Here is a 288,358-nt window from a genome sequence, read left to right as displayed (position 1 = left end):
CAGGAGACCATGCCACCTTACAATCTCCCCCCCCCCCCCTCCCCCTTGTGACAATTTTTTTCTGGGGTTTGTCAATGCCATGGAAAACATCGACAAAGTCAGGCAAAAATTTTTCTTTGAGATTTTCCAACGAACTTTTCAACCATACTTAACAATTTTGTAATTATTTCTTTATAGCTATTGTTTCTAGTTTTTAATTATACAATTTGTGTTTTTTTGTTAGACAAACAAAGACTCGAAAAATGTTGATTTTCTTTGTCGTTGCCATTACGTCTCTCTGTTTTTCTTTTTCATTTCCAAAAGCTGCTTTTACAATATTAATTTTTCTAAACTCTTTAGTGTACAGTGTATTATGTCTTAGTGCAGTTATTTCTTCTCTGTAGTTAAGCTTTGCGTGAATATTCACAAAAGCTCTGTTGTGTCACTTTGTTTCATTTATTTCTTTCTTTTATATGTCACAGTTTTTCTTTTTAAAGAATGAAGAAGCTTTTCTCTTAATTCTATCCTCGGTACTAGTGCTATGATTGCAACAAAAATGTATTTATGAACATTCTTTACAGAAGGAAAATACTACATAATTCTTTTTCTAATTCTACATATAAAGAAAATAAGAGATTGTATGGCTAACCTAATTTAGCTTATTTCTCAAAAATTTTCAGGATAAGAAGGTAAGTATTATTTGCATATATCTAATTTTTATAATTTACGCTGGTTGTATTTACTTTGTCCGTTTCTTTGTTTGATGATCCTCATGGACGTGCTGGAAGGCGTCATTTATATGGGTGTCACAAATCACGTGAGAAGCACTCTAACATGCGATGCCGGGTCTCATTTGTTGATTTTGTCATCATGAAGTGTTATTTTTAACTGATGATGATGACTGGGGCTTATTGAGTATACGGTGATGTCTTGGTACTCCTTTGCTGTCACACCTGGGGTGATATGGCAGTTCGATGATTGTAGTAAGTATATTTACTGTGACGTCTTGGTACTCCACACCTGGTTTGGTATGGCAATTTGGTGATGTGGTAGGGAGAATGATGTTCATTTTGCTGAATCCATTCCTAGATAATGTTTGTTGGTACCGCTTAATATTCCGTTTGACGTTCATTTGTATTTGTTTGACTATTCAAGGTTTAGTTCTGGAGAGGTGGTTGTAGGAGTTACCATGCTTCAAAGTTCATGGAAAGACGTTTGTAACAATTTTCTTTGTAGGATAGGAGAGAAAAGTATCTTGCTGTCTTCTGCCCTTCTTCGTCTTGCATCTTCTGTTCTTCTCTTCTTTCTTGCATTCTTCTGTTCTTCTTGAGCTAGGAATATGTGAATTTTAATGTAGGAGAGATTTAGGATTTGTAGGATCTGACTGCCTTTTCAAATATAAGGTGATGAGTTTATTTTTTGTACCTTCTTTGTAGTCTCGTCATATCATGATTCTCCCCACACTTGTCCATGAAGTAGCAGTATCGTGGCATATGACATGTCGATGCTGCGCATTGTTCTTCTGAAGTCCAACCTGGTTGCAACCTGCATTTCCAGTGTGGCGTTGGTCTTCATGTTGTTGTCATTGCCCTAGGTGCTTTCTCAACATGTCTGTACCCTCGACGTCGCTGTCTCGAAGCATCAGGTGTTGAGGGAGCTGGCAATTGATGTTGGTTGTGATGTCCCTCTGACGCATAGAAATATTTACAATTTTTATTTTACATATATTTGTTATTGTTACTTACAAAAAACTCTGATTTTTATGTAATTTTCTGATAGTGACAAAAATTATTAGATTGATATATTTCTTTAATCTAATTAAGTCCTATCACTTCTTCATCGTTTTATGGGTTGTGTGTCATTTCTTGCTTGTTTGCGTGATGCAGGATACTCAATACTACAAGAAATTGTTAGTGTGTTTTGTGTCCCCTTTTTCATTTAATTATGTTGTTCTGTTGGTCTATTAATTTAACTTTTATTTTGTGGTTAGTATATGATAGGGTGGACGTTAGTTTGCCTAAACTCTTCCGCGTTTTTCCGGAAAACTTTACGTTTTGCAGTATTCGGTGGCCTAACTTCTACTTCTGGTTTTTCTTTGCTGTGTTGTTCTTGTCTCTGTGGACCACAAAAAATGGTTCAAATGGCTCTGAGCACTATGGGACTTAACTTCTGAGGTCATCAGTTCCCTGGAACTTAGAACTACTTAAAACTAACTAACCTAAGGACATCACACACATCCATGCCCGAGACAGGATTCGAACCTGCGAACGTAGCGGTCTCGCGGTTCCAGACTATAGCGCTTAGAACAGCTCGGCCACTCCGGCCAGCTGTGGACCACAATTTCCTCTGTAGTTATTCGCGCCTTTGTCTCGCCAGTTGCTGTTTCTGACATCGTGACCACTTTCAAAGTACCATTGACTGTTGGCATTTTCATTCCTAAACCCGTACCCCCCACTGTATAAGTGTCCATTACCGTTCCTATTTCAGTACCAATTATTCTGGTTCTCGTTTCTACGCCAGTTGCCTCCACTATACCACTGTCCTGGTCTGTTAAATTGCCTGAAATTATTGGTATTAGCGTTACTATTATTATTATTATTGGAATATTCGTTCCTAGTCGTCTCCTTTTGCTGTTTCCTCTCCTTTTTTTTTCTTTCACCTCATCTTCTTTAAACATCAATTCAAGTTCCCTTAAGACCTCTTTGAATTCTTCGGGATTTTAATTTTTTCCTACTGTCGCCTGTTGATATTTCACCGGTTACTTCATTCTACATAGACGTATAAGCTCTCCGTTACTGTATGGTTGGTCTAGGCATTGATTCTTTTTGTCCATTGTGTTAAATAATTTTACCAAGCTTTTCTCCCCTGAGTTTTCAGATGGTGTCTTCTGAAGTAACTGGTATTTAATTATATATTATATATACGATATATATGCGATATATATAATATATTTATCTACTACATTCCAGTACAATGAAAGAAAATCCTGAATTTGAGCAGTATTTTCGTCCGTCACCCTGTCGTTCCCTCTTAAATACTACCAATATGTAAAGTCTCAGTTACATAATAAAATACAGAGAATTTTTACTTTCATAGTGTTACACACCTCAAGCAGAAATACGGTTGTGAGACGCCTTCTAAAATCCCAAAAACCCCATTCCTTCGAGAAGGTTTGGCATTGCTGCCGAATAGATCGTGTTTTGGACTGCTCAGAGAGACTGTTTGGATGGTGCTGCAACAAGCAGCGAGGGAATCACATAATGTGGATTTAAACGAGTATGTACTGAACAAAAGTCAAAGTATGATAACACGTCTCAGCTATTTTGGTAATTGTTCAAAGGATTCAGGTGCCAGTTTTAAGGCCTGGCGAGTGACTGAAACCATACATACTGTGGAAAGATTTTGAATGTATCTCATTATCTGTTTTAATCAATCAAGAGCTACAAAAAGGACTCCGAAAATGCAGTGTGAGTGTAGACTAATCAAATGTGCCTCCAATGAAGTTGGAAGATTTAACTATAGGGTGAAGCAAATAAAAGTAGCCCAGACCGAATGCACACGATTGGACATGATTGTATGCATATATATGGCAGCACTAACAGAGGAGGAAAACAACTACAGTTATTTTCAATAGGATGGAGCAACTGGCCATACAGCCAACCGAAACATAGAGCACATTTCCACAGTCTTCACGCCAGACAGTGTTGTTAGCAGAGATCAGTCCGGTCGCAGCCCTAGCTGGCCACCCAGGTCACGTGATCTGTCAAGTGAGCGATTACTTTGGGTGGGGAGCCGTCAAGACTAAAGTGTATCGCAACAACGCCCATAGTCTTCTAGAACTACAACAGAAGATTCCCGATAAAGCTGCAGCTATTCCAATAGTCCGGCTTCGATCCGTCTTCAGCAACTTGATGACCTCCGCCCAAAAATGCCAAGAGATGAATGGTGGTCACTTTCAACATCTGGTATAGTCAGGTTTGTACTGTATTCCCTTTCCTCTCGTGTCTGTCTTTATATGTGGCAATCCTGTTCTCTGTACACTTTTGTTTGCCTAACCCTGTAGTTCCATATGCAACAGCATAGGGAATTAGGAGGACTTAATTCTTTGAAGAGGGAAGAGTGTAGCGCTGCAAGCCTAGGCAAGCGGGCTCAATGCCGTTAAAGAGCACTTGCACCAATACTGTGGCACGGCATCATGGCATGACAATTGCTGTGTGCCGTCGTCCTCCTGCCTGTCAATATCGAGCGAGTTGCCAAAACCAGGGACACTCCGGCAAGCAGCGTGCTTTGGTGCGTATAAACAGTGCCCATCTGGCCAGGTAGGTGATGGAATTGCTGAGTCAGCACCTGTCAGAGTGTCAGCTTCTGCCGTGAAGTCACTACTGCCTCACTGTCTCCCTGCCAGGAGGTCCAACCGCAGCATTAATTGGCCGAGACTCGAACTGAGGTCCTTCTAGCCACAGAGTTACTTGACGTCTCCCAGCTTCGGACGCTGGACAACAGTTTGCACCCCAGATGTCTATGACGTCTGTTACTCGCCACGGCTGGGCCGGTGCCAGGCACCTCACTGATGTCAAAACGGCCAAGATCGACGCTCCAGAACCTGATGCAGCTCAATAGTGAAATATTTACCACGAGAAGAGAGACAATTTCTGATATCGGCTACAATTGGGCACTGAAAAGAATTTAGTGACGACGAGTGAAAATTTAACCTGACGTGGACTCGAACCTGGCTCTCCACTTTACGTGAGTGGTCACCTTAACAGCTATGGCTATCCAACAGTGCTTTTTGTCCGACTCAAACTACCAACTTCTCGCACAACACATTTGTCCACTATACCCTTCGCTCGCCGTATCTCTCTGGATTCCGGCAAATGGAAATGAGCGTTTGGCGTCTTTAGCCAGAAGGCCCCTTGCTGGGCAGGTCCGGCTGCCTTGGTGCAGGTCTTATTACAGTCGACGCCACATTGGGCGACCTGCGCGCCAGATGGGTATGATATGATGATGAAGACAGCACAACACCCAGTCCCTGAGCGGAGAAAATTCCCGGCCCAGCCCGGATTCGAACCCGGGACCGTAGGACGGCAGTCCATCACGCTGACCACTCAGCTATCGGGGGGGACTCGGGATTCCGGCAAGAGTTCAAGAGAGAGAGTGCATCTGCACTGAAATGATCTTCATAGCCGTCAAGCCACAGGTACTGAAACAGGGATGATCATAAATTAAACCGAAAAACGGCAGGAACGGTTTCATAATAGGAAATGGAGGAAAACAGATACTGTGAATGTGTGTCCAGAAATGGATGGTGTGCGGGCAACGACAACAAATCGTCCCGGGACACAGTACAGAGCTGGTAACGCATCCAAAAAAAATGGCTCTGGGCACTATGGGACTTAACATCTATGGTCATCAGTCCCCTAGAACTTAGAACTACTTAAACCTAACTAACCTAAGGACATCACACAACACCCAGTCATCACGAGGCAGAGAAAATCCCTGACCCCGCCGGGAATCGAACCCGGGAACCCTAACGCATCCATGTCACAACAGATGTTCAAAGTGGTCTCCATGGGATTGCAGGTGATAGGGATAGTAGCGTTTGTCATGCAGGATACACATTATCGTACTTTGACTTACACTGTGTTGGCGGCCTAGTTGTCTGAATCTTTTACTAGGGTTCGTCTTAATATTCTGTAGAACTCGGTCCACCACATCTGGTACAGTCCACGGCCTTCCTGCACGTTCGTCAATGTGAAAGGACCTATTATCACACAAACGCCCAAAAAGGGCTTTGTAAGGTGTCAGGCAAATCCAACACCTTCCATGAAATCCCTGACATGATAAGCAAATCCAGTAGTATGTCACATAGCTCCGAATAAATCGTGACATTACATTAACCAAAGTAATACGAATAACGAGTGAGCAAATGGAATACCACAGACTAACACAAGAATGCCTAAATGCATGTCATACCTTCCCACCGTGAGACAGACGCAGTTCCGAGGGCAGAAACGAGAACAGAAGCCGAGAGCAGAACCGTGTTAAGCTAGAAGGCCCTACGATAAGGGACGGACACCCACGTTTCCAGCTAACCGACAGGACCACCCCCCAGCCCATGTTAAAAGCTAGAGCCCTCCAGAAGAACAGTATAGATCTTACGATAACACTAAAAGGGCCACAGCAGCCGCAAGTTTTAGCGTGAGACTTTTTCGCGTCTCTCTTACGTTGCAAACTTTAAAAACATTGCCCCACCACGAAAAGTATAACGTTTCTCATTGGATAGACAGAATTTTTGTAGGCGGAGCTTAAGGTTAACATTGAGACCATGATTGGTCAGATAGTTTTTTTAAACCAACTTCGGTAAATTGTAGTAACGAGAAGTTAGAAAGGAGTTGCTTCCGAGACGGCGAAGGTGGAGCTGCGCCGCCCGCTGCCCCCCGGAAGCTGCATAACCAACGACAAGGTAATGAACGCACGCGATGCCGCATGACAGCGCTTAAAGCTTCACTCAGAACTGCAGAAGTCTCATCTGTTACACCCCCGTTTTGCGTAATACTAGTGTCGATCATCAATTAAAGCTCATGGTATTCACATTTGCTACGTAAGTTAACATCTGAAACGCGATGATTTTTCTGTTATATAATTATTGAGAAGCCACATCAGCCACTGTAATTTACAAGTTAGGTAAGTAATTAATGATAATTGAGGGACACTGTAGACCATTTTGATAGTTTCTCTCTTTTGTGAAACTTAATTTAAACCTAGATTATAGATGTGATATGGCATAGGTTATCCTTCGATCCATTGTACAAGTTGGAAACCCATTCAGGGCATATTCGTTCACATTTTTGTTGAACGCATTTGGTTTTTATCATCCTGTATTCAAACATTTCCTTTTATCAATAGTGCAATTTATAAACAATGTTTTGTGAGTAGAATAAAATTTCCAATGGTAAACTTAACTGCTTTTTCGACGTTATTTTACTAGCTAACTAAAAATAGGAAAGCCTTCAACCCCTTCCACTAAATTTAGTTAGTATTAAGATTCTTTTACAGGGAGTGCAGTGGAGCTGACGCTGAAATCATTAAGTATTTGGTTATATCATCGCTAGTCTCACTGAACTCTTCTGAACTCTACACGTCATGTGTGGTCTGACGTCTCCTTACCAGCAACAGGTCCCATGTTCAAACTAGTCAATTCCCTAAAAAACACGCTGAGAGCGTCGTTGCGCGAAAGTGGTAGGGAGACACGGTATAGAACAAACAGACACCACCCAGAATGTTAGAGCTTGAAATGATGTGTGATGTGGTTGCTGTCTGTGAGGGTACTTGTTTTGGTACCGCCGTGCTGCCTCTCGACTGTTTCCATCTGCTTGGCCGTACATAAGCATCATCTTGGCTTGTTCCCGACATGAATACCAGAGCATTCTGCTGCTTACAGTACACTGCGTCAATCATACAGGCTGCAACACTCGTGGAACACACGGCACGTGGTCAGAGGAACTGACAATCGCCAGCGCCATCTACCATGGCGACGATGTATTTCCAGACACATGACCATATTACCTTTTTCCCTCCATTTCCAGTTAGGAATCCGTCCCTGCAGTTTGTCGGCTTCATTAATGTTCACCCTGCATATTTATGGTGTCTGTTCCTTCGGACATGTCCAAAAGGACATCACACATATATAAATGTTTACCACACAAGGTTGCTCTGTGTTGGGGTCGCTGAACGCATCAGCTGCCGGCCACTAGTCGGCAACGCTTCACTGCTGAGGCTCCTGAAATCGACGTCTGGTCACGCCCGTGAAACACTGACCCCATGGATCGACGCCAGGCTGAGATGTATGAGGAGAGTGCGCACATGTACCTGCATTAAACTTGTTGGAAGAGTAAAGCGTTGTGAATTGCTGGTTCCACCTCCCTGCTCTGAGGAACACATGTAACACTCACCAGCCCATCGGACCCACAATGCCCAGTTTGTAGAGCAGAACGTGATCCTAGCAGCAAGACGAACCGCTCCCCAGCCCCTCTGTAGCGGTGATTACTGTTCATGCTGATACGTAGGAAGTGATTGATAACCGACGGTCAGTCAGTAATCGTCTATACCACGTCGACTATGGGTTGTTTTCTTGACTTGCTGACAGAAGGAGCTCCATAAATTCTGGCAGCTACGACACATTGTGAACTTTGAATCATAGAGACAGACACTTGATACCAACGCTTGTATAAGGCTCACAACTACTTATCTTTCAGATGTAACTGTTTAATTCAAAATAACGAGAACAAAAATAGCAGAATGACTACTTTATTCCGAAAATCGTTTAACGTCATCTGAACTTACAACTCTTAACGTTTTGGAATGAACATGATTGCGACACAACTACCTACCACGAACGTGTGAACTCTTGTGTTCAACGTGACTACTCTCGCCTGTATTTCTCATGAGACAATGATTTGGTGTGTGGAATGATAGTTTGAAAATGCAGATTTCAAATCTCCACGTTCTCGTTTTTGCGCAAATGCTAGGCACAAAATTACTTAGGTACATTACAATCGATGAGATTGCGTTGAAAGGTGGCTACACTGAGTCACAGCACCAGAGATTGCGCCAAAGATTATTATTCCGCTACCTACATTGGGCGCAGTAGTAGTTCAGAGGATGTCGAGGGCAGTCGTAGTTCTGTTGGGCGAGAGAGTAGACGATCTGAGTGTTGACTGAAATGTTGTACTGTTCAGTTGGTGTAATGTATCGATGGAAGAAGATGCATTTTTCTGAATATATTTTGTAACACCCCACCCGTCACTTATCTGGTTTTGGCGTTTGTTCGCCCCAGCTAATTGACCAACAGATCAACAGAGAGTGCAAAACTGCCGCAATATCGGATAACGCAAAAAAAGGTAATAAGGCCCTGTGGCTCCTGATTGAACTGCAGTGGCAGTGTTGACATTAATTGATTTAGAATTAAACCCCGTTTAATTAAAAAGGGGTGCACATTGATGTTATATTCAGCTATTGAACACCAGATGCAAATGTTGAACATAAAATTAATTAAGAAAGTGACTTGGGATTTCAACTACTTGAATGAAAACAGAAGCAGTCGATTAGCACAAATTTATTTTAACTCCCAACCTTCAATCATCACTTTACAAGACTCTCCTATCAGGCAGTGGCAATACATTGCATTTGCGTGGAGTAAAGCGCGATAACTCAAAAGTAATTCCTATTGGCTGACCCAGGCATAACGCGAAGTGCAAGAAGAATTCTACAATACACGACCCATGGAACCCTCGTGGAAACTTTGCTGATGTGATCCAACAAATTAATCAGTGGCCGGAGCGGGCGCAATATCACTGAATACAGCATGGTGGAGCGTCGTCGTTGGCGGACGTCGGCCGACCTCGTGGTGCTGCAAGGCTGCGCTCATCTATTCACTCCTAGCTATCTTGCTCAGTACATAGCTGAACCAAAACTTCCTATCTCCAAGCTCAATCATTCCATTTGCTAAGTCCTAAACTGCAGAGATGCTCACTCTTTCTCAGGCAAGCTGAGTGAAGAACGCCACGTCCGCACGCTAGGGAAGCTGGGAACGGAAGACCACTACGGGGACTTCTCCTAGTCCGCTCTTCGCCTTGGTTTCCCCTCCAGCAAAATCACTTACTCCAATTGCAGCGCAAGTCGCGTTAATTATGCGTTGCTTCCCAGCGCCGACCAATGCCTTTTCTGGGAAGTGAACAAATTCCCACAAAATTTCCCTTCCTCTCAATGTCTGCTATTTAGCTCCTCCCAGCCACCCATCAAGGTTAGTGTCTGCACAAAACACCAATTTTTTCCGGAATTCTGACTCCCAGGAGAGTACTTCAAATTCCTTGGTCATATGTTCCCATTGGAGGCTGGCGTATTTCATTCTGTCGCTCTTCACCTGATTTACTTCAGACTCTGCAGACGGTTAATTCAGCATGAAGTTGCTATAGTCACGAACACCCATATTTTGGCCCCTGTTGACCGCTCCACCATAGCTTTGCGCGGTATACTCGAATGTTTCACTGAAAACGGGACGACGGACATTTATCAACAGCATGGGGTCAACCACCCACTCACTGTCACTCATCTTAAGGCAGTTGGAGGCTGTGCCCCGTTACCCAGCCGGCCACGGTCAACTCGAATACTTCTCTGGGATAAACTAGTCTCCAGTAAATCGACATGTTTCCACAAAGTTTTCATATCATGTGAATTACTATAAACTATCACCCGACATTAATTATTCCAATACGTCCATACCATACCCTCTACAAGATGCATTACGCCTTGTCAGTAATTTTTGTTCAGCCCTACTGTTCGCTCAACATGAGTTAGGTGATCTTTAATGACTTCATTTAAGGGGCATAGTTCTTGCCATCTTACAATTTGAGAAAGGAGATGACTTTTGATTTATGATTTATGGAATATTTTCGTCAATATATAATGAAGTAGAAAGGTATTACAGTGTTCTTTAATAACAATCCCTCTTGCTCACAGGTACAGCCAACAAAGCATCTCGCTCGTGTTCATTTATTAGACTTGTAATTCTGGTTTCTATGTGCAATTATAGTATTTCTGGTTTTTCAATTAGTTCATTGTGAATGGTGTTTAAAATACTTTGTCGTATTGAGAAATAACCGAGCCAGATACGTGTATGTTGAGTCACACTACCACACACAGAACAGTTACACTTGCGATTGGTTGTTTCGTAGCTTTTATAGTTGTAGGGGACTTAATTAATCAATTGTGTTAATGGAAATTCCTTGTCATTCTTTATTTTTATTTTATGCACTCAGATTGCGTGCTAATACTAGTCAGGGCCAACCGGTTACGAGACTTCGTAACTGGTCACACAGCTAGTAAAATCATTGCATTTATTCATTAATATTAGTCTTTTCTTTTTAATTATGCCCCATTGCAGCGTTTCACGAAGAAGAGGATGTTAAAAGTAAATATATGTATTTACCCTGTTGCGGATCTGTAGCGAGAGGATAGTTCTAGAACACCAAGGTGCGAGTAGGCTTCAGTACTCATGGTATGTTAGCAAGCACGAAGCGACGCAGCATCCAAACATAACAAACCCTTCACACATTGCGGGGATTACAAAACTAACTGTGGAAAATGTAAAAGCTCTTAAATAGGGTAAACAGGTAGAAGTCTTGGCACTACAGTTAAAGAACACAGTAACACCAGTGACAAGTGTGGATCTTCGTTTGGAAACCATCTTCAGATGACTCAACACAGTTTGAATGACATTCTCCATAGAAGCAGGAAAACAGGACAGCTTGATTATTTAGAAGAAATCGAAATTTATAGGGATGTTAGGGGACCAGACACAACATATCTTGAATGAACAGACTGACCTCAAACAAGGAGCTTCTTAGATTGAAACTTCCTGGCAGATTAAAACTGTGTGCCCGACCGAGACTCGAACTCGGGACCTTTGCCTTTCGCGGGCAAGTGCTCTACCAATTGCTCTACCTACTGGCAGAAGTAAAGCTGTGAGTACCGGCCGTGAGTCGTGCTTCGGTAGCTCAGATGGTAGAGCACTTGCCCGCGAAAGGCAAAGGTCCCGAGTTCGAGTCTCGGTCGGGCACACAGTTTTAATCTACCAGGAAGTTTCATATCAGCGCACACTCCGCTGCAGAGTGAAAATCTCATTCCAGCTTCTTAGATTGTTTCAGGAACATCTTATAAGATGGCGTTTACAGATATAGTTCGAATTTGTGCACTGTTGGCTTGCCAAGTATCCTAGGCCATATTACACGTGATACTAATTAGTAGTTGTTTTGCCTTCGCGGGTATGTTAACATTTATGCATCACTCGTGCGATTGCATGCGCCTACTTTACGTCTGTGGACCGCTACCTTTAATTTAGATCTAAGATTTTTTACCCTTTTTTACAATCGTATTTTATAGGTTTTGTTTACCCCGACTACTTAAGTTTTAGCATATGTCCTGTCTGTTGTAATTACGCATCTAGCTATCGCTTTAAATGAGAATGCTCACATGAACACTTCACATGCGTGGTATGACACTCATTCGTATGTGTGTGCTTTACATATGTACCTTTAATTTTCATGTAGAATTATTGGCCCTGTTACATTTGTGTTTTAAGATGTTGTTACCTGTTAATAGCCACTTCAGTTTTACCATCTGAACTGCCAGTTACGATTAGATATACATGCACTCATGTATGTAGGTATTACCTACTTGTCATTAACATTCTCGATTTTATTTGTTTAATCCTTTTATATTCAACATATAAACTGTCAGATCAAAAGTAGCTGGAAACTTATTAATAGACATTAAGATAGGGGGTGTCCGCTCTTTGCCTTTATGATGGCTTGAATTCTCCTGCTAACTTTTTCAATGAGGTGTTTCAATGTCTTTGGACGAATGGCAGCCCATTCTTCCTCAAGAGCCGAAATCGGAGAAGGTATTGGGCACTGGGGTCTGGAACGAGGTCGATGTTCTGACTCATACCAAAGGGGTGCCATTGGGTTCAGATCGGGAATCTAGGCAGGGCACTGCATTCCAGGAAAGCTACCGTCCACAAATCCTTGTCTCACAAATGCTGCTTTGTGGAAGGTTACGTTGTTATACCGATGTAGTTATCGTCTCCTAACTTTTCGCCTACAGTACGCAGTATGCGACGCTGTAAAATGTGCGCATATCGTTCCGCATTAAGCGTTTTCTCAAACGCAATAAGGGGACCACACGCTGACCACGATAACCACGTGCATGCCTTATCACCACCTCCTCCTTGCTTCGCTGTCGGCACTGTACATGACCGCAGGCGAAGTTCTCCAGGGACTCGCTAAATTCAAACCCTTGGGTCGGACTGACACAGGACGCAGCGTGATTCCTCATTCCAAATCACTCTTTTCCAGTCATTCATTGTCGGGTGGCGTCGCCCTTTGCACCACCTCAAGCACCGCTTAGCATTCACTACAAAACTGGATGGCTTATGAGGGGCTAATCAACCATTGTATCCCATTCTTTTTAATTCTCTACGCTCAGTCACTGTACTAGCTGGATTGCTGGTGCCGCTGTGGAACTCAAGATCGATTCCTTCCGCGGAGGTCGTGCGATTTTTTACAACCAACCTCGGCAATGCTCGACGTTCCGTGTCCGTCAGTACATGAGGACCTCTTCATTTTGGTTCAGGTGTGGTCGGCCCTTCGCGTTTCCAATTCACAACTACATCACTAACAGTGGACACCGTTAGCCTACAACATGTGAGAGACTCATTCTGATCCACCCTCCTACCACAGTTGCGCAAGGATGTTCTGTGAGCTTTTTGGGGAATTAGTGTTGAACCTACGGCCTGAAAGGGAGGAAGACACCATCTCACACATGCAGAGTTCAGAAGAGTGCAGCAGTACGGGCAGTAAAGTAATCAGACAATGATCTCTATGACGGTTCCACTAGACTCCCTGTAAAAGAAACGTTAACGCTAACAGAACATTGGGTGTTCTAGGCGTCACTACGTGTTAGCAAAGAGTAATTTAAAAGGTTTTTTTTCATTATAAAGGTTTATTTTTACTCTCAGCATGACTTCATGACATGTTGTTGTGGTCTTCAGTCCAGAGACTGGTTTGATGCAGCTCTCCATGCTACTCTATCCTGTACAAGCTTCTTCATCTCCCAGTACCTACTGCAACATACATTGTTCTGAATCTGCTTAGTGTATTCACCTCTTGGTCTCCCTCTACGATTTTTACCCTCCACACTGCCCTCCAATACTAAATTGGTGATCACTTGATGCCTCAGAACATGTCCTACCAATCGACTCCTTCTTCTAGTCAAGTTGTGCCTCAAATTTCTCTTCTCCCCAATTCCATTCAATACCTCCTCATTAGTTATGTGATCTACCCGTATCTTTAGCATTCTTCTGTAGCACCACATTTCGAAAACTTCAAAAAAGTGCTCAAATGTGTGTGAAATCTTATGGGACTTAACTGCTAAGGTCATCAGTCCCCAAGCTTACACACTACTTAACCTAAATTATCCTAAGAACAACACACACCCACATGCCCGAGGGAGGACTGGAATCTCCGCCGAGATTAGCCGCACAGTCCATGACTGCAGCGCCTTAAACCATTCGGCTAATCCCGCGCGGCTCTAAAACTTCTATTCTCTTCTTGTCCAAACTATTTATCGTCAATGTTTCACTTCATACTTGGCTACACTCCATACGAATACTTTCACAAAAGACTTCCTCACACTTAAATCTATTCTCGATGTTAAAAAATTTCTCTTCTTCAGAAATGCTTCTTGCCATTGCCAGTCTACATTTTATATCCTCTCTACTTCGACCATCATCATTTATTTTGCTCCCCAAAAAACAAAACTCATTTACTACTTTAAGTGTCTCATTTCCTAATCTACTTCCCTCATCATCACCTGATGACTACATTCCATTATCCTAGTTTAGCTTTTGTTGATGTTCATCTTATATCCTCCTTTCAAGACACTGTCCATTCCGTTCAACTGCTCTTCCAGATCCTTTGCTGTCTCTGACAGAAGTACAATGTCATAGGGGAATCTCAAAGTTTTTATTTCTTCTCCATGGATTTTAGTTCCTACTCCGAATTTTTCTTTTGTTTTCTTTACTGCTTGCTCAATATACAGACATGACATAGCAATCATAATTATAATACGTACAGGATGGTGAAACATTTATATACTGGGTATTCCCAAACTGTTAATATCAATTCCTAACTCCAGAATTCTTTAGTAGTTCGTTAACCATATCTGCGGGTCAGTAGAATACAAACTAATTAAATAGAATTGGGGCTAGAAACATCAGTTAAAATAACCAAATAATGGATGGGGTGGGTAAAGAGCAATTAAAAAGCAGTACACAAATAAAACAATTCAGTAATTTCAGAGTACAAAATACTCTACAGCGGTTGATTAATTCCTTTCTTTAAATCGGATATCTCTCGTTTCTGGTTCAACTAACCCGGACTATCGTGAATACGTTTAACTACAGGGCGTGGCAGAACATACGGGTAAAATAGGAAAGACAAGACGACCACAATTCTGAGTGGAAATTAAATCTCACTTTCCGGCATGGTGCGCGTATTTAGCTTTGGTCAGCTGCTGCTGTAGCTGCCGTCAGCGTGCTATGAACCCGAGAATCTGTTCCAAATCTTTTTCGACTGTTGAATGTCAGTCTGATACTGTTCCTGTGGTGTCACCGCCAGACACCACACTTGCTAGGTGGTAGCCTTTAAATTGGCCGCGGTCCGTTAGTATACTTCGGACCGGCGTGTCGCCATTATCAGTGATTGCAGACCGAGCGCCGCCACACGACAGGTCTAGAGAGACTTCCTAGCACTCGCCCAGTTGTACAACCTACTTTGCTAGCGATGGTTCACTGACAAATTACGCTCTCATTTGCCGAGACGATAGTTAGCATAGCCGTCAGCTACGTCATTTGCTACGACCTAGCAAGGCGCCGTTATCAATTGCTATTTATCTTGTGATGCATGTACCGTCAGACCGATGTTCACCAATTATGGATTAAAGTTAAGTATTCCAACAGATACGTACTATTTTTGCTAGTCTCATATCCCTGACCTGTTCCAGACCTCACGCCATCCTGCGTGAGCTTAAACGCGTGCCTTTCGGCTACCCGTCATTGTGGATTGGCTGTCTTGCCAGTCCACAACAGTTCCTACTTCTTTGGTGAAGTTGAGACTCCTAGTTGCTCCCTAGCTAAGTTAATTGCCATGGCACATCCTATTTGGCTGGAACAGCGTGTATGTTGTTGCCCTCAAATTGGTCGCAAGCGTTAACTGTCCGTGCTTTGTGCAATTGTCCATACTAGGAGACTTTGCAGTTTAACTCCTTAAGAGTTATGACGAGCCTGGGAATAAGTGTTCACATAATTACACTCGCAATCGTCTCTGTATGGCGCAAGTAGCCTTGCTCAAACACTCCACGATTTGCTGCAAGAGAAGAGCGAATTTTTCTGTCTGCATTTTGTATGTATCAAAGCTAGGGGCCATCCTTTTTCTTCCTGGCCAATCAGAGTGTTCCTGCTTGTTACAACTCCACCCACTAGAGTATTTGTAGCCTATCAAACGCGTCGCTTCTTTTGTTGGGCAGAATTTAGCTTCTGCTACGTAATACTGAGACAAACAGCTTTTTTCCACACGGGTTTTAATGCAGGTGGCCACAGTGAGTCACCAGTGTTTTGTGTTGGGTCTCTCAGAACGTTTATCTGCCATCTCCAGTCATGTTCCTACAGAAAGGCTTCCTGAAGGGTCATCGTTAAAAGCTAGAGCTATTGGGTGTCTAACAGGGACAAGAGCGGTTGCTGTCGGCGGCCTGCACACTGGATACAACGTCTCATTGTGTCCGCTGGATCTCCCGCTGTGAAGGTTCTGGATGGGTGTTGCCGTCGTAAAATTCTCCTTTCCTCAGAACCATATCTCGTACCTCAGGTTTGCGAAATCACTTGTGTTCAATTTCTAGTGTGAGTGTTAGTGATTTATATTCGTGAGATGTTGACTTGTTTATTCTATCTGAATATCAAGAGATTTCATACACTTTCATGTAACTATGTTGTGTGACATATCGATTTAACTGGAATTGTTTCAGGAATTCAGTGGAAGGTGTGTTATTTGTCTGACACCTTACAAGCCTTAGAAGGGTTGAAATCTCCATTATGGATTTGTTACATGGGTGGGATCCAATGCCTAGACCACATTCGAAATTCACTCCGCTCTCCTGACCAACCCACCGTGCTGTCACTGTTGCTGCTGCTCTACAACCCACACATCCTTCCATACTGGCAGGTCGCCTCTCGTAACATCAAGCAGTCAATGCAGCATTCCATAGGGGTGTCCAGATACTTTTGATTAGATAGTGTACATCGGTCCTATACATACACACGTCCATATGACATCTACCCCACCTACTAACATCTTTGTACTCTGGAGCATACACTCTTTGTATGTTTACGTTTTTGTCATTTTACCAGTTCTGAAATCCATCCACCACGTTGGCTACAAGAGCGTTATACTTGTGTGTATATGGTGGATGTTGTTTTTACTTTCATGGAAGTTGTTTGATGTTGTTATATTAAATACATGGTGTGCATTCACCTTGTGTATGGAACAGCAAATAGATTGTACCACAACATGTATTTAATTTCAAATTGCTGGCAAACTGCTGGTAACTATGTTCCAGCATGTCACAACTCACTGTTGCAGGATGGATTTCAACATCCTACGTAAGTACACGTATGTTTTCAATTTCAAAGATCTGTTATTTCATTTTTAACCATAGCGTTTTTTTTTTTATTTTTCTTTGAGAACGCTTGATAATGACTAGATTCGAAAGTTCAGTCGCAAAAAATGATAATTTTGACAGCCAAAAACTGACTGACTTCATTCAATCATTACTGGGTATGTAATGTGATTTAACATGTGAACCTTAATTATGAACAATAATAATCAGTTGATGTGAGGCTAGCACTAGGAAAACTAGGCTATGGCTAAGTATGCTACACAGTTCTCTCAGTTTACTCTTTGGAAGTTAGTAATGACGTTAGAATTTACGGCATCGACCATCTATTTAAATTAAGTAATTTGAGGAGATCCACTTCAGTTGTACTAATGATTTATTGAAATTACGTCCAGTTTCAGTAAATTAAAATCCCATCTTCAGGTGTGTAAAACTATCGTACAAAGGAGAGAAGAGAATAAATCAATAAATCATAGGTGGAAAAGTTACATTACCACTACTTTTTATCGCGGTTTTTACTGTCTTATCCTCTGTTCACTCATTTGGCGTATGTAGCAGTTCCTTGTTGCTTAAAATGACACATATTTTTACAGGTTTGTGAGATTCAGGCTTATTTTTGCCTCATTCTTTTAGTTGTTTCTCTCTTAATCATTTTTCTTATTATTGTATAATGTAAGGCAGTCAGCCTTATCATCTTGTGTTGTTATTTCGATGCTGACATTGCTACATTCACATTTTAGATTTGTGATGGTTTTTATGTATTCAGTTTCACATCACTTGAACCCATAATGTATCGTGCATATACTGAAAGGTTTACGTATGTGTGTGAGCAAAGACGCAAAAAAAAAAAAAAAAAATTACGTAAGTGAGAGTTAACGGACTAATTCAAAGATATGCATTTAAGTTTCCGGGACCATGGTTGGAAAGATATCATGATGATGTTAATGAGTATTTGTTTTGCCACTTGCTTCAATCTTCATCTACCAAGATGCGCTGTTAATAGTGAAATATCCGCTCTCCTTGTACTGTGAAAGTCTGTTCAAAAATATGCCCAATGATTCAATGAAATTAATCTTTCATGCACTACATGAACCCCAATTTATTGTGAGCGCAAAATTTTGGATAACGCTAAATGGCCTTTAAGCTGTCTCCTGCTATGATGATTAACAATACATTAAATTGTGAAAAAGTGTCCCCTCTCATCTAGAAATCTCTTGTTTGTTTGATCCAGTGATTTAAGTCATGATGAAGTGTATTTTAACTAACCAAAACGTCTAATCACGTGAACCAATTTTCTCAACACTATAGACTTGAATATTATCCAGGAAAGCATCATACATCCAGTTCACTGCTAGAGGACTTTTATATGAGTTAGTTATATCTCAACAAAGTATTCCAGAATATGAGTAACTTGATCCCTTTATGTTGATTAACACTAATGTTAGTAGAATTTGGGTGGAGAACGGATTGCTGAATTTAGCTAGAATATGTACACTGTTTTAAGTGGACTGAAAACAATACACATGTCCATTCAGAGACAATGAAAAATAAGAAAAGGGTTTACTCGTTCGCGCTTCACTGATCTTCACTATAGTGCTAGAAGTTGCAATTTGCATGGAAACGCTGTGAGGCGAAGCCGCCATAGGGAAGCACTTTAATAACTTTTCTTATATCTTGTCCACTCTTTTATTATTTCCAAAAACACCTTACGCGTTTCGACATTCTGTCGTTTTCAAAGGCAGTGTTATGTTAGTTAGATAAAATTCTTCATTAGATAAGTTACAATGGATCTTGTCAGCACTTCAACCACGAGGAGAGTGCACTTGTCTTGTGACTGAGAATATTGACGAGATACGATGGATCTAATGAACAATTTTATATGATTGACGTAACACTGCCTGTGGAAATGACCGAAGTCGAAATGCGTGAGATGCTTTTGGAAACAATAAAAGTGTGGTCAAGACATAGACAAAAAGTTAATAAAATTAGAGTACTACAATGGACATTACGGTAACGAGAAACCGAATATCACTGACCACAGTAAATATAACTAATGGCTGACCAAAGATCTAACAGAGGGGGAAATGGTAATCAGTTGCATATAGTCGTGTAACTGGACGTCTGTATTGTTTCCAGTCCACTTAATAGCGGTGTAAATAGCAATAAGTGCAGTGTTTTTTGCGTCGTAGTACGTCAATCACATCGCGATTTCGAGCAACGTGGCGTTCACACTTGCATCCCGGGATATGCAATAGCGGCACGTTTCTTTATTTTAATCGTGACTTCGCTTTGCTGTTTTGCGGGATGCAATTGACGTATTACGATACAGCCAACGTCATTCATTTTGCGATTTTTCATTATTGATTGTGTATGAAATAATATGGGACTCCACCATTGCCGGTCCCAAGTCCGGGGCCTCATTTCACAAGTGATAAGGAAGGAGGAGGGGGAGCAGTAATACCTTGTTAAAAAACCTGGGTCCATGTGGCTCCGGATGGTAGCACCCTGTAAGGGCCCCTGCCTAGGGTTACTAGGTGAAACCTGGTCAACGGTCTCGAAGGCGGAAGAGGAAGTTCAGATTTCCAACGGCGGAGAGAGCGGAAGAACTACCGCCAGGACTCACAATCTTGGTTGTATTTTTTGTGGAATTTGGGCCACACCCAAAATAACTGTCATCAATCATGGAAGTGTGTGATGTAAACTATTTTACCCCAGGTGGACGATCCACCGTACGCCAGTACATCAGCAGACATTCGGATTCTGGGGAGTTTGCAACATTGCACAAAGACAAGTCGGAGTGTCCTGGAATATCATCCAAATTTCAACATAGGCAACTTTCAATGCAAACTCATTGTTGAAAATCGGAAAACTAAAACATCTAGCAGATACGCTAAAGAACCACAACGTACACATTACAGCCATTCAAGAAACACGATACATGGATACAGATATCTTCGATTCCGAAGGTTTTAGGATATACAAATGGAAAGTAGGACCGAGAGTAAAGAAAAATGTACCACATCTTGGAACACTTTTATAATCAATAAACAAATCTTGAACTCAGTAGTTGACTTTGATTCCCAATCAGGAAGAATCTCAAGTCTTACATTCTCAAGCACAAACAAAATCTACACAATTATCAATGCACATGCCCCTATAAATGAGGTTAACAGGAAAAACAAAGAAAAAATGGAGGCCTTTTGGAATCGTCTACATGACATTATTCAGAAAATTCCAGGTAAAAACATCATCATTCTTCTTGGAGATTTTAGTGCACAGATTGGCAAAGAAAAAAGATACAAGAAAATTGTTGGAGACTATCCTGCACACAAGAGAACAAACACAAATGGTACGAGGCTAATAGAAGTTTGCCAGGCACACAATTTAATTCTTAAATCCACAGCTTTCAAGAAACTACCACGAAGATAAAAGACATGGATATCCCCAAATTCTAGCCTTGGGGAATTTCAATTTGATCATGTGGCAATCAAGAAGATTTCTCGCAAAGAAATCATGAATGTTAGGGTACTCAGGGGTGCAAACTAGAATTCAGACCACAACCTTTCTAAAATTAAGTTCAAATTCATCCCAAACAGGAAACACAGCAGGAAACAAATTAAGGGTCGGAAGTACAGCACAGAAAAGATATTAAAATCAGATGAATTCACAAAACCAACAGAAACCATTCAGACACAAAGCTGGGAGGATATCAAGGAAAACCTCATTACTACAGCCGAACGGGTAGCACCTAACATAAAAAGTAAATAACACGGCTGGTGGTCACTGGAATGTGATGCCCTCACTGAAACAAGAAAACAGGCATGGCAAAACTGGCAATCCTAGAAAACAGAAGAAAGCAGATTGAATTTCATTACAGTTAGAAAACTGGTAGATAAAAATATAAAAAGGATTAAGAAGACACATGAAAACAGAACTCTCCTCCAAATTGATGAAGAATTTGCTAAAAACAACACAAGAAGCTTTTACAGAACTTTCAAACAAAGGTTATCAAGATACAAAACACCCACCCTCCAATTTCGAGATGTAAATGGGACCATCGCTCACAATAACACGGAAAATTGCAAAATACTAGCAGGCTACTTTGAGAAACTCTTGACTTGTGAACCCATCCTTGAAAAATTTGAATCCATCCCAAATAACCGTGAGAAGCCGGATTCAGAACCACCAACGGTTGAAGAACTACAGAAGGTAATTTCAGAACTTAAAAACAACAAGGCGTCCGGAGAAAACCAAATAGTGGCCGAACTACGGAAAAACGCTGACAAAAATGCAATTACATCAGTTAAGTGTGTTTTCGATAAAATCTGGAAAGAAGAAGAGATCCCCACAGAATGGAGAACAGCTCTCATCCACTCTATCCACAAGAAAGGTTTGAAGACAGACCCCAACAATCACAGAGGAATATCACTGCTGGATATAACACACAAGATTCTTTCTAAAGTCCTTTTGAACAGGTCAGAGCCACAATTTGACCCGAAAATTGGGGAATACCAGGGAGGTTTTAGAAAGGTTAGATCATGTTCGGGACAAATACTAAACTTCAAAATCATTATGCCATACCAAAAATCAAGGGCAAAGACATACGCAATCTCCTTCATTGATTTCAAAAAAGCATATGATTCGATTGATAAAGAATCTCTATTACCAGTCCCGGAAGAAATGGGTTTGGATAAGAAAACAACTAATATTATAAAAGCGACCGACCTCTACAAATACATTTTCGAAAGTTAAATTTATGGGAGAATTATCGGAACCCTTTGAAATAAAAACGGGAGTGCGACAGAGGGATGGGCTCTCACCGTTGCTGTTCAGTTGTGCGCTTGAGAAAGTATGCAGACAATGGACAGAAATACTAAGAGTGGTATAAGACTGGGTTGCAAAAAGAAGAACCTTTAAGTAAAGTGCATTGCTTTTGCAGATGATATGGCCCTGTTTGCTGAAACAATGGAAGAAGCACGGGAGCAAATCCTTGAATAAAAGAAACAAGCAGCTAAAATAGGTCTTCACATCTCCTTTGAAAAAACTAAGATACTGACAAATATCAAGCAGTCATGTAAATACCTCAAAGTTCAAGAACAGAAGATTGAAATAGTAAAAGAATTCAAATATCTCGGAGAATGGAGTAGCTGGAATTCTGGGGAAAGCAAAGCAATGGAATCCAGAAAAAATAAACTTGAATTGACCTTCCAACTAAAAAAAATACATATAACAAAAAAATCCCTTTCATGTGGGTCCAAAATTACACATTACAAGACAGTGATTAAGCCAGAAGCACTGTATGCAGCAGAAACACTAAACACGAATTTCAAAGGCCAAATGGAGAAACTTGAGCTAAAGGAAAGAAAAATTTTAAAAAGAATCATATGTCCAAAATTTCATGACAGTAAGATTACATACATCGAAAATGAAACTTTCTACAAGAAAATTGAAAAACTTTCAGAAACTATGCGAAAAATGAGAATAAATTTTTATGGTCATCTTCTCAGAATGAATTCCAACAGATTAACTAAACAAATCTTTGACTTTTTCTGTAACCGCAAAACGAAACCCAACTGGTTTAAAGAAACTGAGAAAGACCTAGTAGAATTAAAGAGATCAGAAAACTCACTTATTGAGCGAACAGCTAATTACTAAAGAGGAAAACATAAGGTTCCAAGATAAATCTACACAAAGTCCAAACCCTTCGTCTCGGAAGAAGAGAGGAAAAGAAGATCAGAAAGAATGAAGAAATACTGGGTCCTAAGAAAAGAACAACGCACAAAGAAATGATTGATGCATCGTACCCCAAAGATGGTGAAGCGATGAAATAATATGGGGTGACCATAAAAAGCTATAAGTTTGCATTGAAAATAAAATTTGCTTACGTTCTAGAATGTCTCATATTATTTACTTTCATGAGCCCCTGCCTTACATTAATACCGGTGAAAATCGACTTTCAGTGTCTATTGTAATTCGAGAGATGTTTGCACTGACACGTTTAAGTGGACTGCCCTGTGTGACTGACACGTTTTAAGTGGACCGCCCTGTATGTTCGACCTCGCGTGTGCGCAGTGTGGGACGACCCCAGTGGCTTTCACACAGACTATCAGCCACACATGCAATGTGCAAGTTGCAGTGTTCCACAGGAGTCTAACCACCAGTGTCACAGTAACAGTAATCGCCCTCCAAGGGGCCGATGACCTCGCTGTTTGGTCCCCTACCCAAATCAACCAACCAGTCACCCACCAAAGACACACACGATCTCGAGTACCGCAAGGAAGCACTTGCCTGAAACTTGGGGCTTCCAGTAGTCCCTACCGCGCCTCCACGGCGCGCAGATCTCCAGACGCCGACTGCCTCCTTCTTTGCAATACTTTCGCGCGACTTCGGCTCACCTATTAGACATTTTATTCCAACCAATGAGGATATCTCCCTCCGACACAACAACTTCACCCCCCCCCCCCCGCCCAAAAGTGCGTGTCTCTTTCCAAATACAATGTCACCAAAATATCGTCTCCCACTACCAAAATTAACGCCGCCCGCTCTGAAGACATTGATGTCACAGCCTCTACGACAGTGACTCTGGAGTTCGTTCATGTTTTAGCCTGTCATCCAGGCCCTGTCTTATAGGGGTCAACACACTGGGCGCGAGGCTACATGGCCGTCACCAGCAACCGCCACGCACTTTTCCCTACCGAGTCTCACTAGCCGGCTTTCTGCACTACTGGCCATTAAAATTGCTACACCACGAAGATGACGTGATACAGACGCGAAATGTAACCGACAGGAAGAAAATGTTGTGATATCCAAATCATAACCTTTTCAGAGAATTCACACAAGGTTGGCGCCTGTGGCGACACCTACAACATGCTGACATTAGGAAAGTTTCCAACCGATTTTTATGCGTAAACAGCAGTTGACCGGCGTAGCCTGGTGAAAGGATGTTGTGATGCCTCGTGTAGGGAGGAGAAATGCGTACCATCACGTTTCCGACTTTGATAAAGGTCGGATTGTAGCCTATCGCGATTACGGTTTATCGTATCGCGACATTGCTGCTCGCGTTGGTCGAGATCCAATGACTGTTAGCTGGATATGGAACCGGGGGGTTCAGGAGGGTAATAAGGAACGCCGTGCTGGGTCCCAACGGCCTCGTATCGCTAGCAGTCGAGATGACATGCATCTTATCCGCATGGCTGCAACCTATCGTTAGCCACGTCTCGATCCCTGAGTCAACAGATGGGGACGTTTGCAAGACAACAACCATCTGCACGAACAGTTCGACGACGTTTGCAGCAGCATGGACTAACATCTCGGAGACCGTGGCTGCAGTTACCCTTGACGCTGCATCACAGACAGGAGCGCCTGCGATAGTGTACTCAACGACGAACATGGGTGCACGGATGGCAACACGTCGTTTTTTCGAATGAGTCCAGGTTCTGTTTACAGCATCATGATGGTCGCATCCGTGTTTGGCGACATCGCGGTGAACGCACACTGGAAGCGTGTATTCGTCATCGCTATATTGGCGTATCACCCGGCGTGACGGTATGGGGTGCCATTGGTTACACGTCTCCGTCACCTCTTGTTCGCATTGACGGCACTTTGGACAGTAGACGTTACATTTGAGATGTGTTACGACCCGTGGCTCTACCTTTCATTCGATCCCTGCGAAACCCTACATTTCAGCAGAATAATGCACGACCGCATGTTGCAGGTCATGTACGGGCATTTCTGGATACAGAAAATGTTCGACTGCTGCCATGGCCAGCACATTCTCCAGATCTCTCACCAACTGAAAACGTCTGGTCAACTGTGGCCGAGCAACTGGCTCGTCACAATACGCCAGTCACTACTCTTGATAAACTGTGGTATCGTGTTGAAGCTGCATGGGCAGCTGTATCTGTACACGCCTTCCAAGCTCTGTATGACTCAATGCCCAGGCGTATCAAGGCCTTTATTACGGCCAGAGGTGGTTGTTCTGGGTACTGATTTCTCAGGATCCGTGCACCCAAATTGCGTGAAAATGTAATCACATGTCTGTTCTATTATAATATATTTGTCCAATGAATACCCGTTTATCATCTGCATTTCTTCTTGGTGTAGCAATTTTAATGGCCACTAGTATAGAAGCCACCCTGTAGCCTGGAGCCTTCAAGACGCGAAAGTCGCGCTGTACGCAACGCGTCTTACCACTAGCAGTTGGCACAAAATACAGGCAGGAGAAGTTATTATCCAGTTGCTGATGCAGTATATTCACTACTGCAATTACAGTCCGACCATTAATGAATGAATACAACGCTACTTGGAAGAAAATTATAAAATAAATACGGAAGTCGGCTGGCAAAAAATCTGACGTCCTTCAATATTAGGAGGATTTACTTAGCATAGTCTATGATACCTTTACGAGGATTTACTTAGCATAGTCTATGATACCACTAATATTTATCACTGTTTTTACTGTTTCCTATCCGCCTTTTATTCATTCTAATGTCCGCTGCCTTACTGCAAGAAAGGTCAATATTATTACATGTTTGAGAGTTATCTGGCGCAACAGCCTACAACAGCTCGTTTATACTCTGCTATCCGTCTAAATGATGTATGGTAAGTGCTCGGGCCTGTGAGTCCACATTTTCTGTGTCTTCGCTAATGACACCATTTAATTTCCAGGAAAGCCGCGCCTCCAGACCTCTGACCTGGCCCTCCACCCAGTCGTGGTCGGCGTCCATGTAATGCGGCTGCCCGGCGGCGGACAGTGTGAGTACACTGTTCGTTTCTATTTACTTTCCTGCCCGCCCGGACGTTAAATTTTCGGGTCAGTTTGATTCTTAGCTCTTCTCCACTTTTTTCTGATTCCGCATGAGACGCAGTGGTTTGGAGCCCTTAGACTCACTGGCCCGACCGAATGTCATGCATTAGCAAACGCAGTGAGTGAGCCGTCTTGTTTCGTTAGTCTGCTCTTCTGGTTTTTCAAGATATGATGTATTATGTGAGCATGTCTCCCCTCGTCTCCTTTGTGTGTTACAGTTTTTCTACACCTGAAGGTGGGATTTCAACATCCCGAAACAGGTCGTGGTCTGAATAAATCATTATTACAACTGAAGCAAATTCCCTTAAGTTAATTAATCATCCCTCTCAGTTGGGGATGTCCTACATTTTGTAAACTCTCGTCGCCAGTTTTGCGTAGGTCTCGTCGCTACTGCTGTGGAGGCCAAGTTGCCACTGTTATTGACGTAGACCGAGTTTGTGGGTTCGTGAAACGGCTTCTGGTGCAGTACACCGCTAAGACAATTTCTCCCTGCCGCTATTACACAGCTAAGCCGCAGTGTCAGGCAACAGGATAGGAGAACGAAGGTTCTACAACACGCCAAGAAATCAGTAACAAAGTTCAAAAATGGTTCAAAAGGCTCTGAGTACTATGGGACTTAACATCTGAGGTCATCAGTCCCCTAGAACGTACATCTACTTAAACCTAGCTAACCTAAGGACATCACACACATCCATGCTAGAGGCAGGATTCTAACCTGCAACCGTAGCGGTCGCGCGGTTCCAGACTGAAGCGCCTAGAAACCCTCGGCCACACCGGCCGGCAGCAACAAAGTCACACGAATGAATTAAAAGGCTCACTTATCTTTGTGACTAGTTCAATTATGAAGTCTGCAATACTGCTTGTAATATAACACAAAAAAGGCCCTCAATGGATAAGTGCAAATAATCGTTGGTAAACCTCACAGTACATAGCAAGTGCAATTTATAACAACTGTCTGTTCACTTCTGAGAGTTCACTAAATGACACTCATTGTCTAAGTCAGCCTGGACGATGGTCTATAACCAAGTGGGCGAGAGCTGCTCTTCTATCTTCTGAGTGGACTTCTGTCCGTTGTCGTCCGGTCATTGGCGAAGTCGATGTCTTCATCCTCAGCGCCGCCCGTGTCGCTGATGGAACTGGCGCAAGTGGCGAATCTGTATGGTACTGGCACCAGCTCGCATCTTTGCGCCTGTGGTGCTTTTGCCCTGGCTGTGTCTTGTTCGGACGACACAGTACTACATAGCAAATCTTTTGCATCTACTTAGAGTTTGTAAGAGGTATGCGCGGTATGCGCTGCCTGCAATAGGCAAGGCATAGGAGAGTCTCTGACCAGAGAGCAGTATGTAGTTAGTTGTTGCTTGTCGCTAGTCGGCAGTAGTCTTCTCTAGTCTGTGTGAGTCGGTAGTCGGCGCGTGTCTGCGCTTGTCTGCAGTCTGCTCTGGTCGGGACTCTGGACGATGAGTATTATTGTAGAAGGTAAAGAAGCAGCCTTGCGCATATCTAGTAATGTATGTTAACTGTCATCCAATTTCTTTCAAAAAAATGCCCCAATAATAATTTTTATAATATAAAGTAATTTTTTTTAAAAAAAGCATTCATTTCAATTTAAAGATTTTATCCAATGCATAATTATTCCTTTCACGAATCACAAAACATAGGCCAGCTTTGCACGAAGCTGTGCAGGAAAAATTGTTAGGTAAGAGCAGATATATTCGCAGTTTTTATTGAGATAAGAATTTTTGCTTTTTTTATTCAGAGTACAGGGCCGTGGCGCAGCGCTGCTGTCGTCATAAAATTTACCAGGTTACTGAATTTTTTATTATTTTGTGGTTTAGGAATTGAATTGTGTGAGTACATTAAATGTGAATGCATTTATGCATGGAGGTTATAAATGGGAACCCAATTTTGTTCAGAGGTTACAATACTTAAAATTAATTTAATTATGATTTTTGTGGAGAGGTTACACTTGGTTCATTTTCATTTTTATATTTTTGTGGAGAGGTTACACTTGGCGACCCTGCCAGGATCGTATTTCTTTGTGAATCTCTGAGAAGTAGTCATGTATCTGCTCTTATTTATTTAAACGTAGTTTGCATCTGGCGCAACGCATTTACTAATTTGTCACTCTTTCTTTCACAGATAATTGGCAATTTGTTGCTCTTTGTTGTAATTGTGTTTGTTGCATTTTTGCATTGTCCTTGTTTCATTTTGTGATTAATTTTGATTTGTGAGAAATGCCGCGAGAAACTGTTAACAGTACATTGTGATGTGCAATGAGTGAAATAGCTGACTAATAATTTGACCGATTATACTTGTGACACTCAGTGTATTAATGATGGTCCTCCATTTACAGACAATCAGTGTGTACCGACCACTAGTAATGATTTTAATGCTAATGATGAGCAGTCAAATTCAATTGTTTCCTCTGTTAATTTAACGACAATTGATGACGTGGCACGTTCCGTTACAATGAACGCTTTGCAGCTTGATACACCTGGTTTGCAAAATTTACGTAATGAACAGATAAATGTTTCTAACGAAAATGAACAGTGTAATCAGAAAACGTCATATTTATTTGATTCCGAGGTAGTGACTAACAGTGCACATCCGATTGGCAAACCTTTTCGAGAATCACAGAATGACCAAATGGTTACACAAAACGTGACAATTGCAGGTACGCCATCAAATAGCACAGAGAATAGAGCCGATAATTTTGGCTGGGATCAAGTTATGGCATTATTACGACAAATGAATGAAAAAATAGACAGCAATTCCAATAAGTAGAATGATAAGCAAGACAACAATCACAAACAACTTAGTGAAAATTTCAAACAACTTAATAAAAAACATGACAACCTTAATGAAAATTTCAAACAACTTAGTGAACAGAACAAACAACTTAATGAAAAATTAGACAACAATTCCAGACAGCTTAGTGATGGTTCAAATGGCTCTGAGCACTATGGGACTCAACTGCTGTGGTCATCAGTCCCCTAGAACTTAGAACTACTTAAACCTAACTAACCTAAGAACATCACACACGTCCATGCCCGAGGCAGGATTCGAACCTGCGACCGTAGCAGTCGCACGGTTCCGGACTGCGCGCCTAGAACCGCGAGACTACCGTGGCCGGCAGACAGCTTAGTGAACAGATTACAGCCGTTGCCGCGCAGTGTCATGATACTAAAGAACAATTACGTGAGGAAATTAAGGCTTGTGCTAGGAAAAGTAGTGAAGAAGTTAGATCTGTTGCTCCAGAATTAAGGAATACGCAAGCAGCTACAACAGAATCACTTAGAGACGAAATTAGTGCAGTTGGTAGTCAATGCTGTGAAAACGCAACACAGTTATGCGACGAGTTTAAATTAATGTCAGCAGAACTTTCACGCACACTGGATGCAAAAGTAGACGCGAAATTTGACCAACAGAACAGTCAAATTGACGAACGTTTTAATCACCAGCTACAAAACAGTGAAACGCGTTACCGTAAATTTATACAGGAACAGAATAAAGTAAAGCGACAAGTCATGGAAACAATTACCGCACAGAGACAGGAAGATAAGCGTAAATTGTTTACGAAAGCAAAAACATACGTAGACAACAATATTGCTACAGTATCAGACGAAATTAATACTATCAAACAGTTGAACACCGAATTGCGTGATGAAATTTCCGATCTTAAATCAAAAACTGATGTACACACAGTAGACTTTCAGACAGTGACCAACAGACTTGAACAATTAGAACTAATACAGGATTCCGATGTCATCAAAGCAGATGTTAAAAAATTGAACGAAACCACACGTAAAATACAAAAACAAATTAATGCTTGCGACACTAAAAACGATGATCAGGTAACTGACTGAAAAATATGATGAATTGGCCAGTCGTATTGATGTTATTGAAAGTAATAATCACAGCAAATCAGACGATACTTCACCGATTTCATTTAATCAAACACCTGAATTCCAAAATTTACAGCAGACAATCAGTGAGATAGGTTCGTCCAAAAATACATTATGTAGAAAATTGTGAACTTTACAGCAAGAGGTAACAGAGATGAAAAATGTTTCAGCCTTTAACACATCACAGCAGACGCCACTTTGCGAACATTTGTCAGACTCACACAGCCAGTATAATTTAGGTAATTTACAGAGAGTACGTGAGTTAGATTCCGAACAATTACAGACAAATAGATTCTCATACAATCCTGAACCTGTTCAGACATACAGAGACGATAATTTTGATTACAAGCATTTTCTATCCGTGAGAAAATTTAAAGTATTTAAAAACGACAGAACACAGATTCACCCCTTGGATTGGATACAACAATTTAGCTTTGCTTTTCCACCGACTTGGCCTGTAACGCACAAACTTGAATTTATTTTCAGTTTTTTGGAAGGCGAACCGGCAACTCGTATGAGACCGATCGCGAGACAATGCTATTCGGCAGAAGAATTTCAGAATGCTTTTCTGTCAGCGTACTGGTCGAAGACGACACAACGCGGAATCAAGGATCAATTAATTAGTTTACCAAATTATGAGAACTCAAATTTTTCCACTGTCACGCAATTTTTTGAACACATGGTCCAACAAAACCAGTACTTAAGTGAACCATACAGTGAATCTGCACTTATTCAATTATGCATTTCTAAATTACCACGGTCATTAAGAGTGTCACTTTTAACGGGTCAGCAGAAAGAAAATATTTCGACATTCTGAGATGTGTTACAGCTTTTGGAAGTGCAGCAATCGGATTATTCCTTTATAAACAAAAATTTTTCATATAATAACCAAGGTCAACAAACATACAGCCATTACGATCAGCCACGCAATTTCAATAGCAAAGGTAATAGACGCTTCAGGAACGACAACCACCAGAATTTTAATAACAGAAAAAATTTTAATCGTCAGTATCGGCAAAATTAACAGCAACAGGTACCACATTTTGGTAACGATAGAGGTTTTTCACAACAACAGCAACAAAACCAACCGGATAGCATATCTAACCAACAATGTAATGCACAAGGTCAACCAAGCTTTAATGTTTCGCCGCCTACGTGTATAGCATCAGCTCCAACAAATAGTAACGCACAGCAACAAGGAAATAACTATGTACAGAAAACACACTATTTCAGCTCATATCGTAATGCACCGTATAGAAATGACTATCATGACAGATGTAAAAGTAATGAGCACAATTTTCAGCGTACGTTTAATAACAGTCGGTCTTATCAGCAGCAGAATCATCCACAACAACAGATTATCATGAATGAACCAGACAGTAGATATCATCCCGAACGTAATATGTCAGGAAGAAATAACAGAACAGTACAAATACTGGAAATGCCACAGCATCCTCCCGAAAATAACAGCACGTCAGAAAGAATTTGACTAGATACAGTACAGGTTGCACCTTCCAGTAACGCAAGCAATACTTTTGACACGCATAATCTTGTTCACGAAAATGTTATTACTTTTGACGACATCCGAGACACTCTTTTGCAAGAAAGACCAGTTATTCAAAAAACCGTTTCACACCCTGTCATCGAAGTAAAGATTGGATCATCGAAATTTTCAGCAGTAATCGATTCTGGATCTCCTATGTCAGTCATAAATGAGGAAACTTTCAACGAATGTAACAAAGAGAATACCTATCCTCCGTTATCATTAGGCAAAACCAAAGTAAAAGGAGCAGTATCTGGTAAAGGAGTAGATGTAAAATTACAGACAAATTTATCATCTTGTATTGCAGGTCATACATTTCACTCAAATTTTTTGATTGTTCCCTTATTGACGACAGACGTTATTTTAGGTACGAATTTTCTGGTACAACACGACGCAATTATTGACTTTGAAAACTCCTATTTAATGTTAAAGGATGAAAATGTACAACTGGCTTTAGAATTTCAGCACTCTTTATCTGCAGAAGAACAAACAATTAATCGTACAGAGGTCTTTTCCGCATTACGTAACATCGACTGTCATTCCACATTGTTCACAGATACGTACGTACACAACTATAATACTTCAGACGAAGCCGACTATGACGTTATACAGATGATTTCTGATAAAAGTTAAACAGAGCAGTGCAAATACAGACGACGAACGCACGCAACTACGTAAAATTCTTTTACAGCAAGCTCCAGTTTTTGACAACGTTCCTGGCACTATGTCCGGTTTTATGTATGAATTTCAAGTTAAACAGCACGACACATTTAAAGCCAAACATTATCCCATTCCGTATATTCACAGAGAACAAGTTAAGAAAGAATTGAAAGCTATGCTTGACCAAGGAATTATTGAACCGGCAGTTAGTCCGTACATAAACCCGGTCCATATTGTTGAGAAAAAGGATGGTTCACTTCGCCTCGTACTTGATTCGCGGCACATCAATGACATTATTATTAATGAAACGGATCGTCCACAGACACTAGAAGAACTTCTACAGAAATTTCATGGTACTGCTATTTATTCCACATTAGATTTGAAATCGGGAGTTTGGCAAATTCAACTCCATCCGGACTGCGGAAAGTACACGGCTTTTCTCTGTTTTGGTGACTGTTATCAATTTTGTAAATTACCGTTCGGTTTAACTATTTCTTCAGCAGCATTTATTCGCGGTTTGAATACAATACTTCCGACAGAACTTAAAGACAGAATCACAACGTATGTAGACGACATTCTTATCGCAGAAGCTAAGTGGTCCTGAACACAATCTGATTCTTGAACAACTGTTACGAACTTCTCGTGCACAAGGATTCACAGTTAATCTCAGTAAATCGCACTTTGGCAAAACTTCTATAAAATTTCTTGGACATGTAATTTCAGCAGAAGGCATTGCGCCTGACCCGGAAAAACTTCAAGCTTTACGTGACATTACTGTTCCTACGACGAAGAAACAACTACGCAGCTTTTTGGGTTTAATTAACTTTTTTCGTAAATTTATTCATTACTCTGCTTTAGACACCCCCTAGATTATGTCAATTGACAGGTAAAAACACTATTTGGTCCTGGGATAAGCAAGCACATTCTGAATTTATGAACCTGAAACATGCTTTGTTGAATGCACCACTTTTATCGCACCCGGATCTTATTAGAAATTTTTCCATTGCCACCGACAGTTCTAACACCACTTTAGGCGTACACATTTTTCAGGAAATTGAAGAAGATGGCACTACAGTAATTAAAAACATAGCCTTTGCGAGTCGCATTCTGTCACCTGCTGAACGCAATTACTCTGTTACAGAACTTGAAACATTATGTGTTGTATGGGCATTTACGAGATTTCGGCATTTTCTTTATGGAAGACATACGACCATTTACACAGACCATAGAGCTATACAGTTTTTACTTTCCGCTAAATTTACACACGACAGATTAAGCAGATGGAAACTTTATTTGCAGGAATTTAATTTTACAATTGTTCACATTCCCGGTACACAAAATATTGTAGCAGACGCACTATCCCGTTCTCTCAGCAACAATCAGCAGGACATCGCAACCAACTTCTGCAAAGCAAATTTCAGCGTCATGTACATTCAACAAGTTGCATTTGAAAAATTCATTTCGTCGTCATTACGAGACATAGCGCAAGAGCAGAGTAAAGACAACGTGTGGAAAGAAATTAAACACCTTTGGCAAGATAGGAATAATGTTACCATTAGAGACCATTACACTGTACGCAATAACATTCTGTTTCGCCGCTCTCATCCTGACAGCAACAATTGGTTATTATGCATTCCTGACGAACTTGTTAACAAATTAATCTGGTATACTCATTTAAGTTACGCACATTACGGAGCCAAAAAATGTTTTCTTATACTGAGACAGAACTGTTATTTTACCAACATGGAGAAACGTATTCGACGAGTTTTAGCGTCATGTAAAATCTGCCAGAAAGCTAAGTCAGATACGACTTCACATATTCCTCCATTACATCCCATTGCACCTGTTAAATTGAGACACATGGCCGCTGTAGACATTTTTGGTCCGATTCCCAGAACTAATAGAGGTTTTTGCTACATCTTTGTCGCTGTTGAACTCACTTCAAAATTTGTTACCTTCACTCCGTTACGCAAAGCTACTGTTAAAACTCTTTCGAAAGCATTTGCAAAACATTTTCTATTTCATGTAGGGCATGTATTGAAAGTAATTTCCGACAATGGACCACAGTTTCGATCTGCTATATGGACACGTATGTTACGAGCTAGAAACATTTCTCCGATCTATATATCCAGGTACCATGCTTCTTCGAACCCTTGTGAACGATTAATGAAAGAAATTGATAAACTGTGTAGAATGTACTGCCATAAAAAACATATTGATTGGGACACACACATACTCTCATTCCAGGATGTAATTAATTCCATACCAAATGAATCTACTATGCTATCTCCATCTGTTATACTGAAAAATGTTGAACCACCTAACAAAATTAAAGAATTAGTAACCTTTCCTACATCTCGTCGACTACGACACCATGAAATCATTGACATTGCGCTGAACAACATCAAACGTGCCGCAGAGTGCCGGAGAAGACAGCAAAAACAGGTTTGTACACGCCGTGACTTTCACATTGGACAGAAGATATTAGTACGCACACATTATTTATCTAATAGAGGAAAAAGTAGATGTAGTAAATTTGAGCTTTTATACTCAGGTCCATATCGAATTCGCAGCATTCCTCACCCCAATGTAGTACACGTCGAAACTCTGAGAACCAGAAAAACCAAAGGGAATCACCATATCTCCAACATCAAACCCTTTATTGAATGAACATACTTCATGATTTATCACACTGTAATGCCATTTCCTGATTTTTTTATGACCACTTATGCAATTATATTCACATGAACACTTACTGATGATTATCGTATTTTTTCTTGGCAAATGCCCGGCAAGGTAAGGTTAGCAGGTCGCTTTTCTTGTCGTTACACATCAGACCGTGCACATTTTTCCAGATGAACTAACACATTTTATGACCACTTATGCAATTATATTTATGTGATTACTTACTGATGATTATCGTATTTTTTCTTGGCAAGTGCCCGGCAAGGTAAGGTTAACAGGTCGCTTTTCTTGTCGTTACACATCAGACCGTGCACATTTTTCCAGATGAACTTACACATTTTATGACCACTTATGCAATTATATTTATGTGATTACTTACTGATGATTATCGTATTTTTTCTTGGCAAGTGCCCGGCAAGGTTTTCGTGTTTTGTTTGTATGCACTATGAAATATTTAAGATGTAACAAACACCAGTTGACTTTGACATTATGCCTTATGATAGCTCAACATCGTGACTATTTTACATTTTTTTTGCTGCTACATTGTGATACTCTGTGTACATTTTTGCACCTGCACACTGTCTATGTTGTTGACATATTACGTTATCTGTCATGCTATGCTGTATGCTTAGTTATATCACTAGAAACCAGCTTTTATTTAATGGGTATATGATTTAAATGCAAGACATTAATCATTGTTCATCATTTTCAGAAAGAAATAACGTGTAAAAGAAATAAATTATGGGAATTTCACCTTCGCAATGAACGAAAGAAGATGCATACGTCGTCACGAAGAGTAAATGGATCAGAATTAACAAGCATTAACAAGAATATACTATACACATCGTATGATAGCAGTGTTAACTAATTTTTTCTTTCAGAATACGAGGCGATTGATGCAGACTGTCAGACAGAACTACACATCTTAGTTTTAGTGATGAAATATGCTAGAAATAAGGAACTCTATGCTATGAATAGTTGTATAATGAATAATTAAGTGACTTTTTTGCAGATGATAATGAATGGTGATGAATAATGATGCAGAATATGCTAATGTGGATAATGAAGTTTTTCTTTGCAGGTGATGATAGTAATGATAATGAAGTTTTTCTTTGCAGATGAGGATAATGTTGAAGTTTATGTATTTATGCTATGTAGTTATTTAAGTATTTGTTGCAGTTCGTCTTGACTGTATGTCTTATGTCGCATGGTATGATGACTGAAGGTTTTGGAAAGGACAGCTAGAGAACATATATATTTTATACACATTTCATTACCTGTTAATTCGAAGTTCACTACTTTTCAGCATAATATGCGTTTCTTCTTTCAGCTTAATGATCCCTTTTATATTTTTTGCAGGAGAAATTATTCATGAAATTAATGTGCTATAGGCAGTTGGTCATTAAACCTGTGTCATTCATGAATGTGATCACATATACTCTATTTGTTTCATAACCTTGCTACAGCTGACTCATGACGAATGACGTTACCCATCTTCATTTGCAGCAATAAGTCAAAAGCAAATATTGTTATGCCCCAGCAATTAATTATCGATCCCAACGCAATGCATTGCTAGCACAAAAAAATATATATATATATTACTAGTCCCAAATAATGCTACTAATTTAAGAGAGTTAGGAGTAATACTGAATGATGTTTTCTAATCACACACTTTGAGTAATAATTACAGAGTGTTACATTTTTTCAATATGTCTTATGTCACTTGAATGATGAGTTCTGAGTAATAGTGAATGATATTTTGTAATAATGCATGCATGCTCTACACTCATTAGCTCCTCTTTTAACTGATGACTTCTGATGATTTGTAACTGGCCACTGAGTGCCAATAATTATTTTTAAATATGTCATACGTCACTTGAATGATGCAAAATGTTTTGTAATATTCAATACTTGCTAGCCAATGAATGCCACTATTTCTTATATTTTAAATTTGTGTTATGTCACTTTCATGCTATATATATGAATACCAGTAGCTTGATGCTACACTCATTAACTCTTGTTTTGACTAATGACTTCTGATGATTTGTAACTGACCAATGAGTGCCAATAATTAATTTTAAATATGTAATATGTCACTTGAATCATGAAAAATGTTTTGTAATATTCAATACTTGCTGACCAATGAATGCTACTGTTTCTTATATTTTAAATTTGTATTATGTCACGTTTATGCTATATATATGAATACCAGTAGCTTGATGCTACAATCATTAGCTCCTGTTTTGAATGATGACTTCTGATGATTTGTAACTGATCAATGAGTGCCAATAATTATTTTTAAATGTGTCATATGTCACTTGAATGATGAAAAATGTTTTGTAATATTCAATACTTGCTAACCAATGAATGCCACTGTTTCTTATTTTTTAAATTTACATTATGTCACTTTCATGCTATATAATTGAATACCAGTAGCTTGATGCTACACTTATTAGCTCCTGTTTTGATTGATGGCTTCTGATGGTTTGTAACTGGTCAATGAGTGCCTATGTTCTCTGTAAAAATGACTTATGAACATTATTCTGTAATACTTCATACATGGTACAGAAATGTTCAATAACTGGGTGATGAGTGCCACGAATTAGTCAAATCAGTTGATAGACTGTGTAATTATCAATGATGACTGGCATAAGACTTAATGTCCTTTACCTTCTGACCTAATTACCAGAAATTAGTGCAATATCCGTTTGTCCTGTCTATCCTGGTTTTTGCACTAATTCTACGTTGGTGTACCTTACAAGAACGTGGTGTTGACACGACATGCTGTCCACCACCTTGAGGGATGGAGATGTTATTATGGTCCTACTGTTTGGTGTACCTAGTGTACTACCAAAATGATAAAATGGAATATTACTACGACATTTCAGTGTCTTGGCTACACTGATTAATACTTCAGGGAAAAGAACTTCAGATTGTCTCACTTGGTGTTGTGCTTCTGTAGAAAGATATGGACTTTCAGTGTAGCTGCGTGCAACCTAATGTGCTACAACCATGATGCAATCTTTCCCTTTCCTATCCTAGTTCTTGTAAAACAGTAAAAAAAAAACTACAGTGCGTGTGCACTTTTGTCATTTGTTAGTATGATTTGTATTCATTGCGTATACATTTTGTGATTTCCTGATATTTTCTGTACTACAGTGCGTGTGCACTTTATGTCATTTGTTAATATGATTTGTACTCATTGCCCATACATTTTGTGATTTCCTGATATGTTCTGTACTACAGTGCGTGTGCACTTTATGTCATTTGTTAATATGATTTGTATTCATTGCATATACATTGTGTGATTTGCTGATTTGTTCTGAGCTACAGTGCGTGTGCACTTATGTCATTTGTTAATATGATTTGTACTCATTGCCTATAAATTTTGTGATTTGATGATATGTTCTGTACTACAGTGCGTGTGCACTTTTGTCATTTGTTAATATGATTTGTACTCATTGCATATACATTTTGTGATTTCCTGATATGTTCTGTACTACAGTGCGTGTGCACTTTTGCCATTTTGTTAATATGTTTTGTACTCATTGCGTATACATTTTGTCATTGCTTGATATGTTCTGTACTCAGTGCATGTGCACTATATTTTATTTCATCTTCTGCACTTATATGTATATATTCTGTGATTGTAAACTTAGTTAATTAGGAAAAATGCGTTGCTCATGGGAAGTCCAATTGACTCACCATTGCTGCCAAATTTTTGCCCCCCCAGTGGAGGGTTATGCAAGAGGTATGCGCGGTACGCGCTGCCTGCAATAGGCAAGGCATAGGAGAGTCTCTGACCAGAGAGCGGTATGTAGTTAGTTGTTGCTTGTCGCTAGTCGGCAGTAGTCTTCTCTAGTCTGTGTGAGTCGGTAGTCGGCGCGTGTCTGCGCTTGTCTGCAGTCTGCTCTGGTCGGGACTTTGGACGATAAGTATTATTGTAGAAGGTAAAGAAGCAGCCTTGCGCATATCTAGTAATGTATGTTAACTGTCATCCAATTTCTTTCAAAAAAATGCCCCAATAATAATTTTTATAATATAAAGTAATTTTTTTTAAAAAAAAGCATTCATTTCAATTTAAAGATTTTATCCAATGCATAATTGTTCCTTTCACGAATCACAAAGCATAGGCCAGCATTGCACGAAGCTGTGCCGGAAAAATTGTTAGGTAAGAGCAGATATATTCGCAGTTTTTATTGAGGTAAGAATTTTTGCTTTTTTTATTCAGAGTACAGGGCTGTCGTCGTAAAATTTACCAGGTTACTGAATTTTTTATTATTTCGTGGTTTAGGAATTGAATCTTGTGAGTACATTAAATGTGAATGCATTTATGCACAGAGATTATAAATGGGAACCCAATTTTGTTCAGAGGTTACAATATTTAAAATTAATTTAATTATTATTTTTGTGGAGAGGTTACACTTGGTTCATTTTCATTTTTATATTTTTGTGGGGAGGTTGCAAGTTATAAATTAAAACAATGTGTAAATAGATAAGAAAACGGCACTGTGTTACAATAGCATAAAGCACTCCGTCTTCAGGCCACAAGTGGCCCAAAGGGACCGTCCGACCGCCGTGTCAACCTCAGTTGAGGATGCGGATAGGAGGGGCGTGTGGTCGGCACACCGCTCTCCCGGTCATTGTAATGGTTTTCTTTGACCGAAGCCGCTACTATTCGGTCGAGTAGCTCCTCAATTGGCATCACGAGGCTGAGTGCACCCCGAAAAATGGCAACAGCACTTGGCGGCCTGGATGGTGACCCATCCGAGTGCCGGCCACGCTCGACAGCGCTTAACTTCGGTGATCTCACGGGAAGCGGTGTACCCACTGTGGCAAGGCCGTTGTCCACAATAGCATAGGAAGGCATCAAATATTATTAACATCACGCAACCAAACAAAGCAACACGTTCTCATCACGCGAATATATTATGTCCTTGCTTCTTGTGTTATTTGCAACATGGACCATACTTATTTACCTCCAAATATACAGGTATTGACGTATAAATGACCATTTAATCAGTATACAACAGGTAATGTAGACGACCCATCAACTGATGCGTGATCCATAAGTAATTAATTACTCCACAATCGATTTCGCGCGCAATCTTTAGCGAAAGATTCATACATACAACATTATCCAACATGTGTATTTTCTTGTATGATATCAGAGCAGCAGTACGAAACATTACTTTCTAAATTCCATAGCGTGTATTGTGAACGCCAATAAAAGAATATAGATACGTATTTAGCAGTTTCTGCTCCCAGATAATATATCAAACTTACTGCATTCATCAAGTGCACGATAGGCATCACTTTCACAAATTGACATGCCCTGTTAAGGACCAGAAGACATCGTGATTCAAAGGAAATTATGGATTACCCTTACGTTATCTGCCCGAGATAAATCTTACAGAGATAATTTACAGGAGACCGAAGAAGAGGAGTGGCCATGAGGCATGGTGCAACGGTGAAGGCAGTCCACTCGTACGTGGAGGAGCGGGTTTCTGGTACGCGTCCGACCAGGCACGTTGAAGCTGGAAATGGTTCCCCTAAATCGGTACCGGCTGGAACCGCATGGCTCGTTTCAAAAGGGCACAAATATCTTTCTTCCCCGTACTTGCCCAATTCGAGTCATCGGTAATGACGTTGTGGCCGACGGGCGCTCTACACTAACAGTCTCTCTCTCTGTATCTATAATCTGCAACTCATTTTCAAGTGCTAGGCAGAGGGTACTTCCCATTTTACCAAGGATTAAAGGTTTTTGCAGTTCCGCTCGCATAAGGGGGCGGAAAGAGACAAGGGCCTCGTCAGGAGTGTCCAGAGAAGTGTGACACAACCGCTGCTATTCTCTGTGATCAAAAATGACCTCACGGGTAGGGTGAACAGCAATTCACGGCTGTTTTCTGATGACACTGCGGTGTAAGGAAACAGCGTCGTCATTCAATCATGGTAGGAGGACGCATGATAGCTTAGACAGAATTTTTAGACGGTGTGACGAAAGGTGTCTTGCTCTGACTGTACAAAAATGTAAATTAATGCGGCTGAAAATCCTGTAACGATCGAATACGGCATTAGTAGTGTGAGGCTTCACACAGTAACGTCGATTAAATATCAGGGAGCAACGTGGCAAAGCGATATGGGATGGAACGAGCACGTCAGGTTGGTGGTAGCGAAGGCGAATGTTTGACTCCTGTTTGTTGAGAGAATTTTTGGGAAAGTGTAGTTCATCTGTAAAGGAGACGGCGTACAGAACACTAGTGCGACTGTTATTGAGTACTGCTCGAATATCTGCGGGTCCCACCGGGTCGGATTAAAGGAAGACATCGAAGCAATTCAGGGGCGGGCTGCTAGATTTGTTGCTGGTAGGTTCGACCGGCACGTAAATTTTACGGAGATGATTTTAACGTTGGAAGTTCCTGGAGGAAAGACGACTCTCTTTCCATGAGACACTATTACGGAAATTAAGAGAACCGACGTTTAAGGCCGGCTTCAGATCGATTCTACTACAGCCAACGTTCGTCTCGCGTAAGGACCATGAAGATAAGATGTGAGAAATTAGGGCTTATACGGGAACTTATAGATAGTCGTTTTTCCCTTGCATTATTTGCGAATGGTACTGGGAAGGAAATGACAAATGACTATTAATTGTACAAGCTTCCCTCCGCCATGCATCGAATAGTGCTTTGCGGAGTATGTATATAGCTTCAGATGTAGAAGACTGACTGCTTAAACGCCTCTGTCGGTGCTGCAATTACTCAACGGTCTCCTCCTCTGTGACCCAGCAACAGCAGTACGTCGTGGACGGTCGTAAATTCCCAGAGTCCTTTCTTAATACTGCAAGTAGAAAGTAGGATTTCTCATGGTAATTGAAAGGGAGCTGTGACCGTTCATTCTGCTTTTCTTTGTACACCTTCGGTGTGCTCTCTCCTATTTGATACGGTGCCCCATGAACTTGATCAGTATTCTAGACTCGCACCCTTGGACCCAGAGTGTTTTATAAACAGCGTTTGACCTCTTACCAATAAATAATCATGTGCTAATAACAAGCCTGAAAACGGATAAACGGATTAGTGAACACGGGATTGTCGTAGCGAGACTGCGTGTTGTAATCCCCAAATCCTCTACAAATAACCGAAAAATATACCTATCCAAAAACGCAGATAAAAATTAACTTGACGCCTGCCTGAGAGACAATCTCCACTCCTTTCAAATTAACAATGTAAGTGTAGACCAGATGTGGCTTGAATTCAATGAAATAGTATCGGCAGCAATTGAGAGATTTATTGCAAATAAATTAACAAGCGACGGAGATGATCCTCTGAACGAAAAAAACATGCCAAATTTAAACGGATGCAAAATATCCAATATTGGCAATCTTTTACAGAAGCTCGAAATCTGACGCGGATTTCAATGCGAGATGCTTATAATACTTTCCACAACGAAACTTTGTCTTAATATCTGGCAGAAAATCCAAAGTGATTCTGGTCGTATGTGAAGCATGGTAGCGGCAAGAAGCAATCAATGCCTTCTCTGCGCGATAGCAAAATGGTTCAAATGGCTCTGAGCACTATGGGACTTAACTTCTGAGGTCATCAGTCCCCTAGAACTTAGAACTACTTAAACCTAACTAACCTAAAGACATCACACACATCCATGCCCGAGACAGGATTCGTACCTGCGACCGTAGCGGTCGCGCGCTTCTAGACTGTAGCGCCTAGAACCGCTCGGTCACCCCGGCCGGCTGCGCGATAGCAATGTAAATTCTTTCGATGTCAGTGCTGCCAAAGCAGAGTTACTAAACCCAGCCTTCCGTAAATTCCTGCACCAAAGAAGACAAAGTAAATATTCCAGAATTCGAATCGAAAACAGCTGCCAACATAAGTAATGTAGAAGTAGATACCCTCGGAGTAGTGAAGCAACTTAAACCACTTCACGAAAGCAAGTCTTCCGGTACAGACTGCATACCAGTTAGGTTCCTTTCAGATACAGTAGCTCCATACGTAACAATCAAATAAAACTGTTCCCTCGACGAAAGATCCGAACCCAAAGATCGGGAAAGTTGCGTAGATCAAATCAACGTTCAAAAAAGTTAATGGGAGTAATCCTCTAAATTACAGGCCAATATCATTAACGCCGATATGCTGCAGCATTCTCGAACATATATTGTATTAGAACGTTTTGAATTACCTCGAAAAGAACGGTCTACTGGCACCCACTTAATACGGATGTACAAAACATCGTTCTCGTGGAACACAACCAGATCTTTACTCACGCGAAGCGTTGAGTGCTATTTACATGGGATTTCAAGTTGATTCCGTATTTCTAGATTTGCAGAAGTCTTTTGACACTGTACCACGCAAGCAGCTTGTAGTGAAATTACATGCATCGTCTCAGTTATGCAACTGAATGCGTGATTTCCTGTCAGAGTGGTCACAGTTCTTAGTAATTGACGGAAAGTCATCGAGTAAGACAGAAGTGATTTCCGGCGTTCCTCAATGTAGTGTCATAGGCCCTTTTCTGTTCCTTATCTATATAAACAATTTAGGAGCAACCTGAGCTGCGGTCTTAGCTTCTTTGCAGAGGATGCTGTCGTTTATCGGCTAGTAAAGTCATCAGAAGATCAAAACAAATTGCAAAACGATTTATGAGTAGAAAATATATCTGTATAGTGCAAAAATTGGCAATTGACCCTACATAATGAAAAGCGTGAGGTCATCCTCATGAGTGTTAAAGGAATCCGTTAAACTTCGGTTATGCGATAAATCAATCAGATCTACAGGCTCTAAATTCAACTAAATACGTAGAGATCGCAATTACGAACAACTTAAATTGGAAGAAATACATAGAAAATGTTGTGGGGAAGGAAAACCTAAGACTATGTTTTATTGGCAGGACACTTAGAAGATATAACAGATCTACTAACGAGACTGCCTACACTACGCCTGTCCGTCCTCTTTTAGAATAATCCTTACCAAATATACCAAATAGGATTGACGGAGAACATCGAGAAAGTTCAAAGAAGACCAGCGCGTTTTGTATTATTGCGAAATAGGGTAGAGAGCGTCACTGAAATAATACAGGATTTCGTTGCGACGGTATCTTCATACGACATTTTAATCATCAACTTTCTCCTCTGCAAGCGAAAATATTTTGTTGACGTCGGCCTACATACGCAGAAACGATCATCATAATAAAATAAGGAAAATCAGAGCTAGCACGGAAAGATACAGATGTTCGTTTCTTCCGTGTTCTGTACGAGATTGGAACAACAGAGAATTATTGTGATGATGGTTCGATGAACCCTCTGCCAGGCACTTAAATGTGATTTGCAGAGAATCCATGTAGATGTAGATATCAACGTAGATGTCTCCTTTGTAGTCTGAATGCATTTACCAGATATCCTGCCAATACATCCAAGTCCGTTATCAGCGCCGCCCGAGGTGGCCGAGCTGTTCTAGGCGCTACAATCTGGAACCGTGCGACCGCTACTGTCGCAGGTTCGAATCCTGCCTCGGGCATGGATGTTTGTGACGTCCTTAGATTGGTTAGGTTTAAGTAGTTTCTACGTTCTAGGGGACTGATGACCTCAGAAGTTAAGTCCCATACTCAGAATGAGATTTTCACTCTGCAGCGGAGTGTGCGCTGATATGAAACTTCCTGGCAGATTAAAACCGTGTGCCCGACCGAGACTCGAACTCGGGACCTTTGCCTTTCGCGGGCAAGTGCTCTACCATCTGAGCTACCGAAGCACGACTCACGCCCGGTACTCACACCTTTACTTCTGCCAGTACCTCGTCTCCTACCTTCCAAACTTTACAGAAGCTCTCCTGCGAACCTTGCAGAACTAGCACTCCTGAAAGAAAGGATATTGCGGAGACATGGCTTAGCCACAGCCTGGGGGATGTTTCCAGAATGAGATTTTCACTCTGCAGCGGAGTGTGCGCTAATATGAAACTTCCTGGCAGATTAACACTTTCGCTGCGGCTGACGCTTATAAGCGTCGCAAAAAGCCATGAGCCAGTGCAGCTGACGCTTATAAGCGTCCGCGCTCACTATCGGATTACTCAGTCTAGTTGCAGTGTCTAAGCTAGCATCATAGCGTGTAAACTTTTGTTTTCTGTGATCAGTTATCGAATGTATATTGTTCGTAATGGCGGCTAATGAACGTTTGAATGACGCCTGTGTGACCCGTATAGGTGTCAGACAGCAAACAGACTTTAAAACAAGACCACAATACAGTCGAAGCTTATTTGAAGTAATGCATCTAAGGCGTCATCATTAAGTCGGTGTATAACATGACCCTACAGATCTTACAAGGTCTTTACGTCAGCCTGTAACTCAGGTGTGCTTAGGAGCGTCGGTTACGAGCGGTAGCTGCACTTTCGGAGTGTTACCGGCCCGCACTCGCAGGTTGCCGGGCCGCACTGGAGAGTTGCGCGCCTGCACCGATGCCGCAGCGAAAGTGTTAAAACTGTGTGCCCGACCGAGACTCGAACTCGGGACCTTTGCCTTTCGCGGGCAAGTGCTCTACCAACTGAGCTACCGAAGCACGACTCACGCTCGGTACTCACAGCTTTAAGTCCCATACTGCTCAGAGCCGTTCTGAACCGTTATCAGCCTTACACAAGCCTAAGGCGGTGTTATAACTCCATGTTACACTCCCACAAATTGTGCCATCCGCCTATTTGTATAAGTGGATTGATTCTGTGTCTCACTGATGTACACTCCTGGAAATGGAAAAAAGAACACATTGACACCGGTGTGTCAGACCCACCATACTTGCTCCGGACACTGCGAGAGGGCTGTACAAGCAATGATCACACGCACGGCACAGCAGACACACCAGGAACCGCGGTGTTGGCCGTCGAATGGCGCTAGCTGCGCAGCATTTGTGCACCGCCGCCGTCAGTGTCAGCCAGTTTGCCGTGGCATACGGAGCTCCATCGCAGTCTTTAACACTGGTAGCATGCCGCGACAGCGTGGACGTGAACCGTATGTGCAGTTGACGGACTTTGAGCGAGGGCGTATAGTGGGCATGGGGAGGCCGGGTGGACGTACCGCCGAATTGCTCAACACGTGGGGCGTGAGGTCTCCACAGTACATCGATGTTGTCGCCAGTGGTCGGCGGAAGGCGGACGTGCCCGTCGACCTGGGACCGGACCGCAGCGACGCACGGATGCACGCCAAGACCGTAGGATCCTACGCAGTGCCGTAGGGGACCGCACCGCCACTTCCCAGCAAATTAGGGACACTGTTGCTCCTGGGGTATCGGCGAGGACCATTCGCAACCGTCTCCATGAAGCTGGGCTACGGTCCCGCACACCGTTAGGCCGTCTTCCGCTCACGCCCCAACATCGTGCAGCCCGCCTCCAGTGGTGTCGCGACAGGCGTGAATGGAGGGACGAATGGAGACGTGTCGTCTTCAGCGATGAGAGTCGCTTCTGCCTTGGTGCCAATGGTGGTCGTATGCGTGTTTGGCGCCGTGCAGGTGAGCGCCACAATCAGGACTGCATACGACCGAGGCACACAGGGCCAACACCCGGCATCATGGTGTGGGGAGCGATCTCCTACACTGGCCGTACACCACTGGTGATCGTCGAGGGGACACTGAATAGTGCACGGTACATCCAAACCGTCATCGAACCCATCGTTCTACCATTCCTAGACCGGCAAGGGAACTTGCTGTTCCAAAAGGACAATGCACGTCCGCATGTATCCCGTGCCACCCAACGTGCTCTAGAAGGTGTAAGTCAACTACCCTGGCCAGCAAGATCTCCGGATCTGTCCCCCATTGAGCATGTTTGGGACTGGATGAAGCGTCGTCTCACGCGGTCTGCACGTCCAGCACGAACGCTGGTCCAACTGAGGCGCCAGGTGGAAATGGCATGGCAAGCCGTTCCACAGGGCTACATCCAGCATCTCTACGATCGTCTCCATGGGAGAATAGCAGCCTGCATTGCTGCGAAAGGTGGATATACACTGTACTAGTGCCGACATTGTGCATGCTCTGTTGCCTGTGTCTATGTGCCTGTGGTTCTGTCAGTGTGATCATGTGATGTATCTGACCCCAGGAATGTGTCAATAAAGTTTTCCCTTCCTGGGACAATGAATTGACGGTGTTCTTATTTCAATTTCCAGGAGTGTAGTTACAGGACTCTAAGTTTCTGCGATTCGTGAAGAGAATGATTTTAGATTTTAATACATTTAAAGCAAGTTACCAATGTTCAAATCTTATCAGCACTTGACTGATATCTCTCGAGCGGTACTTCATTAAAGATAACTGTGTCATCTACAGAATCTCTGAGGTTATTATTAATATTCTCTGCAAGGTCATTAATACACACTGATAAGCCATAGCATGACGACTGCCCCCGCGAAATTGGATGCTTCCTGGTGGCATTGCGGCACGTGATGCGGTAGCTAAAGTATGTAGGCGGAGCTGACACGGAAGGAAGATCACAGCAGCGAATATATGAGCTGCAAATGGGGAGATCCATTGAGACAAAAGGCAGATTATTATTACACAGGGCCTGTGAATGAGTATCTGGGAAAAGGTGAGGCTGGTCGTGTGTTCACGTGCTGCTGTCGTGAGCATCTACAGAAAGAGGTAGAAGGACAGTGAAACTACCACCAGGCGCTAAATGGTTGGACGTCCGCGGCTCTTCACAGTACGTGGGGTTCGGAGGCTTGTCTGCTCTGTGATCTGATGGTGATCTGTGGCATCTCTGGTGAAAGACCACAATCCTGGTGCACGTACAAGTGTTCCGGACCACAATGTTCACCGTACCTCCGCAGCAGACCACCCCTCCGTGTTCACATGATGACCCAACGACATCGTCATTTACGACTGCGGTGGTCACGGGACCATCGGGATTCGACCGTCGATCAATGGAAACGTGTCGGCTCATCGGGTGAATCGCATTTTTGCTATACTAGATCGATGGTCGATGGTCGTCTCCACAAACACCGTCATCTAAGTGAACTGGAGTTCTAAACGTGCAGCTCGCCACGGACGCAGGCTGGCGGCAGCAGTAGTATGCTATGGGAGACATTCTCCTGTGTTTGCATGGGAACTGTGGTACTAATAGAAGACACGCTGGCAGCTGCGAACCACCTCCAGTTGACGTCTTCCCCACATACTTGGCGTATTTTCCCACGGCAATGTCATCTTTCAGCACTATAATTGTCCGTGTCTCGGCGCCAGAGACTTACTACAGTGGATTGAGGAGCATTATAGTGAACTCACGTTGATGCCTCGGCCAGCAAATTCGGCTGATGTAAATGCTATGGAACCCACATGGGTCGCTATCGGGCGCCAGCACAGTGTACGCAAATCAGCGGTCCATTACACTACTGGCCATTAAAATTGCTACATCACGAAGATGACGTGCTACACACTCGAAATTTAACCGACAAGAAGAAGATGCTGTGATATGCAAATGATTATCTTTTCAGAGCATTCACACGAGGTTGGCGCCGGTGGCGACACCTACAACGTGCTTACATGAGGAAAGTCTCCAACCAATTTCTCATACACAAACAGCAGTTGACCGGCGTTTCCTGGTGAAACGTTGTTGTGATGCCTCGTGTAAGAAGGAGAAATGCGTACCATCACGTTTCCGACTTTGATAAAGGTCGGATTGTAGCCTATCGCGATTGCGGTTTATCGAATAGCGACGTTGCTGTTTGCGTTGGTCGACATCCAATGACTGTTAGCAAAATATGAAATCGGTGGGTTCAGGAGGGTAATACGGAACGCCATGCTGGATCCCAACGGCCTTGTATCACTAGCAGTCGAGATAACAGGCATCTTCTCCGCATGGCTGTAACGGATCGTGCAGCCATGTCTCGATCCCTGAGCCAACAGACGGGGACTTTTGCAAGACAACAACCATCTGCACGAACAGTTCAACGACGTTTGCAGCAGCAGGGACTATCAGCTCGGAGATAATGGCTGCGGTTATTCTTGACGCTGCATCACAGACAGGAGCGCCTGCGATGGTGTACTCAACGACGAACCTGGGTACACGAATGGCAAAGCGTCATTTTTTCGGATGAGTCCAGGTTCTGTTTACAGCATCATGATGGTCGCATCCATGTTTGGCGACATCGTGGTGAATGCACATTGGAAGCGTGTCTTCATCATCGCCATACTGGCGTATCACCCGGCGTGATGGTATGGGGTGCCATTGGTTACACGTCTCGGTCACCTTTTGTTCGCATTGACGGGTCTTTGAACAGTGGACGTTACATTTGAGATGTGTTACGACCTGTGGCTCTATCCTTCACTCTATCCCTGCGAAACCATACATTTCACCAGAATAATGCACGACCGCATGTTGCAGGTCCTGTACGGGCCTTTCTGGATACAGAAAATGTCCGACTGCTGGTCTCCCTTTACAGTTCTTACCCCACACACTTACTTACATTAACAAAAATAAGCGAATTTCTTCATGTCTCAGGATGTGTCCTCTCGACTGATATCTCCTTTTAGTCAAGATGTGTCGTTAGCTTGTTGTTTCTCCAATCCCACTCAGTCCCCATTTGTTATTCGATCTACTCTTCGGTAGCACCTCATTTAAAAACTTTCTGTTCTCCTCCTGTCTGGGCTGCGTGTCGTCCAAGTTTCACTTCTGCTTGATGACAAAAATACAACGGTTTGAGCGCTCTAGGATAAGAAATTATCTGGAGCTTATTTTATAGTTCAAAACTTTTTTCTTCTTTACACCACTGTTGTTATCAGTGTCATTTATTTTCTCAATGTCATTATTTAGAAAAATGTTAGCTGCTATTTTCAGCATACAATGTAGAATCCTTTCGTCTGCGTGGTCACTTTGAGCGCAAAATATGTCGTGTAGAAAGAAGTCTTCTCTTTTAACAACGAAGTAACTGCTAACTTTATTATTAAAGTTTCCTGTTACGAACATCTGATTAAAGTTTTTCCGTACCTTTCATTTATCAAGCTTTTAACCCACAAATAAGTAATAATAACTGCGTTAATGACTTGATTATTAGGACACTGTGATCCTCTCCTGCCAATCATTCTCACAATTTCATAGTTTTCATCATTTTCCGTCAACGATAATGTTTTATCTAACGTTCGAGATGTTTTACAGTTTCCACATTTCAGCATTTAATCAAATGCTCTAGCACAGTATTCGGATAACTTTGTAAAGCAGGCAACCATTTCTGTATGGATAGAAGTTATTCTTAACTGCATATTCGAAGTTTTATGGTGTTAGTACTGCTTCATAGTCACTCCCAAATGAATTTATATCTTTTGCTTCTTTACAGAAAGCACTAGATAAAATTTTCAACAACAATAGAGCTAACCTCTTATCTTGGATTCAGTCTGAAATATTTATCGCAGAGATACCAAATACTGAAGAACTGCCAATGTTCTATATTTTCAAAAACGTGTTTCTAGGACATTTGTCTGAATCTTTCCTGCCAAAACCTATTGAAATTTCAGCTCGTGTGCAGTACTACATGTGAGACATAGCCAAATGTAGCTGTACGATTAACAAAATGATTCTAAACGTATAAGGGGGATTTCATCACATTCGTTGGAGAGTAGCTGCAGGAATTTATCACTGAAATGACTATGAAATTTATAATTTTCTACAATTTTGATAATGAAGTCAGCACTAGTTTAAAAATGTCATTATGGACAGTCATGTCTTAGAAAATATTAAGCACAACTTTCATATTTTGTTAGTCATCGTCGATTGGAAAGAGGGTGTTTACATTTGGTCTGCACACTCCACTTCATGCATTGTTTTGACTGCAGTTGACTTGCTCACACCCAGCGGGGTGGAGTAGCTTCAAACTCAGGGTACAGAAATGAATGCGGACCGTCTTAATGTTTAATCCGGTCGTTTCTGACATACGTTTGTGTGTGAACAGAGTCCAACACATAAATCAGAGGCTCATTATTATCCAAAGTGTGCGTGTAAGCAATAGAGAGCTGAGATGGAGATCCAAAGCATGAGATAGCTCGTCTGTTGTGTGCGACGTATGCGGTATTGAATCCTATTAAATGCAATCAAAAAGTTCTTTTCTTATTGTGTGCGAAGGTTTCACCATTCATATTTCTCACAGGAGGTATATGGGACACATCTCTGTATGAAAACAATAAACTCGGCATCATAAATTCCTCAGCCCCTTTGACCACATTCTTCCAGTTGTATGCAACGCCTAAAATGTTACCACTTGTGAAATCTAAGTTAAGTTTCAAGTGATTCCCAGTAGGGAAACAACATGATCTCATTCACTGAGAAACCTAAATCTTTGCCTTGTGTACAGCAGGAAATTTTAATCTTTTTGCTTTTTTGCAGGTCTGTTTTGGGAGGTTGAACAGATTTTATGATAAATATTATGCTGAGGAACCACAAGACACTGTGAGCTTATTCTGAACTTGTAGGTATGTGATAATACTGAAAACAAATTACTCCAGAATACAATACAGTCTGAAGAATATGTGTGGTAATTCTTGTGTACATCCAACTGCTCACGTTAAAAAGTACTTTCACTCTTTTCAGTGTCATCAAAAACCTGTGGCATGTTTTTTAAATAATTTTTAATGAATAGCAGGTTAGCTGTTAAAACAATATCGCGGTTCATCCTATTGAAATTTTCCAAAATATCAGTAGTACTTAATACGGCATTCATATTATTTGCAAATAAAGAGACACTTCTTGAATGCAGTCTTGTTCTTTGACTTTTGTTTGAATACAACGACATTCTGAGTTCACTGTTTACCACAACTGAACACAACAATGTAAGAACAACTCCAGTTTCCACAAGCACAAAAACTTATGGCATATTGTGATTTTATCATAACGTAGAGGCTGTTCACCTTGATTTCTTTTAAACATAGAATAAAGAGTCTGAAGTCCGCAAAGTACCTTTCTTGTTCACACCGAGTGTCAGTTTGTAAACTTGCAGCAATACCCCTGTTTGCTAGACGCTCCCACCTCTCGTCACTAACCTACCTTGAAGAAAACGTGTAAGACAGGTATTGCGGTAAGTAGGTACAATCAATGGAACAGCTCCCAGTTTTAGGCGAATTTTCTACAGTAACCGTTCGCAAGCTTTGTAATATAATCTGAATTTCAGCCATTAATAAAAATTCTCAGTGTCAAAGCTGCCAAGTAATGCAAAAAGAATGCCAGCATAAACACAAACTGCTGATGTATTCCAGTGCGAAGGCTGGAAAAGAGGTCACGGATTATTTTGCAGAAAAATACCTTAATGCAGCTAGTGGTCTAAAACAACTCAATCCAACAAAACTTTTACAACCAAGTTATTCATATATCACCTGAATTGGACACTGCAACGGACTATATACTTCTTTGTCCGAAGAGGCGACTCCGTTCCACTCACATTCAATATATTGTTGTGATCTTCAGTCTGAAGAGGGGTCTGATACAGCTCTCCAAGCTACTCTATGTTTTGCAAGTCTCACCGTTACCGAATAATTGCTGCAACCTCCATCCATTGAAACCTGCTTGCTATATTCATCCCTTACGCTCCGTCTATAAAAAAAAAAAAAAAAAAAAAAAAAAAAAAAAAAAAAAGGTTCAAATGTCTCTGAGCACTATGGGACTTAACATCTGTGGTCATCAGTCCCCTAGAATTTAGAACTACTTAAACCTAACTAACCTAAGGACATCACACACACCCATGCCCGAGGCAGGATTCGAACCTGCCACCGTAACTGTCACGCGGTTCCAAACTGAACCGCCTAGAACCGCACGGCCACACCGGCCGGCCCCGTCTATGATTTTTAGCGTCTACTCTGTCCTCAAATCTATGTTTCCTTGATGCCTCAGGATGTAGCCTAACGAACGATATTTTCTTTTAGTCAAGTTGCACCATAAATTTCCTTTTCCCCAGTCTCGTTCAGTATTCCTCACTAATCACTCGATCTACTCGTCGAATCTTCTGTAGCACCACATTTCAAAAGCAACTATTCTCTTCTTGCCTGAACTATTTACCGTCCATGTTTCAGTTCCATGCAAGGGGACACTCCAGACCAATTCCTTTAGAAAATACTTACTAACACTTGGGCCTAAACTGATATTAGATGTCAACATATTCTTCTTTTACAGAAATGCATTTCTTGCTATTGACAGTCTCATTTAATATTCTATCTACTTCGACCATCATCAGTTAGTTTGCTGTCCAACTAGCAAAACACATCCATTACTTTTTACTGTCTCTTTTCCCACTTTTATTTCCTCAGCATCGTCTAATTAATTTGACTAAATTGTACTACCCTGGCATTACTTTTGTTGGTATTCCTTTTACAACCTATTTTCAAGAAACTATCCATTCCGTTCAATTGCTTTTCCAAGTCCTTTGCTGTCTCTGACAGAATTACAATGCCATCTGCAAACCTCAATTTTTTATTTCTGCCCCCTGAACTTTAATTCCTAATTTCTCCTTACTTACCAATACCGTTTGCACAATGTACAGATTGAATAACGCTGGAAACGCCGTACAATATTGTCACATTTCCTTCTCGAATAATATTTTCCTTTCATGTCCTTCGAGCGTTATAACCGCAGTCTGGTTTCTCAACAAGTCGTGAATAATCTTCCTCTCCCTATATTTTAGTGTTGCTACAACAAGAATTTCAAAGAGGGTATTCTAGTCAACACTGTCATAACCCTGCTCTGAACCTACAAATGCTATAAATGTGGCCTTCACTTTCTTAAACTTTTGCACTAAGATAACTCGTCGAGACTGTAACGCCTCGTGTGTTCCTACATTTCTGCAGAACCCAAAACAATCTTCCTCGAGTTCGAATTCTACCAGCTTTTCCTTCTTCTGTAAATAATTCGTATGAATATTTTGCAACCATCGATTATTTAACTGATTGTTTCGGTAATATTTACATGTTACCACCTGCCTTCTTTATAATTCGAATTGTCATATTCGTCTTGATGTTTTAAAGTGTTTCACTGGTCTCATATGTCTTGGACACCAGATGGAATACTTACGTCACAGCTGGCTCTCCCTAGAATCTCAATAATCTGAGGAACTGTGTACTCCACAGGCCTTGTTTCCACTTACGTCAGATTCTTCTTGTAATATCATATCCCCCTTCTCGTCTTCACGTACTTCGTCTTTCTTTTGAGTGCTATTGCTTTGAAGTTCATATCCTTCGTACAGCCGTTTATGTAATTCTTTCACCTTTTAGCATTCCCTTACTTGCTCAGATAGGCCATCCAGCTGATTATATTCTCTCCAAAGGTCTCTTTTGTTGTGCACGACTTCTTACATAATGGTAAGGATAGGTGGGCTACATAGTGGTGCGGCAACTGTCGTCATCGGAAAGCTGGTTAGGAGCTTCACACCTTTGTAAAAATAAAGTTTCAAACAAAATGTTAGTTTGGTTTCCAGAAGGGTTTTTCAACGGAAAATTCTGTATATACTTTCACTGATGAAATATTAAATGCTCTGAGTAGCCGGAAGTCACCCGTTGGGATTTTTTGTGACCTATCAAAGGTTTTTGACTGTATAAATCATGGAATACTTCCAGATAAGCTCAAGCACTGTGGTGTGAATGGGACAGTGCTCAAATGGTTTAAATCATACCTAACTGTAAGAGTGCAGAAAGTTGAAATAAGCAGTTCACATAATACGCAAAAATCTGATGATTTATCAAACTGGGGGACAATCAAGAATGGGGCGCCGCAAGGTTCGGTCTTGGGTCCCCTGCTGTTCTTAATATATATTGATGACTTGCCATTCTATATTCACGAAGATGCAAAGCTGGTACTTTTTGTCGATGATACAAGTATAGCTATGACACCCAACAGACAAGAATTAACTGGTGAAATTGTAAACAATGTTTTTCAGAATATCATTAAGTGGTTCTCTGCAAATTGGCTCTCATTAAACTTTGACAAAAGACAGTATACACAGTTCCACACAGTAAATGGAATGACACCATTAATAATTATGAGTTCGATCAGAAATCGGTAGTTAAGGTAGAATATTCAAAATTTCTAGATGTATGCATTGATGAGGGGTTAAACTGGAAAAACACACTGAGAATCTGCTGAAACGTTTGAGTTCAGCTACTTATGCTATTAGGGTCATTGAAAATTTTGGCGACATACAGCTCAGTAAATTAGCTTACCACGCCTATTTTCATCCTCTGCTTTCGTATGGCATCATATTCTGGGGTAACTCATCATTGAGTAAAAGACTGTTCATGGCGCAAAAGCGTGTAATCAGAATTATTGCTGGAGCTCATCCAAGATCATCCTGCAGACACTTATTTAAAGAGCTAGAGATCTTTACTGTAGTCTCAGAATATATATATTCACTTAGAAATTTGTTATTAACAATCCGAACGAATTCAAAAGTAATAACAGTGTACATGGCTACAACACTAGGAGAAAGGATGATCTTCACTACTCAAGGTTAAATCTTACTTTGGTTCAGAAGGGGGTAAATTATGCTGCCACAAAAGTCTTTGGTCACTTACCTAATAGCATCAAAAGTCTGACAGATAGCCGTATAGCATTTAAAAGGAAATGAAAAGAATTTCTTAATGGCAACTCCTTCTATTCATTAGATAAATTTTTGGATATAGTAAGTGTGTAATTTCCCCAACCCCTACAAAAAAATATTAAAAATATTGAGCGTCATGTAATATTTTGTGTAATGTAATATCTTTTATATTTATATATCTTTTATATTTATATTTTATTAACCTGACACGTTCCAGATCATTATGAAGTGTCGTATTCATGATCTATGGAACAAGTACTAATCCAGTCTAATCTAATCTGAAATGATCAGCAAACATGTTAAGACATCAAACAGAAGACTTACTTGGCATGTATTTCTCCAAACGTAGAAAGATTCACGACAAAAAGTGCAATTGTCTACCAGGAAGAATCTCGCTGTCCTGGGCACAAACGAAGGTGTCGTAGTGTAGTGGTTCCAAGTGCATGTGGGCTGCGGTCTGCCGTCGGCTGTCGTATATCATGACGACCGAGGGTGCTCGTAGTACGGAGATGCTGCAGGTGTGACTTAGCATGTGCGCTCCACTGGATCTGCCCAATCCCGTGCGACTGATGTGACTTTCGAACGGAAACATGCTATTCCCTTGCCAATGTAACGAAGCCCATCGGGTCGTATCGATACGTGATACATCTTTAATTTTTCTAGATGCTTTACCTATTTCTGTCAGCGTCATGTGTGCTGCATATGTCGTCTAACCACTGCTACTTTGTTATACACTTTCAGTCAGTGTCAGGTTTTAGACTCCTGTATGCTCTTCTGCCTGCTCCGTTTGCTGCATTTTTATACTTTCTCTTTCCATCAATTCACTTCAATTGCTCCAGTATTATGCAAGGACTTTTACTGGGCATTTAGCATTTTACCTGGTGCCTTCACAATTTCATCTCTCAACTCTAGCCATTCATCTTCTTCTGCATTCCTTTCCCACGATGCACTCAATCGTTGCCTTATGCTCCCTTTGAAACTTTCAACAACCTCTGGTTCATTCAACTTATCCTGCCCTATCTCCTTAATTTCCCAACTTTTTGTAATTTATTCAGTTTCAAACTACAGTTTCTAATCAATAAATTATGACCGGAATCTACATTAGCTCCTAGAAGTGTCTCACAGTTTAGAAACTGGGTCTGAAATCTCTGTATTAGCATTATCCAATTGGTCTGAAACCTTGCAGTAGCTCCAGGACTGTTCCTCATACACAACCATCTTGCACGATTCTTATATCAAGAGTTAACGATTATTAGTACGAAGTGACAAAAGTAGTGAGATACCTCCTAATTTCATCTCGGATCTTATTTTTCCCGGCGTAATGCAGTAACTCGAGGTGGCGTAGACACAACAAGCCGCTGGGAGTCCCCTGCAGAAATACAGTCATGCTACCTCTAGAGCCTTCCATAACCGCGAAAGTGTCGCTGGTGCAGGATTTTGTGCACGAACTGACCTCTCGATTACTTCCCGTAAATGTTTGAAGGGATTCATGTTGGGCGATCTGGATGGCCAAATCACTGGTTCGAATTGTCCAAAATGTTCTAAAAACCATTTGCGAGCAATTGTGGCCCAGTGACATGGCGTATTGCCATCCATAAACATGAAGTTCATGATTAGCTGCAGATGGCCTCCATTTCCAGTTAATGATCGGTTTAATTGGACCAAAGGACCCAGCCCACATCATTATGGAGGCATCACCAGCTTGCACAGTGTCTTGTTGACACTTTGGGTTCATGGCTTCGAGGGCTCTACACCACAATCGAATACTACCATCAGCTCTTACGAAATGAAATCGGAACTCATCTGAACAAGCCATGGGTTTCGAGTCTTCTAGGTTCAAATGGTTCAAATGGCTCTAAGCACTATGGGACTTAACATCTGAGGTCATCAACCCCTAGACTTAGAACTACTTAAACCTAACTAACTTAAGGACATCACACACATCCATGCTCGAGGCAGGATTCGAACCTGCGACCGTAGCAGTAGCACGGTTCCGGACTGAAGTGCCTATAACCGCTTGGTCACAACGGCCGGCTACAGTCTTCTAGCATCCAATCGATATGGTCACAAGCCCAGGAGAGGCGATGCAGACTTTGTCCTAACGGATACGTTCGTCGTACGTCCCACATTGATTTCTGTGGCTATTTCACGTAGTGTTGCTTGTCTATTAGCACTGACAACTCTACGCAAACGCTGCTGCTCACGGTCGTTAAGTGAACGCTGTCGGCCACTGCGTTGACCATGCCGCTGCGTTGGTAATGCCTGAAATCTGGTATTCTCGGCTCAGTATTGACACCGTGGTTCACGAAATATAGAATTCCCTAACTATTTCCGAAATGCAATATCCCATGCGTCTAGCTCAACTACCATTCCGCATTCAGTGTCTGTTAAGTTCCGTCGTGCATTATCACGTTGGAAATCATTTCATGTGAATCACCTGAGTACGAATGATAGATCCGCCAATGCACTGCCTTACCTTGCGCACACCACAATACCGCCATGTGCATATGTGCATATCACCATTCCATGACTTTTGTCATCTCATCTTACATTATGCACTGTCCAAAATTATATCAGATGACTACCTCTTGCAAGACTTTCCTCATGTCTATGTTCACCTTTTTTTTCATTCCGTTCCTACCACCGAATTCCACTCCCCCCATCACAGTTACACTTTCGTCTTCCTTAGCTGAGCGATTCTTATACTTCAGCAAACATTATTTCAATCGTTTCAGTTTCCGCGACACTAGTTGACAATAATTTTGTACCACTATGTTGGTGTCAGATCCGTATCTGTCTTGATTACTGCAACACGTTGAATGTTTTCTTATTCATTGTAAGACCTACTCCTTCATAACACGTATTTGATTTTTTATTTATAATCCTCTACTAACCTGCCCAGAAGTCGTTTTCTTTCTGCCACTGCATTTCACTAAATCCCACTGCATCTAGCTGTAATTCTTTAACCTGTCTATCCGATTAAGAGCTCTGGTATTCCAAGTGGTGACCTATGGAATGCCAGCTTTGTTTCTCAATAGACCCTTCGGCAAACGCCACGTTGTCGATCTTCTGATAGACACGCAAACATTACTTTATAGGAACACTATGACGATAGCGACTAGTGTCTTTCAGTCTGCCTCTCACTGTTCTTGTCTGCCAGGAAATTAGGGAAACTGCTACTGGTCATGACAGATGAGACACAGAAGATCGACCAGCTTCCCGCCGCTATACGTAGCTTAGCCATGTTACTGGATATCCGGAGTTTCTTCCAGTCTTAGGATGGTCTGAGTTGATCGCACGTGAAGACATTAAGCTGATCGACATGATATATTGAATCGCTCACTGACCATTCTTGCAGCAAAACGGAAGACGACAGTAAGAAGGCTGAGGTACTGAATTCGTTCTACAGTAGCTGTTTCACTTGGGAAGAACATTATGCGGTTCACCATTTGAACCGTCTCACGAACGAAGAAACGGCAAGTATTGAGATCAGTTGTAGCGGCATAGAAAATCAACTAAACTCGCTCATAAGTGGAAAGGCATCTGGACTGAATGAGATGCGTCTGTGGTTTTACAGAGCTTATGCGAAAGAACTCTCTCGCTTTCCAGCAGAAGTCTACCTTAGGTCCCCGGAGCAACGTGGAAAACCGAGCGAGTGGAAAAAAAACAACAACAACAATAGGCCATTCCAGTGTAAGTAGGCTGTTTAGGTTTTTATATTGGTAACGCCACTTAGCACTCTGTATGAAAATCACTGGCTGTGCTGTGTGCAGTCTGTGGCTAGTTTGCATTGTTGTCTGCCATTGCAGTGTTGGGCAGCTGGATGTTAACAGCGCGTAGCGTTGCGCAGTTGGAGGTGAGCCGCCAGCAGTGGTGGATGTGGGGAGAGAGATGGCGGAGTTTTGAAATTTGTAAGACTGGATGTCATGAACTGCTATATACATTATGACTTTTGAACACTATTGAGGTAAATACATTGTTTGTTCTCTATCAAAATCTTTCATTTGCTAACTATGCCTATTAGTAGTTAGTGCCTTCAGTAGTTTAAATCTTTTATTTAACTGGCGGTAGTGGCGCTCGCTGTATTGCAGTAGTTCGAATAACGAAGATTTTTGGTGAGGTAAGTGATTTGTGAAAGGTATAGGTTAATGTTAGTCAGGGCCAATCTTTTGTAGGGATTTTTGAAAGTCAGATAGCGTTGCGCTGAAAATATTGTGTGTCAGTTTAAGCACAGTTGTATATAATTTTTCAAAGGGGACGTTTCATATGTCGAGCCTTAGCCGAGGATACCTCACTGGAACCTTCTGATTTTTTTCTTGTAGTTTGTGTAATTAGTGTAGCTATTGTTTATTGCTAGCGCGTAATTGTAGAGAGAATCTCCTTTGTAGTGGCAGTATTTCATTGTTGTTGTGGCATGCATGTAGATTTGCACCAAGTATTTCGCAGCTGCGCTTGCAATTAACTAGATATTATTTTCAGTGCCATGTTAATGTGTTTTTTATTTTGGCCTTCCAATTGTGTTTTTCTGTGTTATTGTGACAATAATGGCGTGTGAAAAACGTAATACTTGGCTCCAAAGTAAACTGAGAAATGACAGTGAAGACAAAAGCAGTGTGTTAGCGCCTCCGAGTAATGAATTAACTAATGTTCAAAGTAGTAATTTGGTAATTGTGCATAGGGAAATGGAACGGGCTGCAAATAATGCTGTAGGCAGTGAAACAATTAGTGAACAGGGAAGCATTATCAATCGATCGGTCAGCAAGAGCCCGCCTCAGGAATCCGAAATGACAGGACACAATCTTGCAAATACTGTAGATTCAGGTTTTGGGTCCTCACCGTTTTCTCAAATAAGTCAAGACACATTTTCTGCTTGTCAAAATGTGAATGTTGCCGGTGCAACTTCACTGCAGAAAAGCACTGAGGAACATGTTTCAGACACCAGTGCATTGTTATTACAGTTAATGCAACAAATGGGACAAAGGCTACAAAAGTTAGACACAACGCTTGTACAAAATCAGAAACAAATGGGACAAAATCTTCAAAAGTTAGACACAATGGAACAACACCAGAGACAAACACAGCAACAGTTAGACGCAATGGAACAAAATCTTCACACCACGCTTGAACAAACACGTGAAGATTTAACTACTGAGTTACATAAAATCGAATCGAAATGTCAAAAAGGCTGTAATGACGTAAAAACACAAATTTGTGAGCATTTCCAACCTATTTTTTCGCGTCATGAAAATGCATTACAGAATCACGAAGCAGCCATAAAAGAACTGCAAACTATTGTTCATGAAAATCATGAGACCTTGCAAGCTAAAATTGACTCAGTTGCATCTACCGCTTCGGTTACGCAACTTGCAAAAACTCAGGAAAACTTAAAGGACACAGCAGATACTCTGAAAATTGGTTCAGAAAGACACATGGAGGAAATTAGTTCATTATCAGAGAAAGTACTTGAACTTTCGGATCAGCTAAATAATTTATCTACGAAGGTAGATGATAATCTGAATGACACAAAACTGGTAGTCTTTAATGACACAGAAGAGTGCGAACAAAGTAGGAAATTGAAACAAAATCAGAATCTAATTAATATGCAAAGAGAAATCCGGGAAGTACAAGATCAGCTGACACAGGTAATACAAGAATTACGTATTTCAGAGGACACTCGCGCCCCAATACGGGAAGAGGGACATAGAAATACGGAACAGCCACAAAATAATAACACAGCGCATTTCGGAAATTATGAAAGAAATTGGCAAGGTGCACCGAATTTTGAAATGGAACCGCCGAAACGACGTAACAATGACCGATATGCGACTCGCCGACATGATGATTTTGACTATAAGCTGTTCATTACTACACGTACGAGGGCAGTTCAATAAGTAATGCAACACTTTTTTTTTCTCGGCCAATTTTCGTTGAAAAAACCTGAAATTTCTTGTGGAATATTTTCAAACATTCCCGCTTCATCTCGTATAATTTCATTGACTTCCGACAGGTGACAGCGTTGTACAGAGCTGTTAAAATGGCGTCTGTAACGGATGTGCGTTGCAAACAACGGGCAGTGATCGAGTTTCTTTTGGCGGAAAACCAGGGCATCTCAGATATTCATAGGCGCTTGCAGAATGTCTACGGTGATCTGGCAGTGGACAAAAGCACGGTGAGTCGTTGGGCAAAGCGTGTGTCATCATCGCCGCAAGGTCAAGCAAGACTGTCTGATCTCCCGCGTGCGGGCCGGCCGTGCACAGCTGTGACTCCTGCAATGGCGGAGCGTGCGAACCAAACACCATAAAGAGCAAAGGAGAACCATCTGTGCGGAATTGCTTGCTCGTCATGTGGCTGAGGGTGACAATTTCTTGTCAAAGATTGTTACAGGCGATGAAACATGGGTTCATCACTTCGAACCTGAAACAAAACGGCAATCAATGGAGTGGCGCCACACCCACTCTCCTACCAAGAAAAAGTTTAAAGACATACCCTCAGCCGGTAAAGTCATGGTTACAGTCTTCTGGGACACTGAAGGGGTTATTCTGTTCGATGTCCTTCCCCATGGTCAAACGATCAACTCTGAAGTGTATTGTGCTACTCTTCAGAAATTGAAGAAACGACTTCAGCGTGTTCGTAGGCACAAAAATCTGAACGAACTTCTCCTTCTTCATGACAACGCAAGACCTCACACAAGTCTTCGCACCCGAGAGGAGCTCACAAAACTTCAGTGGACTGTTCTTCCTCACGCACCCTACAGCCCCGATCTCGCACCGTCGGATTTCCATATGTTTGGCCCAATGAAGGACGCAATCCGTGGGACGCACTACGCGGATGATGAAGAAGTTATTGATGCAGTACGACGTTGGCTCCGACATCGACCAGTGGAATGGTACCGTGCAGGCATAGAGGCCCTCATTTCAAGGTGGCGTGAGGCCGTAGCATTGAATGGAGATTACGTTGAAAAATAGTGTTGTGTAGCTAAAAGATTGGGGAATAACCTGGTGTATTTCAATGCTGAATAAAACAACCCCTGTTTCAGAAAAAAAAATGTGTTGCATTACTTATTGAACTGCCCTCGTAAATTTAAAACATTTAAGAATTCTGGCAACGACATTCATCCACAAGCGTGGTGCCATCAATTCTCTCATTGTTTTCCTCCCAACTGGTCATTAGAGCACAGATTAGAATTTGTGTTTGGCTATTTAGAGAATGAACCAGTTGTAAGAATGCGATCGGTCATTCACGATTGTCACAGTGAAGGAGAATTTTACCATGCCTTCCTCTCAAGCTACACAAGACCGAGTAAAACATAGCATCATAATGATGAAGCATTTCGAACAATCTGAATTTTCCAGTCTTGTGAAATATTTTGAAGACATGTTGCACAAGAACCAATATCTTTCAAACTCATACAGCCCTTCAGAACTCATCCACATTTGCTTAATGAAATTGCCTGAACATTTAAGAAATATTATTTTGGCAGGACGTTGCAAAGACGACATTGAAGCTTTTCAGGGACTCTTACAAGAATTAGAAATTGACACAGACAGTCGCGGGATGCGAAAACAGGAAAACAATCACTACAGGTCACATCCATCACAATTCCGTGACGACAGAAACAATAACTGGACACAACAAGTCTATTCTTACAACGCAAATCGTGACCAAAGCAGACACCACCCGTATGACAACCACTGGCAGAGTAATAATAGTTACAGAGAAAGATCGCATTTCCGTAGTAATGAATATGACAGAAATTACCATAGAATCAGACAATATGGGAACAAAAACAATTATTATCAAGGGAGGCAGAATAACTTCAGACGCAACAGTTCAGCGCGCAGTTATGATTCCGGGAGAAATTCTCCACCACATGACCGACAAACAAGAAACTATGTAAACTACTGACAAAACGACAGACCTGAATTCCATCAGAACTGGCGGGATTCAAACAGAGCAGGGCACTCTCGACAAGGTGAATTTGTAGAAGTTAGGTCTCCTAATCCCAATAACGACGCACGCCAACGAAGAGACAGACAATGACTCGCACCGCAGGCAGCCATGTGCGCCGGCTGGCTCAGGGAAAAATTACATAGACGCTAACCTTGAGAAAAATTTTAGCATTCTTTACCGATGTACCATATACCACATGATAATTCCACTGAAGCTGAAACTCTGCGTACTAGGAAGAGTAAAGGTTTACACCACATTTCACGTGTAAAACCGTTTATTGAAAGATAATCTGCTTTTTAACTTTGTCTTTGCCATACAACTTTTCACTTCACATTTCTAGTAATCATTGTCAGACTTAGAAACTGTTACCATGCAACAATGTTTGAAGTTAAATTCCCAATCAAGAACCAAGATAACTTATTTAAACAGAAATTACAAATGCATTGTTATAGTGAACAGACATCACAGTGTTATTGTGTGTGTACATTCTTGCTTGTTAGTTGCACGATTAAGTAACGACTATAAGGCTTACATACTTAGAACATATACTGGTACTGCTAATGAGATTTTAATGCAACATTTAGGTTTACTTGAAAATACATTCTGGATTTAAAGAGATGAGGTACTGGCAGAAGTAAAGCTGTGAGTACCGGGTGTGAGTCGTGCTTCGGCAGCTCAGTTGGTAGAGCACTTGCCCACGAAAGGCAAAGGTCCCGAGTTTGAGTCTCGGGCACATAGTATTAATCTGCCAGGAAGTTTCATATCAGCGCACACTCCACTGCAGAGTGAAAATCTCATTCTGGATTTAAAGTACTTTCTGTGAGATACCAGATGACACAGTGATTAGTTTATTTGACAGCTACACGATTTTATCACAACACTACTAATGAGTGACAATTTACAATGTTGCTTTTGCGGTGTTTCTGTTTTATACCTGCACAGTTTTTCTGTATTATTCTGGAAAGTAAAACGTGTTTAATAATAACTTTGTGGTATAGCTACAATAAGACAGCCTTTTTTTTTTTTGTAGCACAACAATACGTTACAGTGTAGTACTTTCTTGATCACGGTACTGTACGTAATAACTATGATATCTATACGCAAAGCATTTCACTTTTGTTTATCATGAGGTAAGTACATTGGCTTCTGCAGAACTTAGCTTTCGGAGGAAAATAACTACGACACTTCCACAGAGATTATCTTACAGCAAGACGCACATTTAGCGCTACAGGACACGTATTTGAGTGATTAATTTTGTACTTAAATCATTTATTTTTAAAGATATTTGAAGTACAATGATACAAAGGTTTTCCGTGATACATTTCATTCCATTGCTGTAATCTGTAACACCTGAGGGTATAATTACATTAATCCTCAGGGGGGTGCACGCTTACTTTGTGTACCATGTGTCTGGCAAACACAAGGAGCCCTAGCTAATATGGTATTTGCTTATACAACTTCACACATTGGTACCATATTTCTCTAACACATAAATTACACAGCTATCTGATCATTTAACTGAGAGAGACAAATATGTCTTTTTTACTATGTCAGTGACAGATGTTTACACAATTACACAGCTGGATAACTTCACACGTATGAAATTGTATTTTGTCTGTACTGTGCGAACCCTTCATATTTTTCAGAACCATTGTGATACTATGAGAGCTTTGAATGATATATTTGGTATTGTATCACGATTTTTAAAGTACGTTGGAGGTAGATGACACTTTTGACATGAGCAGAGAATTTTTTTTTTAGGTTTTGAAATTATTGGAGGAAGCTACGAACATTTTGTGAGGTGACTGAGGTGTTATGATATTATTACGATGACTATGTGTATTATGCTGTTGCGGTATGTTTATGATCAATAAGCTGATGCTATATGAGTTATTTGAGTATGCTACGTATCTGTTATGATGAAATATTGAAGAAGTGTCGACGAATAAGGTAAGGAATAATGAGTAGTGGTTAGGGACTCTGGTTTGTGAAAAAGGTTGTTGGAAACCAAGAATTGTACTTTAAGAGTTATGAAATGTATGTAAATGCGTGAATGTATTACAATGCCGCCGAAAACTTTTTGGACTCTGTTATATCAATAGGATTTTGTTTCTACAGATTTGTAACACAAATTCTTGACCTGTGAAATATTTTTATATGAGACTGTCACTGTAGAGGAAACTGCTGTCGTAAATATTTCCGTAAGAAAGTTAAGTGACCACCTGCATGTAATGCGTCGTGGGCAGCTGCGCGGCAGTCGCCTGGAAAAAAGCCATTAGTGTGTGCCTTTCAGAGGCACAGGTGGAAAAAAAAGGAGGCCATTATCCTCGCTATTGACATTCCTTTGTAGAAAGCATCGCAAATACGACACGCTCAAACTTGAAAACATATGATTATACTGTGGAGCTCTTAATTTATGATATTTACTAAAATGCCTAATGAAACGATGAGAAACATTTCACGGCTATTGTCTTGCTAGTTGAGAGAAATGCCATATGGCTTGCTTTATGTATTTATTTACTCATTTTGTTTAATATCTAGTTTCTAGCTGCACTGCAGCATTGGTTAAAATAAAATTTAATAGATGTACTAATATAAATATTTTATGCCTACAGATCCAGTAAATAATTTTATGATCTATTCAAAAAAACGAAGGAGCATAAAAAGACATTTACCTTCACAGGAATTGCATATGGAATTTTCTTTTCAACTACTTGGTAATTTTTTTGGTAGAATAACTTCCTGTGGTGCACCACTTTAATTACATAGATATTAAGATGTGAATATACATTTCCCTTGTCTGCATTGTTGTCTTTAGTGTAATATTTTTTCTGCTTGAGCTATGTCATGTTCAGATATAAGTTATTGAATTTGCTGCTGCTGTTTGCCAGGCACAGTGCTACTAAATTTCACTTTGTATTACTCTGTTAAGCTAGTTTTACTACTGATTTATTTTTCTTGCACATTGGCTCATATTAGTTGTAATGTTGCATTGCTTGGTATTTTGATTTACTGTAGCTTGCTTTGCAATTTTCCATTTTTTTTGTCATTGCTGTTTGTGTTGATTGTTTTGTGCTGCTGCATTGCCTCGTCCCTTAGTTTAGCATCTGAGCTCAGCAGATTTAAGTTAGCTTAAGAGGGGGTAGCCTATAAGAGAATCAGTTGCGATGAATTTGAAGAAATGCACTGAACGGCTATACAAGAAAAGTACAGAAAGCAGGTATAGATAGGACTTTTTGGAAATAATCAAGAACGAAGGGAGATCTCTGAGAAGTAAAGAAAGTTTTGTTTGCAAAATACTGCAGTAAAACAAACCCTGCCCTTTCCTTGTGTTATCCCACTATGTGTTTGTGTACCCTTGTCTATTTATGTTCTTCCTGTCTTTATATGTTTATCTGATAAGACTTATGTTGTAGAATTTTTCTAATACTCAGCTACATGAACTATGATGAGGAATACTGTTATTCTCAAATATAATTTGCATTAATAATATGTTATTTACTTTGTGAAAATGTTAGATATTATTAATTCTGTTCTGTTTTAATGCTCATGTGTGAAGTTAATGTTTCAATAATTATTCTGATCTTTTATGTATTTACTTATGTCATATTTCCTGTAACACTGATGTATATGTTTATTTCTATTCTTTTGTAAAGCCCCTATCACTACAAATGTTACCTGTATTATTATGTTTTTAATGATGTATTTTGTACCATTGTTATTGTATTCATATGTTATAAAATTGTAATTGATACCAGTTCATCATATTATTAACTTGTATGTTACATTTCACTGCACACGTTTCTGATGGTCATAGTATATGGACAATATGTGAGAAGTAGGGACTGTTAGTGTTTGCACGTGTGTTAATAATTCAGCAAGGAACTGGATAACAGCATTGCTGGTTCTAAGGACAGTTCCAAAAAACTTTGTGAGTGCACAAGTGGTGGTTATGGACTTGCTATATTATCCGCAAGATTCTTCAATGGTGATTGTGCACCTGCACAGTCACAACAGATGGCTGCTGGCCATCTCTACAAGGACTACAGTGGGTCTGCACATTTGATGGCCCACCGGTACCATTATTTCTACAAGGACTGCAGTGGGTCTGCACCTCTGGTGTCCCACCAATACCATTATCTCTACCAGGACTACAGTGGGTCTGCTCTGTGATTACCTACCTACCAATATTCTTCAAAACTTCGACTGACTCTGCTGTGGGTTTGCTCTGTTGTGGCCCGTTACCTGTCTGCATGTCAAGAGTCAGCACTGTCTTTCCGTTGGAAGGACAACACTACTTCTTCAAGACTGCATGGAAATCCACTACTTCCGTGTGAATTTTCTTTTACTAATGAGACTTTGTGAAAAAACTGTAATTACTATTGTGATAAATGATCAGGACTGTCTTTATGGACTGTGAGAAAATCTTTGCTTTTGACCAACAGTGTACCAATAAGTGTGTGCATTGGATATTTTTGTTATTGTAATTATGAAAAATTTTATCAAATTATTGGCCACTGCCCAAAACAATTTGTAAAACTTTTTTGTGGTTAGCACGGCGGCTATGTAAGTAGGCTGTCTAGGTTTTTATATTGGTAACGCCACATAGCGCTCTGTATGAAAATCACTGGCTGTGCTGTGTGCAGTCTGTGGCTAGTTTGCATTGTTGTCTGCCATTGTAGTGTTGGGCAGCTGGATGTTAACAGCGCGTAGCGTTGCGCAGTTGGAGGTGAACTGCCAGCAGTGGTGGATGTGGGGAGAGATGGCGGAGTTTTGAAATTTGTAAGACTGGATGTCATGAACTGCTATATATATTATGACTATTAAGGTAAATACATTGTTTGTTCTCTATCAAAATCTTTCATTTGCTAACTATGCCTATCAGTAGTTAGTGCCTTCCGTAGTTTTAATCTTTTATTTAGCTGGCAGTATTGGCGCTCGCTGTATTGCAGTAGTTCGAATAACGAAGATTTTTGGTGAGGTAAGTGATTTGTGAAAGGTATAGGTTAATGTTAGTCTGGGCCATTCTTTTGTAGGGATTTTTGAAAGTCAGATTGCGTTGCGCTGAAAATATTGTGTGTCAGTTTAAACACAGTCATGTATAATTTTTCAAAGGGGACGTTTCACCAGTTTTCAAGACAGTCTGTAGGAGAGATGCACCCAACTATTTGCCAATAATCGGTCTGTTTTGGAATTATGGACCATGTTTCATACTCACTCATTACTTCGTTTCTGGAGAACGGAAAGCTCCACTAAAAAATTAACAAGGATTCAAAAACACAGATCCTGCGAAACACAGCTCGCTCCGTTCGTCCAGGAAATCCAGAATCCATAAACGAAGTCGCCCTGGTTCACGCTGTGTTCCTTGAGTTCCGAGAAGTATTCGATATGTTGCCATATTTCATGAACCCATAGAGTATCGGACCCTGTTTGTGACTGGACTGAGGAATTCCTGCAGACGGAAGTCAACACTTTGTTCGTAATGGGACGATATCGACAGATGAAAAGCAATTTGAGGAGTAGTCGAAGGCAGTGTTATAGATCTCTTGCTGTTCACAATAGACAAGGAGAAAATGAAATGATAATTAAATCAAGATCTTAAGCTGTCGACAGGCGTTGATAGACATCGACGGGGACAGTTGAAAATGTGTGCCTCGACTGGGACTCGAACCCGGGATCACCTGCTTACACGGTAGACGCTTTATCCATCTATTTCTTTTGTTCGGTGCGGACGTCGCAAGACACCCGTTTCAGTTGGTCGTTGATCCATTAACTCAGTTTTTTTATTACAGAGGGCAGCTAAACCTCTGACCGAACACACTGAGTTACCATGCCGGCTAACCACCAAGAGCACAGCGGATACAGAGACTGCAGGGACTTATCCCTTGCACGCTCCCCGTGAGACCCACATTCCCAACTTAAAGCTCACACACTACATTCGTAGTGCCCCTGCCCATTACACTTATTACTTGCAGCAGAAAATCTTACCGAGTCCCGTAAGAGTTCAGGCAATTCGTGTGCATCGGCACAGAAGAATAAGGTCAATGGCCGGTTAGCCTTAACTATATGAAGATGGTATCTGTTCTTTCGGACATGACATAGGCAGGGAGATGCCGTGATGACGTTGCACTGATTCAGGGATGATGGAGAAGGGTAAATGTATCAGTTTGAGGTAGTGGACGTTGGTCTGGGAACGACCGAGTCAAAAGTTATAAGCGAAAATCGTTCTAATACCTCTGACAGTGGAATACTTACATTAGTACTGTTGTTAAGATTCTAGCTGGTATGGACCAAAGCAAGAACTAAAATGAATTCCTTATGAGCTATTAGCGCTTGATCGTCTTCGATACTGTGAAACACATTTCCTCTACTGCAAGCACTTCGATTTCCATACCTTTGGAGGAGATACTCTGGACTAAAACAAGAAAAAAATATGTAGTAAATATGAACTCTAGGATGTACACTTCAAGGGGTAGGGGCACTACCCTTTCTTCAGTAGAAGAGATGTATTTTACGGTAGCGAAGATAACCAAGTCCTCATAGCTCTTGAGATATGCACCTTAGAGGACATGTTTACTAGACACTTTTTTCTTGTTTTGGTACATACTGCCACCTCTGAAATTTGTCTGCTCTGCAACCATAACAATAACAGTAGCGGTACAAATATTCCGCTGTCGAATGTATCAGAACGATTTTCAGTTATAGCTTTCGACTCGACCAGGCCAGGATTCGTTACATCAAATAGATACAGCTAACCTTTCCCATCACCTGTGAAAGCTTGTAACACCATCACGGAATCATCCTGTATATAGGTGTTTCTGTGGATAACCTCCATAGCTTAAGGCTGTATGAAAATACACTTCGGTGACAAAAGTCATGCCGGCCGCTGTGGCCGAGCGGTTCTAGGCGCTTAAGTCTGGAACCGCGCGACCGCTACGGTCGCAGATTTGAAACCTGCCTTGGGCATGGATGTTTGTGAAGTCCTTAGGTTAGTTAGGTTTAAGTAGTTCTAAGTCTAGGGGACTGAGGACCTCAGAAGTTAAGTCCGATAGTGCTCAGAGCCATTTGAACCCTGCAACAATACAGATGTTCGGAAATTCCCGTAACAGACTTGTAGGATTTGTGGAAGAGAGTGTGTAGACAATATTTTGAGCTGGAACCCATGCCCGGAAATGTACCGTCTCCGTGTTACAACCTTCAGAAAACGTAATGGTAACTGACTACTTTTACAAATAATTGATAAGGTGTGAGACAGTCTGTCACTTGTTTTACATATCCACACATTAATATCAAAAGAAATTGCCCGTGTTCTATTTGGCGGGTTCTCTTCAACATGATGCAATACGGCCTCTTCCTATTCGGATGTGAGGCGTCTCCTTGGAACACCAGTCACACCTGCTGACAGAGAGTTGTACCTTTTCTCGAAGCCGTTGCAGAATTGTGGGGAAAAGCGTATGCGATGGGGTCGGACGTTGTGGAGAACGATCTTGATAAAGGCGACGAGCAGCTCTTCCATTACCGGAGCTTCACCATACAGGAGCATCATGTCGTTGTACTCAGTCATATTGCTGTAACACTTACAGGCACACGAATGAGGATCGATCCAAGTCTGGGAGGGTAAGCCAGCCGAAGTGGCCGACCGGTTCTACGCGCTACAGTCTGGAGCTGCGCGACCGCTACGGTCACAGGTTCGAATCCTGCCTCAGGCATGGATATGTGTGATGTCCATAAGTTAGTTAGGTTTAAGTAGTTCTAAGTTCTAGGGGATTGATGACCTCAGAAGTTAAGTCCCAGAGTGCTCAAAGCCATTTGAACCATTTTTGAACCGGAAGGGTAAAAGTTAAATGACATGAGCCGATCCGACGTAAGCAGCCTCCATCCCCCTACTCCCCCCCCCCCCCCCCCTCATGACGACACTGTTGCATATGTATTACCTACGTAGCCAACATCTTTTCAAACGGCTGTATCACTGAAACCCTGTACGTACGTCACCTGACATGGGTTTCAATTAAAAATGCTAGTCGTATTTTTTAAGTAAGTACCTTTTTGCCTCACCGCGGCCGCAGCGCTGCGGTCGGCGTTCTGCGCATGCGCACTGGGTACCTACATCTGTTGTCTACGCACTGACGCCATTACAGTCTGTTTCTTCCTTGTTTACGTTGTGTACTGAGTGTTTAAGATGCCTCCGATAATCGTGAGTCCCGCCGACTGTGAACTACGGGCTGTTATAAGATTTGTTAGTCCTAAAGGCCTAAAAGCGATCGGTAGTCATCGTGAGATCTGTGCAGTTTACGGAGTAAACATTATGAGTGATGGAATGGTAAGAAAGTGGGTGAGAGCATTTAAAAATGACCGCACAAATGTGCATGACGAACAACAGAGTGGGCGTCCTTTGATCGTTAATGAAAGTTTGGTTCAGGAAGTGGGCAATAAGGTGAGAGAAAACAGATGCTTTACGATTTCCTTCTTGTGGTATGACTTTCCTGGTGTTTCTCGTAGTGTTTTGTATGGCATTGTGGCCGAGCACTTGAATTACCGAAAATTGTGCACACGTTGGGCACCGAAAATGTTGACTGACGTGCACAAAACCAAACGTTTAGACAGTGAATTGACTTTCATTGAGCGGTAACACAACGTCGGTAATGATTTCTTAAGGCAAATTGTTACAGGCGATGAAACATGGGTGGCCTACGTCACACCAGAATCAAAGCAACAGTCCATGGAACGGCGGCATTCAGATTCACCCAGAAAAGTGAAGTTTAAGCAAACAATTTCTGCCCGGAAAAACATGTGCACAGTTTTTTGGGACAGAAAAGGAGTATTGCTTGTGGCATTTCTGCCTCGTAATGAGACAATCAATGCAGCAGCTTACTGTAAGACATTGCACAATCTGCGCCATTCAGTTCAGTACAAAAGACGTGGCAAGTTGAGCAAGGGCATCGTTTTGCTGCAAGACAACGCCCGCCCGCATGTGGCGAATCAGACCAAAGATCCCATCACATATTTTCGATGGGAAACTCTACATCATCCTCTGTACAGCCCCGATCTTGCGCCCAGTGACTACCATCTGTTCCTGCATTTGAAGAAACACCTGGGCGGTGAGCGTCTTCAAGACGGTGACGATGTCAAAACAGTAGTGATGAAGTGGTTAACAAGTCAGGCAGCAGATTTCTATGAGGAAGGTATTCAAAAACTGGTACAACGTTATGACAAGTGCCTCAATTTTGACGGAAATTATGTAGAAAAGTAGATTTAGGTACAGGCATTCATGTAAAAATAAAATTATTGTGATATCTTAGCACGTCTTTTTATTAAATTTCAAAACGGTACTTACTTAAAAAACACGCCTCGTATTATGTTAACACTCCCCTTTGCAAGTCCTGGTTGTTTGTAACACGAATTTACTAACACGTGTACTGATCCATGCTGCCTCTATAGCCGTCTATAATTGCAGAAGTGTTGAGGGTGCAGGAATTTGTGCACAAACTAACCTCTCGATTATGTCCGATAAATGCTTCATGGGTCGCCAAATCATTAGCTCGAACTGTCCAGAATGTTTTCCAAACCAATCGCGAACAACTGTGACCGGGTAACATGGCACATTGCCATCCATAAAAATTCTATCGCTGTTTTGGAGAGTGAAGTCCATGAACGGCTACAGCGATATCCAAGTAACCGAACGTAACTATCTCCACTCAACGATCTGTCCAGTTGGACCAGAGGACCCAGCCCACTCCGTTTCAACACAGCCCACACGGTTAGGGAGCCACAGCCAGCCTGCGCAGTGCCTTGTTGCCAACTATGTGGGGTCTGCGCCACACGCCGACCCTAAATCAGCTCTCACCTGACCAGGTGACGGTTTCCCACAGGCCCCGGGTCCAACCAACACGTTCACGAACTCAGGAGAGGCGCTGCAGGCGATATTGTGCAGTTTGCAAAAGAACTGGCGTCGTTCGTCTGCTGCCATAGCCCATTAATAGCAAATTTCACCACACTGTCCTAATGGATACTTTCGTGGTGCATCCCACATTGATTTCTGCGGTTATTTCACATCGTGTTGCTTGTCTGTTAGCACCGACAGCTCTACCCAAACGCCGCTGCTCTCAGTCGTTAAACTCAGGCTGTAGGCCACTGCGTTGAAACTGACGGTCTCGGAATGTTGAAGTCCCTAACGATTTCCGAAATGAAATATCCCATACGTCTAACTGGAACTACCATTCCGTGTTCAGAGTCTGTTGATTCGCATCGTGCAGCCATGGTCACGACAGAAACGTTTTCGCAAGAATCATCTGATTACAAATGACAGCTCCACCAATGCAGTGTCCTTTCATTCCTTGGTACGCGGTACTACCGTCATCTGTGTGTGTGCGTACCACTACACAATGATTTTTGTCACTTCAGTGTAATGCTGTTGGCTGCAATGCCAGAAGATGAAGAAAGACCTGCAGAGGTTCGGTGAGTGACCTTACGGCTTGCAGATGTCCATCAAAGTAAACAGTATGTGTAATCTATTGTGCATATTTTGTAACATCCCCTTAGAAAAATTATGAATGACGTTATTTGTTTTTCAAACAGCTGAGCAAAAACTGAACGTACTCAGACATTTCTCTCTTTACTTATTCTGATCATCACTAAACTGACCCACAATATTTTTAGCGCAACGCAATCTGACTTTCAATAATCCCCACAAAAGAATGGCGCTGACTATACCTTTCATGAATTACGTACCTCACAAAAATCTTCGTTACTTGAAATACTGCAATCCAGTGAGCGCCAATACTGCCAGCTAAATAAAAGATTCTAACTACTGACGGCACTAACTACTGATAGACGTAGTTAGCAAATGAAAGATTTTGATAGAGAACAATGTATTTACGTTAATAGCGTTTAAAAGTCATTATATATATATATATATATATATATATATATATATATATATATAAAGGAAATTTGTTTAATTGGATGTCACAAAATTATAGACTTTTGAACGCTATTAACGATATATATATATATATATATATATATATATATATATATATATATATATATATATAGCGTTCAAAAGTCATTATATATATACATTAATAGCGTTCAAAAGTCTATAATTTTGTGACATCCAATTAAACAAATTTCCTTTTTCTGACGGACACACGTCCGCTCTAAACTCTGGCATCTCTCTCGACATCCACCACTGCTGGCTGCTCACCTCCAACTGCACAACACTACACAGGCGAATATTCCAACAATGAGTCCAACCCTATGGACGAAAAAAATAGTTCAAATGGCTCTGAGCACTATGGGACTTAACATCTGAGGTCATCAGTCCCCTAGAACTTAAAACTACTTAAACCTAACTAAGGACATCACACACATCCATGCCCGAGGCAGGATTCGAACCTGCGATCGTAGCGGTCGCGCTGTTCCAGACTGAAGCGCCGAGCACCGCTCGACCACACCGGCCGGCCCCATGGACGAAAGTAGGGCTCGCAAAACACTTGGCTGTTGCTTATGAGTCTAGGTCCTTATCAAGTTGGATAAATAGAAGAGCTGGAGGAGATCCTACGATGAGCGAAGAGTTTCGTCACGGTAAGTTTTAGGAAGCGCAAGAGCCTTCGGGAGATACACAACAAACTCAAGTAGTAGACGCCGAAAGAGAGGCGTTGTGTATCACGGAGAGGTCTTCTGTTGAAATTCCGCGAGCTTATGTTCCAAGAAGAGTTGGGCAACACGTTATTTCTTTCCATGTATGTCTCGCAAAATGACCAAGATGAGGAAAACAGGAATGTTCGAATTCATACGGAGATTTGTAGCTAGTAGATGTTTATATTCAGCATTCGAAAATGGAACAAGTAAGGTGAAAAACGACAGGTGTACGAGAAATTCCTTACACTACACACCGTAAGATGCCTTGCTAAATGCCAACGTAAATATAACTCGCATCGTCAACCAGTGCGAGTACTCGTTTTCTGCTCTGGCGGTCGTCCGTGAAGGTATTACGAACGCAGCTTTTGCGATGTATAATGCGCCGTAACGCGTGAAGTTTCCCTGCCCGGCTGTTGAACTCCGCCCCCTCCGCTCAGAGCACACTGCATGCCAGTCGACCTTCGCTCTGCTGTGGCATGAGGCGGCAGCTGGCAGCTGGTATCGGCTGGTATCTCCGGACAGCTGATAAGACTAGTGGAAGCGCTACGCCGGTGGAAGTCGCACGCTGTCCACGTCCTCTGCAGCTCTCCTCTGTCGTGACGTGACGCGCCGCTCGTGTAAGTTGTAACACAGCCAGCTGTAGTTATTTCCTTACTCAGATTAACAGATCATCAACATCGAGAAATGAAATAATATAGGGACACAGTTTTACAGATGAAACCTGGGCCTTACTTCCAACTCAACGCGCGACGGTAACAGCGTGTAATACGAGCCTAATCCTGAACATCATTTTTCACTGTCAGTATTAGATTTCTCGAATGTAGTATATGAACTTCTCAACAGCCTTATTTCTTTTCGCAAAACTTTTTCACGAGACATTTCTAACTGAGCAAAGACTTCTGTTTAATAAGACTTTTTTTTTGTACATTTTCACAATGTAAATTTTGATTCGTGAATGCTTATTTGTCTTATTTTAGCATTTTCCATGCTCTTCTTCACGTCGGTACACAGTAAAGTGCTTTTACTTATTTTATTTCAAATGGCTTCAGACAATAGTCCTTTGAACAAAATTTAATTATAGTTATTGAAATTAAATGTTACATGATTACGATGAAATTTATAAAATTAATATTCTCCACTTTTCATGGATATATATATACTAACATCGAACTTCGTGTCATTCAGTCAAGTTTTAGCGTAAACAAACTGAAGACCCAATCGGGTAACAGCTGGAAACTATAGTGTTTTTTTAAAGACCTGACGAACTTATAAAGACGTTTCCAGTTTTGATAGTTCAAAGAACATAAAACTCATCGGAATGGGACGCAATCAACACTTTTAGTTCCTTTTATACATTTCCACCCTTTTTACGATTCGGTACCTCCATCTCTAAAAAATGAAAGCCTTTTACGATCACTATCTGTCCGTTTCTCTGCCTGTCCGCCCGTCTGCTAACACCCCTTTTTCTCTGGAACGGGCAGAGGTATCAAGTTGAAATTTATATCCGGTGCTAAGGTTTATGCTCCCTTGGTTGTGTACATAATTTAAGCCTATAAGTCAATGCAATTAAAAGACACTACCATATATGCCACATAATTTGATATCCGTAAACTCACTCACCAAAACCTGTAGATGAATTATTTAAATACATTAAAATTGGAAATTGTGAATATGGACAACCATCAACTGTAGAAAGGAATGACGGCAGTGAAAATTTGTGCCAGACCAGGTGTCGGATCCGTTTTTCTCGCCATTTTTTCTTTTTCTGCGATCGCCTTACCATCTTTTTTCCTTAAAGGAACCTTTCTGGCTCCCAAAGGGGTGGGTGCTGACAAAGTGGGCAGGGGTCGTAACCTGAGGTCTGGCCACCATTTTCCATTCCCTCCCACAGGACACAAGGAAAGTTTAGGGAACATGGAGTAGCGTTACATAGAAAATCAGTTATTTATTTAGCATTTGCTTTGTTTTTTATTATTGTTTTTTTGTAAGGATTCCGATGACCAAAAAATAACCTGATCCAAGAGTGGAAACGCCGGGGATCAACTCCTCATTGCAGTAACACCAAAACTCTGGGGTGGGTTAAGAAAAACACTACGAAGGAAATTCGAGAAAAATTGACTGTATTTGGGTGTTGCCGGCAATTGCACAATGGCGTTATTTAAAGAAGTGCCAAAAGTCAAGGATATATTTCTCGCTGTCAGATAACAAGTAGTAAACTGCGTGTCCACAACTCCACTTCACAAAGTTCTCCACGCTTGCGGGAAGTATCCCGAGTCCCGAAAGAGAAGCAGTAGAGGAGTCATGTGATGAGGAGTCGTCCGGGTAATTAAGACTGGCATCTGTAGCACCAAGAACGGCACACCAGGCGATGCTCCTCTGTGTCCAGGACATCACTGGCGACACACAGTGGGGTGTCTGCGAGGTGAATCCCGTAAACGTCTGATCGGTATACTTGCTTCCCATTGACCGTAAGTTACCTTGCAAACGATACGCCAGTCGACGTGGGGATGCTGCCCCTTAACCACATTCGATGACTATTGCGACTGAAGAAAGCCGTTGATCGCCTGCCTGGATATCAAGTGCGTTGGCAGTATGGCAGTAGCGCTGTATGGACGTAGCCCAGTTCGAGGAAAAATCGGCGGAAGTAAAAGAACGGTGGCGGGACGTCCGAAAGCTGGGTAGGTGCTGAGAGACAGTGTGGTGCTAGGGCTGATAAGGGACGTAGAACAACGGCCTCACAGCGCCATGTGACGGCTGATGAAAAGGGCTATAGCTCTGCCAGGGACGTGATACAGGCCTAAACCTCCCTGTACCGCGGGAGGGCGAGGGTCTCGTCCTCATGTTGAACAGCAAGCCGTGGCAAACATACGAACCCAATGCCGCCAGCATGCGGCGGTCCATGGACGGAAGAATAGGAAGTGTCTGCGTCAAGTGGAGGACAACCATTTGGATATCCGTGCACGACTCACGGCCAGATCCAAACTGCCATATATCGTCAACCATGCGTCTACATCCTGTACTCGTACATCCATTCGTTTTTTTGGTAGCGGTACGTCCTGCTCTTATACCGTTAATGGTGACAATCTCCTTTTGATCACGACCAGAATGATATGCTTTTCAACTTTTTATTGTCTTATACTTTTTTTTCACGAGGTGGATGATGTCACGATTAGGTGTATATGTGTAACAGGTACTTCTTGTGACTTTGGAATCGACAGGCTACCGACTTTTAAAAAAGTAATTGGAGGAAAACAGTCGTCGATTGAAAAATCAACAACGAAAATTTTGTTCGCCAGCTCCAACTATTATTTAAGAGATAAGTACAAATATAACATGTCTCATTCAATCGGATACTGTCTTGTTTCGTTGATAAACAGTACACAAAAGCTTTTGACCACAACACTGCCTGTGCATATGTAATTGTTATTGTTGTCGTTGCTGTCTTCAGTCCAAGGACTGCATTGATGCAGCTGTCCACACTAGCCTATCCAGTGCGAGACTCTTCGTGTCTTCATCTTTCAACACGTTGGTTCAGTTACAGCAAGAATCGACCAAACCCTTTCTAAGAATGATATCAGGCCCATATATCGACCATAAGGAACAATGAGGAACCTTTGACTCCATACACCTGGGTTCTATCGCATTCCATGTGAAAGTAGAAAATTTTACTCCATTCAGACCTAGCGCTGTGACTCCCTACGTCCTGCTGAACATGTACGCAATGTGAGACTCACACAGGGAAATAAACCCGCTTTGCCAGAGCACAGCTTAACGGAAAAGCACACCTACACCTACGTCTGTATCTATACTCAGCGAAGCATTGTGAAGCTCATGGCAGAGAGCTCTACCCCTTGTACCCGTTATTAGGGCTTCTTCCCGTTCCATTTACGTATGGAGCGCAGGAAAAATGTTTAATGCCTCTGAACATGCTGCAATTAATCGGATCTTGTCCTCACGATCCGTACAGGAGCAATATGCAGGGGTTATGCTATATTTCTACATTCGTTATGTGAATGCTGTGCAATATCAATTTATTTTTGATCCACTATTTTAAAATCACATATGTAGACACTGAAAATGTGTGCCAAAAGAAGAAGCTTATTGCGCTCCTAGTGTTACAGCTGGATCATAGTCCCAGTCTCCCTTGTCGGCAGAGGGCAGTCTGTGAGTCTCTTTAGATCAAGCACTCCTCCCTGCATTGTTGAGCCCGCTGCCATTGTGTGAGTAGGGGCGGTGTCGGTCCACGTGCTGGAGGTGAACGCCTGGTGGGCCCCGGGAAATAACGAACACGGCATTTTTGCTTTTCGCCGCTAACTTCAAAGACCCAGACACGGCTAAACCCCTCGGCTACCATGGGAGCGTCAGTTCCGTTTCGCTCCAAATATTTGGTTTATCCAATGAGACTGCGTAGTCCCACCAAGCGCATTGTGCACACAGTCCGACCAATCAATGTGACACCGCTTCAGTCCAGCGCCAACCTCGTGATGGTCAATTGTGGGTCTTCTACACAAAAAGTGGGAAGTTTGCTGTCCTCTCCCAAATTATTCGTAACTTTTGTTTCATTTCTCATCCGTCACATTTGCAATAGCTTGGAGATATCCCCTCCACATTCAATTTTTGAAAGTTTGGAAGTTGGGCAGATGGAAATAAAATCTTTTTTTTGGGAGGGGGGCGGGGATGTGTTCTGGGTTGGAGCGACGGAGGAGATATGACCTGAACACACTTTGCTGAGTTTGAGGAAATGCAATTCACTATAGCACGGTCTGCAATCTGAGCAGTTCGCTTCCCTTACGTTTCTGGCATGCAATTATTGTTACTAATCTAATTTCAGTTTGTATTATGTTTTCATATTCTCATATCTGTGAGCTGCACAGATAAGGATACCTTGGTGTTTCATTCTCCATACAGTCTTCCTTTCACGTTTGTATGTCCCATACGTCCCACAGTGTAAGCGTCAAGTTTTATTGATTGAATTTATTATTCAATTAATCTTATTCCTTTGACACCTTTTTAACTTTTGTGGAACTTACGAGTAAATAAAATTCAGTTAAAGGCAACCTTGATTTCCATTTCACGATCCTAAAATTGACATACAACCTTGCTGGTCACACGACCCATTAAAAAATAAATTTAACCAGATGTACTACCAAGTTGTCGGTTTCCTTGTCGGTGCTGTCCTTATGTATGATGCCGAAGCACAAGGATAATTTATCTGTTATTATGAACGGGATTTGTGCACGCTCAGATTGTGTAGCACGATACTGCTACACAGCACTTATAAGAAATACAAACTTTCCACTACTTAAAGGTATTTGATACTTTGTAAGTATGCATTTCCAGGATAGTTTGCATATATCCTCAAATGTCAGCCCGTTCAGTTTCTTCAGTATCTCCCTGACATTCTCCCATAAGTAAAACAAACCTATGACACTCATGCTTCTCTTCTCTGTATATGTTCAATATGTTCAATACCCACTGCAGATGACGTCTGGTGCACGTCTCACAAAGTTGAGTAATATTATAAAATGAGTCTCACGAGTGTTTTGTATGCAGTCACCTTTGTATGCTTAGTGCTTTTCCTCAGTATTCTGTCAATGAACTGAAGTCTGCCACGTGCTTTGTCTACGTTGAGCCTATGTGATCCATCCATTTCATGTCCTTACGAACTGTTACAGCTGGGTGCTTGTACGAGTTGACTGATTCCAGTTCCAACTCGTTGATGATGTGGTCACAGAATAGTACGATTTTTGGTTTTTTGAAGTTTGCAATTTTACATTTGTGAGCGTTTAATGCAAAATTTCAATATATGTAGCACTTTGAAATCTTATGAAGACCCGAGTGCATATTTGTGCAGCTTTTTTCAAACACTGCTTTATTACAGGTAACTGCATCATCCGCGAAAAGTCTGAGATTATTGTTAACATTGTCTGCAAGGTCATTAATACAAAACATGAACAGCAAGGGTCTCGTGGGGCATCCGAAGTTACTTCTACTCCCGTCGATGACTCTCCATCAAAGATAACATGTGGCGTCCTATCTATAGTAAAATCCTTCATCCAGTCACAAAATAATTTCGCTCGATACCCCACACGATTGAACTTCCGATAATAAGTGCACGTGTGGTATTGAGTCAAGCGCTTTTCAGAAATGAAAAAATACTGCATCTTCATTACTGCCTTGACCTATAACATTTAGGATTTCACGCGAGTTTGGTTTCACAAGATAGATGTTTTCGGTATCAGTGCTAGCTGGCAGGTAGGATATCATTGTGTTCCAGATATCTCATTACTTTTGAACTCATCATATGTTTTAAGAGTCTGTAACAAATTGATGTCAAGATTACTGGGCAGTAGTTTTGTGGAGAAACGTTGCTGCCTTTCTAGTGTATGGGTGTGACCTGTGCTTTCGTCCAGCTTTTGAAGAACGAGGTTTTCTTACAGTTCATCTGGTCCAGCTCCACTGGCGTCAATTCCATCCTCAGCTTTCCACAACTAGATAGCGTAATTTCACGTGGTGTCTCTGAAATGACTGGCTAAGTCATTGCAAGCTTGCCCATTGCCTCGCGATACCAGATAATTAGTAAAGTTCATATGGCTGCAGCATTGCGCCAATACATAGTTTGGGGAGTATAATCACCTCTTGTAACTTTTGTGTCTCTGGGGATGGCCTCGAGATCGTGAGTGACTACTGGCCACTAGCTTCTAGTAAGTACCTTTACATTTGATCAAACAGATAACACTGAGGTGACTAAAGTCATCGAACAGCGATATGCACACATACAGATGACCTATTATTCTCCAGACATCTACTCAATCAAGAACAGCGCACTTACTAACACCAGGTAGCAGCTCACTTTGTTCTTTATTTATTTCACACAAAATCTCATGCATTCACGTGGATCATTCGATGCACCATCAACCTGCTAGGCTACGTCATTTTCTCGTGTGGTTACTCGATTCTCGAGTAAGTTGGCAAGGACTGTTTGACTGTTACTACTGCCTTTGACTTTCTCACATATTTCTTCCTGCGACAGGTTATCCAGTGCCAAATTTGACCTCTTTCCATACTTCCTGCGCAGTACCCTGGCTTTTTCCAATAATAACATCTAACTAATCCTTCAGATCCGTATTTTGTTCGTCACTTTCTTATTCAGATTCGCATTCTGTTCGTCAAGTTTCCTACTGACTCGCACTCAGATAATCTTTTCTTATTTTGAGCTTGGAGCTGCTGCATCATTAGTGTCTGGAAATCGTTCATGTTGAATGCTACTGTCGATATGTGGCTCGCCTTCATCGCCATTGTTCAGGCACCTGGCGCCATGAGGACAACATTGTCCTCCACTTATCCCGTCAGCTAGGCGCCGTGTAACGGCTGCTGTGAGGCGGGAGGGGGCGGGGGGGGGGGGGGGGGGGGCAAACCGTACTCATTCTTTGTGTAACGCCTCCATCTTTGTTCGTTTCACCCAAAAGTTCAGCCACTGGCTCATCTGTACTGCCGACCTGACTACTGGTCCTTCTAAAGTATCTCCTACGAAAACATCCCCTTGCAAATCACTAATCTTTACTGAAAGTTTTTCGCTAGAGTGCGTAATCATATTCATCACCTACTTAATTGTCCGCCCCCGATATTTGAGTGGTCAGCTTGAGAGACTGTCAATCCTACGGGCCCGGGTTCGATTCCCGGCTGGGTCGGAGATTTTCCACGCTCAGGGACTGGGTGTTGTGTTGTCCTAATCAGCATCATTTCATCCCCATCGACGCACAAGTCGCCGAAATGGCGTCAAATCGAAAGACTTGCACCTGGCGAACTGTCTACCCGATGGGAGGCCCTAGTCACACGACATTTACATTTTAGCTACTTAACTCTGTATCTTGAGGACCAGCGGAACCCAGCCCCACCAGAAATTTTGTGACATGAATTTATTCGGTGTGTTTTTTCGGAATTATATCAAACAGTTTGAGTATGATATGAGTTCGAAGTAGTACGAGCGTCACGCGCCGTAGGTTATGAGGCACGGTTTCCACATCTGAGTTGCAGAGACGCGATGTTACTCTGCTCTGTGCTGCCTGCAGTCGGGAGGTGGCCCCTAGTCCCACCACACCCGCAACTCGTACTGCAGTCGCAGTGACCTGGCCAAGGTGCTCTCCGCTTCACCCCAAGACACATGGCTTGGGACCAGCTCGGGTGGACCCGCTGAAGGAACGACCTCGCGCATACACCCGCCCCCCTTTCCCCGCAAGCCGGAGAATCCTCTTGTCCTTCCTCCCCCCCCCCCCCCCACTTTGCTCCCTGTCCACTCCTCTACACAATACTTGGGGCCAGCCGGCTAGGGGCAGTAGGCAGAGTGGAGGCGATCCTGCGTCCCTGGCAAAACTGTCAAAGCTCCACCATTCCACCCCTCCCCCCTTAGCATCTCATAAAAATTTCCTTTCTGCTATTATTTTCCACAGCTATTGTAATTTTAAGGCAGGTTTAATAAAAGTGAAGCGTTATTGAAAAATATTATTTAAATGAGCTATATACACGAAAAATATTGCACACAACAAATTAAATGTATCATTGTAGTAACTGCCGTCTGTGTCACGTCTGCTGTGCAGCGAGCAACGTTAATATAAGTATTAACTGTATTTTTCTTACTTGTCACTTCTTCTTCCGTGTGTTTTTGCTTTTAGGAAGCTTTAATTGTCGAGTGCTAGTAATAGTGTTCCATAGATTTCGTGTTTGTTTTGAATACAGTCAGAGTCCCTTTAGTCAGCCACAGTGCCAGTAGTGCTAGTGTTCGTTTTGAATACAGTCCAGAGACAGGTAGTAACCACAGTTTAGTCAACTATCAGCCGCCTTTAGTGAATTAGCAGTCTGGTTAAAAGTTGATTAACTCTCTACAGTAAATTGATTTCTTAGGATGGATAGGATGTGTGACTGCTGTGTACGCACGCAGGAGGAGCTGGCCACTGTTCGCGATCAGCTGGACGTGTTGATCGCCGCGGTCAGCCGTCTTCAGGCTGCGGCCTCGGAGTGTAGCGGCAGTGGGGAGTTTGGTGCGTCGCAAGGGGAGTGGCGGGTTCAGCGGCGTTCGCGGCGCACGAGGCGGAGGGTCAATGTGGAGGCTGGCCGTGTGGCATCGCCCGCTCTGACTGAGTGGACACGTGGCTGCTCCTTCAGCAAGGTCCGAGCAGGCACACGGGGGGGAGGGGTTTATTAGTGATTGGGAGCTCCAACGTTAGGCGGGTGATGGAGCCCCTTAGGGAAATAGCGGAAAGGTCGGGGAAGAAGGCCAGTGTTCACTCTGTCTGCTTGCTGGGGGGTCTCATCCAAGATGTGGAGGAGGCCCTGCAGGCGGCGATACACAGCACTGGGTGCACCCGACTGCAAATTGTTGCTCATGTCGACACCAATGACTCCTGCCGTCTGGGTTCAGAGGTCATTCTCAGTTCGTACAGGCGGTTGGCGGAGTTGGTAAAGGCGGAAAGCCTCGCTCGCGGGGTAGAATCTGAGCTAACTATTTGTAGTATCGTTCCCAGAACCGATCGCGGTCCTCTGGTTTGGAGCCGAGTGGAAGGCTTAAACCAGAGGCTCAGACGATTCTGCGGAGATCTGGGGTGCAAATTTCTCGACCTCCGCTATCGGGTGGAGAAATGTAGGGTCCCCCTGAACAGGTCAGGCGTGCACTACACGCAGGAAGAGGCTACAAGGGTAGCCGAGTACGTGTGGAGTGCACATGTGGGTTTTTTAGGATAGATAATTCCCTCCTTAGGCCCGACAAGACGCCTCCTGAGACGCGGCAAGGTAGGAGTAGGCAAAATGCAACAGGGAATAACATTATTAATCTGCTAATAGTGACCTGCAGGACCGTCTATAGAAAGGTCCCAGAACTGCTCTCATTAATTAACGGTCACTATGCCCACATAGTACTAGGGACAGATAGTTGGCTGAAACCAGATGTAAACAGTAATGAAATTCTAGACTCAGATTGGAATGTATACCGCAGAGACAGGCTGGACAGTGAAGGGGGAGGCGTGATTATAGCGATACGAAGTGCAATAGTATCGAAGGAAATTGACGGAGATCCGAAATGTGAAATCATTTGGGTGAAGGTCATGGTTAAAGCAGGCTCAGACATGGTAATTGGATGTCTCTATAGGCCCCCGGGCTCAGCAGCTGTTGTGGCTGAGCACCTGAAGGATAATTTGGAAAATATTTCGAGTAGATTTCCCCACCATGTTATAGTTCTGGGTGGAGATTTTAAGTTTCCAGATATAGACTGGGAGACTCAAACGTTCATAACGGGTGGCAGGGACAAAGACTTCAGTGAAATTTTTTTAAGTGCTTTGTCTGAAAACTACCTTGAGCAGTTAAACAGAGAACCTACTCGTGGCGATAACATATTAGACCTTCTGGTGACAAACAGACCCGAACTATTTGAGACAGTTAACGCAGAACAGGGAATCAGCGATCATAAAGTGGTTACTGCATCGATGATTTCAGCCGTAAATAGAAATATTAAAAAAAGGTAGGAAGATTTTTCTGTTTAGCAAAAGTGACAAAAAGCAGATTTCAGAGTACCTGATGGCTCAACACAAAAGTTTTGTCTCAAGTACAGATAGCGTTGAGGATCAGTGGACAAAGTTCAGAACCATCGTACAATATGCGTTAGATGAGTATGTGCCAAGAAAGATCGTAAGAGATGGAAAAGAGCCACCGTGGTACAACAACCGAGTTAGAAAACTGCTGCGCGAGCAAAGGGAACTTCACAGCAAACAAACATAGCCAAAGCCTTGCAGACAAACAAAAATTACGCGAAGCGAAATGTAGTGTGAGGAGGGCTATGCAAGAGGCGTTCAGTGAATTCGAAAGTAAAGTTCTATGTACTGACTTCGCAGAAAATCCTAAGAAATTTTGGTCTTATGTCAAAGCGGTAGGTGGATCAAAACAAAATGTCCAGACACTCTGTGACCAAAATGGTACTGAAACAGAGGATGACAGACTAAAGGCCGAAATACTAAATGTCTTTTTGCAAAGTTGTTTCATAGAGGAAGACTGCACTGTAGTTCCTTCTCTAGATTGTCGCACAGAAGACAAAATGGTAGATATCGAAAAAGACGACAGAGGGATAGGGAAACAATTAAAATCGCTAAAAAGAGGAAAAGCCGCTGGACCTGATAGGATACCAGATCGATTTTACACAGAGTACGCAAAGGAACTTGCCCCCCTTCTTGCAGCGGTGTACCGTAAGTCTCTATAAGAGCGTAGTGTTCCAAAGGATTGGAAAAGGGCACAGGTCATCCCCGTTTTCAAGAAGGGACGTCGAAGAGATGAGCAGAACTATAGATCTGCATCTCTAACGTCTATCAGTTGTAGAATTTTGGAACACGTATTATGTTCCAGTATAATGGCTTTTCTGGAGACTAGAAATCTACTCTGTAGGAATCAGCAAGGGTTTCGAAAAAGACGATCGTGTGAAACCCAGCTCGCGCTATTCGTCCACGAGACTCCGACGGCCATAGACACGGGTTCCCAGGTAGATGCCGTGTTTCTTGACTTCCGCAAGGCGTTTAATACAGTTCCCCACAGACGTTTAATGAACAAAGTAAGAGCATATGGACTATCAGACCATTTGTGTGATTGGATTGAAGAGTTCCTAGGCAACAGAACGCAGCATGTCATTCTCAATGGAGAGAAGTAAGAGTGATTTCAGGTGTGCTGCAGGGGAGTGTCGTAGGACCGCTGTTATTCACAATATACATAAATGACCTTGTGGATGACATCGGAAGTTCACTGAGGCTTTTTGCGGATGATGCTGTCGTATGTCGAGACGTTGTAACAATGGAAAATTATACTGAAATGCAGGAGGATCTGCAGCGAATTGACGCATGGTGCAGGGAATGGCAATTGACTCTCAATTTAGACAAGTGTAATGTACTGCGAATACATAGAAAGAAAGATCCCTTACCATTTAGCTACAATATAGCAGGTCAGCAACTGGAAGCAGTTAATTCCATAAATTATCTGGGAGTACGCATTAGGAGTGGTTTAAAATGGAATGATCATATAAAGTTGATCGTCGGTAAAGCAGATGCCAGACAGATTCATTGGAAGAATCCTAAGGAAATGCAATCCGAAAACAAAGGAAGTAGGTTACAGTACGCTTGTTTGCCCACTGCTTGAATACTGCTCAGCAGTGTGGGATCCGTATCAGATAGGGTTGATAGAAGAGATAGAGAAGATCCAACGGAGAGCAGCGCGCTTCGTAACAGGATCATTTAGTAATCGCGAAAGCGTTAGGGAGATGATAGATAAATTTCAGTGGAAGACTCTGCAGGAGAGACGCTCAGCAGCTCGGTACGGGCTTTTGTTGAAGTTTCGAGAACATACCTTCACCGAGGAGCCAAGCAGTATATTGCTCCCTCCTGTGTATATCTCGCTAAGAGACCATGAGTATAAAACCAGAGAGATTAGAGCCCACACAGAGGCATACCGACAATCCTTCTTTCCACGAACAATACGAGACTGGAATAGAAGGGAGAACCGATAGAGGTACTCAAGGTACCCTCCGCCACACACCGTCAGGTGGCTTGCGAGTATGGATGTAGATGTAGATGTAGAAATTGCAAATTGGACAAACTTTCTAAGAGAATTTAAAGTAAAGCAAAATCTAGGTCTTACTGTTTGTGGTACCTACTGTACATTGATTTTATCAATTTTCTATTAAAGAAGAGGTTTTGTCTGCTCCTATTAAATTATTAACAGTGTATGAATCATTGATAGGAAATATGGCTTTGCGCTGAGAACACATTTCTGTCCAAGAACTGTGTTCTTATTATAACTTTACTTTTCGTTACCTTGCTTTGAGCCCAGCAGACTCACTGATAATGTCACTGAAGTAAAATGTAGCAGCTGTGTCATATTCCATGGCCAAGATTGCTAAATTTGACGGTCTTCTTCACCTGCACTCGACCACAAGTAGTTTCTCATTATCTTTAATTTGCTGAAATTGCGTTGAAATTGTCATAAATATCCTCAAAGTAATTTCGGTGTTTGGATAAGTGTCTCGTAAACCAAACACCGAAAACAAAAGTTTCAACATATGCAAATGGGAATGTGTTAGTGCTCTTCATCAGGTCTTTCTATTGGTTATCAGTGTTAGCATTCAACCGCGATTCTTATACATATATATTAACAACGCGTTTCAAGAGACAATGCTCTCATCATCAGGTTGTAAAGTCTATGTCATGAAATTAAACGGACTAAAAAGACAAAATACCATCACAAATAGTTGGGAAGTCCATAGAGTAAAACAGAGTTAAAAATATATTGGACTGTGGGTCCTCGTCTTACATTGAAGTTGTTGACAAGCGATGGCCGTCCCACAGCTACCAAGTATGCTGTCGCACTGTGCCGGCTCGGGAGCTGTTGTGGACTGACGTGCCTAGGTGTTGTGGCATGGTTACAGCCGTGTGCTTGACGGTAACGCTATGCTATTGGGCGCCTTATTTCCTTATTGCATTGGTCTGCCATCGTTAGCCTCTCGCAACTCCGTCAGTGACATGCTACAATTTTAAAGTCGCATACCTACCCTAAAATAATTCTAAAAACCCGCTAAAAAATCTCATTTCTTTAAAATTATCTTGTGCATTTAGAATATTGCTTTGTTTCTTTTCACGGATAGCTATCTCGAATTCCTCTAGTAAATCAAGTTTCCTCCCTTTCTTTTCTACATGCAATATTTCTACGTTATCTTCTATGCTATTAAGGGGATGGCCTGTTTCATATATATGGTTCGCAACAGCTGATTTGTCATAATTTCCTAACCTGAACGCATCTTTATGTTCTTTATACCGGATCGCGAATGATCTTCCTGTCTGCCCTATATATTTTGCATCACAAGTTCTGCACTGAATCTTATAAACTCCCGATCTTTCAAACTTATTTCTCTTCTCGCCAATATCGTGCTTAAGGCTATACCTCACTAGGTTATTAGTCTGAAAAACTATTTTAACGTCGTATGGCTTAAAAATATTTGCTATCTTTTGTGTGAGTGTTCCGTAGTATGGCATCGTGATGATTTTCACATTCTCTCCATCAGGTTTTTTCTTTTTGCCCTTATTACTTTTCCGTAACAGTTTTTTAACCATATCTATTCTGTAACCGTTATTCATCGCTATTCTCTTAACGGTATTAATTTCAGTCTCCATATCTTTTTCGCTCATAGGTATATTGACTGCCCTACGCACGAGACTACGGAAAGCAGCTTCTTTATAAGCCTGCGGATGGCATAAATCATTCGGGATCACGGCATCAGTCGTAGTTTGTTTTCTATAAACGGAGAACGCATGTTTCTTGCCCTGCTTTTTTATATTCAGGTCCAGGAACTGTAAACAATTGTCAGTTTCATACTCCACCGTAAATTCTATTTTATTATGTGCGTCGTTATATTAAATCTTTCTACTGAAATTTGAATGCAGCTGTTTCATTAACTAGCAGTGCTGTATCGATACTTCTGTTATATTTGGCGCCAAAATCTGCAGCATATTTTTCAAAATAAGATACAGAGCTTTCACTGAATGCTTTCCTGGCAGGAAATTAAACTGAGATGAAATGATGTGTTATATTTCAGATACGTTTCCGGTTCACTGTTTAGTCTATCAAATATTTTGAAGCAGTCTAGCTTAAACAGTTTCAGTTCAGTCTTCAGTTGGCTGAAATCTGTAAAAATAGGTAGCCTACCTTTAAACAGGTGCAACATCCGGTGGCCAGACTTCGAGATCCTACAGTACCGTACCGAAGTACCAACAAAAACTCTGTTGCTGAAGTGAGCTAGGTGTGTAGGGACACACAACAGAAGTGACGCATGTTCGATCCTGCATTCCAACCCCGTCCCTCCACTCTTACCGCCACTATCAACGAGAAATGTTGCAAACAGCAAACGGGCAGATCTCTCGGTAGTGTTCCGTATTCTGGACCTGTGTGGTTGAAACTCGAGTATTCTTACATTGATTTTAAAAAAAAACTGAGGAAAATTTTTTGCTGAAAACGCCCTAGAAAAAAAACCCACTTCGGTATATACTTTATTATTAGCTTCAGTATTTCTTGGATTAAGCCTATATTTACAACTGCATATTCACTATTTTTCTAGTGTCTTTAAGCAGTATGATATAAATGAAGGTGATGTAACAAAGAATTCGCAGCAATTCCGTTATAAAGTGTATTGACTTTTTCTGGGCCCCATTAACGAAAATTATCAACAGCCTCCACTGCCCTATCATAGTAGCATTACGAGACACTCATCATCAAAGGCACTTCTAAACTAAATTATAAAGTGAGAATAACGAGACAAACAATGAAACGAAACATATTGCGTCTCCCCTCAAAAGAAATATACTCCAAGGACACAAAAAAATTATTTACCCTCCAAAACACACCATCATCAATAACAAAGAATACAACAGCGCCATTCTGCAGTGTAGTTAACTGTGTAAAAACAAGCAGAATTACATGCTCGCCGAAAAGAAGATTTGATTTATTTGGACCACTCATAAAACTAACTGCTTCATCAGAAAAACTACAGTAACTCGCATCATGGGAGGGGGAGGGCTAATTGCAAGAGAACTACTACTACTACAAAAAAAAAAAAAAAAAAAAAAAACACCTTAATCTTGACTGGAGTATTTGCAAGCTTCTTGATCTGTTTACAGTGTGACAGGAGGAATGAAATGCTGGCTTACTGTTGTGTTGGCAAAAGAGCCACCACCGTGTTACTAGTAGAGGCCTAAATGCACGCGTTTTAGCTAACGCAGGCTGGCGTGAGGAGGGAAGGACTATACTGACGTGAGGTCTGGAACATGACAAGGAATTAGAATTCAGAAAGCAGACGTAATTAGTTTGATATTTAACTTTAATCCATTAATGATGAACGTCGCTCTTGACGATACATGATTCACAATATTATCAGTTCAGAATACATTCTAGTAACTGAATATGGCGCCTTGCTAGGTCGTAGCAAATGACGTAGTTGAAGGCTATGCTAAACTGTCGTCTCTGCAAATGAGAGCGTAAGTAGACAGTGAACCATCGCTAGCAAAGTCGGCTGTACAACCGGGGCGAGTGCTAGGGAGTCTCTCTAGACTAGACCTGCCGTGTGGCGGCGCTCGGACTGCAGTCACTGATAGTGGCGACACGCGGGTCCGACGTATACTAACGGACCGCGGCCGATTTAATGGCTACCACCTAGCAAGTATGGTGTCTGGCGGTGACACCACAGTTACTCTATTACTTCCGTATAACTTTGACCTCATTCTACATGAACTGATTAATCCAGGAGGACTGCCTATAATTATGCATCGGTAATAATGCAATTTGCCATATCCCATTAACTTTGATGCTTGTTCTGCAGTGCTGAAAGGCAGGAAGCAAGTGAACTGATGTAATTTTCGTTTCACCCTTGGCCAATGTGTGGGCGATTTCGATCGACTGGAACACTTTACAACCTTTATCTAGCCCCTAATATTAAACTGTGCAACAGTTAGGTCCCTGTACTATTGATCGACTGCATGGTGCCGGAGTTCACATTACACAAACCTCCACTATGCGTAAAATTCTTATTGGAGGTGGTTCTGAGTAGGGACTGACATGATCTCTTCATCTTTGAAGTAACAAACTAGAGGATGTGGGAGTGCCTGGTGACAGGCATTCTGATTAAACTGGCGGTGTATTAAAATGACCAATAAGCCACACGAAACACATTACGTAACATAAAGCTAATATTAAAGTCGTACAGTCCCTTACTTGCAGGTAGCCAGTCTTAAATAGAATTACAGCAGAACAGCCAGCGTGAAAAATTTCAGAGACGAGGGCATAAAAGCTGGGAATTCACGCAAATGTTGGGACAGAAACACGCAACGTAGTAATAAGAGGAAAAGTCCTTTCTCCGCCCCTACTGAACCACACTGGAGCAAGGGCCTGTGCTACAGAGTGACTTAAACTGATGTCGAAGCCTTCCCATCAAAATGAATAAATTCCATAATTATCATGGTATTTGAAAATCATCGCACAAATTGGATTCATTCTGCGTTGACTCATTTATCCCACTCATTAGGAAGCCCTCAGCGCCCGATATCTTTATTTGGTGCCGACATGGTGCTCGACCCGTGTAACAGTCTCTATGCCAGTAACAGAGGAACAATTTCAAATCTCACGATCGAAATCACGTAAACTACTTCAAGACAACGAATCACTCGCTGATGCTGATCGCTTTGGCTGTGCAGTTGAAAACTTCACCTTGCTTCTGCAAGAGGCCCACCAATTGCGCTCATCAGTCCACTTCTTCCGAGAAATCAGTCTGTGTTGCCATCATCCTTGCCGTGAACTGAGGAACGCGCTGCTTTTAAACAAAAGACAGGTGAGTAAAGAAACATCACTGCTGATGGCACGTGGTCGACATTGGTACAAACAAAGGGTGATAAAAAATTCGCTTGACTCCTTCTTGGGAGATAATCTCCACTCCTTCCAGATTAACACTGTCAGTGTAGACCAGATGTGGCTTCAATCAAGAAAATAGTATCGACAGAAACTGATAGATTTATACCAAACAAATTAACAAATAACGGAGCTAATATCCCGTGGTGCATACAACGGGTCAGAACACTTTTGCAGAAACAACGAAGAGGTCACAGTTCATAGTAATTGACGGAAAGCCTTCGAGTAAGAGAGAAGCAATTTCTGGCATTCCCCAAGGTAGCGTTATACACTCTCTGTCGTTCCCTATCTAGAGTAAAGTCAACAGAAGATAAAAACCAATTGCAAAACGATGCATAAAAGATACATGTATGCTGTGAAAACTGGCAGTTGATCCTAAATAATGAGAAATGTGACGTCATCCACGTGGGTGCTAAAAGGAATCCGTTAAACTTCTGTTAGACGATAAATTAATTAAATCTAAAGGCCGTAAATTCAACAAATTATCTAGGAAATACAATTACGAACAACTTAAATTGGAAAGGACGAAAAGAAAATGTTGTGGGGAAGCCAAACCAAAGGCTGCCTTTTATAGACAGAACACTTGGAAGATGCAACAGGTCTACAGAAGAGACTGCCTACATTACGCTTGTCCGTCCTCTTTTGGAAATCTGCCGCGCGATCTGGAATCCTTACTAGACAGGATTAATGGAGTACATCGAGAAAGTTCAAAGAAAGGCAGTAGGTTATGTCTTATCGATAATCAGGACAGAGAGTGTTACGGACTCGTTACAGGGTTTGGGGTGGACATCATTAAAACAAAGACGTTTTTCGTTGCGGCGAGAACTTCTTACGAAATTTCAATCACCAACCTTCTCTCCGGAAAGCAAAATCATTTTGTTGGCGCCGACCTAAATAGGGTACATAGGGAGAAACGATCACCATAATGAAATAAAGGAAATCAGAGATCGCAGAGATAGATTTAAGTGTTCGTTTTCTCCGACGCTGTTCGAGATGGAATGACAGAATTATTGTGAAGGTGGATCGACAAACCCTCTGCCAAGCACTTAGTTGTAATTTGCAGAATAGTCATGTGGCTGGTGTTGCTGTAGACGAACTCAAATGCAGAAATCACCCGCGTGCGTTACTCGAAATAACTCCACGATTCGAAATGAAAAACGCTCCGGAACACTTAGTGAAACTAAGGAAGCAGTTTCCTAACAGAAAGACAAACTATGTGCCTCCACCAACCGAAACATAAAATGTACGAAACTAGGTTCCAAAGAACATCCATTTATGCCACATCGGCATCTAGACCAAGAGTGAGTTTCCAAAGATGTCAGCTGTAGCTGTTGCCCAGAGGAGAGACTGTTTTTTAAAAGAATGGGGAAGAGGGGGTGGATAGCCAATGGATCGGGGAGATGGAAGAGTGAGAAACACTCTAATTCCCAGAGAATTAACTTTGTCAACAATTCGAATAGGACAACAAATAATAGTCACCGTGAAGGATGTGAAGGGAACGGGGGTGGTTCTCACTTCCAGTCTTTCAAAGAGACATAAATGGGAACGCTTTCACGCGAAAATAACCCTTTTGCTCTGCCTCGTTGGAGAACTTGAGGAGGGTAGCACCTGCGACATGACAGCCACTTGTCATTGTGCGATATTTAGTTATTTTCCTGCTTTTTTCTTGGCTATTTTTGAGGAGAGTAGAAGGCTTTCTAACTCAGGAAGAAGACACTGAAAGGAACACTCAAACAAAGAAAAATATATTGAGGTGCTGAATTGTTGGTGAAACTGATTGAGAGTCCAGTTGGTTGCGTTAGCTGTTTTGTTGCAGTCGCTCAGAGACCGGTACTGTCAGTTTCGTTACATGCTGTTACGTCCTCAGGTGTACTCGTATTTCTGTGTAAAAAATATTTATACCAAACATTATAGAGCCGTACTACCGACTTACTTACATCAGAATTCTTAATGCTAAAAAATTAAAACCAAGGAACGAAAATTAGTAACAGAAGACATGAGCCGCTATCATAAAATTACTTACAAGGTCTAATGTTCCATATTATCTAAATGCGTGTTGTGTGAGTTAGTTCTCCTAACTGCACCAAGGTGAGGAAGGTCCAACAAGGGCTGTAAGTAAACCCAAACGAAAAAATAAGTAAAACAGTAATGTCGAAGTCACATGTGGTAACCTGAAACCGTGTAGACTGTTGAACAGCTGAGTTTTGAGATGACAGCGGAGAATACACCTGTGTCTACGACCCCCTTTTTCGCCATACATGTGTATATCGTCAGAGTTGGTAGGTACGGTCCTAAAATGGAAGCCTATGTGAAGTGAAATTTCTCACCGTACTAAATAACAAGAAGGAAAGAAGACCCAAGGACAGCACTTACCAGAAAGTGATGCCATGCATGTGTATGCGGAACGAAAATTCATTCAAAATGGCCGTCAAAATCGGCTTCCTGCGTTGTAGGACGACTTAGCCTCCGTGACGAACATGCGGAGACCAGGCAACAGCAGAACACTGATGCGGCTAGGCGTGCTCCTGCAATGACTGTGAGGTTCCAAGAGAGCAGTGCGCTGTTCTGCCTTGGAACTCGCTTACAGAATAGGTAGAAAACGTCAACATTTGTGTCGCCGTAGATAATGGTATAAATATAAAAGAGGATGCTGTTGACCCAAAACACATGACCACCTGCTTAGTAACTTGTTTTTCCATGTTTGGAACGAAATACATAGCTAAATCTGCGTATCGTGGATCAGACAGTTAGTTGCCAGGTTTGTGGAGCTATGTGGCATTAGATCTCTACGCACAGGCCATGTGATTCGCGCAAGTAACGGGCCGCTGATTTGCGTACGCGGTGATGGCACCCGATAGCGACCCAGATAGGTTCCATAGGATTTACATCAGGCGAATTTGGTCGTCGAAACATGAGTTCACTGTAAAGCTCCTCAAAACACTGTAGCACGGTTCTGGTTCTTAGACACTGACAATTTATACTGCTGAAAGATGACATCGCCGTCGGGGAAGACGCCAACTTTGAAAGAATGCAAATGGTTCGCGGCTGTCTTCGATTACTACAAGTCCCGTGCTATGGGAGAATGTCTCCCATAACATAATACTGTTCCCACCACCCTATACCCGTGGCGCGCTGTATGTTTCAAGACGCCGTTCTGCTCGATGACGGTGTTTATGGAGACGACCATCGACCTAGTGTGGCAAATATTTAATTCACCCGAAGAGCCGACACGTTTGCATTAACTGACAGTCGAATCCCGTTGGTCCCATGCCCAGTGCAATCGTAACTGACGATCCCATTGGGTCAGCACGTGGACACGTGGGAGTGATCTGCTGCGGTGCTCCGTTTTCAACAACGTACGATCAACGATGTGCTCCAAAACTCTTTTGTGTCCACCAGCAGTGAGCTCTTTCGGCAGAGATGCCACTGATAACCATGTATCCTACTTTACAGAGCAGACAAGCCTCCAACTATTCAGCGCCTAGTGGTAGTTCCACTGTCCTTCTACCTGTTTCCGTAGATCCTCACCACAGTAGAACGTGAACATTCATCTAGCTTCGGCGTTTTCGAGATACTCGTTCGCGGGCTCTGCGTAATAATAACATACGTTTCGTCAAAGTCACTTACCTCAATGGATTTCCCCATCTACAGCCCATATCTTGCCTAGGGTGATCCCCCGTCCGTGTCCGCTCCACTTACATACTTTTGCTACCTCGTCACGTGCCCACAGTGCCACAAGGTGGCATCCAACTTCGTGTTGGGCAGTGGTCTTCATATTCTGGCTTGTCAGTGTGCATAAGATACGATCAATGGGAGCAAGGTTCTGACGTAAACTACTAGTCCTAAGAGAAAGATAGAAGAGTGGAGAATAGGGGGAGAAAAAGGGGAGAGGAGGAAGAGGTGATGGTTTGTGAGAGAACTGGAAAGGAAAAAAGGTAAGAAGAGAGAGGAAGGGGAATAACGAGGACAGGGGAGGGTGGTACTGGAAAGAGGGGATGAGTGGATGAGCAGGCAGAATGTAACGGGTTATAAGAAATCTTCAGCCTAATTTTACAGCGACCCCATCATTAAAGTTAGTCGAAAGACCCTAAGTAACCAAAATTCAATAATGTTTCAGGACTGTTTGATTGTTCAGTTCTTGCGTAGGTGTCTGCTTACTCGATCTTATAATACATACCTCTCCTAAAATATTCAACACTGTTCCTTTTCTTTCCATGAGTGAAATCTCCATATTGTGTTCTACTTCATAATTGATTAGCCACTATCCTGTGGGTGCGTTGCCTTGGCAGATCTGGTATTGTTCAAATTAAGATTATCTTTGAACCGTGTCTCAAAACCCCTTCCTGTTTGCCCTAAACACTTACTCTGACGGTCGTTACAATTCATTGCATATACCCCGTACCCTTATAGGTATTGGCATTAGTTCGTTCCCTGTGTCTACATCTAATTTCCTAACTCCAACGCTTTTTAATGTGAAAAATGGCGGCATTACGTTTTTTTTTTTTTTTTTTTTTTTTTTTTTTTTTTTTTTTTTTTTTTTTTTTTTTCAAATGGCTGCCTGTTTGCTCTGAAATTTTGCGTTGACACGGTAAACGGTGATACCTAACCGTGTTGGCTTGTACAGGTGTTAAAGTCATGAAAAAAAATACAGGATGGACGGAGGAAGAATACGGTCTCCCTTCTGATACCAGTATTTCTCGATAAATGTTCTGGACAAAGCTGACATTGTATCCATTTGCTATAGAAAATCTGTTCTATGATGTTATATTACCGATCTAAGACTGCTCGGTATAAGGGGACATTGTAAAGGTGAAGTAAAAAGGATCTAAAACTGGCTGTTTTATAGCTTGGGGTGTGACTAAAAGACTGATGAATGACGTAGTCAGTGGACGAAGGTTTACGGTAAATGCGAAAAGAAAAAAATACCGTTTGTCAAATTAATAAAAAAACCAAGGTAGAAGAGTGTATCATCAGACCTATGATCCACGGTAAACTGGATGTTAGTGTGATGTGAATTAAGGTACGCAACAAAAGTGTCGCAAATTGTTTTAGGACCCTTATATAGTAATAAAACATCGTCATCATAACAAAACCATCCGACAATATTCTTACCATACCACGATTGCTGTTGTACATAATCACACTCTAATTTGGGCATATAGATATTGGCCAAACAATATGAAAGAATCGATGCCATTGCCAGACCTCGTTTCTCCAAAGCAGAAATAATTATGTTGGTGTACTAGCGCCAGAAGCTGTAATACTTCATTTACAACGAGGGTGCAAATCCTGAGAGACTATGTGTACTATTTGGTCTGTTGGGATGTTGTTGTACATATTCTTGATAGCTAAAGAAGCTAGCTTGGACTTTGGTGGTACCGCCAGTTCAGTTAGGAAAGAAACTAAATGGACACTATTGCATAGTGTAAACCACGAGGGATGGACATATTGTTTCGTTAGGTATCGTACAATAATATTTTTCAAACCACATTCCACGCCATTTCTGGCATTAACTATCAGACGCGTAGGAAAATCCTTTTTGTGTACCTTTTATTACCACCTTTAAACGTGAAACTTCTGGTTTCATGGGTATTAAGGACCTCCTTCGGAAGGAATCTGGATAAGCGGTTGCGGTTTTCAAGTATTTTATTATCTGTGTCACGTATTTAGCAGTAGGGCCGTACCTACACCGCATCACATTGTTTTCAGTGAAAAAGTCATGTGCTTAACATGTACTGGTCTTCTTTAGTAACGACTCCAGCCTTATCCGACCTAACAATGATGGACTGATGGTCGTCAAGTTTTTTGTTGATATTACGAAGTACTGTTCTATCATTACTTTGCATTAGTCCCTTATGTGCCCTGCTGTGTTAACGGACATGACCTTTGATGAATTTGTTGATATTAGTGGCACCTTCATCCCGTTCTGGTGTAATGAGTAATATTACGTCCAAGGCGGAAACATTGTGAACTATGTAATACTCTAGTTGGTCCCAAGATAGAGACTGGTTTTCTACTGTCAAACGTAGCATCCTTTAAATTACAAATATTTGGAGCAAACTGGAAAGAATTACTTACTGTAAACATTTCCTTAAGTTTTTAAAACATTCATCGATATGTTCTAAGGCCAAATCAAAGGATTCTGTACTCATTACACCTCCTAACCTTAAGTGGGCAACGTAAGGGGCTTTATTGATCATGTCCTTGTTGACACACGAGGGCTATTCGGACAGTAAGGTCCGATGGCGCGTGAAATGGAAACCACAGAGAAAATCCGATGAAGCTTTGCACAGATATGTTGGCCGGTGTCTCTAGTACGCTCGTCGATCGTGTCACGTCAATTCTGAGAGCGCAGTGAGCATGTAAAGGAGCCTAGAAAATAGTGTCTCCCGCCAAGTATAAGAGCCTGGTAACTGTCATTCGTTCCATTCTTCGTGGCATTCTGCAGGGGTAATGAAGGTGATCCTGCTGCGTTTTCGATGGGAAGCTTTGATCAGCCACAATGCAGACCGTAACTGGCTTGCCGTGAGTTTCATCTCTGCTCATATGAACCGCTGGTTATGAACACAACGTTCTGACACAGACAAAGAGCTGTAGACCAGACCAGCGTAGAGACGAGGTTATTGGGAAGTCGATACAACGTTACGACGAATGTCTTATGTTGGAGAGGCGACTATGTAGAGGAGAAGCTGGAAGGTGCAGCTAACTACCGCAAATAAACCCTTTTTATTTTCACATGGTTTTCATTTCGCGACCGATCGGATGTCAGTTCCCGAGTAGACCTCGTATAAATTACACACTTCATTATGTAAACAAAAGATCATGATGTGACTGCTCGACGTACTAGATAACGGGGCTCGAATATTAACTGTGTTTCTTATATACTTAAGGAACACGCAATGCGTAAGGCAAGTCTTATTAAATCAGATGTGCATAGCAACTTTAAGCACAGTTTTCTTATAACTGAAAACTGATAAAATGCTCTCTTTGCCATACCAGGCAAGTTATAGCAAACAATCCTATAAATAGTCTATCACAGCTGAAGTAATATACATACTGAAAGGGACACTCAAGCAAATTAAAATAGATTGAGGTGTTGAATTGCTGGTAAAACTGACTGAGAGTCCAAATTGCCGCATTAGCTGTGTTATTGTAGTTGCTCAGAGACTAGAACAACTTGTTTGATACCATGCAGGAAGGAGGCTGCAGATTGTCGCGTTAGAAACGAATTGGCCCAGCTGTTTGTCTTGGGGTCCGGCTAGATCACGGAGGATCAGTGAGAAAGGATCTAGGGAAGGGGCGTGGGTCCCAAACACACTACAGTTTGTGGAAGTCAGGTGCAGTAAGCCCCTGCTCCGTGCTTTCTTGGCAAATGCGGTTTTTTTTTTTCATTTGAAGGCAGTCCGCTAGTGTATCACTGAGTGTGACCAATTCACCTCTCTGCAGATCTAAGAACGACTCGCCGCAGTTCTGATCGGCCACCGTGAGGAAATTCGTAGCATTACACTCCACGTTTTGTTATCCAATCAAATACGTCTTACCTGCCAACGGGCCTGGGTGTGAAGGTATCGACCAAAGAGTGGAACAAGGCTGGCGGCCGATGTCAAGGTCCTGCATGAGATAATGTGTTCTGCAAGCCAAGACTGGGAAATTTCTCCAAGGTTCCCCTGTATTCGCGAAACCAAAACGAAATTCTCGTTGGTCACTTTAGCAATGTCTGGCAGGTCCTCCTTATAGGAGAAATTTTGGATACTCTTTGTCCCGCCATAGAGGGAGAGCGGTCCAGGCGCCAAGTGGGGTACACGCTTGATGCGCCGACTTGGGCGGTCTTTAAACGGTGGTGATCAACGCGGTCTGGCGTACGTTTCCTGCATTAGAGCCATCCACTTCCTGAGTAGCTCACAATTTGCGGGATTTGCTACGCAACTTGTGTTTCCTGATTAACTGTGCACAGTGGTGACAGAAAGTCATCCTATAGCGATGACGAAATCTACATATGGCGGTAGTATCGCGTACAGAAGGTATAAAAGACAGTGCATTGGCGGAGTTGTCAGTTTCACTCGGATGATTCAAGTGAAAAGGTTTCCGTGATTGTGACCGCATGACGGAAATTAAGGGACTTCGAAAGCGGAATGGTAGTTGGAGCTAGCCGCTTAGGACATTCCATTTCGGAAATCGTTAGGGAATACTGTTCAATATGCTGAGATCCACAGTGTCGAGAGTATGCCGAGAATACCGCGTTGCAGGCATTATTTCTCAGCACAGACAACGCAGTGACCGACGGCCTTCGCTTAACGACAGAGAGCAGCGGCATATGCGTAGGGTTGTCAGTGCTAACAGACAAGCAGCACTGCGTGAAATAACCGCACAAGTCAGTGTGGGATGTACGACGAACGCATCCGTGAGGACAGTGCGGCGAACCTTGGCGTTAATGGGCTGTGGCAGCGGACGACTGACGCGAGTGCAGTTGCTAGCAGCACGACATCGCCTGCAGCACCTCTCCTGTGCTAGTGACCGTATCCACTCGACCCTGGACGACTGGGAAATCGTAGCCTTGTCAGATGAGATCCTATTTCAGTTGCTAAGAGGTGATGGTAGGTTTCGACTGTGGCGCAGACGCCATGAAACCATGGACCCAACTTGTCAACAAGGCACTGTGCAAGTTGGTGGTGGGTCCATCAACATGTCGGCTGTGTTTGCTCGGGGCCGTTTGAGTCCGTTCATGAACTTCATGTTCCCAAACAATGATGGTATTTGTGGTGAGCGTACTGTAAGACCTTCAGTACACACACCATCAGATTATTTGACTTGTCGCTCTAACGAAGAAGGCGAGTGTTGGCAATATGTGTCGTGGTCTTATCGTGGCGTGTTTATTTTCTGCCGTTAGGTCAGACGGTAGAAATGCCACTTGCACGCTTAGAGTAGCAGATTGACGATGACCAACTTTAAACAGAACTTGATTAATTTTCACACATACTTATTAAAAGGCCCGCATCTCGTGGTCGTGCAGTAGCGTTCTCGCTTCCCACGCCCGGGTTCCCGGGTTCGATCCCGGCGGGGTCAGGGATTTTCTCTGCCTCGTGATGGCTGGGTATTGTGTGCTGTCCTTAGGTTAGTTAGGTTTAAGTAGTTCTAAGTTCTAGGGGACTTATGACCACAGCAGTTGAGTCCCATAGTGCTCAGAGCCATTTGAACCATTTTCAACTTATTAAAATAATAAAAATCATAGATATTACGTAACTTCATTCTGGATGCTGTTTACAATTGACAATCAAAAGTTCCTTTGGTCTTAGTACGTTAGTCTTATTCTCACATATCTCTGATACTTGACAAAGAGTCTATACATTTCTCATCATGGCTATGTACAGGAATATGACAATCTTATTAGGCGCAGACTGAAACTTGACTATAGACTAATGCAGAGTAATGCAGACTGATGCAGACTGACTAATCGGAGGTCTGTACACTCGTTATAATACCGCGCGCGTTCATGTATCACTGCGTGAGTGTGATCCGTGAGGAGAAAAGGTTCTACTTTAGCAGCAGTCTCATTGGCTGCGTTACATATTAATACGTGGCTTGGCGCAAGCAGAATTTGGTCTGTCTCTGTGGCAGCGCCATCTCGTAGTGCGGAGACGGACGAGTGCTGCGCCTGCGCTGTTGTGCTTAGCAGGGCGCACTCTAGTGGGAAAGTTGTGTACCCGCTGACGCTGACTACGTGGAACTACGTACACAACAGAATTTTTGCGGAGGACAATTTGCCATGTCAGCGGATCACAACTGTTCGCGCTTTGTTTGAAGAACATTCTGGACAATTCGAGGGAATGATTTAGCCACCCAGATCTTCCGACGTGAATCACATCGAACATTTACCGGACATAATCGAGAGGGCAGTTCCTTCACAAAGTCCTTCTCCGGCACACTTTCGCAGTTACGCACAGCTATAGAGGCAGTAGAGGACTTCCAATGACTTGTTGAGTCCATGTCAAGTCGAGTTACTGCGAGTTACTGCACTACGCCGGGCGGAAGGAGGTCCAACACGATATTAGAAAGCATCCCATAACTTTTGTGCCCCCCAGTGTACTGTTTCAAGGGTTTTGGACTCGTTTATTTTTCATTTGCGAGTTTCACAGACCAGGGAAGCTTTCAGCAATTCGCAAGCAGTCTTACACGTAAATGAGGTATCTTTCCACAATGCTTGCGGGAATTCTCGATTAAATTGAGCTTATAGAGAGCTTTGTGTTTCAATATCATATATCAATTTGTGCTACTTGTGGTTTGGAGCAATTTCTCAGACAATTTTACGACACTTTATGCTAATTTCGATGGGAACTCATTCTTCGTTATTTCAAGGTGGTATGTGTCGAGATCTTAGGGTATATAAATAGCTTATTAAACTCAAACTTGGCCGGCCGCGGTGGCCGTGTGGTTCTATGCGCTTCAGTCCGGAACCGCGCGACTGCTACGGTCACAGGTTCGAATCTTGCCTCGGGCATGGATGTGTGTGATGTCCTTAGGTTAGTTAGGTTTAAGTAGTTCTAAGTTCTAGGGGACTGATGACCTCAGAGGTTGAGTTCCATAGTGCTCAGAGCCATTTGAGCCATTTTTTATACCACATTAGTGGTCGGAAATGAACATCTCAGGCGATATCAGGTGTTGAATGAGTGTTGAACGAGCCACGCCCGCGAATTGCATGTTTGTAAGTCGCTAGTGTTATATAAGCTCACCGGACAATGCAGCTGTATTACGCACCCCATCAAAAGAGCTCACCGCTCGCTTTGGAGCGCGCGGATGGTCTGGAATCGGTGCCAGGCGGTCATGCCAACCTGCACCGCTGGCTTAAGGTCCGGCAGTGAACTAGTCTGTATGCGCCAGTCGGTAGTATCGAATCAGCGAGATCTGATGCGTCACGTGGAGACGTGACAAAATGGCAGAAAGGACCTGTTGTGTTTGGACGTGCCTATGACTACATCTTGAGTGGAGTTGCCCAGTTTGCTGGTGTGTCAACGCAAACTGTCGAAGTAACCGGAGGAAATGGGGTATCACGCACAGCCATGTGACAAGGTGTAATGACGTTGGTCAGCAAGGACCAAAGACGACTGTTACGCCGTCTCAGTGACAATCGATTTCAAACCCGCCAGGAATTGTTGTTGCCAGTGAATGCAGGACTATCCCAACCGCCGCGAGGGGTAGCCGCGTGGTCTCGGGCGCCTTACCACGGTTCGAGCGGTTCCTCCCGTCGGAGGTTCGAGTCCTCCCTCGGGCACTTATGTGCGTGACGTCCTTAGCGTAAGTTAGTTTAAGTTAGATTAAGTAGTGAGTAAGCCTAGGGAACGACGACCTCAACAATTTGGTCACATAGGAGCTTACCACAATGTATAATGTACTACCTCAACCAGTCTCCGAATGAACACTGCAAAGGGAACTGCATGTGGTGCAGGCTACCTCGCGAAACGCCATTACTCACAACTGAACATAAAGTTACAGGTCTTCAATGGGCCAAACAACACAGCTAACTACAGGCGTATAGAAATGCCTGATGAGATGCCATTTCGCCTCTTTCTCAAATGCAGTGTGCAAATGATCCAACACGGCGTTTAAATCGCAGTGTGTGGAAGGCGCATCTGAGACTAGAGGTGATCCTCTGGAGTTTTGGGAGCGATTTTCGTACCATTACTCGGGCTCACCCACTCATGTTACCATGAACATGAACCAGGATGTATATTTCAAGATTATCACTGACCAAAGTTTGCCCTTTTTTTTCTACATCTTCATGACGAGTGTGCTGTGGACACTCGCGTTTTCCATGATGACTGCGGCCGTGTTAATAGGGCGTCATGCGCCCATTCCTGCTTTGACGAATACCTGTCACACCTCGACTGGTCAGCTAAATCACTCGATCCTAATCCCACAGATAGGGCTAGGGACTATTTGGAAGTGATAACAGCGACCAACATATCTGCGATTTGGTGGCTTACGAGATCCAGTAATCAACGAGTAGTTTCCCCTGGATCCGGCATGCCAGAAGAAACTAATGTGGATTCTCTTCCTCGCAACATTTAGACGTTTATCAAGGCGAGAGGTGATGTCGCCCTCATGTCTCACGTCTCCTGGGGAAGCGGCCAGTTTTCTCTCCCATCTTCCCCAATCCAAACTTGCGCTGATGACTCCGCCACTAGACGGATATTCAACCTTAAACGTAAAACACAGCACTGTGGAACAGCTCTGCTGCATAGCTATGGTTTTTAATATTGGAGTATTGCAAAGCGGACAGACCGATAGTAATGTGGCATATCCACATGTAGGCTTGGTCAGCTATGCATACTGCTCCATTACACTATGCTTTGAATACCTAGCTGAAATTAGACACTTGTACTTCACGACGAATGAAGGAAGAACATGGGACAACACAGCAGCTTCTCTTTTGGGAAAATGTGAATCTGTAATTGCTGCTTAAGCAAACGTTTAGCCGATTTTTTTTTAACAACGTGTGAAAAACCCGACATTGTTGACGATCTTGCAACTGTACTAAACGTATGAAATTTATTCGAACTGCAGAGAGTTTCTGACGTTAGCTGCTTAAGGTACGAAGATATTTCCTATTGGTGAAACACGAATGTTTGTTGGTTGATTGGGGTTGAAGGGACCAAACAGCAAGGTCATCAGTCCCTTGTTTCAAATGTGGTCCATTCAGACAGATTTACATCTCAGAAAAGTCAAAACGATGAAAGGTAAAGGGCTAAAAAAACGTAAAAGTGCAGTCGTGTTGTCAATGATGAAAACAAAATGAGAGAAGTCAAGAAGTGAGCAACCCCAAGGCTATGCTAGTGGCAGGGAATATCCTACATCTGATGCAGTACAGGCAAGACCACCTGCTACTCAAAAGCGTTCAACCTCTAGAATATAGAAATGCGTATTGTAAAAGGAGACTAACCAATTCTAAAAAGTGATAAAAACAGAGTAAAAGGAAAAGAAAAGAGGATTTTGGCCAGGGAGCGGAGTCAGGAATCTCCAAACACAGCATACAGTGGCAGACACCCCAACCCTCACCGCCCTGCCCCTACTCAAGAGTGAGATTAAAAACCTTAAAACTGAGAATAAAAACCACTTTCACAGAGGATCCTGAGAACCAGTTCAACCATCTGGGAATCGTCCGCCCATATTAAAGGTAAAGTGCGGGGAAGTCAGTACGCAGAGCCAAAACAAGGGGGCATTCCACCAAAATGTGGGCTACTGACTGGAAGGCTCCACAACCACAAAGTGGGGGCGGCTCATTACGCAAAAGAAAACCGTGGGTCAGCCTGTTATGGACGATGCAGAGACGACACAGGGTGGTCAAGTCCTTTCGGAAGAGGCGGAAGGAGGAACGCCACGGGACAGGTGGCACCTTAATCGCACGAAGTTTGTTAGATAGGGAAGGAGCCTCCCAAGAGTTGGCCCATGATTGTGCGAAGTGGGATATGATGTGAAGCCGTAATTCCGCTGCAGGAGGGGTTACAGAGAAGGGGGGGGGGGGCGGTAAGTGACTGCTCCCTCAGACAAACGATCAGCATGCTCATTACCTGGGGTACCCACATGGCCATGGACCCAAAGGAAGTCAACGGAACAAGCAGCACGGTGAAGATCAGAGAGACGGTCATGGATGGCTGAGACCAAGGGATGGCGGGAAAAACAACCGGTCAATAGCCTGAACACCACTCATTGAGTCTGTACATAGCAAAACGCGGTGGAGTTGGCCTTTGAAATTGCCATAAATTCTGCAGTAAACACCCCACATGTAGTAGGCAGGAGATAATTTTCCTTGCCAACAGAGGACATGAAGGCATATCCCACACGATCAGCAAATTTAGAGCCATCGGTGTAAAAAACAACAGCATCCCGAAACCCCCATAAAATTCGACGGAAAAAAATCAATTAACCAGGGGGGGGGGGGGGGGTTGGGGAAGGAAAGTGGGAAACAAGACAAAGAAGAAAGCTGAAAATCACGGTCTGGGAACAGGATAGAATAGGAAGGATGAGTGGGAGAGGAATGGGCAGCGATTGCATAAGAAACCAGAAGCTGGGACTGCCGAACAGAAAAGGGGGGGGGATCCCAGCTTCAACCAGGAGACTATCAACAGGGCTAGTAGGGAAGGCACTGGCGGCCAAACGTAAACCACGATGGTGGACTAGATCCAGGAGGTGCAGTGTGGAAGGAGCAGCCGAACCATAAACTTTGCAACCATAGTCCAAGTGAGACAGCACTAAAGCCCGATAAAGGCAGAGTAGGATGGAGCGGTCCGCACCCCAATAGGTGTGGGCAAGGAAGCAAAGGACATTGAGTTTACGGAAACATCCTACCTTCAGAAGTCTGATATGAGGCAGCCAAGTGTGCTTGTTGTCGAAAAGGAGACCCAGGAAACGAAACTGTTGAACCACAGGTAATCGTTGCACATCGAGGTAGAGCTCCAGATCAGGGTGGACCGTAGTATGGTGACAGAAGTGGATCACACGCGATTTTAAAGGAGAGAATTGAAACCTGTGTGAGAGGGTCCATGCAGAGGCACGACATATAGCTCCCTGGAGCTGCCGCTCTGCAGAGGCCATCGAAGAGGAACTAACCCAAATACAGAAATCATCCACATACAGAGCAGGAGTGACCAAAGGACGACGGACGCCACAAGTCCATCTATAGCAATGAGGAAAAGAAGTACACTCAATACAGAACCCTGTGGGATGCAATTCTCCGGGGTCCATCGAGAACTGAAAACAGTACCAATCCGAAACCTGAGCGACCGATGGAACAGGAACTGGCGGATAAAAATCGGGAGTGGATCCTGGAGACCCCACTCATGAAGTGTAAGTAAGATGTGATGGCGCCAAGCCTTGTCATAGGCCTTATGAACGTCGAAACATACTGCAACCAAATGGCGGCGCTGGGAAAAAGCCTGCTGAACTGCAGATTCCAAACGAAGTAAATGATAGATCGGAGACTGTCCCTCTCGGAAGCCACTCTGGTAAGGGGACAATATATCCCGAGGTTCGAGGACCCAACTGAACCGACGGGCTACCATCCGTTCAAGTAACTTGCAAACAACGTTTGTCAGACTAATTGGTCGATAGCTGTCCCCAAACAACTGGAGAAGATGTTGCTGCTGCGGAGCACTGGGATGTTGAAGCAGTTGCTTATGAATGGAGTCTGGGCCAGCGGCCGTATCATGAGAAGAAGAAAGTACAGAAAGAAGTTCCCATTCAGTAAAAGGTTCATTGTAAGATTATGACTGACATGGGGTAAAACATAAGGCAGAAGCTTTGGCCTGCTGTTTTTTCTGATGAAGGAAAGCAGCCGGATAGGAGGCTGATGCTGATGCTGTTGCAAAATGGGTCGCAAGATGTTCCGTGAGAAACAATGGGTCCGTGCAAAGGCCATGCGGGAGGTGAAGGCCTGGGAGGGTAGACTGCCGATGGCAACCTTGGAGAGAGAAAAGTGTAGCGCATCCCATAACATAGGGAGAGTAGAACCGAGGGAAGAAAGAAACATCCGTTTGCTCTGTTTCATTAAATAACGATCTTTAGCGCGAAGGCGTTTAAAGGTAATAAGGTTGGCAACTGATGGGTGCCTCTTAAGGTGTTGCAAAGCTCGACGGCGATCACGGATGGCAATGGCAATGGCCGTACTCCACCATGGGACTAGCCGGCGGCGAAATGGTCCAAATGAGCGCGGGATACCGAGACTAGCAGCGCGAACAATCGGGTCAGACACGTCACGTAGAACGTCATCAATACAACCCGACAAATAGGGAGAAAAAACGACCTGTGCAGTATATAGAGGCCAATCGGCGCGTTGGAAAGACCAATGAGGTAACCTGTCAATTGGGGAGCGGGAAAGCAGCGAGAGAATCAACAGGAAATGATCACTATCACAAAGGTCGTCGTCTGGCGACCAGTGTAATGAAGGGAGGAGGGAGGGAGGGAGTAGAAAGAGAAAGGTCAATGGCAGAAAAGGTACCATGACCGGCACTGAAATGAGTAGGGGGGCCATCATTAAGAAAGCACAAGTCGTGGTCTGCAAGAAACTGGTCTATGAGAAGACCCCCACTAGATGGAAATGCACTGCCACACAAGGGATGATGAGCATTAAAGTCCCAAAAGAAGGAGGAAGGGAGGAGGAAGTTGCTTAATAAGGGCAGTGACGACAGCAGGTGTAAGAGTCCTGTCAGGATGGAGATAAAGATTGCAAACCGTGAGCTCAGAGTCCAGGTGGACTCTAACAGCAACCGCTTCCAATGTAGTTTGAAGAGGAATCCACATGCTAGCAATGTCCATACGGATCAAAGTACCAATGCCACCAGAGGCCTGCAGGGGGCCAACCCAATTGCGACAGAAAGCATGGAACCCACGGAGGGTCGGTGAGTGATCAGTAAAATGAGATTCCTGTAGAACCACACAAGCTGCAGAGTAAAACGAAATAAGGGATTTCAACTCCGGAAGGTGACAGTAATGTCCATTACAATTCCATTGGATAATCACAGGATGATGATTCAAATGGGGGGTGAACAGGCTAAAGTCAGTCATGCTGCCAGGTCACCACCTGTCACCGACAAGGAGGGGGCGACATCCATGAACAAGTCAGAATCAGGTTGCGAAGGTGAGGACGGGACCTCCAGCGACACCAGAGGCTCCTTCTCCCAGGACTTGTGTTTCATTTTCTTTTCTGTTAGAGATCGAGGAGGGCTGTACGGCAAAAACGAGCCAGCTGCAGCAAGATCTGGGACAGAAAGAGATCAGGCGACCTGGGGGCCCACAGACCATGTTTCTCATGGTCATCGTGTGGCAGCAGACCTTTGGCCTGGAAGGTGCTGGGAAGGGAGATCCCGGGAGAGGTTCCCTTGACCAGCAGAAGCTGAAGAAGTGGGACACTTCTCTGGCTGGGGAGAGGGAGAGTCGCCCAGTGGGGTGGGTGTGGGAACCGCAGGGGAGAGGGGTGGAGACGGGTTCGAGACTGGGGTAAGGAAGGTTGAGGAAGGGGTGAAGATGTAACTAAAGCATAGCTAGACGTCATGGACACAGGATGAAGACGTGCATACTTCTTACGAGTCTCAGTGTAGATTAGACGATCAAGGGACTTATACTCCTGTAACTTCTTTTCCTTCTTATAAACTGGGCAATCCGGTGAACGTGGAGAATGATCGCCATGACAGTTAACACACACAGGAGGGGGAACACAGGAACTCCCCTCATGGAGTCAAGGTCCACAGTCACCACAGAGAGGGGCCTGCGAACAGAGGGAAGACATGTGTCCAAAACACAAACACTTCAAACGTCTCATAGGTGGTGGGATGTACGGCTTCACATCACACCAATAAACCATAATCTTGACCTTCTCAGGGAGGGTATCCCCTTCAAAGGCCAGGATAAAGGCACCAGTATCAATGTGATTGTCCTTCGGATCCTTCTGAACATTCCGAACAAAGTGAACACACTGCCATCCAAGACTGTCCCAAAGTTCCTCATCGGTTTGAAGGATTAGGTGATTGTGAACAATTACACCTTGAACCACAGTCAAAGACTGGTGGGGGTGATGGACACAGGAATTGTGCCAAGATGGTTACAGGCACAAAGGGCCGCAGACTGGGCAGCTGAGGCACTTTTGATCAACAACAAACCTGACCGCATCTTACTCAGAGAGCCCACTTCACCAAACTTGTCTTCAATGTGTTCCACAAAAAATAAAGGTTTGTTATTGGAAAAAGTGTCCCCTTCAGTCCTGGTGCAAACCAGATAGCAGGGGAAAGATATTGCCCCTACCCAACGAGCATGACCCTCCTCCCAGGGGGTAGCCATGGAAGGGAAGGCCAAAGGGGCAGAAGAAGCAGCACTAAAAGAATCATTTCCATGCAAAGAGACGGCCGCAGAAGAACGGCCAGAGTTCTGGACCCATATGCGTTTCATTTGCATATCGTCCACCCTGATACCACCCACTCTGATCAGGGGCTCTTCCCATGGGTACCACCCAGCCACAGCAAGGGCCATCTGGCACGGTGGCCATTGTCGGGAGTACAGATGCTCCAGGACAACAACCAACCACTCCTAGGCTTACATGAGGAGGTCACAGCTCAGATATCTGAAGTGTGATCCCTGTGTTTTCAGGGGGCTCAACCAAAAGGGTACATAGTGACCCAACCACACAGGCTGGCTACCGTGCTGGCTATGCACCCTGGCATCAGACAACGACATGAAGGAAAAGGTGGAAGGAACTAGGAGGGCACACGTTGGAGACACTATATAAGGTGCTCTTCTCCAAATGGCTCACACTACAGAATAGAAATTTAGTAATGGAGGTCAAACCCCAGAGAAGAACCAGAGAATGTCAAAACCAAATTGCAAAGCCAACATAACCAGGAGGATAGCGGGGCCAACATCAACAAGGACACCAAGAGAGTGAGAGAAGAGGGCGAAGGGGAAGGAGCAAGGACAGGAAACGAGGGGAAGGGCAAGGAAATGCCGCCCGGGAAAGAAGGAAGGCTTCAATAGATCGGGGCCCCGTGCTCGCCACACACGAACTTCGAAAGGACCGTGAGCTCCCTGGGGGAACGAATATTTGTGCTGGACCAGGATTCGAAACCGGATTTCCTGATTGTCGCAGTCGCCTTAACAACTTCCACTATGCCAGTATGCTTCTGGGACCGAACTAAACTTCCAAATGTCTCACTGTCTACGACCCCATCGTCCGCACACAAGTTTACTTGGAGTCCCACCATGGGTTTTCATGGAGACAAACATATTTAATGTCAGAATTACGACCATCATTTTGCCCGTAGAGGCTTATAATACGTAGTTACATGTGTTATTGGTAGGTCACATCTTCATACCTATTGCAGCTAATGTCAGAAAAGAATTCACAGTTGCGAATACATTTCATAAATTTAGCTAATTTTCAAATAATACCTCATTTGTGACTCTTACGCATCTGAAATCATCTTTCCGGAACGAATTTTCACACTGCAGCGGACTTGTTCTATCACGATGTGAAGGTTGTTACAAAAAACCATTCCATGTTATGAGAAGTGGTAGCATGGACCAAAATAAGACAAAAATGTCCAGTAAACATGGGCCCTGCAATGGGTACCTCACGAACTATGAGCACCTGCTCGGGCGGCCGTGGTGGCCAAGCGGTTCTAGGCGCTACAGCCTGGAACCGCGCGACCGCTACGGTCGCAGGTTCGAATACTCCCTCGGGCATGGGTGTGTGTGATGTCCTTAGGTTAGTTAGGTTGAAGTAGTTCTAAGTTCTAGGGGACTGATGACTCAGAAGTTAAGTCCCATAGTGTTCAGAGCCATTTGAACCATTTGAACCAAGCACCTGCTCATCTACGCTATGGTGTAAACACACTCTTCTGTTGAGCAAGAGTTCGTAGCTCTTAGGTATTCTTTACTAAACTTTTTTTCTTGTTTTGCTTCATACTACAACCTGTCAAAGTATGGATTACTTTTTTAACACCCTGTGTATGAAAGTAGTCTGCAGAAATTCAGCGGAACTGTTTCTCTGGGAGTTGTACACCTTGTTACTGACATGATCACAAGAATCTTGAGCCGTTTCTAGAGCGTACTACCGAAACTCATAGCTCTATTACGATTGTGAGAACTGGGGCAGAGCAGTCGCCTATTTTACTGCGATGTAGGCCATGCTGAACGAATGAGAATTTCGTCAAGAAATTATGTTTTCATCTACTTAATGATGATTATTCCTCCATGAACGTCTACCTTATCTAGAGATACGAGTGGGGAAAGTAGAAATAAGATTTCAAAATGGTTAGCATGGCGAATTTTCATAGCCAAATGACGAGTGGGAAATGGACAAATGGAGTATCAAATTGACCAGCACGAAGTCTAGAGTTGAAAAAAAAATTCTTCAAGTAATCATGATACTTAAGGAAAAAATAGTTAGTGATCTGAGGGAAAAATGAGGTATTTCACGAACAGTTGCTTCTGTGTATATGAAGTGTCAAAAAACATCAAATCACAGTACAAATTGAAACTTATCTGGTTTCTCTTGAACTGTATAGGCTACTCTCAGTAATTATGGAGTAGCAATAAATATCCAAATATATTATATTTCATCTGTACTGAAAAAAATTGAAAATGAGAAGAAATTTTGGAAAAAAAAGACAAATGTTAAATGATTTGTGTGTTGCATTTTTTCATATGGGACATATGTTATCAATTTCTTGATATAAAGTGCCCACTTTCATCCATTGCTGAATGTGTAGATGTATATCCATCAAATTTGTTAACAAACATGTAATTTTTTAACATTTAGGTACCTGTAGGTAGTTGCATAGCTCTGACTCGTAGTTGAGTTAATGTCAATAATGTGATGAAAAAATTTAAATTTGAATGTGAACTCGTCAGAAATGTCAGAGACCACAAATTGTCCTGATTGTACAAGGTTTTTGCCTCCTCTAAAAAGGAGCTAACGAATGATCCTAGTGTTGAATTAATTTATCAACCAGCACTAGCAGTGCTCTGTTGTGAGAACAGAAACTCAATGAACAAGCATTTTGGCAGCAGAGTTCTGCTACCAGAGCTGCGAGGGGAGAGGCAAATTCGACGGCCAAGGTCTACCAAGTTTGGAAACTGAAAGTTAATTCGTCGCTAAAAAGAAAGAGCTGTTTTCAAATTTTACCCGCTATTATCGATCAGTTCAAAAGTCTTAAGTTACACATGCATATCACAGAGGTCTGGTTGTAGTCAATGTGTATACATATATAGGCTCTACCTATCGCATATTTGTGCTCAGCATATTGTTATAACACAAAATGTCTAAAATAGTATGAAAGGCAGCTTTCTTCCTAGTTTTCTTGTGGAATTCTTCCCCCCCCCCCCCCAATAAGAAACAAATAGGAATGAAGGAAAACTTATATTTTTGCATTATTAGTTTTTTTATTATCGATTACTAGGATTGAATAGCAAAGAATTTCAGATTCCTGATATAAAAGTGCCGATGTCTAAATGGTTATTAAACTATCTATAGTGCGTAAAAATTTCACACTTCCAGTTTTAAGCAATTCTTAATTTGCTTCAACAAATGTAAATGTCATGTCACCGCTGAGACTAATAACGAGTTATAAAACTGAAAAAATAGCACAATCGTTCCGTTGATGTACAAATGCTATGTGAGAAATGTGGATGGTTTTGTCGCTATAGTGCTCTTTATTTCATAACTGGAACCCAATTTCGAACTATTTAAAGATCCGACGAGAGGCACGTTTGTTTTATTTCGCTTCATGAGGCATGAGGACGAGGGTGATTCCGCAGAACAACAGGTGTGAGGTTGGCAGCGTGCACGAGTGTTATTGTTTACATGCTTCTGCAGACGACATTTCGTCGCATGAGAATCAAGATTTGTGAGTGAAGGAAATTTCAGATTGGTGATATGCACCATTTGTAACAGAAATGTATTTATACAGCTAAAATAAGATCTTCGCCTTGATTTACAGTATCGAATATCAAATATTTCAGCTAATGTCGGAGTCGTGCAATACTGTTTGGATATTCACCGGGTACTGGTGTAGGAAACAAACAAAATTCAGTATACTGATACATTTGTGTGAAATAACGGTAGTAATGTTTTTGAAGCATAGTTGCTAAAACTGAAGTATCGGAGAACTTGTTCAAAGCGTAATGCGTACTGCAAAAAAAGGCAAATTAATTTTTTTTTGCGTAAGCATTGATCAGTGTTTGATAATAAGTTATTGTTATCGCAAAGCGCTTAAAGTATGTAGTACTTAGTCTGGTAGTAACGTACAGCTTCGTTTATTCTTGGTCTTGAGGACCCGTTTAGGATTGCTGTTTTTCCTGTAATTCCTGAGCTGCTATTGGCTATCGTTAGGCTGATTAATTTTCTACAGCTACACTCTACAAACCGCATGGCAGAGGGTAAGTCTCATTGTGCCAGGACGTCGTTCCATCCACATATGGATCGCGTGAAGAAAGATTTTTTAAATGCATATGAGCGTGCTGTCATTAGTGTAATCTTGTCTTTGCGATCCCTATCGGAGCGACACGTAGGGAACAAATATGTTCCGAGGAACATCACTTGCAGCTGGTCCTAGAAACTTTGTAAGTATTAAGAAACTACCTACATAGGTTCTCACGGGATAGTTTGCGTTTGTATGTAAGCACCTGCTAGTTCAATCGATGTAAGATATTTATTTCTTCAGAATTCTAAAGGATTCTCATGGGAATAAATTAACAACACAACAGAAATTGGTATTTTGAGTGAAGCATTCCTATTGGAGATGGCTAGTGCGTGGCCGCATTCCTGGATTTGGGCTATGGTGACAGGCTGCTCTGCACCATAGGCCGAGATCTAGGTTTGTTTGGAAGGTGACAGTTTTTTTTGCACTATTAATTTGTCCAAGTGTTTTGTCCGTTTTTTTTTTTTTTTTTTTTCGTCATCAGTTCTTCGTGCTTTTGTGTGTGTTTCTGTGTCATGGTCATTGTATGATCAACAGCAGTTCTGCCTTACTTTCTACGTATTGATAATTTACGTACACTTTTTGTACATATTGTATTGTGTATATTGCTTAATTAAAATTTTGACTTGAATAATATTTTAGTGGCAATATTTTCCTGTTATTAAAAATCTTGTTAATGTTTTTCATCTCATGTTATTCATTTGCCATGGTTCACATCATTTTGTGATGTGTGAATTCTCCATTGACATTTTTGCTGTTTTTCTAAATCTGGCAACAAAAAAGGTTTTTTTCACTGAGTAGGATGGACATCATCTTGGGGGAAGTAATAAATCTATTGGTTAGTTCGACAGTTGAAGACCTATCTCACTATAACATTAAGATGAAGTAACTAATTTCAAAAGAGAGAACACTTTTTTGCCTGTTTCACAAGAATCTGTGCAACATAGAAAAATGAGTTTTTTGTGTAATTATTAACAGTGTGTCACTAACAATGCACAATCAGATCATTTAAAGTATTAAACAACCTTTGGTATGAATAAAATCTTTCTTTAGTGAGAGCTAGTAATATCTTATTAACAATGTGATGTCATTCTTACCTGGTGTATATTAAGCACTAGTTTATTTTAGCACAAGTTTTGCGTTGGAGGCAGTCACTGTTTGGCAGATTTGTGAGGATTATTATACACCTAAAAAGCTATACTCTTAGAACTTGATGCTTTTTACAAGTCCAGTGTCCACTGACAGCGGGATGCCGTGACATTGGTGTTACAAACATAAGCAGCAATTTAAAAATGCTGAACTGTCCTATTGAAAATAGCTCAGTCATTAACAGTAAGCTTAGTAAAGCTATTTTCTTTATGGGCATATATCTTGGGCTTACCACTTAGCGTATGTGTATCAAATGTAACCTTGATCATGTTCACTATTTTAAAGAAATATGTGTTTACTTCGGACAAAGACTGTGTTGCAGTGGTGGTTATCACTGATGGTCAGACTCCAACAGTCAGTAATATGTTGGACGTTTATATGCCTATTAACTGCCTCAATCAAAATGTTGAACATAAACCATTCATCAAAATTCAGTATGTGTAATATACCCACCATAACAAGAATGGCTATTGTGTCTCTGTACAAATGACATCACATCCCAATTCACCTTTATTTCACAGATCTGAGCCAATGTGTGGTTGATAGGTCAAATTCTTCCTTTTACTGAATTGTTAGTTACTTCAGGTTTCTTGAAACAGCAAAGTTCTCACTCCAAGGAAATGACCAGTAGCCACAAATAATACTGAGTGCTATGCACAGTAAATTTATGCTTGTGTGAATTCCAGCACCAATATTCTTTGTTACATTTTGGGAAATTTTATTATCTTTCTTTAGAGAGTATATAATGTTGAAAGACAGAGTTGTCAAACAATAATTGAACGTCTTAAAAGCACATATTACAGAGCTGTGTAGGAAGGGCTGCTTCTAGATCTGCGCAAAGACCTATGGTGAAGATAAGTAAGAAACTTGTTGAAATATCACTCCAAAATGAATATATTACTCACCTGCCTTCCAGAGAAGGATTCATCAGTGCAACTAGGCGAGAACGCCTGTATTCACTCTCCTTTTAGGGTCACATTATGTTAAGCTCAGACAGAATATTGTGACTTAACAATAGTCAACTGTTAATGCCGTCTATGGAATTACTTTTTAAAAACTTGTTTCATCTGTACATGTATGCTTCAGTTTGTTTCATGTCTTTCACAATGGAAGACAGGCAATTGCTGAATAATAATTTTCAGTGGGAAACTGTACTAAACCAGTGACAAAGTTAAGAGAACAAAAAACTTATAATTTGTATTAGGTTGTGTTTGCAACCACAATAGATATTATGTTAGGATTTAGATATTTTGTTATGGTGATCACCCAGTGAGAAAAAGAAATATGATGAATTCCCAGAGTATAAGGAAGCAGCAAAATGTAATTTTGCTTCGGACGTTATTTAGTGATCAACTTCTTGTAAAATTAATTGCAAAAATTCTTGTAGACCATAATATGCTAGAAAGTATCAAAGCAAGAAATAGATATTTCATTGTTATTGTCCTTGTGTAACACCCAAAGTAAGGTGGCTTGGGTGGGGGCCAAAGGGGGGGGGGGGGGGGGAGGTTGCATGGGGGAGGATGCTAGTTCAAACCCCCTCAAGCCATCTAGGTCTAGGTTTTCCAGGATTTCTCTAAGTAACTTAATATGGATTCCAGGATAGTTCTTATGAAAGGGCATGACTGTTTTGCTTCTCCATGCTTTTCCAATTCTAACTTGTGTCCAACTCTAATGAGCATGTTTCTGTCAGAATGGAAACCATAATCTTCTTTCCTTTCTGGTGTAACACTGTCATAATAAATTTTTCATTTTGACTAGTGGACAGTCTATGAAGAATTGGGTAACTGTTATATTTTCCTAGAAGTATTGGCAGTTTCTTTGAAAACTTTTCCTCAACATAGTCAAAAGTATTATATTTGATGAGTAACCATCATGAATAATCAAGGAGAATGAGGAATTAATGATTATAGATGTAGTACGATAAAACTGTTAGAAACATTATTGCAGAGATCTGAAGGGTATGTGGCTACATGAATTTTTGTATAAAAGTAATATAACATATCATCAGAAAAGTCACTACTATAAGAAATGAGAATCAGCAATGAGCCACTTACACTTTCAGAATATTTCCCTGAAGTTAGTTAAAACAGATTGTAGCTTGCAGAAAGCAAATGTAGAATCAATGTCCTGAGTAGAGTTGTATCAAAGCTCAGTCCTGTGTCGTTATGGAAAATGCTTTACCAACTGAACCATTTGTTTTTACCTTGCAGTTTATTCCACATCTTCTACCTGCTGTTTCTCTCCTGCATGCAGTGGAAGAGCTACTGACTCCATACATGCACTTTAACCACTCTATATAAGGTAAGTTGTTGCAGAAATACCATTAGAATACAGAGAGCCAGTGTGACTCTTAAATTACATCAAAGTTTTGACAAGTGAGACCTTCAGGAAAAAAATACCAATCTGACCAACTATGAAATGTGGACACATACTATTTTCATTAATACAAATGATCTGAAGATGGCCATTTAATTTCACTGAATCTAGTAATCATTGATTATATTTATGTGACCTGGTCAAATAGACTTCTGTAATAAGGAGAACAGTTGTGTTTAGATTCTGAGATCACCTCCAATCCAGTTGATAGTATGAAGTAATCATCATAATGTCCACAGAGCATGGGCTTTGCCATGATGGGGTGGTGTATGCATGTCAGTGATACAGGTAACCCAATGGTGGGTACACCCACATTAGAGGATTTATGTGGAGAGGCCAGACTAACACATGGTTCCTGAAGAAGAAGAAGAAGAAGAAGAAGCAACAGACTTAAGTAGTTGCAGAGGCAATAGTCTGATTGACTGATCTCCTTAGCAACATGGCCTTCCTTTTTTCGTAAAGCAGGCAGCTGAAAGCAAGAACGAACTACAGTCGTTATACTCCCCAAGGACTTGAAGTGCCACTGTTCAGTTTAATGATGCTGTCATCTTCTTGTACAAAATTCTGGAGGTACAAAAAATTCTCCATGAGGATCTCCAGCTGGGACCTTTTCAGAAAGATACCACCTACCCCCATGAGCCATGGACCTTGCCGTTGGTGGGGAGGATTGCGTGCCCCAGTGATACAGATGGCCATACCGTAGGTGCAACCACAACGGAGGGGTATCTGTTGAGAGGCCAGACAAACGTGTGGTTCCTGAAGAGGGGCAGCAGCCTTTTCAGTAGTTGCAGGGGCAACAGTCTGGATGATTGACTGATCTGGCCTTGCAACACTAACCAAAACGGCCTTGCTGTGCTGGTACTGCGAACGGCTGAAAGCAAGGGGAAACTACAGCCATAATTTTTCCCGAGGACATGCAGCTTTACTGTAGAGAGCTCCATCAAACCAGTCTCAGGACTGAAGACGACAACAACAACAACAACAACAACAACATCACCAGAGAACTGCCAACCTTTAGGTCATAGCATGGAATTTTGCATTCCTTAATTGGGGAGATAATTTAGGGAACTTTGATACAGAAATACAGAGGATGAAGTTGTAGGGGCAGTTCATGAAATGTGGCTGTAAAAAGAACAGAATTTGTGATTAGCTGAGTACAGGGTTATCAATGCAAAATCAAATAGCGGTAACACGAGTAGGTCGCATAATGGTTAAGAAAACAGCAATGTGAGTGAAATACTGTGACTAAATTATTGCATCCTACATCCACTTGACATCCAGTCAATCCTGATCCTTTATTTTAATCAACTTTATCCCCAGTTCAAATTAGTACCTTTTCATTAGTTATTCTAGCATTCTTCTGTAGCATCGCAGACCAAAAGCTTCTTCAGGACTGCAGTGCTCATTGCTCACATTCCACTTCCGTATGAGATTGTACTCCAGACAAATACTTTCAGAAAAGACTTCTTAACACTTATAGTTATATTACATGTTAAAACATTTGTCTTTTACAGAAACTCTTTTTCTGCTATTGCCAGTCTGCATTTTGTATCCTCTATGCATTAGCCATTATCAGTTATCACACTGCTAGATAGCATATCTCACATACCACTTTTAATGTCTGTTTCCTGATTTAATTCATTCAGCATTGACTGATTTAATTCGGTTGCATTCCATTATCCTTGTTTTACTTTTGTTACCATTTCCCATATAACCTCTCTAAGCCGACGGGAGGCCCTCGTCACATGACATTATTGTTATTGTTATTGTTATTATTATTATTATTATTATTATTATTATTATTATTATTATTATTACTATCCATTCTATTAAGATTAGGTCAGATTCAGTTTCTATAGACCCAAAAATGAGATGATTCTCATGGGTGTGGAACATGTCAGAAAGTATAACATAAAAATATAAAACATTTGAATATAATACTTAGTACCTTGATCATTTCTCAGTAGATTGTCAAAAGAGGTGAATACATTATGGTAAAATGGAACAGTTAATATTTACAGAATTAATACACTGTCTGAATGAAACATTGTTATGCACTTTTAGTGAATTTATCATATACAAAATTCTTAATCTTGGCTGCTGTGACCAAGTGCTGTCAAAACTGTAATATAACGGACATTTTTACTTAATCTGGTCTAACAGTCCTTGTTAAGATATTTATCTAAAGAGTAGAAGGAGTTGCCTATAAAAAAACCTTTCAAAATCTGTTTAAACCATGCTTAACCTGAAACCGAGTTTTTAATGGTTCAAACTGATACTGTAGTCCTTTGCCATTGTGGAGAGAATTACAATATCATTGCTGAATCTTAAAAGATTTTATTTATTTTATTCAATCTGTAATTAACTTTCTTAGTTTTTTTTCTTTGGTTGCTCAACATACAATTCAAATAAACTGGGGGACAGGTTACAGTGCTGTCCCATGCCCATCTGAACTACTCTTCCCACACTCCCCCTCCCACCCCCTTCCCATTCATGTGCTGTGACACTGATTCGAGCCTATCTTGTGTACAACTTGTAGATAACCTTTCATCCACACTTGTGTTTATTCTTCAACATTGTTAAAATCTTTCTCTCAATCTACAAATGCTAAAATGTAGGTTTGCTGTTCTGAAATCCATCTTCTAAAATAAGTTGTAAGGTCAGTATTACCTTGCATGTACTTACTTTTCTCTTGACACCAAACTGAACTCATCCAAGGTTGGCATCTGCCAATCTTGCCATTCTTCACTAGATAATTTGAATTAGTATTTTCCAACTATGATTTATTAAGCTCATGATTTGCTAATGCATATACACTCCTGACTTGTTTGGTACCGGGATTATTACATTTTTCTCAAAGTTTGAGTGCATGTTGCGTGTCTCATATATCTTGGATACCAGGTGGAACAGATTTGTCATGGCTGGTTCACCGAAGGCTCTGGATAATTTTAAGGGCACATCATCTGCCCAAAGTGCTTTGACTTAAGTCTTTCAGTGATGTGTCACATCCTTCTCTCAGGGTGACTTCTGCTATCTCATCATCATTTACTTCATTTTCTCTTTCCACAATAAGTTTAATAAAGTGTGAGACAGATTTTCTAGTCAGTAAGTTCTCAAATATCCTCAAGAGGCATAATGTGTCAAATGAGTCACATTAAAGTGATGCTCTTCTTAGCTTTTGGAGCAAGTAGTTGCCTTATTGAGGAGGAAACAGAAAGAAAAGGGTGGGCAGGTCACACTAATGTTAGGATGAAGGGACTCACTTGTGGATAGGATGAGGGAAGAGGGTAGACAGAGATCTGTCTCATAATTTACTAATTTTATGAACTGAATTTTCCTTTGATATACATGGTAAGTTTAATTCCCTTGTTTACCTCTGCTTCAGCTTCCTTCCTCATTTCACTTGTACTTGTTTGCCATGAGAGATCTTGATATTCATGGAGCTGCATTTCTTTTCTACAAAGGTTTTTATAATTTTCTTGTACATGGCATTGTCTTTCTCATAGTCAGGCATACTACAGCATATTTATCCCACTGCCATGCCAGTTTTGCCATTTTACACTTTCTGTCAATTTCTTTTTTTAACTGCATTCTTTGCTGCCAGCTCAATTTCCTAAAAGTATTTTCTTCTGTCACCAGATATGTTCAGCATCTCATGTGTTATATAAGGATTTTTCTACGATTTGTGTTTTTGTCTATCTGATCATCTGCTGCCTTCGTTATTGTGTTTCTTAAACCTTTCCATTTATCTCCTATTGTATTTCTTCCTCCTGTGTCAGTCAATCATTTCTTCCTATTCTGTTTGAAACTCTTGGTGACTACTGTTCTTTTATCCACATCCCATCTCCTTAATTTCCCATCTTTCTGCAATTTCTTCAGTTTTTATCTGTACTTCATGACCAATAAATTACGGCCAAAATCTACATCTGTCCTGGTAATGTTTTTCAGTTTAAAATCTGAATTCATAATCTCTGTCTCACTGTTATACAATCCATCTAAAACCTTCTGGTGTCCACAGGCCTATCCCACCTCTACAACTTTCTTTTCTGATTCTTAAACTGATTGTCTGCAGTGGTTAAATTGTGCTCTGTGCAAATGTTTACCAGGTGGCTTCTCTTCCTTTCTTCTTCTCCTCCAGCCCATGTCCTTGTTGTACTACTTCTCCTTTTCTTCTCATTCCCACTATCAAATTACAGTTGAATTGTCATCTCCTTTAGTGAACTGAATAATTTCTTAGATTTTATCATTATTTTACCCAATCTTTTCATCATCTGGGATGATTGGGGATTTTGGGGGGGGGCGCCTTAGCTTTGTGTCTTCATTGGTTATGATAATGTGTTCACTATGCTTATCATAGTAGTTTACCAGCATTTCTGTTCTGTTATTCATTATGAATCCTGATTGTGTGTTTCCCCTATTTGCTTTATTGCTGTGGTAAAGTGCCAAACTATGGGTTGGAAAAGCTCAGCTTCAATCTTTTGTCATTCCTAGGTTTTTTATATATCCCTTTTAACTTCTTTCACCTTCGGGAGCACTTATCAATGTGAAAATTGCCTAGTTGCACATTGGTTTGAAATCTATATTAAACTGTAGGATCCCCATAATTGTGAGTACATCTGTTCAGAGATCAGAGGAAGGCAATGGTGTACCATCTCTCATGGGACCATACCCATTAAAGCACTGTTGTTTAAACCAATCTTTAGGACAATGACAGCTACACCTTTCTTTTTTTAATCTTGTACTCACATTACCACAAATCCTTTTCTTCCTGCTAGTGCATTTCTCTAATTCTCACTAAACCTAATTTCAATTATTTACTTCTCTTTTCAAATTCTAGAACTTACCCAGTTAAGTAATCTAACATTCCACACTCCTGCCCGTGGAATGCCAGATTTCTTTTTGTGATAACAAAGTGAACAGCATATTGAAAGCATTATCACAGCCAAGACAGACAAAAGCCTAGACCCACCACAGTAAACTCACATAGTTCAAGTGTATATCCCTATTTACATTGAAGATAATGAAGAGCTTTAAAGAATTTATGATGAGCTAAACAAAGTTATTCAGTTTATTAAGGGAGATGAAAATTTGAACGTAATGAGAGACTTCGGTTGTAGGGAAAGGAAGGTGAGTAAAAATAATAGGATAACATGGACTAGGTAAAAAAAAAGAAATCTGGACACACTCATTTCAGATAGATATATAATGATTGTTCAGAGATCTTAAACTGGTAAATAGTTCCAGGGGCAGATGTGCCATGTAATGATAGCAAGGAACAAACAACAGTCGCTAATGGCATACACAAGGGTCACTATGCAGATGGATCCAGAACTTCACCTGGTAGATACCACACTTCACATTTCACCATATGTACACGTAATTGGTGTAAAATTACACTGATAATTTTTTGGAATAACTATGACATTTATGGAATATTCTACTTTATACATTGTAGAACCATGTTAACACAAAATTGCTAAATTACTGTTTCAACGAGATATGCCAGCTTTCTCACTGTCTAGAAATGAGATACATAGTAATAAAGTGTGACATAACATCTGCATATTTATAATGTACAATAATGACATAGCACTCCAACTAATATGTCAGAGAAAATAGTTTAATAATATTGGAACATATTGCAGTCTGTTGCTCTGCTGTAGTCAGTAAACACCAGAAATAAATCACATTTATCCTCATCATATCTTCGGTTATCATCTCATACTGTTTAATTTGTCTGGAATCAACATTGTTTTATGTGACACAATTGGTAAACCATATGTATAAATAATAAAACACACAAAACAGCTCATTGGAGTGCTTTCAGATACAACATTCATGACGAACATTATTGACTAGTTAGAACACTTAACTTTTTCAGTTGTCAAACATTTGCATTAATTAATGCACATGATTTGCAGTTAAAGCAGTAAGACACCTGATATGTGAAAGTGTGTGCTGGCTGCTGCTGGAGAGATGTTTCATCTGTATGAGTAGTGGGTTAATAATCAGAATTACATAAAAAAAGAAAAAGCCCATTGGTTGTAGCATTAGTGGTGCTGATAATACATTTACCAGCCAGTCACTGCAGACTTGAAGTAGATGCGTTATTTAGAACATGGAATAATTAAAGAAAAGTAGTTCCAAGGAAAACAGGAGGGAAAATGTGCAACTATGTGCAACCTCATTATGTATTAATCCTTTAGTATTTTTTTTGTACAAAACCGCAAAAAAACAAAGTATAAAAATGAAGTAAAGTTTACATGTTTGATACTGAAAATGAAGTGTGTGTATATATATTACAGGTTCTTTCTTTAAAAATTATGGAAAAAGGTATATTATGATGATTAATTTCTAAGAATACTTCAAGTGAGCAAGATTTTCTCCACTTTGGTCAGTTTTATAATGCTTTCTACTATTCAGTATTGACACTAAATGACCAGAGTATTTGCCTGTTTTCAAAATGTGGAAGTCTTATTGAGTGTTTAACCCACGGTATGTGGAATGTGTAGTTCAGCATGGAGATGTTTCTCTTACATTGTTGGGACCACTCCTTCAGGTATATTTATTTAAACAGTCTCATTGATATATTTCTGTATTTTAAAAGCCAGTTTCATAGGGCTCCATGTATATGTTTCTGGTTTGACAAATGCTGGGCCAATGTATTGCAATATGACTGGCCTATTAAGTCACCCTGTCTTAATCCCATAGAAAACATATGGAACTATTTGGAACATTGAGTGAAATGTATTAATCAGTATCCCCACAATTTGGTAGCTTCATGGGCTCTAATCATTTATGTGTGGCTTCATCTCTATGTGGCATTATTAAAGAAATTTGTTAACAATCTTCGCTACCACATTGAGGCCTCCTAAAAATATAGAACTGGTGTTCCATAGTATTACTATGATTTATGATGGGGGCGACAAATTTTTTTGTCCAGTGCACTTACGATTTTTATGGCCCATGTTGAATCATGAAGAAAGGAAATCCAGCAAGTTACTGTTTCTAGTAGGCTACTGTGTATATGCTTGTAACATCTCATGTTAAATATGTTCATATTTTTGTGTACCATATATTAAACAAAGTGCTGTCATTATATAAGACAATAGTTTCAAACTGCCCAGATAGCTGTGCTTTTTAGTAAACTGCATCTGGGATTCTGGTAGGCATGTGGGTCCCAGATTGAACCTACCTGGTGGATTAACAATGAGTGCTGGCTACCCTGGATGTGGTTTTCAGGTGGCTTCTCATGACTACATTTGGGGTCACAGACAAAGACAGTTGTGTTTAGGCTTGTTCTGTGCAGCTGATGTCATGCACTCACTCTCTGGCAGCCAGTGAGTAGTAATCTTAGCACTCTGCTGTGAACGTGACCATAGTGAGATATTTAGTGAATTTTTATTCCCTCTGCAGAGACATGTCAGTACTGATGATGTTGGTAGGCTACAAATTCTACATAAACATGTGAGAGATGTAATTTGCCGGATACATGATTTCTTCAAATGCAGAGCACCTCTATGTGCTTATAGCAACTGCCATTTGGAACCGGTTATGCTGCAACCCTGCCTGTGCCCTGACCTGACGTTTGTGAATCGAACACACTGGCTGCCACATCCCTCCTCAGTTACACGATCCACAAAAATTTCTAAAACGTTCTTCCACTTTCACATCTCCACTGGATGAAGACATACTATAGTACACAAATTTCCATTTGAAGGGGTGGAATGGGGTGGCAAAAGGAAGGGCATCCAGTCACCCTCAATTATTAACATTGCCAAATCCAGATTAACATATCAGTAATTTTCTGGGCTGTTTGTGGTGCAAAGTGTCATAGATGAGTAAAGGGATTTCTCCACCCCTCCACCATCCTCCCCCCCTTTAACTGTTTGACAAGGCCCTCCTTGCCCAATGTTTAAAATGGCAGAAAATTAAAAAAAAAAATCGTAGGAAATTAGAAAAAGGCAGGGTATTCAAAAATAGTGGCAAATTCAAAACCATGCCCTACTGTGCTAGTGTGTTTCTTATAGAAGCAGGGTTATCGTCATGAATATAAACTGGCACAGAATCCAAGATGGTGCATTGTCACACTGGCTGACCTGGAGTACTGACTCTGGTCCTTTGATCTCATAATCTGAAACTTGGAACAGTGGCACAGCCGTAGTATGATGTCAGAATCCAAGATGGCTGTGGAACATGACAACCATAGTATATTGACATAGCTTTATGACGTCAGAATCTAAAACTTGGAATACTATCAATGGCTGGGGCCAACAAGATATACGGGTCGTGCAACAAAGTTATGACATCATACTAGTTGGCTCGTCCACCATACTTCGTGAACGCTCAGCACCGTGCAAAGCCCACAGGAAATCAATATGTAATTGAAAAGGTAACTGCCAGCCACGGTGGCCAAGTGGTTCTAGGCACTTCAGTCCGGAACCACGCTGCTGCTACGGTCGCAGGTTTGAATCCTGCCTTGGGCATGGATGTGTGTGAGGTCCTTGGGTTAGTTAGGTTTAAGTAGTTCTAAGTCTAGGGGACTGATGACCTCAGATGTTAAGTCCCATAGTGGTTGGAGCCATTTGAAAAGGTAACTACTAAATGTCTTATCTTTGTCTTTTGCAATTGAGAGCTTGCGTGCATTTAAATGTGCAGTCAAGAATTATTAAACTCGTCTGAAATAGTTACTCGCTCCTTGCCAGTATTGGCTGCTGGCACTTGTAACATCTGCAGTTTCATGTGCTGTGACATACCCATCATGGCCTGTCTTTCTCATGGGCCTCGGGCAATGGCTCTATGATGTCATCATCCAGCTCAGACATGTCAGGCTACTTACAAAAGTGTAGAACGAAGATATACAAGTGCAGCTCTGTGCAAACTGGCACTGACTCTGTGATGTCAGAATCCAAGTTCTGGTATACTGGCACTCTGACATAAGTGGCAGAGGATGTTTGTGCAGGTACAGGTGTGTGTGTGCTGGACAAAGGCTGTTCTACTTGACATGTTTCCCTGAGGTACTATTCACTGAGTGGGGTACAGTCACTGCATACTGCTTCCCTTAACTCTTAATTTTGGATCTCTCACCTTGTGTCTTTAAAGAAACACATGCTGCCACTCCAACTTATTCCCCTAAGATAAGTCCACACTAGATGTACAGAGGTACCACATGTAGTGTTACAATAACGTACATAATTCCTACAACAAATCTGAAATCACCTCAGCAGTTGCAGCGTAAGATGTATTGGAGAAAGATGCAGAACTGATTCCCGACAGGCTCTGTGGCACATCAGAGGAGGACACATAGAAGTGCTTCCAGACTTTGCTTTGATGAAGCATGCTATTTTTAGTCAACATCTCCTTATATCGTTACTTTATGGGTAGTGACCAACATGGGCCTGTCTAAACCAGAAGCAATATCCATCAGCAAGTTGTAGATGTCCTACTCCCACCCCAATAACTGTTTCAAGTCTACAGACTCATTTTTCAAGCACCTGGAATGTAAAACAGTAAAGCACATAGCAGTGTATTGGTTTTATATGATGCTCCTCTCATTGAAGTGTGCTATAGCCCCAACAATAATGACAGTGACTAATGCACTTTATCTTGTAAGTTAGATGAGTAGTACTCCCATGTGTGCCATGTAATCTTCAAGTATTTTATAAATAATATGCAGAACAAACACAGTATTTGTATTGTCATGAAATGAAAGGTCTAAGAGAGAGGTTTCCTGGTACAGTTTCTCGCAGTTTCTTCCAACATACGGGTATTACCAAGTATTTTCCTACCATATTTCTGCAATGGTGGGAAGAGTGTGCAACAAATTCGACTGTCAAGAAGGTAGATTTCAGATGAGGCAGTGAAAAGATGTTCGAAATCGTAAGAAAAATAAACATAGGTTATAGGGGAAATATTGTAATAAATGAGATAGGCTATAGAAAAATCTCTCTCTCTCTCTCTCTCTCTCTCTCTCTCTCTCTCTCTCTCTCTCTCTCTCTCTCTCTCTCTCTCTCTCTCTCTCTCTCTGTGTGTGTGTGTGTGTGTGTGTGTGTGTGTGTGTGTGTGATATAAACTGCTCTTTTGATTATCTTATCGGAATGTGTTGGAACATAAAGCTAGCATTCCTGACTTCTGGTCAGTTTTAAATACAGACCCGTGATGGCACCACATGAGCAAAATACAGAATATCATGTCTGATTTATGAGTGGGTCGAATAGGGCACCTATATTTGTCAAAATGTGTGTGGAGCTGCCAGTTTCCTTGTTGTCATGGCTTTGGATCTATGTCAGACATGGGAACACCTTAATGTGATAATTCAGTGGCTAGTACTGCAACACGTTACTTGGTATATGGTCAATGTTTTTCTCCATGCATGTCAGCTGTGTCCATTTACAAACCCTATGGGGGCATCTGATGTCACATGCTCAGCATGGAGATGTAGACTGTGTAACAATGTCCATGAGGTGTTATGAGAAGCCCACATTGTGCATATGGAAGTTGGGAAGCAGTTTTCAGATTTTTTAAAAACTGGTGGAATAACTTAAATTAACAACAGTTTGTTTGCTATAATGGCTAACTTACATATAGATTGCATGGAACTCGATTACGTAGACTACAAAACTATTTATGACTTTGTAGTCAACTTACCAAATTTTTAAAGTGCCTGATTAAAGAATGAGAGGGCCTCTACATTAAATAATCAGGTGCCCTCTACATAAACATTATGTTAACAGAGTCTTCAGAAACGTTAGTGATAGTTGCAGGAAAAGAAGGAAGGGAGACTGGGTTTAATGCCCTGCCAACATTGAGGTCATTAGAGGTGGTGGGACAGATGCAATTCCTACAACTGCCTGATGAGGGAACGAATACCAAGGTTTTCCTATCCATAGAGTGGTTAGAGTTGAATTATTCTTCAGTTTCGTAAAGTACATGAGAAGTGGACAGAAGGCTTAGATTTCTGCAAAACATTAACAAGTGTGTTCGTAGTAGTTGTGGTTTTTGATCTGTAGCATGGATGGGAACACCTTAACATGACAGTTCAATGGATAATACTGCCACATGCTACTCAACATACATTCAACGATTTTCTGTATTGTTTTGAATCACGTTCACACTTTTACTTATAAAATACTTTATTAAAATATACATATGTTCACTTTACAAAAGACACACGAAGACTATCTATTGCGCCTCATCTCACACGCATATATACACAAACATAGCTGTCACCACAATCGATACTTCTCGAACATACTCGATATAACTTATTCTAGAACGATGTTCTGGAACTTTCTCATATCCGATATAAACGTATTACATAATTCCAACACACCTCCTTACATTTATATCGCGATGTTTAACATATTCCTAATTTTAATGAATTTTTCTTTACATAACGACTTTGTGAATATATCTGCAACATTTTCATTTGAATCTACTTTAACAATATCAATAAGTCCCTGTAAATAATACTCATTCGCAAAATGGTAATGCACTTCTATGTATTTTGAATTCTTTGTAAAATTACCAAACTTCGCTATATTTAATGCCCCTGAATTATCTTCATATATGACAATAGGTTTTTCAAATTTAACATTAAAAATGTCTAAAATATCATGTACAAGTTTCACCTTGCTTACAGCTTCAGACACTGCTACATATTCTGCGAAAGTTGAAGCCTTTGTAACACTCGCTTGTTTTCTTGACTTCCAAAATACAACATTACCAAATAATCTAATTACATAACCAGAAGTTGACTTTCTATCCACACTATCACCTGCCCAATCTGAATCCACAAAACAATCTAATATCTCAGCACTTTCGTTCCTACAATAGTTTTATTTCAAATCTTTAGTTAAATATAAATATTTCAAAATTCTCAAAGCATATTTAAAATGAGTACTACTGTAACAACTTTGGAATCTGCTCAAGTAATTCACACTATAGCTAATATCTGGTCTAGTACCCAAACTTACGTACAAGGATGCACCTATCAAGTTTCTATATCTAACGTCATTACAATCTTCATACGCTGGTTCTAACTTTAAATTTACTTCCATTGGAGTTTTGTACAAGATCGAATCTTCAATTTTATATTTCGCAGCTAACGAATCAATATATTTTTCTTGACTCAAACTCATAACTCTTGTTTCACAATCATAATTAATATCGATGCCAAGATATCTTTTTACCTCACCTAAATCTTTCATATTAAATCGTTTTGACAATAAGTTCTTAATCTTAACAATTTTTTCTTTTCTCACTCAGCAAATGAGCAAATCGTCGACAAAAATAATCAAATGAATCAAGACATCTCCATCTCGCAATACATAAAGACAATAATTATATTTACTCCTTTTAAAACCTAAACTTCTTAAAAACTCGTCAAGACAATTGTACCAAGCTCGTGAGCTTTCTCGCAAACCATACAATGCTTTATACAATTTACAGACTCTATCCGTACCATCATCATATCCTCTTGGCTGCTTTACATAAACTTCAGATAAAACTTTACAAATTAGAAACGGAGTCTCCACGTCCATTTGTTCTATAACCAAACCTTCTTGACAACAGTATGACAACAAAATCTTTAATGTTTGCACATTGGTTACTGGAGAAAAAATATCCTCAACGACTTCTTTTTGTTGAAACCCCCTGACAACTAATCTTGCTTTGCAAACACTTTCTGATTTCTTTGTGAAAACCCACTTTACATCAATGGCTTCTTTATCAACTGGTTTATCTACTAATTCCCATGTTTTGTTTTTGTTCAAACAATCAATTTCCTTATTCATCGCTTTTTCCCAATAATTTGATTCGGCGCTGTTAATCGCCTCCTCAAAGCTTTACGGACTATTTGCACTGCAAAAGTTTACATAAATAAAATTGCTGTAAACATAATCATTTAATATTTTTGGTTTTCTTTCTCTAGATGATCTCCTCAACTCAAGTACTTTCTCTGGTTCATGATTATCAGAAAGCTTTTCATTTTTCTCAATTTCCTTCTGTTTTTCTATTAGTTCAGTTTCATTTTCTATACTTTCGTGTTCAGAATCACTAGGAATATTCACTTACTGAATTATAATCTTTAAACCCAATACATTTAACACCACTTTCAACAATGTCCACATGTCGAGCAACAACTATCTTATTATTTATTAGCACTCTGTAGCCTACTTCACAACAACCCATTAAAACCCCCAAATCGGCTTTCCTATCCCATTTCGACTTCCTCAGTTGCTCAGGTACTCTTACAAAAACTCTACTCCCATACAACTTCAAATGATTAACATTAGGTCTTTTCCCCAGTAATATCTCATAAGGAGTTTTCTTTTCAATGGTGTTAGCTAAAGTTCTGTTTTGAGGTACGCTGCTGCACAAACCACTTCAGGCCAAAATCTCGTGTCTACTCACGCTTCGGCCAGCAGACACCGAGACATGTCCATGATGGATCTGTTATACCTTTCAGCAGTACCATTAAGCTCATGCACATAAGGTGGACAAGCATTCAATACAATTCCTTTTTGTCTCACAAATTCATAGACATTTTCATTTAAATATTCCTTCCCATTGTCACATCTTATCTTTTTAACAGTTTTCCCAGTGAGATTCTCAACTTCATTAATATACTCTACAAAACAATTGTATACTTGATCTTTAGATTTTATGGTGTAAACATGAGCTGCTTTACTGTAATCATCAATGAAAGAAAGAAAATATCTTTCCCCATGCATTCCAGTAGTTGAGTGAGGCCCATTTAGATCTGTGTGAACAATTTATAAGATTTCTTTTGCTTTGGTTCTATTATTTTTAAAAGGAACATTATGCATTTTGTTTTCAATACAGATTTTACATTTCATAAATTCTGATTCTAGTTCTGAAGGAACCCCATCTAACAATTGATGTTTACATAAAGTATTTAGATAACTGAAATTAACATGTCCCAAAATGCGGTGCCATTTTTCCTTTGTTGTCATATTATTGTCTTTACTCATAACATTAACATTAACTTCTCCTTTATTAATAGTACTACTCATTTTATACAACCGACTCTCTTTCCATGCAATCGCAATCAATCCATTAGCTTTATCAAAAATTTTAGCATTATTCCCTACCGATACAATTTTGTGATTATCTGTAATTTTGGCATAACTGATCAAGTTTTTGTCTATGTCTTTTACAAAGAAAACATCTCGCATATTAATTGGAACCATTTGATCATAGACAGGAAAATTACTAATTACATTACCAACTTTAGTAGCTCGCAAAATTTTTCCATCAGCAATTTTTACATTTATAGGTTGTTTTAAAGTTATACTCTTAGAAAAATATTCCTCATTATTAATAACATGATCAGTACAGCCACTGTCTAATAACCAATTGATTTGAATTTGATTGTTGTTACTTGTCTCTACTGTTCTATTTTAACCTCTGTTATAAAACTACTCATACCATGATCACTCTGATGGTAACCTTGCTTGCTGTGATGCCGACCACTGCTAAAACCATGCTGCTCTCCTCAACCACGTTGCCTGCTGCTATAACCTCCACGCTGCATGTTGCTGTAATTTCCACGCTGTACATTGCTATAGCCTCCACGCTGCATATTTCCATTACCTCTGTCGCTACTTTGAAATGTACTCCACGATGCCATGTGCCTCTGTTACTTATTCTTCCCTGGTTACAATCACGTTTGAAGTGACCTGCTTTGCCGCATCGATAACATACTTGCTCCTGATTTCTTGAATTCAATTTTCTTTCTGTGTGAAATGCATTTGATTTTACCTCTTCATTTCCAGTTTTTGCATTCAATAATTGAATCTTACTTTTAACGTATTCAACTGTCTGGTCCTCTTCCTTCAAGACGTCCACTAAGTCCCCAATATAGCTCATTGACTCTGGTAACGTTCGCAGCATATAATTTAACTTCTCCTTTTCCGTTACTTTAGCGCCTGCAGATTTCAGCTCATTTACAGTTTTTTCAAATGCACTGAAAAATGTCCCTGTATCACTGTAATCACTTAACCTCAATTTGTCCAACTTGTTTCTGCAGAATATTTGTAGGGCTGTAGACTCTTTCGAATATAATTCATCAAATTTCTTCATGATCTCGAAAGCACTTTCTTTGTCACTCACGAATTCTAGTTGCTTATTTGTGATTGCACCATAAATATAGTTGATAGCCTTGAAGTCCTCTTCATCCCACGTTTCGTTGTCTGAACTCACTTTTGCCCTCGTAGTCACTGTATGGCATTTCTTCATTTTTAGGTACATGATTATCCGCTGCTTCCAGTTCCCATAGTCCTCGCCATCAAATACAGGAATAGTTATATCAGCCATGTTGAACTTTCTGAATAACACGCGACGGCCACAATATAATATTTAACTTCTACTTTTCTTTTCTATAATAGAACCACGCTCTGCTACCATGTTTTGAATCATGTTCACACTTTTACTTATAAAATACTTTATTAAAATATACATATGTTCACTTTACAAAAGACACACGAAGACTATCTATTGCGCCTCATCACTCACGCATATCTACACAAACATAGCTGTCACCACAATCGATACTTCTCGAACATACTCGATATAACTTATTCTAGAACGATGTTCTGGAACTTTCTCATATCCGATATAAATGTATTACATAATTCCAACATGTATGCTGTCAGCTGTCTCAGTTTACAAATTCTAAGGACATGTCTGATGTCATGTGTGCATTGTGGAACGCATGGTGAGCTGGGAACCATTTGACATGAAATTCAATCATGTGACTGCTATCATGCGTCATTTGCTAAGTAGATTTGATATAGTGATGAGATACATTTTGATGTGGAAATTCTCTGATTTATATGAAAATCGATTGTTTTGTAATATATTTGCAGATTTCAGAACAAGATTCAGTGTTGTCATTACAATATTCTTTGATACCGTTACTATATTCAATGGTTTAAAAATTGTTTTGGTGTCTTCCTAACCGATGTGATGTGGGGCACCCTTCTGTTCTCTAACTGCAGTCCACTGCGGCTGACATGCACTGTGGGTTGTCAGAGGCGAGCTGTCCACAGCACAACTCTGGCAGGCCGGCAGTCGGTGGCGAGTCCCGTGAGCCGCAGAGTATGTACGAGGGTGGTTTGAAAAGTTCTTGGAACGGAATAGAAAATAGTACTTAAATCACTGAACCTTTTTTTTTTTTATTTTTCAATATAGTCTCCTTGTAGATTAATGCACTTGGTCCAATCTGTGCCTTGATCCCATCTCGATAATGAGTTTCCTCCAGACCTGCAAAATAGTGGTTAACTCCGGCTATCAGTTCTTCTTTTGAAGTGAATCTTCGTCCACCAAGAAAAATTTTCAATTCTGGGAAGAGATGGAAATCTGACGGAGCCGTATCAGGCGAATATGGCGGGTGTGACAAAAATTCATACCTTAGTTCGTGTAATTTTGCCATGGCGACGGCACATGTGTCTGGGTGCGCATGAAGAGTCGCGGCACACATCTTGCAGATATTTTTTTCATTTCTAATTATTCAATTAAAATGTGATATTCCCTTTCAGATGACGTCTGGCAAGCGTGAGCAGTTTCACGCACTTTCAATTGGCGATCCTCTATGACCATTTTATTCACTTTTGCAATGATTTCTGGAGTAGTGACACATCTTGGCCGACAACTGCGCAGAACATAATCTAAGCTCTCCCAACCAAATTTAAATTCATTTGCCCAGTTGCAGCCGGCTGGTGTGGCCGTGCGGTTCTAGGCACTTCAGTCTGGAGCCGCGTGACTGCTTCGGTCGCAGGTTCGAATCCTGCCTCGGGCATGGATGTGTGATGTCCTTAGGTTATATTGGAACAAATAAGCCCTCGGTCACAAATATTAAGTCAAAATTGACCTGGTTTCGACGCTACTATGAGCGTCGTCTTCAGAATTAGACTAACTGTTCTAAAACATATTAGGTATATAGTACATTAATAAAATTAAAGTTTGTACTGACTGGAAAAGATGCAATACTTACAAGTTGCATATTAAAAAAGATTTAAGCCGGAAAGGCTATCTATTTTAACAAGCAGTGTGAAAAAAGGGACTTGTCCCGACTTATGCAAAAGCCTACATCAATTTTTCTCTATGTATGAAAAATCCAAAGTCCTTTATACCTATCATTAAGAATATTATTTGTAATAGGATAAAAGAGCTATACGCTAAAAAAGACCATCTTGACGAAGAAGCATACCATTTGTACCTAAATATCACAAACACTTATAGTGTTAACTATAATTTTAATATTGACGACATGTGGACGCAAATTAACGAACGTCTAGAGATTTGTAAAATAGGTATATTGCAGATACACGAGAATAAGCTCAGCAATCTTTTTTGTCTGCTTTCTAATGAAAAATGCCCTCAGAATACATTTCAAAAAAGCAGTCACGTCTTTCATGAAAGAATTTTAAATAAAACCAACATCGTCTTTACTGAGAATGAAAAAGTCCTGTTAGGAAAAGGACTAAAATACAGTGTCAGGCCTAATCTGTCAGACATAAATGAGAGAGAAAATATGCTTGTTGATTTAAAAATCGGTCTCGATTATAATAAGATAGATAATGCGTCTCAAGCCAGAATTGCGTATGATGTAACCCGCATGCTAGAGAAAAATGCAACTTTTTGTCTAATGCTACGCATAACGACAGAATTTTAGTAACTTCCATTAATAATAAACTTAAAACAGCAAATGCTTTAATAACTAAATCCGATAAAGGTTGTTGTCTAGTCACTGCTTATATTTCTGAGTATATTTCTAAAACTGAAGATTTCTTCAGTGAAAACAACATATCGGAGCTGCATGATGATCCGACTCCTAAACTACAGAAAGAAGTAAGTTCAGCCATTAACAATGCAAAATTTCTTGTAAAACCTTTCCAAAAGAAACTACTCATCAATATGAACCCTCAGCCCCCTAAACTTCAGCCCCCTAAACTTCGGTCCCAGTTCAAAATTTATAAACCTAATCATCCAATACGTCCAATCTCCAATAGCATGAATAGCGCATATCACGATTTGGCCTGATTTATACACGAAACTTTGAAAAAAAATCCTTCGTTTTCGAAAATAATTATTCTGTTCCTAACAGCCACGTTTTGCTCCAAAATATTAAAAACTTAGTATGCAGTTCAGACACCAAGCTTTTCTCCTTAGATATTAAAAATCTTTATACCAATGTCCCGGTACATGAGACGCTCATCATTGTGGAAGAAAACTTACGTCAATTTAAAAAAGATCTATCAGATGAACAGATTACCAATTTTATGAATCTCATTAATGTCGTCGTCAAGTACAACTACTCTGAATTCAACGGACAACTGTACCAGCAGTCTGATGGGCTCTCTATGGGCAACCCTTTAGCCGACATCCTCGCCGACATCTTTACCAATTCCTTGGAAAAAAAGCTGTTTAACCGTGTCGCAGCCGCTTCACTAGGTATCCTTTCTTACACAAGATACGTTGATGATATTCTACTCATCTATAGCGGACCCGCCGATATAATTGATCATATACTTAAACTTTTTAACGACCTCCATGAAAAAATTTCTTTCACTATTGAACTCGAAAACGAGACCGCCAATTAAATTATTTAGACTTGACGCTTCCAATAGAAGACAATAACATCACTTTCAATATCTTTCGAAAAGAAACGTATACTGACCAAATCGTGCCTGCTTCCTCTTTTCATCCACAGTCCCAAAAAATGGCCTTTTTTCACTCTGCCGTCCACCGAGCCACCTCCATACCACTTTCAACAGAAAAGTTTAATGAGGAGATTAATTTACTTAAAACCGTAGCAGTCAATAATGAATATACGCCTAACATAGTGGACGATATCCTAAGAAAAGAAAACTGCAAGAACTACGACGCTCAACACCTCATGCACTGAAATTAACCCAAAGAAAACGTTTTTCTATTCCTTTCATAGGACCCATTTCGTATCAGATTCGGCGCATGCTTCGCAACAAATACAACTGCAATGTTGCCTTCTCTACTAATAATAATCTAAAGAGAAACTTCATTCATAATTTGAAATCCGTTCGCTCCACTACAGAAAGTCGGATCATCTTTATAAGATCATCTGCGGTATATGGTCCTCCTATTATATAGGGCAAACTGGACGTGCTTTCACCATCAGATATAAAGAACATCTTTTGAGAAAGAACGGCACCAGTCCCCTAAATTCATTCTTTGCCGATCATCTCTTAATTACTGGACACGTGCCTAAGGCCATAGGCGATAACAATATTCTGCATACCGAAAATAAGGGGCGTAGGTTAGATGTCTTAGAGGAATTGGAGATCTTCAAACATCTCAGTCGTCATGATGGCCTCATTGTCAACAGCTGCGAAATAAAAACTTTTTTGACTGTATAAAGCCATTGCTTGATCTTTGATTCAGACTTCCTCATGCAGTTTACCGAAATGTTGTTTTCCTGTCACACCTTTGCTGTTTTCTTGTATGTCATGGCTAACGTTTTCTACGTTACAAAATGTACCTCTATTTAAAACAGATAAATATGTAACTTCATCCTGTTATTATTAATGCTTACGCTATGCCTGAAACAGCTGCATCACAATTTCATGTGTGTAATTTTGAATGTACAGTAGCCTAGTTGTTTCTGCGGCTACTAGATAGCGCTCGTAGCAACACCATGTTTACTTGCCCACATTTTCTAAAGTGGGCACCTCAGTCTTGTTGCAACCCTCGTTCACAGTACGAGCAGCCCTTAGCGGCTCGCCATCTCACAACTGTTCATGACGTCGCCTTTCCGGCTTAAATCTTATTTAATATGTGACTTGTAAGTACTGCATCTTTTCCAGTCAGTACAAACTTTAATTTTATTAATGTACTATATACCTAATATGTTTTAGAACAGTTAGTCCAATTGTGAAGACGACGCTCATAGTAGCGTCGAAACCAGGTCAATTTTGCCTTAATATTTGTGACCGAGGGCTTATTTGTTCCAATATAATTCTGACACGGTCACTGAACCTTAGCAGGTATGTTCAAAGTCCTTAGCTTAGTTAGGTTTACGTAGTCCTAAGTTCTAGGGGACTGATGACCTCAGATGTTAAGTCCCATAGTGCTCAGAGCCATTTGAACCATTTTTGTCCAGTTGCAACAGCTGAATATGAAGGAGCAGAGTCCCCCAGTGTACTCTGATAATCGGCATGAATGTCCTTTGCTTTCGTACCTTTCTTTACGAAGTACTTAATCACTGCGTGAATCTCGATTTTTTCCATCTTCGCAAATCACTACAGGGGAAATAATAACAGAACCACGTCACCGCCAGAGCTCTCTTCCAAGAGCACTGACGTGGCACGTGGTTACAGGCAACAGTCCAATGAATATCACGTGAACAACACGTTGCGCTAGCGCTGACCTCTCTTGGTGATTCCGAGAACTTTTCAAACCACCTTTGTACACTGACGCATTGGGTTCTCCCTTGCTGGACATAACTGGGCGATTGCTGTAAGGTCTCTACTTGAACTCTCAAGGTGTAGCGTTCACAGTCCTTTCGCCAGGCGAAGGTAGCAGAGTGTGGTGTTTCGCTGGCGGTGCTACAGTCGTCAGGCATAATTTGGAGCTACATGGTGACGATAGATCCGTTTTTCTTCTTGAAATGTCGTGTACTAGTGTGATATTGAACACTGTTCTTGTGGGAAATATCATACTTTCCCATAATATTTATTTGCTGCCTTTTCGACGTGTGCGATTAGTCTTGTAAATAAATTTAAGCATGTTTCATACTGAAATGTTACTGTTACACGCCTGGTGCATGGAAGTTCGCGTGTTTGATAGCTCTGTGATGGTTGCTTATGTTACTGCCAATGAAATAACCACCTTCCATTCCACACACAAATTTTAGTAGTGAACTGTACAAGCTTAGTACTTCGATTTTGTACTTAAGAGCCATTGCACAGGTGTCCATTAATGACCATCTCTAGATTTTTCAGTTTCCATACAGAAAGTACGTGTGGGTTATAGGCCATTTCCAATTTATGTGAATTTTGACCCTCTCATATGCTTTAAAGCACAAGGATGGTCCCTGCATTTTTCATGTTTCCTATCATTTTAATTCGAATCATGCAGACAGTAGCTGCAGTGCTCTCTCAAAAGCATACTAGCGCTGGGAATCGAAATTTCTGTACTCCACTTCACATTAGAGTTTCGAGTCGGCAGTACGCGTGTGGTTTCTCCTTGAACGGAGCTGTGACCGGTACGTGATGGCACAACTCAAGGGCGACTTGGCTCTTAAGAGGGGATCCCGCGGCTGGGGGCATTTGCGGACTTCTCGACCAATCTGGTGATCACGAACTTCGCGACCGCAGAGTAGGGAATTCTCCCTGGGAAGGTATTTGCTTAAATATAGACGCAAGTGTTCCTACGACACAGCATACAGTTTGACTTTAATTTAGGGGAATAAGTAGGGTTGGCGGCACAGATGTGTGTCCAGAATGCACTATCCCTCCACCGTTTCTTTTAAGAAAGACTCAAGTTGAGAGATCCAAACTTAGAGTTCAGAGAAGCAATATGCAGTGATTGTACACCTCTGAATGAATAGTAGCTTGGGGAAACATGCCAAGTAGGTCATTCTTTGTCCAGCCTGGACCTGCACAAACATCCTTTGCCTCTTACAGCATAGTACCAGTATTCCAGAACTTGGATTCTGACGTCATAGAGTCAGTGTCAATACGCCCAGAGTTGCACCCGTATAACTGAATGCTACACTGCTATAAATAGCTCAATAGATCTGAGATGGATTGTGACATCATACAGCCAGTGCCAGTGGATTGGATTCTGACGTCATAGAGCTACACAAGTATGCCATGGTCGCCATGTTCGATCGGCATTTTGTATTCCAGGCAAGCCATCTTGGATTCTGATGTCACCAGTATCTCAAGTCTTGGACTGTGACATCATAGAGCCAGGTCCATTATTCCAGGTCAGCCAGCATGACAATGCATCATCTTCGATTCTCTGGCAACTTATACATAGGACGACAACCTGTCTTATGTAGGAAATACACTACCACAACTGGGCTATGTGTGTACTTTACTGGCATTTTTAATTTGTTGCATTTCTTTTAATTTCTCGCCAATTTACACATAGGGAAACTGACCTTTGTCAGGTAGGGTAATAAGAGGGTTTAGGGGAATCCCATTACTCGTCGATACATGATCGACGATACTTTGTGTCAGAAATGACTCAGAATACGTACCCATACCAAACCAATGGAGATCATGGGATGTCAGGAAAATTATTTGTAAGTGGGATCTACAGGACTCTTTGGTGCTTATCGTAATAAGCGTCTAATTTCTGTCCGCTGCCATCTGAAAATACACTTCGCTTCCGAGTGATTTAATTATAGCAATATTCCCTGCTACAGATGTGCTTGAAAGAAAACAAAAGAGCAATGTAATGACCACGTTTTGACTCTGCTACTTAATGAATGCAATTAAAAAATTGTGAGCAAGTTTTCTCTGCTAATAATACATGTATCCTTCCCAGCAGAGATTCTGTTTCGTCGAAATAGCTACTTGTTTTTTCCTTCTTTGCCTTTCTCTCGATATAGTCTTATTTTTATAGTTACGTCAGAGGCAGCTGTTGCTTCAGCAGTATGGGTGATTGGCTCACCGCACGTATGGACAACACAATCTTAGTTACCTCGCGCACCGCATGGTCAGAAAAGAATTAGTTCCAATAATTAATTAGAATTACTTCCAGTAATTAATTGCCTCATTTTAACGTACAGGGTTGTCAGAAACATCTGAAAAGCTTGTAATGGTATTACAGGATAGGCAGTGCTGGGAAATAATTGTTAAGAAAAAGACTCGATACGTTGCGCCGTTTCTGAGTTAATTAGCATTGAAGTTAGCCAGTGCGACCGTTGCGCACAAAAATTCAAATAGCTCGCCAGAGATGGTGTTGCTAAACAAGTTCGCCGTTTGGTTTCGTAAAACCGAATGACAGAGCGATACAAAAGTTGGACATGGGGCGGTAGTAAGGATCGAACCTGAGCTAAAGTCTGAGCAGTCTGGTGTGCCATCATCAACACTACAACAGCTTACACTAATTGTACGTGGCGGGCCTGATTGGTTAACTTAAATGCTAATTAACTCGGAAATGGCACAACGTATCGAATTTTTTTTATTCTTAACATTTATTTTTCAGCACAACCTACCCTGCAACAGCCTTACAAGCTTTTCAGACCGTTTCTGGCCACCTTGCAGATGAAGACGAGGAAAAGAATCATAGGCGGTAGTTTTTTTTTCTGACCATGTGCTGCGAGAGGTATAACCTTTAACAGAAGAAGGGACAGGTTAGTGGGACATCAGATACGTTGTCCAGGCCCTAGGACGAGCAGACTAAAATTATTATGTGCAGTTGTAGTTTAAATGTAGAGATGAAAATATTAGCAGAAGATAGGGAAAGATGAAGGCCAGAATCAAACCAGTCAAAGACTGATAAGCAGGAAGAAAAGAAGAAAACCGACGAATACGACTAGGAATCGCACTCTGAAGGTTCATCGCGAACTTTTATGTAGATAGCTCATCCGTATGGAGAATTGAGAATCTCGACGATTTTTGCCTGTTATCGATATTGATACTGGCAGGATACTGGTTGTGGGAATTCAAAGACTTTCAAGAATGTTTTAATTTCAGATTTTAAATATGAATTTTTTTGTGTTTTTCACATTCGCGATTGTAATTTTTCATTTATTTTATTAATTTTGGTGCTATATTAACGTCCTTTGCAATTTGAGGTGTGTTGACTACATCTGCTATCGTCCCTGTTGCTATTGCAGGTAACGTTGACAGAAGTAGCAAGAGAAGAGAACGCACAACCGGCCATAGGGCTATTGCCGTTACGCAAAAGTCAAATTGTTCAGTGGAATGCTTCAACGAATATTTAATGGAATGTCGGAGCTACATCCCAAACAATGGAAGTGCAATCCTGCAATATCACTAGTATTACTTTGACACATTACCAGATGCTGTACATGTCGTGGGCATAGACTGTCAGGGAAGGTTTGTATGGGGAATGAGCAGTTCGTGAAGGACCCCCAACGATAGTGTCTTATGCCTGTCATCGCCAGACGGTAGAGGCATCGCTTTCGCAGCGACAGGGCATTTCATTTCACCGTAGCTCAGGCGGTTAGTCCGAAATATTTGTGAATTTCACACACAAACTTTCGTCGTGAATCACTCTACTTATTAATGAAAACCAGAATCAAAATCTCTACATCAGTTCCTGAGATATTTTACGAAATGCGAACACAGTGTAAGTTTGTTATGGCAAATAATATTTTTTATGTCATACAATTACAAATTAATTTTTTTTATTGGACTTGTACTTTGAAACCTTACTTCATGCAAATATTTATGATTGTAGTTAAACGGAAAATACTGTGTAGGTTGCGATTAGTCAGTCTGCGAATTTCAAAAAATGGCCATATCTCATAGACTTAGAAGCTAAATTATTTACGTCGCCTAGAGACCATAGACGTTAGTACGAGGGTCGTTCAATAAGTAACTCTCCATATTTTTTTTTTAAAAAAAAGCCATTAATATACACAGACAAACGTCCTTGTTGGTGCTTTACATTTGATGTTTGTTCTAGAGATGCGCAAAACTGTTCTTTTCGGAGATCGGATCAGAACTGTTCACTCCCTGAAATGAACTAGCTCTTTTTCATGACTCACCACTCATTCACAACAGAAAATAAATGGAAGGCACATTGCCCTTTAAACTTTGTTTATTCCAGTACTATACCTGTATTTTGATCTTATTTGATCCTATTTTGAAGTAACACAGATAATGAGTAAGAATTTTGTATTGTTTATTGAAATTTCCACGGTATGACAAAGTTTTTGATTATTGATTTATTTTGCACTATCGTGGTTTTTTGGGTGATCGGAAAATGTTGTAACTTGAGATTTACATTAACAATATATTTGGCTATAATGTATTAAAATTTCATTAACCTCGTACAAATACATCGCAAGCCATATATTTTTAAAGTGAACATTTCCTTCCAAAGACGCCTAAAATCACAAAATCCGTACTACAATAAGAAAAAAATATATAAATTTGACTGTAAGACCAAAGTGCTGCATATAGTCTTCTGCAGAATAAAACAAGGAAAAATTATGTATCACTTTTGCTATACGTTTATCGGTTCGCTCGTAATGAAAGTGTAAATTCGAGTGACCATAATAAAAAATCCAATAGTAAGAGGAGCCATCAGGAACCTAATCTGATCAGTTTAAATAAATAAAAATAAAATAAAAACAAATGATGTATACGTAACATAATTATGTAATATACATAACGGTATTACTACGAAGAACAATATCCACGAACTCCGATGCAGAAGGGCTGAGTCAAGCAGGTCGAGCCGCGAGCTGTATTACTGCGCGAGCTGAGACCGCAGAGACCAGAGTGACACCTGAGTTGCTTTGCTCAACGCTCTGGCTAGAGTCGAGAACGGTGGGGTGAGCGTTGAGAGGGCGAGTTCCGAGGGTGGGGGGAGCGGTGAACAACCACCACTCACCCGCTCGGAGACAAATCGTCCGTTCTCTTGCGAACAGGTTGTTGCAAGTAGTTCTTATGTTCTCCGCTAGGAGGCTCTCTGTCCTGTTGCTCGCATCAACTGCCCAGAGGGCAGGACGTGCGACTGAAACGATCGCTGACGGAGTGCGATGCTAAGTTAAGGTGCGCCAGACACTGCACGCGGCAGAGGAAGCACAGAGACGGCACGGCATGTGTGAAACACAAAATCCAATGGGGCACTGCACAATGCAGGCAGCCAAGGAGCGTCAAAATGGCGTCTACATATGACTCACGTTACAAGCAGTGTGCTGTTTCTGAATTCTTGTATGCAGAAAAAGAGACCGTGGTGAACGTCCATAAACGTTTGTGTGCAGTGTAGGACCATGCTACAGTTGATAAGAGTACAGTTGGGCGATGGGTAAAGAAAGTTACAGCCTCAGGAAATGGAGAAACAGAGCTCATTGATCAGCCACGCTCGAGACGTCCTGTCACAGCTACTGTTCCAGACGTACTGAATAGTGCGGATGTCACTACTCGTGCCGACCACCTCTTTGGGCCGCTTAAAGGTTATGTACGGGGAACACACTCTGAAGATGACGAGAGTGCAGTGAAAACATGGCTACGCCTACAGAACAAGAGCTTATACCAGAGGGGAATACATGCTCTTCCACAACGTTGGCGTACGGCTGCAGAACGTGATGGAAACTACGTGGAAATACAGGACGTGGACAAGACATGTTGATATATATGACAAGACATATTGATGTATGTTGTCACCAAATTGTGACTCTCTGCAATAAATAAGTTCCGAGAAAAAAATGTGGGGCAACGACCCTCGATTTGTGACATAAATTTCAACTTTAGACATGTAGCCCTTCATGAGGAAAATGGGTCTTAACAGTCGGACAGACGTACAACAAAGTTATCGTCTAACGGTTCCGTTTGTATCGATTGAGCTACGGAACACCGAAAAGAATTCTTCATGTACTTGTGTCTATATACAAATTTTTGACGCAAGAATACTAGAGTAATTCCGCTAGAATAGTCTTACATTCTCAGTTTTCGAAAGACACTGGTTCTTCACGAGCACGATAACTTGTGACGAATAAGATCTGAAGTCATATTTCACATCTCAAATCTCTCGTAAAATGGCAAAGAGTTTTAAATTTCAGTACCTCGAATGATATATGAAATTCGAACTGTTGTTTTGTTACTCCGTGCAAACAAACAAAAAAAGTCACTCGGAAACGTAAGGTGCAGAGGAGACTGCTTTTGTCATTTTGAGTTCGCCTGATATTGACAATAGTTTCCTTTTGTTGCAACACGCCGAGATCTTCAGCGCCTGAACGTTCAGCTGAGTGATTTTCCCATGAAGGTCCAATTGAATTCCACTGATGTGGTAGTTCTGGGACTGGGCTCACATTCAGGAGGGATTGGGTTCAAATCTTCGTCTGGCCATCGGGGTTTAGGTTTTCCACAAGAAACAATGCGGAAAACTTTTGCGAAGTCCAGGGCCGATTTCCTGCCCGGTCATCGGCCAATTCGATCATTAGACGTAGTGCTTCACCTCCAGTGATGTCGACGTCGACGGCACATTGGTATCTAACATTTCGTCTTCTCATATTTAATCGAATTCGTATTGCTGGAACGTCGTCTGTTATCGTTATTTCTTGTCACGTCTGTCAGTTAACGGTCGGTGTTGACGAGATATTCTGTTCGCTTGTTTCCTCTGTGACACTGGAGACCTAGATATTTCTTTGATCAGAAAATGTTGTCCTTATTCTGTAGCCCATGTAACGTACACTGAAACATGGAGTCATGTATATGGTGGACTGTAGGCCGTCCTGTGGCGGCTGTCCAAGTACGCCGCGGCCAGCACAACCGCAGAGTTCACCTTTGGCCTCGGGATGTTTTCCCACTGTTTCTGTCCGTGTTAGTGAATGTACTGTGGTACTCAGTCATTGCAATTGGATTCATTGTGTATTTTCTTACAAGTGAAAAAGTTTCTGATAATGTAGTTGTTTAGTTTCCGGCACGTATACTGCGAGTGCAATGAATCCGGCGTTGATTCAGTTGTTACAACAGCAGCAGCAACAGTTACACTCCCTTTGTCAGTTGGTTACGACTTCGCAGCGTGCCATGGTCCATCCGCAGTCACCCTCGCTACACCCATCTCTTCCTCCAGCATTTGCACTGTTCCAGGAGGCGAAGGAAGGGGGTGACTCGTATGTCCGACATTTGCAGCAGGATTTCGCAGCTTGGGACCCTGCGGAATTGTCATTTCTTCGACTGTGGGAGTTGCTCAATACTTATTATCCTTAGCAAACCTTCGTTGTGGCTTCCCATATGGGCTTTCACCAGCAACAAAAGAAACCGTGCCAGTCCTATCAGGCATGGGTAGCCGACCTCTGTGTTTTAAGTCAGAGGTACGGATTTACTTGTGTTCATTGTCAACAGGCCTGTGTCGACTCTGATATGCGACATCGTTGTCTGTTCTGCTCCGGACAGTGAGGTGTGTAAGGACCTGCTGCGTTTAGAAGATCCCACAGTCGAGGAGATCCTGATGATGTCTCATGCGTTCGAAGTGTCACAGGTTGCATGTGAACAGTTTGAGTGCATAGTGGAAGTAGCGTTGGTGTGTTCATTGTCCCGGTGATGGCATTGTTCCCTGGCACCCTCGTCGTTTTCTTCTTGTTTGCACCATTCGCCATTGGACTGTGGCTCTTCCTGACAATTTCTCCTTGTTTCCCGGTTATGTCCGGATACGTCCGTAGTCGCTGCCAGCAACTGGCAGGCACGGTGTGCGGCTTGCTCTAAATGAGGCCACCTGGTGACTGCTTCCATGGATGCCCACGCGGCCAGTCTTCAGACGTGGATGAGGAGTTTCTAGAGGTTCATAGTGTCACGCTGGTGCTCAAACAGGAGTTCAATATTACCATCAACATTTATATTTCGCTGCAGATTCGGCAACGGCCATTCCGTTTTCCAGGCCGTGTGTCTCTCGTCAATCTTGAAACGTGTCAGTGTTGAGTCACCCTTCTTTTTCCTCCACCAATCGTCATATGATAGTTGGCCAAGGCCAGTTCAATCGACATTCAGTAGCAGCCTGTCACGCAGCTGTCATACTTTTATCCCCCGAAAGTGTTATACCAGGGAACATATTTGTGTTGACATGTTTACAGTTCTCGGTTTTCAATTTCATGATGTTGTGTATGTCATTTCTGACTCCATCCCACTTCAGGTGTTACACGATATCCGTCACGAGTTTGGGTCACAGTTTCCGCTAGGACTGGGTGCTATAAAATTCTACGAGACCCACATCACCGCTAACCCGATGGTCGTTCCCAAATTTTGTCATGCCTTGCCTATTCTGTTTGCCAGCCTGTGGGATACATCTCTGCTTGTTATCTGGAAGTGTACGGGGACGCTGCTTTTGCGTGGGGATTTTAAGTCACCATAAACGTCCAACCTGTATCTATGCTATTCCTCACCCTGAAGAAATACTCGTTCAAATTTCGGGTGGTGAGTGTTTCTCAAAAACTGATTGGTAGAATCATCCCTACAGTTTCGGCTCAGTACCACCTCTCAACCCAGTGTGCTCGTCAACACCTTCTTCAGTTGTTCCATGGATCGTGCCTGCAGTTCATCATTGTGTGCGTTCTTACCCTCTAGCAAAGATTTTTGAACTATTAATGCAGGATGTTCTGTGCTATGCAGACTGTCTTGATGACATGATTGCCATGAGTTCCTCGCCATAGCAACATATTGTCAATCTTCGAATTCTGTTCACTAAATTTCAAGGGATGGGCCTTAAATAAATCAGCAGAAGTCAAAGTTTTTTCAGACAGAAATGGAATATTTCGGCCACCTTCTTTCGAAGGACTGCATCAAACTTACGAGGCACCATGTAGCGGCTACCGACAACCTCCCGAAACCGCGAAAGCAGAACGAACTATTGTCGCTTCTGGGCGAAGTTTATTCCAAGTTTTCCCAAATTCAGTGGATATAATTCATCCACAGAACAAGTTGCGAAAAACAGATACTCCTCTCGTTTGGTCAGGAGGCTACAACGAATGTTTATCCACTATCGGTACTTTTGCATTGGGCAAAATTTTGTAATGGCAGTGGACGCTTCCCAGTGCGGGGATGGAGTGATTTTAGCTCATAGAAACACTGATGGCTCTAAACAGCATACCGCAGCTCCAAAAAGTTGACAGCCTCTCAACACAGTTCTTATCAATTGGAAATGGATGCATTAGTCCTGACGTTCATAGTCCAGAAATGCCATGGTTTCTTCTATGGGACCAAATTCTATTTCATCATCGACCATAAGCCATTTGTAGCACTGTTTGGCTCCTGTTCGCAATTTCCTGACAGGACAGCAAAACGGCTGCAGTTTGCGTTTTGTTTATCAGTGTGTACCACTATGAAATACATTACAGATCCATGGCATAGCATGTTAATGTGGGCACATAGTCACACCTACTCGTAGGACCTGCCCTGGTCTTCAAGAAAACGAAATTGGTGTGTGTCCAGATTTCTGCTCACTTGTAGCACATGAGGCACTGACTTCTGGTGACAGTCCAGTACATAGCACTGGCCACTCAGCAAGATACCATGCTCTGACAGGTTGTCAATTTTATGTGCAGTGCTTGGCTCTAGTGGCTAACCACCAAGCAGTCTGGTCTGTTCTGCACCTATTTTCTACATCGTTGGCTGACAGTAGCTGGCACTCTCCTCCTTAGCACCAACTCGAGCAACTCCCAGATCATCATCCCTCTGGTCCTGGGGGATGGTCCCTGAGGTATGACCCGAATGAAGCTCATTTCACGATGTTTTGTCTGCTGGCCTGGCACTTAACTGGTGTTTGAAAAGATCTTCCATAAATGCCATACAGAAAGTAGTGGCGCCAAAAATTTTGGCTCTGTGACATATGCCCCGTCAGCCATGCTACTGAATTCACATCGATTTTTCAGACCCCTTCTGCCATTTTATGTGTGGTTTGTGGTGGTTGATGTAGTGTCAAATTGCACGTATGACCTGCACATGTGCTCCACCTCCACAGAAGCTATAGTGTGGGCTCTCACCCTGGTCATTGAAGGATTCCCCCATATGATCACTTCTGATAATGGCCTAAGTTCACATCGCCGCTGTTTACAGATTTCTGCAACCACAATGCTATTGCCGCTGCACGTTTGCACCACTTCACCTGGAATCGAATGGGTAGGCAGAGCATATTAGCCGGCCGGAGTGGCCGTGCGGTTCTAAGCGCTGCAGTCTGGAACCGAGCGACCGCTACGGCCGCAGGTTCGAATCCTGCCTCGGGCATGGATGTGTGTGACGTCCTTAGGTTAGTTAGGTTTAATTAGTTCTAAGTTATAGGCGACTGATTACCTCAGAAGTTAAGTCGCATAGTGCTCAGAGCCATTTGAACCATTTTAGAGCATATTACGTGAATCTTTAAGACACAGTTCAAAAAGTGCCTAGCGGACTCATTGACAGACTTGACATTGCTAATGTTTCTCAGTACCTACTTGACTGCCGGCCGGGTGGCCGAGCGGTTATAGGCACTACAGTCTGGAACCCCGCGACCGCTACGATCGCAGGTTCGAATCCTGCCTCGGGCATGGATGTGTGTGCTGTCCTTAGGTTAGTTAGGTTTAAGTAGTTCTAAGTTCTAGGGGACTGATGACTTCAGAAGTTAAGTCCCATAGTGCTCAGAGCCATTTGAACCTACTTGACTGCAATGCTGCATGGGAAAAGCCTGGCAGGGATCCTCGACAGCTGACAGTACTTTGCTGCATCTGCTCTGCAATCTGAGGTAAGCTTGTAGCCTTTGTGATTTACCCCAGGCACCTCTGCCTGGGCATGTATTTTGGTCAGTGGCTGGCACAGTTATTGGCGAAGGTGCTAGTGATGTGTGGCTGGTGAATGTTCATCCTGGACGCTTACCACATATTGCTCTCTTACTATTAGAACCAGCTGCAACCTCAGTTGAGTACTGACCCGCTGCACCCGCGAACGTGGCAGACACTGGCAGGGAGTCCATCTGCAATCACTGCACCATTACATGTGCTGAGCACCACAAGGGCACCTTCGTTTGAGGAGCTATTGAGGACTGACGAAGTCAACACATCGCCGCCAGCTGCGCCAGGCACTCTACCAATGATAGATGGTGGCTGCCCGTCATCAACCGCACCCATCTGTCGCCACCAATGATACAGTTTCTATGCCACTGGCATGTACAATGTCTTTCCCACACTGACTCAACACCGTCTGGGTCACTTACTCTGTATGCTGCTACCAGGCTGGAGACACTAACTATCCAGTGCTGCAACATGATGAGGCAATGGAGGCCAACACTGTCAATATGCATCTGCTGTTGCAGTGCCGCCGCTGCCACTGCCGCTGTGTCACCTGGACAGACCCCACGGCCTCCTCAAGCACACCAATCCACCTAGTTGCTTGCCTTCCCATGTTTCTGCATTGATGCCTGCAGCACTGGCTCCCCCGAGGGTGCGGGGAGGGGGGGCGGGAGGGTGGTTGGAGATGTGGTGTCGTGTCTATGTGTGCTGCTAGAAGCACAACTGCAGAGTTGACTTTTGGCACTGCCGGTGAGAGAACAAAACCAGGGCGCATGTCTCACTTGCTGCCAGCAGCATTACTGGACGAGTGGGTAGGCTGCACATTGGCAGTGCTACCATTCTCTCTTACATAGTTCACACTCTGTGAAGGTTCCACTTGCCAGTTAAGACGGTTCCGTGTTTTGTTTTATGACGAACTTCCTTGTTATTGGAGTTAGCCTCAGACTGTTTGCCGATTGTTTCTGTCCGTGAGTGTGCATGGACTCTGGTGCTCAGTCACTGTGATAGTATTCACTGTAGATGCTATCCACTCTCTTTGTGTTGAATGTAGGTGGGATCTCACCATGCGCCATGCTTTGCTGGTCGCCGTCCTGCTGCTGGGCAGCCTGGGCTCGCAGGGAGCCAACATCCTGGCGCCCCTCTGGTTTTCGGCGCCCAGCCACTTCGTCATGTTCGACCGGCTGCTGTCGGAGCTTGCAGCCAGGGGCCACAACGTGACGGTGCTCAGCTACTTCCCCAGGAAGACACCTCTGCGGAACTACCACGACATAGCGCTGCACAGGGACGAATGGCACCACCTCAAGGGGGTGAGTGTCTCGCTGGTGCCTAACAAATTTAAGAGTTTTGACACAGTAATATTCTGCACCAGTAATGCATTTTAAAAACTTTCATTGGTGAAACTTCCTGGCAGATTAAAACTGTGTGCCGGACCGAGACTCGAACTCGGGACCTTTGCCTTTTGCGGGCAAGTGCTCTACCATCGTCCCGGCCGAGTTCGAGTCCTCCCTCGGGCATGGGTGTGTGTGTTTGTCCTTAGGTTAATTTAGGTTAAGTAGTGTGTAAGCTTAGGGACTGATGACCTTGGGAGTTAAGTCCCATAAGATTTCACAAACATTTGAACATTTTTGCTCTACCATCTGAGCTACCGAAGCACGACTCACGCCTCGTCCTCACAGTTTTACTTCTGCCAGTACCTCGTCTCCTACCTCCCAAACTTTACAGAAACTCTCCTACGAACCTTGCTAAGCCATGTCTCCGCAATATGCTTTCTTTCAGGAGTGCTAGTTCTGCAAGGTTCGCAGAAGAGCTGCTGTAAAGTTTGGAAGTTAGGAGACGAGGTAATGGCAGAAGTAAAGTTGTGAGGACGGCACGTGAGTCGTGCTTGGGTAGCTCAGATAGTACAGCACTTTCCCGCGAAAGGCAAAGGTCCCGAGTTCGAGTCTCGGTCCGGCACACAGTTTTAATCTGCCAGGAAGTTTCATATCAGCGTACCCTCCGCTACAGAGTGAATATCTCATTCTGGAGCTTTCGTTGGTATCTGAGAACGTACCTTAAAAAGAGGAGTGTATCCAGGGGAAGGGGGGGGGGGACGGTCATGCACCCCTACTTACTCCATCGCCAAGAACTGTTGAAGCGTTTGTATTGTTATACATCTGTCAATTTCCATATTTGACAGGTAACTTTCAGAGAGTAAAGTATCTCTCTTTCTCCGAAACGGCAAAGAATTCAAGAAATAACAAGCGATGTTTAACACAGAAAATTTGTAACTGCTTGTGTGAGGCCTGACTGAAAAACTTCCAGCAGCCAGGTAGAGGCATTCACTGACAGTCTGACCACACATGCTGTCAACAGCAAACCAAGAACAGTTCGTGAGTCCACACGTAAAACCAGAGGAAGTTGAGCAACGTGCCACATAAGGGGGACATCTTCAGCTAAGAAAAAGAAATAAAAGGGCGCCTGTTTCTCCTCAGAACTGTCCCGTAATTAATATAAAATCAGAGTTTACAAGACTAATCGTATCAGAACAATTGATCGCCACTGAATAATGTGTGTGTGTGTGTGGGGGGGGGGGGGGGGGGGGGGGTGGAGTGGAGGGGCGGGGACAGAGGCCGCCGGCTGTGTGTGTCTTCAGGCTGGTGTCCCACCAGCTGATGGCAATACACTCACGTCACTTTAGTTATGCTGTAGACATGTATTCCTATGTGATTGTGTAACAGTGACACCGTCAGGATGCATAAGAGAAAATAGCGTGCTTTATCTAATAACGAAAATTTAGAAATAATTTGCATTTTCACAGGAAAACTATGTAACTGCCAACTTTTGTCGGTCTCATAATGAAAAATTACATTGTCATTCTTTATAACACCACCTGCTTTATTGATTCAAATGTACGTATGCGAACTCACACCTGACAAATTAGAAATCTAACAATAACAAATTATTCCCTGCTGGCGTAATTACAATGGATGGACTAGTTTCGGGTCAAGTTTTCTTCCTCCGTCTGAGATAACGTTCCAAACCGCGCTGGAATTTCTTTCGCTATTCACATTTGAGGCAGGAACGCACAACATTCATCTCGCTAACTTTGATAGTTTGGGAAAGAGACTAAGTTCACGCTTTCATCTCTCAGACGGATCTTCGTCGTCACGACTATCCATTCGGGCTAAATACAAGTCATCTTGGTAACTGCTACTCAGAAATGAAAAGGTAGACAGACGAGAGGAATTCGTGGCGGGCCGCATCATCAAACCAGTCTGAAGACAGAAGGATAAAAAAGGCAATCTTAACTACGAGTGGGAGGTACGGTGTGCGGTGACGCCCGCTCAGTCAATGCTTTGATGTAAAACACACGCTGGGCTGCTCCTGAACATCCACCAAGAGCGTCCGTTACGAAATGTCCGCTCATTGTGATAAAAAGTTCGCGCTGAGTGCTTTATATTGCGACTTGTCAACTCGGCGTAATGCTGAATCAGAAGCCGAGGCAAAGCTTAAAGTTAGTCACAACTCAAGTTAGTGTGTAAACTGTGAGGCTGGAGAAATACCTTCATACTTCCCACACACTCTCGAAACACGCCAAAAGTAGGTAAATGTGCCCAGTCAGCATTATGGCTCAAGCACCTAAGTCGCTGACAAGAATAACGTACAGAATAATGGAAAATAAAACTTAAGAAGCTGTTAAACGACCATTAGTTTCGCTTTAATATGGTAACAGCATCCGGAAGGTAGTTCGTAATTTAACACTTGATAGTGGAAGCAAGATTTAAGAAAACTCAAGATACTTCCACTGGGTTTGTTCACCTACGGAAAGCGTTCAGCAGTGTAAAGTGATGCAAGATTTTTGGAATCCTCAGAAAAATGAGTATGCGCCACAGAGGAAACTGTGCGATGGACAATACACCGGATGGCTATAATTAAAGTGTGATAACCCACAGACGTCCAGTGTGGGCTGTCCTCATCGTATGGCAGCAAAACTTCTTAGATATTCTAATGCATAAATGCAGAACCAATTTACGTCGGAAAAAATTAGTTATAAATTTGTTAACCAGGTGCAAATATGGCACCGTGAATACAAGAAAGATGTATAGAAATGTTTCCACATGTAATAGATTAGGAATGGGACATGGGAAGAGAAGGTCAAGCAAGTGATGATTAACTGCTGCTTAAACAATTTGTCCAATATGAGGACTGGAGATGACGACGAGATGCCATACAGCGCCAGATTTGCACCTCGTGGCTAAAATTGGAACTAATTTTTTTTTCCAAGCGTAACTTTAGCATATCTACCAAGTTTCGCTGCATACAGTAATAAGAGCCCACGCTAGATCTCTGTGAGCTGCTGCATTTTGTTTATAATCACCCAGTACACAAAAACCGAAAGGGGGAACAAGAGGAATGGACGAGTAGCAGCGAAATGCTGTTATTGAAACGAGGCCAAGGCAGGGATGCCGTCGTTCTCCTCTGATGTTCTCCGGCTATAACGTAGGAGAAATGAAGGAAATTAAAACAAGGTTCAGAAGTAGTATTAAAATTCAAGGCGAGGAAATATATATAATAAGATTCGCTGAGAAAATTAGAAAGATTTACAATACTTGTTGAATGGAGTAAACAAATTATCCGTACAGAATGCAGATCAGACGATGGCAGAAGTATTCCAGAGCTGCAGAAAGGAGATTAAAGACAAACGTTTACACCAAAATTGGGCGCCATTTAGTAGACTAAGTAAACCAAAATATAAAACATAAGGTTATCACCAATATTAGTTTTATGTTCCAAAACAAACAAATCTGTCACCGTTTATAATAACTCAAAGACATTTCGCTCTTTCAGTTTTCATAGAAGTGCCGCTTAGAAGGGCTGCTTTAGTATTACAGTTGTCACACCTGCATATTGAAGTGTTGTTAAAATGCTAGGCACACGAAATATCATCGTCGTCCTGTAAAGTTGTGTCGCTGGGGAAAGTGTTCGGGTGTACAGAGATGTTCTGTTAGAATATGTGTCGCATCGGCGGCACGACCGGCACCACTGATGTCGTATTCATATTGTTTCTCGTTTTCGCAGTCACTGGTCTTGCGAACTGATAAAGTAAATCTGGATGCACGTTTACGTTTGCTATCTCTGCAGAGACTGATAAAGTAAATCTTGATGCACATTTGCTATCTCTGGAGAGTTCTTACTTGTGTTTTCTTTTCCTGATTAGTCTCTGCAAAGGAAGTACAGAGTTAGTTTAAAGTTTATTTGAATTTAGCAATTCACGGCAAACCATTTTGAAATCTCAGCCACTCTATATACGTCCAATTGATAGGGTGCCCTTGTGCGTTCCCTTTCCTGTTAGTTATGGAGTTTTCCAAAGTTTTGGTGCTTAGAATTGATTTACAATCACTAAAACGACTGCAAATTTAGGCTTACTTCTCTTTACCGATTTTAAGGGTTTGAGCCGTTCCTCTGGCACTTAAATGCATAGTTCTTTTCTACTAGCTTTTTCGATTATACCGAAGTCATCACTATTATGCAAGAATGAATTCTCGGGCTCGACATACTTCACATTCATAGTTTCCGTTTTCAGGTGGAGAGTTAACGCCATTTTTGGTGTTGTCGAGCGCACGAGTCTGAAAACGAATCATGAAGTTCGGCGCATTCTCGGTTAAATGACGCTGATGCAAGATGCTGTTGGCGCTTTTTTTAAACTTTTACCATTTGATCAAACTATTAAAACTCAAATATAGGTTTCACATTCTCTTTACAAAATGTTAAACCTAAAAGATACGCAATGAATCTGTGAATGTCATAAAACAAGAGCATTGTGGACTAGGTTCACTATAGCTCTGCAGACAGTTGATTACATTTCTCATGGAAAGGGGTCTAATGCCGTATGGTAGATGAAAATTAAAGTACTGACTTGATTCATGCCGAGTTCTGTTCAGAAATAACCAAAAATAGGCTTCGTTCTCTTACATCTGATAACTCCATTCCAGTTTTTCTCCGAAGAACAACATAATTGACTGCTGCCCTCCATCTATCACTTTTTTTTAGTGATGGCTCTTCTGACCGCTAATCTCTGTCTTTCCCTGCAGCTTCTTCTTGTAGAATGGAAGTTATTATCTGGTGTTTTAATACATGTCCAATCATCCTGTCCTTCTTGTCAATGTTTCCCCTGCGTTCCTTTCCTCGCCAATTCGGCGGAAAACCTCATTTCTTGCCTTATCAGTCCACCTAATTTTCAATATTCTTCTGGTGCACCACATCTCAAACTCTTCGATTATTTTCTTTTCCATACAATGGTGCTCTCCAAATGTACATTCTCAGAAATTCCCTCCTCAGATTAAGGCTGATGTTTAATACTGGCAACTCATCCAGGAATGGCCGCTTTGCTAGCGCTAATCGGATCTGTATGTCCTGCTTGCTTCGTCCCCTCATGTGTTGAAAAAATGGCTGTAAGCACTATGGAACTTAACATCTGAGGTCATCAGTCCCCTAGACTTAGGACTACTTAAACCTAACTAACCTAAGGACATCACACAAATCCATGCCCGAGGCAGGATTCGAACCTGCGACCGTAGCCGTCGCGCGGTTCGGGACTGTGGGGCCCAGAACCGCTCGGCCACCAAAGCCGGCGAAGTTATTGTTCTTTAAGGTTTAAAATACAACTCTGTTAGTTACTTGGCCGTTTCGCGGATAGCTTTGAGCCCAAGTTTTCGTAGCTTTTCATACCTAAGGGACCACTGTTGCAAGTAAATAAGATCAAACAGCAATCTGCTTTTCGTGAGAAAAAGTGATTGCTTAGCACACATACTTCCTTCAAACTACATGTCCTGCTACATCAAAATTGGTCAGTGGAGTTCAGCACCATACTATTGTACAAGAACATAATCCAATTACTGTAAAATTTAAGAAATTATGAGAGATTGTTACTTATTGAATGAAAACTATAGAGAATGCATTTCTTTTCCTGTATTTTAGTGAACTTTGTACACTTACAAATCTGTCGATTGATAAATGGCAACGACAATGAAGTTCACCTCCTTTTCCAAAAACAAGATATTTCTGTTCTTCACTTCCAGGAAATTTGTATACATAAATGTTTGGCAACTCTTTTTTTTTTAGAGTCCATACTCAAAGATTCACCACTACTATCGTTGCAGGGATTGCGCGCTAAAGAGTTTGTTGCTGTCCAACTGCGCTTCACTTCACTTATAGTACTTTTTGAATGAAATTTACATTTACGGTATTTACGTACATTAGTGGGGTTCTCGGAATAAAATCAGGCACAAATTAGTTAAAAAAGAAAAGCAGTGAGGCTCACATAACATTAGAGTCACTAAGGGCTACTGTACTTTCCTCACCCAGATGTCGGTGGACATGATCCCTGTGTTGCGGTCCATCACGCTGGGCTACGCCTATGGCTGGATGGGCAACGTAGAAGGCTGCAGGGAGGCGTTCTCGCAGCCTCAGACGCGGCAGCTGGTGCGTTCTGCTGACCGCTACGACCTGGTCATCACCGACATCCACTTTGCAGACTGCACGGTAGCCTTCGCGCACCACCTGGGCGTGCCGCTCATCAACGTCGCCACCAGCTTCCCGTTCGCCTGGACGCACGACAGGGTATGTCACTTCCCATTCAGTATTCTGGCTGTCACGGTGAGTAAGCTATGTAGGTTTTAGTAGAAAAATCTAGTGTTACCAACCCCGAAAAAGTTTCATCAAAGACACTCACACTGCTAATGGGCCAACATATCAATGCTGAATAAGAAGCTGGACTGAAATTTGTTTGGAGTTGAAAACAGCTCGTAAAAATAGCCCTAATGAATCCAAATTTGGACGACGTATAGTAACCAGTACAGCAGACAGACGCCTGCTTTGCGGCAGGAAAGGTCAATCTTATACCGAGCCGACTGAATGAAAAGCCGTCAGATGGAGCAGAAACATGAAGGCAAGTGCCAGCACACATCGTCGGTGAATGGAATAGAATGGTGGGTCTCAGGCGAATAGGTTTGTCATAAATGTCCCTGCTAGTATAACAGAGATCCCTATAAGGATCCAACGGAAACAACTGGTACTGGACCAAGCAGAGATAGCATCGAACGGCGCACCTACCATATGGTCTGCATGGTCATGACGAACTGTATAGCCTCGCACTCAACTTTAGTTCAGTGCTGTGGAGGACCGTAGTGGGTGCGATGACACGTGTTCGAAAATTTTCAAATGTGTGTGAATTCCTAAGGGACCAAACTGCTGGAGGTCCTCAGTTCCGAGACTTACACACCACTTAGCGTAAGTTACACACACACACACACACACACACACACACACACACACACACACACACACACACACACACACACACAATGCGCGCGCGCACATGCCCGAGGCAGGACTCGAGCCTCCGGCGGGAGGGGCCGCGCAATCCGTGACTGGCGGCTCAAACCGCGCGGCCACACTGTGCGGCTGATGACACACGTGCATGGATCCGATAAATAGAAGGGAGTTACGCACGAAAATGATCTGGTACATGATCCCTCCCATATGGACATAGTAGAGATGACTGATGGCTTGTCCATATATTTGTGAGGGACTGTACAGCTTCTTACGCAGTGCTGGAGCACTGGAGCAGGTGTGATAGTGCATGTGTGGACATGACGGATGGAAGAGGGTTTGGTACAGAAACGACCGCTGCATGTGATCGTAATATGGGGATATCTGTCATCTTATCCGTATGCAAATGACGAACCATACACCTTGACCCACAGTTTTGGTTTGGCGCAGGAGGAGTGTTGCTTTTAAAACACATCTGACTAAACGGATCCACGGTGCAACCGCACATTCTATTGCCTTATTCGAAGAACGACGAATATCTCAGATTCCATCGGCTGCACGTTTCTCCTCACATCCTGATCGTCGAATAACTCTGGGGTACGGCTGCTCTGCAACATATTCGTCAGCTACTTTTGTAACCCATTGTTTGTGCTTGATTGACTCACAGGTAAACTGCTTGGAGTGAGGTTTCCCGGAAATGTACCCGGATTCTCCTTGATCCTATGTCATGATGTTTAGAAACTCTAATTGGGCCTTCAACTGCACTGACTCTTAAAGTCCAAGATCATATAAACTTGTGTAGTCGTGGTAGTTTATCTGGTGTCACGTTCTTAAACTACCTAGCGAAGTGGTGCAGTGGTAAGATAATGAATTTTTATTTTGGAAGGTGCTGGTTCAACCAGCATCCGGCTACAACACTTTTCGTTTTCTATAATTCCCCTAAATCGCCAAAGGTGAATGCTCGCACGATTCTTTTGAAAGCGCGCGGCCGATTTCCTTCCCTGTTCTTTCCCAACCATAGCCTTTGCTCTTGTCTCTAATGCCTCATCGTCGAATCTTTCTTCCTTCCGCAGCCTTGATCTGTTGTCTATAGTTGGTTTCAGTCAGTTGTCTCTCCCCTGATATTGTAAGTCCCTCAAACGATGATGTGTAAGCTACGTGTAATGGTCCTGGAGCAATGGATGTATAGCATGGATTTGTCAATAAGTTCTTCAGTGTAGTTTCTCCTTCCCTGATAAATGTGCATAATATGCTAAAACTGCACCGCTACAAATTAATGAAAATAATTTAATTCCGTATTTTTGGCACAGATGATACCATTGAATGTTTCGTCATTTGGAATACCCATACTCCAATGAGCAATGAAGTGATAGCCACTGTGCGGGGAGAGAGAGAGAGAGAGAGAGAGAGAGAGAGAGAGAGCGAATCCTTTCGCTCTAGGAAAGCTGAACAGTGACTGGGGTTACTCCAGTAGCCTTTGGTGTGGCGGTCGAGAGTATCATCGCATTTGACTGCCACTAGATCGTCAGTGCGCTTCTTATGGGACTTGAGAGTGGGCGTACAGGAAGTTAGTTTCAAATAATAAGGGAAGGGTTTGCGAAAAAGAAAGCATATATTCCGTGATGAGGGTTACGTGGTGCTCACCATGGGGAGGAAGTTCAGGTTGAATGCCAGTCTAGGTGACGTGAACCAGAATGCAATCGAACAGGAAGAAAGAGAGAGAGGTGGCGGTTCACAACAAGTTCTGCTGGTGGAGGGTCATGGAGCACAGAGCCAGAGGCCGTCTTTCTGCCTGGAAGCTGGATACCGAGAGTGTTTCATAACTGTGCTCAGTGCTTTGCAACCACCTAGGAACTACGAACATGACTCAATCACATGTGTCTGCAAAGGCTAGCTGGTAGCATTTGTACACAGCGCATTCAGCATTGAGGTTTTGGTTCATGAAATCCGAGCAGCACAAGGGAGGATCACCATATTCTGTAGAGAAGCACATCGTAACCCCTTCATATCAATACCTGCCATCTGAGAACAAGAAATGGGCACCCTGGAACATTCTGTGTCATTCTGGACCATTGGTCACAGATTAGAAGCATCTGTATTAGAGAATTAGATAGCCATTAACATCAAAACACAAATGGCTGTGTTTGGAGTTGTGTCGTTACTGGGAAGCATGGACTGATACTGAATGGCGTTGCATTCTGTCAGTGATGAATTGGGGTTTCTCTATTACCCAGGTAACCTTCACTGAGAGTACGGTGGTGACCTGGGTGTAGGTCCCATCTTTCAAATGCTTTCAAGAAGCAAAGTTACACCCCTCCTAGTGCCATGCTGTGGGGAGCCATTTTGTATGACTTCGGACACCGCCGGTAGTGGCTGCAAGAACTCTGATGGCACAGTCATGCATGACAGATATCCTGTGTTCTCGTGTATTACTGTACCTCTCGTGCAGTACTGTCGTAGTGCCACTTTCTAACAGAGCAATGCTCATCCACATATGGAACGTGTCAGTATTAACTGTCCGCATGATGAGGTTCTGTGGCAACAAGATCCGCAGATCTGTCTGTGGCAGAACATGGTAGGACCAGCGTGGACTTCAACTCTGTTCCAGTGTCAGTATCTCGGATGTCAAAAACAAGTTACAACAGATTCAGGCCCACTGGCTTCTGTAGAGGATAAAATGGCGTTGCGATACCCTTCCCAATAGAATTGTTGTATCCGTCCAGAGCAGAGGGGATGTAACATGAAACTAATAATTGGTTTCATACTGTGAAATTTTTTTGTAAATTTGAGTGGACTTTATAATCACTGAAATAACACCACATACCCTCTCAAACCATGAAGTTTCTGTTTGTTTTCTACTCCTCCTCTTCTGGGTGCTTGATTTCGTTTGTCAGGCAGTATAGTTTGACATCACTCTTTTGGCTTAGGTAAACATACGATGACGAGCATTTTCAACCGAAATTTGTCACTCTCTTAAAAAGAGTAGATGAGTAGCTGGTGATACAAATACTCTGCATAGTCATGTAAATTCAGCGGCTGGCGCAACACTCGAACTTAATCGGAATAAGTAACATAAGACTAGGATGTCAGAATGGTTTGGGGGCCACGCCGTTGGTAAGGGTATGGTTCTGGGACTCTCCAAATCATCTGCCCTGTCACACATCTAGTGGACGAGGGACGCCACAGAGCAAGGACTGTGCGCCAGTCTTCTGAGGTTGTGGTGCATGCTGCGACGAGTGGCCGTCGTTATCAGGTCATTACACTGTGCGGCAGGTGTGAAGTATTCAACACTGAAACTGATAAACACTCCGATTTATTCAACACCTTTACAATGCGAGAAGTGAAACAGTTCGTAAACTGTTCGTGCCAAATAAAAGCCCACCTATTCGCCTGAATCCATATTCTGTTTCATTCAAACCTACACTCATGTCTTTGTCACCGACATTGTGTACTGGAACTTCATGTTTTCGCTCCATCTGATGGCTTTTCATTCAGTCAGCTCGGTGTAGCACTAACCTTTCCCACCATACAGCAGCTGCCTGTCTGCTATACTGGTTATTATAAATCGTCCAAATTTGGATTCATTTGGGCTATTTTTACAGGGTGTTGCAATTCTACACAGATTTTAGTGTCACTAGATCCCAATACAGAACAATGCAGATTAAGCAGACTGTCCAAAAATTCATAGCCAAGTCATCGTTATAGCAGAGTCGTCCATTGTAGTTATTCAGTATGTATCGAAGGTCCAAAGGTCCAGCAGGTTTCGTCAATCAGTGGAGGGGCTGTCACTAGTTGCTTGACGGTCTGAAGTGTTCTTGCACAATCGATCCCAGTGCCCATATACTGACCACGCATTGTAGTTGAGGGCACCACTCGACGTGTTGTGAGTGCTTCCTAGTGCGGACTGAGATGTCTTCTAGTGCAGGTTGCTGTCTATGTCAGTGATTCTGCTGTGTTGATACTGATATCTGAGTCACAGTGTGAGAAGGGGAAGGCCTTTGACGTGGCGAATCGATTCCAGCCATATTTGGCAACTTGCTTGTGTAAAACCTAAAGTGAAAGCCTCAAATACTTTTGCTCAGCACTCTCCTATGTTTGAGAAAACCACCCTTCAGGTTCATGATGCGAAGTCAGCTCAGAATTGATTGGTTCAACACACAATTGAGCATATTCCGTCATCATATGATAGGTGTACAAATATATATTGCCCTAGAAATTGAGGACAGTTACGACAACTGGTTATGTACCCATAAGGAAACACTATTCAACAACAGTGCCACTTGTTTCTCCAATTCATCTGCTATTGAGCCAATTTCGCTAGTGAAATGTGCAATCTCTGATAAGAGAGAACACCAAAAAGTAAGTTGCACATTATTATAGCAGGCTAAGTAACTTCTATTGAAAGAGACACAAATACATGACCCCATTTTCAGCACAGTCACCAAACCTCTGTGAGTATTGGTCAGAACGTTCTACCAGTGGTTCAGACCCTCAACGATAGAAATCTTTCACCACTGATGTTGTTTCAGCTAGCCTGAAAGATGGCAATCGCATGGTGCAAGACCATATCTGGACTGTATAATGGATGCCTCCAAACTCTCCACTGAGAATGTTTCGCAAAGCTTGTGTTGTCTGTGGGTGGAAGCAGAGAGTCAATATGGGTGCAGTCTGCATTGCTGCCAGATTTATTCAAGATGGCGTCGGTAGATGTGGCAACATCGCACTAAAGCTGTCACCGGATCATGTCATGGGCTTTCCACCCTCCCACCTCCCTCCCCTCTACAATAAGCTCTCCTCCCATAGACCCTAGTGTCCCCTGGTGACTAGTGGGAAAAGCTCAGTCTGGACTGAGCTGTTGGTGTGGAATGATTCGTTTATTTCATCAGTTTTTCTGATGTGCCTGTGTTATCCTGTTGGAAGAATTTTTCAATACTGCTAGAAATTGGTGGGAAAAGCTCAGTAAGGTTCAAGTATTAACATTTCCAGTATCTACATCCCCTAATTACGCTGATATAGATCATCAATCGACAAAAATCATTAGCACAGCTACAGATCCAATAACATATTGCAAAAAATGGTAACAAAAACTTCGCCTATAAAGATCCAAGCATATTGCAAAAAGCGGTACCAAAAACAATGTATAAACACCCAACTATATGGTGAAAACTGATATAAAAAACGTGTACTAAATTCCACCTATAAAAATCTTGAAAATGGAACACTAACACCACTGACATGCACCGAAAATGGAGTCTATATAAAATAATCAGCATCTGCAAACAGCTCTGAGTAGATGCATGGTGCTAGAAACCACTGTGGTTGCACTGTCCCACATGCCAAGACTGCTGACAGCTCCAAGCAGAAATATCATTACTGTACTGCACCAGGACCACTGACAGGTTACCGTAGGGCTGCGTGCCACCTGTGGTAACCACTGGGAGTCTAGCTGTGCGAGAGGCAGTTGCAGCTAATCCAGCAGGTAGGTAATATTACTCTAAGGGGCTACATTGTGTGGTGGACAGTACACTGATTTTAGCAGTATGCTGAACTGATAATGGTTCTTCCTGCCACCAAACATACAGGTGGCAACGACCTGCCCTCTTCCACAACTGCAGACTGAAGGATCTAGTTCACAATACCACCACCAGAGTACTCTCGAAATTGTGACATAATGGGATTTCCCCACCTGCCCTCCCCATTCACCATCCACCAACCCCCATCCACGCCTCTCCTCTCCCTGCAACACCCCCACAGTATTGGAACAAGGGTGATTTTGGGACAAAGTACCGTTATACAAGATGGCGGCGATGACATCATCCAAGATGGCGGATTTTGGTGGGAAGTTTGAAATTTGCCACGCTCCACTCCCCCAGAAAAATGGCGAGAAGTTCAAATTCCAACATGATAATGCGTCATACGCTGTTATCACTACTACACAAAGAAAATGGCAGAAAAAAGAAGATGTCTTTATTATTTAACCAATTTCAAGCATGTGTGTTCTCCTCTGGGTCTGGACTGCAACTGGCTTAGTTCATATCGGTGCCACCAGAGGGCGCTCTCCTGACGCAAGTACCGTCATTCAAGATGGCTGCACTTAGTGTGTTCACAGCGAGCTCCAGAACCCAACTGGCTTAGTTCATATTGGTGCCACCGGAGGGCGTTGTTTTCGTGGAATTTCAATCGCCAACTTTCTAATACGATTGCGTAAATATTCTCTTGGCGCCGACCTACATAAGTAGAAATGATGATCAGGATAAAGTAACAGAAATCAGGCTGGCACAGAAAGATTGAAGTGCTCATTTTTTCTGCGCGCCATTCGAGGTTGGAACGGTGGAGAAATAGCTTGAAGGTGAGTGTTCATCGGAGGTGAGGGTATCATCTGGAGTGCCCCAGGGAAGTGTGGTAGGTCCGCTGTTGTTTTCTATCTACATAAATTATCTTTTGGATAGGGTGGATAGCAATGTGCGGCTCTTTGCTGATGATGCTGTGGTGTACATCTACATCTACATAATTACTATGCAATTCACATTTAAGTGCTTGGCAGAGGGTTCATCGAACCACAATCATACTATCTCTCTACCATTCCACTCCCGAACAGCGAGCGGGAAAAACGAACACCTAAACCTTTCTGTTCGAGCTCTGATTTCTCTTATTTTATTTTGATGATCATTCCTACCTATGTAGGTTGGGCTCAACAAAATATTTTCGCATTCGGAAGAGAAAGTTGGTGACTGAAATTTCGTAAATAGATGTCGCCGCGACGAAGAACGTCTTTGCTTTAATGACTTCCATCCCAACTGGCGTATCATATCTACCACACTCTCTCCCCTGTTACGTGATAATACAAAACGAGCTGCCCTTTTTTTGCACCCTTTCGATGTCCTCCGTCAATCCCACCTGGTAAGGATCCCACACCTCTAACAGAGGACGAACGAGTGTAGTGTAAGCTGTCTCTTTAGTGGACTTGTTGCATCTTCTAAGTGCACTGCCAATGAAACGCAACCTTTGGATCGCCTTCCCCACAATATTATCTATGTGGTCTTTCCAACTGAAGTTGTTCGTAATTTTAACACCCAGGTACTTAGTTGAATTGACAGCCTTGAGAATTGTACTATTTATCCAGTAATCGAATTCCAACGGATTTCTTTTGGAACTCACATGGATCACCTCACACTTTTCGTTATTTAGTGTAAACTGCCACCTGCCGCATCATACAGCAATCTTTTCTAAATCGCTTTGCAACTGATACTGATCTTCGGATGACCTTACTAGACGGTAAATTACAGCATCATCTGCGAACAACCTAAGAGAACTGCTCAGATTGTCACCCAAGTCATTTATATAGATCAGGAACAGCAGAGGTCCCAGGACGCTTCCCTGGGGAACTCCTGATATCACTTCAGTTTTTCTCGATGATTTGCCGTCTATTACTACGAACTGCGACCTTCCTGACAGGAAATCACGAATCCAGCCCCACAACTGAGACGATACCCCATAGGCCCGCAGCTTGATTAGAAGTCGCTTGTGAGGAACGGTATCAAAAGCTTTCCGGAAACCTAGAAATACGGAATCAACTTGAGATCCCCTGTCGATAGCGGCGGGAAGGTGTCGTCGTTGAGTGACTATAGGAGGATACAAGATAACTTGGACAGGATTTGTGATTGGTGTAAAGAATGGCAGCTGACTCTAAACATAGATAAATGCAAATTAAAGCAGAGGAATAGGAAAAAGAATCCTGTAATGTTTGAATACTCCATTAGTAGTGTAGCGCTTGACACAGTCACGTTGATTAAGTATTTGGGCGTAACATTCCAGAGCGATATGAAGTGGGACAAGTATGTAATGGCAGTTGTGGGGAAGGCGGATAGTCGTCTTCGGTTCATTGGTAGAATTTTGGGAAGATGTGGTTCATCTGTGAAGGAGACCGCTTATAAAACACTAATACGACCTATTATTGAGTACTGCTCGAGCGTTTGGGATCCCTATCAGGTCGGATTGAGGGAGGACATAGAAGTAATTCAGAGGTGGGCTGCTAGATTTGTTACTGGTAGGTTTTATCATCACCCGAGTGTTACGGAAATGCTTCAGGAACTCGGGTGGCAGTCTGTAGAGGAAAGGAGGCGTTCTTTTCGTGAATCGCTGTTGAGGAAATTTGGAGAACCAGCATTTGAGGCTGACTGCAGTACAATTTTACTGCCGCCAACTTACATTTCGCGGAAAGACCACAAAGAGACGATAAGTAGGTGGTCGTATGTGCACGAAAGTACCTCTACAAGACGCCTTGGCACTCCTTAATCAGCACTTCGAGCCTGAAACAGTGAAGCTCTTTGAATATGCACTTACGACCACCTACTTCAAGTGCAATGGAGAGCATTATGAACAAGTGGATGGAGTGGCCATGGGATCTCCCCTTGCTCCAGGGATCGCGAATCTTTATATGGAACACTTTGAGGAGGTAGCACTACAGACTGCTCACCGTAAACCCAGGCACTTCTTCCGCTATCACTTTCGTGATTTGGCAGCGTGGTTTATGGACCACCGAAACGGCATACATGAGAATATCACCTTCACGGTGGAAGTGGAAGAGAATGGCTGTATTCCATTCCTGGACATACTGATCAGGAAGAGAGCGGATGGCACGCTAGGCCATTCAGTATATAGAAAGAAGACGCACACAGACCTGTACCTCCATGCAACCAGCTGCCACCATCCGGCGCAACGCCAGTCAGTACTGACCACCTTGGTACATAGGGCGCACGTCATTTGTGACAAAGAAAGCCTCTCAGACGAGTTACACCACATAAGAGAGGTATTTCGGAAAAAACGGGTACAGTGAAACACAGATTGGTAGGGCCTTCAAGAGGAGACAGGCTGACAAATTTCAGGAAGAAGAAGAGGAAGTTAACAAGAGACTCACCTTTCTTCCATATTTGGGGCCCATATCAGCCAAAATCGGGAGGCTACTGAGAAAATCAAACATAAATATCGTCTTCCGACCACCGCCGAAGACGAAAGAGCTGCTCGGCTCAGCTAAAGACCCACTCAAGCACAACACACCTGGTGTATATAGCATTGCCTGTGAATGTGGTGTGCAGTACATTGGACAAACGCAGCGCTGCATCTCTAAAAGGTGCGAGGAACACATCAGGCATGTCCGACTTGGACAGATAGAGAAATCTGCTATAGCTGAACATAGCATCAAAGAAAACCACACCTTTGATTTCGAAAACACCAGGGTGCTGTGCCGAGCCGGGAGCTATTGGGATAGCGTCATTAAAGAATCAATAGAAATACGGGTCCACGAGAATCTTGTGAACAGGGACGAAGGCTATCAACTGAGTGCGGCCTGGAATCCAGCATTAGCCGCAATACGCCAGAAACGCACCAAGAACCGTCCAGTTCACGAGACGCGACCGGAATGCTCTGACGGAGACACGAACGGCGTACCCGCTTCCCCCTCCACCACGCCCGCCGGCTCCTCTAGACCCAGCCTCCCGCGGCCAAGTGGTGGGGGGCACGCCGCAGGTATAAAGGGACCGGCATCCGCAAAGTCTCGGCACTTCGCCAGAAGATGACGAGTATGTCACTCGTAGACACGTCGCCGTTTGAAGACACCGCCACCCGGCTGGAAGCCCGAGAACTCTTCGCCAGCTGTATACGCCGGGAAAGCATACATTCACATTTATCGAATACTTATTTCTCGCCGGCCGCTGTAGCCGAGTAGTTCTAGGCCCTTCAGTCTGGAACCGCGCGACGGCTACGGTCGCAGGTTCGAATCGTGTCTCTGGCATGGATGTGTGTGATGTCCTCAGGTTAGTTCGGTTTAAGTAGTTCTAAATTCTAGGGGACCGATGACCACAGATGTTACGTCCCATAGTGTTCAGAGCCATTTGAACCATTTGAACTCATTTGTCTTTACTTTATCGGGATATTTATAACAATGATGCTCCAATTAACCGAATCGCAGCAGGAATGTGTTTGCAGGAAACCCGGAATATGTACTTTCTTCTGACAGTGCGCCACGGTCTTAGCGTGGGACGATATGCGTAACTTACTTCCTGAAGCCCCTATTTGACCTATACAGAAGAGTGTTTTTGTTGCCAGAACAGGTGGGGAACCCGGATCACCCGGCGTACACGGAGCTGTTCAACTCTGAGGCGGTCGCGCCGTTCACCTTCTGGCAGCGGCTGAAGCACTCCGTGGCCTACGTGTACACGCGGCTCGGCAACCGCTGGCTGTCGGACTGGCAGGTGGACGCCGTGGTGCGCGAGGCCTTCGGGCCCGGCGTGCCGCCCACGCACGACCTGGTGCGCAACGCCAGCCTCGTGCTGCTCAACACCCACTGGAGCATCGACCAGGTCATCCCCAAGGTGCCCGCCCTCGTAGAAGTCGCAGGTCTGCACGTCGCAGACCCGAAACCTCTTCCGCAGGTAGATAGCATGAGCTTCAACATACTCTGGATGACTTACAGGGGAAACACGCCGTAGGACGCCCTCTCATACACTCGAACCTTGGCAGGGTGATCGGATGAAAACAAAGGGACACCTGTTTCGTCTTCGGGGCCAACACGCAATAGCTTCGCAGAAAATGACACTCAAAGTTTCGATGGGACTTCATCAAGCTATTCCTGCAGCATAAAACTAAGTGCCAAGGCTGAGATACGAAACTGGGTGTCTTGCTCACGACTAGATTGGATTGGATTGTTTGAGGGAAGAGACCAAACAGCGAGGTCATCGGTCTCATCGGATTAGGGAAGGATGGGGAAGGAAGTCGGCCGTGCCCTTTCAAAGGAACCATCCCAGCATTTGCCTGAAGCGATTTAGGGAAATCACGGAAAACCTAAATCGGGATGGCCGGACACGGGATTGAACCCTCGTCCTCCCAAATGCGAGTCCAGTGTGCTAGCCACTGCGCCACATCTCTCGGTCCTGCTCACGAGTCAGATGCGCTAACTACTACGTCACACTAGCAGAGTGGCTTTGCACAACTGCACATACTACCATAGTGTGCCTTCTTCCCCAATCCAAATTCCCATTCGAGCCTCAGCGCACTGGTATTCCCCATAAACTAGAACAACATTGCAGAGGATCTCCAACTACATTGGAATAGCACCTCATCATCGATCGAAATGTGGGATCCTGCCTGAAAGCCAGGAATAAATGCTTTAATCAAATGAACAGGGTTCCAGAGAAAATTTCACTCATCGTTACAGTCTGCATATATACATCATAGATGTTTGAGACTTTAAAAGGCCCCTGGAACCCTATAGGTTCAGTTTGATTAAAGCACATACACTGATCAGCAAAAACACCTCCATAGTAGCCAGTACGTCCACCTTTGGCGTGATAACAGCACGGACGCATCATGGCATCATATCTGCAAACACACATCTCCTAATTCCCGTAAATTCCATGGAAGGGGTCGGTGAGCTCTGATCCAACCTTCAGTCACATCCCAGATGTGTTCGATTGGGTTCAGATCTAACTAGCTAGGGCTCCAGCACATCAACTGGAACTCGCCACTATATTCCTCGAACCACACCATCACACTCCTAGCCTTGTGAAATGGCGCATTATCTTGTTGAAAAATGCCACTGTCGTCGGGAAACATGACTTTCAAGAAGGGGTGTACATGGTATGCAACCACTGTGCGGTACTCCTTCGCAATCATAGCGCCTTGCACGATATACAATGGACCCATGGCTGCCCACGTGAATGTTCTGCAGATCATAATGGAGGTGCTGAAAGCTTGTCTCCATCCCACAGAACAGGTATCAAGGAGCTGAACCCCTGAAAGATAATGGATTGCGCCTTCCCATTGGCGTGATGAAGAAGGTCTCAGGATACATCGCCCCGTGCAGTGCTCTGCCACGGCACCAATGTCCAATGCCGACGGTCACGTGTCCATTACAGTCATAGTTGCCGATGTCGTGGTGTTAACATTGACACATACATGGGTCGTCGCCTGCAGAGGCCCATCATGTGGAGTGTTCGGTGCACTGTGTGTTCACACATATTTGTTCTCTGCCCAGCCTTAAAGTCTGATTTTAGTTCGCCGGCCGCTGTGGCCGAGCGGTTCTAGGTGCTTCAGTCCGGAACCGCGCTGCTGCTACGGTTGCAGGTTCGAATCCTGCCTCGGGCATGGATGTGTGTGATGTCCTTAGGTTAGTTAGGTTTAAGTGGTTCTAAGTTCTAGGGGACAGATGACCTCAGATGTTAAGTCCCATAGTGCTCAGAGCCATTTGAACCATTTTCGATGTTAGTTCCGCCACAGTTCACCGCCTGTCGTGTTTTACCAGTCTGCCCAGCGTACGACGTCCAAAATCTGTAATTAGGGGTGGCCGCCCAACCTCACGATGTCTGCATGTGGTTTCACCTCGGTTTCGCCATGCATTGAAGATACTCACCACAGCACTACTCGAACACCTGGCAAGTCGTGCCGTTTCCAAAATACTCATGTTGAGACCCCAGGCCATAATAATGTGCCTTCAGTCAAATTCAGATAGGTCACATACTTTCCCATTCAATACACAGCACTCTCACTACGTGTGCCGTGCATGTGTCTGATTAGCTGTCACTACTTACCACGTGAAGTTTGTATCGCCAAGTCTGATTCGTATCGATAGTAGACAGGTTGGTCGTTATGTCCTGCCTGATCAGTGTAGTGACTTAGCAGTCAGGCGCTGGACTCCCATTGCCAAGTACGGCTGTTTGTATCCACACCTATATATTCTGTGTTTTGCGTAAATCTATCATGGTAGTACCAACCTAACTGCTTCTGTCATATTATTTTTTTATCGTCAGCCCTTCTGTTTTTCAAGAAATATTTAGCCTTTTCACTTTTACTCTCATCCAGTTATTTCCCACATGTGACATCAGTATTGCTGTCAGTGCCTCATTGTTACTAGTCCTACACACTATAACAATTAGATCATATTTCAGGCTAATCTCAGTGAGCGAGGTGGCGCAGTGGTTAGCACGCAGGACTCGTACTCGGAATATCGGTAGTTCAAACCCGCGTCAGGCCATCCGGATTTGAGTTTTCCATCATTTCTCTAAATCGCTCCAGGTTAATGAAGAGATGGTTCGTTTCAATGGGCGCAGCCGATTTCCTTCCCCGTCTTTGACACAATCCGAGCTTGTGCTCCGTCTCTAAGGAGTTCGTCGTCAACAGGCCATTAAATCCTAATCTTCCTTCTTTTCTTCCAGCTAGTGTCAGTAGCCAAGTGGACTAGCGTTTGAACGAGTGAGTGACGATGTGTTAAGTTCCTTAACCACTCTGTTCCTCTCCCAATCAACCAACTACCCACACTACCTTTCAACCATCCGCTCAAGGTAAATACCAGGATGCCAGGATGGTTCCTTCGAAATGGACAGGGCCGACCTCTTTCCCCAATCCAAGTTGGTACTCTCTCACGCCATGATCTCGATGGGACGTTAAACAACAAAATATTATTTCCGTCGAAGGAGGGTCTTCAGAGCAACTTCTAGAGAAGCTTTATGGTGTAAAATTCTAGAAAACCAGAGGTGACCAGACTGCTTTGCTGTGACTCTGCCTGAGGCGTCGTTTGGACGTCATTATGAGGGTGACGTAGTCAGCAAACCGCTCTCTCAACTGATAGTCTCGGCCTTTCCAAACTGAAACCGCGGTTTACCGTTGAAGTATCTCTCCTAAAGACTCTGACAGCACATCGGCGCTGCTCCCCTCTTGACAGTACTCGCGATAGAACCTGAGCTCCCTGCGTGGCACGCAGACACACTGCATACTCACCTACATCACAAAATGGGTAAAAGAGACATCCAGTCCCATGTGCAGATTGCTTAATTAAAGAGTTCCAAAGGCAACAAATATTTAACGCGGTGAGTCAAGAATTAAAGTTAGATACTATACAGGGTGGTCCATTGATAGTGACCTGGTCAAATATCTCACGAAATAAGCATCGAACGAAAAAACTACAAAGAACGAAACTCTTCTAGCTTGAAGGGGGAAACCAGATGGCGCTTTGGTTGGCCCACTAGATGGCGCTGCCATAGGTCAAACGGATATCAACTGCGTTTTTTTTTTTAAAGTATAACTCCCATTTGTTATTACATATTCGTGTAGTACGTAAAGAAATATGAATGTTTTAGTTCGACCACTCTTTTCACTTTGACAGATAGCGCTGTAATAGTCACAAACGTATAAGTACGTGATATCACGTAACATTCCGCCAGTGCGGACGGTATTTGCTTCGTGATACATTACCCGTGTTATAATGGACCGTTTACCAATTGCGGAAAACGTCGATATCGTGTTGATGTATGGCTATTGTGATCAAAATGCGAAACGGGCGTGTGCTATGTATGCTGCTCGGAATCCTGGACGACATCATCTAAGTGTCCGGACCGTTCGCCGGATAGTTACGTTATTTAAGGAAACAGGAAGTGTTCATCCGCATGTGGTAAGTCAACCACGACCTGCAACAAATGATGACGCCCAAGTAGGTTTTCTAGCTGCTGTCCCGGCTAATCCGCCCATCAGTAACACACAAATTGCGCGAGAATCGGGAATCTCAAAAATGTCGGTGTTTAGAATGCTACATCAACATCGATTGCACCCGTACCATGTTTCTATGCACCAGGAATTGCATGGCGACGACTTTGAACGTCGGGTACAGTTCTGCCACTGGGCATAAGTGAAATTACGGGACGATGACAGATTTTTTGCACGCGTTACATTAAGCGACGAAGCGTCATTCACCAACAGCGGTAACGTAAACCGGCATAATATGCACTATTGGGCAACTAAAAATCCACGATGGCTGCGACAAGTGGAACATCAGCGACCTCGGCTGGTTAATGTATGGTGCGGCATTATGGGAGGAAGGATAATTGGCCCCCATTTTATCGATGGCAATCTAAATGGTGCAATGTATGCTGATTTCCTACGTAATGTTCTAGCGATGTTACTACAAGATGTTTCACTGCATGACAGAATGGCGACGCACTTCCAACATGATGGATGTCCGGCACATAGCTCGCGTGCGGTTGAAGCGGTATTGAATAGCATATTTAATGACAGGTGGATTGGTCGTCCATGCACCATACCATGGCCCGCACATTCACCGGATCTGACGTCGCCGGATTTCTTTCTGTGGAGAAAGTTGAAGGATATTTGCTATCGTGATTCACCGACAACGCCTGACAACATGCGTCAGCGCATTGTCAATGCATGTGCGAGCATTACGGAAGGCGAACTAGTCACTGTTCAGAGGAATGTCGTTACACGTATTGCCAAATGTATTGATGTTGACGGACATCAATTTGAGCATTTATTGCATTAATGTGGTATTTACAGGTAATCACGGTGTGTGTTCTCAGAAATGATAAGTTCATAAAGTTTCTTATATCACAGTGGAACAACCGAAATAAAATGTTCAAACGTACCTACGTTCTGTATTTTAATTTAAAAAACCTACCTGTTACCAAGTGTTCGTCTAAAATTGTGAACCATATGTTTGTGACTGTTACAGCGCCATGTATCACAAAGCGAAAAAAGTGGTCCAACTAAAACATTCATATTTCTTTACATACTACACGAATATGTAATAAAAAATGAGGGTTCCTTACAACATCCATGATATATATATATATATATATATATATATATATATATATATATTTTTATTACGAGTTGAATATGAACGTGTAGAAAATTACGTAACTCAATGATACTCATTCAATTATGTAATTATTTCTTAAAAAGATGATAACTATCTAAAACAGACACAATATTTGTTTCACATTCTTTGTTAATCTGTCTTTCTTTTGTTTTGTACCCTTTTGTCGTCTTCTTCTGATATACGTCGCCGACGCAAGACGCGAATCGATTTGAGGTCTGTTGAATGAAAAACATTTAATGTAAAATTATTGTACTTTTATGTTCATTTGCTGGTAAAAACAAATAGAGCCAAATGCGTTAAAACTATTTATGATTAATTATTGAAAATTCACTTCCTCTTTTAATTATAATTTTTTATTAATTGTTTTATCATAGCTGCAAGAAGCGCATCCATTGTTAGTTGCGATTATGTAGCAACTTCGTCTGTACTTCTAGTTGAAAATAGCATGGGTTTGTGTTAAACTAATTTGCAAAACAATTTAATAATTTTTTTATTGGTGGCATAAATTTAAATGATTAATTATTTATTGAGCAAAGGAAAATCTTAATTAAGAAAGAAATCCTCTAACTTTTGTTGGCCGCCATCTTAACTTTTATCACAGCGGCAAATTTAAATTACTTGAAACTGCAAACAGTATTCCGATGTGTAAGAAATAAATGTGCACCGGTGGCACTGAACTCTATTTATAAAAGAAAAAATTAATCGAATCAGACTGCATTTTCTAAGAACAGTGCTGATGGTATTTGTTGTTGAACAAGATTTCATTGCTGATGTATGAGGCCAAAATTAAACTACGCACGAATCACGGAGAAAAATATTTCTGGTAGCATACGTCAGTGTTGTGTGCGGGTGGTATTCTGTGGTTCCTTTTTATGATCAATTTGCCAAGAATACTTAAATTCATCGAAGACAAAACTTATAAAAGGTCAGATGTACGATCTGTAATTTTATTGATATGAACACAACTTACAGTCAACATTACTACACTACATCAGGTGGAATTCTTATGCAATTTGAACAAAATAATTATCTGGGAGAAGTTTTAGTATGAATAATGCATTATACATGTGTGTAATATTGTCAGTATCATTTACAAAATCTAATCAATGCAACTGCTAAAAAAAAAAGAGTGAATTCAAACCGCAGAATACCATAGAGAATCATACCATCCATATTCATTGCCTTTGTCCAACTTGATGATACGTAAAAACCGCCACATCCCATTAAAAAAAACTCAGTTGATATCCGTTTGACCTATGGCAGCGCGCCGGCCGGAGCTGCCGAGCGGTTCTAGGCGCTAAAGTCTGGAACCGCGCGACCGGTACGGTCGCAGGTTCGAATCCTGCCTCGGGCATGGATGTTTGTGATGTCCTTAGGTTAGTTAGGTTTAACTAGTTCTAAGTTCTAGGGGACTGATGACCTCAGATGTTAAGTCCCATAGTGCTCAGAGCCATTTGAACCATATGGCAGCGCCATCTAGTGGGCCAACCGTAGCGCCATCTGGTTTCCCCCCTCAAGCTAGACAAGTTTCGTTCTTTGTAGTATTTTCGTTTGACGCTTATTTCGTGAGAGATTTGGCCTAGTCACGATCAATGGACCACCCTGTATATCCATAACGTACCCTAATTTTTAATGACTAGTCTACATGAGAATTCCGTTAACCATCACACAGAAAAAAGAAAAAAATGACTATATTCTCAAGCGAGTGGAACATGACTCCACTGTGCAACTGTACATAAAGACATTTTATCATAACTATAAAAGACTCATAGCTATCATACAAAATATCTAAACGTAGTGTCCACTATATGCAAAGACAGTCGGATAACAAATACAAGGTGTCACAAAAATGCACGGCACAAATTTCAGAATGTATTCCTCTCCTGTAGACAAATTATATTAACATGGGTCTGGAACCACTTTGTTTCCATGTCAGAACTCATTTTCCTCAACGAATTTCAACGAGACCAGATCAGATTGTAAATTTTCACCGTCGGCATGTATGGATAGACGTCAATCCTCACGCAACTGTTGAAGCAAGTCATCAAGATTTACTGTCACTGTTTGGAGCAGCATTGTCGGTGATTCGTTGGTAGGGCGTCACTTTCTTCCACCAGGCTCAAAGTTATCATAATTTCGCAGAGAATGTTGTATCTGATCTGTTAGCAGATGTGCCTTTAGCTGTGTGACAAAACATATGATGATGATGATGATGATGATGATGATGAGTCCCATACCCCGAGGAGCGTAGGGCACGATGAAGACAACACAACAACACCCAGTCACCTCGAGGCAGGGAAAATCCCTGACCCCGCCGGGAATCTAACCCGGGACCCCGTGCGCCGGAAGCGAGAACGCTACCGCAAGACCACGAGCTGCGGACGACAAAACATATACTTCATGCGTAATGGAGCACCTCCTCATGTTAGTGTTACTGTCTGTCGGCTTCTAAATAACAGATTCAGTGGCAGATGACAGGTAGAAGTGCACCAGTTGGCTGGCCTTCCACAGTCTCCGGACCTAAATACACTGGACATTTATTTGCGGGGCATTTGAAAGCTCTTTTGTATGAACCCCAGTACAAGACATTGAGTCACCGTGGCCGTATTGTCATGTGAGATTCTCTACGACGACGGATTAATGCATGTGTCAGTGCCCACAGAGGGCGTAATTGGACATCTCATGTGATAAAGAGTTACATGTGGTATGCTGAAGCGCTCTGTTCGAGTGTATTTATCTTCATTAATGAGCTGGAGAAAATGAGTTGTAACCTGGAAACAAAGCATAATTTCTTCGTCTACGTGTAAAAAATGTGTTCGGGAACATCTGCTGTAAGTAATGCTCAAATAAAAGAGTTTTGTTATGACGTATCTGGTCCTAGAAACTGCTAGGTGGTTCACGGCTTCTTCTTCATTACAAAAATCACATAATGGCGATTTCTTCCATCGTAATCAGAATAGGTGGGTTCCGTGATAAACAGCTATTCCACAGATCCGTAGGCTTATACCTCCAGACGATGCAAAGAAGCGAAATATTTCAGATATAAGTGCGATACGCACAAAATCATGGATTTGTCCGCCTACGTGTTTACATTTGCTGTTGCTCGAAATAATTGCCAACAAGCAATAAACCGTTCATACAACAGAAACTTTTTACAGCTATCGTTAGGTGTGAGAGCAGTTTCTTCGTAGTAACGAATGTGTCATATATGTAAAATAAGTTTCGTCGTCGTTCCTTTCATCCCATTACTGTGGTGACAGTTGCGAAAACGAAAAGAATGATACTGTGCTTCATGGACTTAGCCCTCATATGGGAAGCGCGGTGCTCTTCCTTGCCCCCGTCTCCGTTATCTGTGTTCTGCAACCTTCCTCTTGCTCTCCCACACACGTCTCTCACAGCGATTGCTGTCAGTGGCCTCAGTTTAAATCTACCTGCCTGTAGTATGAATTCCTTGTTTCATGAACAAATAAATTACTTCTTTATATGCTCTAGCATCTACTGTTTCCACTATTTACGTCAAAGCTATTTTAGCTGTTAGATACTATGTTTGGTGTAAGAACTCTTACAAGATGTGTGTCGTAATGAATGTAATGTGAACTATGTAGAATGCATGTTGGCCCTAATTTACCAGAGTACATGAAATAAAATATAATTGTAAGACAAGGTGATGGCTTGTTCCAGTCCTCTTTGACTGTGTCTTACAAAGGAGCATAAGGAAGCAGAATAAAACTTAAATGAATATCAAGTATCATCAATAAAACTGGGAAGGAAGGAACAGTGTAGTGAAATACATTGCCTGGTACTTACAGATGATTTTCCTATACTATCTGTTGATCGGATGCAGAAGTACAAGTCTGTCTCTAGGAATGTGCGGACGGTGGAGCAGGTGGAAGAATCCCTAAAAATAAAACTAAATTTATCACTAGCATTTAAAAAAAATTATAATCGTACATTGGGCAAATAGGAATTTCGAATATCTAGGAGATATAACGTTAGGAAATGGGTTAGAAAAATCTCCCATTCTGCGAAGGATAAACAAAATGCAAAGGGTGTATGAATAGCAAAAAAAGTTTACAATAAAAATTGAACATCAAGAAAGGAAAAAATCATGAATTGCAAAATGTGAGTGATACCAAATTATAAATTAGACAAACAGAAATAATAGATGAAAGAATCATGCAGAAAATTTTTGGTACTATTGAAAGGAAAGAAGCTTGGAAATTAAGAACAAATGATGAAATTTAGGAAACTATAGAAAAAATAACAGAAACAGTAACGAAAAAAGATTGATATTATTTGGGTACTTATAACGTATGAACGGCAGTGGACCGACAAAACATATCTTCAAGTATGTTGGATGAAAGAAATTAACAACAATTTAGGTCAGAGATGTTTAGAAATAAACAAAATAAAATAAGAAGATTAAACAGAAAGAGAGATTTTCAGAAGGAAAGAGTTAAATGCGGTAGGATTTGTAACACTCCGGTTTATTCTACTGACTTATCCCGCTCGATCGGGATCTGATAGCAGCCCAAATAGATACTAATTAATGTGACCGTGTACCTAATGGGGCTGGCAATCGGATTGGACTGCTACGGAGTTGTTACATTCCATTTTGTCCTTCTCGAATGCTGTAATAATGATATGTCTGGTGCCAAGAAGAACAGCAACACAGCTTCATTAATCAACAACCTATATTTATCACCGAAAACACAACGTAAGGAGACAGCCACTGCCTTCGTCGTACAGAATTAATAACGGCTAATCACAGCACAGGCCTCTTCGTTATTTATTATCGTCACACGCAAATTTTAATCATTGTAATCCAACACTGCAATCCAACACTGCAATCCAAATAATGCCGGCGCGGTAGACGCGAAAAATACAAATATCGGCACTGAAATATCACTGAATCACACTAGTAATTGTACTTGTTCACTTTCCCGTATATTTCTAACACAAAAGGGGTTAAACCGCGGCGATGGCCACCCCCTTTGTCGGTACGGCCTTGCATGACGGCCACCGGCCGCCCCACGGCCCGGCCCGCAGCCTGGGTCCCACTCTACTGCCTCAACACTCGCTCTCGCTCTCGCAACCCGACACACATTATCGATTGTTTGTCTTGTCGACCTGTGCTGTCGCAAAACTTATAGTAAGGGCCTACGGACCCCTTACAGATTCCAAGGCAGGAGCAGTAAGTGAACAGGTGTGAAGTGGTGTGAAGAAAGAAAAATGAGACGTGGTGAAAAGATGTAAAAGTACTGGAAGAGGAGAAAAGAATAGATGAGAAAGAAATGGAACTGCCACAGTACAACAGGGGAGATGCAGTTCGCCAGCTGAATTCCACATACGGATGAGTGTCTCACGTAACTTGTAAGCTACTGTACAGTTCGCAAGTCGGCAGACTTTCGTATCAACAGGTTATCTCACTACAAGTCAATAGTTTTTCACTACAGTACCGAAAAAGAAACAGTTACATAAACAAAGCCTCAGCCAAAGCAATACAAAGAGGTAACAAATGTAGCGAAGTGAAGATTGCTTACTGCGGTGGCGACAATGTAAAACGAAGGACGTGTTTCACTTTGAAACTTACGAGCTTTTACTTCGTAACTGGAAGCTGTGCGTGTGCGCCAAAATCTCTGGCTAGTAATGTGAAAGCAAATACCTTTTGAAATTCCGATTACTGTGTCTGATCTACACTCATGCTCATACATTAAGGATAATGCTGATACATGGTGAAACAACGCTCTGGTGGGCGGTTTGCGGTTTTAAATCACCTCAGGATGTGACAGTGCGGTGCATTTGACCTGCGGTCGTCGCACGGTGGCGCTGGCAGCAGTCACATACGCAGAGGTGTGTTGGTGCATGTCACAGTACGGTGCAGCGAGTAAGTGTGTAGACGTTTTCTGATGTGCTAATGGTGACTGTCTGTTGAAAATGGCTCAAAGAGCACATATTGATGACATTATGAGGGCTAGACTACTAGGGCGACTGGAGGCTGGTAAGCACAGCAGGTCGTAGCACGGGTCCTCCACGTGCCACAAATTGTGATCTCAAGATTATGGCAACGATTCCAGCAGACGGGAAATGTGCCGAGGCGCTACAGTACGGGACGCCCACAGTGTACAGCTCCACAAGAAGACCGATATCTCACCATCAGTGCCCGCAGACGGCTACGGGGTACCGCAGGTAGCCTTGTTCGGGACCTTACCGCAGCCACTGGAACAGTTGTCTCCAGACACACAGTTTACAGACGACTGAACAGACATGGTTTATTCGCCCGGAGACCTCAAGGTCCATTCCACTGACCCCTGGTCACAGGAGAGCCCGTAAAGCCTGGTGTCAAAAACACATTACATTGTCATTGGAACAATGGTCCCAGGTTATGCTCACGGACGAGTCCAGGTACAGTCTGAATGGTGATTATCGCCGGGTTTTCATCTGGCGTGAGCCGGCGCTGTGGCCGAGTGGTTCTAAGCGCTTCAGTCCGGAACCGCACTGCTGCTACTGTCGCAGGTTCTAATCCTGCCGCGGGCATGGGTGTGTGTGATGTCCTTAGGTTAGTTATATTTAAGTAGTTCTAAGTGAGGGGACTGATGACCTCAGATGTTAAGTCCCATAGTGCTTAGAGCCATTTGAACCATCATCTGGCGTGAACCAGGAACGAGATACCAACCCCTTAATGTCCTTGGTTTGATGGTGTGGGGTGGGATTATGATTGATGCACGTACACTCCTGCATGTCTTTGACAGAGGAACTGTAACAGGTCAGGTGTATCGGGACGTCATTTTGCACCAGTATGTCCACTTTTTCAGGGGTGCAGTGGGTCCCACCTTCCTCCTGATGGATGATAACGCACGGCCCCACCGTGCTACCATCATGGAGGAGTACGTTGAAACAGAATATATGACGCAAATGGAAAGGCCTGCCTGTTCGCCAGACCTAACCCTATCGAGCACGTCTGGGATATTCTTGGTCGACGTATAGCAGCATGTCTTCAGACCCCTACGACACTTCAGGAGCTCCGACAGTCACTGGTGCAAGAGTTGGAGGCTATACCCCAGCAGCTGCTCAACCACCTGATCCAGAGTATGCCAACCCGTTGTGCGGCTTGTGTACGTGTCGGGGTACATGCGCAGGAAGCAGTGGCATTTTGTAGCACATGTGTTTCGGGACGGTTTTCTCAACTTATCACCAATACCGTGGACTTACAGATCTGTGTCGTGTGTGTCCCCTAAGTGCCTATGCTATTAGCGCCAGTTTTGTCTAGTGCCACGTTGTGTGGCACCACATTCTGAAATTATCCTTAATTTATGAGCATGAGTGTAGAATCGCCTTTGCTACCCTTCTTTAAAACGCGAATATAACTGTGCTAATTACTTTTCATGTATGTGATACCAATTAATCTATACTGCATCTGGCTGTCAGTAAATGCATTTAATGCTCAGAATGGCTTTGCCACAGAACAATCACAGACAATGGTTAACTGTTGCGTAACGAAGATGTCCCTTCTTATAAAACGCATCTGTTGAATTCGTATGAAATTTTGCAAATGAAAACGTTTCCTAATATTTTCACAAAAGGTTCGTTCAGCCCCTGCAATAGACTTCCACCATGGCAATGGATAACTCGGCTCTGTTCTATCTGAACTGCAAAAATGATGAGCTGAAATAGATCACTGTCGCGGCAGTTTGCCTCTTTAATTCTTTTACCAGGCACCCTTGGGAAATTAAACTATTTTTTCCTTTTTTTTTCGAAAATAATAATGGCTGCTCAGTCAGCGGTGCAAGGCGTGGCAGTGCAAGTTTTTGCCAAACGCATTTTTCATTTAACTAGTCAGGATAATCTTCAGTGAAATGTTGCGTAAATAAGTAACAGGTTATTTTGCAGTTGCATTGAAACCGTTTAATGCTCCAGAAAAAACTCGAACTTAGATGAACTATTACTCTTTCTGAACATTATCTTCCTCAGAGTTATCATACACCATACTGAATTCTTTTAACAGACTGTGGTGTGCGTACTGTAAGACCTTCAGTACACACACCATCAGATTATTTGACTTGTCGCTCTAACGAAGTAGGCGAGTGTCAGCAATATGTCTCGTGGTCTTATCGTGGCGTGTTTATCTTCTGCCGTGAGGTCAGATGATAGAAATGCCACTTGCAGGCTTAGAGTAGCAGATTGACAGTGACCAACTTTAAACAGAACTTGATTAATTTTCACACACGTTTATTAAAATAACAACAAGCATAAAAATTACTTAACTTGGTTCTGGATGCTATTTACAACTGACAATCTGAAGTTCCTTTGGTATTGGTACGTTAATCTTATTCTCACATATATCTCTGATACTTGAAAAAAGTGTCTATACATTTATCTTCATGGCTATGCACAGGAATATGGTAATCTTATTAGGCGCAGACTGAAACTTGACTATAGACTGGTACAGACAAATGTAGAACTCGTGCAGACTGGTACAGACTGGTGCAGACAAATGCAGGCAGACTAATCGGAGGTCTGTAAACTCGTTATAATACCTCGCGCATTCATGTATCACTGCGCGAGTGTGATCCGCGAGGAGAAAAGGTTCTACGTTAGCAGCAATCTCATTTGCTGTGTTACATATTAATACACGGATCGGCGGGAGCAGAATTTGGTCCGTCTCTATGGCAGCGCTATCTCGTAGTGCGGAGACGGGCGAGTGCTGCGCCTGCGCTGTTGTGCTTAGTGGTTAGGTTAGTGTTGTTTAACGTCCCGTCGACAACGAAGTCATTAGAGACGGAGCGCAAGCTCGGGGTTAGGGAAGGATGGGGAAGGAAATCGGCCGTGCCCTTTCAAAGGAACCATCCCGGCATTTGCCTGAAACGATTTAGGGAAATCACGGAAAACCTAAATCAAGATGGCTGGAGACGGGATTGAACCGTCGTCCTCCCGAATGCGAGTCCAGCGTGCTAACCACTGCGCCACCTCGCTCGGTGTGCTTAGTGGGGCGCGCTCTAGTGGGAAAGTTTTGTACGTGCTGGCTACGCGGAACTATGTACACAACACAGACATTGCTTTAAATCATGTAAAATTTAATACTTTAGATTCCTTACGAAATACCTTTAATTAGTGCCCCCCCCCCCCCCTCCAAATCAAGATTAAGTTAAAGTACTAAACGTATGACTGATAATTCTTCCTGGATATCAAGACGTACGTATCGTTAAACACAATGAAATCTTCACACTACACACCCTTCAACAAAAATTTTGATTGGCGTTGCACATTATCGCACGTGCCTTATTAACAAGAACTGCACTACAGTAAATGTGATTGCGTGCCGCGTAGTCGAGAAACGGACACGAAACTCTCGAAGTGTCCACGCGGCAGGCACAGACGACATCAGAACAATGGAGTGGAACAGTCTCAGATTTTAGTGCGAGAATGTATACGCGCTCAACAGTCACGTAACGCTGCGTGAGCCCTACCTACGGCCACACTCATTCTGCAGAGGTCTAGGTGCTGTTGTTTTTATTGCAGGACATCCAGAAATTCATGGACGACAGCCCTGCAGGTGTGGTATATTTCTGCCTCGGCTCAAAGTTCCGACCCGACTCGTTCTCTCCGGAGAAGCTGCAGGCCGTGCTGGACACATTCTCCAGGCTGGAGCAGCGCGTGCTCTGGAAGGTGGACGCCTCCAGCCTGCCGTCGCTACCGGACAACGTGAAGACGGCAGCGTGGGTGCCGCAGAACGACGTGCTCAGTGAGTCACATGTTTGTGTTTATATATTTATTATCGCTTACGATCTCGACAACTGCCACCTCAAATCTAATGCAGCTCGAACTTAAGCACAGCTACGGAAAGTTTTATACAAGATGCGACAAAAAAAAGTGGCGAAGAGTGCAGAGTTTCTTGACTTCCGCAAGGCGTTCGATACAGTTACCCGCAGTCGTTGAATGAACAAAGTAATAGCATAGGGACTATCAGACAATTTGTGTGACTGGACTGAAGAGTTCCTAGATAACAGAACGCAGCATGTCATTCTCAATGGAGAGAAGTCTTCTGAAGTAAGAGTGATTTCAAGTGTGCCGCAGGGGAGTGTCATAGGACCGTTGCTATTCACAATATACATAAATGACCTTGTGGATGACATCGAAAGTTCACTGGGGCTTTTGCAGATGATGCTGTGGTGTATCGAGAGGTTGTAACAATGGAAAATTGTACTGAAATGCAGGAGGATCTGCAGCGAATTGACGCATGGTGCAGGGAATGGCAATTGATTCTCAATGTAGACAAGTGTAATGTGCTGCGAATACGTAGAAAGATAGATGCCTTATCATTTAGCTACAAAATAGCAGGTCAGCAACTGGAAGCAGTTAATTCCATAAATTATCTGGGAGTACGCATTAGGAGTGATTTGAAATGGAATGATCATATAAAGTTGATCGTCGGTAAAGCAGATGCCAGACTGAGATTCATTGGAAGAATCCTAAGGAAATGCAATCCGAAAACAAAGGAAGTAGGTTACAGTACGCTTGTTCGCCCACTGCTTGAATACTGCTCAGCAGTGTGGTATCTGTACCAGAGAGGGTTGATAGAAGAGATAGAGAAGATCCAACGGAGAGCAGCGCGCTTCGTTACAGGATCATTTAGTAATCGCGAAAGCGTTACGGAAATGATAGATAAATTCCAGTGGAAGACTCTGCAGGAGAGACGCTCATTAGCTCGGTACGGGCTTTTGTTCAAGTTTCGAGAACATACCTTCACCGAAGAGTCAAGCAGTATATTGCTCACTCCTACGTATATCTCGCGAAGAGACCATGAGGATAAAATTAGAGAGATTAGAGCCCACACAGAAACATACCGACAATCCTTCTTTCCACGAACAATACGAGACTGGAATAGAAGAGAGAACCGATAGAGGTACTCAAGGTACCCTCCGCCACACACCATCAAGTGGCTTGCAGAGTATGGATGTAGATGTAGATGTACAAAGAAACACAGCAGAAGAAAGGAAATACAGTGCTAAGCTGATGCTAGCACATGTTGAAAGTGTGGTATCGATATCAACGATGCTACGGCTTAGTGCCGGCTGGAGTGGCCGAGCGGTTGTAGGCGCTACAGTCTGGAGCCGCGTGACCGCTACGGTCGCAGGTTCGAATCCTGCCTCGGGCATGGATGTGTGTGATATCCTTAGGTTAGTTAGGTTTGAGTAGTTTTAAGTTCTAGAGGACTGATGACCACAGCAGTTAAGTCCCATAGTGCTCAGAGCCATTTGAACCATTTTGAACCACGGCTTAAGAGCCAGTTAAGTTGGCACTACGACAGACGACGACGACAGCTTCTTCTAGAAGGCGCTTTTCAGCTCCACGAGCACCACTCTAGATTCAGCCCATTTGATGAAGAGCAGACGGCCGAGACACTTCGCACCACATTGCAAATTTATGTATTACTCTTTTTGCTAAAGTAAAGGTGATTTTAATTCACACTGCAATACCGAGAGATTTTCACCTTTTCCTGCTCTTACCCACGCGCCGCCTTCCAGGCGGGATGCAAAAGTTGGCGACGAGGATGGGATGCGACACTGAGACCCGTCGTATGTAGAGCAAAGCTGAAGCGAAGTCTCGTTACCTATCGGTCTTGACGCAGTGTTTGATTCTTCCGAATTGTCATGAATGTTTATTGATTCGCAAAGATAAGGAATTAGCTGATGGTTTTCCGGTGGATTTTCGTCGCATTGCTTCCGCGACAGCCGCCGAGGCTTCTTTGCAGACTCTTTTTGCAGTATATTCGTACTGCACTTGTTCGACGTTACTTTGTGCAACGTCACAACTTGTCTGTACACCACGGTGTTATGTTGTTACGAACTGACAGTGATCAGTCTCGTGTGGTTGTACCTCGTTCGCTGCAGTCTGAAATTCTCCGTTTACTGCACGCTGGTCATTGGGGTATAGTGCGGACGAAGCAATTAGCGCGTCGTCACTGCACTTGGGCCGACATTCATCAACAAATGGAGAAGTTGCTTGCTAATTGTCGCTCTTGCGCGGAGCATCAATCTGCTCCCCGCCAGCGCTTCTTTGCGTGGCCGACGCCTACAGCGCCTTGGCAGCGCGTTCATTTTGATTTTGTGGGTCCTTTTAGGAACGCCCGCTGGTTGATAGTTATTGGTGCGTACAGCAGCTTTCCTTTTCCAGAATGAGATTTTCACTCTGCAGCAGGGTGTGCGCTGATATGAATCTTCCTGGCAGATTAAAACTGTGTGCCGGACCGAGACTCGAACTCGGGACCTCTTTGCCTTTCGCGGGCAAGTTCTCTACCAACTGAGCTACCCAAGCACGACTCACGGCCCGTCCTCACAGCTTTACTTCTGCCAGTACCTTGTCTCCTACCTTCCAAACTATACACAAGCTCTCCTGCGAACCTTGCAGAACTAGCACTCCTGAAAGAAAGGATATTGCGGAGACATGGCTTAGCCACAGCCTGGGGGATGTTTGCAGAATGATTTTCACTCTGCAGCGGAGTGTGCGCTGATATGGAAGGTAGGAGACGAGGTACTGGCAGAAGCAAAGCTGTGGGGACGGGGCGTGAGTCGTGCTTGGGTAGGTTAGGTGGCAGAGCACTTGCCCGCGAAAGGCGAAGGTCCCGAGTTCGAGTCTTGGTCCGGCACACAGTTTTAATTTGTCCTTTTGTTGTACCTATGTCTTCTACTACATCTGCCAGTACTATTCTGGCTTTGACGTCTATTTTTTTGCGTTGAGGGCCTTCCTGAAGTTATTGTCTCCGACATTGGCCCACAATTTGTGTCCTCAATTTGAAGCGTTCTGTTAAGCTAATGGCAGATTTCATCAGATAACACAACAGACCTCCACCCTGACCTCCAGTGAACTCTCGCTTGCCACCACTGAAGTCACAAATGGCGGTGGTTTAGGGCCAGTGGAACGCACGCTACAGGGCGTCTGTCTCGGAGCTGTCGAAGTGACCGATTTGTAACAGTTCGTTGTGACAATGTGGTGCCAACTGCTGCTCAGATAGTTGCTGCAGATGTAGTACGATGCGCCAGAGAGGTACGCCGAACACGATGGTCTTTTATTTTGGTAGTGCCACGTGGGCCTTCTGAACCTGATGTTCTTGCGATCGTACATTCTCGTGACCGCCACTGCGAGCAATTATGTATAGTGGCTAAATTCGTGCCTAGTCTTCCTGCAGTATCACGGAAGGAACATCCATCTACATCTACATTTATACTCCGCAAGCCACCCAACGCTGTGTGGCGGGGGGTACTTTACGTGCCACTGTCATTACTTCCCTTTCCTGCTCCAGTAGCGTATAGTTCGCGGGAAGAACGACTGCCGGAAAGTCTCCGTGCGCGCTCGAATCTAATTTTACATTCGTGATCTCCTCGGGAGGTATAAGCAGGGGGAAGCAATATATTCGATACCTCATCCAGAAACGCACCCTCTCGAAACCTCCACAGCAAGCTACACCGCGATGCAGAGCGCCTCTCTTGCAGAGTCTGCCACTTGAGTTTGCTAAACATCTCCGTAACGCAATCACGCTTACCAAATAACCCTGTGACGAATCGCGCCGCTCTTCTTTGTATCTTCTCTATCTCCTCTGTCAACCCGACCTGGTACGGATCCCACACTGATGAGCAATACTCAAGTATAGGTCGAATGAGTGTTTTGTAAGCCACCTCCTTTGTTGATGGACTACATTTTCTAAGGGCTCTCCCAATGAATCTCAACCTGGCACCCGCCTTACCAACAATTAATTTTATATGATAATTCCGCTTCAAATCGTTTCGCACGCATACTCCCAGATATTATACAGAAGTAACTGCTACCATTGTTTTTTCTGCTATCATACAGTCATGGATCCAGCTTCTCGTAGCCGTGTTACACCACCTCTTTCAAACTCACGGACCTGCTGGTAATGGCGTCTTTGGTGCCTGTAAAGCATTCTTGCCTAACATCAACTCACCGCGTCGAATCTCAAAGGTAACCAACACTCACGTTTATCGTAGCGTGTGTTAAGCAAACCTGATTTGCATCCTCGTAATGGCGCTACTAGCGTCACTCTTATTCGACTGACGTGAAACTGGAATAGACATCATCTTTCAGATGTAGAAACACGCCTACCAACTTTCGTTTGTCACAGAACTCCTTCTTGGAGTTGCGATATTTCTTCCGCCAGTGTAATTTTATGCAATGTTTTACACTGGAAGTTGGCCTTCAGCATCGTTGGAAACTGCACAGATGTCCATTTGATTTGTTATACAGCTTTTGCTTCTGACACATGAGTGTGTTTGACGTCATAGGAATGACGTCAGACGCCACCATAATAAAAAAAAAGAAGCCATCTCAGGTGAAAGGTGGCAACTGTGGGCAGTTTTCGGGTGTGTGTAGTTGCTTAGCAGGCCAGTTACTAGCAGAGGGGCTCTGGTGATTCGATTCTATTACATACTATGATGACAAAACATTGACTACACGATACTGAAGTGGATCTACGTGTAGTTCTGTACGATAATAGGCGAAAGAATTTTTTGTTTTGTTTTTCACACGCTTGAAATCATTACACACATTATATATATATATAATGTGGTGTTGCAAAAAGGTACGGCCAAACTTTCAGGAAACATTCCTCACACACAAATAAAGAAAAGATGTTATGTGGACATGTGTCCGGAGACGCTTTATTTCCATGCTAGAGCTCATTTTAGTTTCGTCAGTATGTTCTTCCACCTACGCTCAATGGAGCAAGTTATCAGGATTTCATACGGGATACTCTACCTGTGCTGCTAGAACATGTGCCTTTACAAGTACGACACAACATGTGGTTCATGCACGATGCAGCTCCTGCACATTTCAGTGGAAGTGTTCGTCCGCTTCTCAACAACAGATTCGGTGACCGATGGATTGGTAGAGGCGGACCAATTCCATGGCCTCCACGCTCTCCTGACCTCAACCCTCTTGACTTTCATTTATGGGGGCATTTGAAAGCTCTTGTCTACGCAACCCCGGTACCAAATGCAGAGACTCTTCGTGCTCGTATTGTGAACGGCTGTGATACAATACGTCATTCTCCACGGCTGCATCAGCTCATCAGGGATTCCATGCGACGGAGGGTGGATGCATGTATCCTCGCTAACGGAGGACATTTTGAACATTTCCTGTAACAAAGTGTTTGAAGTCACGTTGGTACGTTCTGTTGCTGTGTGTTTCCATTCCATGATTAATGTGATTAGAAGAGAAGTAATAAAATGAGCTCTAACGTGGAAGGAAAGCGTTTTCGGACACATCTCCACATAACATATTTTCTTTCTTTGTGTGTGAGGAATGTTTCCTGAAAGTTTGGCCGTACCTTTTTGTAACACCCTGTATATATATTATTACACACGTTACATGCCTTTTATCAGACCACGCGAAACATTCATGATTACTTGTTCTTCCTGTTCACAAAATCCTCTCTTCCTTTCTTCAGTCCACTTTGGCCTTTGGGTGCTGTTTTCTCATCATTCCCACTCGTACACCTCGTATCTATAGACACCTTTGTCCATGACGTCCGCTGGATCTAACTGAGCTCTTTCCAGATCAATTTTGACTCGTGTCATGCAGGGTGCAGTCGTCTTGAGTCGCTGGATGTACCTGAGGCTTCTGTTGGTGTGTCTGGTCTGTGGGAGTCTGCTGATGTGTCCATAAAATTTTAGTCGCCTCTTTCTAATGTGCGCTGTGATGTTGGAGAACTTCTCTGTGATGTCTCTGGAGTGAAGCCTATATCCTTCGTCCGTGAGGTTTGGTGCAATAATTTTCCCAGTGATTTTTCTTTCCTGTTTGAGAATGTTCTCAAGGTCGGCCTTCGTGGGTAACATCAGTGTCTCACTGGCGTATAACACCTCAGGTTCGATTACAGTATTGTAGTGACGAATTTTGGTGCAGGCGGACAAACATTTCTTGTTGTAAATACCCTGTGTTTTGTATAAGGCTTTCTTTATTTTCAGTAACCTAGTGTTCTGGCCAATTTTCTCCTTTTCTGTCGGTTCGAGCACTTCAGCTAGGTATTAAAGTGTGTGACCCTGTTGATCTTGCCGTACTTTGTGTTCAAATTTATAACTAACAAACGGCCACAAGGAAAATATAAAAATAAATCTACGGAGGTTGTGGATTTGGAAATATGATGGGGCCTCGACTCCTATATTCAAAAGAGCAAAGTTCAAGTTCAGTACAAATATAAGCTCTTGTCTGTAATATGTTAGTGCTCGCACCTACACTGTTCTAATCAGTCGCTAGAGACTTAAATTTTTATAATCGTTCCATACAGTGAAGATGATATCATTCGGAGCGTACTTAGTCGCGGTTCGCAGATAACATCGTCTTGATTGGTGCTCCGGGTTCGATTTCCGGCGGGGTCAGGAATTTTCACCTGCCTCGAGATGACTGTGTGTCAGTGTGGTCCTCATCATTTCATCATCATTCATGAAAGTGTTGAGAATGGACTGAGTAAAGGTTGGGAATTTGTACCGGCGCTGATAACCGCGCAGTTGAGTGCCCCACAAACCAATCATCATCATCATCATCATCATTATTGGTTGGTGCTGTCATTTCTTCACCAAATTGTGATTTGCGCTATTTCAGATATTGACTTTTGAAGCTGACTAGATAAAACATCTGAATGAAACAGATCTGCCGCTCGTCACGTTGTAACGCCGGAAATGCATATCCTCCTATTTCCATCTATTGCACTGCAAATTATTTTCCTTATTTTGTTACCTGAAGATATAACATTTCTGTGTCTTTGTATATTGTAATTGTTTTACTATTTGTATATACAGAGTGAGTCACCTAACGTTACCGCTGGATATATTTCGTAAACCACATCAAATACTGACGAACCGATTCCCAATTCCACAGACCGAACGTGAGGAGAGGGGCTAGTGTAATTGTTTAATACAAACCATACAAAAATCCACGGAAGTATGTTTTTTTAACTCAAACCTACTTTTTTTAAAAATGGAACCCCGTTAGTTTTGTTAGCACATCTGAATATATAAACAAATACGTAATCAGCGCCGTTTGTTGCATTGTAAAATGTTAATTACATCCGGAGATATTGTAACCTAAAGTTGACGCTTGAGTACCACTCCGCTGTTCGATCGTGTGTATCGGAGAGCACCGAATTACGTAGGGATCCAAAGGGAACGGTGATGGACCTTAGGTACAGAAGAGACAGGAACAGCACATTACGTCCACACGCTAACACCTTTTTATTGGTCTTTCTCACTGACCCACATGTACATTACCATGAGGGGTGAGGTAAACGTACACACGTGGTTTCCGTTTTCAATTACGAAGTGGAATAGAGTGTGTCCCACTGGAAAAGCGTCGACGTATGTGGTATCAGCATGATGGTGCACCTGCACATTCCGCAATTAACACTAGGCTGACCCTTGACAGGGTGTTCGACGGGCGTTTCATAGGACGTGGAGGACGCATAAATTGGCCAGCCCGTTCTCCTGATCTTACACCTCTGGACGTCTTTCTGTGGGGTACGTTAAAGGAGAATGTGTACCGTGATGTGCCTACAACCCCAGAGGATATGAAACAACGTATTGTGGCAGCCTGCGGCGACACTACACTGGATGTACTGCGGCGTGTACGACATTCATTGCGTCAGAGATTGCAATTGTGTGCAGCAAATGATGGCCACCACATTGAACATCTATTGGCCTGACATGTCGGGACACACTCCATTCCACTCCGTAATTGAAAACGGAAATCACGTGTGTACATGTACCTCACCTCTCATGGTAATGTGCATGTGCGTCAGTGAAAAAGACCAATAGAAAGGTGTTAGCGTGTGGACGTAATGTGCTGTTCCTGTCTCTTCTGTACCTAAGGTCCATCACCGTTCCCTTTGGATCCCTACGTAATTCGGTGCTCTCCGATACACACGATCGAACAGCGGAGTGGTACTCAAGCGTCAACTTTAGGTTACAATATCTCCGGATGTAATTAACATTTTACAATGCAACAAACGGCACTGATTACGTATTTGTTTATATGTTCAGATGTGCTAACAAAACTAACGGGGTTTCATAAAAAACGTAGGTTTGTGTTAAAAAACATACTTCCGTGCATTTTTTTATGGTTTGTATTAACCAGTTACACTAGCCCCTCTCCTCACGTTCGGTCTGTGGAATCGATTCGTCAGTATTTGATGTGGTTTACGAAATATATCCAGCGGTAATGTTAGGTGACTCACCCTGTATATGCATTTATGTCGATGTATAATTTGTTTGTTTTGTAAATATTATTTGTATTTTTACGCTGGGTCTGGCCTAGGGAAAACTATGCTATCGAACGATTACATCGATAGGTCGTGTGGAGAACGAAAGTGTTCAGGATCTTTGGTAGTGTTAACTCTGCCGCGTGTAGTGCGGGCAGAGGAGAGTTAGGCTGGGGTGGTGCAGTGGAGCAGGTGTGTTGTGTGACGCTCCCGCGAGTTGCCGCGCTTTCGGGGTTGGGCAGCATGTAATTGCGCTCGACTTGCTATAATAGTTTCTGACATGGTGTCGCGGACGGGAAGCATTAGCTGGCGCACATCAAGAGCCCGTTTTCGGCTGGAGACCGTGTCGAGAAGAAGGTGCGCCAACATCCAGCTTCTGCAACAGCGACGGCCGTCAATGAGTGACTGTCGCCACCTCCTCGATCGACGACTTCAAACCTTCAATCAACCAACAAGGAAGACTGGAAGCACGTAAAGTTTTAGAATTGTATGACAGACCTCAGCTTTTAAAATTATTCCATTCACAAAATTACAGCAACTTAGCATGAACCTTTGTTGCTCATTGTCCCAATTGCATTACCAAGCAGGGTCCCTTCCTTTTCCGGAATGAACCCGAGTGTCGTTGAAGTTCAAACGGCAGCATCATTCGGTTTCACTGCTTTAATTTCAAAGTTCAGTTAAGGTATTCATAGCTGGCTACAATATTTAGATTACACAAGCAAAATTTAAGAGTGCGAGTTTTGTTACCATATTTTAGCTTACCTGTGACTGCAGCTCAGCTTGGTACGTACTAAATTTTACTAGGCTGTTAATTGGTCAGAATCATTTAATTAAAGTTCAAAGTTAAATCTCTTGTTTCTAAATTGCGTAGATCCAAGTAGCTTTTGAAATGATTGTTGAGGTAGTCCAAGACTAACCGTATTTTACTGAATTTCGATGTGCTTCAGAAAGAAAGCTCACTATTAACTTCAGTCACTAAATTAATTTTCGATTTTCCGGTTTTATTAATTCTTTTGCTAAATTAAGTCAGAGTGTAGCGAAATTTATTACTTCTGACAAACTTTCAGTTTTCACACTACACGTGTCAACCTTCAGTTGCCACGCTTCTAGTGCTAATTATATGTGTAATAACCTTTCTTTTTCAGTTACTATAGTAATTGTCCTTAGGACTGGCGATCGTAATTTCCCCCAAATCTCAAATATCTAATTACCGCTAGTTAATCGTTAACGTAACGGCCGCACATTTACTTTCTTTATTAACTTTACCCCTTTTCTAAATTAATTTCCACCAGTTTCATTTGCATTTTTCCTTTCATTTAGATGTAACCCTTTCCTCCCTCTTTGCCGACAAATTAACTTCGGTGACGATTGCTTTTCCCAGATTTCCATTAGGTACACGCGGTTTAATTTTTCACTGTCATTAAGGTCGATAAGTGAGGGGGAGGTTACAACGTGTTGTTCATAATGAAGCAAATGAAGTGAAAGTGACGACAAGTAACCAGCGATGCCTTGCCCCTGTGTTCCAGATCACCCTAACACGCGTGTTTTCATCACTCACGCCGGTCAGATGAGCATGGTGGAGACGACGATGGCCGCCGTACCTGTGCTGGCCATTCCATTCGGCGGTGACCAGGTGGCCAATGCGGCGAGGGCGGCCAAGAGGGGCACCGGCCTCCTTTTGGAGTACCAGGACCTCACGTACGACACGTTCAGCAGCGCTCTGGACGCGTTGCTCAACGATGCCAGGTACTCCTCTCAGTCTGTATCACCAAATGGATGCACTCGTCACAAATCACAGTTGCAGGTTGCCAGTCTAGCGGCTTACAGGGGCAAAAAGATTTATTTACAATATTTCATACACTCTAAGACAAAACGAAGTGCAACATGAAGGAATTATCCGAGCGGGATACAAGTCGGTAGATGTGACACGCGTGTACAGACAAACAAATGATTACAATTTCAGAAAAATCGAATGCTTTATTCAAGACAAAGACCTTCGCAAACTGAACAAGTCAGTAACGCGTTGGTCCACGTCTGGCCCTTATACGAGCAGCCATTCGGCTTGGTATTGATTGATGCAGTTGTTGGACGACCTCCTGAGGGATATCGTGCCAAATGCTGTCCAATTGGCCCCTTAGGTCATCAAAATATCGAGCTGGTTGGAAGGCGCTGCCTATGATGCTCCAAACGTTCCCAATTGGGGAGAGATGCGGCGAGCTTGTTGCCCAAAGTAGTGTTGGGCAAGCACGAATACAAGCTGTAGATATCCCATGTGCAGGCGGGCATTAGCTTACTGAAATGCAAGCCCAGAATGGCTTGCCTTCAAGGGCAACAAATCAGGGCGCAGAATATCGTCGACGAATGTCTGTGCTGTGCTGTGTATGAAACCAAAGGAGTCCTGCTATGAAATGACATGGCAGCCCAGACCATCTCAAGTAAGTGTCGGGCCATATGGCGGTTGACAGTCAGGGTGGCATTCCGTTGTTGTCTGAGGCTTCTCCAGGCACGTCTGCGCTGGTCATCGGTTCAATTCGTCACCGAAGACAATTCTTCTCCAGTCAATGAGGCTTCAGGCCGAATATGCCCGACATCACTGCAAGCGGGCTTGTTGGTATACAGAGGTAAGTGGCAGTCGGTGGCGCACGGGGCGCCTTGGTTCAGCTCCCTCTCTGAGAGCCGCCTATTACTTGTACTTGTGGTCACTGGAGAACCAGTTGCAAGTCATATCGATGTTCATGATGACGAATCCAGGGCTCCCCCCTGACGATTGCTTGGTCGTCACTTTCTGTCTCTGTAGGTGGACCGCTTCCCTCTTGACACTGTGTATGGCCGTGGTTCACCCATGCCTGCCAACATCGTCAAATAATGGCATCACCCCTATTCAAATGTAGAGCCATTCGCAGATTACTCCAACTGGCTTCTTTGAGTCCATTATCATTTTCTTCCTCAAATGCTGACTGCATATATTCTTCATGCGCCTGTTTTCGAGGCGTAGTTACTGTCCCATTTTAGTACATGGAATGAAATTCGCAAAGACTTTATACCCTGGTATATCCAAATTGGTGAGCATGAAGGATACTTGGTACTTCCCCATCGTCCTATCAATCTGTCCGGTAGGTGTTCATTAAGGTAGGCCGTTACGTCACGATGGTAGCGGAGAGGTCCTCCATTCTGCTGGAAACACCATTCTCAGCGCCGAAACATCTCTTCGATGCGTGGCATGGCGTACTCCCGTAGTAAGGTCTGGTAATTTTCACCAGTTAATGTGTACTGAAAGAAATCCTGATAAATCATTCCACATTGTAACTCCAGGTAGATAAACATGGTTTCCAATGTCACTTGAGGATTCTCAAGTGACCAGTAGATACAATTGTGACGATTAACGGAATCATTTAACTTAAAAGTGGCCTTACCACTCCACACAACCTTGTATGGGATATGGTTGACCTATGCGCTTCTTGCTCGATGCCACTCAAAGAACTCAATGTCCCGGTCATGATCACCCATATTCAGAGCGTGGAGTTATGTAGGACACGCTTCAGAATGAGATGGACGCTCGTTTTTAGAACTACTTTCTCACGAGCCGCTTGCTGCCAGACTTTATAGGAGATTCCTCAAACCTTTCGATAAATTCTGTTTCTCTTGTGGGACCGGCGGATGATCGTGGTCTTTCGGAACGGCTTTACTGCCCATTCTGGATGGTTCCTTCTTCCTCAAACTAATCTCGCAGGCGAGTGATTGTGGGTTGCGTAGATGCACCTCATTGAAGCTTCACTCTGAACTCACTTTGCTCTTTAGGCCGGTATTACACTATCAAATTTCTTTGTGCAATATCTTTATCAAATATCTCTTTCAAAGAAATTTGATGGTGTAATAGGGAACTTTGTCAAATGTCGTCAAATATTTGATCGAATCTAGGGGCTCGCTGTAGATTTGATCAAAGAAGTCGCTTGTCTTCTCTTCACTGCAATGTGACATGTTACCACGTGGAGCGCTAGCATCGCTGCAGCGTTCTGTCATCTGTAATGTTTTTATAAACATTGCCGCTAAATACAATTGGTGTGTACCGACAACAACAAAATTAATAGAGATGTATGAAGCTGATGAGACGCTTTACAACGTGAGGCACCCTGAATCCAAAAATAGATTGAGAAGATCGGAGACCTGAACTGACCTAACCTAAGCTAACCTGACCTAACAAAACCTATGAAACGTCCCCTTATGAAAATTATACATGACTGTGTTTAAACTGACGCACAATATTTTTAGCGCAACGCAATCTGACTTTCAATAATCCCTACAAAAGAATGGCCCTGCCTAACATTAACCTATACCTTTCACAAATCACTTACCTCACAAAAATCTTGGTTACTCGAACTACTGAAATACAGCGAGCGCCACTACTGCCAGCTAAATAAAAGATTCAAACTACTGAAGGGACTAACTACTGACAGGCATAGTTAGCAAATGAAAGACTTTAATAGAGAACAAACAATGTATTTACCTCAATAGTGTTCAAAAGTCATAATGTATATAGCAGTTCATGATATCCAGTATTGCGAATTTCAAAACTTCGCCATCTCTGTCCCCACATGCACCACTGCTGGCGGCTCACCTCCAACTGCGCAACACTACGCGCTGTTCACGTCCAGCTGCCCAACACTACAATGGCAGACGACAATGCAAACTAGCCACAGACTGCACACAGCACAGCCAGTGATTTTCATACAGAGAGCGCTACTTGGCAGTGGCGTTACCAATATAAGAATCTAAACAGCCTACTTACGTAGCCCCCATGCTCCCCACAAAAAATTTTACAAATTGTTTTGGGCACTGGGCAATACATATTTGTTAAAATTTTTCATAATCGTAATTACAATAACAAAGAAATCAAATGCACACACTTATTGATACAATGTTGGTCAAAAGCTAAAATTTTCTCACAGTCCATAAAGATAGCCCTGATCATTCATCATAATAGTAATTACAATTTTTTTTCACAAAGTTTCATTAGTAAAAGAAATTGCACACAGAAGTAGTGGATTTCCATACAGTCTTGAAGAAGTAGTGTTGTCCTTCCAAAGGAAAGACAGTGCTGACTCGCGCGACTGCTACGGTCGCAGGTTCGAATCCTGCCTGGGGCATGGATGTGTGTGATGTCCTTAGGTTAGTTAGGTTTAAGTAGTTCTAAGTTCTAAGGGACTGATGACCACAGATGTTAAGTCCCATAGTGCTCAGAGCCATTTGAACCATTTGAACAGTGCTGACTCTTGAAATGCAGACAGGTAATGGGCCACAACAGAGCAAACCCACAGCAGAGTCAGACGAAGTTTTGAAGAATATTGGTAGGTAGGTCATCACAGAGTAGACCCATTGTAGTCCTGGTAGAGATTACGGTATTGGTGGGCCACCAGAGCTGCAGACCCACTGCAGTCCTTGTAGAAATAATGATATTGGTGAGTCATCAAAGATGCAGACCCACTGTAGTCCATGTAGAGACGGCCAGCAGCCATCTGTTGCGACTGTGCAGGTGCACATTCACCATCCCAAAGAGTCTTGCGGAGAATATAGCAAGTCCATAAACCACCACTTGTGCACTCACAAATTTTTTGGAATTGTTCTTACAACCAGCAATGCTGTTATCCGGTCTCTTGCTGAATTATTAACACACGTGCAAACACTAACAGTCCCTACTTCTCACATATTGTCCATATACTATGAACAACGGAAATGTGTGCAGTGAAATGAATGCTTACAAGTTACTTAGTTTGATAAACTGGTGTCAATTACAATTTTATAACATGAGAATACAATTACAAAGGTACAAAATACATCATTAAAGAACATAACGATACAGATAACATTTGTAGTAACACAGGCTTTACAAAAGAATCGAAATAACATATACATCAGTGTTACAGGAATTATGACATGAGTACATACATAAAAGATCAGAATAACTTTTGAAACATCAACTTTACACATGAGCATTAAAATAAAACAGAATAAATAATGTGTAAGCATATTTACAAGGTAAATAACATATTATTAATGCCAATTATATTTGAGGATAACAGTATTCCTCATCATAGTGAATGTAGCTTAGTATTAGAAGAAGAAAAAATTCTATGAAACTACACAGGCACAGGAAGAAAACAAATACACAAGGGTACACAAACACATAGTGGGATAACACAAAACGAAAGGACAGGGTTCGTTTTCAGTGTAACATTTGGTACTGCAGTCCATCCCAAAACTTCATTCCATAGATCTTTCGTCTTATTTCAACATTTGCTTCCACCAAAAAAAATCCTATCCAAGCATGCTTTCTGTATTTTTCTCGTATAACCTCTCAGTGCATTTCTTCAAATTCATCGCAACTCATTCTCTTATAGGCTACCCCCTCTTAAGCTAACTTAAATCTACTGAGCTCAGATGCTTAACTAAGGGACGAGGCAATGCAGCAGCACAAAACAATTAACGCAACAGCAATAAAAAAAACGCAGATTTGCGAAGCAAGTAGCATTATAGAAATTAGCAAAGCAATTGCAATATTACAACTAATATATGGCAATGTGCAGCAAACAAGAAAAACAAATCAGTAGTAAACTGGCTTAGAAGAGTAACACAAAGTCAAATTCAGTAACACTATGCTTGGCAGACAGCAGCAGCAAATGAAATAACTTATATGTAAACATGACATAGCTGAAACAGAAAAAAACGTTACACTAAAGACAATAATGCAGACAAGGGAAATATATATTCACATCTTAATGTCTATGTAAATTAAGTGGTGCACCACAAATTTTTCTACAAAAGAAATTACCAAGTACTTGAAAAGAAAATTCTGTGTGTAATTCCTGTAAAATATTTTTGTGCTCCTTCGTTTTTTTTTTAAGTACATCATACAATTATTTCTTTTTACTGGATCTGTAGGCATAAAATATTTATATTAGTACATCTATAAAATTTTATTTTAGCCAATGCTGCAGTGCAGCTAGGAACTAGATATTAAAGAAAATGAGCAAATATGTACAAAGGAAGGCATGAAACATCATTCATTAGCCATATGGCATTTCATAAGGTAGTAAAGAAATCTCTGAACTCTCGTAGAAAGATACTTGTCATAATCAGGTGTGCAGATGTAAGAATGTTTCCAAGTAATGAGCGTGTCGTATTTGTGGTGCTTTCTATAAAGGAATGTCAATAGCGAGGTTAATGGACTCCCTTTTTTTTCTACCTGTGCCTCTGAAAAGGCGCACACTAATATCTTTTTCTCCAGCCGTCTGACACAGCTGGGTGCCCACGACGCATTACGTGCAGGTGGTCACTTAACTTTCTTACGGAAATATTTACGACAGCATTTTCCGCTACAGTGACAGTCTCATATAAAAATATTTCACAGGTCAAGAATTTGCGTTACCAAGCTGTAGAAACAAAATCCTATTGATATAACAGTGTCCAAAAATTTTCGTCGGCATTGTAATACATTCACGCATTTACATACATTTCATAGCGCTTAAAGTACGATTCTTGGTTTCCAACATCCTTTTTCACAAATCAGAGTCCCTAACCACTACTATTATTCCTTACCTTATTACACATATACATATTCGTCGACATTTCTTCAATATTTCATCATAATAAATACATAGCATAACCAAATTCCTCATATAGCATCAGCTTATTGATCATAAACATACCTCAACAGCATAATACACATTGTCGTCATAATAATAACATCATTACACCTCAGTCAACTCTCAAAATCGTAGTAGCTTCCTCCAACAATTTCAAAACCTAAAAAAATTCTCTGCTCATGTCAAAAGTGTCATCTGCCTCAAAGGTACTTCAAAAATCGTGATCCCATACCAAATATATCATTCAAAGCTCTCATAATATCACAATGGGTCCAAAAAAATATGAACAGTTCACAAAGTACAGACAAAATACAATTTCGTAAGTGTGAAGTAATCCAACTCTGTAATTGCATAAACATGTGTCACTGACGTAGTAAAAAAAAATGTTTGTCTCTCTCAGTTAAATGATCAGATAGCTGTGTAATTATGTGTTAGAGAAATATGGTACCGATGTGTAAAGTTGTATAAGCAAATACCATATTAGCTAGGGCTCCTTGTGCTTGCCAAACACATGATACACAAAGTAGGCGTGTACCCCCTGAGGATTAATGTAATTATACCCTCAGGTGTTACAGATTACAAAAATGGAATGAAATGTGTTACGGAAAACCTTTGTATCATTGTACTTCAAATATCTTTAAAAAGAAAAGATTTAAGTACAAAATTAATCACTCAAATACGTGTACTGTAGCGCTAAACTGTGCGTCTTGTTGTAAGATAATCTCTGTGGAAGTGTCGTAGGTATCGTCCTCCGAAAGCTAAGTTCTGCAGAAGTCAATGTACTTACCTCATGATAAACAATAGTGAAATGCTTTGCGTATAGATATCTTAGATATTACGCTTATTGCCGTGATGAAGAAAGTACTGTGCTGTAACGTATTGTTGTGCTATGGGAAAGGCTGTCTCCTTGTAGCTATACCACAAAAGTTACTACTAAAACATGTTTTACTTTCCAGAAGAATTCAGAAAAACTGTGCAGATATAAAACAGAAACACCGCAAAAGCAACATTGTAAATTGTCACTCATTAGTAGTGTCGTGACAAAATCGGAGCTGTCACATAAACTAACCACTGTGTCATCTGGTATCTCACAGAAAGCACCTCAAATCCAGAATCCACTCTTAAGCAAACGAAAATGTTGCATGAAAATCTCATTAGCAGTGACGGTATATGTTCCAAGTATGTGAGCCTCATAGTCGGTACGCGATCGTGCAACTAACAAGCAAGAATGTACAAACAACAACACTGCGTCGTCCGTTCACTATAACAATGCATTCGTAATTTCTTGTTACCTATGTTCTTGACTGGATAGTTTGTTAGCTTTAAAACATAGTTGCATGTTAACAGTTTGTAAGTGTGACAAAGAGTACTAGTAACGTGAAGTGAAAAATTTTGTAGCAAAGACTAAATTAAAAAACAGTTTATCTCTCAATAAACGGTTTTACATGTGAGATGTGGTGTAACCCTTTGCTCTTCTCAGTACGCAGAGTTTAAACTTGAATGCAATTATCATGCAGTATTCGTCCGTAAAGAATACTGGAATTTTGCTCAAGGTTAGCGTCAATGTTATTTTCCCTGAGCCAGCGGGCGCAAGTGGCTGCCTGCGGTGCGAGTCATTGTCTGTTTCTTTGTTGGCGCGCGTCGTTATTGGGATTAGGAGACCTAACTTCTACAAATTCGCCTTGCCGAGAGGGCCCAGCCCTGTTTGAAGCTCGCCAGTTCTGATGGAATTCAGGTCTGTCGTTACGATCATATCGTCTGTCGACATGGCGGTATATTCCATAGCTTCTTTCTTGTCGGTCACATGGTGGAGAATTTCTCCCTGAATTATCACTGCACGGTGGACCGTTGCGTCTGAAGTTATTCTGTCTCCCATGATAATAATTGTTATGGTTGCCAAATTGTCTGTTTCTGAGTGTCTCTGTCATATTCATTACTACGGAAATGCGATCTCTCTCTGTAACTATTACTCTGCCAGTGGTTGTCATACGGGTGGTGTCTATTTTGGTCACGATTTGCGTTGTATGAATAGACTTGTCATGTCCAGTTATTGTTTCTGTCGTCACGGAATTGTGACGGATGTGACCTGTAGTGATTGTTTTCCTGTTTTCGCATCCCGCGACTGTCTGTGTCAATTTCTAATTCTTGTAAGAGTCCCTGAAAGGCTTCAATGTCGTCTTTGCAACGTCCTGCCAAAATAATATTTCTTAAATGTTCAGGCAATTTTATTAAGCAAATGCGGATGAGTTCTGAAGGGCTGTATGGGTTTGAAAGATATTGATTCTTATGCAACATCTCTTCAAAATATTTGACAAGACTGGAAAATTCAGATTGTTCAAAGTGTTTCATCATCATGATGCTATGTTTTACTCGTTCTTGTGTAGCTTGAGATCAATATGCTGAGAGGAAGGCATGGTAAAATGCTCCTTCACTGTGGCAATCGTGAATGACGGATCGCATTCTTACAGCTGGTTCATTCTCTAAGTAGCCACACATAAATTCTAATCTGTGTTCTAATGACCAGTTGGGAGGAAAACAATGAGAGAATTGATGGAGCCACGCTTGTGGATGAATGTCGTTGGCAGAATTCCTAAACGTTTTGAATTTACGTGTAGTAATGAACAGCTTATAGTCAAAATCGTCATGTCGGCGAGTCACATGTCGGTCATTGTTACGTCGTTTCGGCGGTTCCATCTCAAAATTCGGTGTGCCTTGCCAATTTCTTTCATAATTTCCGAAGTGTCCTGTGTTATTATTTTGTGGCTGTTCCGTATTTCTATGTCCCTCTTCCCTTATTGGAGCGCGAATGTCCTCTGAAATACGTAATTCTTGTATTACCTGTGGCAGCTGATCTTGTACTTCCCGGATTTCTCTTTGGTGTTGCGTATTAATTTGATTCTGATTTTGTTTGAATTTCTTAATTTGTTCATACTCTTCTGTGTGAGTGATGGCTACAGGTCTTGTGTCATTCAGATCATCATCTACCTTTGCAGATAAGTTAGTGAACTGATCCGAAAGTTCGGCTACTTTCTCCGATAGTGTACTTATTTCCTCAGTGTGTTTTTCTGAACCAAGTTTCAGAGTGTCCATTTGTGTTGAAATCGTATCTACTGTGTCCTTTAAGTTTTCTTGAGTTTTTGCAAGTTGCGTAACCGAATCGGTAGATGCAACTGAGTCAATTTTAGCTTGCAAGGTGTCGTGATTTTCATGAACAATAGTTTGCAGTTCTTTTATGGCTGCTTCGTGATTCTGTAATGCATTTTCATGACGCGAAAAAATAGGTTGGAAATGCTCACAAACTTGTGTTTTTACGTCATTACAGACTTTTTGACATTTCGATTCGATGTTATGTAACTCAGTAGTTAAATCTTCACGTGTTTGTTCAAGCGTGGCGTCTAACTTTTTAAGATTTTGTTCCACTGTGTCTAACTGTTGCTGTGTTTGTCTCTGGTGTTGTTCCATTGTCTATAACTTTTGAAGATTTTGTTCCATTGTGTCTAACTTTTGAAGCTTTTGCTGTGTTTGTCTCTGATTTTGTTCCATTGTGTCTAACTTTTGAAGCTTTTGTCCCATTTGTTGCATTAATTGTAATAACAATGCACTGGTGTCTGAAACATGTTCCTCAGTGCTATTCGGCAATGCATTTGAACCGGCAATATTCGCAGTTTGAAAAGCAGAATATGTGTCTTGACTTATTTGAGAAAAGCGTGAGGACGCAACACCTGAATCTACAGTATTTGCAAGATTGTGTCCTTTCATTTCGGATTCCTGAGGCAAGCTGTTGCTGACCGATCGATCGATAATGCTTCCCTGTTCACTAATTGTTTCACTGTCTACACCATCATTTGCAGCCCGCTCCATTTCCCTATGTACAATTACCAAATTACTACTCTGAACATTAGTTAATTCATTACTCGGTGGCGCTAACACACTGCTTTCGTCTTCACTGTCATTTCTCAGTTTACTTTGGCGTGTTACGTTTTTCACACGCCATTATTGTCACAATATTTCACACGATAACACAGAAAAGCACAATTTGAAGTGCAAAAATAGGAGAACACATTAACATAGCACTGAAAATAATATCTAGTTAATTGCAAGCGCAGCTGCGAAATACTTGGTGCAAATCTGCATGCATGCCACAACTGTTTTACTGTACAACAATGAAAGACTGCAACTACAAAGGAGATTCTCTCTACAATTATGCACTAGCAATAAACAATAGCTACACTAATTACACAAACTACAAGAAAAAAATCAGGTATCCTCAGCTAAGGGTCGACATCTGAAACGTCCCCTTATGAAAATTATACATGACTGTGTTTAAACTGACACACAATATTTTTAGCGCAACGCAATCTGACTTTCAATAATCCCTACAAAAGAATGGCCCTGCCTAACATTAACCTATACCTTTCACAAATCACTTACCTCACAAAAATCTTGGTTACTCGAACTACTGCAATACAGCGAGCGCCACTACTGCCAGCTAAATAAAAGATTCAAACTAGTGAAGGGACTAACTAACTACTGATAGGCATAGTTAGCAAATGAAAGACTTTAATAGAGAACAAACAATGTATTTACCTCAATAGTGTTCAAAAGTCATAATGTATATAGCAGTTCATGATAGCCAGTATTGCGAATTTCAAAACTCCGCCATCTCTCTCCCCACAATCACCACTGCTGGCAGCTCACCTCCAACTGCGCAACGCTACGCGCTGTTCACGTCCAGCTGCCCAACACTACAATGGCAGACAACAATGCGAACTAGCCACAGACTGCACACAGCACAGCCAGTGATTTTCATACAGAGAGCGCTACGTGGCGGCGGCGTTACCAATATAAGAACCTAAACAGCCTACTTACACCTAACCTAACCTAACCTAACTCTCTCCAGTAGCAAGGAATAGGAGTGTTACAGTGAGCCTGTCTTCTGCAGATATAGCAGTTCTTAAGTGAGTATTGTGCTTTGTGATATGAGGATAAACTTCGCTGAGCACATACAGAAATGTATGCTCATCCATTCTTAAGTAATTGATGTACGACTTGACGTCCTCCAGTATAAGCTCACGTAACAAGGCTGGTGAATGCTTTTATCGTGTCGTCGTAAAACTCACGGCTTACCCCAGGTACGTTTCCTTTTTTCCCCTGCTTCTCTTCCGCAATTGAGGTACATGCAACTGCTGCGGTTAATAACAAGTTGTTGTCAGCCATCTTGAACTTTAACGAAAAATATGATGACGGTGTAATACCCCTTTTTAGCGCCACATCAAAGATCTTTGTCAAATATATTTGACGAATATTTGGTCACATCTTTGATCAAATCTTTGACAAAGAAACTTTATAGTATAATACCGGCCTTACTTACGTTTTCTGTCTTCCAGTAGCAGTTCGGAATGAACTTCCTTTGCTCAAGGTTCAGCCCGCATTCAGTCATTTTCAAGCTGTCGTACCTAAAAAGGGAAAACAAGTGTACTGTAGTTGTGAAATGTAAAAGAGTGCATGAATTTTTTGTGACACAGTGTATGTTTTGAGAAGCTTAACTCGCAGCGGGCAAATTACCCAGACTGTTACGTCCACTGTATGAGAACGAGAGCACTTTGCGATTTGCAACTAATTATCCATCCCGTTAGGTGACCGAAGTTAAGCGCTGTCGGGCTGGGCTAGCACTTGGATGGGTGATCATCCGGTCTGCCGAGCGCTGTTGACAAGCGGGGTTCACCCAGCCCTTGTGAGGCAAACTGAGGAGCTACTTGACTGAGAAGTAGTGGCTCTAGTCTCGTAAACCGACACACGGCCGGGAGAGCGGTGTACTGACCACGTGCCGCTCTATATCCGCATCTGGTGACGCCTGTGAGCTGACGATGACACGGCGGCCGGTCGATACCTTTGAGCCTTCATGGCTTGTTCGGACGGAGTTTAGTTTTAGTTTTAACTAACTATCCACAAAATATGAAAACTTTCCGAAACTTTTTCTTTCTGACATCCCCCACAAAATGATGAATGGAGAAACGTTTATCGCCTGCTGCATTATCGCTGTTCATACAGTAAAATTTCGGAATGGGGCATGACTTTCAAATGTATTACGTCTGTACTACTTACCCTCTTCGCAACACATTTTGCAGACAGTATCTACTCATACCGCTCAATCTACCTGCAAGATTATATTTTTGTACGACTCGTGGTAGAGGAGAAGTGACGTCATAAACATTGAGATACGTGAAAAACTAGATTTTCTCAAAACGGAGCAGTTGGATTATTTAAGAGAACGGGGAATGGTGTTACTGTAACTGCTAAACGGGTACGGCTACTGCCTTACTCGAGAACAGTCAATCAGTTTATCTGCAGGCAAAGCGTGTACGACTACACTCAGCGCCAGCAACTGTGACCGAGCGGTTCTAGGCGCTTCAGTCCGGAACCGCTCTGCTGCTACGGTCGCAGGTTCGAATCCTGCCTCGGGCATGGATGTGTGTGATGCCTTAGGTTAGTTAGGTTTAAGTAGTTCTAAGTCTAGGGGACTGATGACCTCAGATGTGAAGTCCCACAGTGCTCAGAGCCATTTATTTGACTACACTCACTTCCAGTTGCACGTGTAGGCTAGCAACTGTTTCCAGAACTTCCTCCAGATTACTAATGGATCCAACATCCAGGACAAAAAAAATTCATCTTACTATCACATCTCAACGAACCTCAGTGCTCGATGTTGTTAAACCTTTATCTGTATATATATCTATACTCCGCAAGTTAACTTATGGCGTGTGCGGAGGGTACTTCCGTCACCCGAATTTTATCTCCCCTTTACTGTTGCACTCACGCTCCTCTGAAGAACGGCAGTCGGTACACTTTTGTAAATTTATGTGATTTTTCTCGTCGTGATCATTTCGTGAGACGTATGTGGGAGGGTAATGTGTTACACGGCTCTTCCTCGGACATACGCCCTCGCAATCTCAGCAGTAATTTTTTCGTGGTGCATAACGCGTCTCTTGTACCATCTGCCACTAGAGACGGATGTGCATCTCCGTTACGCTCTCGCGCTGCTGAAAGATTCCGTGACGAAACAAGCAGCTCTTCGTTGGATGTTGTCTAGTTCTTCTATCAGTCCAACTTGGCAAGGGTCCCAGGTTGGTGAAAGTACTCTAGAATCGATGTAACTGGTGTTTTTAAGCCACTTCTTTCGTGGATGAATTATACATTGAACAGCCAAAACTCGTATACATGCCCAATATCGTGTAGGGCCCCCGCGAGCATGCAGAAGTGCCGCAACACGACGTGGCATGGACTCAACTAATGTCTGAAGTAGTGCTGGAGAAAACTGACACCATGAATCCTGCTGGGCTGTCCATAAATTCGTAAGAGTAGGAGGGGATGGATATCTCTTCTTAACACCACGTTGCAAGGCATTTCAGATACCTGTATGCTCAATAATGTCTATGTCTGGGGTGTTTGGTAGACAGCACAAGTGTTTAAACTCAGAATAGTGTTTCTGGAGCTACTCTGTAACAATTCTGGACGTGTGGGATGTCGCATTGTCCTGGTGGAATTGCCCAAGTCCTTCGGAGTGCACAATGGACATGAATGGACGCATGTGATCAAACTGGATGCTTACGTTCGTGTCACCTGTCACAGTCGTACCTAGACGTATCAAGGTACCCATATCACTCCAACTGCACACATCCCACACCATTACAGAGTTCCACCAGTCTGAACAGTCTCCTGCTGACTTGTATGGTCCATGGATTCATGAGGTTGTCTCCACACCCGTACACGTCCATCCGTTCGATACAATTTGAAACGAGACTCATGCGACGAGGCAACAGGTTTCCAGTCACCGACATTCCAATATCGGTGTTGACGAGCCCAGGAGAGTCGTAAAGCTTTGTGTCGTGCAGTGATCAAGAGTATTCGATAAGGTTTTCGGCTCCTAAAGTCCATATCGATGATGTTTCGTTGAATGGTTTGCATTCTGACACTTGTTGATGGCCCAGCATTGAAATCTGCAGCAATTTGCGGAAGGGTTGCACTTCTGACCCTTTGAACGAGTCTCTTCAGCCGTCGTTGGTCCCGTTCTTGCAGGGTCTTTTTCCGGCCGCAGCGATGTCGGAGATTTGATGTTTTTCCGGATTCCTGATATTCACGGACACTCATGAAGTGGTCGTACTCCCTCCGCACTTAATCGCTACCTCGGAGATTCCTTGTCCCATCACTCGTGCGCCGACTTTAACAGCACGTTCAAACTCACTTAATCTTGATAACCTGCCATTGGAGCAGCAGTAACCGATCTAACAAATGCGCCAGACACTTGTCTTATATAGGCGTTGCCGACCGCAACGCCCTATTCTGCCTGTTTACATATCTCTGTTTCTGAATACGCGTGACTATATCAGATTCCTTGGCGCTTCAGTGTATTTCCTTAAGAGTCTCGCACTGAATCTCTGTCTAGAATCTGTAGTTCCGGCTATTTCCTTTAATGTAGTCATTTCACCTTGATGCCGCTCCGGATGGTTGCTTCTAGGTAGTTACTGTTTACGATGTCTTTTCGCCTTTTTGTGTATTATACGTTACGTTTGTCCAACTTCAGGGGCAACTGTTACTGCTACTGCACTAGTCTTCGACCATTAGCCGGTGTCTCTACATATCGGTACAGTCTTGCGGCTCTGCAGCCTATCTACAATATCGACAACAGCCTCGTTCACAAATAGTCTCACGTCGCCGCCGACATTATCCTCCAGAATGTAGATCACTAATAAAATTTGTAAATAGTGGTGACCCTACAACACTCCCTTCGGGTACTCTCGGCATCATCTTAGCAGCTGTCGATTGTGTTTCGCCGAAAACGGCTTGTAAAGTTCTGTCTGCAAGGATGTCCCAGACCCAATATGCTCAGATTCTCAGTAAGGTTGTATTTTTGTTCACTAAACGGCAGTGGAGAATTGTGTCTGATGCCTTCCAGAAGTGAAGGAGCTCGGCAGCAACATGTTGCCACTCATACTTTCTGTGTTGAAATCGCGGTGGTGAAACATATTTTTACGCCTGATGTCAGCCACCAAGGAAAGGAGAGGTGTCACCTTACATTATCTCGTCAAAAGATGTCCTACGTTACATCCTGAGGCTTCTTGCCCTGCAGTGCTTAATTTCTAAAATTTTAAGTTCGGGAATGCACCTTTTCAATCATACACACCACACCCCTCCCCCACTCCACACACACACACACACACACACACACACACACACACACACACACACACACACAGTCATAAAAATCACAAGTTTAGATTCTTGAAAGCTGAGCGTCAATTTATTTTCCAACAACGTTGCTGGGCAGGAAAAGATATCGAGCGCCACTGCGGAAGGTTCAAATGGTTCAAATGGCACTAATCACTATGGGACTTAACATCGGAGGTCATCAGTCCCCTAGACTTAGAACTACTTAAACCTAACTAACCTAAGGACATCACACACATCCATGCCCGAGGTAGGATTCGAACCTGCGACTGTAGCAGCCGCGTGGTTCCGGGCTAAAGTACGTAGAACCGCTCGGTCACAGCGGCCGGCACGCCGGAAGGGACGTGACGAGTGGAGAAGAATATTTCCTTTCTTCTTCTTCTTCTTCTTTTCTCACGAATTTCTCTCCTGTGCCAACCTCTTCATCTCAGAGTGGCACTTGCAACATACGTCCTCAATTATTTGCTGGACGTATTCCAGCCTCTGTCTTCCTCTACAGTTATTGACCTCTTCAGCTCCCTCTAGTACCATGGAAGTCATTCCCTGTTGTAACAGATGTCCTATCATCCTGTCCCTTCTCCTTGTCAATGTTTTCTTCACATTCCTTTCCTCTCCGACTCTGCCCAGAACCTCTTCATTCCTTTCCTTATCATTCCATCTAATTTTCAAAGTTCGTCTGTAGCACCACATCTCAAATGCTTAGATTCTCTTCTGTTCCAATTTTCCCACAGTCCATGTTTCACTGCCGTACAATGCTGTACTCCAGACGTACGTTCTCAGAAATTTCTTCCTCAAATTAAGGCCGATATTTGATACTAGTAGACTTCTCTTGGCCATGAATGCCCTTTTTGCCACTGTTAGTCTGCTTTTGATGTCATCCTTGTTCCGTCCGTCATTGGTTTTTTTAACTAGATAGCAGAAATCCCTAACTTCATCCACTTCGAGACCATCAGTCCTGACGTTAAGTTTCTCGCTGTTCTCATTTGTGCTACTTCTCATTACTTTCTCCCTTCTTCGATTTACCCTATTCTGTACTCATTAGACTGTTCATTCCATTCTGCAAATCATGTAATACTTCTTCACTTTCACTCAGGAAAGTCATGTCATCGGCGAATCGTGTCATTGGTATCCTTCCACCTTGAATTTTAGTTCCACTTCTGAACTTCTCTTTTATTTCTATCATCGCATCTTCGATGTACAGATTGAACAGTATGGTCGAAAGACTACATCCCTGTCTTACACCCTTTTTAATCCGAGCACTTCGTTCTTGGTCGTTCACTTTTATTATTGCCTCATGGGTCTTGTATTATCCGTCTTTCCCTATAGCTTACCGCTACTTTTTTAGAATTTGGAACATCTTCCACCATTTTACGTTGTCGAACGCTTTTTCCAGGCTGACAAATCCTATGAACGTGTCTTGATTTATCTTTAGTCTTGCTTTCGTTATCAACCGCAACGTCGGAATGCCTTTCTGCTGCCTTTAACTTTCATAAAGCCGAACTGATCGTCATCTAGCTCATCCTCAATTTTCTATACCATTCTTCTGTATATTATTCTTATCAGCAACTTGGATGCATGAGCTTAACAGCTCGCACTTGTCAACTCTTGCAGTGTTCGGAATTGTGTAGATGACTTTTTCCGAAAGTCAGATGGTATGTCGCCAGACTCATACACTCTACACACCAACGTGTATAGTCGTTTTGTTGCCACTTCCCCCAATGATTTTAGAAATTCTGATGCAATGTTATATATCTCTTCTGCCATATTTGATCTTAAGTCCTCTAATGCTCTCTTAAATTCTGATTCTAGTAGTAGATCCCCTATGTGTTCTAAATCGACTCCTGTTCCTTCTTCTAACACATCAGACCAATCTTCCCCCTCATAGAGGCCTTCAGTGTATTTAACAGTGGAATTCCCGTCAATGTTACCACCCTTGCTTTTAATTTCACCGAAGGTTGTTTTGACTTTACCATATGCTGAGTCAGTCCTTCCGACAATCACTTTGATAGACCCGCTAAACCCGCTGGGCAAATCAGGTAATAAGATTGTGGAAAGGGCCAAGGGTTGAGGTCAGTTTCTGCTTCTGTCATTTACTGTAATTTTAATAACCTTTACAACCAAAGCGGCACATAGCCGAATCTTTACCGAATGCAACTCTTTCACAGCTGAAGGCCTCCAATAAGAAATATTAACAAGATAAAAATCCAATTAAGATAGCAATAAAATAATTTAAAGAAGCAACATATGCAAGGTGCAATACCAGTGGCTGAGGGCCGCAATTAAACTTCAAAATTTTAAAATATATTGCTATAATCAATGTTTAAGCTTCAAAGATAAATTTAAATATTAATTTTGCAAAATTTTGAGAACCAACAAGTAACCATAAACCTAAAATTTAACATAGCTGACAACAGATAATTAAACACCGGTGGCACTCAGAAGGCCTCCAGGGGATCGGTCTGCCCAGGGGGTCGTTCACTTAGGTGAGACAGGTGGTGAGCGCAACTATACTTGATCCTTCGGAACCCAACCAGGGGACAGCCACGGACCGACTGACACGACGACTTGCTTCCCGTCAATCAGTACATGAGAACTCAAACCTGCAATGCTACAAACGTAATAATCCACAATGGAGTATGTATTAGCCGTGAAAATTACACACCATATTGGACAGCGACAACAGGTGAGGAAAGGACACTACCTGAAATTACGTTAGTGGCCAGGGCAGGTAACCGGAACACTAACGGCCCTTAGGCAGAGAATTCCGCTGATACACTTGAATTTGAAACACGGTAGTAGTTAACTTCGCTCAAAAGAACACTGCCTCAATGTACATCTGTGCCCAGAACACTAATGGCCACAAGACAGAAAATTTCACTGGTGCACTCAAATCGTAGTCGACGAAAGTAGTTAATTGCACCGCACGGCGGCTAAATCTCAGCAGTAGAACCACTTGGTGTTGCTCACCAGAAAACTCCCCAACAGCAAACCACCGAAGCGAACCACCACAACATGAATAGACGTGGCTTGGGTACTTGAAACCACTACTCAACTTTGACGTCCTGGGTCGGTGAACCATGAAGCTCCTGGCGATCGGACAGCTCCACACACGCTCCGAAAGTGCGCAGGGACTGCTAGCGGCCCCAGCCGACTGCACCCCGCGGAGATAACTTCCCTCGTCCGCAACAACCAACCGACTGCTTGCTGGTAAGTCCGCGACTGCTGCCCCGTTGCGACTGAACTGCTGGTGCGTCTCCCACTCACCTCCAGACACACGACGGCGGAAATACTGGCTTGGACGCAGCCGTGCGGGGGAAACACGCCCACTGGCTTAACGACATCCCTGCACCAGGAAAGGAGCGACCCAAGTTCTGCAAGATGGTAACTGAAGGGGCCCAGAAGCACAGGGAGAACCAGTTACACGTCGCCCGATGAGGCGACCAACCTCTCAGAGCCAAAACGCTGACAAAATTTAAACTAGTCGGCAGTGTAAATAACGACAACAACACACACACACACACACAACCTGACAAGACTGGCAGATCCGGACTGCGCTCCAGACACGTTACAACTGACCGGTAGACCCGAACTCGCGACTCGAACTGGCGATCCCAACTAACTTACAACAGACAGTGAGCGGGAAGTAATGGCAGTCAAGCAAAGATACTACGAGAAGGGATATATCGATACGCGCTGCTAACGTCAGGCAAAGCAGCAACTCAGTGACAGTAGTAATTTAAACTAACATAGGGAGGTGGAAGTACGTTAAAAACAGTGTGTAAAATACATAATGGCGGGAACACGAGCCACGCACAGCTCACACTTCTTTTCCGATTTCTTCGCATTTTTCATGCAGCCATTTTATCTTAGCTTCCCTGCACTTCCTATTTATTTCATTCCTTAGCGACTTGTATTTCTGTATTCGTGAGTTTCCTTCAACATTTCCGTACTTCCTTCTTTCATCGATCAACTGAAGTATATCTTCTGTTACCCACTGTTTCGTTACACCTTGCGGGTAGGGATGCCATGTCACGGATTGCGCTGCCCCAACCGCCGGAGGTTCGAGTCCTCCCTCGGGCATGTGTGTGTGTGTGTGTGTGTGTGTGTGTGTGTGTGTGTGTGTGTGTAGTGTGTGTGTGTGTGTAGTGTGTGTAGTTCTTAGCGTTAAGTTAGTATAAGTAGTGTGTAACTCTAGGGACCGGTGACCTCAGCAATTTGGCCCCTTTGGAATTCACACACATTTCAATATTTTCTTCACAGTTACCCTCATTGTACCTATGTTTTTCTTTCCAACTTCTGTGCTTATCCCTTTTCGAGACATCCATTCCTCTTCAACTGAATTGCCTACTGAGGTATTCCTTATTTCTATATCTATAGCCTTAGACAATTTCAAGCGTATCTCGTCATTCCTTCCGTAACCCACTTCTTTGCGTATTGATTCTTCCTGACCAATCTCTTAATCTTTAGCGTACTCTCCATCACTACCTATATCTGCTCAAGGGTACGCCTTACAATCCAGTATCTGATTTCGGAATCTGTCTGACCAGGATGTAATCTAACCGAAATCTTCCCGTATCGCCCGGCATTATCCAAGTATACCTCCTCCTCTTGTGTTTTCCTTATCGGCTCGAAAGGCTGCTAACTTTCAGCCAGAAGCTATGGCATAGATTAAGACACAGTAGATTTCGTTAAAGCACGTTATACAGACCTCACGTTCAAAGACTCTTCACATTATTTATTTCTCTGATTTTTTGCTGACAAAATCAAAAATATTTTTTGAAGAAATTCAAGTGAAAAATTTAGATAGAGGGCAAACTACAATATTTACCGGGAACAATTATATGTTAATACTTAAAATTCCATAATGACTTAAACCAATGGAGAATATTTATTGTCCAGCTTGTTCATAAATACTTGTTCTATAATATATCGATTCGTAAGTCGAATCCTCCTATCAGAAACAATTCTATTCAAAGTCGATACAAGTCTTTCAGAAGCCACAGAACTCCCTACCGAACTGTTTTTTAAATAAAGGTTTATCTGAAACAAAGAATTTGAGCACCACTGCTACGCCAAATTGATACATCGGTTTTACACCCGCTTATCAGTAAAAGAGAAATAAACCTGTTAAAACGGAGACCAAACAAATACCGGAAACTACTGGTTATTCAGAACCGGTATCGCTTTTAACTGGTAGAATTTTCCCATCCCAACTTCGGAACGAATCTCAACTCATCCTGGTTACACTACACATCTCTCTCTCTAGGTTGCTGGCGGTCGTAAACAAAAGACAGTTGTGATTCTTCAGTTTCTCCCGGCATATTTCTTGCCCGAGCAGTCCACGGGTGTACTGCCGGTCTATAGTGTCCAACGGGCACAACATTTCGGCGATCAGACTTGTCGCCATCGTCAGGTGCGCTGACGAACTGCAGTTTTAAATCTGCAGTGCCAGCTTGTTCCAACGAGATTTAAAAAAATCCCTAGGAGGTGCTGGAATGCCGTTCAGACCGAAATTAAGCCCTGGTGCAATGCATCAAATCAGTGAGAGAACAAGGCTCTGCTTGTGATCTGTCGAGTGTGATTGTGGTGCGATGCTGTGTGTCCGTCTCGTTATCATCGCAGAAAAGAAGGCTGAGCGCCGGTGTCAAGTTAGTCACGTGACACGGACACGCCGTCCACTTGTCGCAGAACGACGACGACCGTGTCTGCCAAGGCTTCGTCGAGAAAGTGCAGAAAATGCTGCGCTATTTAACGATGCAAAATTGTGAGAACAACAACATTCTAACAAGGGGAAATTAATGTCTCTTTTTAAGCCTCGCGATATTGTATCACTAGCCCGAAGGGAGAAGGAAATACAAGGGAAAGGCAGACATAATATATCCCGAGCTGTTGGATTCTCAAACAGCTGTGTTGCGTAATTTGGTTTCACGTAAAGGGGACCAGTATATCGGCCGCCCTTGCAGCTGCTCTGAATTCGCGGTGATAAGGACAGCTGGTAGCATCTCGTCGATAAACAGGTCCAGTTAAACACGAATAATGGAAGTACGTCCGTGAACACGTTGCTCTATAACACAGAAATAAATTAATTCCCTCAAAACCTATGTTAATTGTGGTATTCTGATAGGACAACTTCAGTAATAAACGCCGAACAACGGAATTCCCCTATGTTAATCCCATTCCCTTCGCTGTCCTGTCTGAGCCCGAAATCTTTGCAAGGCTGTGGAGCCATATGCGTTGCTGCCGAAGTTATAGCCATTTTTCCGAGGGCTCGTAAATTATTTCAGCCATCTTGGAATTTCTGCATAGCACTAATGCGATAACTGCAGTATCTTCGGTTTTTTTGAATCTTCATTTACTCCTCAATTCACACTTACGTGCTTGGCAGAGGGTTCATCGAAATACTTCCACACTATTTTTCTGCTGTTCCACTCTCGGACACCGCGCAGGAGAAACGAACACTTATATCGTTCCGTGCCAGCGCTGATTTCTCTTATTTTATGACGATGATCGTTTCTCCTTGCGTAGGTGTGCGCCAACAGGATATTTTTGCGTTCGAAGGAAAGAACTGATGCATGAAATTTCATGAAAAGATTTCGTCTTTGTTTTAATGATTGTCACCTCGACTCGCAACCATATCCGTGACACTCTCTCTCCTGTTTCGCTACAGTAAAAGCCGAGGTGCCCTTGTTTGAGCTTTTTCCATGTCCTCCGTCAATACTGTATGGTAGGGCTCCTACAACGTACAGCAGTACGATAACGGACACACGTAGTGTAGGCAGTCTCTTTATCGGATTTGTTGCATCTTTTAGGTATCCGCCAATAAAACACCGCGTTTTCCTCGACTTGGGCAACGGCCTTGCAGCAGTGGATACACCGGTTCCCGTCGGATCACCGAAGTTAAGCGCTGTCGGGCGTGGCCGGCACTTGGATGGGTGACTATCCGGGCGCCATGCGCTGTTGCCGTTTTTCGGGGTGTACTCAGCCTCGTGATGCCAATTGAGGAGCTACTCGACCGAACAGTAGCGGCTCCGGTCAAAGAAAACCATCGTAACGACCGGGAGAGCGGTGTGCTGACCACGCGCCCCTCCTTTCCACACACTCAGCTTGAGGGTGACACGGCGGTCGGGTGGTCCCGGTGGGCCAATTGTGGCCTGAAGATGGAGTGCTTTGTTTCGCCTTGCCCGCAACATTACCTACGTGATCTTTACAATTGTAGTTGTCTGTAATTGTAATCCCTAGCTATTAAGTTGAATTTACATACTTGGTTTGTGTGATTTATTGCATAATCTACATTTAACGGGCTCCTGTTAGCCCTCATGTGGATAACCTCAAATTTTTAATTATTTAAGGTCAATTGCCACTTTTGGCACCCTATAGATATCTCGTCTAAATCATTTCGCAGTTCTTCTAGTCACTTTACTAGATGGTAAATGACAGCACAATCTGCAAAAAATCTAAGGCGGCTGTTGAAATTTTCTCATAAATCATTTGTATAGATTAGGAACAGCAGGGGCCTATACCGCTTTCTTGGATAACGCCAGATATCCCTTGTGTTTTACTCGATGTCTTTCGGTCAGTTACTAGGAACTGTGAGCTTTTTGACAGGAACTGTCATATTCGCCATTTTTAATTTAGTGCAGGTGTCCTGTTTCTACATCTTTTTGTTTTTCTTGACGGAAATGTTGGTAATACTTCAGGGGTATCATGCAGGATGGATGAGGACGAAAGTGACTTGATGATCTGGCGGAACTGTATGTATATTTTGGACAGTCGGTGGACGTACTCTCCACTGCTTTTAGACAAGTCTGGTACTTTTATTGCAGTCACATCAGTAACAGTATTAATTAACACACAACATTCCACTGACGGTTATCAATAAACGCAACCTGTTGGGAAAGTAAAAGAGTTTTTCAACACCTCGACGAAGAACTTAGCGGAGAAGCTAAACGGAATTTCTCTGTTGTCCCAAAACTCGTGCCGAGCACTGAATTTTCCACTGAAGTGATTTCATGATGTGACAACCAAGTTTATGAGTGCGGGATTATATGCTGACGTTCGGCTCAGTGGTACCCGTTTTGAGGAGTGCTGACGAAAGTACTTTTATCATAGGCATTTGTGCGGCGTGGGGCAGGAGAGCTGGTGGAATGACAAGACTTTGTCCCAGTATGTTGTCACAGTGTCTCATAGAGTGAGGGCGTGTGAGCCGTACGTCTGATGCGGGCGTTATGCCCGCTGGTCCTGTCTTCGTACTGTTCAAGAGCATTAGGCTGTGCCCCGGCATCGTTTTTCGCTCTTACCCTTGTCTTATCGTACAACATGAACACGACACCACACCGCATACACACAACCATTACTATCACCTAAACTTGACACACTAATACACTCTGATATTACGTGTGGAAAGGGGCCATAGTTTGTGAAGGAAGAAAACAAATTAAGCGATTGGCAAGGGGGCGCTAGCTGAGAGGCTAGAATATTTATGAATGCCAGAGCTTTTCAGGGAGCGCTTTGGTTCCTGTTCGTGGAACCACTTTATGCAGGCCGGAAATAAGCATTTTCGGGAGACGCTTCCTGGAAAGAAACGTTTATGTAAATCTTTAAAATGTAAGCGTGGAGCCGAGGAAACGTATGCCACTGCTGAATATGTTGGTCACTTGCGGTTCAGAAACTCTTATTTATTGCCACGTTTCAGGCGCAGCCCAACATCATAACATCTGCCAAAGAAAAGAACAGAGGCATAGACACAAGCTTAATTCACGAAAGTCGCGAAGAGTTAATTTACAAAAGGTGTTACACAGAACGCTCAGAAAGTTGGCCCCCCCCCCCCCCCCCGACCTCTTTCTTTTCCTTGTTTTCCTCTCTTCTCTTTCCTTACCGGCCCTAATTGTGCCTTGTGTGGTTTATGCGCTGTTGTAACACTCATATTTTTGTTATGTACTAGCGATCCGACCCTTCTTTGAGTGGGTAACATTAAGTGTTCACGGCGAGACGACTTGGATGGTTAGTGAATTTTGTTTGCAGGCTGCTGCCTAGCGTTCAGCGTTAAGTTACTGGATATCATCACTTTCATATGTCGGCGGCTAGCGTTCCTGCCTCTGGATAACGAGGTCCCGGGTTCGATTCCCAGCCGGGTTGGGGATTTTCCCATCCCAGGGACTGGGTGTTTGTGTTGTCCTGATCATTTCATCATCATCATCATCACCACTCGTGACAGTGGCAATATTGGACTGTATAAAGAACGGACTGTGTAAAAAAATTATTTGAAAGTTGTATACGCCAGGAGAAACTCAGGTCTCAAATTGGGACTTTGTACGGGCGCTGATGACCGCGCAATTGAGCGACCCACAAACCAATCATCATCATCATCAGAATGATTCAAATAGCTCTGAGCACTATGGGACTTAACATCTGAGGTCATCAGTCCCCTAGAACTTAGAACTACTTATACCTAATTAACCTAAGTCCATCCATGCCCGAGGCAGGATTCGAACCTGCGACTGTAGCAGCATCGCGGTTCCGGACTGAAGCGCCTAGAACCGCTCGGCCACAGTGTCCGGCATCATCATCATCATCATCATCATCATCATCATCATCATCATCATCATTATCATCACTATCGCTTTCATATATATAACTTTGGCGATGTAAGTAGCGCACGGAAGAAAAGTTGTCCTAAAGCACGAATTTCGGGCATTGCATACAGAATTGGCGTTTGGAGTTACACGCAAACCATGGGTGTATATGTCAGTGATTCAATATGTATCAGATGATGTCAGAGGTAGCACAGATAAAAGAAAAAAATAAGAAAATACACGTACGCTGCACATGTTCACCTCGTTTAGCTTGTGAAGTTGGGCACACACTGTGATGGATTGTTGGGACTCATTGCTACAAATCTGTGTCGTGGACTTTATATGGCAAACTTCGCCACCGTGGCCACGCAAAGAACCATGTTCACATCTAGGTTTGATTCGAGGAAGCCAGAAAGCTGAATGTTGAGTCATCTGCTGTGAACTGCGAATTTACTTTCAAAATCTTTTCTTAAAAAATTTAGTTTATTTACTGGCGATTCATCAAGAACATTGACACATTTAATCACACTAGGTGAGCGTGGAAGTAGTTGCCAGGAAGTAACTGTTGGAAAATTACCTTTAAGAAAGGTGACTTTATTCCTAAAAGGTTTTTCAAAACAGATTTAAAATTATAAACAGAAAAGCACCCACGAAATATCAAGTTACAGTTTTATTTAGAGGCAAAGAACAATATTAACAGTAGGAGCCTTCGGGCTGAGAAGCTTGCCTGCTCCCTTTCAACACGGCCGTAGTCATGACCGCTCACAACAACCTCTGAAAGAGTACACTAGTGCAAATCTGCAACACACCAGATTACTTTAAACAAAAAAATTTAACAACTCATACAAACATGTAAACTATGCACCCCGTAAGAGGAATGGAAGTGGTACAACCCGCAAATTATTTGCCACCGAAAGTGCAATTTAAAAAAAAATAAAAAATAAAAAAAAATACTCTTACGGGCGAAGGGTGGCAAGCTTATAACCTAAAATGACTATTTAAATAAAACCCATAATATGCACACTTACATAAAATGTACAACATGCTCTACATTACACGTATACCACCTCCCAAGATGATAAGCAAGATAGAAACATATTTCAAGAATTCGTCCTTTAAGCAATAAATTCGTTAACACCGAATCCGACAAACATGACAGAGGTAGCTATTAACGTATGGCAGATTGACAAGAGGGGAGGGAGGGGGGTTGCTTACTAAGCAACCCGAACCGAAGATTGCTCTAAACCTCCCCAATTCGACAAGGGAAAAACGGACCACCCAATTCACAATAACCACCTTCCCGTGGGTGGGCAAACGGAGAAGAATGGTGGGACGACCCCAAAACAAAGCGGCTGGTGGCCCCACCAAGAAAACAAGTAGAATTTAACAAGTAAATGAAACAACATATCTCCAATCACTAAACTTCTAATAAACTGCGATTTCTGGCGAAGACCTGGCGCAGCACCCCCAACGCTCTCCCGAACCGTCCGCTGCCATCTGCTTCAACGGACGCAGGAAGGCGCGCCGATCTCCCGTCTCACGGCGTCGCAGCTCGCCCCGGCCAGACCCATGTCGTGGTCCCGCTCCCTTGTGAACCGCGAAGCCATTACCCCTTTCTATACGGTGCTGCCCACTGGACTCACGTGAGGACCTCACATGCGCCGACGCTCAAGGCGGACAAGTCATCTCGTGTATCAGTGCGCGACCGACCAGCCGACCAATCCAACCGCCCGAGCAACTCGAGCAGACTGGCGGCCTAACGCGCAGACTCAGATGCAGGGAACTCAGCCCCGACCGCGCGACCACTAGCTGAGTTCTGTTACTGGCGGAGTGGCAAGACTCTGATTTTCTGGCTTAAAGTTTGATCCAAACGACAGACATACTCGCACTCCGACGACAGACAGACAGACAGACACTGACTGCCCCACTCTGAGCCGGCTGACCAACTGACTAGACTCGCCTCGACTGACCGACTCCCCCCTACAGAGCTCATAGCGCCCCTTAAGTGCACGTGAACAGTCAACCTTTCCGCTTTCCCACCAGAGGGAGGCACCAAAGCTGCGATTACCACAGCGGCGCCACCGCCAGAAACGGAGGGCGAATGCGAACACAACGCGCTGCGGCTCGCTCTTCAAAGCAGCAGTTTTTTTACCACGGCTCATGCTGCTCTGCTGAAGCAATGTACTGTATGTACACGAAGCAAAGTTCCTAAACTTGCTGACGCAGTTTTTCGGAATACGCTTTACTTGTGGCAAAAATAAATAAAAAAATCACATATTTTGGATTTTCTTGTTTTTCCGCTGTGCAACCGATTTCCGACGATTGCAGCGAAACTATAAGTTAAAAATTTTTGATTATTTCAAATTCTCTCACGTCACAGCTTGATGATGAAATGGTTATCGTCAAAGCTAAGTAGCTTACTGCCCTTTGTTCGTGGAATTTGCAGTGAATTAAGAGTGCCAATCGCGATCGCTTATGTGAGGGAAGAAGTAGTTGGCAGTTTGAAGTTCTCGTCATAATTCGAAATGTTTGTATTCACAAGTGAGAGGTCAATGCTAATTTGAAAGGCAGAGTGAAAAAAGTGAGCCAGCTAGGATTGGGGCTCACAACCTTTTGATTTCCAGCAACCCGTTCTACTGCTGGAGCACGACGCCAGATGGGTTCTTGAGACACAGCTGGTCTGTAGAGTTGAGGTAGGCGATGACATCGTTTTCACAGCTTAACTGGAATTCTGCAGAATTCAGTCAGTTTGTATGAAATATTTATTTGGGTAGAACCACATCAAAATCCATACAGCAGTTCCTGAGATAAACCTGCATGTGCAGGCAGACGCGAGTAGTGGCTTCAGTTTATGCATACGTAGAAGAAGAGATACTTAGGTTCCGTGTTAGGTCTCTCTTCATACATCTGTATAATTTTAATTTTATTATCAACTTGTTCATTTACTTACGTGGTCGCAAATAGCGTCATTTTACCATCTCAGAAAAGTGAAAACGCGTTCATTTGATTTGTCGATCTCGAAAAAGCATTCGACAATCTCAAATGATGCAAGATATTCGAAATTATGAGAAAAATAGGGGTAAGCTATAGGGAAAGACGGATAATCCACAATATGTTTAACAGCTAAGAGGGAGTAGTAAGAGTGGACGACCAAGTATGAAGTGATCGCATTAAAAAGGGTGTAAGACTGGGATGTGGTTTTTCGTCCCTACTGTCCAATCTACACATAAAAAAAGCAATGACGGAAACAAAAGAAAGGTTCAAGATTGAAATTAAAATTTAAGGTGAAATTTAAGGTGGAAGGATATCAATGATAAGATTCGCTGATGACACTGTTCTCCTCAGTGAAAGTGAAGAAGAATACAGGATCTGCTGAATGGAAATAAGTCTAATAAGTGCAGAATATGGATTAACAGTAAATCAAAGAAAGACGAAAGTATTGAGAAGTAGCAGAAACAATAAATGGGAGAAAATCAGGATTGGTGATCACGAAGTAGATGAAGTTAAAAGAATTCTGCTTCCTCTACACCTACATCTACATGATTACTCCGCAATTCACATTTAAGTGCTTGGCAGAGGGTTCATCGAACCACAATCATACTATCTCTCTACCAATCCACTCCCGAACAGCGCGCGGGAAAAACGAACACCTAAACCTTTGTGTTCGAGCTCTGATTTCTCTTATTTTATTTTGATGATCATTCCTACCTATGTAGGTTGGGCTCAACAAAATATTTTCGCATTCGGAAGAGAAAGTTGGTGACTGAAATTTCGTAAATAGATCTCGCTGCGACGAAAAACGTCTTTGCTTTAATGACTTCCATGCCAACTCGCGTATCATATCTGCCACACTCTCTCCCCTATTACGTGATAATACAAAACGAGCTGCCCTTTTTTGCACCCTTTCGATGTCCTCCGTCAATCCCACCTGGTAAGGATCCCACACCTCTAACAGAGGATGAACGAGTGTAGTGTAAGCTGTCTCTTTAGTGGATTTGTTGCATCTTCTAAGTGTCCTGCCAATGAAACGCAACCTTTGGATCGCCTTCCCCACAATATTATCTATGTGGTCGTGCATTATCGTGCTGAAACGTAGGGTTTCGCAGGGATCGTATGAAGGGTAGAGCCACGGCTCGTAACACATCTGAAATGTAATGTCCACTGTTCAAAGAACCGTCAATGCGAACAAGAGGTGACCGAGACGTGTTACCAATGGCACCCCATACCATCACGCCGGGTGATACGCCAGTATGGCGATGACGAATACACGCTTCCAATTTGCGATGTCGCCAAACACGGATGCGACCATCATGATGCTGTAAACAGAACCTGGATTCATCCGAAAAATGACGTTTTGCCATTCGTGCACCCAGGTTCGTCGTTGAGTACACCATCGCAGGTGCTCCTGTCTGTGATGCAGCGTCAAGGGTAACCGTAGCCATGGTCTCCGAGCTGATACTCCAAGCAGCTGCAAACGTCGTCGAACTGTTGGTGCAGATGGTTGTTGTCTTGCAAACGTCCCCATCTGTTGACTCAGGGACCGAGACGTGGTTGCACGATCCGTTACAGCCATGCGGATAAGATGCCTGTCATCTCGACCGCTAGTGATACGAGGCCGTTGGGATCCAGCACGGCGTACCGTATTACCCTCCTGAACCCATAGTTTCCATATTCTGCCCACAGTCATTGGATCTCGACCAGCACGAGCAGCAATGTCGCGATACGATAAACCGCAATCGCGATAGGCTACAGTCCGACCTTTATCAAAGTCGGAAACGTGATGGTACGCATTTCTCCTCCTTACACAAGGCATCACAACAACGTTTCATCAGGCAACGGTAATGTTTGTGTATGAGAAATCGGTTGGAAATTTTCCTCACGTCAGCACGTTGTAGGTGTCGCCACCGGCGCCAGCCTTGTGTGAATGCTCTGAAAAGCTAATCATTTGCATATCACAGCATCTTCTTCCTGTCGGTTAAATTTCGCGTCTGTAGCACGTGAGCTTCGTGGTGTAGCAATTTTAATGGCCAGTACTGTAACTCGTGGCGGATGGAGCATGGAGGGCATCAAAAGCAGACGAGCACTGGGAAAAAGGGCATTCTCGGCCAAGACAACTTGTACAGGCCTTAATTTGATAAACATGTTTCTGAGAAAGTTTGGAGCACATTATTGTGTGGTAGTGACACATGAGCTGAGCGAAAACCGGAACAGAAGAGAATCGAAGCATTTTAGATGTGGTGCTACACAAGAATGTTGAAAGTTATGTGGGCGGATAAGTTAAGGAATGAAGAGGTTCTCCGCTGGATTGACAAGGAAAGGAATATATTGAAAGTACTAGCAAGACAGGGTCATGGTGGTAGGACATCTCTTAAGACATTAAGTTGTATTTCCATGGTGCTAGAGGGAGCTGTAGACGGTAAAAACTATAGAGAAAGAGAGAGATTGGAATGCATCCAGCAAATAATTGAGGACGTACGTTGTAAGTGACACTCTGAGATAAAAGAGGTTGGCACGGGAGATGAATTCCTCGGGAGCCGCATCAGACCAATCAGAAGACTGACTACTCAAAAAAAAAAAAAAAAAAAAAAAAAAAAAAAAAAAAAAAAAAAAAAAATTGGAACGCCAGTAGTTGTTTCTTGTATGCGCTATGCAGTGTTGTGTGTACTCTTGTTTTTATATGTTTTTAGGTTTCTATTTAGATCTTTGTACCTGTTCTGCCCGTTGTGTTTCAATATCAATTTGTTATTTCTGAGGACAGAAATAGCTCCACTGTTCTTATATATGCCCGCCACCTGGTGGTAGTTTCTGTTGCGTAACTTTTGCATGTCATCTGTTTATGAGTTGACTACTTGCGCCGACGGCTGACGCATGTGACTCCGTACGTTGTACGGAGGCATTTCTTTTCGATATGTCAGGTTTTTGAGCATTCTTTCTAACACCGCTTGTAAATTCACTCTTAGTGACTTTCGTCAATTACGCTTGCGTTTACGGCTCTGCACTTTTCTTTAGCATTTGTTCTAATGATGGGCTGTTCCTGAAACGCGTCAATAAATACGAATTTCTGAACAGCATGCAACCAGTTATTCTAGGCAGTCATTCGGCAGTGGCATAAGTCTCCTCAAGTTTACTTCGTGGCTGCAGGCCTCCTGCGCTGTTTTATGTCGCACTCAAGTTATGGAAGCGTAGCGCACGCCGACCGCAAGGCAGTAGGGTGTCGATAACAAAGGTGTGTAATTTTACTGGCTTCGTCTATAGGCAGTGTACATGAATGAGGCGATAATATGTCTTTCTGGACTCTTTTTGGAGAGTGGCTGGTGGAGTTGTGAGAATAAGTTCGTCGCGCCGCACAGCGGCTTCCTCGAAGTGTTTTCCATCGCAGTTTGTAGAGCGTTTCTGTGAAAACTCTCACGGCAGTAAGTAAATCGTGGCGAAGCGGCTTCTCTCTCTCTCTCTCTCTCTCTCTCTCTCTCTCTCTCTCTCTCTCTCTCTCTCTCGTTACTGTGATGTACTAAGGGTGTCGGTCCGTCGCACCATACTTTAAGATCTGGCCAACTTCCTCTTTTCCCGTTGCTACATACACGCTGATGACTATGACCACTGTCCAACGCGAGACAGAATGCTGCAGATGGCGTTCCACGTACGTGAAGATTTAACGAAAGTACACTCAGGGTGATTCAGTAGCCCCTACCGTTGTCGTTTTACGCAACGCGCGATATTGCATCTGGCCTTCATAAATCACTCGTTAGATTTTCACATTCTCCCGCTCGCTACGCGCGAACTATCTGTCGTACAGTGAAAATGAACAGGACATTTTTGTGTGAAATTTAATGTAGTTCTAGAAAGGAAATCAATAAAGACTAAGTGCCAAAAAAATTTTTTATTTAGTTGGATCCGAGAAGTCACGTCAAGTGCTGCTGCCAACTATGTGAAAAGCGGACTAAGCGCTACGATCATTTCTAGCAGTGCGTGTAAGGCCAAAAAGATAGCGTGAGCAGTATGCGCAGGCCCATTGACAAGGCTAAGGCTGGTTAAGTGCTACAAAACTTTGTAACTGTTCGCAGCGTGTGACAGAGATTTTGCCGAGGCTGAAAAACGCAAGAGACTGGAAGAATGTCCAGTACCTAGGAACTTTGTAAAACTTATGGAGAATTCGAACACCTAACAAACCTTCCATTTGTGGTTACAATGCTCCAGCCTGGAACTTTTTTATTTTAAAAAAACAGCTGATACACATATTAACACAACGAAAATAAATATTTCCTAATCTAGTTGGATTCCAGTGAAAAGAATTGCACCTGGCTTCGTGAAGATGAAAACAATGTGTAACGATCTTGAAGACTGCAGCACCTACAGGATGTTCAAGAAAGGGGTTGCCGTTTACATAATAAACAATTATGTTTTACCGTCACAACGAAACCAACTTGTCAGCTGAAAAGAAAAAGGGTCTGCACTAAATGCTAGCTCAACATTGTTAGAACAGTTAATCAATTAAAATTGCTTTGTGCTTTATAATATTAAAATAAGGATTAAAAATAATTTAATCACAGGATAGTGTATCTGTAAAATGCATCTGAAAAATGTTTATTATTAACAAAACTGACAAATGGTAGCGATTTCTTTCTTGCCACTTACCTGGTTTTGTCTATTCCCGATGAAATTTACCGCGTTCTGCGCTTTTCAGAATAAAATATTTTTTCCGTTGATAAAAGGATGGCAACTTAACAAATTTGCAATTGTTGTGTGACTCTTACTGTAGAAAATAAACAAAACAATATTGTTAAGGTTTTTTCACTAAAATATTTTTATAAAACCACAAAAAAACACTGAATAACACGGAACCAGTCTTTTGGCACTTAGCCTATTATTCATTTCCATTCCGCAGTTATATTTTGTACTGGGATACGTTTTTGCAAGAGGCCGTAATTTTCGAGTTAGTCAAGAAGAAGGTACAAACACATCACCATTTGCAGGCTCAGCTCCTATCGTTCAGGACTTCTTGTATGTTGTTCATTGCTCTCCTTCATACCAATGTACGTGCAAATATTTGCGACTGCGCCAATTATTTGCCGCATTCGACCATTTTTGGTCTTCATTTATAAATATTTATAAGTAGATAAAAATATACTCCATCCGCTTAGTCGAGCACCTACACATTGTAAAACTGACGTCTGTGTAAATTTTATCTAACAATTTTGTGAATTTTAACAGCATAAAATAAACAATTTCATAGTTCTATTCGTCAGGCCTTATGACTACGAAACTACTCTGCTTGTGAGAGCTAAATTTGGATCGAATTGTCAACGTAATTAATTTCAGAGTAAAGTTTACAAAACTCATTTCCACTTCGTTAGACTCATGGGCGCGTTTAAATTAGTAACGTTAACGAAACAGCTTACTACGCTCGAGGCGAATATCGGGAATAGTTCCTGTACTCGCATTGTTTTGTACTTCGGTAGCAAAGAACAACACACCAGAAATCTTGACTGGTGAGGTTTGAGTGTGGAGGTGGATGTGTGGCTGAAGGTCGCTTTTGTACTTTTTTGTTGAATAACTCAAGAACCGTAGCCTCCAGCGAAAACGTACTACGGGTCAAAATTTAACTATAATACACTTCCAACTAAAAGGTCCTGTTCGGTTTTTCTGTATGACCAACAGTTTGCACGGTTCGAGCGAGAGTGTACGAAAATCTCTCGCGTGGTTTATGAAGGCCAGATATAACACTGCGGGTTGCATAAAATGGCGTCGGTACGGTCAGCTGAATCACCGTGTACAAGCGGAGCGGAGACGACTGGAGAGTCACCCAGGCCGCAAATGGAGAGATCCATGACATAGACGATTCTGACGGAGGGCAGATTCTTGCTGCCCGACACCTGGCCGCGGACATCTTGGACACGGCGAAGCCACTCGGCTGTTTGAGCATTTACGCCAATCTGGTTGAAGAAGGATGAAACTATGGGCAGGTGGCATGGTGTTGGACGTCGACGCCTCGTCACAGAACGTGGAGTAGACGCCAAACTGTGGCAGATCTGATGTCAGAGTACAACGATGGTGCAACGACCATTAGCTGTTCCCTTGTTGACCCGACGGCAACGCAGCAATGACTGCAGTAAGCACGTAACGGTCTTGTTTGGACCTTGATTAAATTTCAACTTCTCACTTGATCCGATGAATTACGTTTATTGGTAGACCCGGTCGGCTGTTGTTTGTGAATGCACCCAGCTGTGGACGCAGATCGGGAAAGCAGTAGGAGGCAGTATTACGCTGTGGGAGACATTCACCTGCGCAGCTTGGCACATGAGCTTCCGTGCCACCTGAGGTGGTAACCGAGTGCTCCATAACAGCTGTTGACTACGTGAACATTACTGCCGACGTCAGACTTGTGCTAGAATGGTTTGAGGAGCATGACAGTGAATTAACTTTGATGTTTTGGCCACCAAACTCGCTTGACCTAAACCCGATGATAGACATATGGAATGCTATCGGGTGCCATCTCAGCGTCAATAAACCACCGGGCCATAATTTACGGGAATAACGTGATCTGTACTGAGCCGTGCTGGCCCCAGCTTATGCGTTGGTTTAAACCTTGAGTGTTTCTCTGCGTTTGGTTTCCCGCGGTTATTGCGGTTATGCCGTGTGGTAGCAGCGGTGTGTATCGATATTCGCTCTTTGATCTGGTGCTTATAGTTTCCGGCTAGCCAGTATGCGGCAGTCCCAGTGAAACGCCTGGTTAAATCCACAGGACGGAATAGGTAGTTGGAATTGCGGAAAGGAGCCAAAAATGAGCGGCTGCCAGTTACACTCGAACACATATAACTTTATTTAGTAGCCCAAACATTACAGCACAAATTTCCGAGCTTAACTATCGACTGAATATGTCACACAATCATATGGCTTAAGGGGACAACCTCTTCAATTTTTAAAACTGCTGATAGCCCATGATTTAAAACACAACTATAATAAATTTTCAAACCGCAGAAAGCGCAAGGTTTTATTCTTAAATAATATTTCAAATGAGGCTGAAGCCCCAAACAATCTGTTATATCCTAGCCAGTAATGCCACCCGAGCCCGCTGCCAAAAAGGTTGGCAGCATCAAAGTCCGGACGCCGTCCGCATAAGCAGCGCCAGCGAGACAGGAAATCGCCGCAAGTCTGCGCGCGCCACCGCTGGCTTCTGGTTTCTTAAGCGCTGGAGTCGCGAGCGCTAGGACAGTTCTGTATTCGCCGCTCAGTTGTATACTCGCCACCGAATTGTGTACTTGCTAGTCAGTTGTGTGTTCATCGCAGCAGAGTTGTTGTTTGTCGTCAGCCGACGCTGACCTAGCCGCTCCGACTCGAACTAGACAGATCTCTGTAGACACGGAGTTCACTACTGTGCTTCTGTATCTTCGTTAATAAAGATAAGTACCGACTTTTATTTAATCAGAGTGTTTGGGTTTTCATCTTTCTGTTCACTGTTCCAGCGGACCGGTCGGCCCGCTATTAAAAGTGTGGCGGTGACTTCGTAAGCCGTTTCTACAGCGAATTGTTTGTCACTACGAACACCGCCACAAAACAATCTATGACTTAACAAGTAAGGAATTTTAATTTTAAGACGGCTGAAAGCCCATGTCTGAAAAACACAATTCAAAAGGCAGAAGGACCATTATTTAAAACCCAACTAAAAGCATACAAATTCAAACCATCGGCTATGAGCCATTAAAATACACAAACAAACATCAATAAGAATAGGTAGTACAGCCAGCGGCGCTCGGAAGTTTCCGGGGGTCGATCTGCACTTGAAATATTAACGTTCGCTTAAGGGAAACAGGTAGTCGGCCCAACTATATCCGATCTGCCGGCAGCCCTACCAAGAGGCAGTCAACGGACCCACCGACAAGGCGACTTGCTTTCCACCCGAGCAGTACACAAGGAACTCCAAAGCCAAAACGTAAAAGGCGTAGCCGCCCACAATCAGGTATGCAGAAGCTGTCAAAACTACACACACGTGTTGGACAGCGACAACACGGTGAGGAAAGGACACTGCCTGAATTTTACGTCAGCGGCCAGGGCAGGTAACCGAAACGCTAACGGCCACAAGGCGGAAAATTCCGCTGGTGCATTTGGACTTCAAATAACCAAAATACAGTTAAAGTCCACCGGATGGTGGCCAAACTTTTTCCAACTCGAACACTCGCTGTTGCTCACGGGAATACCCCCAACAGCCAACCATGAAAACCAACGGCACAACGTGAACAGACTCGCTTCGATAATTAAATCACCACTCAACTTTGATGTCCTGGGTCGGTGAGCCACGAACCTCGTAGCAACCGGAGCAGCTCCCACACACTCCGACACTGGGTAGAGGCTGCCAGCGAGCCCGGCCCACTGCGCCACGCGGAGATTTCCTGCCTGATCCACACCAACCGACCGACTGCCACACAACAGCTCGGAGACAGCACTAAAATAACTGAGCAGTCGACATCACAAGCTACACGCAGTTTCACGAACACTTGCACGAAGGGCTAGACAATACTAATGGCAGCGATTGTGCAATAACAAGGACGAATCACTAGTCGGCACACGCAGCCAACTCATAAGCGATCGCCGGCCAACATACACGTCGTCCGTCGAGACGACCGACCGACGACCAACCAAGGTGGTCCGCACTCAAGTGATGTGTATCGGCAACTGTCGGGCGAGTCATGGCTGTCCGGACCTCACTGCAGCCGCGCCCCAAGTCAGACACTGCCATGTCCGAACTGCACTGCTAGCGCCTCCCAACTCACTGGCAGATCCCAACTCACTCCGAACACATGACAACCGAGAAGTAATAGCAGTCAGCAAAGATAATATGCCAGGGCTTATATCGATAAGCGCCGCTGCTGCCGCTCACGGGCAGGCAAGGCGGCAACTCAGTGACACCAGTAATTGAAATTAAGATAACGAGGTAGTAGTACAGTGAAAAACAGGATGTCAAATGACATACGGCACGAACACGAGCCACGCACGGCTCATGTACGTAATTGTCTGGTGCCACACAGCTCCAGAAATCTACTGTGGACCTGTCGAGATCGTGTCATGCAGAATCGCCGCTCTATTGCGTTCCAAAAGTGAAAATCGTTCCATGCTTATAAACGGTGAATATTAATAAGACCGACAAACTGCAATGACGGATTCCTGGCTGGAAATGGAGGGAAAAATGTCCTATGCACACCTGTCTGTAAATGCATCGTTCCCTCGACAGGTGATGCTGACGAATGACAGTTCCTTTGATCACGTGCCATGTGTTTCTTGTGTGTTGCAGGCTGTGTGATTGACTCAGCATACTGCAAGCAGCAGAATGGTCCGGTATTCGCATCAGGAACAAGCCGAGGAGGTGTTTGCGTACTGCCAAGTAGGTGGAGACGGTCGACAGGCAGCACGACTATACCAAACAAGTACCCTCACAGCTACTTCATACAACATTTTTAGGCCTCTGTGTGGTCATGGGTCCTATCAGACAGACGAACGTGTAGGGAGCCGACGGACCGTGCATACACCAGATTTGTAGGATCTGGTTCTACAGAATACTGAGACGAAGCCTGGTACAAGCTCCAACTCATTTGTTAGAAAGAAAGTACTCATAACAGAAAAAGTAATAGTAAGGCACCAAGTATAGAATGTGGTGTTCGCCCACAATCATCTTGTAGGTACCTATTCTAGAAGTTAGGTAGTATCTGATACTTTAACTGCACCTTCACTATATGTAAGAGGTTTACAGAAAACTTAATGAGAATACCCAGTGCAGATTTGAACGATGGTCATCCCAGCTGGCCCAATGGACCACGTCCTTCGGTAGCTACTTTGAAGGTATTCGGATGTATCAAAGTGGTATCATTTCAGTTAGCACATGTTTTGTTTCGAAGTTTCACTGAAAAGAAAAATTTTATATATTTTTTCTGCGTCATGAATATTAAGTAGGAGGTCATTCACGTATACAGGGAATAGGAGTAGATGCAAAATTGCGCTTTATGGGCCTTATTTCGTGATTTATCCCCATCACTAAACTTTCCTCAGCTTCCAACATTATTTGAATAATCCAGCAGAACGTTTTACATTTCTTTCATTAATTATTATTTAAACCTGTTGTTTGTAAAGCTATCTGCTCCATAAAACCTAAGGTTTTTGATAGATTAACGTGATGTACATAATCAAGTGACCTCGACAGATCACGAAAAACGCCAGATGTAAATATGTTATTATTTGAAGTTTGTAAGTACCGTAGAAGACAAACTGTGCTTTGCTAAATAAATCGCTTCCACTTAAATATGAAACTGGTCGTATTTACTTTTAGCGACTCTTTTGGAGGCACATGTCTCACACCTTTTCTTATTACTCCACTCCTTGTATGTCCTTCTGCTCGTAGCAGAGGAAGCATCTACTGATCAAATACTCGTATTATCAAAATAGTGGCAAGAATGCAGCAGGTGGTTGGCAAAAGCTGCTTTTAGCACTGATTTCTGAAGTGGCGGTGATACGTGGCTTACGATAGCGATGGAAAACAAACACAGTATGGATGTTTTGTTTTTAGGTATCGTGAGCGCGCCAAACAAGTGTCGCAGCTGTTCCGGGACCGACCTCGACCTCCGATGGAGGAGGCTGTCTACTGGGTGGAGTACGTCATCAGGCACCGGGGGGCGCCGCACCTGAGGTCTGCGGCGCTGGACCTGGCCTGGTACCAGTACCTGCTGCTAGACGTCGCTGCCTTCGTGGTGGCGGCGGTCGTCTTCTCTGTGGCGCTGCTCTTCTTTGGTGCACGGGCGCTGCTGAGGTGCTGCACGCCGAGGAGGGTCCCAGCTAACAAAAAGAAGACCAATTGAGTTAGCGAAGGGCTGTGCAAGTTGTAACTAGTCGAAAGAGCCAAGTTGGTCTGTTACTGCAAATAACAACAGATAGTGGGTTTACAGAGAACATAAGTACTATATATATTTGCTAGTATTTTTTATGGCATTTTGGAGGAGTTCGACAGACTCTATTAAAAAAGTGTTTTCATCAGTTGTTGCAGTCATTATCAGTGGAATTTTTGCTGCTTCACACATTCAACCTACACTATATACGTTCCAGAAGGAATTTATAAGTCTCTCTCTCTCTCTCTCTCTCTCTCTCTCTCTCTCTCTCTCTCTCTCTCTCTCTCTCTTTTGCAAATAAGGGACATTTATGATGTTAGCATGTTTCATTTGTGCTAGAATAAAAGACCTTCGTTCTGTGATCCTATGATATCAGTGCTTGACCACTGCATGGCGGAACATATGTTTGTTCATACAAGTGTTCAACTTAGATTTCCTGCCTATAGACACAATGACTGTCGATTCTCTCGATAGTATCAAACATACACAGATGGATTATTATTGAATTACTACACATCCACTAAATATCAGGGAATTTGCTTAAGAAGCAACTTGAAGTGGAACGATGACATAAAAACACTCTCAGGCAAGGCAGATGCCAAATCGAGATTCATTGGAAGAGTTGTCAGGAAGTGTAGTGCACTCACAAAGGAGGTAGCTTACAAAACTCCCATTCGGCCAATGTATGAATTCTGATTGTCAATCTGGGAACCGTACCAGACAGACCTTATAGAGGAAGTATATACAGGGTGGCGCACGAAATGTGTTACCATTTTGTTTTTGAATATAAACTTTATTGTCAATACAATCTGAAAGGAATAGATACTACAATGAAGCGCCGTCCATGAAGATTTGCTCTAACTCAGCACATGCTCAATATGTCCACCATTTCATTTCCTAACCACTGAAGTTAGTGATTACCCTACGGCACATGTCTTCCATAATTTCACTGCAAGCTTGAAGAATAAGTCATCTGACCTCCATTAAATCACGTGGACGTTTCGGGAATTTTTTTCTTTAGGTACTCCCAAAGAAAAAGAGTCACATGGATTGAAGTCTGGACTATTGGGGGGCCAATTTTGTCCGTCATTGAAGCGACCTGGAAACCTGAGTGGAATGATCCGCATGTCGAAATGCTAGTGTAAAAATTCCAAGACAGTGTTTGCTGTATGTGGCCTTGCTCCATCTTGCATGAACCACTGCGTGTTGAAGGGCAAGGCAGTAGCAAGAAGCTGTGGAATGAAGCTATTGCGAAGCATGCTCAAATAACGCTCGCTGTTCACAGTTTCTTCAAAGAAAAAGGGTCCAATAAGTCCGTGACTGGAAACTGCTGCCCACGCTGTAATCTTCGGAGCATAATGTTGTCGTTCATGAAGTACTTGTGGGTTTTCAGTGGCCCAAAAGCGTACATTTTGTTTGTTAACCACACCGTCTAAATGAAAATGCGCCTCGTCTGAAAACCAAACGTTGTTGAGAGTTTCTTCCCTATCAAAAAAAATGGTTCAAATGGCTCTGAGCACTATGGGACTCAACTGCTGTGGTCATAAATCCCCTAGAACTTAGAACTACTTAAACCTAACTAACCTAAGGACAGCACACAACACCCAGCCATCACGAGGCAGAGAAAATCCCTGACCCCGCCGGGAATCGAACCCGGGAACCCGGGCGTGGGATTTCTTCCCTATCCTCCGCCCACTGAGCAAACAGTAGACTCTGCTGCTTGTGTTCTTCACTGAGCTTCTGTGCACAGGTCATCTTGTATGGGTACATATGGAGGTCACTTTTAAGAATGCGTTGAACGGAGCGTCTGGATATTCCCAGTTGCACTGCTGCCTTTCTACACGATTTCCCGGGACTTCTCTGTACAGCAACTCGTACCGCTTCAATATTCTCCGGTGAACCAACAGGCTTAGGCCGAGGCCGCTTCGCTTCCAATACCGTTCCTTCCTGTACAAATTTATCGTACAACCTGTGGATGGTCTTCTTGCAAGTGACCCATCGTGACTGTTGTCGAAAACGCCTCTGAGTCACAACAAGGCTTTCCGTTTCATGAAAAAGTAACACAATTGCCGATCGTTGCTGTGTCGTCAGTCTTCCATTGTCAGCCATTGCTGCATACTAGTCTCCTAGCGGCAGTATCGTGAATTTCACGTCATTTCGTAACTCATTTGATTTTCCAAGCTCTGCTGGTACTGTTGTAGAGATCCCAGCGGGATATCTAATGTGCGTCGTAAATAGTGAAGGAAACAATTGGTAACACATGTCGTGCGCCACCCTGTAAGATCCAAATAAGATTAGTGCGTTTCGTTATAGTTTCATTTAGAAAGCACAGAAGTGGCACAGAGGTACACAACCAACTCCAGCAGAAGTCACTGCAAGAGAGGTATTCTGCATGACAGAGTGGTTCACTGTTGAAATCCTGAGAGCATACATTTCTTGAAGAGTCAACATGTTCTGGCGTAAAGTCAAGCGCCGGCACGCAAGGCGGGAATATTAGAGCAGAGGGGGCCGTGAACAAAACGTCAGCCAATAGCACGCTGACCAACCCGTCTCTAGGACGACAACGCGACCGCAGCAGCCTCTAGGCGAAGGGAACATAACGCCACTCCCGACTGGTCGCGGCCCAGTTATACAGAAGCGTCAAGACCAGAGACCTGGATAGAAGCGTCCACTGTATTTCTTCATTTGTATTGGAATCGTTATACTAAAGGACATTGTTTATACTGCATGTTGCCCTTTGCTTGCGACACATTGGTATTTTTCAAAGTTAAATGTTGTCATTTATTCTCTGTAATAAAATTCATTAATACGATTTGCTTGAATTGTTGTCTAGCAATCTAGGAAAGCAGGTTTCCTAGGTACCCCATATTTGACGAGTAGGCAGGATACAACACAACCAATATCTTGCTTTCTCTTTCGTACATCCCACGGAAAGACCATGAGTGTAAAATTACAGAGACTGCACCTCACACAGGGGCGTATCATTCTGCTATCATGATGCAGCTTAATTTTCTTAGTTGATTTCACATTACTAATGCACCTATAGGATATTCTATGCCGTTACAGAAAAACTTCGACCATCCCAAATAACTTTTTATCCTGAAGCAAAATAACATACGTACAGTGACCAAAACAAATGCTGCATATCGCCTTATTGTCAGTACTGCACATAATAGGAAGTAAAACTGATTTTGTTCTGTTAGGTACATTTGTAACAAAAAAAATTAAGAAGATGAATACAATTCCACTTGATAAACAGTCTGCCCCTGCTAGCTCAGTGGTCAGCGCGACGGAATGTCGTACATAACGGTCCGGGTTCGATTCCCGGTTGGGTCGGAGATTTTCTCCGCTCTGGGACTGAGTGTTGAATTGCCCTTATCATCAGCCTTTCATCCCCATCGACACGGAAGTCTCCGAAGCGTCATCAACTTGAAACACTTGCACCAGGTGAACGGTCTACCAGACGGGAGGCCCTAGCCACACAGCGTTATACTTGATAAACACAAACAAATAAAAAAAAAAACCAAAACATAACAGAAGATTCCATTATTTATTCTCGGATGGCAGGCAGGATGCAAAAGGGTAATAATGCACTTGAATCACAATACAGCGACCCTGCCTTATGATGGCCAGCCATGGAAGACTAGAACCTTACCCTCACGTTCGCATGGAGTCCAACATCGGGCTACTGTCATACCTGAATGCCCGAAAAACTGGGATACTGCACGATTCGACCAGAGGGCCAAATGGAGTCTAACAGTGAGACCCTTTTCAAATTCTGTCAGTTGCTGATAACGCTGTCTCAGGCGAGTACGCGGCTTCTTGATATCCTTCACAATGATAACGTCTAACGCTGTTCACACCGTCTATAGAGTGGTCAAGATAAACGTCACATATTGATTACTTATCAATAAGCAACAAAACTGATTTTGTTCAGTCAGGTGCAGTCATAAGAAAACAAAAATAAAGAATATAAACATATTTCCAGACGATAAACACAAACAAAAGAAAAAACAAAAATAAAATCTTACAAAAGATTCTACTGCAAAGGCAAGAGTTTCTTCTAACTTTCATTTTCCATGACACATTTTTTATCATCCAATTTTCCCTCCTCGTAATTGGTGACACTTTTGAATGTGGTTAGGCATACTCCTTACAAATGGTTCAAATGGCTCTGAGCACTATGGGACTCAACTGCTGAGGTTATTAGTCCCCTAGAACTTAGAACTAGTTAAACCTAACTAACCTAAGGTCATCACAAACATCCATGCCCGAGGCAGGATTCGAACCTGCGACCGTAGCGGTCTTGCGGTTCCAGACTGCAGCGCCTTTAACCGCACGGCCACTTCGGCCGGCTACATACTCCTTACCAAAATGCCCAGATAAGCCTGTGAAATATTGTCCTATTCCTCTACAGCACACTCTATGAGGTTCTGTAAGGTCTCTGGTGGGACAGGACGATTGCAAGCGGCACATTTTAGTATGGTACACTCATTGTCAGTGTAGTTGACATATGGAGAACAAGGAGCCCATTCCATCCGACTGATTTTGTGCTCCACGAGGTAGGTATTCAGAAATTTTAACGATGGGAGCAGACAGTGTCCGTCCATCAGCGTGAATCTCGCTTCAATAAGTTTATCAAATGGAGCCACAACGCGTGCGAGGATGCCATCCCGACACTTCATACCAGTCATGCTCCCATGTGTAGTCACAAGGGGTGTCCTGCAGCCATACCTGATTCAACCACAAAACATAACTCAACCGCCTCGATAAAGGTGGCGGTCTACGATACAGCTAGGGTGTAAACACTGTTCTCATTGCCTCCACACACGAATAGTTGCTAGAATGGAGACTGACAGAAGTCTCGTCAGAAAAAAAGCGTTTGTGTCCCACAGCTGGCTGGCGCACAACGAGCGGTTTCGTGCACATGCGATACAATCCTCTCTCCAAACCCTGTTTAGAAGAGGAGCCTCGAGAAGTGTTCCGGACGTGCAGTCCCTGCTCATGGAGCCCATTTCGGATAGTTTGTGTTGACACCTGCACTCCTGTAGCTGTTTGGGTTGCCACCATACACGTGTAGCAGTGTGTTGAATGTTTCTGCTTGCTGTTGTACGCAGATATCGTCCTCGCACACCTGTTTCTTTTTCCTTTTTTTCCCGTGGCCACTACCGTGACAATCTTCAGCTGACCCTCTCGTTAGAAACATGTTACAGATTCTAGAGACATCGCTTTGACGCACAGCGACTTCCACCTGTCCTATTCCATTCACGATTACAGTGACTATACGAAAACTGGTTGTATGTTATTGTTGTCCGGATTATCCTGAAGCAACACAACTATTGTAATGAATCACAGCACAAGTACTGTAGTGTTTGCAGGTGACACAGTTGCCATAGACTGCCCATACTGCTCCCTTACAGTGAAAGAATTACGTTACAAAAAAAGACCAATGTATTGGTATCGTAACGTATTTCTGCATCACAATGTTCAATACTAGAGTTTCGGCAATATGCAACATTTACTTTGACCACGGTGTCAAGTAAAAGTTCATCTTGGGGTTCAAGTTCTTTTTTCACGTGTTTGCCTTAACAATACATATGTTTTTGGATAGAGTCCGCCTTTAGCAAAACACAATTTTGTTTGTTGATCCAAACAGGTTTCACTGCAGTTGCAACATCTTCAGTGGGCTTTTATTTTATGGCTGTTTAAGGTAAAGAATGTTCTTTATTGTATACAAACAGTATACAAACTGTAAACAAACAGTAAAGAACATTCTTTATCTTTAACAGCCATAAAATAAAAGCCCATTGAACTGCAGTGAAACATGTTTGCGTTAAAAAAAAAATTGTGTTTTGCTAAAGGCGAACCTATCCAAAAACACAAGTAAATGTTGTTTGGCTACCAGGGCACATTAACCACCATTTCTTCTAGCTTTGTTCATTGCGAAGATATGAACAGCAGTATGTCTGTTTTATATAGCAACCTACATTGTTAATCAGCAATCCACTTCCTCTCCTTAAGAACTGTTCAAAAATATACCATATGTGCACATAAACACAACATTCATTTTAACATGAAACAGAAAAAGGATCTGTAATACCGTTTTCTGGTACTGTAATCCATTGTAGGGATAAAAAGGGAAGAACATGAGTAGCATTTCTACCTCCTCTTCGTTCGTTTGCATTGTATTCACACTGATCTTAAACTGAAGATGGTTGACTAAAGCACCAGTGAGAATTGTCCTTGTCTGTCCGTTTGTTTACCATCAATTTCATGTTTACGTGAAAGATACCCTGTGATACGATTTTGAACAGGTCTTGAAGAGAGGAAGTGGATTACCGAATAAACAAATACAATGTGCTGCTTGAAAAAGACTTATTGCTCTTCATATCTTCGTATTGAACAATGTAATAAGAAAGGCGATCGTTCTGGTTAATGTACGTCTGCTAGCTGCACAACATTCGTTTGATACTTTTTCTTATTTCGCTCTGGAGAAAAAGTTACTTCGGGTGTGCAAGATAAATGGGACATCCTCTATATAACCAACTGTATGTACATGACGGATTTATTTCCTACATGGAGTCATTGTTGTGTGAAATCCCAATAGAAACGAGAATTGAACAGTGTGACAAGACTCTAGCTGCTTGTCTCATTGCAGAATAGAGAACAGGAGGGATATTTGAGAAAGTGTGTAAAACATGTTACCCACAGTTGTAATACATGCGTTGGGACTACTGACCGTCAATTACAACAGTTGTTTAAGTTGCTGCAATATTTAGCAAGATGCTTGTGTAAATAAAAGACAAAATAATCAGTTTGGACCCTAAGCACCTCACTTAAAGTACTCTTTTTATGGTTCTCATCAATCCACATAGTTCACATTCTGTCAGAAGTTCTATCCCCTGCAGACTTACACTGTGTGATCAAAAGTATCCGGACACCTGGCTGAAAATGACTTACAAGTTCGTGCTGCCCTCCATCGGTAATGCTGGAATTCAGTATGATGTTGGCCCATCCTTAACCATGATGATATTTTCTAGTGTCGTAGGCATACGTTCAATCAGGTGCTGGAAGGATTCTTGATGATATTTTCTAGTGTCGTAGGCATACGTTCAATCAGGTGCTGGAAGGATTCTTGGGGAATGGCAGCCCATCACTCACGGAGTGCTGCACTGAGGAGAGGTATCGATGTCGGTTGGTGAGGCCTGGCACGAAGTCGGTATTCCAGAACATCCCAAGTAGGATTCAGGTCAGGCCTCTGTGCAGGCCAGCCCATTACAGGGATGTTATTGTCATGTAACCACTCCGCCCCAGGCCGTGCGTTATGAACTGGTGCTCGATCGTGTAGAAAGATGCAGTCGCCATCCCCAAATTGCTCTTCAACAGTGGGAAGCAAGAGAGTGCTTAAAACGTCAATGTAGGCCTGTGCTGTGATAGTGCCACGCAAAAGAACAAGGGGTGCAAGCCCCCTCCATGAAAAACACGACAGCACCCTACCACCACCGTTGTCACTACATATGCTGGCAGATGACGTTCACTGGGCATTCGCCATACCCACACCCTGCTGTCGGATCGCCACATTGTGTACCGTGATTCGTCACTCCACACAACGTTTTTCCACTGTTCTACGTCCAATGTTTACGCTCCTTACACCAAACGAGGTGCTATTTTGCATTTACCAGCGTGATCTGTGGCTTATGAGCAGCCGCTCGAACATGAAATCCAAGTTTTCTCACATCCCGCCTAACTATCACAGTACTTGCAGTAGATCCTGGTGCAGTTTGGAATTCCTGTGTGATGGTCTGGATAGATGTGTGCCTATTACACATTATGATCCTCTTCAACTGTCGGCGGTCTCCGTCAGTCAACAGGCGAGGTCGGCCTGTGCTGTTGTGCTGTACGTGTCCCTTCACGTTTCCACTTCAGTATCACATCGGAAACAGCGGACCTAGGGATGTTTAGGAGTGTGGAAATCTCGCGTACAGACGTATGACACAAGTGACACCAAATCACCTGCACACGTTCGAAGTCCGTGAGTTCCGCGGAGCGCCCCATTCTGCTCTCTCACGGTGTCTAATGATTACTGAGGTCGCTGATATAGGAGTACCTGTCAGTAGATGGTAGCACAATGCAGCTAATATGAAAAACGTATTTTTTGGGATGTCCGGATGCTTTTGATCACATAGTGTATAGTAGATTGAGTTAATGACGTTAGTCAGATAATGGTGATCAGAAACAGGCGAACTTACACGATGCATGAGCACTTTAGCAAGTGCTACTACCTAGTGGCCATTGAGGGAACTACTGGTAATGATACCCCCATATTGGGAGACTCTATTCAGCTCTAGAGCAGTGAAGCTGCATTTCAAAGATTTTCATCTAAGAAATAACTGTTTTTACACCAAGGTAGGTACTCAAATGACAACTTCGTGAACGAAATTGTAGTAACTGCACTACCCAGTACTACATTTGCTTTTAATGCCGAATATTTCCTTAGTTTGTATGAAGGCATCAGAAATAGCATATCGGTAGCTGTGGGGGTAACAGAGGTAACTGACATGAGGTAATGGCAGTCAGTTTCTTTCCCAGTTGGCATCATCTTCACTTGACATGCGTTTTACATCTTTGTTTCACATGCCTAGAAATTACGTTAGACCAATTGATAAAGTTAAGTGAACTTCAGAACAACTGCAGCTGGATATGAAAACTGTTAATGAGTGATTCCCTATAAGGAACTAAAGAAAGCATCAAAACAGAAAATGTTGTATATCAAACAGAATATAACCTTCTCTTCAAATATAAGGCCTGTTCAACAGTCATCATTATTCTGCATCTACATTCATACACCACAAATCACCATCACCATAGGATGCATAGTGGAGGGCACCTTGCACCACTATTAGTCATTCCTTTTCCTGTTACATTTGCAGATGCAGCGAGGAAAAAAACTTTCTGTAGGGGTTCTGATTTCTCTTGTATTGCAGTCCTTATGCGAGATGTTTGTTGGTGGCAAGAGGATCGTTCTGCAGTGTGTTGCAAATGCAGGTTCTCTGAACTTTATCAGTGTCATTTCGCGGAAAGAAAATATTCACCCCTGCAAGGATTTCCATTCGAGTTCACGGAGCATTTCTTTCATACTCATATGTTCATCGAACCAACCAGTAACAAATATAGCAACACAAGCATAATCCCGAAAAATTCCCGGTCACATATGAGATGCCACTGATGGTTGTTTTGGCACCTCATCAAGACTTAGTACGGCACTACTGTTAACTGACCTAAATCTTGACCACATCACTTCACCTAGTCTCCAGTCTCAATTGGAGTTTGAAAAGAATAACCCGGCTGTTAGCAACTGTTTTGCAATGCCAACAGAACTTCGTTTCACCATTTCCTGGTTACATGGATTGGGCAGGTAAAGTAACTCCAAAAGCATGAAGACCTAACCATCATTTTGACGTATTTTGTCTACACCAGTGAGGGGAAAACTTGAAATAAAAAATAAAAAAAAAAACAGAAGAAAAAAGGAATGAAAAGCAAGAAGGTAAGTGGGAGAAAGAAAATTGGCATAAAATAATTTAAACTAAAATGAAAACTGAAAAGTGATGATATAGGAACAAACCTCAACGAAACAGTATGACTCAGATTCTGTCGAGTCCAACGCAAGGGAAATAGTGTGTCAAGCAAGGTGAATCTGATGGTGACGATTTCAGTGCATGTTTCGTGGAATATGCGCCCATCTAGCATGGGACTGTTGGTACAGTGCTTGATGACTACGAATGTGACCTGTGTGATAAGAAACAAATAAATTACATTTAAGTTTGTGGGCATTAATGGCAGTGAAATCCTTTTAGGTGTGAGACCATGTCCTGATGTGATACTGGAACCTATTTCGTCACAATACATTACATAAGTTTATATGTTGCTAACAATGAGGTTGTAGCACACTATTATAAACAAATCAGGTATTTTAATGACTTTTAAATAAATGATGTAATTTAATGTGGTCTTAAAAGGGTGTAACTGTTGAACTTTACTATTATACCAAGATGAGGCTCGTGCTGGTGTAGGGTGCATATGTGTAAAATTTTTTGTTGCTGGTACAATAAACAAGAGGAGAATTTTTTTTAAATCCAGTTTAACAAATAGATCATTCTTTATGAAAATGGAGTGCTATCATCAAAACATCTTTTTATCTCCGAGAACAATATCGATATTTCATGAGCGACCCCAACTATCCCTGTCTTCCCTTCTATCAACTACGTCTATGAGCTTCCATCGAGCATGAAGCCCATCCTGTGGCTTAGACCCTGTTCGCTGTAGCACTGTCATCCACGTGGAGATCAAGGAGAAGAGTACAAGCACCTTTGACCAGTCGTCTGCTGGAGGGCTCCACCACAATACAACTGCTGCCACCTTCCACTCTTAGGGTCTCTGGTTCCCATCCAGAGATGTGCAGCTGCTCTTCTGGCATCACTAGGGGTGAGCCATTTTGGCTGCCCAGCTCCTCTTCCTGAGGGCAGACTCTGTTGCTGGCGATTTCCATTCCTGTTAACAGTCTACAGCAGGATTGTGTGTTCCCTGGTCATTCTCTTCCAAATTTGCTAACCGTCTAGGACAGCGCAGATGGCACTGCATGCTGACAGCATGGGGAGGAATGCTTCACGGCGATACTTGAGGTGGTGCCATCACTGTGGCTGTGAGCCACGCACTGGTCAGCACATAATGGGCACTAACCTTATGCAGAAACACCCACTAGTACTCCACCCATTGTATTTTACTGTACAAACAGTAAACAGGAATCAACTTATCAAGCTGCTAATCACCCACGCCTGAGGTGGTGGTCGGACAGCCTCCTGACTTCGATCTGACCTCGACCTGTCCTCAGCCACCATATAATCTGACGCCATGGGCATTACGGAACCTATTGAAAAGTGCGTACAGGAGGCAGTGGAAACGATATTCAAGACCAAGGCACTTCACAGCCTCTTCAGTCATATTATAACATATTTGTCACTGTTTAAATCCTAATTTTAAACACCTTAACCTTGCAAGAGCACTAACTTATTAGCTACACTGTTATTTAATCTATGAGATGGGTGTTGAGAGTTAGTTTAGTTATCTTGGGAGCAGTTGGCGTCAGTGGAAGTTATGGGAACCTGTATTATGGGTATCTAACTGAACACAGAAGTAGGTACAAAGGGAAAATAGGAGGGGAGAATCAAAAGTAACGAGTACTGTTTTCCTCTACTTCGAGGTCCTTTAAAGAGCAATCGTATTGCGATGAGGATAAATAAATCAGGCGGGAATCGTTAAAAAATTGTAGCAAATCGTATTTTTAACTTCGTACTTCGTGTTTTGCAAATACACTTTGTCTTATTATATGTCGAATACAAGTGATGGTGTAATACTGACCTTACGTTAACAGAGTGTCATGTTTTTCTTTCTACAGGAGATGAGTGTGGAAATTACAATGTAACGTTGTTGGTTTAATTTGTGGTGTAAGCGGTGCTGCTATTCACAACCATAAAAGTGGATTAAAAGCTGTGAGCTGTCTGGGGAAGTTAACCTTGCGTTACTGAGCAACTGTTTCACCAGGTATCCAGTCTAGCTTACCAAATTCCCAACCAGACTAACATTAATGATAATCTTTTAATAGTCATACGACAACCGGTGATATATATATATAAAAGAGAATTTAAATAAAAAGAAATAAATCAGTTTATTTTTGGAAATTTATTTTAACATTGATCATTGAAATTTCAGCATATTAAACTTGATTCATAACTAAACTGGTGCCCTATTTAGGATTGTGAAAATGTGAGTTTGTAATCTTACGGAACACATCAAATATGGAGCCAAGATTGGGAGACTGCATACAACACTGCATTCATAAAATGACACACGAAGAACGTTGAAACGTATGCAAGAGGAAATTAACCACAACCAGCCGATTCAATTTTCTACCAAAGAATTTACGTTCGTAGCGCAATCCTGTCCGTCATGTAATTACCACACACTGGTATACTAAATTCATACTAACTCTCTGTGTCTTCCCGAGGAGAATAGCTGAGGGCTACTTTGATGATTACACCACATGCTTCATGCGGTCAACTTGGTTTACACAAAGAGTGTAACTCCACAATAATTTTGATAATTAAAATAAATTAGATCGAAAAGCAATTTACAAAAGAAAAACCTCAAACTGGTTACTATCGTCTTACTATTAACCTGATGGGTCAAACAATTGTATAAGCACGTGGTACTGGTCTCACAAAGTACATCCCATATGGGTTGAACATAAAGAAAAGATGCCATATTGAAAAATATTGTCAAGACGAGACGTTATAATCTCACGCACATTCGCATTGAAGATTGATGATGCTAGTTAGAGTTACTGATCAACACGTGGTTCCACTTTACTCACAAAGTAGTGCCAAAGCAACTACCGGAATATATTCTGAACTTCACACTCGAATTACACTGCGTTGCAATTTAAGATAACATTAGATATTTTAGAGCTAAACCTGAAATAAAGGTGGTTAAATTTTCAGTTAGGCTGAACTTAAGAAATCCATTGTCCTACGGACTTAGCAGACACGCGCTTAGCCGAATATCTTACCACTTCAGACGCTCGCCGCAGACAGACTGCCATGGTCCCTTCCTGAGGGTGGCTCACAAATACAAAACGGAAGTGGCCAGAGGGGCAGCTTCCTATACCAACATGACAAAGGACGGACAGGACCATACTAAGAATAGAAACCTCTCTGCTTTTAGAAAGCGTAGCTACCTGTTCCGGCGTTGGCCCTACTGTTCTCTAGCAGACAGGCTTGTCTGCTACCCTCAAGCATGCAACTAGAAATACATTTGCTCATTCATCCTCTGACACAGAAGGGAAGGGGGATGACAGTATCTTATCATATACAGTATATAAAAGAAAGCGGATGTAGATTCCATATGAGACTGTGTGACATGAATTACATATAAACTGAGTTTTAAAGTGTAGTAGTGTGACAGATCGTTCTTGTTTATGTGTAAAAGTAACACGTTCCACTTCTCAGTCTCCTCCCAGATAGTCAGAAACGCCACAGTAAATTTAGAAGAGAAATTTATGCCGTAAATGACAACAGATTTAAGAAATTAACATGAAAGGAATCCAGCAGAGACCTTTCAACAAGTGCTTCGAAAAAAAGGAAAGTATGCACAGAAAACGGGAAATAAAGCAAAAACTAATGGCTGGTGAGTACAGAACCATCGAGCCTGCCCGGCCGTTGTGGTCGAGCGGTTCTAGGCGCTTCAGTCCAGAACCGCACTGCTGCTATGGTCGCAGGTTCGAATCGTGCCTTCGGCATGGATGTGTGTGATGTCATTAGGTCAGTTAGGTTTAAGTAATTCTGAGTATAGGGGATGATGACCTCAAATGTTAAGTGCCATAGTGCTCAGAGCCATTTGAAGCATCGAGCCTGATCCAAATCTCAAAAGATGAATTTCCTCTGTATTTGAGCCTATAGTAGATGGCGATGGTAACAGCGTTAATTATGTATGTTGTGTGGAATGAAATGAATTTTATGTGCACGCTAAAGTAACATGTGACACTTCGCATATTTCATGCCATTGGTTGGTTAGTTGGTTGGTTTGGGGAAGGAGACCAGACAGCGTGGTCATCAGTCTCATCAGATTAGGGAAGGATGGGGAAGGAAGTCGGCCGTGCCCTTTCAGAGGAAGCATCCCGGCATTTGCCTGGAGTGATTTAGGGAAATCACTTTCATGCCATTCGTGTGTGTCTAACAAACAAGTGACAAGCGTTGACCAGAAACGTCTTTCCAAATCTGTTCAAGACAAGATTACTGACAAATATATGTCCATGTGTGCACGAGACCTCAGATCATGTGAAGCTATTGGAGGTGAAGGATTTGTGAATCTCGCTCAAACATTAGTTGACACTGCAGCCACTTCTAGAAAACTGTCCGAAAGCACTATTATGCATCAGCCGACAACTGTCTCACGACATGTTACAAAAGAAGCGAAAAATCTTAGGAATGAAATTATGCCTGAGGTAATTTATTACGTGAACAGAGGTGAATGTTCCGCGACCATCCTCATTTTGGGACATGATTCTTGTCGACTCACCTGATGGAGGACTCTATAATGATCTCCTTAAGCTTAAGAACCCTTCCCTGGACACATGTCTTCCCATCCTCAGGGCTTTTCAACAATATTAGATGCCCAGCAGCCTTGCAGGGTCACTCTCAGATGGTTACCACCCACCCGACTCATTGGCTCTAGCCCCAGTCTGAAACACTCGCAGCAGGCAAAAGCACAATGGGCAGGTGACGCCATCAACACCTCTCTTCCTGGAGTAATTGTTTCTTGAAGCATTAACATCTACAGTTGCCAAGCCAAATGCTCAGCCTGTGGGAAAACAGGACTCATTGCGGAAATTCGTTAGTCATCCCTCAAAATGAATATGTATTGCTCTCGCCTGAATCCTCCACATTCCAGATCAGATGCGTGCCTGATGTTTTTCCTCCTGATGCACTCCATGTCCAATCCATTCTCCCTAGCTATTTATCATCTCGGAAAATGAACGTGGATTGCGCTGACCTGGACCCTTTAAGTAACCATTTGCACTCGAGCATAGACAATATTTAATTTACTGCACTTAGAGCATATGAATCGATTTTTTAAGACAAGAGAAAGCAAAATAAAGGAATTAACACCGCTCTCTTGTCACAGCCAGTAGGCATCAGCATACTCTGATGTCATTCGTTGTCTTAGAAGGACATAATATTTTGTGCGGCTCCACGGTTAGCCATATTGATATTTATTAGCAGAAAAGAGGCGCAGAATTAATAAGTCGCCCTCATTTGTGAATGATCTGCCATTATTTATCTAGAATTTTACGTAAGTGTCAGTTATATCGTAATGTACAAGTTAAAATGAATATATGTTTTATTTAATCGTATGCTTTTCTTTGTTTTTAGTAGTTTTAGTCACTCCATTTTCATGATTGAGGCTGAGGTCAGATAGCAGACTTTGTCTACAAAACATATATATAATGAGCCCTGGCTACGTTCCGTACATTTTCGGACGTGCGATGCTCGATAAATTCACGGCGTAAATTTTAATCTCTCAATTACTTACTTATCCAAAACAATAATTACAATTATTATATATTATTATTACATATTATTAGTATAAATTATTATATTATTACTTTATTTTTTATTAGTTAAACTGGCGACTATGTGCCAGGACTCATTATTGTATCTGTACTACAACTAATTGTTCTTTTTCATGTACATCCTGACCGGCAACAACCTATGTGGCGAGAATATTGAAGAAAACGAATAAAATCTGGAGACAATTTGGACTGGAAATGCAATCTTCGCATCAAGACGACATGTACGGTAAGACGCAGCACTCGCCCATCCACAATTTATTCCAAGCACATTTTTCATTCAAAACTATTTTTCTCAGCATTAAATTCAATATTCAGTTTCCATTCAGTAATTTTTTCCAAATTCCGCGAAATCTCATTATTCAGACGATTACATTCCGATCCAACAATACGCAAGTTACGTTGCACAATATGGCCGACATTGCACAAGATTCAAGCAGCATGGCTAGTCACCATTAACACGTATGCTACTTTCGATCCTGAAAGTCATCTCTCAATCATTCTCAGTCATTTAAACAAACACATTAGCAGTACATTTTCACACTACGCGTTTAAACAATTTTTCTTGCACGCAATTTATTGACGATATGGTAAAAACTCGACACCAGTACACAATGGAACAACAATCAAGTAATGCAAACATGGATACACAGACACATTCAGACACAGAAATTAATGCAGACACGCAAACACATCAAAATAACCCGATACACACACACACACACAAACGCCGAAAGGAGCAATTCAGAACCAAACGTGAGAGACCACGTCACGTCTAATGACGCGGCGGCGGCAAGCTCATTTTGCAATCAAAATTTTGCCGCTATACTGAATTCAATTTTGGAAGGCATATCCAATATTAAGCAAGATAATGAAGAAAAATTCACACAATTAATGACAGACAATGCAGCCTTCAGAAATGAGATAAAATCAGACTTCGCCACACTGACTCAAATGGTAGATGAAATTAATACACGTCTTTCCAAACAGGTCGACGATCTTACGGAAAAATTTGAAAATTTAGAGTTACGACAAAGCGACAATGCCAATGACATCCATGAATTGACAAAAACCTGTGACACTATTAATTGCAAATTAGAATCAAACACGCACGCATATGGCGAAATTAATTTAAAGGTGAATACAATAGAAACAAACGTAGCTGACATTCACAAACAGATTCACACAACAATACAGAGAGAGGCAGAACCCCATTTCTCGCGCATTAATTCACAATTTAAACAATGGACAGCACACAAAGATCAAATTTTTGAAGAATGTATACAAAACAAATTGCCACATATTGTGCACGATTGTGTAGTGGAATACATGAACAATAGGCAAGTAATCGATGACGATATGCAAGCAAAGACAACTCAATGCCAAGCACAACAGAATAGTACACCCACAACACATTTTAACACACATAGAAGAAAATCTCGATTCGGAAATGATCACATGTACACACACGAAATTCAACACTCAAATACACAATACACTGACGCGCATAGCAACAGATACCCATCTCCAGAAATACAATACAATTATCATTTTGATGAAGAACCATGTACACACAGGGAAGAATTCAATGATTACACGGAAAGGAACAGACGAACACGTAACGAAGAACAAGAAAGTCTATTCAAGTACCGTAAATTCCAACCTTTTATACCAGGCAAAAACGCTGTACACCCTGTCATCTTCTTAAAAGCTTTTAGGAACCCATTCCCACGTTCGTGGAGCGACCACAAACGCATTGCGTACGTTGTGGATTACATTCAAGGGGACGCTGCTGTCTGAGCTTACCATGAAAGTGACAGATGTGTAACAGACGAGCAGTTTGAACGCGCCTTCTTGAATAAGTTTGGGTCACCCACTGTGCAGGAACGTATCCGCAAAAAAGTCACTGAACCCGAACACTTCAATCCTAAAAACGGCAACCTGCGCAGATATTTCGAGATGTACCTAAACATGATACACTTCCTTAATGAACCAGTGAAAACAAAAGATGTGATCCGATCACTGAAAGCAAGACTTCCTTTTAATATTAAAGAGAAATTACTGTACTTACCGGACGACGATCCTGAATATTTTTTGGAAAAGTTAGATGCTGTTGATTTACTGTATGAAGAACACGAACCAACACACAACTCACGCAGTAGGAATCAACATGTCTACATTGCTACATTACCAAACACGCAGCAAAATTCACAACACACAGTAAACGTGCAAAACAATCACCACAACTCACAGCTGCACACAAACAATAACTGTAACTATACACAGGGAGATAACCCGTACAAAAAACGAAGAAACGATAATTTTAATTCAAGTAGGAATAACAGAAACAACAACGGACACAAAGCCAAACAGAAACACTGGCAAAGAAACAACAACACAGATTACAAAAGAAATGGAACACCTACACCGCACTTTAACCAGAACGACAACCAGTACTATGTGAGACAGTGGCAAACACAGCAACTGCCACCACAAAATCATACTCAGATGCCACAAGGGAATTTTGCACAAACAAGCAACACAAATCAACAAGTGACTTCAGCCAGCCGAAAACAGACAGGCGATTGGCAAAGACAATATCCTAATGTAAATATTATTGAGGTAACTAATGAAACTACAACTACACTTGCCAATGACCAGACAAACCAGGTAAACTAGAACCAGTCATTACTGAGCCCCAGGTTGTGACTGAGGAACATTTGGGGGGCAACTTCAATCTAGAAACTGTGTTTGAATACACACTTGCTAGTGAAACTGTGAAACAAGAAAAATTAGCATTTACACAACAAGAGTTGCCTACACTGTTCTTAAGATATAATGAAAGTGGAAACTTAGCTGATGATCTGATAAATGACAACACACACTGTCACAATGTAAAGAAAAGATTTGTACTGTCTTCCACCTCAGGCATTGTAGGAGGTATACCCACTAACATAATTATTGATACAGGAGCTGCTGTCAGTGTGATTTCTCACAATTTTTATACTATGATGAAGAAAACTTCTAAGATACCACAGTTCCCAGTTCAAAACTGTTTAATATTAACTGCATTAGGTAATAAGTCAAGTAGAGTTAATAAGCAGGTATTTGTGACCGTTAATATGGGAAATGGAATTGTACAATGGCCTTTCCTAGTTGTCCAAAACCTTGCTGCCAATTGTATATTGGGTATTGATTTTCTTTGCGAGAAGGACTGCACTGTAGACTTCTCCAAAGGTATTTGTTATTTTAAGTATGAAGGCAGAGACATAGTTTTGAACTTGGACTCTCAACTAGTAGACCATAACAAGCACTGTTCTGGCTACAAGATACAGATTATACGTGAGACTGACATAGATTCCACACGACAACCTGTATCACACAGTGAGGTAGTGAATGATGTACTTACACAAATTAATTCTAAGTTATCAGAATGTGATGCTATTAATGAAGAGGAGAGATCCCAGCTTAAACATATTTTACTTAAGAATAAGGATGTTTTCACTAGTAAGCTAGGTAGGATCAACACATATATGTATACGATTGAAGTCAAGCCTCACCAAATCTATTACCACAAGTCATACAATGTACCTCTAGCTCTGCGACCTGCGGTTTTGGAAGAACTAAACAAAATGATTACATGGAATATTATAAAACCATCAACATCTCCATATTGTAGCCCTAGTGAAAAGACGCAATGGAAGTATCAGGTTAGTATTAGATGCAAGAGCTATCAACCAAATTATCTTACCTGTGAGGACACAACCAGAAAATCTTGACGAACAGTTTCAGAAATTCTTGGATCCAAAATATTTCTCTTCAATAGACCTTAAAAATTCGTTTTGGCAGGTGCCAATAAGCAAAGAATCCAGAAAATATACAGCCTTTATGTTTGGTGGCAGAACTTATCAATTTTGTGTATTACCATTTGGCCTAAATGTAAGCTCAGGAGTATTCATTACTGCACTAAACTCTGTACTCAGTGATGATTTACTAGAAACTGTTACACACTATGTAGATGACATACTGATTGCCTCAAAAACATGGAAGGAACACACTGATACCCTGAACACTTTACTATGCAGATTCACACAAGCTGGAATCACTGCCAATCTTTGTAAATCTAGATTTGCTTGTTCTGAGATCAAATACCTGGGACACATCATCAACACACAAGGCATTAAACCTGACCCTTCAAAATTAGATGCTATCAGACATTTCCACAGTCCCACTACAAAGAAACAGTTAAAATCATTTCTCGGTCTATGCTCATTTTTCAGACGATTCATACCTAAACAGTTCCTCAATAGCAGATACTTACTAAACTTATTAAAGAAGAACCAGGTATGGATTTGGAACCAAGACTGTGAAAATGACTTTACTAAAATCAAAGAAGCCTTAGTAAATTCTAACATGCTGGAACATCCAGACTTCAATTTGAACTTTTGTATTGCTTGTGATACATCAAACATTGGTTTGGGATGTTGTTTATTTCAACTTGTTAAAACATAAACTTCCGAACATATTAAGATCATTGGTTTTGCCAGTCGGACTTTAACGGAATGTGAAAGATCTTACTCCACCACAGAATTGGAAACATTATCTATTATATGGGCATTTAAAAAGTTTAATTATTATCTGTATGGAAGACACACCATTATATACACTGACCATCAAGCACTTACCTTCCTTTTGTCATGGAAACTCATTCATCCTAGACTTACACGATGGGCACTTGCATTACAGAATTACTCTTTTGAAATCAAGCACATCAAGGGAAAAGACAACATAATAGCTGACACACTTTCAAAACTACCGCAAGGATTACACCATAACAATACAGACTTTGAGAACACACACGACTACAGAATACTGCTCATGCAAGACAAACAGTTTACACAATACTACAAAGACCTATGCAAGAACATGGCAACACTACAAGATTCATATCCACACTGGTACAAAATAAAACAAATCATAACACAACAATACAATGACACTTTACAAGACAGATACATGTTACACAACAACATACTTTTCTACAAAAGACCCACAAATGCTACTAACTGGTGCGTTTGCATACCACAAGATTCTGTACACAATCTCGTTGCACACACTCACACAGTTTTGGGACACTACGGAACAAAGAAATGTCTAAACAAGTTACATACATATTGCTATTTTCCAAACATGAGAAGAAAAATATATGATGTTATCAGCAAATGTCTCGTATGTCAAAAATCCAAGCCACAATATCAATCCACCAAAACAGATTTGCACTCTATCTTACCCACTGTACCTAGAGAGATACTTTGTACGGATGTTAGCGGACCTCATCCAACTAGCATTGGAGGTTGCAAATACATTCTAGCATTTTATGACATATTTTCTAAGCACATTAACTTTTTGCCATTAAGTCACCCACAGCAAACACCATCATGAGAAGATTCACAAATGATTACATGCCATACTGTGGAAAACCTAAAGCCATTCTATCAGATAACGCCACGTATTATGTAGATTTCACCTGGAGAAAATTTCTAAAGGACAATAACATTAAGAGTATCTTTATTTCAAAGTTTCATGCATCATCCAACCCTTGTGAGAGAATTTTTAGAGAATTAAATAGATTCATGAGAACTTATACCTCAACACAGCACACAAACTGGATACATTACCTAGCACTTTTTGAGGAAATACACAACAATTTAAATATATACAACACACCCTATACTCCCAGAGAAATCATGTTTGACACAAAGGAAACTAATGAATGGAGCAACCCACTACCAAAATTTTCTGACATCAAACCTTCACATGAGGAAAAGGTGAGGGAAGTACTCATTGCAATTACTGAACAAGCTGACATTAGAAATAAGAACTATGGTGCTAATATGAAAAGAAGGCTAAACTTTACAATAGGCATGCAAGTTTTACTTAAGACTTACTACAAATCGTCATCACCTCTAAAACGTAATGTCAAGTGGCGTCCATTATATGAAGGTCCTTACTCAATCATTGGTATACCACACCCTGGAGCATATCTGTTACAAAACCCCAAGAATAAGGGAGTTTTAGGTTTGTACCCTCACAAAGATTTGAAAACTTTTAGCACTTAGCAGAGTATTCTGATACAACAACAAGGTAAGTCACATCTGGTACTTCAAGCTGGAAGAGGAAGAAGATGTAAGCTATAATCTTAAGTATCTACATTTTACAGCACCAGCAATAACAGCAGCAGCAAGAAGATAAGACACAAGAAGAACTAACAATTTTCATGCAAAGCACAGTTACTGATTATATTTATTAATACCCTGCAGACAAACTGACAGACTAAATGACTGGAGATAATTGCTGCCCTGAACCTGATATATTAATTGATATGATAGACACTTGATTTGCTATTCACACTCACACCACAATCCACATGAACACAACATGCACAAAAAACACTCTATAGGAAATGACAAATGAGATTAATTGAGCAAGGCTATATACTTTATTTTATTTGTAAATGATACTTTGTGCATGTGCTAATTTGGAATTGATTGTGGATGTGACGTGTTGTGTCTTATTGTAATCATGACTTTTCAGGAAAGATTATCTCCAAGATGTTTTCTAACCTACTATGAAAGTTTATGTTGCAGGAAACATTTAATGAGGAAGAACACTTATTGTGTAGTACTGACGTAGAGGAAAATATACTTAAAAGTAAAACTTTATTAAAAAGGGGGGTCTAGTTTAGCAGGGGATACAACCCGTCGGCTTTGACCAATGACGTCAGAATTGCCCAGAGAGCATGTATTACAAAGGTGAAAGAGCTGAGAAGAATGTTGAGAAACAAAGGAATGCAAGAGAGGAAAACTATACTTCACATATATAAGGGCCAGTAGTATTTTCATGTTAACGATATCGCGTGTTTGTATCTTAGTACTTCTCCGAAAAATACAATGGAAATAAATGAATGAAATATATTACTAGCAAAGAATACATCACGTCACATGTATGTCAGTTGTATCTCGAAACTCTTTCGAACTGTATTGCTTAAGTGCAGTACGGGATACAAGTTCAGCGTACGTCGATTTCTTAGTTTCAACTAGCATTGCTGTCCTGTTGTTCACTTGAACTATGTATCCCCTGCTTCACTAAACCGTAAATGAAACACCGGATACAAATTAAAAGCTCATTCGAAGTGTGTTGCTTAAGTACAGTTTGAATAGGACTTTGTCGTAAGTCGATATCTTCGTTTTCACTAGCATTACTGTCCTGTCCTTCTCTCGAACGATGTATCCTCCGCTTCAGTAAACCCTAAGTGGAACACGGGAGACAAATTGTAGATGTGTTGTTTATTTCGTCTCCGCTATTACTAACAGTCTTTTCTTACGTACATATTACAAGGGGAGGCCGCCAATTGTGAAATTCAGATTCGATTCATACTGCGCATAATAAAAGCTCATGGCCAGAGGAGTAATGTGGCAAAGCACCAAGATGCACTTCTCAGCCGTTGTCGAGAAAATCGACAGTTAAGAGAAACCGTTGCGGTGAAATTCTCTCTACGATTAATAATTTTCTAGAGCGTTCTGGCGCAGCGGTAAGCGCTCGGGTTCGTAATTTGAAGGTCGCCGGATCGAATCCCGCGCCATGCAAGTTTTTTTATTATTAGTTTTTTGTAATTCAAATATATATGAGCCACTGAGAGCACAATCGGACTAACCCACACGTTTTGTGAATTTGAGGTATTGACATGTTGTGATAACAGTATACGAGTATTATGCAATGCATGTTGATCTGTTTGTTTATCTGAAGGTTTGTCTAATGTAGCAACGTAAACATTGCTGTTGCACTCAACCGCCGATAGATACCGTTGAGAGCAGGAGTGGACTATGCGTCATAGTCCATTTGTGCTCTATGCTCTCCGTCCACTGCCATTGCGCGTGACGCCGGCGAACGAAAGACTTGTGTATTTAGTGTGGAACAACGTATTGGACCAGTGACCACGTGGACGTGTATTTCAGTTGATCAGCATGGCAGCCCCTGCGAAAAGCGTGGAGGAGCAATTGGAAGGTTAGTTTGTATTGTGTTCCATTCCTTTTTTGCGGATAACATTGTCGATTGTACACTAACGCGTTCATATGCAAACACGTCTAGATGTACCGTATCTCGAATGGTGACTTTGTTCAGAAAATGCAGGTTGTTTTCCATCCGAAAACAGAATGACATACAAACAATACTTTATGTATTGCTATTTTGTGTAATCAAGTAACGATCACTTGTAATGTTATGTGTACAACAATGTTTTACCGCCCGCCGAGTTGTGTTGAGCAATTGCTTCGCCTGTGGATACCAATGCACACGTTGACCATTACTGTAGTGTAGTTAATATTACATTGAGGGATGGATATTGTTATTACAGAGATGTTTGCGTCCGATGGGGAAGTGCCGGGAGACGCGAGAGCGAGCACGGCTGCAGCAACAACTGTTCCAGAGGACGTGCCAGAGACGAACGACGATGCCGTGGTACGGAGCCGAGGAAAGAAGCGCCTTAGAAACGAAGATAAATGGCTTCGTAACGTTAGGAAAGAACGGAGAGCTCTAGGTCAAGAGTATGTAAACCGTAAGGGTAACCTTGTACCTCGAAAGGAATTGCGGAAAATCAGCGAGTGTACGTGCCGGTATGAGTGCCACAAACACATCAACGAAGAACAGCAGGAACAAGTGTTCAATGAGTTTTATAATTTAGGCAGCCACGATCTGCAGTCGGCTTTCCTGTTTACCATGATTAAAGTCGTTGATAAAGCACGGTCTTACGTAGGTCAGCAACATTCACGTAGGGAGAAGACGAGATTGTATTACTTGCTCAATTCAAATGGGTCTGAAACGAGGGTGTGCAAAAGATTCTTTCAGAATACTTTAGCCGTATCTGCTGGAAGAATCGATAGGGTACTCAAGAATAAAGGGGAAAAAGCCACCCCTCCTCGTGATGGTAGAGGTAAAGGTGAACCTGGTAATAAAACACCTCGCCACAAAGTTGATGTAGTAAAACGTTTCGTAGAAAAATTCCCGGCGTATGAAAGCCATTATGCGTATCATAAAAATAACGGTAGAAAGTATTTAGGACCAGATTTAAATTTATCAGTCATGTATTCACTGTACTGTGCAGAGGAGCAAATGCCCGTTTCTCATTTTATTTTCCGCAAAATTTTTTACGAAAACTTCAATTTGTCATTTCATCCACCAGTGTCCGACTCTTGTCGAACATGTGATGCTTTGCAGGTAAAAATAACAGCTGCCGATAATGATAAGGAGAGGACGGAGTTAATTGCAGAACGTGAATTCCATCAGCAAAAAGCTGAGTATGCACGGGCAGGTTTACATAGTGATACATTGCTTAGCAAATCAGATGGTAACGTTACAGTGATAACATTTGATTTGATGAAAACTTTGCCTACACCGATCATCTCAACTGGAGTTTGCTATTACAAACGTCAGTTGTGGACATATTGCTTTGGCATCCACAATATGCACAATGATGATGTATACATGTTTCTGTGGCATGAATCCATTGCGTCGAGAGGGCCACAAGAAATTGGTTCTTGTTTGCTGTACTTCATACGCAATTTTGTCAGGACTGAAAAACTAATTATGTACTCTGATCAGTGCGGAGGCCAGAATAGAAACATAAAGGTTGCTGTACTGTGCCAATACATTGTCAACAGCTCAGAGTTCTCTGTGAAGGAAATAGACCATAAATTTTTAGTTAGCGGACACTCGTACCTGCCCTGTGATCAGGATTTTGGCTTAGTTCAGAAACGAAAAAAGTATTTTCCTAATATTTACCGTCCTAAACACTGGAATGATGTGGTAGTGAGTGCCAGAAAAAGGAATCCATTCAAGGTAATTAATATGAATGCGGAATGTTTCTTTTCAACAAAACAACTCGAAAGAAACATCACGAATCGAAAAATGTCTTCTGGCAATTGTAAAGTACAATGGTTGAACATACAGTGGCTGCGGTATGAAGCAACCAACAGATTCAAAATATTGTATAAATACTCGAACCAAAACCAAGAGCCATTTCAGGAAATTGATGTGGCCAAACGAACACCCACATGCATCAGCAATCTCGAACTGCTTTATCCTAATGGAAATGTAATTACAGAGGCAAAAAAGAAGGATCTGCTAAGTTTGCTTCCGTATGTACCTCCACTTCATCATGATTTCTACAAAACTTTACAAACGTCATCAAATGCTGTAGAAACATTGCCTGTGGATGATTTTGAAATGTAACACAATGCGTAACATTACAGAAACCAATGTAAAATGGTACATGTAATGTGTACAATGTATACTAGTAATGAATACTATTGTCACATGCATCAGCGTACTAACGGACCTGTCATTGAGAATGTTCAACTACTTGGAGCGAAAATGGACTAAGCCACAACAAAACTGCTAATATTCTACTATATAGTACTTTTGTAATTTATCTATGTCAAAATATTGTTCAATAAAACCACAGTTACATCATATGCATGTTACAAGGCTGCAATGTATCACAAACATACATTATTTGTGGGCCCGTATTATGAGACCTGTTTCCTCCATATTGACTTCTCCGGGGTTAGTCCGCTTGTGCTCTCAGTGCCTCATATATACATTGCTTATGCATGATGGTGAAGGCGGATCGCGCTCCAATTGTACCGCCTCCATTTTTCCGTTTGTTTAACAGGGTATACCAAAGCTCTCCCGTCCGCACTGATTTTCGACGATGTTATAAGTTGCGCTAGGGACAGCATCTACCTTCTTTCGAAGTTAGCATGCAACTACGCTGTTATGCGGCGGCTCGTTTCGGCCCATTCAACATCTGTCCTTCAAGTGTAGCGAGCGAGTAACGGAGCTTATATTTCATACCTGCCACAGCAAATTTGTGTTCGTGGGGTTTCTATTCTAATTCGAACGTTTGACTATACGTATTCGTTTCGGAATATCGTTTCTACGTCTTCCGTTAACTATACGTGGTTAACATTATGAAGACAATTAATAATATTTGTGAAATACAACTTTGTTTGCGGAAAACATAATGATGTTCGAAGTCGCCAGTTTTTCCACGACAAATGACTTTCAACAACTTATTATACGCATAATTGTTGCAACAGATTGCCGGGAATTATATATATATATATATGAATTACAAAAAACAAATACTAAAAAAAAAGTTTGCAGGGCGCGAGATTCGAACCGGCGACCTTCGGATTACGAACCCGACCGCTTACCGCTGCACCACAACGCTGTGGAAAATTATTCATCGTAGAGAGTATTCCACCGCTACGGTTTCTTTTAACTGTCGATTTTCTCGACAACGGCTGAGAAGTGCATCTTGGTGCTTTGCCACATTACACCTCTGGCCATGAGCTTTTATTATGCGCAGTATGAATCGAATCTGAATTTCACAATTGGCGGCCTCCCCTTGTTAGTACTACTGATGACAGAAGGGCCTACGTATGTAATATATGTATACCAGATTTCCGTTGACCTCTATATATGTACACTGGTAACGAAAAGGTGGAAATAGACGTAAGATACATTTGCAACCTGTACCTCAATTGAACTACACGGAGACAAGAAGACGACACATGTACAATTTGTATCCCGTACTTCACTATGGGATACAGTTTTCTTGTTGTCTTGTACGCTAATAGTATCCCATTCGTTACTTAAGCTATATAGGTATATGCAACATTTATATCTTGCTCGCCAATTGACATACGATCGTATATGGTGTCAGTGTAAAGGATAAGTGAAGGACGGGGTACAAATTTTAGTTGTGTCGTCAGTATAAAGGCGAAGTGAAGAACGAGATACAAGTTGTAGTTGTGTCAGGGGTTTCGCCTGTAATATAGCAAGTACACATTCGAAAATGTCGTACTGATACTAGTGCTGGGAAACGAAAGAAGATCGACAGCTGAGAAATTTCTGTTACGTACTTCACAACACTAAAATACACACATTGGTGCAAACATGAAACAGTGAAATATGTCAAAAATAGTGAACTACAGTGAAAGAAGCTATTGGGAAAGTGAACTTATCACACGGAAATATCGAGGAATAACCGAAGCTCGCCTAGACAGACAGTAACGAAAATTACATACCCACAAACAGACAAATACATTCCTATAAACGAAAATAAGACACTAAAAATTGTTCTACAATAACAAACTAATACTCCAAATTACCTCAATATCATTACGAATAATTATTTTAATGTGCGATGATAGCGCTTATCCAGAACACAGAACTGCTTTATTATCTATGCCTCGAAGTGGAGGCATTATTATGTGTGACTAATGTATGACGTCATTGATCAAAGCCGACGGGTTGTATCCCCTGCTTCACTAGACGCAAATTTTCTTCACTCGGAGCAATTTTTAGCCACAGTTTCAGAAATGGAGTTAAAGTCGGGAAAAAAACCGAAGTGATTGATTTTCAGTTGCTACCGTGTACTATCACCAGACTGGCTACGACGTACGACAACGGTTTACCATCAGGAACGAACTACGGATGAGTTGCACACGCTCTAAGTTCACGCCAGTTCAACAAATTATTACTGAAACTCAAAATAGATACAAAATGGAAACTAGAGTGATTTAATCCTTGCACTTCGAAATGTGTATCAACGATAAGGGAATTTCGATAGTCATACACAACGTCTTTTACATTTCGTCTACCGAGCGAGGTGGCGCAGTGGTTAGACACTGGACTCGCATTCGGGAGGACGACGGTTCAATCCCGCGTCCGGCCATCCTGATTTAGGTTTTCCGTGATTTCCCTAAATCGCTCCAGGCAAATGCCGGGATGGTTCCTTTCAAAGGGCACGGCCGACTTCCTTCCCCGTCCTTCCCTAATCTGATGAGACCGATGACTTCGCTTTCTGGTCTCCTTCCCCCAAAAACCACCACCACCACCACATTTCGTCTATTTACGAACTGCATAGCACACAAAACCACGCAAATCGACCCGCATTTCAAGTAAAGAAATAACGACTACACTGTGTTGCAGTATCTTTGTCTTTCATAATCAGTAATATCGTTGGACGTGACTTCCAAAGTCGCTGAGTCCGTATTAAAGTAGTTTTATGAAAGAGGAGCTCTGCACACTGCATCCGAATTCTGTAGCTTCTAGTCTGTGCACTCTCCACTGCTACGGATCTTACCTGAAACCGTGTGCAACATATCACTTACCTTTCTGTACTCGTGCCACGGCACGTAGTACGGCTTCCTCTTCGCCTCCGGCACAGAGACAGGAACACTTCCGACGCGCTGCGACATCTTGAAGTGAATGAAGGGATGCGTTTCCGCGGATATAACCTTAGCGATCGTCAACTGTCGTTCATTGTTGCGTGTGGCGTCTCTTTTGCAATATCGATGTTACTGTTTTTGGAGGATTAAAGTCGAGCCGTCAAACGGACTGAATGCACAAGAATAGCTCCTGAAATAATTCAGTGTGTTAAACCCGAGTGGAGATTCTCGCACAAGACATGCGAAACGCACGCAGAAAGTATTTAAGGCTTCTTTTACACTGTTTGTCTGAGTTGTTTATGGGAATAACTAACCACACCCGTTAGCAACATGTGAGCTTCGTGCTTAATTCACATCTAACTATGTGTGTCGAAAACTGAATTTAATTTTGCCGTAAACAGAATCGATCTAAAATTGTTACCACCCTCTGAGAAATTATTAGTTGTCTTCTATCCGACGCGTAAAACAGCCTGTAATATTTAGTACAACCGTGTATGTAAATGGCTTTCAGTTCGATATTTATATTTAATGCAGATAGTTTCTGTATAATTGAAGCTGTTCATTTTTTTTTTTTTTTTTTTTTTTTTTTTTTTTTTTTTTTTTGTGGTAACCACGTGTTTCATCTCACTTATTTGATGTTTTCCCTTTGAGAATGCTATGTGTCTACACCATAACCTAGAGAGAGACGCCACGGCTTAGGAATAGTTTGAGGTAAAACCATGAAACTTAGTTTTTGAAATGATTTTCACTCAAAACAGTATGTGACCAGAAAGAGGTGGTAAATTTTACATATAATGCAAGTTCTGAGTAAAAAGCAACAATAATTCAATTTTTCCTTTCACATGAGAAACGTACCATACTCTAAAATTCGTACTAATCATTCTACCAACGACGACCTATAAGTGAAGATAGTTTTAAGTAGAGCTATTCCAGTTAGAATTTCCAATTCGTGAATATTGAGCTGAATGGTTGTAACGCACAACAGAATGGTTAAAGGTGGTTGTATTGTTAAAGTAAACACAGGTTTTTTGACTATACAAAGGCAAATCAATGCTACAGCCAGGCAAAACACCAAGTGCAAAATTTTCGTAACCAATTGTGCAGTCGCCCTGCAGCAGAAGAAGTGTAAATACCAATGAAACGGTAATCCTTTATGATTTGTGTTTAATGTCGCACCACACGCGTAAAGTTTTTAGAGTACCGCATGTGTCGAGTTATGGAAAATTGCCTTGTTTAAGTAGTAACCTTACCACTAGTTTCGTACCAGATTAGAATCCAGAAAAGTGTTGGCAATTGTACAGCGCCGCTCCTTGTTGATACGACACACTTAAATTACGGGTGGACTATAACTGTGATAACATTGTCGGCCAGTCAGTCACTTTCTGTTACTGAATGCGCAACCTGTGCATTTATCCACATGATTAGCGATTTTCATACACTACCAAAATATGTCTTACATTCTACCAATTCACGTCTTTCACATATTTGTTGTTATGTCTATCGTGAGTATGCAAATCTGGGTAAGGAAAATAAACTGGAGTGATTCAGATAGTTTTTCACTCTGATGCCAATTCCCTACTATACGCTGAAACCGTTCAGGATAACTTTTTGTGTGAATTCTCTAGGAACGTCATCATTTACATTGAAGGTAACGCTACGTGTTTTGTGTTGTTATCTTCGATAGTTGCCCAATTAACTGAGTCACTATGCTCTGAAAAAGAGCAATTCTATGAAAAAAAATTAGAAAATCAGAATGACCAATAGGCACAGCGCTTCATAACGCCCCCATATTAAGTAAGAAAAGGCAGCGGGCAGCAGCTTTCAACAGCGAGTCATGGTTATCGTTACGTCTGTGGTCGAAAGGCATCAGCTTCTTATGGACTATGAAATTATCTGGTAGTTAAAACATAATTTTTAAACAAAACTGTGGTTTTTAGGCTTATTACGACTGTCATTAATTATTGCTAATTTGCTTAATAATTTGAAACCACTCAGTCTGCAAGATTCAGGCAATCATGTTGTTGTTGTTGTTGTTGTTGTGGTCTTCAGTCCTGAGATTGGTTTGATTCAGCTCTCCATGCTACTCTATCGTGTGCAAGCTTCTTCAACTCCCAGTACTTACTGCAGCCCACATCCTTATGAATCGGCTTAGTGTATTCATCTCTTGGTCTCCCTCTACGATTTTAACCCTCCACGCTGCCCTCCAGTACTAAATTGGTGATCCTTTGATGCCTCAGAACACGTCCTACCAACCGATCCCTTCTTCTAGTCAAGTTGTGCCACAAGCTCCTCTTCTCCCCAATTCTATTCAATACCTCCTCATTAGTTATGTGATCTACCCATCTAATCTTCAGCATTCGTCTGTAGCACCACATTTCGGAAGCTTATATTCTCTTCTTGTCTAAACTATTTACCGTACACGTTTCACTTCCATACATGGCTACACTCCACACAAATACTTCCAGGTACGACTTCCTGACATTTAAAACTACACTCGATGTTAACAAATTTTTCTTCTTCAGAAACGCTTTCCTTGCCACTGCCAGTCTACATTTTATATCCTCACTACTTCGACCATCATCAGTTACTTTGCTCCCCAAATAGCAAAACTCCTTTACTACTTTAAGTGTCTCATTTCCTAATTAAATTCCCTCAGCATCACCCGACTTAATTCGACTACATTCCATTATCCTCGTTTTGCTTTTGCTGATGTTCATCTTATATCCTCCTTTCAAGACACTGTCCATTCCATTCAACTGCTCTTCCAAGTCCTTTGCTGTCTCTGACAGAATTACAATGTCATCGGTGAACCTCAAATTTTTTATTCCTTCTCCATGGATTTTAATACCTACTCCGAACTTTTCTTTTCTTTCTTTTATTGCTTGCTCAATATACAGATTGAATAACATCGGGGATAGGCTACAACCCTGTCTCACTCCTTTCCAAACCACTGCTTCCCTTTCATACCCCTCGACTCTTATAACTGCCATCTGCTTTCTGTACAAATTGTAAATAGCCTTTCGCTCCCTGTATTTTACCCCTGCCACCTTCAGAATTTGAAAGAGAGTATTCCAATCAACAGTGTCAAAAGCTTTCGCTAAGTCTGCAAATGCTAGAAACGTAGGTTTGCCTTTCCTTAATCTATTTCCTAAGATAAGTAGCAGGGTCAGTATTGCCTCAATTGTTCCAACATTTCTACGGAATCCAAACTGATCTTCCCCAAGGTCGGCTTCTACCAGTTTTTCCATTTGTCTGTAAAGAATTCGTGTTAGTATTTTGCAGCCGTTTCTTATTAAATTGATAGTGCGGTAATTTCCACATCTATCAACAGCTGCTTTCTTTGGGATTGGAATTATTATATTCTTCTTGAAGTCTGAGGGTATTTCGCCTGTCTCATACATTTTGCTCACCAGATGGTAGAGTTTTGTCAGGACTGGCTCTCCCAAGGCTGTCAGTAGTTCTAATGAATGCTGTCTACTCCGGGGGCCTTGTTTCGACTCAGGTCTTTCAGTGCTCTGTCAAACTCTTCATGCAGTATCGTATCTCCCATTTCATTTTCATCTACATCCTTTTCCATTTCCATAATATTGTCCTCAAGTACATCGCCCTTGCATTGACCCCTCTATATACTCCTTCCACCTTTCTGCCTTCCTGTCTTTGCTTGGAATTGGGTTTCCATCAAAGCTCTTGATATTTATGGTTCTCCTTTCTCCAAAGGTCTCTTTAATTTTCCTGTAGGCAGTATCTATCTTACCCGTAGTGAGATAAGCCCCTACATCATTACATTTGTCCTCTAGCTATCCCTGCTTAGCCATTTTGCACTTCCTGTCGATATCATTTTTGAGACGTTTGTATTCCTTTTTGCCTGCTTCATTTACTGCATTTTTATATTTTCTCCTTTCATCAATTAAATTCAGTATTTCTTCTTTTACCCAAAGGTTTCTACTACCGCTCGTTTTTTTTCTATTTGAGCCTCTGCTGCCTCCACTGTTTTATCCCTCAAAGCTACCCATTCTTCTTCTACTGTATTTCTTTCCCCCATTCCTGTCAATTGTTCCCTTATGCTCTCCCTGAAACTCTGTACAACCTCTGGTTCTTTCATTTTATCCAGGTCCCATGTCCTTAAATTCCCACCTTTTTGCAGTTTCTTCAGTTTTAATCTACAGTTCATAACCAATAGATTGTGTTCACAGTACACTTCTGCCCCTGGAAATGTCTTACAATTTAAAACCTGGTTCCTAAATCTCTGTCTTATCATTATATAATCTATCTGATACCTTTTAGTATCTCCTGGATTCTTTCATGTATACAACCTTCTTTCATGATTCTTAAACAAAGTGTTAGCTATGATTATGTTATGCTCTGCGCAAAATTCTACCAGGCGGCTTCCTCTTTCATTTCTTAGCCCCAAACCATATTCACCTACTATGTTTCCTTCTCTCCATTTTCCTACTCTTGGATTCCAATCACCCATGACTATTAAATTTTCGTCTCCCTTCACTACCTGAATAATTTCTTTTATCTCATCATACATTTCATCAATTTCTTCGTCATCTGCAGAGCTAGTTGGCATATAAACTTGTACTACTGTAGTAGGCGTGGGCTTCGTGTCTATCTTGGCCACAATAATGCGTTCACTGTGCTATTTGTGGTAGCTTACCCGTACTCCTATTGTTTATTCATTATTAAACCTACTCCTGCATTATCCCTATTTGATTTTGTATTTATAACCCGGTATTCACCTGACCAAAAGTCTTGTTCCTCCTGGCACCGAACTTCACTAATTCCCACTATATCTAACTTTAACCTATCCATTTCCCTTTTTAAATTTTCTAACCTACCTGCCCAATTAAGGGATCTGAGATTCCACGCTCCGATCCGTAGAACGCCAGTTTTCTTTCTCCTGATAACAACGTCCTCTTGAGTAGTTCCCGCCCGGAGATCCCAACGGGGGACTATTTTACCTTCAGAATATTTTACCCAAGAGGACGCCATCATCATTTAATCATACAGTAAAGCTGCATGCCCTCGGGAAAAATTACGGCTGTAGTTTCTCCTTGCTTTCAGCTGTTCGCAGTATCAGAAGAGCAAGGCCATTTTGGTTAGTGTTACAAGGCCAGATCAGTCAATTATCCAGACTGTTGCCCCTGCAACTACTGAAAAGGCTGCTGCCCCTCTTCAGGAACCACACGTTTGTCTGGCCTCTCAACAGATACCCCTCCGTTGTGGTTGCACCTACGGTACGGCTATCTGTATCGTTGAGCCACGCAAGCCTCCCACCAACGGCTAGGTCCATGGTTTTAGGGGGGGGGGGGGCGGGGACTATGAAATTATCTGATACTTAAAACATAATTTTGAAACAAAACTGTGGTTCTTAGGCTTATTACGACTGTCATTAATTATTACTAATTTGTTTAATAATTTGAAACCACTCAGTCTGCAAGATCCGGGCAATCATAAGGAGTGGGATAATTGGCAGTTGTGGGCTGTGTTGGGAAAGTATCAGAGCTCCAATTGCTGATAGAAAGCACTGATGCTCAAATATTTAAAGGCACTGAAAGCTTGCTAAAGTTGGATATAAGCTCAGCGGAAATTTTTCCGAAGAACCTAACGGTGTTCCGAAAGGATGGGATAACACTGTTGGCGGTGGCCTGTTTGTTGCTGTTAAAAGTAGTTTAACTTGTCGTGAAACTGAAGCAGATACTTCCTGTGAGTTAGTATGAGCAGAGGGCATTATTAGCAACCGGAATAAAATAATAATAGGATCCTTTACCTACCTACCAATTTAGATGATACAGTTGCTAAAAGGTTCAAAGGGCACTTGAGTTTGATTTCAAACACGTACCCGACTCATAGGGTAACATTTGGTGGTGACTTTAATTTATCCTCGATATGTTGGCGAAATTCCGAAGGTGTGCATAAAATGGTTTCGATCAGTTAGTTCATGAGCCCACGCGAATAGTAAACGGTTGTGAAAACATACTTGACCTCTTAGCAACAAATAATTCTGAGTTAATAACGAGTATCAAATCCGATACACCGATTAGTGAACACAGGGTTGCCGTAGCGACATTGAGTTACTACACACAGCCTTTCGAAATGCCTTCACAAAAGAAGACGAAGTAAACATTCCAGAATTCGAATCGAGAACGGCTGCCAACATGAGTAACTACTACTACTACTACTACTACTACTAGGCCCTGTGGGCCGCACGCATCTACAAGTTTCCTCCTCCACTGTATTCTGTCCATTGCTGCTATCCACCATCCGTTCACATCTATTGACACTTGGTTTAAATCTTCATGGAGTCCATCCCCCCAACGCTTCTTGGGTCTCCCTGGCGGTCTCTTTCTGCAGGTGTGAAATCCAGGAGCTTCCGAGGCCATCTGTGATCTTCCATCCGGGCCACATGGCCGGCCCACTGCATTCGTTTGGCTTTGACAGTTCCTGCTATGTTGGGCTGCTGGTATAGTTCCTCAAGCTCTTGGTTGTATCTGATCCTCCATTCCCCTGTATCTGCATCCAGAACCGGACCGAAGGCCTTCCGAAGCACTTTTCTCTCAAATACAAGGAGCTTATGGAAGTCCTGTTTCCGGATACTCCATGTCTCACAGCCATATAGAACAACAGGGTGGATCAGGGTTTTGTACAGTCGAGATATTTGAACCGAAGCAGTTGTGGTACGCTGGGGTAAGATCGGTTTCCTGTTTGTAACGTAGAAGTAAATATCCTCGAAGTAGTGAAGCAACTTAAATCACTTGATAAAAGCAAGTCTTCTAGTCCAGACTCTATACCAATTAGATTCCTTTCGGAGTAAGCTGACGCATTAGCTCCATACTTAACAATCATTTACAACCATTCGCTCGACGAAAGATCCGTACCCAAAGACTGGAAAGTTCAGGTCACACCAATATTCATGAAAGGTGGTGGGAGTAATCCACTAAATTACAGACCTATATGGTTAACGTAGATATGCAGCAGGATTTTGGAACATATAGTGTGTTCAGACACTATGAATTACCTCGAAGAAAACTGTCTATTGACACACAGCCAACATGGGTTTAGGAAACATCGTTCCTTTGAAACACAATTAGCTCTTTATTCACATGAAGTGTTGAGTGCTATTGAGAAGGGATTTCAGATCGATTCCATATTTCTTGATTTCCTGAAGGCTTTTGACACTGTACCACACAAGCGGCTTGTAGCGAATTGCTTTCTTATGGAATATCGTCTGTTATGTGACTGGATTTGTGATTTCCTGTCAGAGAGGTCACAGTTCGTAGTAACTGACAGAAAGTCACCGAGTAAAACAGAAGTGATTTCTGGTGATCCCCAAGGTAGTGTTATAGGCCCTTTGCTGTTCCTTATCTATATAAACGATTTGGGAGACAATCTGAGGAGCCGTCTTAGGTTGTTTGCAGGTGACGGCTAATAAAATCAACGGATGTTCAAAACAAATTGCAAAGTGATTCAGGAAAGATATCTGAATGGTGCGAAAATTGGTAACTGACCGTAAATAAATAAAGTGTAAGGTCATCCACCTGAGTGTTAAAAGGGATTCGTTAAACTTCGTTTACACGATAAATCAGTCTAATCTAAAAGCCGCAAATTCAACTAAGTACGTTGGTATTTCAGTTACGAACAACTTAAATTGGAAGTAACACACAGGAAATGTTGTGGTGGAAGTCTTACCAAAGACTACGTTTTATTGGCGGGACACCTGGAAAATGTAACAGATCTACTAAGGAAACTGCCTACACTACGCTCGTCCGTCCTCTTTTAAATTACTGCTGCGCGGTGTGGGATCCTTACCCTTTAGGACTGACAGAATACATCGAAAAAGTTCAAAGAAGGGCAGCACGTTTTGTATTATCGCGAAATATAGGAGAGAGTGTCACAGAAATGATACAGGATTTGGCCTTGACATCATTAAAAGAAAGGCGTTTTCCGTTGCGGCGGAAACTTCTCACGATATTCCAATCACCATATTTCTCCTTCGAATGCGAAAATATTTTGTTGACACCAACCTACACAGAGAGAAACGATCGCTACGAAAAAATAAGGGAAGTCAGAGCTTGTACGGAAAGATATAGGTGTTCTTTCTTTCCGCGCGCCTTGCGAGATTGGAATAATAGAGAATTGTGAAGGTGGTTCGATGAAACTTCTGGCATACACTTAAACGTGATTTGCAGAGTATCCATGTAGATGCAGATGTAGAATAATGATGTGAATGGGAAGTAAGATATTAAATGGTTATTATTATACCTATTGACGAAGTACACATGAGCCTGAGAACTGTGATTGTACAGAAAAAAAGTAAATTATAATCTCAAAGATATTTTGTAATGTACAACAAGCCAGGTTATGGAATTGAGAAACTAGAAATACATTTCGAAAATTCTGTTATTTAACCCTCTTTTAGAGAGGTGGATACTATAACACCAACAGAAAGGAGGGCTGGGTGATGCATTACATTGCTGGAAGTGTGTGAGCACTCGGATGTAAGAAGTTTATATAGTTTGAAACTGAAATGAGGGAAAGAAAACAGACAGACCAAAGTGCATGTTACAGTGGTTATCACAGTAATAGCTTCGAAGTATTCCATCACACTTGAGATCCATGTAAACCAATTCAGAGTTGCATTAATTAAACGCTAGTGACGCCTCGGCATTGCAGTCTATTCCACAATTAAAATTTCATGGATATAAGGGAGAATATGACACAGGAAAATTAATACAAGCTGACCTACTCTCTCTTTCTTTCCAAGCATTACTAGCGACTTGCGGGGTCTGCTGTTTTGCTACATCTCCTTCATTTCTGCCTGTAGTTGACATCTTCTGGTCTTAAGGCAACAACGTGCATGTCTCCCCTGGCGTTGTCAGTCCATCTCTTTGCCGGTCTTCCTCGTAGTCTTGTTCCTCCTGGGTTGATGTGGAGCGCTGTGTTTGCGACTGAGTTGTCTTGCTTCCTCATGACACAAGCTAACCTACAGCACCAGGAAAAAATATCACTTTTGTTTACGGAAAGTACTGGGATTAAGGAAGTTTAGAATAAATTAAATTTTAGCATTGGCACCGATGCAACGCTATGGTATCAAACCAAGAACAGGAAAAATATAAAGCATTAATTCCTTGTACACTTCATTCAGTGCATTCTCCCCAAATGCAAAAATAGCATACAAAGAACACATATTGTACAAGTACAGTTTATGAGAATACAACCCTTGTACAAGCACTTTGGCCCAGGTAAGTGTAGCTATGTCATGTACAAGATGTGTAAGAAAAGTAATGAGAATGATTTTTTTTATCATAGTTACAATTTTTTCAAACAAGAATTTTGTCCACTCCAAAGTAGTTCCCTTCAGGAGGTGCACTCCAGTGGAGTTGTTTGCAGTACTGGTATCAGACTTGAAAGACTTCATTTGGTAGATCCTTTAACATGTCTGTCACACTCTTTTGAATGTTCTTCAGTGATCTAAAATGATGTCGTTTTCAGATATTTTTCAGTTTCGAGAAAACAAAAGTGGCAGAGACTCATATCAGGTGAATAGTGGGGCTATGGAAGAACAGAATTACGTTTGAGGTCAAAAAATTCGTGATGGATGCGACCACTTGAAGTGGAGTGTTGTCACAATGCAGTATCCACCTGCCTGTAATGTCCGGCCTCAGTCGATTCACCCTTTTCCTGGCTTTTAAAGGACGTCTTTTTAAAACTCTTGCTTGACGGTTTTGTCGTGGAGAAAGAATCTCACAATAGCCCACACACGTTCGATGTTCTGGCCGGATTTTGAAGTTGAAGTCTCTCTCTGAGCACAGTTCTGCTTCAACGTGTTGTCGGCCTTCCTAAATCTATTTGCCACAGTAAAAACTTGTGCCCTTGATAGAAATGATTCCTAAGGGCCGGTTTTTAGTGATCTAATGTCACACACGCTTATTTCCCAATTCAACATCAGACTTGGTGGCATAACTTTGCTCTAAATACCGCTGTTCCATTTTCGTAACAGAGAATAAGAACGACACATTACTGATGGCGTTCTCAGATGTCACAAAATGGGTGTTCAGAGGTGAAACTCAGACTGAGTATCAAGAATGGATGAAAGCACTGGTCTGGATAAGAAGAACAACACGGCGTTACCAGATCGCTCGCATTGTTGCCCGTCTCGATACTTTTCTCACACGCCTCGTGCATTTCACGTATTCTCTTCTGCCCTCACTGTTTTTACACCTCTGTCTGTCTATCTCGTCTTGCCTCCTCTCCAGGGCAGAACGAGCGTTGTACTTGCTTAACGCTGCGTGCAATACGTTTTCATACTTGGTATACCAACTTCTATGGATAACGCAATCATACTGTTACAAGTTTATATCAAAAACTTCTGTGCTTTCGAAGATGTAAAATTTTACCTAATACACACAATATCCGTGCCGGCATTGTGAAACCGTATTACGGTTCAAATGGCACTGAGCACTATGGGACTTAACATCTGAGGTCATCAATCCCCTAGACTTAGGTTTGTTAGGTTTAAGTAGTTCTAAGGACATCACACACATCAGTGCCCGAGGCAGGACTCGAACCTGCGACCGTAGCGGCCGATTGGTTCCGCACTGAAGCGCCTAGAACCGCTCGGCCACAGCGGCCGGCCCCGTATTAGGGACTGTAATCTATTCATCTGTAGAATCAATTCAAACTTCACCCAAGAGTATGGGTTCGTATAACTTAATTTTATGGAATTTCTCTAGTTTCATTAACACAGATTTCTGACGTAATTAGAAGTACGTTGGAAAATTATTATTTCATTGTACTTTGGTTGTGCGACTGCTTTGGAGAGACAGAGAGTAAATGAGGGACATACGTAGAGTGATAATGTGACATTTTACTAAAAGTATATAAATGCAAGGGTGAGAAAGTTGCTGCGCAATAGGGCAATTTGTGACGTAAGTCCGAGTGAGCTTGATTTTGTAAAAGGCAGTCAGAAATGGCATAGAGTATTAAATTTATTAGTAATGTCTTTTGTGGAAGGAAATCGCATTTTGTTTTCGTTAAATATTATTTAGTATTGAAATTACGACATTTCTAGTCTAAATTACTTGTGCTAATCTGACTGGCCGGCATTAGAAATGCCTCGAGTATAGAAGTGTTGGGGATGATCTGATTGGCTGCTTCACATACTAGCCGAAAAGAGTTTAGCATTTCCCGCGCGTTTGAGTAGGATAGTAAAGGCCCCGTCTATACGTTTGCTGATGAAATGATTGCGATGATAATACTGGACAGAACTGACGCTCGTGACCGATAATAGGATTTCCCCAAGTGCAGTGTGTGCTGGAGCAATCACACAGTTGGGAGTTCACTCTGAGCCTTACTTAACTGTATGTGGCCAGGTTGCGTGTTCATTGGTATATTGATGACATAAATCGACTGACTGCTGATTCGTTGCTAAAGTCACGATTGAAAGCGGATTAGGTGACTCACCAGGTCAAGAGGACACAACAGGTGATGCGAGACTATTTCATGGAAGAATTTGTTGGAAGTTTGTAAAGTGGAAGCTATTCATATGCTCCACGTAATTAATTGACGGTGATTTTTCGGGGATGGTGGTGAGGTTGTGGCCCTGTTCGATTTTGGAAGACGACAGCACTGTTACTAGCGACAGGAAGTCGACTTCGACAAAGAGACTATAATGCTGAATAATATTCAGAGATCCCCATAATAGCGAAGGACTTTCTGGAACTATTTATCAATAATTTTTTTCACATCGTACATTCTGTTATGCATTTTAGGATTGCCGAGTGGTCCAGCGGAGTCAGAGTAGATTATTGGGGTGTCGGTAGATTTTGCTAGCCATTGCCTGAGGAGGCTGAGTTGTTGTTTGCTCAGTTATAATTTCAAGTAGTTTATGTCAGGGTCCAAGGAGGTGATGGCGATCTTGTTTTTATTTTTTTATAAATGGGGTTCTGTGTAGAGAAATGTTTGGAGGACACTCGTGACAAATCTTTGGTAAGCACCCTGCAGTAGTGTTTGTTTCTATTGAATAAACCGTTGTTACTTGTTGGAACAAAAATAAGTTGGTATTCTAAAATTAGAGTATAGTTCCTTACCTACACATATGTTACCCACAAAAGAAACCAGTTAAAGAATGAAAAGTCTCAGTAAGACAAAGCACTGAAGAAACTTACGATTTAACAGGAGGAGGAAGAATTGTTATAAAATATCTGGAAGCTTCTTTCTATAAAAACATTAAAGGCAAAATTTTTATTTTCCTCAAAGACAGACAAATAAGTTATGTTTGCAAATGGACTCATGTTATCATTACAAAAATTGGTAGAAACAACATGAGTTCCGGATTGCATGGTGATGTCAGTTTCTGTCATATAACATTGATAATCATGTACTGATATGTTTCAGGTGTATGAAACTGTATCGAAATGTGATTTCTGATCACGAATAGATTGAAATATTCCGTAAATTTCATTAGTTTGAAAGTAAGAGCACGCATAATGGATACCTCACGCGGCTGATCGAGAAAGAAGGCGTGGTGCACAAAAGACCCCGGAAAAAAATTATCGATATCGCGTGTTAACTACAGAAGCTGGGACTGTCAAAGTGTGCAAACCGGAATTTTGCAGCCTTTTTGACACTGAAAATGAACGTGTGCGACGATTTTTGGTATTGTGTGAAAAACAATGTTGAAACCTAAGACAGATAGGATGTGCTACTGCAAGCAATGCGGCACCCCAGACTTGCAGATAACTGAGAAGCATATTAAACCATCCCCTATGAATATCACGCATAACTCTACCGAAGAAATGTGTTACTTAGATGCTGAGTTGTTTGCAAAAACTATTTGTGAAATGCTCATAAAGCTACATTTGCACGTCATATGAAATATATTTCAGGGGTTTCACTGAGTGTTTTAATTATGCTCTGAGCAGCCACTAACCGAATTTGATGTTCTTTTGAGTCACTTGCAGCGAAAACTGAGAGGCAATCGTTCAACGATATAGCATATTCTACAGCTATGAGGAATTAATGGTGCATAAAAAAGGTAGTAGGAAAATTCAGTTCAAAGATGGATGCAGTAAAGAAGATGTGTGCAGAAAATGAGCATGTGGTGTCATTATGTTTCTGTTACATGCTGTATCTGCAGATTCCTGAGCTCGCAGTGCAGGATGCATTAAATTTGCGTCGACGTAACGTTAATGTATTCTGTGTTACATTCCTAAAAAGCAACAGATCCAAGTTACATCTGTACCATGAAGATACAGCTGACAAAGGACATAACGAAATGTGATCGTTGTTGGTTGATTACATCAGGACAGTGATTAATAAATGTGTTTCAGAATAGCGCGTGTTCTCTGCCGTGTCCCCAGCATAATACAAGAACGACTCAGTGATTAAGCTAATGCTTCGAAATTCCGGCAGATCCAAATGTGTGTTCTAGCGTTCTGCTGTGCGTGGTCATATAGTTTAAGCATGTCATCGTAAACCTGCTTGCGTAAAACGGGTGATGGGAAAACAAGACAGAATATACTCCTTGTAGGGTTATATCGGAAAGTTGGTCACTTGGTCCAAAAATCAAAATATTCAAGTATAGGTTGTTAACACAGAAGGGATTTTGGTTTACAACAAATCGTGGCCCAAATTCTATGAGCAATACTGTTTGTCTGATGACAGTTACGTAAACTGTACGGACCAGAACAGTACAGTTTAATTCACATGACCCTCACACAACCAAAGTTGCCTTCATAAATGGCACATAACAACATAGTTCCAGTCAATGTCAAAATACTGAAAGACGTCGGACGACTAATGCTGTATACTCCTGAAGAGTACAAAACATTTTATCTGGATCTGGTTCAGTGGCCTCTGTGGACATTCCTGGAGATGATTCATAGAGAAATCTGTCGTTTACAACAAGCTTTGCGTAGATTTGTGTCAATGTCTTTTTTTAAAAAAATAAACATTTGGTGTGAAGCTATTCTAGAAGTAATACTGTATATTAAATTTATATAATAAACTAATATTTTGTAACATTAACAAACTTTGATATTAAAATGTTAGTGTAAAATGTTCTCCCTCCGATACCACATAATAAGTTCATAATATTAAAAAAAAAGGCTACAAGCAACGTGGTAAATTTACAGTTCATTATTTTATTGTTAAAATTTAGCTAACAGACATAGCTGATTTTTAATTGAATGCACGCAACCTACATTTCATCATACATCTAGTATACAGTTTCTTCTTCTTTTGTAAAATTTGCATTTTTGGACTAATGGTGTTTTCGCAATTACTAATTCATACTTACTTTTCATTTCGGCAGCAGATAACACCGCACCGCTGTAATCATAAAATACAAGTATCTCAAATAATTTTTCACTATGAGAGTGGGTGTTGTTGTATTACCGAGTGATTAGACTATGGTTACTGACACAGAAATAGTAATGCTTTATTTTCTTTTTCTTCCGAGTTTAACCAACAGTACACGTGAAGTGATGTGTGTATTGGTGATTTCTGACCTTCAAAAGAAAGACTGCTAACAAATCGCTAAAACTTGCATTAAATGTGGAATAATCTTAAAAGTTCACAGTTTACTGTGAATAGAGAGCTGCTACTGTCTCATGTAACTATGTTACTGTATTCTGCTTAAAATGTACACCTAGGACAGCATTTAATAAAAACATAAATAACCTACATTCTGAATCGTGATATATACAGACAGTCCATTGCGCGAATAGTCTAAAAAATGGTTCATATGGCTCTGAGCACTATGGGACTTAACATCTGAGGTCATCAGTCCACTAGAATGTAGAACTACTTAAACCAAACTAACCTAAGGACATCACACACATCCATGCCCGAGGCAGGATTCGAACCTGCGACCGTAGCAGTGGCGCGGTTCCGGACTGAAGCGCCTAGAACCGCTCGGCAACCGCCGCCGGCGCGCGAATGGTCTGCTGCTTTGTCTTGAGCTAGGGCTAATGCCTGTTTCTTGATATTCTGAGCTGTGTATCTTGCTGAGTGTGACAGGTTACCGAGAAACAATACACCTGGGTCTAAGAGAATAGCTGGAGGTAACCAATTTGTCCTCTACCAAATAAACAGGTTTTGAGTGACTGTTGGGAGCAAATACTCGCTAGTCATATGGCCTTTGCGATTCGGGAACCCATTTACCTTAGTTGCAGTCCATCTGGACAGGAGAGAGGTTGTCCCTTTTGTCTACGGTACAGAAGATGCAGCGAAACTTCGCAGCTACCCAAAAAGCTGTTTCTTTCCAGAAACAGGATACAAACTAATCGTTCAGTACTTTTAGTGTGATAATAGTATAGTTGTCTGTTATGAGGACATATAGCAGTAAGGATTAGTACAGGTGTCCATAGACAATGTAATACAGGCTGTACTGTTGACTGTACATAGTAAAGTTGGTACACTCTGAGGGCGTTAGGTGATAGAAAAAGCTATTTTCCTGAAAATGGTACAGAACATACCTGAAGACGAGAGTGGATCTATTTACAGTGGAACGGTCGATATAATTAAACAAAAGAAAAGAATATTGGTTTGATTAGTTATAGTACTTCAAATCACTTTATGACAAATGGGGCATAGATAAGGCGTAACGAGGATGCAGCCTGATTGTACTTCGTGCTGCGCCTCTGATGTCTTCACTGCGCCTACCAACGGCGACCTATTTGTAGCCACCTCGAAAGGTTCCGGAGAATGGAGGACAAATAACGTTAAGTAATAAAACAAGAGTTATTTGTTTATCTGATTAGAGGAATGTTTTTGGGATTGTTGTCAGACAGCTATTCCTTTTCAATTGCGAATAGAGTTAAGGACTGTAAGGAGTTATTTTGTGCCAAGTGATAACCCAAGCAGACTGTGACTTGTTTGAGTGTGGTTACGAGAATTTTTTTTTTTTGTTTGTTTGTGGTTTTAGGGCGCAAAACTTCTATGGTCATTAGCGCCCAGCCCGTGACGTAGAAAACAGGAAAAAACGAAATTTAAAATCAGCAGCAATGGGAACAAAGTCATAAAATTTGAGAAACTAAAGGCAGAAGGAATGCTTAAAAATCCACTATAGAAAGGGGTTGGTTGTCCCCCAAAAAAAAGGCTTCAAATGACTGACGTCATTTCACTGTCACTAATAAACTGTAGAACGCGGTCAGCTGAGCGCGTGTCATCTGCTAAAATCGACGATAGATCAGGCGATAGCTGTAGACGGGAGCGTAACGGATTAAAATAGGGGCATTCAATTAAAAGGTGTCTGACCGTCCACGGCTGAGAGCAGTGGGGACAGAGTGGGGGAGGATCACCGCTTAAAAGATGTCGATGACTAAAAAGACAGTGCCCTATCCGGAGTCTAGCTAAAATTACCTCCTCCCGACGACACGTTCGGGAGGAAGAGGTCCATGCGCAAGGAAGGGCTTTCACTTCCCGCAATTTATTATGGGGAAGTGTTGACCAATGCGCATGCCATAAATGAGCAACTTGGCGACATAAACCGCTCCGTAGATCGATAAACGGAAGAGACTGAATAGCTGGCCGAGGAAGAGAGACTGCAGCCTTGGCCGCTATATCGGCCGCCTCATTTCCACAGATACCAGCGTGTCCTGGGAGCCAGAGGAACGCCACCGAGACGCCCCCCAGGTGGAGCAAACGCAGACAGTCCTGAATCCGGTGGACCAGAGGGTGCACAGGGTAAAGAGCTTGGAGACTTAGGAGAGAGCTGAGAGAATCTGAGCAGATTACGTACTGTATCCGCTGATGGCGGCGGATGTAGTGGACAGCCTGGAGAATAGCGTAAAGCTCCGCAGTATAAACCGAACACTGGTCGGGAAGCCGAAAGTGATTTGGGGTGTCGCCAACAATATAGGCACTCCCTACACCTAACGGTGTTTTCGAGCCATCGGTGTAAATAAATGTGGCTTCCGTCATTTGTGCACATAGAGCAGCAAATGCCCGACGGTAAACAAGTGTAGGGGTACCATCCTTGGGAAATTGACATAGGTCTCTGAGCAAGTCGATCCGGGGACGGAGCCAAGGCGGTGCTGTACCCCAAGTTGTCAAGAAGGTTTTAGGAAAGCGGAAGGAAAGAGAATGGAGCAGTTGACGGAAGCGGACTCCCGGGGGTAATAGGGAGGAGGAGCGGCCTGCATACCCGACATCAAGGGAGGCGTCGAAAAAAAGGTCATGGGCTGGATTAGCAGGCATGGAAGACAGATGGCTAGCATAACGACTCAGATGGACTGCCCGCCGATTGGATAGCGGAGGTTCAGCAGTCTCAGCATAAAGGCTTTCCACAGGGCTGGTGTAAAAAGCTCCAGACACTAAACGTAATCCACGGTGGTGGATAGAGTCGAGACGCCGAAGAATAGACGGCCGAGCAGAGGAGTAGACTATGCTTCCATAATCCAATTTCGAGCGCACTAAGGCGCGATAGAGGCGGAGAAGGACCACTCGGTCCGCTCCCCAAGAGGTGCCATTCAGGACACGGAGGGTGTTAAGGGAACGCAGACAGCGAGCCGAAAGATAGGAAACGTGGGAGGACCAGCACAGTTTTCTGTCAAACATAAGACCCAAGAATTTAGCGACGTCGGAAAACGGAAGGTTGACAGGACCTAGATGTAAGGAGGGCGGAAGAAACTCCTTACGTCGCCAAAAATTAACACAAACGGTCTTACTGGGTGAGAAACGGAAGCCGGTTTCGATGCTCCACGAGTGGAGGCGATCGAGACATCCTTGAAGACGTCTTTCAAGAAGGCTGGTCCGTTGAGAGCTGTAGTAGATCGCAAATTCGTCCACAAAGAGGGAGCCCGAGACATCAGGAAGGAGACAATCCATAATTGGATTAATGGCGATGGCAAACAGTACAACACTCAGCACGGAGCCCTGGGGTACCCCGTTTTCTTGGGAGAAAGTACGGGATAGAGTAGTGTTCACCCGCACCCTAAATGTGCGCTCTGCCATAAATTCGCGAAGAAAAAGGGGTAGCCGGCCTCGAAAGCCCCAAGAGAACAGTGTGCGGAGGATGCCTGTCCTCCAACAGGTATCGTATGCTCTCTCCAGATCAAAAAATATTGCTACCGTTTGGCGTTTCCGGAGGAAATTGTTCATGATATAAGTGGAGAGAGCAACAAGATGGTCAACGGCAGAACGATGTTGTCGGAATCCGCATTGGGCTGGTGTTAAAAGACTGCGGGATTCCAGCCACCAAGCTAAACGGTAATTCACCATACGCTCCAAAACCTTACAGACACTACTCGTGAGAGAAATGGGGCGATAGCTAGAGGGGAGATGTTTGTCCTTTCCAGGTTTCGGAACGGGAACGACAATAGCTTCCCGCCATCGCCTGGGAAAGGTACTGTCGGTCCAAATTCGATTATAAAGGCGAAGGAGGTAGCGCAGGCTATGGGTTGATAAATGCAGCAACATTTGGACATGGATACCATCCGGTCCTGGGGCGGAGGAGCGAGAAGAAGAGAGTGCATGTTGGAGTTCGCGCATGGAGAAAACAGTATTGTAGCTTTCGCGATTTTGAGAGTAGAAAGCAAGATGTCGCACTTCCCCTGCACGTTTCTTCGGGAGGAACGCTGGCGGGTAATTTGAAGAGCTCGAAATCTCAGCAAAGTGCTGACCCAATGAGTTAGATATTGCGACGGGGTCCACTAAGGTATCATGCGCGACAGTGAGCCCAGAGACCGGGGAGAAACTAGGCGCGCCTGAGTACCGTCGAAGCCGACTCCAAACTTCCGAGGAGGGAGTGAAGGTGTTAAATGAGCTAATAAAGAATTGCCAGCTTGCCTTCTTGCTATCGCGGATGACGCGACGGCATCGCGCACGGAGCTGCTTATATCGGATACAGTTGGCCAAAGTTGGATGGTGACGGAAAATGCGAAGAGCACGTCGCCGCTCACGTATTGCGTCCCGGCATGCCTCGTTCCACCAAGGAACTGGGGGGCGCCGGGGCAATTCGGAGGTGCGTGGTATTGAACGTTCCGCAGCTGTGAGAATAACGTCGGTAAAATGTGTGACCTCATCGTCGACGCTGGGAAAGCGACGGTCATCGAATGTCGCTAGAGACGAAAAAAGTGTCCAATCGGCTTGGGCAAACTTCCAGCGTCGCGAGCGCATATATGGGAGTTGAGGCTGCAGTCGAAGAACACATGGAAAGTGGTCACTCGAGTGTGTATCATCAAGGGCGAACCATTCGAAGCGCCGAGCTAGCGGAACAGTACCGACCGCAAGGTCCAAATGAGATAAATTTGCCGTGGAGGCAGACAAAAATGTGGGGACCCCAGTGTTGAGGCAGACTAGATCCGCTTGGTGGAAGACGTCTAGCAATAGTGAGCCACGTGGACAAGGATGTGGAGATCCCCAAAGCGGGTGGTGGGCATTGAAGTCCCCAACCAGCAAATAGGGGGGTGGAAGCTGATCAAGAAGATGAAGGAGATCAGCTCGTGCCATTGGTGTAGACGATGGAATGTATACCGTACATAGAGAGAACGTGTATCCAGAAAGGGAAAGACAGACGGCGACAGCTTGGAAGGAACTGTTTAAGGGGATTGGGTGATAATGGAGAGTATCATGGAGCAGAATCATGAGTCCTCCATGGGCTGGAGTGCCTTCAACAGAGGGGAGGTCATATCGGATGGACTGAAAATGAGGGAGAACAAAGCGGTCATGGGGACGCAGCTTTGTTTCCTGAAGACAGAAGATGACCGGCGAATAGGATCGTAAGAGGATCGACAATTCATCCCGATTGGAGCGAATGCCGCGGATATTCTAGTGGATAATGGACATAGGGTGAACAGAAAATGGAGAAACGTGACCAAGGGTGCTGTCAACTCAACGACTGCTCAGAGCTTGCGACCGATAGCATGGAATGGCATTCAGTCGAAGGCAGAAGATCCTGATCCATAGGTTGGTCAGGAGCAGCCCCTGCCACCAACGATCGGCCAGTTGACCGGCCACCAGCAGTGCGCCTCGGCGACACAGAAGATGGCCGAGGGCGATTTCCGCCAGGTGGTGCTGTAGTTGGGACACGCCTTGGCGGAGAAGGAGAGGAACTGTGTTTCTTCGTAGCCTTCTTGGAGGTATGATGTTTAGATGAAGGAGGAACCGATGGTTGTGAAGTTGCGGTACGTAAAAACTCTTCACGAGAATGCTCTTTTTTCGAAGACTTGGCGTCTGACTTTTGGGCTCGAGATTTAGCAGAACCCGACGAGGGGTGAGCCATAGAGTGGGCAGGCGAAAGTGGTGAGGTTGAACGGGCGATCTTTGCGCTGGCCGATCTGACGACCGTGGTACTAAATGTGAGGTCGCAAGTCTGCGTGGCCGCCTCCTTTGTTGGCCGAGGAGAAGCAAGGACAGTGCTGTATTTTCCTTTCTGAGGCACGGTGGGCTGTCGACTGGCGAGTAACTTTCGAGCAGCAAAGGTCGACACCTTTTCCTTCACTCTTATTTCCTGGATGAGCTTTTCATCCTTAAAAACGGGGCAATCTCGAGAGGAAGCAGCGTGGTCACCCATACAGTTGATGCAGTGAGGGGATGGAGGTGGACAAGCACCCTCATGGGCATCCTTGCCACACGTAACACATTTGGCCGGATTGGAACAGGACTGGCTGCTGTGATTGAACCGCTGACATCGATAGCAACGCGTAGGGTTTGGGACAAGGGCGAACGGAAATTCTCTCATAGCCTGCTTTGATTTTTGATGGGAGTTGAACTTTGTCAAATGTCAAGAAGACAGTGCGGGTTGGAATGATGTTCGAGTCAACCCTTTTCATAACCCGATGAACAGCGGTGACGCCCTGGTCAGACAGGTAGTGCTGAATTTCTTCGTCAGACAATCCATCGAGGGAGCGTGTATAAACGACTCCACGCGAGGAATTTAAGGTACGGTGCGGTTCCACCCGGACAGGGAAGGTGTGGAGCTGCGAAGTACGCAGCAATTTTTGAGCCTGGAGGGCACTGTGTGTTTCTAACAACAGGGTACCATTCCGTAATCTGGAACAAGACTTTACAGGACCCGCAATTGCGTCGACACCTTTCTGAATAATGAAAGGGTTGACCGTGTAAAAGTCGTGACCTTCGTCAGACCGAGAAACAACAAGGAACTGTGGCAACGATGGAAGAACCGTCTGTGGCTGAGACTCAGTGAACTTACGTTTGTGAGCAGACATAGTGGAAGGTGAGGAAACCATTGCGGAAGAATCCCCCATGATTACCGGCGTCTCCGATGGCGCGCTCCTCCCTTGTGGGGGCCCTCACCGAGGGCACACCCGCCTTAGGTGATTGTTCACACCTCAGGTCACACCTCCCGACAAACGGACGGAGGGACCAATCGGCACTTTCGGAAGGTATCAGCTCGGGTAATCACCCCTCCCTGGGCCTGGCCGTTACCAGGGGGTACGTACGTGTCCTACCTGTCTACCCGGGGCGGGGAATTACGCGTTACCCCGTCACCGGCTACGCATGGAAGTGCGTGGGTCGGCCTTCAGACACACACAGGGAGGAAAAAAGAGAAAGGGAAAGGAAAGAAAAGGGGGTCTCAAACGCCGCAGCGGAGAAAAGGGCAAGGAGAAGAGGGAAGGAAAAGAGAAGGACAGAGGAAGGACGAGGACTTGCAAGTGTAAAAGCAAGGAATTTGGAACAGTTTCGAGCGTCCGTCTCCGGACGTAGGCATAAACCATACTCCCAGAGGGGGAGAAAGGGAAGGAAAGAGACAGAGGTGAGGGGGGGGGGCGAAGATGGGGGACGGGGAGGGATGCGGAAAGGGAAGGGAAGGTATGCAGCCCGGAAAGGAAGGAGGGCCACATTAGCTCGGGGTCCCGTGCTCGCTACACACGTGTCCACAAAAGAGTTGTGGACCCCCTGGGGGGTTTCGAGAATTTAACGCTCGTGAAGTAAAGTTCGGATATTTAAAGGAAATACTAGAGTATTTTTTAAAATGACAGAGCAGTATCCACAACTCTTATCAGAAATTCTAGAGGACATTAAACAGTTTCGTAAGAAGGCTGAGGAAGATACTAAACATTCCGTGGGTAGACAAAACAGAGTATTGAAAACTTGTCACAAGGTCAACAATGTTTCAAGGAATGAGTTAGTTAGAGCAAAACAGGACTTAAGCAGTTTTAAATAATACGTTACTCTTGAGTTTACAGATGTTAGTACAAAAATAGGAAATCTTGAGGAAAAATTAAATGAAGCAAAAGAGGAACAGGAAACGTCCATTAGTCCCTCGCTTCAGGATGTGACTGACCAGATTAGTAGCAACCACGTCAAAGTTAATTCCGAGATTAATAAGTTAGGTACTAGTGTATAAGACTGAATAACTAAGGTACACAGATAGGTAGTAGAGAATGTGAAAAATGCTAACCTTTTAGTATCTGAAGGCAGTTTTAACCAGAACAAAATCAGCACTAACCGAAAACCTGATGGTGATAATCGGACTTGTGTGTGTTCCACTCCATGTAGTAGTACAGATAGTGTGCTGATAGTGGATCGAAGGAAATATGAGAAGGATTATCGGGATTTTCACACACCTTTAGTAAAAGTAAGTCTCACTGTAGTGAGTATGTTCGCGTAGTGGAACTGAGAGACAGTAGTAACCATTTTCCTACATTCGACACTATTGGTTGTGTGCATCCCTTAATTTTTCTTAAAGCGTTTGGAGGCGTTCTTCCAGAGTCATGGGGTAATAATATAAGTGTGATGTTAAATTTAAATGTATTTTCAACTATTCATCAATTTATTAAAGCTTTTAAAGCAAAGTATTCGTCATAGAGTATCCAACACAAACTAAGACTAGAGTAGTTTGGCTGACAGAAATACAACGAGAGCTGGGGAGGAAACCGCAATTTCATGAACTACCGTTCAAATGAAGTAATCGAGTTGCATCTCGTCGAAGAACTTGTTACTCGACTACCAGATGGCGTTAGAGAATGACTGGTAGAGGAGTGAGGACTCAGGTCCAACGCCTCTTGGAAATATTAGATCAGTTACATTATTTGAACTGATGTAAAGAGGAAACGGTACAGTGCGACCTAAATGGGTGTCTGTATAGTACATATTTAAGTATGGTTGGTTTCATGGCCAGCCATTGCCAGGTTATACTCGCTGTGGAATTGCGGAATTACGCGACTCTTCTATTTAACACGCGAAATTATCAGTTTAAAGTTCTACCATTTCGATTGAATTGTGTGTATCAGAGTTCATTCAGTTATTAGATATTTCCTTAGGAGAATAATTATTAAGTAAAGTATTTGTATATGTTGATGTATTAGTAGTGTCTAGAATATGGAAGAAACACACGGACATGTTATTTAAAAGTTGAAGATCTTAGGGAATTTTTGGGAAACATTGTAAGTCAGGAGTCAACATTACTTAACCCAAGGAAATTGTTGGCAATTAAATGTTGTCCTTTCCCTAGAAGTTGGTAAAAGCTGAGGGCTTTTCTAGGTTTTACAGAAGGAATATTCCTCGTAATATAATGAATTCTGTGCACCTTAATACACTCCTGGAAATTGAAATAAGAACACCGTGAATTCATTGTCCCAGGAAGGGGAAACTTTATTGACACATTCCTGGGGTCAGATACATCACATGATCACACTGACAGAACCACAGGCACATAGACACAGGCAACAGAGCATGCACAATGTCGGCACTAGTACAGTGTATATCCACCTTTCGCAGCAATGCAGGCTGCTATTCTCCCATGGAGACGATCGTAGAGATGCTGGATGTAGTCCTGTGGAACGGCTTGCCATGCCATTTCCACCTGGCGCCTCAGTTGGACCAGCGTTCGTGCTGGACGTGCAGACCGCGTGAGACGACGCTTCATCCAGTCCCAAACATGCTTAATGGGGGACAGATCCGGAGATCTTGCTGGCCAGGGTAGTTGACTTACACCTTCTAGAGCACGTTGGGTGGCACGGGATACATGCGGACGTGCATTGTCCTGTTGGAACAGCAAGTTCCCTTGCCGGTCTAGCAATGGTAGAACGATGGGTTCGATGACGGTTTGGATGTACCGTGCACTATTCAGTGTCCCCTCGACGATCACCAGTGGTGTACGGCTAGTGTAGGTGATCGCTCCCCACACCATGATGCCGGGTGTTGGCCCTGTGTGCCTCGGTCGTATGCAGTCCTGATTGTGGCGCTCACCTGCACGGCGCCAAACACGCATACGACCATCATTGGCACCAAGGCAGAAGCGACTCTCATCGCTGAAGACGACACGTCTCCATTCGTCCCTCCATTCACGCCTGTCGCGACACCACTGGAGGCGGGCTGCAGGATGCTGGGGCGTGAGCGGAAGACGGCCTAACGGTGTGCGGGACCGTAGCCCAGCTTCATGGAGACGGTTGCGAATGGTCCTCGCCGATACCCCAGGAGCAACAGTGTCCCTAATTTGCTGGGAAGTGGCGGTGCGGTCCCCTACGGCACTGCGTAGGATCCTACGGTCTTGGCGTGCATCCGAGCGTCGCTGCGGTCCGGTCCCAGGTCGACGGGCACGTGCACCTTCCGCCGACCACTGGCGACAACATCGATGTACTGTGGAGACCTCACGCCCCACGTGTTGAGCAATTCGGCGGTACGTCCACCCGGCCTCCCGCATGCCCACTATATGCCCTCGCTCAAAGTCCGTCAACTGCACATACGGTTCACGTCCACGCTGTCGCGGCATGCTACCAGTGTTAAAGACTGCGATGGAGCTCCGTATGCCACGGCAAACTGGCTGACACTGACGGCGGCGGTGCACAAATGCTGCGCAGCTAGCGCCATTCGACGGCCAACACCACGGTTCCTGGTGTGTCCGCTGTGCCGTGCGTGTGATCATTGCTTGTACAGCATTCTCGCAGTGTCCGGAGCAAGTATGGTGGGTCTGACACACCGGTGTCAATGTGTTCTTTTTTCCATTTCCAGGAGTGTATGTTGTCATACCCCCCCCATGAACCATGGACCTTGCCGTTGGTGGGGAGGCTTGCGTGCCTCAGCGATACAGATAGCCGTACCGTAGGTGCAACCACAATGGAGGGATATCTGTTGAGAGGCCAGAGAAACGTGTGGTTCCTGAAGAGGGGCAGCAGCCTTTTCAGTAGTTGCAAGGGCAACAGTCTGGATGATTGACTGATCTGGCCTTGTAACACTAACCAAAACGGCCTTGCTGTGCTGGTACTGCGAACGGCTGAAAGCAAGGGGAAACTACAGCCGTAATTTTTCCCGAGGGCATGCAGCTTTACTGTATGATTACATTATGATGGCGTCCTCTTGGGTAAAATATTCCGGAGGTAAAATAGTCCCCCATTCGGATCTCCGGGTGGGGACTACTCAAGAGGATGTCGTTATCAGGAGAAAGAAAACTGGCGTTCTACGGATCGGAGCGTGGAATGTCAGATCCCTTAATCGGGCAGGTAGGTTAGAGAATTTAAAAAGGGAAATGGATAGGTTGGAGTTAGATATAGTGGGAATTAGTGAAGTTCGGTGGCAGGAGGAACAAGACTTCTGGTCAAGTGACTACAGGGTTATAAACACAAAATCAAATAGGGGTAATGCAGGAGTAGGTTTAATAATGAATAGGAAAATAGGAATGCGGGTAAGCTACTACAAACAGCATAGTGAACGCATTATTGTGGCCAAGATAGATACGAAGCCCACACCTACTACAGTAGTACAAGTTTATATGCCAACTAGCTCTGCAGATGACGAAGAAATTGAAGAAATGTATGATGAAATAAAAGAAATTATTCAGATTGTGAAGGGAGACGAAAATTTAATAGTCATGGGTGACTGGAATTCGAGTGTAGGAAAAGGGAGAGAAGGAAACATAGTAGGTGAATATGGATTGGGGGACAGAAATGAAAGAGGAAGCCGCCTGGTAGAATTTTGCACAGAGCACAACATAATCATAACTAACACTTGGTTTAAGAATCATGAAAGAAGGTTGTATACATGGAAGAACCCTGGAGATACTAAAAGGTATCAGATAGATTATATAATGGTAAGACAGAGATTTAGGAACCAGGTTTTAAATTGTAAGACATTTCCAGGGGCAGATGTGGACTCTGACCACAATCTATTGGTTATGACCTGTAGATTAAAACTGAAGAAACTGCAAAAAGGTGGGAATTTAAGGAGATGGGACCTGGATAAACTAAAAGAACCGGAGGTTGTACAGAGATTCAGGGAGAGCATAAGGGAGCAATTGACAGGAATGGGGAAATAAATACAGTAGAAGAAGAATGGGTAGCTTTGAGGGATGAAGTAGTGAAGGCAGCAGAGGATCAAGTAGGTAAAAAGACGAGGGCTAGTAGAAATCCTTGGGTAACAGAAGAAATATTGAATTTAATTGATGAAAGGAGAAAATATAAAAATGCAGTAAATGAAGCAGGCAAAAAGGAATACAAATATCCCAAAAATGAGATCGACAGAAAGTGCAAAATGGCTACGCAGGGGTAGCTAGAGGACAAATGTAAGGTTGTAGAGGCCTATCTCACTAGGGGTAAGATAGATACCGCCTACAGGAAAATTAAAGAGACCTTTGGAGATAAGAGAACGACTTGTATGAATATCAAGAGCTCAGATGGAAACCCAGTTCTAAGCAAAGAAGGGAAAGCAGAAAGGTGGAAGGAGTATATAGAGGGTCTATACAAGGGCGATGTACTTGAGGACAATATTATGGAAATGGAAGAGGATGTAGATGAAGATGAAATGGGAGATATGATACTGCGTGAAGAGTTTGACAGAGCACTGAAAGACCTGAGTCGAAACAAGGCCCCCGGAGTAGACAATATTCCATTGGAACTACTGACGGCCGTGGGAGAGCCAGTCCTGACAAAACTCTACCATCTGGTGAGCAAGATGTATGAAACAGGCGAAATACCCTCAGACTTCAAGAAGAATATAATAATTCCAATCCCAAAGAAAGCAGGTGTTGACAGATGTGAAAATTACCGAACTATCAGCTTAATAAGTCACAGCTGCAAAATACTAACACGAATTCTTTACAGACGAATGGAAAAACTAGTAGAAGCCAACCTCGGGGAAGATCAGTTTGGATTCCGTAGAAACACTGGAACACGTGAGGCAATACTGACCTTACGACTTATCTTAGAAGAAAGATTAAGGAAAGGCAAACCTACGTTTCTAGCATTTGTAGACTTAGAGAAAGCTTTTGACAATGTTGACTGGAATACTCTCTTTCAAATTCTAAAGGTGGCAGGGGTAAAATACAGGGAGCGAAAGGCTATTTACAATTTGTACAGGAACCAGATGGCAGTTATAAGAGTCGAGGGACATGAAAGGGAAGCAGTGGTTGGGAAGGGAGTAAGACAGGGTTGTAGCCTCTCCCCGATGTTGTTCAATCTGTATATTGAGCAAGCAGTAAAGGAAACAAAAGAAAAATTCGGAGTAGGTATTAAAATTCGTGGAGAAGAAATAAAAACTTTGAGGTTCGCCGATGACATTGTAATTCTGTCAGAGACAGCCAAGGACTTGGAAGAGCAGTTGAATGGAATGGACAGTGTCTTGAAAGGAGGATATAAGATGAACATCAACAAAAGCAAAACAAGGATAATGGAATGTAGTCTAATTAAGTCGGGTGATGCTGAGGGAATTAGATTAGGAAATGAGGCACTTAAAGTAGTAAAGGAGTTTTGCTATTTGGGGAGCAAAATAACTGATGATGGTCGAAGTAGAGAGGATATAAAATGTAGGCTGGCAATGGCAAGGCAAGCGTTTCTGAAGAAGAGAAATTTGTTAACATCCAGTATAGATTTAAGTGTCAGGAAGTCATTTCTGAAAGTATTCGTATGGAGTGTAGCCATGTGTGGAAGTGAAACATGGACGATAAATAGTTTGGACAAGAAGAGAATAGAAGCTTTCGAAATGTGGTGCTACAGAAGAATGCTGAAGATTAGATGGGTAGATCACATAACGA

At 42.4% G+C, this 288,358-nt stretch overlaps 1 protein-coding gene and 1 pseudogene across 5 annotated transcripts; both read left to right on the top strand.

The window, feature by feature from the left end:
• The first annotated feature begins 75,524 nt into the window (after positions 1–75,524).
• LOC124615573 (UDP-glycosyltransferase UGT5-like) lies at positions 75,525–232,093 on the top strand. 5 transcript variants are annotated; one of them, XM_047143555.1, is made up of 8 exons: positions 75,525–75,606; positions 117,780–117,870; positions 150,462–150,717; positions 156,755–157,009; positions 167,830–168,150; positions 182,901–183,123; positions 193,170–193,389; positions 231,630–232,093. In XM_047143555.1, exons 3-8 carry the CDS (start codon positions 150,475–150,477, stop codon positions 231,916–231,918), a joined length of 1,551 nt encoding a protein of 516 aa, XP_046999511.1. In that variant the 5' UTR covers positions 75,525–75,606; positions 117,780–117,870; positions 150,462–150,474; the 3' UTR covers positions 231,919–232,093. The 5 variants fall into 5 exon arrangements, with proteins under 5 accessions (XP_046999511.1, XP_046999510.1, XP_046999514.1 ...); XM_047143554.1 differs by lacking the exon at positions 75,525–75,606 and adding an exon at positions 113,721–113,847; XM_047143558.1 differs by lacking the exon at positions 75,525–75,606 and adding an exon at positions 113,872–114,003.
• LOC124617361 lies at positions 215,355–215,471 on the top strand (annotated as a pseudogene).
• Positions 232,094–288,358: the final 56,265 nt, after the last annotated feature.

The sequence above is a fragment of the Schistocerca americana genome, chromosome 5 (genome assembly GCF_021461395.2).
Source record: "Schistocerca americana isolate TAMUIC-IGC-003095 chromosome 5, iqSchAmer2.1, whole genome shotgun sequence".
Lineage (NCBI taxonomy): Eukaryota > Metazoa > Arthropoda > Insecta > Orthoptera > Acrididae > Schistocerca > Schistocerca americana.
This window is presented reverse-complemented; position numbering and strand designations above follow the sequence as displayed.

Excerpts from the sequence above, each read along its gene's own strand:
- LOC124615573 (XM_047143555.1), top strand. The coding sequence starts at position 150,475 with ATGCGCCATGCTTTGCTGGTCGCCGTCCTGCTGCTGGGCAGCCTGGGC. Across the intron at positions 150,718-156,754 it reads AATGGCACCACCTCAAGGGG|ATGTCGGTGGACATGATCCC; the intron begins GTGAGTGTCTCG and ends TTCCTCACCCAG. Across the intron at positions 157,010-167,829 it reads TCGCCTGGACGCACGACAGG|GTGGGGAACCCGGATCACCC; the intron begins GTATGTCACTTC and ends TTGCCAGAACAG.